This window comes from Callithrix jacchus, chromosome 19, assembly GCF_049354715.1.
Source record: "Callithrix jacchus isolate 240 chromosome 19, calJac240_pri, whole genome shotgun sequence".
Taxonomy (NCBI): Eukaryota; Metazoa; Chordata; class Mammalia; order Primates; family Cebidae; genus Callithrix; species Callithrix jacchus.
This window is the reverse complement of record NC_133520.1, coordinates 23,170,453-23,454,615: the sequence shown is the minus strand read 5'-3', so window position 1 is coordinate 23,454,615 and position 284,163 is coordinate 23,170,453. Positions and strand designations below refer to the sequence as shown.

Genomic DNA, 284,163 nt, shown 5'->3' with positions numbered 1-284,163 from the left:
AAAAACACAAGAACGCTCAAGCCTCACTTTCTCCAATATTTTCCCTGAAAGTCCAGCCCATAGGATCTCTTTTCCTTAGATTTTCAAAAGAACTTTGGTCTCACCAGTTTTGCACCCAATTCCCATCTGTCTTCTGTTTGTTTATATAGTTCCATGTCGCTCACACCACCCAGCCTGGTGCGGAATGCATAGCAAGTGCTCACTAATGACAAATTACACACTTCTTAAATACGCTTCTTTTTTAATTTTTATTTATTTATTGAGACAGAGTCTCACTCTGTCACCCAGGCTAGAGTACAGTGGCACAATCTTGACCCACTGCAACCTCCACCTCCTGGGTTCAAGCGATTCTGCTACCTCAGCTTCCTGAGCCCCTGAGATTACAGGTGCCCACCACCATGCCCGGCTAATTTTTGTATTTTAGTAGAGATGGGGTTTCACCATGTTGGTCAGACTGGTCTCGAACTCCTGACCTCACATGATCTGCCTGCCTCAGCCTCCCAAAGTGCTGAAATTACAGGCATGAGCCACCAAGTCCAGGGCCTAAATATGCTTCTTACCTGCTTCTTATCTTGGATAAGAGCAGAGCCTGGGCCAGGAGTGGTGGCTTACGCCTGTAATCCAAGCACTTTGGAGGCCAAGGTGGGCAGATCACCTGAGGTCGGGAGTTCAAGACCAGCCTGACCAACATGGTAAAACCCCATCTAAAGAAAAAAAAAAAAAAACAATAAAAGAGCAGAGCCTGGACTCTGGAGGCCAGAGCGTAGATACTGGCTATGGCTTATTAAGTGTGCAACCTTGGGAAGTTACTTAACCTCTCTGTTTCCTTATTTGTACCTTAGAATGTTGCTGTGAGCATTAAACTATGGTGCCCAGCACAAAGTAACCGTTTAATAGATGTCAGCTGTTTTTATCACTGTTCCTCAGTGTGTTCTACACCTGGTCACCAAGCAAAGAACAGAGCATGGCCAGCGCAGGGAGAGTCAGATTTCAAGGGCAGCCCATGAGAGCCTCACAAAACAGCGATATTGTTTGTTTATCTCTTCTAAGATCTCAAGGCACTTTAAAGTCTCAACTTATCAATTTTCACAGGACTTTCCTGACATAGGTTGGAAACCATTATGATCACCCTAGGGAGGGGTTAATGACCCGCTCAAGGTTACCTACCAGGGTCAACCACAGGCTAGGAATAGAAATTGGCTCTGCAGTCACCCTTTGTCTTAGTAGCTTCCTCCCTATGTGGTTTTGGCAAAGATAAAACACCCAGGAGTGATGCAGCAACTGGAGTGAAGGTCAAAGAACAGCATCTGGGCTTTGTATGGCCTTGATGACGCCTTTTTCCCTTCACACTCCCACGAGCAGTCTTGTGTATCCAGCAGCCTGCTGCCCCTCTCCAAACACCTCACTATTTTGAGGTGTTTAGAGAGGGACAGGACCTCGTTGACCTCCCTTCATCCAGGAGATCCCAAGGACAGGGAACACAGATGCATCCAAGATGCTGAAGAAAGGTTTTCACATACAAAGTGACTCCCTGCCCTTGGACATGTTTGTCCTTCTCATCCCTGCGTTCCTACTACTGCAGTCACACCAGCTCCTAGGCTCTGCCTTGGCCAGAACCCACACTTCCCTTGCAGGAACAAGTCCTCTGCCACCAGCCCCCTGCCCCGGAATCCAGAGACCAAGTTGGCCACAGTCCTGTTTACAGCTTCCAAAGCAGTCAAGTACAAAAAGCCATGTAACAAAGCCACTGAGAAGACCCATTCTGGTGTGTGCACATGTGTGTGTTTTCAGTCACCCCTCTGCCTTCCCTCTCCAGTTACTCGGAGCGCCTTGCTTTCACAATTAGAACAGTGAATTATTTATGGAGTACCATACTGCACTCAGAGCCTCCTCCCATGACCATGCAGACTATGACCGCCCTGGGGACTTTACTGCCTAAGTCATTTGGAGAGAATGGGCAAATGAGGCATAAGGTGACAAGTAAGGGACACTGACATAAGTTGGGGCTCCCTGGCTCTACCACTGGTTGGGAGAAGGGGTATGAGGAGGTGGTGACAGAAGACAATGGGAGAGTCTGATCTTCCTAAATCCTTGGTGGTAGCGACATGGAAGCAGGTGGGAAGAATATAAGGAAAATATAAAAGAAACAATGAATTCCTGACCAAGCTGCCAGATAACCTCTGTTGTCACAACAGACGCCTGGAGTGACTACTGGGGAACCAAAACATTCAGCTGTCTGCTCATGGTAAGAAGCATGCATAGGTAGGTCTGGGCCGCAGTCTACCTTGGGCCGAGACCCCAAGCACAGGAGTTTCATTCTTCATCACTCACTTTTTACCGCCAGCACCACTAGCCACTTCCTCCTTTTTTTTTTTTTCTCGAGATGGAGTCTCACTCTGTTGCCCAGGCTGAAATGCAGTGGAGCAATCTCAGCTTACTGTGCAAACTTCTGCCTTCTGGGTTCAAGAGATTCTCCTGCCTCAGCCTCCTGAGTGGCTGGGATTACAGACACCCACCATCATGACCAGCTTTTTTTTTTTTTTTTTTTTTTTTTTGAGATGGAGTCTTGCTCTGTCACCCAAGCTAGAGTGCAGGGGCGTGATCTCAGCTCCCTGCAACCTCTGCCTCCTGGGTTCAAGCAATTCTTCTCTCAGCCTCCCAAGTAGCTGGGACTACAGGCACCTGCCACTACCCAGCTAATTTTTGTATTTTTAGTAGAGACAGGGTTTTGCCATGTTGGCCAGGCTGGTCTTGAACTCCTGACCTCAAGAGATCTGCTCACCTCAGCCTCCCAAAGTGCTGGGATTATAGGCATGAGCCACCATGCCCAGCCCAGTTCCTTTTTTCATATAAACTTTTTGCTCAGTATTTCTGCTTGCAAAGCTTTCTGACTGCTCTTTACTGATCTTTTTGTAGAGAATATCAAGAGGTATCTTTCACTGGGTCTCTCCCTTCTAGCAGCTTACAAAATATGGCAGAATAGAGAAGAGATCTAAACAGTGCTGATTTTGTAGGGAAATGTGCTAGAAGGCTGTCCTGGAACTATGTTCTTAAGCCACCCTAGAATGATGTCTCAAAATCTAATCAATTAGATTAGATTTAATACTTAAAATTCACATCAAATAATAAAAGCTATTTCTTTGCATTTATATACATTTTAAATACCTTCCTATATAGCTTATTTATCAAATTTAAGGTAGTGCCAATATAAGTGGCACTTTTTACTCTTTTATTCCATCAAGAAAAAAACTTCCGTTGGTTATAAGATACACCCTGATTTCAGAGATATTAAAGTGGGAAAAATGCAATTCTTAGAATTTATCAAAATTTTGCCGAAAGAAATCTCATTTTCCTCAAGTTCTTGCCATAAATCAGAGAACAACACCCAGTGTCTCTCCGAGACTGATGTGAGGCAGCCTCCTTGATAGTTGATATCAGTGAAGAAAAATTAGGAGAAAAAAAAGCAAGGGGCCAGAAGCGCTGGCTCATACCTGTAATCCCAGCACTTTGGGAGGCCAAGGTGGGAGGATCATTGAGCCCAGGAGTTCAAAACCAGCCTGGGCAACAAAGGGAGACCCAGTATCTACAAAAAATAAAAAATTAGCCAGTTGTGGTGGCATGCGCCTGTGGTCCCAGCTACACAGGAGGCTAAGACAGGAAGATCACTTGAGCCCAGAAAGTTAAGGCTGTAGTGAGCTGTGTTTGTGCCACTGCACTCCAGCCTGGGTGACAAAGCAAGACTCTGTCTCAAAAAATAAATAAATAAAAAGAAAGGAAAGGAAGAAAGAGAGGAAGAAAAGGAAAGGAAGAAAAAGAAAAGAGAAAAGAAAAGCAGAGCAAAGCAAGGGGGTGAGATGGGTTTAGTGTGTAGATGTATCAGAAACTTTAGGAATAACCGTGTCTATTCATCCTACCTCTGCTCCCTGGGTCTGCTGAATCATTCAGCTCATTATCAATGGAGAGGAATCAGGGTGGGGTTGCAGGGAAAGGTGCTGTACTCCACACCTGTGGCAGCACATGGACGGCGCCATGGAAATGGTTCCAGCAGTGGTCTGGGCAAAGGCTTCACACAGAAGAGATCTGACCTGAGTGTGAAGGGTGGGAAGGCAAATCATCTTGGGATGAAACAAACGCAGGAAGACAGGAAAACAAGCAGCCCGCAGGGGCGGTGGTGACTGGCTCTTTAGTGACAGAAGGCAGTGGGCAACAAAGCTGGAGAAAAGAGGTCAGTGCCAGACTTTGAGGTTGTACACAAATGGTTAGGGATTTTGAAGTGTCTTATGCTGGCAGTGAGCCACCATAAGTTTTTTGAGCATGGGAATAATTAATGCAAAATGGTATTTCAGGGGAAAGAAAAAAAAACAGCATTTCAAAAAAAAAAAATGAAAACCAGAATTTCCAGAAGATAAATTGGCAGTTCTGTGTATAGTGAATTCAGTGAGAAGAGGTAAAAGTTGAAAGGACTAGTGAAAATTAAAACTACCATTTATTGAGTGTGCTATTGACAAAAACAGATTTTTTTTTCTTGAGACAGAGAAAGTGAGCCTCTTCCGCTCCAGCATCAGCCTCCCAAGCAGCCGAGATTACAGGCACACGCCACCACACTTGGCTAATTTTTGTATTTTTAGTAGATAAGGGGTTTCACCATGTTGACCAGGCTTGTCTCAAACTCCTGGCCTCAAGTTACACACCCTCCTCAGCCTCCCAGAGTGCTGGGATTACAGGTGTGAGCCACGGCTCCTAGCCAAGAAACAGAAAATTAAAAGAAAGAGCTGTTTTGAGATAACAGTGGTAGAGATAATCAACTTAGATGATAAATTTGACAAAATAGAAAAAACAGTCATTAAATGGGTAGAGATGTAGAAATAATGCTGGGAAAAAAAGGATAGAAAATCAGATATAGGAATCATTTTCGGCTGTAATCCTAGCACTTTGGGAGGCCAAGGTGGGCAGATCACCTGAGGTCAGGAGTTTGAAACCAGCCTGGCCAACATGGAGAAACCCCATCTCTTAAAAATAAATAATTTTTTTTGAAAAGGAATAATTTTCATACAGGTGAAGTGGAGTTGAGGGGCTCTAAAGTCATGAAAAAAGATGAGATTTAGCCTGGCATGGTGGCTCACACCTGCTCTTACCAGCTACTGGGGAGGCTGAGGCAAGAACAGGAGTCTGAGGTTGTACTACATAATGATCACGCCCGTGAAGAGTAACTGCACTCTAGCCCAGGCAACATAGCGAAACCCTATCTCTAAAACAGAAAAGATCAGGCCCAGTGCAGTGGCTCAAGCCTGTAATCCTAGCACTTTGGGAGGCCAACACAGGCAGATCACCTGAGGTCAGGATTTCAAGATCAGCCTGACCAACATGGTAAAACCCCATGTCTACTAAAAATACAAGAATTAGCCAGATTTGGTGGTGTCACCCTGTAATCCCAGCTACCCGGGAGGCTGAGGCAGAAGAATCATTTGAACCCGGGAGGCAGAGGTTGCAGTGAGCTGAGATCACACTACTGTACTCCAACCTGAGCGACAGCGACAGAGCAAGACTCTGTCTCAAAAAGCAAAAAAATGAGATTTAGCAAGAAGAAATTTTAGGACCTCAATTAGAAACAAAATTTTTAATTACAAAATATTTCACATATACAGAATAGTACAGAGAATAATATAAAACACTCCATACCTACCACTGAGATATTCAAATGTCATTCTTTTGATATATTTGCTTCAGATTCTTTTTCGCATTTTTTTCTAAAGAAACAACCAACATTACAGATACAACTGCGGCCATCGCCATTCCCTTCTCTCCTTCACTACAGATGAGTGCTATCCTCCTACTGCTGTGACCCTTTTCATTATTTTTATACTCTTATGACATAGGGAGAGCCACAAATATTATGTTAGGTGTAAATTAGGTATGGGCTCGTGCAGTGGCTCGTGCCTGTAATCCTAGCACTTTGGGAGGCCAAGGCAGGAAGATTGCTTGAGCCCAGGAGTTCAAGTCAAGACTGGGCAACATGGCGAGACCCTGTCTCTATAAAAATTTTTAAAATTAGCCAAAGTGGTGGTATGCACCTGTGGTCCCAACTACTGGAGACTAAGGTGGAAGGATGGCTTGAGCCCAGGAGGTTGAGGCTGCAGTGAGCTGTGCTCACACCACTACACTCCAACCTGGGCAACAGAGTGAGACCCTGTCTCAAAAAAAAAGTACGTATATGATATAATAATGTCCATATACTTTTAAAATTTGCTTTTATTTTATTCAATATTCATAGATTTTAGAAATTCATCCACAGTTATATATCTGTATATATACAGAATAGGTGAAGTACATTCATTTTAACTTCTATAGAGTATGCCATTATATGAATATGTCATGAAATATTTCTCCATCTTTTCTAGTTTCAACTTTTTTTTTGAGACAGAGTTTCGCTTTTTTTAATACCCTGGCTAGAGTGCAATGGCACGATCTTGGCTCACCGCAAGCTCTGCCTTCTGGGTTCAAGCAATTCTTCTGCCTTAGCCTCCTGAGTAGCTGGGATTACAGGCACGCGCCACCGTGCCCAGCTAATTTTTGTATTTTTAGTAGAGACGGGGTTTCACCTTGTTGACCAGGATGGTCTTGATCTCTTGACCTCGTGATCCACCCGCCTCCACCTCCCAAAGTGCTGGGATTATAGGCGTGAGCCACCACGCCCGGCCATAGTTTCAACTTTTATAAGCAGTGTTGTAATAGACAGCCAAGTGTATATTCCAAGCATATTTGCACACTTGCCCAAGAGTTTCTGAGGGGTAGAGAGTCCTGGGTTGTAGGGTACACACATTTCTTTTCCTTTTTTTTTTTTGAGCAGGATCTCACTTTGTCACCCCGGCTGGAGTGCAGTGGTGCCATCATGGCTCACCACAGCCTCAACCCCCTAGCTCAAGTGATCCTCATGCCTCAGTCTCCCTAGCAGCTGGGATTACAAATGTATGTATTTTGCCTTATTGCCCAGGCTGGTCTCGAACTCCTGAGCTCAAGTGATCTGCCTGCCTCAGCCTCTGACAGTGCTGGGATTACAGATGTGAGCTACTACACCTGGCCTGGATATACACATTTCTAACAGATACTACCAAATTGCTTTCTGAGTGCATGTATTCTATTCTACATCTTCACGAATACTTACATTACTAGATTTCCAATTTTTGCCAATCCAACAGGCATAAATTATTGTCTTGTCCTCTAATTTGCATTTTTCTGATCACCACTAAGTGTGGACATTTTCATTCAGGTCCCTGCTTCCGGGAACGAAATTGCTTGCTGTAATATTTGCGCTTAGTTTCTATGAGGTTGAGGGTCTTTCTTTTCTTTCTTTTACTGACTTACGGGAGTTCCTTATGTATTTCAGATAAGACTCCTTCGTCAGTTGTATGTGTTTTAAATGTCTTCTCTATGGCTCATCTTCTAACACTATTTACGGTGCCTTTAAGTTTTTTTTAATTATGAAAATGTTCAATGGCCCACAAAAGTTGAGAAAATAATATATTGAAACTACGTTGTCCGTTACCCAGACTCCACAAGTAATAAGATTTTGCTATATTTGCTTTCTCTCTCTCTTTTTCCTTCTTATATTTCTGCTAACAGTAATCCCAGATTGCATGTCATTTCACTCCTACATACTTCATTAAGCATCTACATGACTAGGACATTTTCTTATGTAGTCACCATGTCATGATGATTTCTATCAAAAGTAACAACTATTCTCTCATATCACCTAATAGATGGTGATTTGGGATACTTGCACATTTTTAATGGGCAGCAATTTTTCTGCTGCAAAACACAGATGTCCCATTGCCTGGCCTGGAATTACAATTGCTGTCCTTCCTATGTGAGGATGACCCATGTGTGATTCCACTACTGATGGATCAGCAGGTCCTTCTTCAGGATGCAGGAAGGCTTTTCTGCACCTGGGAGAGACATGCGATGCCTGCTTCAGTCTGTACCCCTGGCAGCTGCTTACAAAGCACATGACCACTTAAGTCATTATCTCTGACACTTCTGTTAGAAAATAGCCATCTACCTCAGAGAAGAGGGTCTGTCTGCTGCCGATATTTCCCAGCAACCACACCGATGCTTCCCTGTGAGATCTGGAAATTCACACATAAAAATCTTCATAACCTTTAGGGAAGAGGCAGCCAGAGAAACTCAATTCAGTCAGGATGGTTTGGGGGATGGGCTGAGGTTAATCCCTCTGCCGTGTTTTCAGAATGAAGAAAACAGACGTTTACTGGGGGAAAGAACAGGCCTGAATACAAATACTAGAATAGGGCTTTTCAAATGTGTGCTTTCTGTGGCTCCCTTTACCCAGAGAAAAAGAGTCTATGGATTTTTCCCTATACTGCTTAACATGGCAAAACCCCGAATTGCTGGAATTAATGGGAAGACTAGAGCAGCTCTGGATAAGACACCAGTGAGGTAATGTCTGGTTTTTGTTAAATATCCCAAATAGATTACTCACTCTTGCTAGATAAAAGGTAAAGACACTGTCGTGCTATTAACACAGATCCTGCTGCAAACGGGGCCCCCACGGGTCCCTGGACTGGGGTGCTGCCATGCTGTTCAGAAGACCAGTGGAGGGGAGTGAGGGGGGGTAGTGACAGTAAACATTGTCCAGAGAAGAAAACCAGTCAGCTCTGCGATATTCGCAAACCCTTTTTTGTTAAGGAACCCAGAACACCAAGAGCCTGGGAGGCTTGTATGAGAGCCAGAAAGAAGGACCATGGGAAAGATCCCTCTCTCTGTCTTCAGTAGACCAGCTAGCTTGGCAGAACTGGACAGCCAGGCCAGAAGGCTCCACTGGCTCCTCTTACCCTCAGGGCCTTTGATTCTATACCTAGAGCGATGCCTTAGCACTTTTTTATTTTTTTGAGATGGTGTCTTGCTCTGTCGCCCAGCCTAGAGTGCAGTGGCATCACTCTAACCTCTGCCTCCCAGGTTCAAGCAATTCTCCTGCCTCAGCCTCCCGAGTAGCTGGGATTACAGGCACCTGCCACTACGCTCAGCTAACTTGTATTTTTAGTAGAGACAGGGTTTTACCACATCGGCCAGGCTGGTCTTGAACTCCTGACCTAGGGTGATCCACCCACCCTGGCCTCCCTAAGTGCTGGGATTACAGACGTGAGCCACCGCACTCAGCCTTTTTGATTTTTGTTTTTTGGGGGTTATTTTTGAGACAGTCTCCCTCTGTGGCCCAGGCTGGAGTGCAATGGTGTGATCTCAGCTTACTGCAACCTCCTCCTCCCACACTCAAGCAATTCTCCTGCCTCAACCTCCTGAGTAGCTGGAAATACAGGTGTCCACCACCACAGGCCAGCTCATTTTTGTGTTTTTAGTAGAGATAGGGTTTTACCACATTGGTCAGGCTGGTCTTGAACAGCCGACCTCAGGTGATCCTCTTGCCTCAGCTTCTCAAAGTGCTGGGATTACAGGCATGAACCACTGAGCCCGGCCCCATTTAAAGCACTTTACAGTTTACAAAGCATTTCCACATGCATTGTTTCAACTCCTCATAAGAGCCTTGTAAGATAAGCTGAGAATACTGAGGCTCAGATTGGTTAAGTCATCAGGCAGGGTCACCAACTAGGAAGTGGACACCTAGCTCATGGCTGTTTTCCTCCATTTATTGAGAGAGCTGGATAAAAGTCTCTGAGGTAGTTCCCTTCTCGACCTTAGAGTCTAGGGTTGTCAGAAACCTGGGAGAGGCTGAGAAGAGAGCCAGGGAATTGGCAGAGCTTCTGTTCTACAAAGAGAAAAATGGAACACCAGGAAACTGGACCTTTTTCCCCAAGGATTCTCGCTTTCAGCCAAGTCATCCCACACACTCTGTGACTCTGTGGTAGGGTCCTTGAAATTTCATTTCACAATTTCCTGGCACATATCAGGGCAGCGGATGGTAATCCCGTTAGTGTTGGCCAGTCTCCCAAACAGGCCCAAATGCTGCCTGCTCACCCTGTTGCAGATTTCCTCCTCCTACCTAACACTGCCCGGCCAGCCTGCCTTTCATCTTGGTGGTGAGCTCTGCGACCTTGCCAAGAAGTCTCCCAGACAAGTGAAAGCCCCTTGTGATTGTGAGCAAGCAGCAAGGCTGGCATCCCCCATCACACCTGCCATCCCACCTCACCCTCCACCTTCCACCCCATCCCCCTCACTCACCTCAATTTATAAGCTTGCACTATATGCAGGACCTACCTTGCAGAAGCCCCGAGACACAGTCAGGCTCACAGGAGCTGAGAACTCAGCCCTTCAGACCCGGAAGGACCTGGGTCTGCGCTGGGAAATGTGTGTGCTCATCACATCAGATGCATCATCCATGAACTTTTCCTCTGAAAAGCTCAGCACATCTCACCGTGATTCTTGCTGCTCCCAGTTCCTCCTTCGAAAGAAAATCACCAGCCTCCTCTGGGCCCTCAAAGCTTTAGTAATCAAGAACTAAATAACATGGAAAACACGGAGAATCACATGGAGGCAAAACGGTACCACAGCTGTACCTGCTATTTATAATGAAAGTCAGCCCAGAGTGCCTGCCTTTTCCATCATCTCTCAGTTATCCACATGCTCGACCTGGGGGATAGGAGAAAGCAGAGAGAAAATCGTGATTATTCTGCAGTTTCACTTTACAGTTTACAATGCATTTTTTAAATTTGCATACACTTAAAATATGTTATTTCTCTCAGTCCTCAGAATAAAACCATATGGTACACAATAGATACAAATGTTGGTTCTTCTTCTTTATTTCCAATGAGGTTGGAAAAGAAGATATTACTATTTTTACCTTACCAATAAATATATTGTAGTGAATTCTAAACTCAAATTCAGCTTTTCTGGCTATAAATGTCCAGAACCCCAGCTCATTGCAGCCTCTATCTCCTGGGCTTAATCGATCCTCCCACCTCAATCTCCCAAATAGCTGGTACACCAGGCAAATGCCACCATGTCTGGTTTTTATTTTTTGTAAAGATGGAGTCTTGCTATGTTGCCGAGGCTGGTCTCAAACTCTTGGGCTCAAGCAATCCTCCTGCTTCGGCTTCCTAAAGTGCTGGGATTATAGGCATGAGCCACCATGCCTGGCCTATAGCTTTAAAAATGTCCATCCTGACTATTCCCAGGCACAGTTCTAAGTAATTGAAATATATGAACTAGTTTAATCCTCATAAAACACTGAGGTAGGTGTCAATATTATTCCCATTCTATAGATGAGCAAACTAGTGCATGCAGTGGTTAGGAAGTATGCCCAAAGGTTAGCCAGGCATGGTGGCGTATGCCTGTAATCCCAGCTACTCAGGAGGTTGAGGCAGGAGAATTGCTTGAACTTGGGAGGCGGAGGTTATGGTGAGCCAAGATCTCACCATTGCACTCCAGCCTGGGCAACGAAAGATAAACTCCATCTCAAAAAGGAAAGAAAAGAAAAAACGAAAAGGAAGTATGCCCAAGGTACACTGCTCATAAGTGGCAGAGCAGAAATATGAACCCAGTCAGTCTGGTCCGGGAGTCTGGATTCTTAATGGCTACACTATACTAACTCTCTTTGTTGTAAGCCCCTGCCTATCGCCGATATCAGTCAGTAAGTCCCTTGCAGGCAAGAACTGTCTTTTGATCCTTATTCCTGAGCCCTAGGCATTCCATTTGGCAGAGTATACGCTCCATAATCATCTATTCATGCATCTGAACAAATGCACGGATGACTGGTCAGGAGGCACGCCAGCAGAAAGGCCACCCTGTTAAAACCTAAAATTGCAGAGCTCAGACTGGTCCTCCGTTCTTTCTTCTGCTTTTCTTCAAGATATGACATAGCCACAAAAGCAGATTCTTGATTCCAATCTAGTCCATCCCTTGACAGATTTTGAGTGATCAGGTCCCCCAAAGGCAGTGCCAGCTCTCAAGGACCTAACGCAGAACTGCTGGGGACCCCACCTGGGGCCCCTCTTTAGGCTCCCAGGACCACACTTCTGTGTCAGGGTTTAGGTCAATAGGATTCCCACAGAAACTGGAAATCAGACCCACGGACGGCATCTATGCTGAGGTGGAATCAAACACTAAGGGCTTCCCAGAACGTCCGAGTGAATCAGCTGCTCAGGCTGGGACAAATCCAGAACACATGCCCACAAGGGGTGGCAAGTTGTAAATTGAGATCTAATATGAGCCATCTGGTCTGGCAAAATGGCCAACTGGAGGGATGGGAGCCTGGAAACTGCCCAGAAGCAAACTTATCTTGGGGAAATGATGAGTCAGCGCTGTCCAAAAACAAAAACCTTTAATGAAGTCCTTCAGAAAAAGCCCCACAGAATCCTTCTGGAGCGGCTAGAGTTGAGTAACTCCATCTAAAGGTTACCTCTGGATTCAAGGTTTTTAGATGCCTGGTCCCAGGCTTGGGTATAACTGAGCATGAACACAGGCAAGGTAAACAAACCCACATTGCTTTGTGGGGGCGGGATGGGATTCAAGAATCATTTTGCAGCCAGAGAGATGTGTCAGGTAAGGTGTGATGGGTTGTGCAGGACTAGCGGGGGTCCAGAATGTCCCCCTAGCATAGGGACAGTCTAGCCTGGTCCTGCAGGACAGCTTTCCAGTGTCTTCTCCCAGCCACACTTGCTAAAAAGCAACCAATTACCAGGTCTAATTATCTTCCTTCAGCCTCTTTTCTGGCAGCAGCTGCCAAGGCTCTTGCCAAAACTCTGCTTCACCAACACCCTGATCCAAAAAGCCCCAAGTCAATGAGGAGAAGGCTCTGCGGGCCCACAACAGCTGTGAGGCTTCCCAACACCAAGACAGGGCACCAGAGGTCAGCGCTCGGAGCTTCAAAGCAACTGGCCCCCTTGAGTCCCCTTGGCCTCAGCATCTGGATGGAAGAGAAGCGATGGCGCCAGCCACCTGGAACCACACCAGAAAATGACACAACGGCAATCAACACACTGGCCCCAACCACCCCCACCCCAGGAAGTTAGGAAGCTTTTTAAAGGCCTGTTTGTGCTTGTGGTGGGAGCCCCAAGGTCAGGGCTGGCCTCGAGCTCTGCGTGTGCCTCACAGCTGAGCGTAGCTGGGTGGTAGGCCAGCGATTCTCTAGGTCGGGGCCAGGGGGCTCTCAGGACACCACACTGCTGCTGCTGATCCCTGCTTCCTTGCACTTCCAAAGCAGTTTGCCTGCTTCTGCCCACAGGTGAGCCTGACACCTGATTAGCCTCTTCCTGCATGGAACAAGAGGCGGCTCCCTCCTGAAGGACGTTCTGAGCCGCAGAGGCTCTCTCTGACTTGCACAAGAACGAGTCAGTCTCCAAAACCCCAGTCACTTGAGGGGCCTGGACTTGTGTGAGCAGGGAGTGGGGGAAACCAGGTGGCCATCCACTCGGCCTCCACCTTGCAGCCCCAGGGGAAGAAGAGCCAGGTGCAGTTTGCTGGGTAGTTATGAAACCTGAGAAGTTGGAGTGACTGGGCTGGTGCTTTGAGAACAGGGAGGTATTGTGTGATGAGGCACAGAGGGGGTATAGAATACCCAACAGTTCATGCACAAACACGATCCCAGCCTTGTGCAGAGAAAGGGCCTTCCAGGGGCCTGGGTGGTTTCAAACTGGAATGTGAGGAGAAAGGCAGTGCCCATGAGGCTGCTGGTGACCCACACCCTGAAGGAGGCTCAGAAGCTAAGCCAGCCCTCACCCCTACACACAGACAGTTCCACAGACCTCAACATGTATGCCCTGAGACAGCATCTTTGATGATATAGAAATTCTTAGGCCATGCGTGGTGGCTCAAGCCTGTAATCCCAGCACTTTGGGAGGCTGAGGCTGGTGGATCATGAGGTCAAGAGATCAAGACCATCCTGGTCAACATGGTGAAACCCCGTCTCTACTAAAAATACAAAAAATTAGCTGGGCATGGTGGCGCGTGCCTGTAATCCCAGCTACTCAGGAGGCTGAGGCAGGAGAATTGCCTGAACCCAGGAGGTGGAGGTTGCGGTGAGCTGAGATCACGCCATTGCACTCCAGCCTGGGTAACAAGAGCAAAACTCCGTCTCAAAAAGAAAGAAAGAAAGAAAGAAATTCTAACCATTCAGATCCGAGTCTCACAGCATCAAAAAAAAAAAAAAAAAGAAAAGAAAAGAAATTCTATCCATCGGCAATTAAAGAATATTTTCCTTAAAGCTTTATTGGGTATCTTCATGTGTTGTCATCCTGGTCATCGGCAAATACCCACTGAGCAGCACTATCTACATGGTCCTGTTTGAGGCATTAGGTCACAAAGGTCAGCACTTACCCTCCTGGGCCCTGCATTGACGACAGGCACCATAAGGGGCAGCAAAATAGCTGGAGATTGAGCAACCAACCCTCCAGCCTGCAACTGGTCAAACGAGAGACACAGTGCACCTTATCTTTGCACTAAAAACAAAAGCTTTACATGTTTTACAATTTTTCTATCTCACAATGGCTGGAAAGCTGAATAGGTGAGAAGAGAATAAGAGCAAAGCAGAGAAATTGGGTAGAGAAAGTGATAATGGAGTGATAAGCCCGGGGAGCTGGGAACAATGGCTCTCAGGTCTGAGTGGGGAGGGATCCAGGACAGGCATCTAATTGGTTGTGATTTACACCCCTCTCTGGGCTTATCTTCTCCATCTGTCCTCCCACAGTCCCTAGCTCAGGGAGCTGAGCTCTGGTAGGTCTCAAGCCCTTTCTCCCTTTACTTACTACAGGAAAGCTGTAGTTATCAGCGTGTCGGCTCTTGCAGCCCCGACTGCCACACTAAGCTCCAGGACCTTCTACACCATGTTCTAGTCTTCACTGCCTACTCCAGTGCCTTCTCTCTCAACTGGTCACCTTAGACGTCATCTCAGACATCTCTGCCATATTATCACCAACTTCTCCCTGGAGAAAGGCTGCATCTGCTTCCTAAAAGCCTGTCTTCTGGGCCTTTGCTTATGCCCACCTCGTATCTGAAAGCCTGACCATCCATCCCTCATCATCTAATCGTCATTTCCGAAATCCAGCTCCTCTCTGCAGCTTTCTGTAACTGCCACCACCATTTAACCACTCCCAATGAACCTGAGCAGAGGCTCAGCAGAATTCTGGGACTTGATCATAAACACTGCTTTTTATAGCTAGTGGTATACACAGACATTGCCTTGTTCATGCCATGTCCTCCCCTCAAATTCTACAAAACCCAAGTGAGCCCTTGCGCCAGGAAGATACTCAGGAGGTGTTGATTGACTTGTTGGACTGCATGACTGACGACGTGACAGCTGGGATCAATCAAGATGCCACAATCGCCATTCTGCAGGCCACTGGAGCTTTTCACGCCAAATCCCACTGCTGAGGGGAGATGTCATCTGATTTATTAATTAATGCAAACATTGTTCATCCAAATGCTCCAGGGCATGGTTTAAAAGAAAACGAGAACATTTTTAAAATGATAAAAATAAACTTTGCCACCATAGAGATGGCTAAAGTTTTTTTTTCTTTTTGAGACAGAGTTTCACTCTGTCACCTGGAGTGCAATGGTGAGGTGAGATCTTGGTTCACCACAACCTTCGCTCCTCGGATTCAAGCGATTCTCTTGTCCCACGAGTAGCTGGGATTACAGGAATGCACTACCATGCCTAGCTAATTTTGCATTTTTAGTAGATACACGGTTTCACCATGTTGGTCAGTCTGGTCTTGAACGCCTGACCTCAAGTGATCCGCCCACCTCGGCTTCCCAAAGTGCTAGGATTACAGGCATGAGCCACCATGCCGGCCGAGCTGAAGTTTTATTCCTGGCCCTTTCATCCCAGCAGCAATTCTTCCCTCCGCAGCCCCATCACACCCTTCTTTCCCCTTCAGCGCCCTTACCCAGTTTGCTGTCCCCCTTTCCCACCTTCGCTATCCTGCTTCTTGGCCCATTAACAGAATTCTTGCCAGTATTTGCTAATTGGGTTAATGGAGTGACTGCATAATTGTTCTCTCTCTCTTCACAGCTCAACCCACTCTACTGGCGGCTTTCCACTACCTGCCTCTCAGCTGTTCCAGGATCACTAATTTGCAACAACAGCTTCCATTGTCATCCACATCTGGGACTTTGGGATTTTAAGTGAATCTCCCTAAGGTGGAGAACAGAAGATGCTGCTATTTTGGTTTGTCTGGTCTACAATGGGGCCATTCTGCGGAGTTTCTGTGCAGTACGGGGTTGCCCGGGTGAAGGGGAAATCAGAGCTGTGATGGGATTCAGCCAGAGAGCTGTGTGCTGAGGACCAGGGAGGGAAGGGAGGAATGGGAGGGGATGGGAGGAGATAGGGAGAGAAGAGGAGGAAGTGGAGGGTGGGGGCAAAATCTTGACCTTTTCTTCCCAGCTATATGGGTTTGCATTTCATTTTAAGCAGTTTCAGATGAAACTGACAAGCTGGGAACCTCAGGAATCTCAGTGTCCCCACCTTTGGCCTCTAGTCTCTAGAAGAGCCAGCAGCTGAGGTTGGACCGCGTGTGACCTGGCCTGACCCAGCTTCCCCCAGAGGAGGCAGCATCGAGGGTGGCCTTTGCAATCCCCAAGGTTCAGTCTGAGCCTGTCCTCTCTCAACCTCCTTGGAAAAAAAAAACAAGATTTTTTTCCTTCTTGCTTTTTGAAGTGTGTTTGTTCTGCTTGAAATCTGTTTCACCTAAAGGGGATCATTACCTGCCCAAAGCTTAGAAATGTTCGCATTCTTGGAGCAGGGTGCAACTGGGGCAGTGACAGAAGCGTCCAGGAACTCTGAAATGTCCCTGGGAGATGCCTTCGAAGGGAGCGGTGGCTTGAGAGTGCTAGTACAGTCTTTGGTCTAGAGGTCCTCTGAGCCTCCTTGAAGGGGTGATATTTCTTAGGTTGACTTTTTTTTTTGAGATGGAGTCTTGCTGTGTCCTCCAGGCTGGAGTACAGTGGTGCGATCTCGGCTCACTGCAATCTCTGCCCCCAGGTTCAAGCCATTCTCATGCCTCAGCCTCCCAAGAGTAGCTAGAATTACAGGAGTGCACCACCACACCTGGCTAATTTTGTTTTTGTTTTTGAGATGGAGTTTCACTCTTGTTGCCCAGGCTGGAGTCCAATGGCGCCATCTCGGCTCACCGCAACCTCCACCTCCTGGGTTCAAGTGATTCTTCTGCCTCAGCCTCCCGAGTAGCTGGGATTACAGGCATGTACCACCACGCCCGGCTAATTTTGTATTTTTAGTAGAGATGGGGTTTTTCTCAGGTGATCTGCCCACCTCAGCCTCCCAAACTGCTGGGATTACGGGCATGAGCCACCGCACCCGGCCAATTTTTTTATTTTTAGTACAGACGTGGGCCACCACACCTAATTTTTGTATGTTTAGTGGAGACTAGGTTTCACCATGTTTGCCAGGCTGGTTCCAAACTCCTGGCCTCAAATGATTCACCCACCTCAGCCTCCCAAAGCGCTGGGATTACAGGCATGAGCCACTGCATCCAACCTTCTTAGGTTGATTTCAATTTCTGCTTCTTTGTCCTTCCCTCCCCACCTTTCCCAGCCCCAGCCCCAGGCCCCACCCCTGCTACAATCCTTGCTCCACGGCTTCTGATCAAATCCCCTAGGGAGTGCTGATTGTGGATCCCCAGGCGTCAGCTCTGGGCTGCTCCCACAGATACACAAGGAAGAACATTTTTTGGCAATTCATACAGTGATACTTTATATTGTTGTATCTTGCAATTGTTTTACTTCCTCATTTCCCCAAACAGCTATGAGGGTAGGAAATTCGTAGGCCTCTCCAGAACCCCAGTGTACCCCTGTTATGGTAGCTGCTTCATCCATGCTTATTTCTGCCTTCAGTTTTGATTATTTGTCAACTTGCCTAATCCCTGCACCCTCCTCTGCTTTCATTACGTGTAAGCTTCTTGTGCACATCTTTGTAGTCACAGTAGCGCCCCTCTTAGGGTGACAGAGCAGGATTAGGTGCTGAATAAGAAATGAATAAATTAAACTGGATTGGAGATTCCTGGCAATCAAATGAGAGCCCTCATGAAAGGAAGTGCTGAGATTGAGCAAAAGGGAAACAAATCCACCAACACCTTTTCAGCTAAGCTGGGAGTAGGTACTGATACACTGAATGGAGGGCCATTTCCTTCCGGAAAGGCTGGAGTCGGCCCTCCGGGATGGTTGTCGCTGTGTGACTGTCTGCACACCACTGCCCTCCACTGGACACTGAGCCAAAGCCGTCCCAGACCCACGTTGGTGTCAGGACTCCCTCAGGTTTCCTTTCCTCCGTATCTGGGACACAACCTCCTGGGCAAACCGGTTTCTTGGTTGGCTTCTTTTACCAGGTTTGTTTTACCCTGACTGTCTTGCATCGAATCCATGAAACCAGGGACGTACAAGAGGACGTACAATGTCTTCTTTCACTCCTGGCATATAGCGGGGTCAATAAACATTTAATAAGTGAAAATAAACATGACACACATTCCTGGCATGCCAGCAGCACTTTGGACTAGTATTATGATTATTAATATGAGTCCATGTAAGGACCTATATTTGTTCTTAGTCTAAAGCAGCTACAGTGCTGACTGTTTTCAGTGAGGAAAACAAAGAGGAACCAAAAGTTTAAGCAAAGGAGTTCAAAAGCGGTCATTCCTCTTTATTTTAACCACCAAACCTCCTCCTCTTGCGTGCCTCTGCAGCCCTTTGGAGAGATACAGAACAGGATGTAAAGGGAGGGGAAGTGAACACAGGTACTGCCAAACCTCAGGGGGCAGACTGCTCCCTCCCTTGCTGTGATACGCTCTCCATCTTCCGCTATCGGCATTTGTGAACCTGCTTTATTACCTCTGCCTCTGACCTCACTAGCTTGTAAACTGCTTTGCCCAGCACAATGACTGACCTATAAAAGGTCTGCAATACACAGTTAACTGAATTCTGCTGGTCAAATATAGCATAAGTTCCAAATGGTAATAATAAAATAAGTTTTTTTTAAAAAGACATCACATTTTTTTTTCTTTTTTCTTTTTTTTTTGAGATGAAGTCTCGCTCTGTTGCCAGGCTGGAGTGTAGTGGCACCATCTCGACTCACTGCAACCTATGCCTTCCAGGTTCAAACAACTCTCCTGCCTCAGCCTCCCAAGTAGCTGGGACTAGAGGCATGTGCCACTGTGCCCAGCTAATTTTTCTATTTTTGGTAGAGATAGGGTATCACCATGTTGGCCAGGATGGTCTCAATTTCTTGACCTCATGATCCGCCCACCTCGGCTTCCCACGGTGCTGAGATTGATTACAGGTGTGAGCCACCGCACCCAGCCCCAGACATCACACTTATAGCTTAAAAACTTTGATTTGTTGAGAAATTGTTTTCACCTTCCACAATTCAACTCCGCGGTTAGCCCTGGACCTGGCAGGCATTGGGATATATGAATCGGAAGCTCAGGGAAGACGCCTGGACAAAGTAGGAATCCAGGAGTCTTACAGCATGGAGGCTGGGGTTAAAAGTCAAAGGGCATTGTCCAGGAAGAACTAGAGAGGGTAAAAATCAGAGGCTGGTGTCTTGAGATATCAATGCTGAAGAACCAGGGGAGGCACAGGAGGCCAGGACAGAGCCAGGACAGAAGTCAGAGAGGAGCAAGAAAGAATGGGGCCAAAAAAAAGCCAGAAGTCTGGGAAGTTTTCGGGATTAGAGGGTGGCCAGTGGCCTCAAATACAGCTGAATAATCTAGTCACAAAAGGATTGAGAGATGTCTGCTGGAGTGGGCAATATAATAGCCGGTAAACCCATGAGAGCAACTTTGGGGCGGGAGGATAGATACAGTGGAAAACAGACTTCATCAGGAATGGGAGGCAAAGACATGAACACAATCTCGGGAGGCAGTGAACATAAGGAAAAGCACAAGGGCTTTTGGGTTTGACCCTGCCCCCAGGCTCTGCTCTACCAACCTAGCTTCTACATTGCTACTAGTTACATTTTCTAAACATCAAAATTAATCCTGTCACTTCCGGTTATGATGAACATCCACTGGCTTTTGCCATTTGCTGGAGAATCTGAAGCAAAGTCCAGGGCCAATTTGATTAGTGTCACTTATTTTTCAGGTTTGGTTTCTTCATCACCTGTAAAGGAGAGTGGCATGGGACTATAATCCCTTGTCTGAAATCCTTAAGGCCACATGTATTTCAGAATTCACAGTCTTTTGGATTCTAGAAAGGTGATACAGTATACACAATCTATTACATGATATCTCCAGCAGTGCCTGGGCCCCACCCTGGAACCAAACACACCAAGTGGAACAAAAAAGACTAGGCAACCTTCCCTGAGGTCAGCATGAGTATTCCACTAATGGAGTTACCCAGATGCTTTTGTTTTCCAGAGTTTTTCGGATTTTTGGAATTGTAATAAGGCTCACGGACCACCCTGGCCGAGTTGTTTGAAGGCTCAAATGAGACATGTACGTGAAAATGAAGCAGAAAGGAGAACCACAAAGGGCACAGGGGCCCTGATCTTCTTGACTGGGAATGAAAGGAATTTTTCTTTTTCTGACATTGTACATGTGTCAGCAATTTATAAAGGACACTCTCTGATAGCCTTTTGGAAGCCACAGCAGGAAAGGAATAACCTAGTTTAAAGAATGCATCCAGCAGCCTTAAAAAAAAAAAAGGAATGAAATCATGTCCTTTGCAGCAACATGGATAGAGCTGGAGGCCGTTATCCTAAGTGAACTAAGAACAGAAAATCAGACACCGCATGTTCTCACTTGTAAGCGGGAGCTAAACAATGGGCACTCATATAGCTTGGCTCTGTGTCCCCATCCAAATCTCATGTTCAATTGTAATTCCCAATGTTGGGGAAGGTGATTGGATCATGAGGGCAGATCTCTCCCTTGCTGTTCTTGTGATAGTGAGTTCTCACGAGATCTAGTTGTTTAAAGCTGTGTAGCACTTTCCCCTTCTCTCTCTCTCCTGCTGCCATGTGAAGAATTGCTTGCTTCCCCTTGGCCCTTCTGTCACGATTGTTAGTTTCCGGAGGCCTCCTCAGTCATGCCTCCTGTACAGCCTGCAGAACTGTGAGTTCAATTAACCCTCTTTTCTTCATAAACTACCCAGTCTCAGGTAGTTCTTTATAACAGTATGAAAATGGATGAATATGCGTACACATCAACATAAAGATGGAAATAATGGACACTGGGGACCCCAAAGTGGGGAGATGAGAGGATGAAAGGATTTAAAAAGTACCAATTGGGTACAATGTTCATTATTTGGGTGATGGGCGCACTAGAAGCCCCGTCCCCACCAGTGTGCAATATACCCATGTAACAAGCATGCACATGTACCCCCTGAACCTAAAATTAAATTAAACTTTTAAAAAGGAATGCCTCCTAGTGTGGCTGGGGATACCTGCATAATCAAAGGCAAGTCCCATAGCTTCTTCCTCACCTTGATTTCTCTGTCTCTGTCTCTGTAGGGCTGAGGCTGGGCTAAGCTTGGAGATCCTGAAACTCACTGTGATGGGGACCCTCACAATGGAAATCAGTTCTTTACTGTCATTCTCTCCATAACTGTGAGCTCTATGAGGCAGGGATTGGGCCTGTCTTGTTCACTTCTGGGTCTCTAATGCTTAGCACAGCTCCTGGTGTTTGTCCAGTATGGATACTTTTGCTGAATTGAACTGAAACTGATTTCTTATGTTCCTTGTGACAGAAGGTGAAGTCGGCATTGTCTTAACTTCCATTGTTTTCATCTTCAGGCAAAAACCTCTACACCTGGGGGTCATTCTGCCAGACTGTGCCCTCTGCCTCTGCTCACTGCTCTTTATAGCTTCCCCCAACACACACACACACACACACACATTCTCATTAACTGAGGATTTTGGTCCCTCATAGCTTTCTTCTTCATCTTATCCCTTTTCTTACTCATATGAGACTTTGATTTTATGTGAACAACCCAACTATCTTGTGATCTGCCCATCTTGGCCTCCCAAAGTGCTGGGATTACAGGTATGCACCACAGCCTGCTTTTGAGTTTCTATTTGGCTTCCTTACTCATTTCTCACAATGGCTTTTCCAAACCTTTTCCTCAAGGATCCAAATCCACCCTTCCTATTTAAGAAGGTGGTCTTCTGTCTTAGGTGACAAGAAAACTTGCCTTCTTGCCCTTGTATCTACATGCTCGCCTACACCCTCTCCTGACTTTTCCTGCTTCCTCGCCCCTTCAAAGGTCATGGTGAGCCTGTTTTTATTCATCTGGGCCTTTGGTCTTCCCTTCATATTTCCCCTGAGACTTCGCTTTCTTCTTTCTCCAGTATTTTTTAATTTCTCTCTCTCTTATGTGTCCTCTAAAAGTTATAAACATGGACAACATCTTTCCATCTCAAAATAGAATACTCTTTACCTGGTGTCCCCTTCAGGCCATCTTCTTTCTTTCTTTCTTTCTTTTCTTTTTTTTTGAGACCGAGTTTCGCTCTTGTTGCCCAGGCTGGAGTGCAATGGTGCAATCTCGGCTCACCGCAACCTCCGCCTCCTGGGTTCAGGCAATTCTCCTGCCTCAGCCTCCTGAGTAGCTGGGATTACAGGTACACGCCACCATGCCCAGCTAATTTTTTGTATTTTTAGTAGAGACAGGGTTTCACCATGTTGACCAGGATGGTCTCCATCTCTTAACCTCGTGATCCACCCGCCTCGGCCTCCCAAAGTGCTGGGATTACAGGTGTGAGCCACCGCGCCCGGCCCTTTGTTTCTTTTTTTACTTTTGTGCCAACCTCTTGTTCTGATGCCCAGGCTGGGTGCAGCAGCGTGATGATGGCTCAGTGCAGCCTCAGACTCCTGGGCTCAAACGATCCTCTTGTTTGGAGGATGATTTCTTATCCTTGCATAAGTGATCATATGGCTACTTCCTCATCTCCTAAACACCTCATCTGACATACACTGCAGATCTAAAATGGGCCTAAGAGTTCTGCCCCTCCTTGCCCACCTGTTGAGCTTGCACCGACTCTGTGAGCCTCCCCCCACCCACAAGTGATCGTTCTTCCTTCGCGCTCCACTAACCCGACGTAAATGTTTATCATATAAAGTTTTACGTTCCACTCTTGTGTTTATGTCTCCTGGCTTCTTCACTAGACTGTGTGACAGCTGGGCCCTGCCGCCTCCTTCCTCGTATCTACAGCGCCTGTCGCCGAGCCGCTTCATCTTTGTTGAAGGAAGCTGAGGTTCAGCCCCGAGGGCCGCGGGACGGATGCCGCTCCTTCAGCCCTACAGGGGGCGCTGTGACAGCCGGCATTGGTTGCCCTTCTCTCCACTTCTCTGGGTATGCTCCCGAGCCACATGCCCTGGGCTCCGCCCACTCCCTGACAGCATCCCTCCTGCCCATTGGGCCGGCATGGACGGGGCTGTCCAATAGAGCGAGGCGTTGGTGCGGGGAGGCGTCGCCATCTTGGGGCTGCTGGGACTTTTGCGTCCGTTGGAGACTCCGGGACGTCGGTAGTTTCCTGGGCCGGGTTCTGCGGCCTTGCTTCTGTTTACTTTTCCACTCCAGGCCACTATGCCGCAGTACCAGACCTGGGAGGAGTTCAGCCGCGCTGCGGAGAAGCTTTACCTCGCTGACCCTATGAAGGTAAATCGCTGCCTTGGGCCCCAGCCCAGGATGTCTTCCCGCCATCCACTCGGCCTCTGGAGCTTCCCCAGAGCTGCCGGGAGGTGCTGAGAATGAACACAAATGGACCCTGCCAAGTTAATTGTTTCGCTGTTCCGTCCCCTTCGTTCCTGATCTAACGGTCCAGTGAGGCCCTGAAACTGGCAACAACCAGGGTCTCCTCAGCCCTGAACATCCCTGCAGTCGATCCTCTCCCGATCCAGCCCCTCAGCTTCCCTTATGGCTTCGGTTTTACGAGTCCCTGAAGCCAGGGCTCCTCCCTGCCTGCAGCTTCCTGTCCTTTGTCTAGGTTAACTTTTCCTGTACCGCCTGGGTGGTAAGGGTACCATATGTATATAAAACTGATGTTTTTTACTGCTGCTCAGACATTCTTGAAAGATACCGATTTGGAAACATCCGTACTCCCCCCGCCCCACCCCGAATATTCGTTTTTAGTATTTTGGGAGTCACAGGCTTTGAGAACATAAGAATAATATTTGCATCTTTTCTCAGAAAGATGCATGTATACGTAAATGTTTGCAAACAATTTTCATGGACCTTTGAAATACATTCTTAGCCCCCACAAAAATTATAATGGAGGTGGATGTCAGAGGTTAGCTTATTACTTAAAAAGCACAGGAGTCCAAGTGATGGGAGTTTAGCATTCGGGTCTTTCTTTTTGTCTCTTGAGGTTTTGCATATATTATTGTCATGTCTAACAATTATTTGAAGCATCTTCGTGTTAATTAAAAGTTCTCCTTTTTAGAACTCAGCATTTTGAAGGGATTTTATACTGGAAACCTCAGACCTGGTTATGTATATATTCTTTTGTTTTCTGTCTGTTGTAACTCAGTCATCTCCTTTGTGCTCCATTTATTCCTCACTCTTGTATGACTGAACCCCAAGTTAAATTAGTTTCTGTGGAAGACACAAAGGTGAGTGAGATTCTGTTCAACATTTAAGAAGCTGGTATTATTGGAGGGTATTATACATGCAATGTATTGTGAATATATCCCTCAGAAGAAAGAAAATTGAAAGCAGTTATTCTTGGAAAACCGTGGCTCAGGATTTACTGTGTGAGACTATTAAGTAATATCTTTTAAGTGTATGCAGTGGACTGGTAACCTGTAACTCCAATACTACATATTGTTTATAGTGCATGTAAGTTTAAAGTGTGCAGCAAGAAATGTTGATAATTATAATTAAAAATAGTATTAGACCCACAGAAAGACCTAGGTAACAAGAAGATGTAAAACATTCTTAGTTCTATTTTTTACAATAAAATATAATAATTAATGATGGAAAATTGTGTTTTTGTTTTCTTTTGTTTTGAGACAGAGTCTCGCTCTGTTTCCCAGACTGGAGTGCAGTGGTGCGATCTTGGCTCACTGCAACCTCTGCCTCCCGGGTTCAAGCGATTCTCCTGCCTCAGCCTCCTGAGTAGCTGGATTACAGGCGCGTACTACCATGCCTGGCTAATTTTTGTATTTTTAGTAGAGATGGGGTTTCACCATGTTGGTCAGGCTGGTCTCAAACTCCTGACCTTGTGATCCACCCGCCTTTGCCTCCCAAAGTGCTGGGATGACAGGAGTGAGCCACCGCACCCGGCCCAAAAAATTGTATTTTTGAGTGATTTGTGTATAACGCCGGTGACTTCTGGTTGTTTCATTTGGTTAGCTTCGCTTGTTCGCAGGGTTGTTTCTTCATTCAGATAGTGGTACTATGAGACCATATAGGACTTTTTGTCCAGAAGTGCCCACAGTATAAACTAAAAATACATGAAAAACAGTGAAGAATATGTAAATTAAATCAAGAGTGACTGTACTGTAAGAATGTGATGGTAGTGGTAAGGAAAATGAAAATAACTAGAGCATCACTGTGAGCAAAGCATGTCTAGAATAGTCAAGAGAGAGAATCTTTTACCTCTTACCCAGTTAGAAAATTGCAGTTGGCCCAGGCTGGAGTGCAGTGGCACAGTCCCAGTTCACTGGAGCATTGAACTTGGCTCTAGTGATCCTCCCACCTCAGTCTTCTCAGCAGCTAAGACTACAGGCATGCCACCATGCCTGCCTAATTTTAAAAAAAAATTTTTATTTTTAAAGACAGTAGTCTTGCTATGTTGCCCAGGTTAGTCTCAAATCCTGACCTCAAATAATCCTCCTGCCTCAGCTTCCCAAGTAGCTGGGATTACAGGCCCAAGCAGTGGCACCTGGCTTGACTAATACGTTGAGAGGGGAGAGGATGAGTGTAGAGGGAAAACTTGACTTAACAGTTTTTTTGAGTGCCTTCTACATGATGGGCATTTTATATATATATTTATATGTATAATTAATATGTAATATGCATTAAATATGTATATTTACATATATTTATACATAATACATGAACAATTATAGCAACCCATCAAAGTATATAAATGAATTATTTTAGTTATGTTAAATGATTTGCCTAGTTTTTATTTATTTTATTTTTTACTTTTTTAAATTTATTTTTGAGATAGAGTCTTGTGCCGTCGACCAGGCTGGGGTGCAGTGGCACAATCTCAGCTCACTGCAACCCTTGCCTCTCAGGTTCAAATGATTCTTCTGCCTCAGCCTCCCGAGTAGCTGGGATTATGGGCACGCGCCACCGCATCCAACTGATTTCTGTATTTTTAGTAGAGATGGGGTTTCACCATGCAGGCTAGGCTGGTCTGGAACTCGTAACCTCAGTTCATCTACCCACCTCCGCCTCCCAAAGTGCTGGGATTACATGCTTGAGCCACCGCACCCAGCCAATTTGCCTAGTTTCCTAAGAGATAAAGCTGAAATTTGGACCCAGGTCTTTGAACCCCAAGTCCATTCTGTTTCTGCCAGGGCTAAAGAGGAAATTTTGTCAGGACTCTGGAAGCTGTTTTCCAAAATTCTCTGTCTTGTCTCCCCAACACATTTAGCCTGTTCATTATACTCAGTATCTTTTTACCGCTCTCTCTTGCATTGCTGTAATTGAAGATGGCATTACCACTGGATTATGTGATAACCTCTTCGTTGGTTTGTCAGCCTTTTTAGTTCCCAAACATGCCTGCCACAACTGTCTGAAAAACAGAAATTGAATTCTTCATCTCCTGCTTAAAAACTGGTTCTTGTTTAGTAACTGGGTATAGTTCCAACTCCCAGTCACAGTCTGACCCATCTCCAGTCTTTCTGGCTTCATCGCACCATTTTCATGATCTTCAACTCTTAGTCTCATGAAGCTACAGAACTTACTGTATGAGTTCTTCTTCAGAATGGTTTTTCACCCTTCTACCTTCTTCTATAAGGTTAGAAAAAGGGCATTTTCAAAGCCACCTCCTTTTTTAGACTTTCCCTTTTCCCAGTCTAAATTGCTTCTTTTCCCTCTTTACGTTTTATCTGTATATACCTTTAAAGGGCTTAATTCATTTTGTCCTTGTGTTTTGGTTATTTTAGTTGGTTAGATTCAAAGAGGGCAAGAACCTTGATTTCTTTTTCTTTATGGCATCTGACACAGTGACTCAGGCCCCTCTAAATTAACAAATGGACCCCCTTATAGTATGATTGGCCTTTTGACTCTCCTTTCTCCTAATGAAACCAGTGAGTGTTCCTTTAACTGAGAGTTAAAACTTCACATAGTAGTCCTGCTTAGTATATTTTTAAGTTTGTTTCGTTTCTAGAGAACCGAATATTTAAAATATGTTAAACAATTTACTAGATCAATAAATAGAATCTTATTCTAAAGATAATTAACCTAGTTACTACTACTTATATCTGCTTAAATACTTGATGAGTTCCTTTTCCACCTTCACCCAGACAAATGGCATACAGTGATGTAACTTTTTTTTTTTTCAATCTCAGGAGTGCAAAGACCTTATTGGGGAAAGCTCTAGATTATAGTTACATTAGCCCTTTTTATTTCATTTCCAGAATGGTCTTGAGGCCTCTGGTGCTAGAGTGTCACCATTTTACAATTATGTTTCTGTTTTGAAGTGTAGATACTTAGCAGTTTCTTTTTGTTGTTGTTGTTGTTGTTTGTTGTTCGTTGTTTTCTTGAGACCGAGTCTCGCTCTGTTGCTAGGCTGCAGTGCCATGGCACGATCTCGGCTCACTGCAACCTCTGCCTCCTCGGTTCAAGCGATTCTGCTTCAGCCTCCAGAGTAGCTGGGATTACAGGCGTGCGACACCTGGCTAATTTTTGTATTTTTAGTAGAGATGGGGTTTTACCATGTTGGTCACGTTCGTTGGTCAGGCTGGTCTGGAACTCCTGACCTTGTGATCTGCCCACCTTGACCTTGCAAAGTGTTGGGATTACAGGCATGAGTCATCGCACCTGGCCACTTAGCAGTTTTTAAAGCAGCTAGCTAAACAAGAGTTACTGATACTGGTTACGGAAAAACTGCTGCAATACACTGTGCTTGAATCCATCACTGAAAGAAAAAAATAATGTTCATGGAAGTGTTCTTGGGAGATGTCTTGTAGGAATATGCTAATATCTAAATGCCTTGGCAATCTGTAGAATATTGAACATAAAGTATTTTGTAACATGGCACTCAGTATAGGAGTTATTCTGGTTTTTGGAAAAGTTGTCGGTGGAGACTTCTTTTCAAGGCAGAATTCTGCTTTTATGTAATAATGCATCATGTTCTGCCTTCGTGATAAAGACCTGATTTTGCTGAATATTTTAGTCTGAATCAATTTCCTAAGATCCATGGAAAAATGAAAAGTGTGAGTTGCACTGAACTGCAGCACTGTTTTCTGGGGGATGGATTTGGGCTTTTTAACTAGCCATTTCTGCCAAGTGTTTTTTTCTCCTTTTCCTGTCATTCCCCTGTGGCTAGGTGTATTGGTGTATATTCTTACTGGCAAGAAGTGCCACCTGGGAAGTGTTTTGAGAGTGTTCAGTACATCTCTTTTCAAACTAGCTGCAAATAAAATGTCCAACATTTTAAAGTCTTTTTTTTTTTTGGAAACAGAGTCTCGCTCTGTTGCCTGAGCTGGAGTGCAGTGGTGAGATCTCAGCTCATTGCAACCTCTGCCTCCTGGGTTCAAGTGATTCTCCTGCCTCAGCCTCCCAAGTAGCTGGGATTACAGGCACCCACCACCGTGCCCAGCTAATTTTTGTATTTTTAGTAGAGACAGGGTTTTACCATGTTGGCCAGGATGGTCTCGATCTGACCTCATGATCCACTGACCTTGGCCTCCCAAAGTGCTGGGATTACAGGTGTGGGCCACTTCTTTAAGTCTTAAAAAATAAATTATAGCAAAGGAATGAACTAAAATAACGGATTTTTTTTTTTTAACCTCATTTCAGTTTAGAGTAAAAATGCCTTTAGATATATGGGGGTATTTATTCTAAAAGGATCCTTTTCAGCCTACCTGAAGACTAAATTATTTAAGAGAAATGTTGGCCGGGCGCAGTGGCTCACGCCTGTAATCCTAACACTTTGGGAGGTTGAGGCGGGTGGATCACTGGAGGTCAGGAGTTTGAAACCAGCCTGTCCAACATGGCAAAACCCCGTCTCTATTTAAAAAAAAAGAGAGCCAGGCTCGGTGGCTCACACCTGTAATCCCAGCACTTTGGGAGGCCAAGGCGGGTGGATCACGAGGTCAAGAGATCGAGACCATCCTGGTCAACATGGTGAAACCCCGTCTCTACTAAAAATACAAAAAATTAGCTGGGCATGGTGGCTTGTGCCTGTAATCTCAGCTACTCAGGAGGCTGAGGCAGGAGAATTGCCTGAATCCAGGAGGTGGAGGTGGAGGTGAGCCGAGATCGCGCCATTGCACTCCAGCCTGGGTAACAAGAGCGAAACTCTGTCTCCAAAAAAAAAAAAAGAGAGAGAAAGAGAGAGAGAAATGTCATCTGTCTTCACTGTTTCTAAATATGTATTTTTATTTCAGGTACGTGTGGTTCTCAAATATAGGCATACTGATGGGAACTTGTGTATTAAAGTAACAGATGATTTAGTTGTAAGTATACATTTTTATTTACTACATACTTTCAGATTTGAGTTAATTATTTGTTTGAAATTACTTACTTAGAATTTATGCAGATTACCCACTAGGATGCTTATTTTGCATTTCATTCCAAAATGAAGAACCTCATTCTAACAGCTACTTTTATAGACCCTCAGAAAATAATCTAACCTGCTTTATTAATGAATTATGTCAAGTGTCGTTTAATAAGTGCTGTCTTCAGATCTTAAACAACAGGAACGTAGAGACCAAACTGGATATCAGGGAGTAAAAGTTTCCTTTTTGATATATAAGAAGTAAATGACAGGGTTTGAACACAAGTTACAGGCTTTATTCTTGTCCTTGATCTGCTCACTCTTGTTACTTCCTCACATTCCCCTTCATTCCTTAACCCTCTGCTATCTGTTTTCTGAATGTTGTATTCTACTGAAACTGCCCTTTGTGAGAGCACATCAGCAGCTCCTTTATTTTCAAACCTAGTGGTTTATTATTCATATCTTATTTGATTTCCTTGCTGCTTTTGATACTGAACACCACTCTCATAGAAATAATTATTTTGCGATTTCTGCCTCTGTTTTATCTTGGCCTTACTATTCTGTGTTTCTGTTGTTTCATTCTTCTTTGCTGATTATTTCTTTGATGTGCCCCATATGTATTTGCTTCCCTAGGAGTCTGTCCTTGGTTGTCCTTTCATATAGCTTCTTCTAGAGCACTCCATTTAGTCAAGTCCGATATTACATCTATCTATGTCTATTTGCAAATGTGTGTTTAGCTCATATTCTGACTTTCTGATTAGCATATATATCTCACATACCCTCAAAATTCACTTGTCTGCGGTAGAGTTTATCATCTGTTCTTAAACTAGCTCCTTCTTCTCTTCGTACCTTTAGTTGCATTATTTTCCACCTTGTCAGAAATCTGGGGATTTTTTTAATTAAAAAAATTTTCTTAGAGACTGGATCTCGCTATGTTGCCTAGGCTGGTCTTGAACTCCTGGCCTCAAGCAGTCCTCCCACTCAGCCTCCCAAGTTGCTGGGGATTACACACATGAGCCACAGTGCCCATCCCAGAGTGATTTCTACTTTTCTTTTTTTTGAGACGGAGTCTTGCTTTGTCGCCAGGCTGGAGTGGAGTGGAGTGGCATGATCTCGGCTCACTGCAACCACCGCCTCCCAGGTTCAAGCAATTTTTCTGCCTCAGTTTCCCGAATAGCTGAGACTACAGGTGCACGCCACCATGCCCAGCTAATTCTTTGTATTTTTAGTACAGACAGGGTTTCACCTTGTTGACTAGGATGGTCTCGATCTCTTGACCTCGTGATCCACCCACCTCAGCCTCCCAAAGTGCTGGGATTACAGTTGTGATCCACCATGCTCAACCCCAGAGTGATTTCTAAAAGTGCAAATTTGGTTGTTACTCCCTTGCTTAGAAACCTTTCAACTCCACCCTTGCATCCCCTCTAATCTCTGTCATTTCTTTATTACATAAGAACTCCTTTAATATGCTGTAATGTGTTAGGCCTTGGTGTTTTTTGAACATTCTGTTTCCTCTGCAATATTGAATCCCACCTCCGCCCCTAATGTGGCTAGACTGCTGCTTATCTTTCAAAACCCAACTCAAGGATTGCTTCATCTCTTGCTTTTTTGTTTTGGCTTTTTGTGCTGTATCACAATTCTTTTATCACATATGTCTTTTTAATTGACTATGAGCTTTAAGACAATAGAGATAGATCAGTAATGTTCTTACCTGTTTTATTTCCGGTGCCTACTATGATGTCTTGACTCAGAAAGCACTCAGTAAACATTTTAAAAATAGGTTAGTTCTTTAAAAAATTGTATAGAGTGATTTTAAAAATCACTTTGTCTTTGGTCACATACTGTATTTGTGTTCAGGGTTCCATTGTGAGATTGCGTAAAGTTAGATCTTTTAGTGATTAGCATGTCTTCTGAGAACGAGTTGAATTTAGTGAAGTAGCTGAACATGTGAAAAAGGAAGAGTGAATTGAGTTATAATATGCTAGACATAGATTCAAGAGATGTGAATTCTAGCTTAGCCCTTTACTAACATTTTGGCCTTGGAAAAGTTTAGGCCAGAAATTTAGCCTTCTGGTCTCAGTTTCCTCGTCTGTAAAGTATCATAGCAATAGCTTACCTTATTGACTAGTTGTGGAAAGTAAACAAAATATATGAAAGTATCTAACTAGTGCTTACCCCTGTTAGACTGGGTAAATGTATGTATTCTTTCGTTTGTTGGTTGTTGGAGTTGCACTCTTGTTGCCCAGATTGGAGTGCAGTGGCGCAATCTCAGCTCACCGCAACCTCCGTCTCCTGGGTTCAATCAATTCTGCCTCAGCTTCCCAAGTAGCTGGAATTACAAGCATGTGCCACCACACCTGACTAATTTTTAATTTTTTTAGTATATAGGAATTTCTCCATGTTGGTCAGGCTGGTCTCAAACTCCCAACCTCAGGTGATCCATCTGCCACCGCCTCCCATAGTGCTGGAATTACAGGCATGAGCCACCATGCCCAGCCTTGTTGGTTGCCTTTTTTTAGAGACAGTGTCTTGCTCTGTTGCTCAGGCTGGAGTGCAATGGCATGATGATAGCTCATTGCATCCTCGACCTCCTGGGCTCAAGTGGTCCTCTCACCTCAGCCTCCCAAATAACTGGGGACTACAGGTACGCACCACCACACTCAGCTAATTTTTAAATATTTTTTTTGTCAAGACAGGATCTCACTGTATTGCCTAGGCTGATCTGGAACTTCTGGACTCAAACCATCTTTCTGCCTCAGCCTCCCAAACCACTGGGATTATGGGTGTGAACCACTAAGTAATTCTTAAATCTTGACATTCCACACTGAGAAAAATCTTAATTGTAATTGTCACAGAGTGGTTAGGTATACCTGCTGAAGAGAAACCCATATGTCCTAGCTTAAAAATAGGGGAATAAATGCAGAATGAATTTTAATACAAAAGACCTTATCTCCAATTGATGCTTTTTGCTGTTAATGATTAAACATAATTAAGGATCCATGTTAACTTTGACTTTTTTATAATCCAATGTATGTATCATTTTTATAATCCCATAATATCTTTTTCTGTCAGAAACTTTAGTGAGAAGGTATATACATTCTCTCATAGCACATATGCTAAAGTTTGAATGATGAAGGTTAATATGACCTCTTTCTTTTTTTTATTTTTATTTTTTAGTGCAGTAAACAGATAAATATGACTTCTTTAAAAGATTGCTGACAAATTTGTGCAATGTGTGGATAAAATTTTCTTTAAGGTATAATATGCTAGTCATAGATTCAAGAGATGTGAATCCTAGCTTAGCCCTTTAATTCATTTAGAATTCAGATCAGCGGGGCATGATGAGGCTGAACTTCAGGTTATTTAAGTTACTGACTTTTATTACAGGATCATTAGTTCCTGTTGTTTAAAACTCATGTGAACCTTTAAGATGGGCTAAAGAAAAATTGACCTGTATTACAAAAGGAGGAAAGGGCTGCCAGCTTGAAGTTGCTATTTTTGAAGATTCTATAGTAGATGGTTTTATGACCAACCATAAGCAGATCTTAAGTATCTAGTGACGAATTTAACTGCTAATAAGGAAGAATTTGGTTTGTTTTAAAAGTAATCAAGCCTGGGCAACATGGAGAAACCCCATCTCTACTAAAAATAGAAAAATTAGCTTGGTTGTGCGTGCCTGTAGTCCCAGGTATGCGAGAATCTGAGGATCGCTTGAGCCCAGGACACAGGTTGCAGTGGGCTGAGATTGCACCACTAGACTCCAGCCTGGGCCACATAGTGAGACACTGTCTCAAAAATATATATCTTCAGAAAATCAAGATTTCTCTGGTTTATGTAGTGACTAGCTATACACAGAGAAATCTAAATTTTTTTCTAAAAATTATTGTTAAACCCCCAATTTCACCAGTAGTAAAAGGGATCTTAAGATTTCTATGTTTTTTCCCAGCATGACTCAGTTACTTATCGCTGGCAGAAAATATCTAATTCTAAGCCTTGAGTTCTTCTCATCAGACCACAGCAGGATTTCACATTTAACATTTTTCAGAAGCTTCTAATGGACTTCATTTAGTTTTTTTTTGTCCACAGCAGTGGCATTTAAATTACTGTAACTTTAAGACATGGAATTGCTAGAGGCTTGAAAACTTGAGTGCAGTTTCCCTAGTATGACCCTCCAAGGAAAATAGAGCAAAACACTGGTAGGAAAGACTCTGAAAATTTTACCCAATTGTATGTCTTCTACATTGTCAATATCTAGTTTTACATAGTTAATGTGTACTTCTAAAATTTTTGACAGTGTTTGGTGTATAAAACAGAGCAAGCTCAAGATGTAAAGAAGATTGAGAAATTCCACAGTCAACTAATGCGACTTATGGTAGCCAAGGAATCCCGCAATGTTACCATGGAAACTGAGTGAATTGTTTGAAATGAAGACTTTGTCATGTACTTAGGAAGTAATTATCTTTTGAATTAGAGAAAGTGTTGGGACAGAAAATACTTTATGTAACTAAGTGGACTATTCAGAAGCTTAGAGGTCATTTTTTGTAATTTTCTTTTGAATGTTTGCTTTAGAAAGCTAGGAATGGGAATGTTTTCAGTTAGAAAGCCTGTATTTACTTTTGGAAATTGAACAAGAAATGCATCTGCCTTGGAAACTTTGCAGATTATTTGATGTTAGGTAAAACACATAATTGTTTCTCTGACAAATTTGTATCAGTAATTTGAAAATGAGATATGAAGAAAAGCCAATTCTTAAATTTAGTTCATCTGTCTTTAAAAGAACATTAAATGTAACCATTTTGTTGGATCGATGTATTTCTTTTGGAGCATAAAATGTATGTTGTTGATGACCAATAAATATAAAATATGGTAATTGGAATTAACTCTGCACCATAGTATGCATTGTTACACATACTATGCACCTAATTGTGTATATGTAGTCTCAATTAAATCTAAAAGTAATTGACTAACAAGTATGCTTTGCCTTCTTTCCAGATTTAAACTACCTTTTAATATAAGGGATTTGTAGGATCAGCTTGTTGAGCAATGACTTCGAATCTAGTTTTCAGAAGCAGCAGTTATTTGAGTGCGTGAATGGAATGATGATCACTATAATGTACTGAAACCACCATATTACAGAAATATTTGCTACTTATTTTCCATCTGTAGTTTCTCAGAAGGGCTATAGATTATTTGAACTGTCAAATCCTTGCATACTTCTGTGACACCCCTGCCCATTTTCACTCTCTATTTAACCAAGGTGTTAGATGTGACTGTCACAACTGTTATGTTTCCCAGTAAACCAGAAGTGTGATATTATTTGATACTTACATTTGTATCCTAAATTTCACCACCTAAATGTAATGTTCACATGTTGATTCCTCAAGAATGAAGTGAAGGTACTACATTGAAATATGTTTTGTAGAAATTTGTCATGTTGAGCAACATTTTAGCATGGTAAGTTCCCTTAGCTATATGAATTTTGGCATGTTTCAGAGAGATGAGCAAATAAAATGTTACATAAATATGTATTGTTTGTGTTGAAGTTTTTAACTTTTCAAAAAATTATTAATTTCTTAACTGGGATATACTATATTCATTTAGTCCAAAATGAGCCTGGTAATGCTGAAAGCAAATTTTTTGTTTCTCAGTACTTTATATTATATGACTTTCTCTGAGCTATATGTTAATAGCAAGTTTGGTGTTTTTTTTTTTATTATTATTAGAAAACTAATAAATAGTATAGGATTATCTCGACTTTTGATTTTTTTCCCCCAGAATTAATGGGATCACTATCAGAGGAGTGGAGAGGTTTGTCCTTTTCCCCTTCATTTAACACTATAGAGATGGCCTGAAAAGGAGACTGGCATTTGGGTTCTTTGAGTCCTGGTAGGTTGTAACAGAGTGGTTAAGAACAGACATTCCAAGTCAGACTGCCTGGCTTTCAGTCCTGGCTCCAGTGTTTCCTGACTCTGTGGTCTTAGACTAAATACTTTGCTAAGCCTTCATTTTCTTCTCTGGAAATGGGGCCAAGAATAGTACTTCCCTTGTAAGACTGTTGGGATTAAACATGATCCAAGCCAGGGCACAGTGGTTCTCACCTGTAATCCCAGTACTTTGGGAGGCTGAGGTGGGCAGATCATTTGAGGCCAGGAGATTGAAACAAGTCTGGCCAACATGGTGAAACCCCATCTCTACTACAAATACAAAAATGAGCCCAGCGCAGTGGCACACACCTGTGATCCGATCTACTTGGGAGGCTGAGACACGAGACTAACTTGAACCCAGGAGTTGGAGATTGCAGTGAGCCAAGATCACACCACTGCACTCCAGCCTGGGTGAGCAAGGCAAGACTCTGTCTCAAAAAAAAAAAAAACAAGATCTGTTTTAAGCTTTTAGCACGGTGCCTGCAACATAGTAAAGCTCAATAAATTATGCCTTTTTTTTTTTTTTTGAGACAGTTTTGCTTTGTTGCCCAGGCTGGAGTGCAGTGGTGCAATCTTGGCTCACTGGAACCTCCACCTCCCAGGTTCAAGCAATTCTCATGCCTCAGCTTCCTGAGTAGCTGGGATTACAGGCACCCACCACCACGACTGGCTGATGTGTTTTCGTATTTTAGTAGAGACGGGTTTTAGCATCTTGCCCAGGCTGGTCTTGACCTGAGCTCAGGCAGTCTGCCTGTCTCAGCCTCCCAAAGTGCTAGGATTACAAGCATGAGCCACTGAGCCTAGCCAACAAATTATACTATTGTTATTGTTATGATTCCTGTTTTCCAGGGGAAAAGTAATCAGCTCCTAAGTTTTATAATTTTAAAGGAATGATATTTAGAGGTAATGTCTGCCTTTTCTGCCAACCCTTGTCATTAAATAGCATTTTAGGTAGTTGGGAAACAAAAAATTGCCTCCATGGAGAGTGTGGTTACTGTGTTTGTGTGGGGAAAATGAAATTCTTAAACCTAAAACTTGGGTTATATATGTCAGCAGAAAATAAAATTATAATTAAGAGAACTAGTTGATGAAAGCATTGTCAAAGATCACATACATAATAAAACATGAAATCATAATGTAAGTATTGCAGTGCTGTATACCCTGAGTATTTTCTTTTATCCAAAAGTATTTCTGGGTGCTATAATCACATGTTCAAGGATTTATTTTTAGCAAACTTTGGTGATACATTTAATCAAATGCTGTTGACTCAGATATTCCAGTAGTCACTTTAGTAATTGAGATTCTTGGTATGTTTAGCACTTCAGATGGTTTCATTTTGTTCTTCTCTTGCAGAGACCCCGCTCTTAGAGCACAGAGTCCATTAAACGTCACTGTTAGGCTACATGTGTTCTCTATTGTGAAGAGTTTGCTTCTCCCTTTCAGGGATTACCTAGCCAGCCAACTTCTTATCTTAAAAATATAAACTCCGTTAGTCATAGCTCCAAGTCATTAATTAGAGGCCGTGTTGGCAGAATTTTATCATTGGTATCTTGTTACTCAGAAAAATCAACATTCGGCTGGGTGTGGTGGCTGACGCCTATAATCCCAGGACTTTGGGAGGCCGAGGTAGGTGGATCACCTGAGGTCAGGAGTTTGAGACCAGCCTGACATGGTGGTGTATGCCTGTAATCCCAGCTACTCAGGAGGCTGAGGCAGGATAATCGCTTGAACCCAGAAGGCAGAGGTTGTAGTAAGTCGAGATCACGCCATTGCACTCCAGCCTGGACAGTGAGAGAGAAACTCCATCTCAAAAAAAAAAAAAAAAAACTAACATTCATAACTGTATGATGGTAATCATCTTGAAAATATTATAAAACTAAAAATGAGTGAATGTGAGAGAAATTAATTGCTCAAGAGCAGTAAGTAGACAGTTTTATCCTTCTGCCTACTAAAAATGGGAAAAAACCCAATTCCTGTGTAATGTTTGTTACACCCCTATTGTTTGCCTCTTTAACTAAATGCCTTGTGTAATGGCAATGTGTTTTTTTTTTTTTCTTTTAGGGGAGGGAAAATCTCCCTTTAATTCTACAGTTAAAATTTGTAATAATGTAAGAAGAAAGTAAATATATTTTATTCTTCTTTCTCACATTAGAAGTACCACAGGTTGAGCATTCCTAATCCGAAAATCTGAAACTTGGAGCACTGACATGACACTCAAAGAAAGTACTCTGGAATATTTCAGATTTCAGATTTTTGGATCAAGGATGCTTAACCAGTAAGTATAGTGCACACATTCCAAAATTCAAAACACCTCTGATCCCAAGCATTTCAGATATGAGATGCTCAATCTGTAGTTGGCTGGTTTCAGATAAGTTAAGCATGTTCCGGCATGGTGGCTCACGTCTATAATTCCAGCACTTTGGGAGGCTGAGGCGGGTAGATCACAAGGTTAAGAGTTCGAGACCATCCTGGTCAACATGGTGAAACCCTGTCTCTACTAAAAATACAAAAATTAGCTGGGCATGGTGGCGCGTGCCTGTAGTTCCAGCTATTCGGGAGGCTGAGGCAGGAGAATTGCCTGAACCCAGGAGGCAGAGGTTGCGGTGAGCCAAGATCACGCCATTGCACTCCAGCCTGGGTAACAAGAGTGAAACTACGTCTCAAAAAAAAAAAAAAAGATAAGCATGTTCCATTGTGGCTTTCCCACTGAATGCATGGAGCAGCTATTCAAAGGTTCTGAAAAGAATATAGTAGCAGGTGGATTGGGGAGGAAGATTAGAATTGGAAGTATTACTGAACCAGTGATGAGTCTACCATTTTTCCCCATCTGGTATTCCCCAGTCTGAACTGAACACATTGGAAACCTGGAAGTGAGTACTGGGATGCAGAGAAGAGTGCTAGAAACCTTCTAGGTCTGGCTCAAGGAGTAGAAAGGGAAATTTTAGTATTCAGAGCGTACAGAAACCCTTTTCTTCTGTTTGCTTTTTTTGTGTTCTCTTACATGCCACCCCCTAAGCAATCCTGTGGTGGTGACAGTGTTGACTGCTGGCAGTGAGAACATTCAGAAGCCAAACTCTGAGGGAGTCCTTTCTCTCTCTCCAGTAGAGCTGTGGTTCCAAGACAGGAGAGCCAGCCTCCACGGCACTTTTTATTTCTGTCCTCCGTCAGTATGGCCCTGGAAACGGGCATAGTGGCAAAAGCACACAAATTAACTAAAACCTCAGTCTTTCAGCCAGAGAACCAGTAGAAGGAACTGGAAAGTATTGGGAAGATCACAGAGGAAGGAACTCTATCACCAAAAACTGACACCAAAAGTTGTTTATGAACTCCTGGGTTTGCCTCAAATCTGCACAAGTGTGTGCTCTTACTCAGCATAACAAGGACTGTGAGAACTGAACTAACAAACCAACACCCAGATCCCAGAATGGCAACTTGGAGATGTTCACATGGGATAGATAATAGCACTGCAATGGTTTTGAAAGTTGAACCAACATTGTAATCACAGTTCACAAGAAGGCAGGTTGGGACTTGAGGCCTGAACCTAACCAGATTGCCTGCTGAATCAAACTCAATATTCTCCGTAGTTTTAAATGACCTAGAGTTTAATAACTATTCAGAATGTCATGGATATAATGCAAAATTTCTCGGCATATCAGGAAATGGTAAAATATCAACTCCTAAGGGAAAAGACAACAGATCTCAGCACTGAGGTATCGCAGGTGTTAGCATTATCTGACAAAGACCATTAAAGCAGTTATTATAAAAGTGCTCCAACAAGTAATCATGAACTCTCAAAACCAAACCAACGGAGAAAACATTTTAGCAAATAGATGATGTAGGAAACAAAATGGAAATTTTAGAACGGAAAAAACACAAGAGCCAAAATTAGACATTAACTGAGTAGTCTAGCGGAATGGAGGAAAGAAGCATTGATAAACCAATAGAATTTATCTAATCTGAACAACTGAGAAAAAGACTAGGGGGAAAAGAACATGAACAGAGCTTCAGAAACCTGTGGGACAAGAATAAAATATCTGACATTTGTGCCATCGGAGTTCCAGAAAGAGGAGAAAATGTGTTGGAAAAAAAAAAACGTTTGAAGAAATAGAGTCAGGCATCATTTAATGGCAGGAGAAATGCATCATTAGGCGATACTGTGTACATCATAGTGTATAGTTAGACCTAGATGGCGTAGCCTACTACACCCCTAGGCTGTATGGTATAGCCTGTTCCTCCTAGGCTACAAACATGTACAGCATGTAAACTGTATTGAATACTGTAGGCACTTGTAACACAATGGCAAGTATTTGTGCATCTAAACATGGGAAAAATACAATAAAGATACAGTATTATAATCTTATGGGATTGCCATCATATATGCTGTCATTGAAATTTATTTTTCCCGATTTTGTGGCACGTGACTTTATTTTCCCGATTTTGTGAAAAATCTCTAGATTTAAGAAGCTCAAATCTACACCCAGACATCATGATGGAACTTGTGAAAACTAAAATGATACTGAAAGCAGTGGGGAGGGGGAGAAACACATTACCTTCAGAGAAACAATGATTAGGGTAACTGAGTTTCTCATCAGAAATCATGATATGGCACAACATTTTTAAAATGTGGAAAGAGGCTAAGCGCAGTGGCAAATACCTATAATCCCAGCGCTTTGGGAGGCTGAGGCAGGTGGATCACCTGAGGTGAGAAGTTCAAGACCAGCCTGGCAAACATGATGAAACCCCATCTCTACTAAAAATACAAAAATTAGCCAGGCTGTAGTGGTACACATGTGTAATCCCAGCTACTCAGGAGGCTGAGGCAGGAGAATCATTTGAGCCTGGGAGGTGGAGGTTGTGGTAAGATCATGCCACTGCACTCCAGTCTGGGGGAGAGAGTGAGACCCCGTCTCAAAATAAAAATTTTAAAAATTGCGGAAAGACCTATCAGCCCAGAATTCTATATCCAGTGAAAATAGCCTCAGGAATGAAAGTGAAGTAGACATTTGTGGATCAGAGAAAATGAAGATGTTATCTAAAAGAATTGCTATAAGAAGCTCCTTCAACAGAAGGGAAATGACATCTTAAGGAAAATTGAAATATTCAGAAATGAAGGAAGAACAACAGAAATGGATTAAAAGAACAGACTATTGAGTTCTTAAAATATGCTTAAGACATGAGTAACATAAAGATGGAGGGTAAAGGTGCCTAGATGGTAAGTTTTCTACATTCCACTTGAAGTGGTAAAATATTTATTCTAACTAGACTAAAAAGCTCATTGTGCATATTCTAATCCCTCAACCAGCCACTGAACTACGCAAAGGAATATAATTTTTAAAAGATAAAACAAAATACTGAAAGGTCTTTAAGTCAAAGGCAAGAAAAGGGAAACAGGGAAAAAAAAAAGGAAACAAATGCAAAAATAATAAAATAGTAGACCTAAATGCAAACATCAGTATTTACATCAGTGCATATGATGTAAGCACACAGAGGTCATCAGCATGGCAGAAGCATGAAACTGGACCCCTGTTTCATGATATATAAAAATCAGCTCAAGATTGGGGACTGAAATGTAAGAAAATGTAAGACCTAAAACTATAAAAATGCTAGAAGAAAACCTAGGGAATTGAAAACCTGGGCATTGATCTAGTCAAAAGAATTCATGACTAAATCCTCAAAAGCACATCCAAAAACAAAAAATAGACAAATGGGACTTAATTCAACCAAAATAAATAATGAACAGAGTGGACAACCTGCAAAATGGGAGAAAATGTTTGCAAATTATGCATTCAACAGAGGATTAATCTCCAGAATTATCTATCTATCTACCTACCTTCCTACCTACCTATCTATCTGGAGTTTGAGGCCAGCCTGGGCAACATAGCATGAGACAGTGTCATGCTACATGCCCAAGCTGGTCTCAAACCCCTGGCCTCAAGTGATCCTTTTGCCTTGGCCTCCCAGAGTGCTGGGATTACAGGCATGAGCCACCACACCTGGCCTGATATCCAGAATTTAAGGAACTGAAGCAACTCGACAACAAAAACAAAAACCTGACAATCCCATTAAAAAGTGGGCAAAGGGCTGGGCACGGTGGCTCACACCTGTAATCCCAGCAAAGAGGTGCACTTCAGCCTGGCCACAGAGCGGGACTTTGTCTCAAAAAAAAAAAAAAAAAAAGCAAAAAAGGACATAAACACACTTTTCTATTTGTTTAAAATGGAGTCCCACTCTTTTGCCAGGCTGGAGTGCAATGGTGCGATCTCAGCGCACTGCAACCTCTGCCTCCCGGGTTCAAGCGATTCTCCTGCCTCAGCCTCCCAAGTAGCTGGGACTGCAGGTGTGCACCACCATGCCCAGCTAATTTTTGTATTTTGGGGTAGAGATGGAGTTTTGCCATGTTGGTCAGGATGGTCTTGATCTCCTGACCTTGTGATCCGCCCACCTCGGCCTCCTAAAGTGCTGGGATTACAAGCATGAGCCACTGTGCCCAGCAAAACACATATTTTTTAAAAGGCATACAGATGGCCAACAGGCACATGAAAAAATGTTCAACATCACTAATTATCAGAGAAATGCAAATTAAAACCAATGAGACTTCATCTTATACCAGTTATAATGGCTCTTAATAAAAAGACAAAAAATGACAAATGTTGGCAAGGATAGTGAAGAAAAGACAATTCTTAAACACTGTTAATGAGAATATAAATTAGTACAACCTCTATGGAAAACGGTATAGGATTTTTCAAAGTACTAAAAATAAAACTACCATTTGAGCCAGCCAGCCACTACTAGGTTATCTACCCAAGGGAAAGGAAATCATTTCAAGAAGATACCTGCAGTCTAGTCACAGTAGCAAAGATATGGAATCAACCTAAGTGTCCATCAACAGAAGACTGGGTTAAAATGTGTGTGTGTGTGTATGTGTGTGCACTATATATGCATATATACACACAATGGAATACCATTCAGCCATGAGGAAGAATGAAATATTGTGTTTTGCAACAACATGGAGGGAACTAGAGGCCATTATCTCAAGTGAAACAAGTCAGTCACCGAAAAACAAATGCTATGTGTTCTCACTTAGAAGGAGAAGCTAAGTAATGTGTACACGTGAACAAAAAGTGTGGAATGATAGACAATGGAGGCTCGGAAGGGTGAGGGGGATGATGAGAAATTACCCAATGGGTATGTTATTTGGGTGATGGGGGCCCTGAAAGCCCTAACTTCACCACTACACATATGACAAAATCATACTTGTACCCCATAAATGTATATAAAAGTGTTTTAAAGACTTTCAAATGAAGTAACATTTTTCCTAGTTATAAATAATTCATAGTTATTTTGCTAACTGGGAAATGTAGAATATTATAGAGCAAATATACAGTTCACTTACAATCACTCCACCTAGAGACAAACCCTCATTAACATTTTGAGACATTTCTTCCTAATTACATGAGAGTGGCTAGGCCGTCTTTCAGCAAACTTTTGAGCACATGCTACGGGCCAGACACTTTTCTATGTAATAGTAATATAGCAGGGAACAGAATGGATTTTTTAAAAAACTTTGCCCTTATGGTGTTTAGATTCTAGTGGATGATATTTAAAGACTGTAAAAATAAAAGTTTAAAACTAGGGAGAAAAACTCACTTCAAATATAATGATACAGGTAAGTTAAAAGGATGGAAAAGGATGTACCATGCAAACGCTAATCAAAAGAAAGCGAAGCATGGCGATATTAATATTCTACAAAGTAGGCTTCAGAGCAAAGAACATTTCCAGGGATAAAGAGGACAATATATTGATAAAAGGGTTAATTCACCCAAAAGGCACAATTCTAAATGGGATTGCGCATAAACAGAGCTTCAGATGCACACAGCAAAAGCTGATGGAACTAAAAGAAGAAACAGAAGTCCACAATTATAGTTGGAAACTGCAGTGCAATTCTGACACTAAATATTAGTCCGGAGTTAACACAGACTTTACAGGTTAAGGGCAAAGTCTAACATGAGGCGGCCTCACTTCAAACACAAGCTGCAAGCTCTGGAATTCCCAGGCCACTCACACTTTTGACCAACAACCTACACATTTAGGTGTTCTTACTACCCCTTCAGGTTCAATAATGCACACATGGTTACAGTTTTATCATAATGGACACAAACCAGGAGCAGCCAAAAAAAGAAGAGACACATACTGTAAGGTCTTGGAGGATCACTTAAATGCAAAGGTCCTGTGTCCTAGGACAAGTCAGCCTCTTAACACACTGATGTATGATGAACCAACTAGGGAAGCTCACACAGCTTCAGGTGTCTAGACTTTTGACTGGGGTTTCATTATGTAGGAATGATCGAAATCATTGGCCACCATTGAACTCAATCTTCATCCCCACTTTCTCTTCCCGGAGGATGAGCCAAAGCACCAACCCTCTAATCCCATAGTTGGTCTTCCTGGCACAGCCAGCCCCCATCCTGAATCATATTATTAGCTTAAACTCAGGTATGGTCCCAGTGATCCACCATGAATTTAAAAAATCACTTGTATCACTCAGGAAATTCTAAGACTTAGCAACTACCTCCTAGGAGCCAGTGATAAAGAACTGACAACTTACTATTGTATACGTATTATAATATATAATAAAAGTATATTTTTACATATTAGGAATATATAACAAAATCATACTTGTACCCCATAAATGTATACAAAAATGTTTTAAAGTTTTTTATATATTATAAATATATATTTAAATATATTTATAATATATGTATTATAATATTGCATATGTATTATAATACAATATATGATATATGCTATAATATATATAATATATGCTATAATACAATATATAATATATATTATAATATGTATACTATATATAATATGTATACAATATTGTATAATAAAGCTCCTCCCAAGGGCCAGGCACAGTGGCTCACACCTGTAACAAAAAAATCTGTAAAAGGAAAAAAAAGATAAACTGAACTTCCTTAAAATGAAAATCTTCTGCTATTCTAGAGACACTGTTAAGAGAATGGAAAGACAAGCCACATATTAGAAAAAATTATTTGCAGCTAGGCACAGTGATGCACACCTGTAGTCTCAGCTCCTTGGAAGGCTGAGGTTGGAGGGCAGCTTGGTCAACAGAGCTAGACCTTGTCTCTAAAACAAACAAACAAACAAAAAAAGAAGCCTGGCATGGGCTTGCACCTGTAATCCCAGCACTTTGGGAGGCCAAGGCAGTTGGATCACGAAGTCAACAGATCGAGACCATCCTGGCCAACATGGTGAAACCTCGTCTATACTAAAATTACAAAAATTAGTTGGGTGTGGTGGTCCGTGCCTGTAGTTCCAGCTACTTGGGAGGCTGAGGCAGGAGAATCGCTTGAACCCAGGAGGCGGAGCTTGCAGTGAGCCGAGGTTGCCCCACTGCACTCCAGCCTGGTTGACAGAGTGAGACTCTGCCAAAAAAAAAAAAAAAAAAAAAAAAAAAAGGAAGCTCAGTGTGGTAGCTCACACCTGTAATCCCAGCACTTTGGGAGCCCAAGGCAGGCAGATCACTTGAGGTCAGGAGTTCGAGACCAGCCTGGCCAACATGGCAAAAACCCATCTCTACTAAAAAGTACAAAAATTAGCCAGATGGTGGTGGGCAACTGTAATCCCAGCTACTTGAGAGGCTGAGGCAGGAGAATTGCTTGAACCCAGGAGGCGAAGGTTGCAGTGAGTTGAGATCATGCCACTGCACTCCAGCCTGGGTGACAAAGCAAGACTCAGTCTCAAAATAAATAAATAAATGTTATATTAATACATACATCTACCATGCGGCCCAGCCATTTTACTCCTAGGTATTTACCCCAAAGAAAAGAAAACATGTTTTCTTGTACATAAATGTTCGTAGCAGCTTTATTTGTAATAACCGAAAACTAGAAACAACCCAAAAGTTTATCAACAGGTTTTTGGATAAACAAATCATGGTACTACATAGAAATGAAAAAGAATAAACTGTGGCCGGGCACGGTGGCTCACGCCTATAATCCCAGCACTTTGGGAGTCAAGAGATCGAGACCATCCTGGTCAACAAGGTGAAACCCCGTCTCTACTAAAAATACAAAAAATTAGCTGGGCATGGTGTTGCACGCCTGTAGTCCCAGCTACTCGGGAGGCTGAGGCAGGAGAATTGCTTGAACCCAGGAGGCGGAGGTTGCGGTGAGCCGAGATCCTCCCATTGCACTCCAGTCTGGGTAACAACAACGAAATTCCATCTCAAAAAAAAAAAAGAAGAAACTGTTTATTGATACACATGATAAAGTAGATAAACCTTAAAATATGCTTAGTGAAAGAAGCCAGGCATAAAGAGTACATACTGAATGATTTCATTTTTGTAAAATCCTTAAAAGTGCAAATTAGTCCATAGTAACAGAAAGCATCTCCTCCCTTGGGGAATCAAGGTGTTGGCATGGCTGGATCCTTCTGGAAGCTATAGGGCAGAATGTTTCCTTGCCTTTTCCAGCTTCCAGAGGCTGTCTTCATTCCTCAGCCCCTGGCTCCACCTTGTATCATCTTTTCCACCCCTGCTTATGTTGTCACATTGCTTTCTTCCTCCTTTACCTTCTTGCCCCTGTCTTGGAACGACCCTTGTGAGTACATGTAATAGCCCACCTAGATACCCAGGGTAATCTCCCCATTGTAATCAAATCTGGTTTCCTTTGCCATGTAAAATAACATTCACAGGTTCTAGGGATTAGGATCTGGATATCTTTGCGGGGAGCATTACTCTTTCTACTATACAGAACCGTCAAATTTGGGTATAGTCACTTAGACTCTTTTTAGACCATTCCTTTTGGCCTAATATGAATCTTAGCATTCGTGCACATGCAGCCCAGAAATGCAGGGAAGCTAAAGCCTGTGCGATCACCCTTGACCAATGTGGGATGGGAGCTGATATTTCTTTTTGTCTCCTGGGTGAACAGTTCTGAGGCTCATTTTACGGAGCAGAAGATCCATCCCATAGAACCATGTACCAGTTGCCCAGAGCATGGCCAGGTTGAAAGCACATCGTTGTATTGTCTTTTCCTCCCTTTACTTTTCACCCCCCGCCCCCAGCCCTTCCTCCTATTCCTGGGACCACTGCCTTGTATACAAGTCTTTGTCTCAGGCTCTGCTTTCAGAGAAACCTAGATTAAAGAACAAAAGTCAGCTCTAAGAAATTAACATCATAGCTAAAATAAAGAAGTAGAAGTATGAAAAAATGCAGAAATATCTCAGAAAATAGTACCAAAAAGTAAAAAGAGGTTACCAAAAAAAAAGAGAGAGAGAGAGAGAAAGAGGACATGAAAAGCCGTTGAAGGTTTGGCTAACAACAATTCCAATAAAAGAAAATGGAGTTGAGGAAATTGCCAATAAGGTTAAAAAATTTTGGCAGAAGGCCAAGGTGGGCAGATTGCTTGAGGTCAGGAGTTCAAAATCAGCCTGGCCAACATGGTGAAACCCCGTCTCTACTAAAAATACAAAAATTAACCAGGCATGGTGGTACACACCTGTGGTCGCAGCTACTCGGGAGGGTGAAGCAGGAGAATCTCTTGAAACTGAGAGTCGGAGGTTTCAGTGAGCCGAGATGGTGCCACTGCACTCCAGCCTGGTGACAAAGCGAGACTCTGTCTTAAAAAAAAAAAAGCCTCAAAATACACAATGTAGCCGCAGCACTTTGGGAAGCTGAGGCAGGCAGATCACTTGAGCCCAGGAGTTCCAGACCAGACAGGGCAACGTGGCAAAACCCCACCTCTACTAAAAATACAAAAATTAGCCTGGTATGGTGGTGCACACCTATAGTCCCAGCTACTCAGGAAGCTGAGGCAGGCAGATCACTTGAGCCAGCAGTTCTAGGCTGCAGTGAGCCAAGATCACACCACTGCACTCCAGCCTGGGTGACAGAGTGAGACTCTGTCTCAAATAAATAAATACTCTACACAATGTCTCAAAAATTTTCCCTGCCCCATGCCCTTTTCAAGAAGCCACTCAAGGATGTGTTCCTCTAAAACAAACGAGTAAACCAAGGCAGAGGAAGCTATGGGATAGAGGAAGCAGAATACCTAAGACAGGAGGGAGCAGGAAGGATTCTGCAGAATGGTGGGGAAGGGAGAGCTTGGGATGAGAGCTGTGTGCTGGGCGTGGAGCAACCAGACCAGATGGGAGGCAAGCCAGAAGGCTCCAGACACACTTCTTTAGGAAAATGAAATGGAATAAACTAGATGGTGATTGATTTACTATGAAGAGGTTTTTAAAAATAATTTAATTTATTGCAGAGATAGGCTCATTATGTTTCCCAGGCTGGTCCTGAACTCCTGGGCTCAAGTGATCCCCCTACCACCTCTGCCTCCCAAAGTGCTAAGATTACAGGGGTGAGCCACCACGCCCATCCCTATGAAATAACTGGCGGAGATGTTAGAATTGAAATGTAGTGATTAATGCACAGAAAACTAAACAAATGTTTAAAACATTAATTCTAACGAAAGCAAATTGTTACACGGGAAAATAAAATCACTCATTGTTTACTATGGATCAGCCCTGAGTTGCCTTCATATTAAGAAAACACTGAATGTTAATGTTGATATGACTATGGAGTGAAGAATGTGCCATCCCAAATATGCCAGATTAATATATTGATTATTCAAGTTTGAAGACACTGGAGAAATTGTAGTTTCAAAAAGGGTGAGCTGACCTGTCTCTTTCTGCATGCAGCAAGCCATAAATAGATGCCTCTGAGCAGGGGTGCCCTCACCCTACCATGGGCGAGAAAATAGTCCTCATCCCCCAAGACCCGGAACAGACACCTGCAATGGACCTACATAAATCTATTAATGAAGTCATCCTTATCTCCCAACTGTTTCAAACCCCTCCTCCGTGTATGTCCCAGTGACTCCCCTAGAAAATGTCCTGCCCCAGCCAGACTGTCTTTATTGTGCCATTTCTTCTCAAATGTTCTGTTCTTTGTCTAAAATGTATAAAAGCAAAAGCACCTTGCTTTGGCCACATCTTTGGACTTCACTCTCCTGTGAAGAGCCCACGTACATGTAAACCTAAGAAGTGTGTATGTTTTTCTCTTGTTAATCTGCCTGGTGTCAGTCTGGCTTCTAGATTCAGCTAAGGAGCACGCTAAGAGCTAAAGCAGGGGATGAGGTGATCTCTGGCTCCCCTCCACTAAAATAAACAATTTTGAAACACACAGGAGGATGGGAAATCTGTGCAGTGAGGTCAGTTGAGAAAGAGCTAGTTTCTATGTCTGTTGAGGTCTTCAACAGATAGTGCCTCAAACGAGGTTTAATAAACAACAACTAGGCCAGGTGCAGTGACTCACACCTGTAATCCTAGCTCTTTGGGAGGTGGAGGTGAGCAGATCACCTGAGGTCAGGAGTTGAGACCAGCCTGGCCGACATGGTGAAACCCCATTTCTACTAAAACAAACAAACAAACAAACAAAACAAATTAGCCAGGCATAGTGGCAGGTGCCTGTAATCTCAGCTACCTGGGAAGCTGAGGCAGGAGATTTGCTGGAACCTGGGAGAGAGAGGCTGCAGTGAGCCGAGATTGTGCCACTGCACTGCAGCCTGGGTGACAGAACGAGACTCCGTCTCAATAAATAAAATAAAATAAAATAAAATAAAATAAAATAAAATAAAATACATCAACTAAAAGGAACACTGCAAGCATGTTATTTGGAAGTGTGGGAATAAATATCAAAAGAATCAGCCAAAAGGGTTACACATGGTTTTACTCTTCAAGAAGAGGAATGGGTTTTTAACACTATCATCTTAAAAACCTGGTAGAGCCAGTTGACATGTCAAGCAAAGTTTAGGCTGGGCGCGGTGGCTCACGCTTGTAATCCCAACACTTTGGGAGGCCGAGGTGGGTGGATCACGAGGTCAAGAGATCGAGACCATCCTGGTCAACATGGTGGTCTCTACTAAAAATACAAAAAAAAAAAAAAAAATTAGCTGGGCGTAGTGGCACGTGCCTGTAATCCCAGCTACTCAGGAGGCTGAGGCAGGAGAATTGCCTGAACCCAGGAGGCGGAGGTTGCGGTGAGCCGAGATCGCACCATTGCACTCCAGACTGGGTAACAAGAGTGAAACTCCTTCTCAAAAAATAAATAAATAGATAGATAAATAAAATAAAATAAAATGCGAAGTTTAAATTACAGCTTGCCCCTCCCCTCACTCCCTGGCAACCGACCCTCTGCAAAACAAGAACAAGAACAAAATGATTATCTTACTTAAATAAGGCATAGTCATGATGCGGCGTCCAATGCAGGCCGATAGGGGGCTCACTCAAGATGGGCTTTATTGTGGCCAGTTGCCACAACTTGCAGTTGTGTTTACAGACTAGCTTCTTTACCTTTTTCTGTTGACCTTTCGTCTTCACCCTATTATGCTGTTGACCACTGCTCTTCAAATTCTGGGACCACAGTATGGTGTGAGATATCAAGAATCCAGGGAGAGAGTGATATGGAGAGTCAATGCGAAGCCATTTAATTTGTAGAATTGGGTAAGTAATAATGTACCCTTCCTTTCTGTGGGCAGAGGAAAAGTGCTTAAAAATGCAACATTTTGCATCTTTCCTCTTCATTCACAACTTTTTATAAACTATGAAAGTTATGTAAAATCGAAGTTATTTTCCATTTGTAGTGATTCAGTGCATAGGATATGTTATTTTGTTAGTTTTCTTTTTGTCTTCTTTTTTGGAGACAGAGTTTTGCTCTGTCGTCAGGCTGGAGTGCAGTGGCGCAACCTCGGTTCACTGCAACCTCCGCCTCCCGGGTTCAAGTGATTCTCCTGCCTCAGCCTCCCGAGTCGCTAAGACTACGGGTGCCCGCCACCACGCCGGTAATATTTTTGTATTTTTAGTAGAGATGGGGTTTCACCATGTTGACCAGGATGGTCTTGATCTCTTGACCTTGTGATCTGCCCGCCTCAGCCTCCCAAAGTGCTGGGATTACAGGCATGAGCCACCGCGCCCAGTGTTAGTTTTCCGATATTTCCCAACAGATATCTGTGTAAATTATCTTTGCTGTTTTACTGGGCAAATTTCTAGAAACTGGCCATTCTGCTTAACTTGTATTTGTTGATTGGTTGGTTGGTAGCACCACAGTCAAACAGGTAATTGGTAACTATACTGTACTTGATTACAAAAATATTGAGGAAACACAGATATGAAACAATTCTATGTAATTGGCATTCTTATAAAATGCTCTCTCTTTAGGATATTTTGCAGCCATTTGGTATCCCTACCTCCACCCCTTTAATCTTCCAGTGGATTTGTAATTTGTTAATCTTGAAGTAGCAAATATTTTTGTAGTAAATAGCAAATGATACGTGCTTTTGAGAATCTAACCATGATAAGATGCGCACAGAGTCTAGTGCAATCAATGACCTTTAAATTGCCACATGGTTAGGAAGTGATTAGAAAGTATGGAGAGCCTCCAGAGAGGGTAGTGCAGAGCAGAAGTCCAGGGGTGAATAAGAATAAGGAGGCCAAGCGCGGTAGCTCACGCCTGTAATCCCGGCACTTTGGGAGGCCACAGTGGTCAGATCATGAGATCAAGAGCTCGAGACCATCCTGGCCAACATGGTGAAACTCTGTCTCTGTAAGAATACAAAAATTAGCTGGGCATGGTGGTACCCACCTGTAGTCCCAGTTATTTGGGAGGCTAAGGCAGGGGAATCACTTGAACCCAGGAGAAGGAGGTTACAGTGAGCTGAGATCATGCCACTGCACTCCAGCCTGGCAATAGAGCAAGACTCTATCTAAAAAAAAAAAAGTGAAAGAAAAGCCTGAGGTGAAGAACAGAAGGAAAGGGCAGGTTATTGAACCCATCTGAACCCTGGAATTGGAAAGAATGCAAGACATGTTTTAGAATACAGACGAAAAAGAAGAAAAAGCAATCAATACAGGGGTATCTGCACCAGAAAACAGTATTTCAAAATTAACTTTTCTTATTACTCATGCACATTTTTTAAAAAATCAAATAATCAAGCCTTAGAATAAAAACAATGCCCTGTTCCTCTTCTCCTATTCTACTTTCAAGTCTTTTGGTATTTATCTCTGTATAAATATTATGCTTATAATGCATTTTTCTTACACTAAACCCTACTGCTCCCACTGCAACCTCAAAATATAGTAATAATTTTTGTAAAATCAATAAGGTCTTTTTTTTCCTTTTGAGACGGTCTTGCTCTGTCATTTACACTGGAGTGCAATGGTGCCATCTCAGCTCACTGCAGCCTACACCTCCCAGGTTGAAGCAATTCTTGTACCCCAGCCTCCCGAATAGCAGAGATTACAGGCATGCACCACCAAGCCTGGCTAATTTTTGTATTTTTAGTAGAGACAGGGTTTCACCATTTTGGCCAGGCTGGTCTCAATCTCCTGGCCTCAAGTGATCCACCTGCCTTGGCCTCCCAAAGTGCTGGGATTACAGGTGTGAGCCACTGCACCAGGCCTAAATCAATAATGCCTACATAATTATGATTATATAAATATTGTCCATTACAGAGCCAAGCAATGTGCCATGATTACATTTTCTAATTTTTCATTTTTTCTTGTAGTTTTTTCCCTTTGCTTATTTTTCTATGTATTGTGTTAATTCTCCCCTCAATATACCATCAGATGTGACAAATGTCCATTTATATTATTTTCCAAAAACGTTATCAGCTAATGCATTAATTCTTTCTTCCCCATCCTCTCACTTGAGATCTGCTTCCTGGCACCCTTTGTCTTTCACTCCTTCCCCCTCCTTGTCTTCTTCTTCTAATTGGGACAAGCTGCTGTCTACTCTTTCAGTACAGCTGTCTAGCTGAGACTCCCCTTTGCTGATAATCTGTGTTAGATCCTCTGTTTCCCAAAAACCATGTCTTCCCCTTTTATATTTTAACTTTCTTGTTTTGCTGGAGTATATCCTCTAGTAAGTTCCCAAGACAGGGTGCGTGAGAAGTAAAAATGATTTTAGTCCTTGAATGTTTGGAAATGCCTTTTATTTGCCCCCACACTTTATTATAGAATAGTTAGAAACACTTTGCCCATAGACTTTTCAAGGCCTTGCTGCACTACTTATGACAGCCAGTGTTGCTGTTGAGAAGTCTGATGATCTTTGTGTTAACCTTTTTGAAAATCTTTCCCTCTCTCTCGAAGCTGTTAGGATCTTCCATTTTTTTTTAACATTCTAAAATTTCACAGTATCTTGCATTGGTATGGGTTTTCTAACTTTTGAGTGTGCCTTTTCAATCTGGAGACATGTGTCCTTTGGTTTGGGAAATATGATTGGATTATTTCTTTAATAATTTCCTTTGTTTGGTATCCTCTTTCTCTCTCATAGAACTCACATTAGCCTGGGTACTTCCTGGATTGGTCATCTATTTTCTTTCCCTTCCCATTCCCCGCACTGTCCATCTCTTTAATACATGTTCTGTTTTTCTGGGAGAATTCTCAATTCTATCTTCTGAACTTTCTATTAGAATTTTTATTTCAAAAAGTATTGTCTAATTCACTGAATGTTTCTTTTTTTCCAGATTATCTATTGTCCCCGTTTCATAGATACAATTCTTCTCATATCTTCAAGGGTATTATGATTTCTTTGAAGATTTTTCTGCTTTTTGCCTAGTCTCTGTTGCCTGTGAGCAGTTTTTCTCTATTTTGGGCTTTGCCCTTCATGTCACAGGCTTTGCCCAGGTGTCTGGGGATCCTTCAATATTTAAAAGTGAGGCACTAAAACATCAGTTGGAAGTTGTGTGTGTGGTGGGTAGTAACCTGATTGGCCTCAATGGCGGGTGATAAAATAGAGTCAGTTGTTTTGTTATGTGGTGTTCCAAATGCCATTAGCCATGGATAATGGTAGCTAATGGCAGTAAACTTGTTGTAATGTTGTGAGACTCCTATACGTGTTTTACCCAGACACTAATATTAACACTTTGCTGCATTTGCTTTATAATTCAGTATCACAGCCATACAGTTCCTATGTATGTGTACACGCTGAACCATTTTAAATTTCAAACATAATTCCTTAAATATTAGGTTGGTGCAAAACTAGTTGCAGTTTTTGCCATTGAAAGTAATGGCAAAACTGCAATTACTTTTGCACCAACTGAATACTTCAGTGTATATTTCTTAAGATCAATGATATTCACTCAGAAAATAATTCAATTTTCAAAAGCAAGATATTTAACATTAATATAATACTATTATTGAATCTACAGACCTCCTTCAAATTCACCAATTTTCCCAAGAATATTCTTTATAGAACCTTTTCCTTTTGGGCCAGGATCGAATCTAGAACAGAGCACTGCAATGAGCTTTCATGGCTCTTTAGTCCCCCTTAATCAGAAATAGCTTCTTGGCCTTCCTTATCTTTTATGATATTGCCCTTTTTTTCACACTGACCGTTTTGAAGAGTGTAGGCCAGCGATTTTGTAAAATGTTGATGTGGGGTTTGTCTGATGCTTCCTCATGATTATATCCATTTTGTTCATTTTTGGCATAAACAATGTTGTTTCCTTTTTGTTGAATCAGGAATTGGTCTACAATTTTTATCCAAGATTGCCTCCCACACACTATTTTTCATTCTACCTGCTGTACCTGGAAACTCTCCAGACGTTTATGCAGAAGAACAGCCTTGCTCTGTTTTTTTTCTCTTTTTCCCATTATCTTTTTCTTGCATTGCTCTGATTTTTTACAAAATATAATTTATTCTAAAGATCACACTATACCCATTCTTTTCCTCCATAAACATTTCAATGGCTTTTAGCTAAAAGCAGTGAAAATCTGTCTAAATTTTGCCCTGCTGAGTTGGACTCTGCTGCATTTGCTTTTATACTGCCCATATGTAGACTGTACTTTGAAAAATCTTGCACTATTTGAGATTTCATAGCCCAATGCTGGATGGATGATGAACCAAGGAGGAGGGTATTAGGACACAAAAGTGAGGCTGCCGTCTCAACACAGTTTTTAAAAAACAACAGCTTTGGCCCCACGTGGTGGTTCATGCCTGTAATCCCAGTACTTTGGGATGCCAGGGCAGGCAGATCACTTGAGGTCAGGAGTTTGAGACCAGCCTGGCCAACATGGTGAAAGCCCATCTCTAGTAAAAATACAAAAAGTAGCCGGGTATAGTGGCAGGTTCCTGCAATTCCAGCTGCTCAGGGAGCTGAGGCAGGAGGATGACTTGAACCCAGGAGGTGGAGGTTGCAGCTGAGACTGTGCCACTACACTCCAACCTGGGCAACAGAGTGAGACTATCTCAAAAACAAACAAACAAATAAATAACTTTATTGAGATATAATTCACATACCCATAAAAACTCATCCTCTTAAAGTATAAAATTTGGCTTTTTTTTTTTTTTTTTTTTTTTGAGACAGAGTTTTGCTCTTGTTGCCCAGGCTGGAGTGCAATCGTGCCATCTTGGCTCACTGCAACATCTGCCTCCTGGGTTCAAGTGATTTTCCTGCCTCAGCCTCGAAAGTAGTTGGGATTATAGGCATGCACTGCCACACCTGGCTAATTTTGTATTTTTAGTAGAGGCTGTCTTTCTCTATGTTGGTGAGGCTGGTCTTAAACTCCTGACCTCAGGTGATCCCCCCACCTTGGTCTCCCAAAGTGCTGGGATCAGAGATGTGAGCCACCGCGCCGGGCTGCGAAGGGTTTTCACCTTTGTTCAGGAAAGAATTCAAGAGTCAGTGGTGGTGTGAGGCAGCAAGTTTTACTGAGGCAGTGGTGTCCAGCCGCAGCAGAGGCCCTGCTCCTGTAGCGCAGGGCTACCTCACAGGCAGTGTGCTGAGAGCAGCAGCTCTGGGCAATTCTGCAGTCATGTTTATTCCCACTTTCAGTTATATGCAGATTAAGGGGCAGTTTATGCAGAGATTTCTAGGAAAAGTAGTAACTTCTAAGTCGCTGCGTCATTGCCGTGGAAGGGGGGTGTTAACTTGGGGGTCGTGCCATGGTACACTGACACAGCATACTGGCGGACACATCCCTGTTTTAGCTAGTCCTCAGTTTGTCCAAGCCCCACCTCTGGCATTGAGTCCTGCCTCCTGTTTCACCATCGCTGCAGTTTTAAGACTAACAAATTTGAGTCCCCTGGTGAAGTGGCCAGAGGCAGAGCTTCTGTGTAAACTATTTGGAGGGGAGGGGAAGGAACTCTCCCAGACTGCAGGTTCTGAAAGGAGCACAGAGATGTCAGAGACTGAAGGCACAGAGAAAGCCTGTACAGGAGGGTGTCCAATTAAAGGACATGAGGACCCCCTGTATGGAAGGAGGAGGGCATCCTGTCCAGCTTTACTGCAAGAGCAAAAGCTTGGAGGTGGGACAGAGGTGAACGTGTCTGCTGGCCAGATAATAGCCTGTCTTAATTAAAATGGAGAGTTCTTGGGCCAGGATGAGCAGCAAGTTTAGAGGCCAAGGGAAGGCGAGTGGGGCTGAACCTTATCCTGAAGTGCGCAGAGTGACGGCTTAAAACTCTAACCACGGGCCCTGCATGTGGCCTCCTAACTGTGGTCTGTCAGCCGAAATCATGAGGTGGCTGGTGGTTGAAAGAACTGCACCGCTGAGCAGGTGGAGTGGGGAGGGGAGGGGCGATGGCAGAGGCGATGGGGCAGGCTTTCTAAAGATGCTGCGCTAGGGATCAACGCTCTCACGGAAGCCACAAGAGCCCCAGCAACCACCCACCTGGGCCCTGAGCTCCCTCCAAAGCAAGAGCGGATTCACTAAGCAGTTGCTCTCCGGCACTGAATTCAGCGTCCTATGTTGGTCCTCACCATGAAGACCTCCAAGAGTGCTTCACACTATTGCTTCTCACATTGTAAAGACACAAATTTGTTTTTAAATTTCGCAATCTATCACGGACCAATACGTTTGTAAAATACACTAAGAATGAATTTCTAGAAAGATTAAAATTAAAAAGACATACAGTGCCAGGTGCAGTGGCTCACGTCCATAATCTTAACACATTGGGAGGCGGAGGCAGGTGGATCGCTTGAGCCCAGAAGTTCAAGATCAGCCTGGGAAACAAAGTGAGACCCCCATATCTACAAAAATTAAAAAATTAGCTGTGTATGGTGACATGGCCTGTAGTCCCAGCTATTCTGGAGGCTGATGCGGGAGGATCATTTGAGCCCAGGATGTCTAGGCTGCAGTGAGTCAAGTTCGCACCACTGCATTCCAGCCTGGGTGACAGAGTGAGACCCTGCCTCAAAAACAAAAACAAAACACCATCCAAGTTTGGATTTTTGTTTTTAGATTCAACTGACAAAGTTTCAGAATCAAATTGCCTTAAGAGTTGCTAAATACTTCTTTTCATTTCTGGCCGCAGGGCCGCGGACCGCCCTTTGAGTAGCCCGTTTTATCTCTGGCGGAGGTGGAGCCTTGAGGCGAAGAGATTTTCCCGGGAACCGAAGCCAGGTCGTCCAGGCCGGGGAACGCCCCATTCGGAGGCCGGGCTTGGGCGGAGACTGCGCCAGGGCGGCGGGAGAGGAGTCAAAGGGAGCTGGGTAGCCGGAGGGACCGCGCGCCTGCCGCAGCCGGAGCCTGCGCACCTTGACCGTAAGCGCCCGGGGCCGGCCGTGCCCGCACTCTCCGGACGCAGATGCGGTTCGGGCTCCGAGCGGGCGGGGCGGCAGGGGCGGGCGGCGGGCCGGGGCGCCGAGGGTTCGGGCCCGCGGGGGTGCAGAGGGATTTGCAGGCGGGCCGGCCCCAGCGTCTGCCCCTGCGGAGAGACCGCGCGCGCCGCCGCCCGTCCGTCCTGCTGGCGCGCAGCCCAGAGGAAGGAGCCCCGCAGGCGGCCGCGGGCCACTCTTGCAGGGAATTCTGCGTCCCGACGGCGGGCGGACGCTGCAGGGCCTGAGGCTCGCGACCCCGGGAGCGCACCGCGTTCCCTGGCCTGGGCGAGCTCAGCTCCCAGGGCCGCGGGGCTCTCCGCGGTGAATTGCACTTATTTGTCAGCCAAGTCCGAACACTGATCACACCTGTTAGTTGAAAAGCGCTTTCATCTCCGCCTGCCGCCCCAGCGCGCCGCCCCGCACCTCCCGCTCTGGTCCCGGGAGAGGAGGCCAGCCCTCTCCGCTGGCAGAACAGGAAGCTTGCCCTGGAGTTCACCCTGTGGTCCAAGCCAGGGACTGTGGTCAACCTGAGCAGGAGCGCCGCGGAGACCGAGTCTTCGCCTGCCTCCCTCCTGGGCAGGGATCGGTTTTCCCTGAGCTTCTAGCTCCTTCCTGGCCCTGGCCGGCTTCCGAGAAGGGTACCTAGCAATGTTGTAATTCTAATTTCGATCTTTTTTTCTTAAAATTGAATAACCCTCCATGCCCCACCTCCCATTGTTTAAACTTCAGTTTCCACAAAGCCTGGATCCTTCCCCGCAGGCAATACTCGCTGCCCTGGCAACTCTGTGAGGGCTCAGCTTGTGGCTGGAGGTGGGAGGTGGGGGGGACCCGTCCACTTGGCAGGCCGGATTCCAGGACAGCTCTTTGCTGCGATTGATGAGCTGTTGGTGGAAAATTGTTGAGGACCTTGGGGCTGGTGCCTGATTCGGTACCATTGTGCAGCCTCCTCTGAATCAAGCGTAATTTAAAATAAACATTTTCAGAAAGCCACACTTCTCCAGAAAGCAACATTGTTTTCTGGTGTAATGGTTGCCTCTTTCAGGGAGCAGGGTTTGGGAGATATTAAGGGGCCTTTCACTGGCCCCACTTGGTCTGACTTCGTGGCAAAAACTCTGGGAGTGTTCTGCAAGCAGTTTTCTTTCCCAAGAGTCCACACCTGGAGGGCCCTGTGGGCGGTGCTTAGGGCCGGCTCGCTGTGGAACTGGGGCGGGGAAGCATGCCCTCGTGACTTGCAGTTCTGGGGCAGAGTGGCTAATAAAGTACATTTGTAAAACAAAGTATGTTAGAAGATCAAGTGTGCCATGGAGATGAATACAACTTGAAAGAGGGAAGAGGAGTGCCAGGTGGAAAGGGAAGGCCGCACGGAAGGGTGAATTGATACAGACCCGGAGAGTTAGGGAGCAGCCAAGCTGCTGCCCGGAGTGCAAAGGCATGGGGGCAGGAGTGTGCCCGGCCTGCACGGCCTGATGTGTTTGCAGTGTGGGTCAAGCTGGTATGTGACCTACTGGATAAACTGAACTAGCTCAGTCTGTAAGCCAGGGGACTCCCGAGCTTTCTGCCGCCATCTTCCCAATTCCAGGAAAGGAATACCTGCCACAGAAAATAACTACTCAACAAGGCAGCCGGGGTGAGCCTCAGCACCATCTTCGACATGCCACAAGCTCTCTGCAGGATCCTGCCTGCCTCTCAGCTGTGCCTGAAACACTAGCTGGCGCAGACTTACGCGGGTGGAATTTCTTCAGGAAGCCCTGAGTGCGGGTTCTGCAGGCAGAGGGACCTTTGCAGAAAGGGCATCTTGGCCACTGCAGGAGCCAGAGTGGCTCTCTGTTCAGGCTTCTCCTGGGGTACCCTGGTTCCTGCCTGATGTCAAGCATAACTGGCTCTTTCAGGGAGCCCAGGGTCACCCATGCACAGTGCCCCTCCTCTTGCCCTGAGAGCCAGCATACCCAGGCTTGGTAATTGGTCACCTGACACCTTGACTCCCATTCTGGTGTCTTGGCCCAGGCCCAGACATGGGAAGGCAGGGGGCTACCAAGACTCATTTCTCAGTTCTTACACCAAGAGATTCAAAAGTATGGAACACAGCTGGGCGTACCAGATAAGGGAAGGCCAAGCATGAGCTGGTCACCCCTGCTGAAAAAATAGCTCGAAGCCCACCCACTCGGGGTGGGAGTGGGCACAGATGGAGTAGACAGGTAGCGATGTGAAGGGCCTCTAGGATCTCATACTCAAAACCCACCTCTGCTAGGTCATAAATCCCATCAATAGCAACTCATTCCTTTGAGACCTAAGACGGTGATGTGGCAAGAGGATTGGGCTGGAAAAGAGACTTGGGTCATGTCCCAGCTCTGCCATAGCGTGTCCCGTCTCTGGACCTCATCTATAAAGTGAGGTTCGGCTCAGCCATCTGCAGGCTCCTTGCGGCTCTCCTACGTGATGATTCTGTGGCTAAGTCCAAAGGGATTTCAGGAAAAGAATCTAGGAGGGAAGCAGCGAGTTTGGATGGGGCCTCAGTGGGCCCTGTGGCCTCTACTGGGTCCCGTGAAGACACTCAGTGGAGTGAAGGCCCTGGCCACAGGGTAGGGGAGGCCAAACCTTAGACAGGTCGAGGGCCCTGAGGAGGAGGAGGGTCACTGCCTAGCCCAGCTGGCCCCCTAGGTTCTTGACGCAGACCTGGTGGCTTAGGAGCAGAGTCTCCAAGGGGCTGTGGGGTAAGGTGGGGGGTTGCAGGAGGGAGAAAGCACCCCAGCAGTTCCCTGTTAGGGGATCATAGCGTTGCCAAGGATCCAGCCACACCCCTCTCCTGAGGAGGGAGGAGCTGGTGGGCACTCCAGGAAGAGCTCCCTCTCACCAAGGAGAGAACTGCGCAATCCAATCCTCCATTATGTAACCGAACACATTGTGCAAACCAAGTTCACACTGAGCGGCCTCCCCTACTGCCAAGGTTTGTTTGCTTTCCCCGGGGAAGTCATAGTTCATCCTTTCTCAGCAGAAAGCAGCCATTTTGACTGTCACAGCCTGGCTTACGGCATTCCGGGAGACAGGTTCAGAGACCTGGCGTGGAGTCCTCATACCCACTGGCCTTGCCGTCTGTCTCTTTCCGTCTGTCGCTTGGTGGGTGGGTGAGGTTTGGTGGGTGAGGTTTAGCGCGTGATCCAGCGCCCGCACAGCCACACCCGTTCGGCTCTCCAAGGCCTAACAGCAGGCTTGCATAAGGAGGAAAAGTGTTCTTTTCTCTGAGGAGTTAGAGACTTCTGGAAAATTCTTCAGCTATTCCACAAACTAGGATCACAGGCCTTGTTCCTAGATCCAGAGCAGGAGTTTTTGCTGCCTTTAGCATTTGGGAAGTTTGATGAAGAGACTGGCTGAACTGGAATGTCTTTTGGTACTTAAGAGCTGGATTAACTACTTTACATCGCTGAGCTTCATTTGTAATTCTCTTTAAAATAGAAAAATTGGCTGGGCAAGATGGCTCACACCTGTAATCCCAGCACTTACGGAAGCTGAAGCAGGTGGACTGCTTGAGCCCACGAGTTTTGAGACCAGCCTAGGCAACAAAGTGAGACCTCATCTCTACAAAAAAGTTAATTAGCTGGGAGTGGTGAGCACACCTCTAATCCTAGCACTTTGGGAAGCTGAGGCAGGAGGATGGCTTGAGGCCAGGAGTTCAAGACCAGCCTGGGCAACATAGTGAGACCCTGTCTCAAATAATTTTTAAAAGGAAAAATGACCTCTTCTTAGGATGATTGTAGTATGGGAGACGGTGTGTTTGAAGAGTCTCCACGCTCGTGTCACAGTTCAGGGCCTCGCTAGCCTTCCTCACAGTGGTGAGGAAGTCTGCGCCATGTTCTGAGCGTCTCCGCCATGGGCCTGCCTGACTGGCTTCAGTCCAGTAGCTGCCTGGACTGTGACTCTTGAAGGCTGTGGGAGGCCAGTGGCCGGGAGCAGGAGGTCCCAGTGCCTTTGTAAAGGGTCAGAGAGCCATGCCGTGCTCCTGAGAGGCCAGAACTGGCAGCCATTGGCCCTCCAGCCTTCGCCAAAGGCCACCACCTCAGCTTGGCCTCTGGCAACTCAGCCTGGGAATTTGCTTTCCCTGTGAAATGAGGGACATTGGCTGCATTGAGGGGTGACTTTCTGGTCCTACACATTTGTATCCCTCTTTCTGCTAGAACTGAGAGAGTTGGATCTTCCGGAAGGTAAGAGAAACCCGTTGGTCCCAGTGCCAAGCCCCAAGGCCGTGTTTGCAGGTGTGGGTATATCCTGCAGTGATGGGGTATGAGGAGCCTGACTCTCACCAGCTCTTTAGGGGAAAGGAATATACTTTCCCACATTCCGGTTTTTCTGCCTGTGGCAGGACCTGCTTGCTGCCAAGTTGTCCCTGTGGGGAAGTAGCTCAAAAAACAGAGCCACCAGGTCAGGGCACAGCCACCAGGTGGGAGAGAGCACCCCTGCCCTCTTCCAGTTCCACATGCGCATCACTGAGGCAAGACTTCCAGACCCTACCAAGAAGGCTGTTAACAGGGTCATAGGATGTCCTTTTTAAATTTAGTTTTAGTTTATTTTTAGACAGTGTCTGGCTCTGTTGTTCAGGCCAGAGTGCAGTGGCACCATCTCAGCTGTCTGCAAACTCCCCCCAATCAGGCTCAAGGTATCCTCCCACCTCAGCCTCCCAAGTAGCTGGGATTACAGGCATGCGTCACCATGCCCAGGTAATTTTTGTATATATATATTTTTTTGTGGAGACAGGGTTTCACCATTTTGCCCAGGCTGGTCTTGAACTCCTGGGCCCAAGTGATCCACCTCAGATTATAGGCATGAGCCAGGGCACCCGGCTAAGATGGAACATCTTAATTTCCGAGTTGCCTTCAGGACTTTTGACTGAACCCCATCAATATTTTTAGCCTTTTGGGACTTTTAAACTCCTTTTTTGCAACCTAAACATTGCCACAAGCAAACTAATCCCCACCACGATAAAACAACCCGGAGTATTCCTCAGAACTTGGACCCTCGTCCTCGGCTGCCCTACAGGAGGCACCCCCAGTCTTCTTGCTGCTCTGCTACATGAGATGGCAAGCTCAGGTTCCTCCGAGAGGCCCCACTTTCAGTGCTCTCCGGTTATACACTTCGAGGAAGCTTCCAAATCGCGGAGCACATTGTTGAGGAAAAGCCACCGTGGGGAGAAGGGGAAGGTGCAGAGTGTGGTTAATGGTGGGAAGGAAATTCAATAGGTGTGTTATATGATCCACTCCCATTACCTCTGAAATAGGAGCCTCTCTCCACTCAGAGAATGCCAAGGACTGGCCGGGCACAGTGGCTTATGCCTGTAATCTCTGTAATCCCAGCACTTTGGGAGGCTGAAGGGGGCAGATCACTTGAGAATAGGGAGTTCAAGACCAGTCTGGCCAACATGGAAAAACCCTTCTCTACTAAAAATTCAAAAATTAGCCAGGCATGGTGATGGTGGGCGCCTGTAATCCCAGCTACTCAGGAGGCTGAGGCAGGAGCATTGCTTGAACTTGAGAGGTGGAGGCTGCAGTGAGCTGAGATTGCGCCACTGCACTCCAGAATGGGCAATAAAGCAAAGCTCTGTCTTTAAAAAGTTTTTTTTTTTTTTTTTTGAAACAGAGTCCCGCTCTGTCACCAGGCTGGAGTGCAGTGGCACGATCTCGGCTCACTGCAACCTCCGCCTCCCAGGTTCAAGCAATTCTCCTGCCTCAGCCTCCTGAGTAGCTGGGATTACAGGCATGTGCCACCATGCCCAGCTAATTTTTGTATTTTTAGTAGAGATGGGGTTTCATCATGTTGACCAGGATGGTCTCGATCTCTTGACCTTGTGATCCACCCGCCTTGGCCTCCCAAAGTGCTGGGATTACAGGCGTGAGCCACCGCGCCCGGTCCAAAAATTTTTTTAAAATAAGTTCTATTTTTTTTTTTATTTTAAAAGACAAAAAAATTTTTTAAAGAGAATGTCGAGGCAATTCCACAGAAGGCAATGCTTTTTCCTAATAGGTGGTGAACTGGGTTCTGCTTGGGTTTTTTCTCTGGTAATTTAGAACCAACGGAAAACTCAGCAGCTCTCATTTTAATTGGCAGGACGTGAGATGGAATGTCTCATCTACTGGAGTTTTGTAACCCAAAGGTTGTGTGGTCTGTAAAGATGGTGGAAATAGCCATCCCCTCTCCGAAGGTGCACAGGGTCTGGCCAGCCCACCCCCGTGGCCTTCCCCTTCTCCTCTCCAGACCCTCCGCAGCAGATGGGGCCACTGAGGCCTGGAGAAGTGGAGGCACTGACGTGAGGCTACATGGCTGGCAGGCAGCAAAGCAGGCAGTGGGGGCCTAACTGCCAGCGGGCCAGCTGGGGGCTGCCTCTACCACATTCGATCCCAGTGCCAATTTCAAATTGTTTTCTTCCTTTCTCTCCGAACGGGTAGACAGCATGGAGGTGGAGGGAATTCCCTCCCACGCAGAGGGTGATATGCCCTTCTCTCAGGCCCCAGAACAGCACTCTTGCCCCCAAGAAGGCTACCTCCCGACACTTTTTTCCTCTCTTTTACTCTCCCCTGCCTTTTTTTTTTTTTCCTGCTTGCAGACTACATTTTTTCCTTCCCTTGGTTTCTGGCTCTAAGCTGTCCTCCCAGGGCTTGGCTCCGGCTCTTGCACAGAGATAAACATGACCATTGGCCTGGCGCACAAGCCCAGCTCGCCTGCATCCGGCCTCCCCCATCCTGAGTCTCTGGGGGTCCGTGGAGTTCAGGGACAATGGCTGAAGATGGAGAAGCTGGGAGTTGCCACCAGGGTTTGCCCCCATCACTCTTGGACCAGCCAAGGTAGTCGAGCTTCGAGTGGCTTTTGGGAAGCCCCTGGGAGGCTTGGCTGGCTGCTGATGGGGAGTTCACAGCAGGAATGCTCCCAGGCGCCCATTTTGTGTTTGCTTGGCAGGCGGGCCAGGAATTGGGGGGAAGCATCTGTTTTTCCCTTTCCACTGGATGTTCCCTTCGCCTTGCCCCAGGGAGGAATGGTGAGGCTGGGGTGCTCGGGAGGGCAGGATGGGGCCAGGCTTGGGACCAGGCCTGCAGAGGCAGCAGACCCTCCAAGCCCGCCTACCTCTCTCACCTGGCATCTGAGCAGCAAGCCGTGCCATAGTTTTTCCCTTGCCCCCTCCGCCCCCACACTTTCCTCCCCAAAGAGGCAGACTGCCCCCAGGAGAAGCACCAGGTTCTCATGCTGCTGAGTCTCAGTCACTTATTAGGGAAATTCACAGTCAGAACCAGGCCTGCCCAGCTGTCCCAGGGCTAGGTTCACCTCATGGCCTTTGTTCTGGAAAAACACATGGGCATTCTGCCCTGCAATGCACTTAGCCAAGGCCAGGCACATGGCAAGTGCTGAGTCATAACCAGCTAGCACTTTCCTGCAATTTTAGGAGCACTTTCTGACAGTGACGTTCTGACTGCTTGCCTGGCTTCAGGGAGGGGAGTCTTTGGCAGGTGGCGGACCTGCCCCTTTACTGTGTGCAGCCGGATCTGAGTCTGACCCCATCTTTTTCGACCCAAACCCCTGCTATTTGTGATGTGCCTAGGATACTGGCTCTTCAGTCTTTTTTGGGGTCAGCGGGTGTTCTCCATAGAACCTCATGCCCCCTATGCAACCCTTTCCTGCACCTTAGGGTCTGTCTCTGCCAACTAGGCTAAGTCGGTTATATTTATTATTCCTCAAGGAGAATTAAGCTCTTCTTGATCAAAAGTTCTGATTAATTTGCTATGCTCTCAAAGAATTTAAAATTCATTCATTCATTCAACAAATAATTAACTAGGCATCCACTAGAATGGCAGACACTGGAATGGGAATCCAGATGGGGAGTCAAAGCGGACATGGTCAGTACCCTACAGGAGCTTCTGTTGAGCTGTCAATCACGTAATCACACTGACAAATGTGAGCACGATGAAGGCTCGGACTCAGAGATGTGCCTTGCTGGGATAGATCAGGAGAGGCTACCCAGAGGAGGGACAGTCAGTCTGAAATCTGAAAGGTGGGTAGAAGTTAAGGAAGTGGTAAGAGGAGGGAATAGCTTTTCAGACAGGGATTCGCCTTCATAAAGCCACACAGTAGGACAGCATGGTGAGCACAAAACTAGAAGATCAGGGCGACAGCATGAGAGCCGAGCCCAGAAACTCTCACTTAACTTTCAAGTAGACTATTTCTCCATAATATTGATACCAGTAGCACTCTGAGGGGATAGGGGAGAGGTCAGTGGTCAGATCACACAGGCCTTGAAGGCCACATTAACCCCAGGACAATGGGAAGGTCTTTAAGGGTTTCGAAGGGTGTGTGACATACATGATCAGATTTGCATTCCCAAAAATCACTCTGGCCTGGCTCATGACTGTAATCCAGCTATTTGGGAGGCTAAGAGGCTAAAGCAGGAGGACCACTTGAGCTCAGGAGTTTGAGACCAGCCTGGACAATGTAGCAAGAACCTGTCTTCCATTTTTTTAAATTAAAAAAAATGTTTTGTTTTAAAAAAGATTGCTGTGGCTACAGAGTGGCAATTGTGTGGGAAGGGGCAGAGCAGGCGTGAGTGGACCGGGCAGCTGCTTTGCAGTAGTCCAGGGGAGAGTCATAGGAGCCTGGGCTGGGTTGTGGTGGGGGAGATGGATTGAGATGTACTTTGAAAGTTGCGCTGCCAGAACTTGCTGCTATCTGTGGTGAAGTGAAGGAGAGGGGTTTCAAGGACATCGCCTGGGTTTCTGGCTTGGCAGTAGGATGGGGGTTAGTGCCAGTTACTGTGAGAAGGAACACCAAGAGAAGACAAAGTTTGGGTGGGGTGGGGGGGCAGGATCACAGTGCAATCTCGGATGCACTGGAGAAATGTTGACACAGGTACTATCTGGGCCACAGGTGGCTCTGTTCAAATACATTTATAGCTCTTTGTCCGTGCTTAAGCACTCTGTCATACTTAGCTGTGAGGGGGCCAAGAAATGTAAAGTGTTTGGCTGGTCTTCTCCAACTAAGGTTAAAATTCCTTTGCTAAGGAAGAAGGGGAGGACATTGCTGGCAGTCTGCCACGACATCCCAATCTGGTGGTCAGTTTGCCGCACCCACCAGCTCATCAAGGACAGCTGTGGTGAATCGTTGAGTTCTGAGTAATCAGTCTCCTGTCTGGACCACCTTTCTTCACTCAACCATGAAATCCTCACATTCCCAAGTCTATTCTTTCTTCCTTTCTTTTATTGAGACAGAGTCTTACTGCATTTCCCAGGCCGGAGTGCAGTGGCGTGATCTTGGCTCACTGCAACTTCCACCTCCTGGGTTCAAGCAGTTCTTCCTGCCTCAGCCTCCTGAGTAGCTGGGATTACAGGTGCACACCACTACACCCAGCTAATTTTTGTATTTTTAGTAGAGAAGGGGTTTCACATGTTGGCCAGGCTGGTCTTGAACACCTGACTTCAGGTGATCCGCCCACCTCAGCCTCCGAAGTGTTGGGATTACGGGCGTGAGCCACCACACCCAGCCCCAAATATATTTTCTTAGCTCACTCTTTTCAGCATGTAATTTGTAGAAGGGTAATCTAAATTGTAAACACAATTTCTAAGTTAAAACTCCTGGGTCAGCTCATGATGAAGTAGCAATTGATAAAAGACATAGTACAGTAATAAATGAGACAACTACACTCTGAAGCGTGGAATCCTCAACTCCTACACGAACACACCCAAGGAGATGCTTGTGTTTCTCAGTTTACACCATGCACTTTCTCACTTCCATCCCATTCCATCCCACATGCTCTTCTTTCTGCCTGGATTATTCCCATCCGAGCATTATTTTCCACCCGGTGAACTCCTATTCATACTAAACCCCTGCTCAATGACCTTTTTCTCTGTGAAACCTTTGTGGCAAAACTTAACCACTTCTTGTACACACTTCTCTTCCATCTGTGTGCACATAGTGTGGTGTCTTTCACTGGGAGGGTGTTTGTCTGTTATCTGATCGTCTGCGCTGCTGGAGTGTGAGCTCCTACAGGTACAGGGTTGTGTGTGAGTCCCGGTGCCTGCACAGGACCTGGCCATAGTTCTACTCAGTGTTGCTGAACCAACCTCTAGTCCAAAAGCATGTTTATACTTGCCTTTCCAAGGAACCAATCCAAATCTCTTATTTACTTTAAAAAACAAATAACTTCTTGGCACTTTGCAAACCACACTTAAATAACAGAAAGAGTTCATTTGAACTTTATCAATCTTAAATGAATTGTGTTTTAAAGCTTGTGTTTTTATGACTTACTGACATCACTTAAGAGAATTTTTAAAAAGCACACTTGTATTTTCACCCCAGTGTAACAGAAATATTAAGTTCCATTACATTATTAAACTGAGCTATTTTTTTTTTTTTTTTGAGATGGAGTTTTTGTTTTGTTTTGTTTTTTTGAGACAGAGTCTCACTCCATCACCAGGCACCAGGCTGGAGTGCAGTGGTGCGACCTCGGCTCACTGCAACCTCTGACACCCAGCTTCAAGCAATTCTCCTGCCTCAGCCTCCCAAGTAGCTGGGAGTACAGGCACATGCCACCAGCAATTTTTTTTTTTTTTTTTTTGAGGCGGACTTTTGCTCTGGTTGCCCAGGCTGCATCGTAATGGCGTGATCTCAGCTCACTGCAACCTTTGCTTCCTGGGTTCAAGCGATTCTCCTGCCTTAGCCTCCCAAGTAACTGGGATTACAGGCAGATACCACCATGCCTAGCTAATTTTTATATTTTTAGTAGAGACAGGGTTTCTACTAAACCTGTTGGCCAGGCTGGTCATGAACTCCTGACCTTAGGTCATCTGTCTGCTTCAGCCTTCCAAAGTGCTGGAATTATAAGCATGAGCCACCGCACCCAGCCTGTTTTTCGTTTTTTGGTTCTTTTTGTTTATTTTTTTTTTTTTTTTAATTTTTAGACAGGGTCTTGCTCTGTCTCCCAGTCTGGAGTGCAGTGGCATGATCATAGCTAACTGCAGCCTTACCTGGGCTCAAGCAATCCGCCCACCTCAGCCTCCTGAGAAGCTGGGACCACAGGCATGCACCACCAAGCCTGGCTATTTTATTATTATTATTATTATTATTATTATTATTATTTGTGGAGACTGGGTTCTGCCATCCTGCCCAGGCTGGTCTCAAACTCCTGGGCTCAAGTGATCTGCCCGCATTGGCCTCCCAGAGTGCTGGGATTATAGGTTATTTTACCTTTTAACTATGCCAAAGAACCAAGCACCTACTTTATTTGCTCTCCTGTATTTAAAATTGTCTCTTATATGCCAGCCCCAGAAAGATAAAACACAAGCAAACTAACAAAATACTCCACTTGTATCATTTGTTGCTTTTTTTTTTAAGTGAACATGATTGCTACATTTACTGCTTTCTAATAGTTTACATTTAGTCCATCTTTGAAGGGTAAAGAGCATTGATTGTGCATCTAACTTCTTCAACTTGAACTTGATGTGATTTTTTTCCAAGTTTCACAAATGCATGACCAAAATTTGACTTCAGTGTGGAATTGGAATTAAAATATATACAATCCCATTTCTTACCACAGGAGAAACTGTTTATCACGTTCCCCTCTGAGCTCAGTATCTTGTAGCTAAATGACCACTGTCTTCCAGTCGCGTTTTTAAAAAAATCATGCTGGTTTGCAACAAAAATTATATTTTCTTTACTAGGTAAGTGAACCATTTTGTTGGGAAGAGTACCTTGGCTACAAGAAAAAAATGATTTCATTCTGAAAGACTTCGCCTCCAACTTCCTGCCCCTCAAACCCTCTCAGTCCAGTAACTTGTCAGTATTCTGGAAAAGCGCATTACAGAACAAAAACCCTAATCAGATAAAATAGCTCTCTGGAACTTACGGGGCAGATCAGTGAAGCTCTGATTTCAGGTACTAGCAAAATAAAGCAGGCACTCTCATTTTGTATTGTTTTACTTCTGAATTTTTCATGGCGTCTCCTAAACCTTGATGTTTTGAAGAAGTTTGAAAGTTTGCTACATCAGAGAAGCTGACCATGGGGAAGAGATAAATATAGCTCTCCTTGGAAAGGTGAAGGCTTAGCCACCAGAATTCTGCCCCTTGATGCTGAGAATGCACCTTCTCTGATGGAAAAGGGGTGGGGACTACCCCAGGGACATATCTTGCAAAATACTGATAGCCAAAGATGTACCTAGCCTTTTGCTTTTGGTCATCCTCCCAAATCACATCCTTGGTGAAGGCACACAGAGAGGAGAGCAGATGCTCCCAGACCACAGTGCCTGACGCCATGCACTCCCTCACGCCCAGCCTGTTTATGTGCATGTGGCTGCAGCAGGACCTTGGGGTGTGGGCTAAATAATCTAACAGGAACAGGGGCTCCTCTGGGGCCTGTTACAATGCAGAGATCCTCCACAGTAATTAGGGATTTCGGGGAAGGGGAAGGAACACACATGTTGATAATAAGTAGTTCCACATTATTATCCCCATTTTACAGATGCATCTACTGAGCTCGGAGAGGTTTGATGATAACTTGCCCAGAGCCCCTCAACTAGTAAATAGTGGAGCTGAGATTTGAACTACCTGAAGAGGAAAGCAAGAGAGAAGCCCCTTTATTCCTTTGTTTTGTTTTTTTTAAGGTGAGGGTCAGGCCAGGCGCAGTGGCTCATGCCTGTAATCCTAGCACACTCGGAGGCCGAGGCTGGTAGATCACCTGAGGTCAGGAGTTCAAGACCAGCCTGGCCATTATGGTGAGACCCCATCTTTTATTTAAAAAAAAAAAAAGATGAGGGTCTTGTTATGTTGCCCAGGCTGATATTGAATTCCTGGCCACAAGTAATCTGCCATCTTGGCCCTGCAAAGTGCTGGGATTACAGTCATGAGCATCACACTGGGCCAAAGCCTTCTTATTGTAACCTCCAAGATGTTTTCATTTCCAAAGTCAAAGGTCGTCAGAGTTGCTGAGTTCGGGGAGCTACGGGATGGGAAATCTCTAGGAAAGCCAGGCTGGCTCCTTAAGTGGCATCACCCAAGTTGGCCACCACACTTCCCCAGACTCAGTCATTTCTCGGCCCCCTGTTTCCCCAGCTGCGCAGCAGGGGTTTGGACTCGTGGCTGCTGAGTTCCTCTCCAGCTTCCATGCCCCGTGGCTGTGACTTATCGACTAGCCCACCCTGTGGATGTAGGGCTGATGCAGCCCTGATCGTCTTCTGAGTGCCAGGTGGCCATGAGAGAGGGAGGCCATGAGAGGGAGGGGAGGCCTCTGTCATCTGCTTAGTGCCACCCCCTCTCCAGCCCATCCCAGGCCCGCTGCCGTCTTGGGTTCCTGCATGAACAGTCCTTCTCCTTAAAGCGGGTGATGTTCGATTTCACCAGCCCAACTCCAAGAAGCCCACCCTAGGGAGGATGGAGGGAGTCACCAAGCCCCACGCCCATGTCTGCTCTGTCAGGGAGCTGGGCAGGCAGAGTGGTGCCCTCTTGACTCAGCCTCAAACCTTTGCTTTCCTCTTACTCCAAATAAAGCCACAGCCCTGGTGAGGGAGCCCGGAGGCCTGAGGGCATCCTGCTGGGTGCCTGGCACTCCCTAGATCCTCCCTGCCTGGGTGGTGGGCATCTGCAGTTCTCCCACACTGGTAGCTGCAGAGCTTGTGGGCAGAGTCAGGCAGATAGAGATTGGGTGCCTGCACAGCCAACTCCTCCCCATGGCTGGCTGACCCACCAGGAAGGGGAGGATGTTGTTTCTTGTTATTACATTTTTTTGAGAAAAGCTGTGCAGACCTGGGAGATGTCTGTGGCTCCCGTGCAGTCATGGTTGGTCTGTGCTCTGGGAGTCCCTTCTGGTCTGAAGGCTCAAGGGTGCAAACAGGTGCTGAGAGGGAACAAGAAAGGGAGACGGGGGTGCAACATGCCCCATGATAGACCAGGAGTGAGTTCTGTGGCCACACATTCTAATCCTCACAACTGCAGTGTGATTTAGGGCAAAGCCCTTGCCTACTCTGATTCTTGCCTTAAGTGAAAAGGAAAGTCAAGTTCAATGAACTGTGGCTCTTTAGTGGGTGGATTTGCATGTACCATGGATTACATGTACCAGGGTCTAGGGAGTGCCAGGTGCTCAGCAGGATGCCCTCAGGCCTCTGGGCTCCCTCGACAGGGCCGTGGCTTTATTTGGAGTAAGAGGAAAGCAAAGGTTTGAGGCTGAGTCAAGAGGGCGACACTCTGCCTGCCCAGCTCCCCAACAGAGAAGACGCGGGCAGGAGCCTTGGTCCAGTGTCCTCTCCAGGGTGGGTTCCTTGGGGTCGGGCTGGTGAAAGTGAGTATCACCCACAGCAAGGAGAAGGACTGTTCATGCGGGAACCCAAGGCGGCAGCAGGGTTGAAAACCCATCCACACACAGTCGACACCTGCTGTCACACCAGGCTAATCTGGAACATCTTTCTTTGGTGCATTAAATACCTGCTATTAAATAAAGGGCTGTGACTAGGTAGCAAAGTAACACCCTACAGTAGAGGCTGTTTGTAATCTGACATCAGAGGCTGTAAGGCAGCATCCTTGAGCCAAGTACTAATATTCTTATCTTAATTAGAATGTAACAGATCATGTTTTAAAATTTCTCCTTGAATCTGTCACTTTGCCCTCCTCTTCCTGGGTGATTCCCCGGGCAGTGCTGGTGGGGGTCATCATAATGCCCCTTGTCCCAGATTCCTGTCTTTTAGATGGGACTCGAGCGCTGATCATTTCAGCACTTATCTCTGGGGTCAACATGGTTCAGTTTGCTATGTGAAGTCCAGGGGAGATAACCACGCCGTGCACACATGAGATTGGCTGAGTCAGCAGGACTGTGCAATTGTCAAAAGGCCTGCACCCTGCCCTGCCCCTCCCATAGGCCCCTAGAGCATTGCCAGGTGCAGAGCTCCACAGCTCTCCTTCCCAAGGAGTGATCAGAGGGTGAGAACACAGAGCCCCGGTGGACAGGTAAAAGCACTGGGATCTTTCTGCCCAGAAAAGGGAAAGTCGCACGTTTATATCCTAGAGGAAAGTGACAAAACTTCCTCTGTGCTGAAGTTCAGGTAAGGAGTGTGGTTTGTAAAGCTGACTGGGGAGGGTGATCCCTCTTTATTGTTCATTATGCTTGCAGCCTCCTTGGCAGCATCGTGCAAAATGTGTCTTACTAGCTTCTGGTGCTTATGCAGTTGGCACAAGCATTGGTGGAGCTCCTCACTGTGCTGAGGGAGTGACCAGGGCTGGGCACTGGGGGTCATGGCAGTGACCAGGACAGGCACAGCCCTGCCTTCCCAAACTATGTTTTATTGTGGTGGGATCTGGCGGCCCTGTATAGTGTGTTCAGCTGCTCCTGCTGCTGGGGGTTCTGCTCTCTGCCTTCCGCTGCTTCCCACACGCTATCGATGTGTGTTCCAGCCCCTAGCCCCTAGTCCTGCTTTCCATACTGCAGGGGCTCATAGCTGCCATTTCCCCATCTTCTTAAAGGGCAGGATTTCCTGGCAGAGACATAAGGTCTTTCTGGAAATGAAAGAAGCTGATGCATGTGTTTTCTTTTCTGAATTCCTTAAAATAAAAGGAATCCATTTCCAGCTATTCCCTGCCTTGCTTTTATGTGGGAGTGCTGGTCCTAGCTGCCCATCTGATCAGCTGACATATACAGGGTACTTGGGACCCAGGCACTGTTGCTCCTTGGGATTGAAAGATGAAAGCCATAGGGCCGGGTGCGATGGCTCATGCCTGTAATCCCCGCACTTTGGGAGGCCAAGGCAGGCAGATCACCTGAGGTCAGGAGTTTGAGAACAGCCTGGCCAACATGGTGAAATCCCATCTCTACTAAAAATATAAAAATTAGCAGGAGATGGTGGTACGCACCTGTAATCACAGCTACTCAGGAGGCTGAGGCACAAGCATTTCTTGAACCTAGAGGCAGAAGTTGCAGTGAGCTGAGATCGTACCACTGCACTCTTTGAGACTCTGTCTCAAGAAAAAAAAGAAAGGAATGAAAGGCACAGCCTGGCTTGGCTGGAAATGGAACATGCATCCACATATCCCCTGCGTCTCTATCAGGGGTGGCGAAGGCCTGCCCCCAGCACATGGTGGACTGAGTAAATGTTGATCAGTGAGACCTTGATCAGAGTTTCACAACCCACAGAGGGAGCTGTATTGGAAGTTCAAGGGTGGACACCTGGGCATGGTCCCAGGAAGAAGGCTGTAGTGAGTTCTAAGAAGAGTGCTGGTGACTATGAGAGATGGGGGTGGAGGTTCCTCTCTTGAAAGCTGTCTTGATAATCACATGTGGGGTGATAAGGGCTCTGGTCCAGGGGAGGGGTCTAGGCACAGAGGGGGCTGAATCTGATGGCATCAGGACTTGGCAATGGGGTGTGGGGGCAGCATCAGAGATGACTCCAGTGCCTGAGGGTGGAAACTGGGAGATCACTGGGATCACTGACAGAAATGGGGAGCTGGGGGGTGCTAGGCCAATTTTCCTGATTAGATTTCCTACCAAACTGCAGGAATAAGGTGAGAGCCATCGCCCTGGGTGGATTTCTGTTGGGAGCTCTATCTCTGGACCACTGTGGACAAGTATTTCTTAGAATGACCCCCAGCGGCCCAATTGTAAGTTTAGAGGGGCAGCTCTTGACAGGAGCAAACCACAGGTCCTCTGCAACCCCCCAGCAGAGTCCCAATCATGTGATGTGTAGCCAGTGGAGGCCATGAAAGTGGTGGGGTTCCCAGCAGGGACCGGCTCCTGTCTTGGGTTTCCAAGACAGAGTCAGGGGTGCTGCTTTGGGGGTGGTCTGCGGGGGCCTCGTCTAAGACACGATGCTTTCTCCTCCGCCTGGGTCCTATCTGCACTGCATCCGGCACAGCCTCCTCTAACTCAGGCATGAGGATGGCCCACATATTAATGCAGGTTACTCTGAACCTGAAGAAGCCTGTGGGTTACTTCGCTAGGAATGAGGAAGATGAGGAACTAGATAACAATGCTGGTCTGGTATCTGCCTGATAGTGCTTTGCCAAGACTAAGCTTTCTTCCCCTTCTGAGCAAAACAGAAACTGGAGTCGGACGAATGGGGATTAAAACACAACTGAGTTGATATGAAATGTAATAGGCAACTCTATGGACACAGAAAGTAGGTTAGAGGCTGCTTAGGACCTAGCGTGGAGCGGGGCAGTAAGGAGCCGTAGCTGAAGGCTGTGGAGTTTCTTTGTGCGGATGAAAATGTTCTACAGCTGACTGGTGCGCATGGCTGCGAACATCCTAAAAGCCAGTGGAGTGCGCACTTTAAACAGGCGAATTGTACGGTATACGAATTATGTTTCAATAAAGCTCTTACACACCAGCTAAGATGCGTGGCCATGGCTGGGCTTCCTACAGTGCCCCCCACCCCAAATTGAACTTACTCTCCCAGCACTTGGGCCTCCCCATTGTTCTCTGTCTTCCCTGAGGACAAGCCCCTCTCCAAGAGGGACAGAGCAGGGGCCATGGGCCACCACTCAGGAAAGGCGCTCCTCTCCCCTGGGTGAGGGAGGCCAGAGGGCATGGACAGAGCCTTTTCAGTCATGCAAAAAACATGGGGCTTCAGAAATGCAGCTCCCAAAACCCCCTACGCAGGGCCATGCAGAAGCCAACCCAGTTCTTATTTTCCCAGGATGATGAACAATTTCCAAAGCTTAGTAGGATTGGGGGTGATTTGTCTCATGGTCTGTTGTTTTCCTACTTTCCTATACCTCGTATATATATAAACTTAGGTCAAATGTAAATAAAATCAGGGACGGGGTTGGAGTGCAGCAGGAAAGAGCCTGCTGGTAGGAATCGGAGTCTCTGGGCTGTCGGGCCAGGCTGGGCGGGCTCCCTTGCTGATGGCCTCCCCCTGGTCTTGCAGGAGCCATGTGGCTAGAAATCATCCTCACATCAGTGCTGGGCTTTGCCATCTACTGGTTCATCTCCCGGGACAAAGAGGAAACTTTGCCACTTGAAGATGGGTGGTGGGGGCCGGGCACGAGGCCGGCAGCCAGGGAGGACGAGAGCATCCGCCCTTTCAAGGTGGAAACGTCAGATGAGGAGATCCACGTAAGGCACCTTGGGCCAGGCCGGGCTGGGCAGTGGGGAGGGTTCGGAGACTGGGGTTGGGTCTCAGGCCAGAGGCAGGAGGGGACAGGGACTTGGGAGTGGTCCATCCCACTTGGGAGTGTGTTTCAGTCTGCTCTTCCCCTGCTGGCCAGGTGCATGTTGCTTTGGAGAGGTGTGCCCAGCCCTCCCACTTCTTCACTACCCCAGGCCCAGCAGCTCAGTCAGGGGAGGGGGTGCCAGCAGACCCAGTTACCTGCATCGAAAGTCACAGAAAGCAACCATCATCACCTCCTCTATGCCGCCTGAAGCTTTGGGGGTGGGGCAGGGGCGGGAAGCACTGAGAAGGCAGGGATGGCGCTGGTTAGGCACCGGCTGTGTGTCAGCCTATCCTGGTCACATTCGGTCCCTGTGGTGATCCTGCAGGGTGAGGACCGTTGTTCCCATTCTGCAGCTGCAGAAACTGAAGCTCAGGGGTATAAAGCAGCTGGTTCAAGGTGGCCTAGGTAACAAGTGGAAGAATTTTAAGTCAGGTCTAACCCCGAAGCTGCTGCCCCTCCTCTGCACAGGGATAGAGAAAGGAAGGAGGTGATGGAGCAGGTGGGGTGACCTGAGAATGCAGCCCTGGGGAGGGGCAAGGCTTGAGAGGGGACCAGGAGGGTAGGCAGGCCTGGCATAGCCCTGCCAGTCCTTTCATTCTGTGGATTTTGAGCACCTACTGTGTGCAGGCCCAATGAGTGCTTAGGAAAAGAGAGAGCCTCTTCTGTCCAACTGTATACAGTCCAGTGGATGAGAGAAGGAATGTGCACAAAGAGAAGTGGACTAAAAGATGAATAAGGATGGGCCTGGTGCAGTGACTCACGCCTGTAATCCTGGCACTTTGGGAGGCCAAAACTGGTGGATCACTTGAGGTCAGGAGTTCAAGACCAGCCTGGCCAACATGGTGAAACCCCATCTCTACTAAAAATACAAAAAGTTAGCCAGCATTGTGGTGGGCATCTATAATAATCCCACCTACTCCAGAGGCTGAGGCAGGAGAATCACTTGAACCCAGGAGGCAGAGGCTGCAGTGAGCTAAGATCACACCAATGCACTCCAGCCTGGGCGACAAGAGCAAAACCCCGCTTCAGAAAAAAAAAAAGATGAGTAAGGATAAGTATCACAAAAAGCATGGATAAAAAGTCCTGAGAGTTCCAAGGAGGAGGGGATTTAAAAGCAGAAGCTGGCTAAACTCAAGAGAAACCAGGCTGAGGCTGGCTGGGTGGGACTTGCTTGCAGTAGCCTTGCTAAGGCTGAGGCTGAGCCCTGAGGAAAACTCCTTTAGGGAATCAGATTCCTAAGGAGTCTAAGATGTCTAAAATCTGTTTGGGAGCGACTAAAGCCCTTGGGAAGAAGCCTGGGAATGGTGACACTTGGGAAGAAGCCTGGGAATGGTGACACTTGGGAAGAAGCCTGGGAATGGTGACACTTGGGAAGAAGCCTGGGAATGGTGACACTTGAGAGGCTCCATGAGCTGGTGTGAACTTCCTCCCGCTGGGGCTGCTCTTTCAGCCTAATGAGACTTGCACCCAATCTCTTGGAGTGTAATTTTTGTTTTTTGTTTTTCTTTTTCTTTCTTTTTTCTTTTTTTTTTTTTTGGAGACAGGGTCTTGCTCTGTCACCCAGGCTGGAAGTGCAGTGGTGTGATCTTGGCTCACTGACACCTCCACCTCCCAGGTTCAAGCAATTCTCCTACTTCAGCCTCCCGAGTAGGTGGGATTACAGGCACCCACCACCATGTCTGGCTAATTTTTTTTTTTGAGACAAGGTCTCACTATGTTGCCCAGGCTGGAGTGCAGTGGCTATTCAGAGGTGTGATCCCACTACTGATCAGCACGGGAGTTTTGACCTGCTCCATTTCCGACCTGGGCCAGTTCATCCCTCCTTAGGCAACCTGGTGGTCCCCCGCTCCCAGGAGGCACCATATCGATGCAGAACTTAGTGCAGACACCCGATCGGCATAGCGCACTACAGCCCAGAACTCCTGGGCTCAAGTGATCCTCCCACCTCAGCCTCTCCTGAGTAGCTGGGACTACAGGCATGCACCACCGTACCCAGCTAATTTTTGTATTTTTAGTAGAGACGGGGTTTCATCATCTTGGCCAGGCTGGTCTTGAACTCCTGACTTCAAGTGATCCACCCGCCTCGGTCTCCCAAAGTGCTGGGATTACAGGTGTTAGCCACCGCACTAGGCCTGGTCTAATTTTTTATCCCGACTGAGTTATAATGTATCATTCAATGTTACATATCACCGGTCAGCAAATCATCGCTCATAGACCAAATGTAGCCTGTACCTGTTTTTGCACAGCGCCATGCCAAGAATAGTACTTACCTCGGGAAAAAAATCAAAAGAATAGTTTGTGACATGTGAAAGTTATATGGGGGTCAGATTTCAGTGTCCATAAATAAAGTTTTATTGGAAACACACCACTCCTATTCATCTGTGCATTGGCTGTGGCTGCTTTCACACTAGGAAGACAGTTAAAATCACTGCAACCTGCAAAGCCTAAAATATTTACTACCTGTCCCTTTACAGAAAAAGCTTGCCAACTCCTGCTATAGAGAAGCCTGGGCAAATTAAACATGAGTATTGTTTATATACTTAAGGAATAAAAGATGGGCTCAGCTCAGTGGCTCATGCCTGTAATCCCACCACTTTGGGAGGCCAAGCCAGACAGATCACTTGAAGCCAGGAGTTAGAGACCAGCTTGGCGAACATGGCAAAACCCCGTCTCTACTAAAAATGCAAAAATCAGGCATGGTAGTGCAGCCTGTAATCCCAGCTAATCTGGAGGCTGAGGCACAAATTGCTTGAACCTGGGAGGTGGAGGTTGCAGTGAGCTGAGATCGCACCACTGCACTCCAGCCTGGGCACCAGAGTGACACCCTATCTCCAAAAAAAAAAAAAAAAAAAAAAGAAAGAAAAATGCGAAGTCTGTAGTGAAGGAGGAAGAAGGGAAGAACACATCTGCTTTGGGACTAGCCAGTGGGAAACTGCTTTGCTGCTACCATAGTGCAGTGTCTTGTGGCTGCAGGGTTTGCTGTGTTTTCTGGAAACAAACTTTTCTCTTGTGTTCTGCCATATCCATCCCTCTCTCTTTGGGGTCCCACATTTTGCTCTAGGACTTACACCAGAGGATCGATAAGTTCCGTTTCACCCCACCTTTGGAAGACAGCTGCTTCCACTATGGCTTCAACTCCAACTATCTGAAGAAAGTCATCTCCTACTGGCGGAATGAATTTGACTGGAAGAAGCAGGTGGAGATTCTCAACAGATACCCTCACTTCAAGACTAAGATTGAAGGTATGTTTGCAAAACGCCAGCCACAGAGGGATGTGTGTCATGAGAACAGCCTTCTTGCACAATGATTTAGAGTCAGATAAAGTTGGGGAGATTCAGAACCAAATTACAGGTCACTGCGATGTACTTATAAATTGTAAGTGCAAAAATATTGCAGTCACAACCAATCTGTCCATCTTTAGCACTAGGCAGGAATACATATATGTAATTTAAAAACCAAAGAAATACAGCATCCAGTCCAATTATGTGGCAGTCTTTGAGAGGAAGGATGGAGATGAGATTTAGCCCTGGGCAGGGCCCTGGGCAGCTCAACCCGTTCTTGGAGTTTTGGAGTCCATGACGTCATGACTGTTCAATGAGTCAGGATCTTATGAAACGCTGTCCTGTCTGTCCGCATCTCTAAGCCTCAGGTCCCAACTGTATCACAGGTTGTCACACAATGTCAGAAGGAAAGGAAGGTATCTTTCAGAATTTTCTTGGGAAGGTAACCCCAGGATTATTGGGATGAAATAATAGTTTCCTTAGTGAAAAAGCATTTTTCTAACCCCAGAAAGATTTAGAATCGAATATGGGCCAGGTGCAGTGGCTCACACCTATAATCCCAGCACTGTGGGAGGCTGAGGCGGGCTGATCACCTGAGGTCAGGAATTCGAAACCAGCCTGGCCAACACGGTGAAACCCTGTCTCTACTAAAAATACAAAAATTAGGTGGTGGCAGACACCTGTAATCCCAGCTACTTGGGAGTCTGAGGCAAGAGAATTGCTTGAACCTGAGAGGCAGAGGTTGCAGTGAGCCAAGATCGTGCCATTCTAGCCTGGTCCTTAGAGTGAGACCCTGTCTCAAAAACAAACAAAAATATGCAAATGCTTTTTAAGAAAATCAAACCTATACTATTAATTTTTAAATTTCTATTTATTTTTAATTTTAGTCAAATGGCTATATAAAATTTACCATCTTAACCACCTTAAGATATATTTCAGTAGCGTTAAGCATGCTCACATTGTAATAGAACCGTCACCATCATCCATCTTCAGAGCTTTTTCATCTTCCCAGCTGAAACTCTGTACTTATTAAATGCTAACTTTCCGTTCTTCCCTTACGTAGCCCTTGGCGACCACCACTCTCTGTCTCTATGAATTTGACTACTCTTAGGTAGTGGATAGAAATGGAATTATACTGTATTTGTCTTTTTATGTTTATAGCTTATTTGACTAAGCATACTCTCCTCAGCACTGATGTTCATCCGCCTTGTAGCATGTGTCAGAATGTCCTTCCTTCTTTTGGCTGAAGAATATTCCATTGTATGGATGAGCCACATTTGGCTTATCCATTGTCTATCGAGGGACACTTGGGTTGATTCTACCTTTGGCAGTGGTGACTTAAGCTGCTGTGAACATGGGTGTACAAATGTCTCTTCCAGACTCTGCTCTTGGCCAGGTGCGGTGGCTCACGCCTGTAATCCAGCACTTTGAGAGGCTGAGATGGGTGGATCACTTGAGGCCAGGAGTTAGAGACCAGCCTGGCCAACATGGTGAAACCCCGTCTCTACTAAAAATGCAAAAATTAGCTGGGTGTGGTGGTGGGCACCTGTAATCCCAGCTACGCAGGAGGCTGAGGCAGGAGAATCGCTTGAACCTGAGAGGTAGAGGTTGCAATGAGCTAAGATCATACCACTGCCTGGGCTCCATCTCAAAAAAAAAAAAAAAAAAAAAAAAAAAAAAAGATTCTGCTGTCAGTTCTTTTGGATCTGTATCCAGAAGTGGCCTTGCTGCATCCTATGGTGATTCTGTGTTGAATTTTCTGAGGAGCCGCCACACTGCATCCGCAGTGGCTGCACCGTTTTACCTTCCCCCCAGCAATGCTTCAGAATCCCAAGTTCTCCAAATCCTTGCCAGTATTTTTTCCTTTTCTTCTTTTCGGTAAGGGCCATGCTAATGGGTCTAAAGTTTTGGTTTTGAGTTGCATTTTCCTGAGGTACTGATGTTGAGCATTTTTTTGTGCGGTACTTATTAGATTCTTTATCGTTTCTCTGAAGAAATGTCTGTACATGTCTTTGGTCCATTTTTGTTTTTTCTGTTAGGTTTTAGAACTCTCTATATATTCTGAATAAAATCTCTTGTATGGCATTTGCAAATGTTTTCTCCCACTCTGTGGGTTGCTGTACAATTCATCTTTTCAAGAGACAAGGTCTCGCTATGTTGCCCAGCTGGAGAGCAGTGGCTATTCACAGGCGTGATCATGGCTCACCACAGCCTCGAACTCCTAGGCTCAAGCAATCCTCTTGCCTTAGGCCTCCTGAATAGCTGGTACTATAGGTGAGCACCACTGTGCCCAGCCTGTTAATTTTTTATGTTGAGGAAATTGTGCATGATAGGAATCTTATTTTTAATGTTTAAGAAAGTTTGGCCTTTTCAAGGAACAGTTAAGATTTTAATTTATTAAAATTCTAGGAATTAGTCAAAGTATATGAAAGACATGTTGGTCAGCCAAATAAACTAAAGTTTCTAAAAAAGGAAACTGAAATTATACAATATTAACTGGGTGTGGTGGCATGTGCCTGTAGTCCCAGCTCTACTCAGGAGGCTGAGGCAGGAGGATCGCTTGAGCCCAGGAATTCGAGGCTGCAGTGAGCTATGAGTGCACCACTGCATGGGTGACAGATCAAGACCCCATCTTTTAAAAAAGGAGAGAGAAAGGAAGGATGGATGGAAACCTTGTCTCTGAGTGCCTGGGCAGCAGACATCCTTATTCTCCTGGTGCAAGGAGGGCAGGCCTGAGGGAGGGCGAGCAAGAGAAAAGCGAAGTCGAATCCCAGCGGTGTGTCCTGGAGCTTGAACGCTTCCTGGGCTCATCCAAGAACACCAAAAAAAAAAAAAAAAAAAAAAAAATCTGGAATGATTTTCAAATTTGGACTCTTCTTGAGTGTTGCTGTATTCTTTACAGGATTTTGATATCTTCTGTTACGAGTCTAACAAGAGGATCCCAGCCACTTCCTCCCAGGCAAATTGCGGTGTGCAATGACCAGAGGTTCCTGTTTGGATCCCTGGCATGAAAGTGCCTGGCTTCTTTGAGTTTCACTTGGATCCCCGTGTTGCCCCATCCAGCAGAAATTGACAGGGCACCTGCTGTACCCAGGCATTCCGCTGGGGCTGGGGATGCATAGGGAGGACAGGGTCCCTCCTTCAAAGCTCACAGGCTCTTCAGGGGCAATTATGGCACACAGTGGCAGTGCTGTGAGGAGGCTCTGGGAGCTTCATGAGTCTCACAGTCTGCCTTTGGATGTTTGGGAAGGCTTCCTGAAGGAGGTGGAACCTAAGCTGAAATGAGGGGGACTTTGCCAGGTGTGTGGGAAGGTGGTCCAGGAAAGCGGGGACAGCATGTTCAAAGGCCCAGAGGCAGCCGGCAGTAAAGGGCCCTTTTCCTCCTGGCGGCTACAAGCCTTACCCCACTGGACCCTCTCAGGGTTCCTCAGGACACTGCATGTTTTTTTAGAGAAAGGGCCTCACTCTGTCACCCAGGCTGGAGTGCAGTGGTGTAATCACAGTTCACTGCAGCCTCAACCTCCTGAGCTCAGTCAATCCTCCCACCTCAGCTTCCCAAGTAGCTGGGACCACAGGTACGCACCACTACACTCAGCTAATTTTCTTTTTTTTTAACATTTTTACTAGAGACTAGGTTTACCATGTTGCCCAGGCTGATCTCAGACTCCTGGGCTCAAGCAGTCCTTCCACCTTGGCTTCCCAAAGTATTGAGATTATGGGCGTGAGCTACACACCCAGCGACATTTGGCGTTTACTGTGCAAAACCTCCCTCGGGTACAGCTGCTCCAGAAGGGCCAGTTTCCGGCATTGAGTTCATCGTGGACTTACCCATGTATGGTTCTGGCGCACTGCCCAGGGCTGGAGGCCTGTTCTTGGCCTTGGTCCATGTCGTTTGGTCCTGGGTTCCTGCATTCTCTGCCCAACCTCCCACAGTGCTGAGCGGGCAGCTTCTGGTCTGCGGGCCCCACAAACCTTCAGTATTCCCCTGAATCTTGTCCTGGGCTCCCCAGGCTGGGGTTGGTCCAAGTCCTCCTCCCTCTTCTCTCTCACAGTGGACTTCTCAGGGTCCTCTGTCGCTGCACTGACTCCTGCACTCCTGACTGCTCACAGCCCAGGCCCCAACAGCCACTGCAGTGTTCTGTCCCCATCCACACTGGCCTCGCTGCTCAGCCTCCCTGTCCCTGCCACTTCCCTGCTCATTCCGTGCTGAGCTTCCAGATCTAACACACGTCCTGGGCCTCCCACCGCAGGCGACCAGGCTCTGTCCCAGTGTCTGAGGGCTTTCAGGGGTGCGAGACCTCTAGGAAAGCCCAACCCCATCACATCCAGGGAGAAGGGAACTGCCTGAGGCACCAGGTCTCCAGACTCCCTGCCTGTCCCTTTTTCCTTTACCCTCAGCCCTGATACCTGGTCCCCACCCCCCCCACCCCCTCCAAGCCCAGTGCCACCATCCTGAGCCCTTCTCAGCTCCGGGGTGCTGACCCAGCAGCCCTGTCTTGGAGCATCCTATGGGTGCCAGACCTATAGGGAAAGTCAAAGAGAGTATTTCCTCCCACAAAGGGAAACGGGGACCCATGAGGCAAACTATGAGCTATGGGCTTTTAAAAAAATATCTTGGCTGGGCGCGGTGGCTCATGCCTGTAATACCAGTACTTTGGGAGGCAGAGGCAGGCGGATCATGAGGTCAAGAGATCGAGACCATCCTGGCCACCATGGTGAAACCCTGTCTCTACTAAAATATTAAAATTAGCAGGGCATGGTGGCGCATACCTATAGTCCCAGCTACTTGGGAGGTTGAGGCAGGAGAATTGCATGAACCAAGGAGGTGGAGGTTGCAGTGAGCCAAGATTGTGCCACTGCACTCCAGCCTGGGAGACAACAGCAAGACTCTGTCTCAAAAATAAAAAGAGGAAATCCTGGCTGGGCATGGTGACTCACACTAGTAATCCCAGCACTTTGAGAGGCCAAGGTGGGAGGATGGCTTGAGCCCAGGAGTTTGAGACCAGCCTGGGCAACATAGCGAGACCCAATCTCTACAAAAAAAAATAGCAAAAATAAGCCAGACATGGTGTTGTCCACCTGTAGTCCCAGCTACTTGGGAGGCTGAAGTGGGAGGATCGCTTGAGCCTGGGAGGTTGAGGCTACACGTGAACTGTGATTGTGTCACTGCACTTCAGCCTGGGCCACACAGTGAGACCTCATCTCTAAGAAAAGAAAAAAAAAAGGAATTCCTGCAATGTGTGACAACATGGATAAACTGAGGAAATAACGCTAAGTGAAATAAGCCAAGCATAGAAGGATGAATACCACATGATTCCACCTGTATGAGGAATCTGAAATAGTCAAACTCACAGAAGCAGAGAGTAGAAGGGTGGCTGTCGGGGCTGGGGAAGAGGGGAAACAGCGCTGCCGATGGCGTGTGGAGTTTCAGTCCTGCCAGCTGCATGTGTCCTAGAGATGTGCTGTACAACAGAGCGCCATCAGTGTTGGGCACTCACAGATCTGTTGAAATCCATATTAAGTGTTATCGCCATATAATAAAAGGTTTAGGCCGGACACGGTGGCTCACACCTATAATCCCAGCACTTTGCAAGGCCGAGGCAGGTGGATCACCTGAGGTCAGGAGTTCAAGACCAGCCTGGTCAACATGGTGAAACCCTGTCTCTATAAAAAATACAAAAATTAGCCGGGAGGGGTGGCGCACACCTGTAATCCCAGCTACTTGGGAGGCTGAGGCAGGAGAATTGCTTGAACCTGGGAGGCAGAAGCTGCAGTGAGCCAAGATTGGTGCCACCGAACTCCAGTCTGGGCGACAGAGTGAGACTCCATCTCAAAAAAAAAAAAAGCTTAAACACTAAGGAAATCAGACTATGGACTTTATAGTTACTGTCTCAGTCCTAGTTGTTCATTAATTGTAATAAATGTACCATGCTAACATAAAATGTTAATAATGGAGGAAACCTGGTGGGTGTGAGGTATATGGGAATTTTCTGGACTCTGCAGTTTTTCAGCAATTCTAAACCTGTTCCAAAATACAGTTTAGACAGACAACACCTGTTGTCTTCAGAGAGTGGTATTACATGTGAATCTTCCCCCTTTGGCTTATCTGTATTTTCTAAGTTTTCTACAGTAAACATATTATTTATATATAATTTTTTAACAACAGAGCAGAACATTAGCTAGACCACGCTGACTGCACCAGCCCTGGTGGCAGAGGGTTCCAGCCACGGCAGCCACCCTCACTGTGAGTGCCATGAGGGCCCAGGTGCTGTCCAGGGCACTGGCCTGGGAAGGGGCTGCTCTCTTTTGATATGTGGAGGACCAAGTCAGTCCAGAGGAGACTAGAATCCGTTCACTTGCCCTTGGCTATGATGATGTTTCCAGCATTGCACTTACAAAAAGAAATCTTCCACTTTATTTATTCTATTTTTTTGAGATGGAGTCTTGCTCTGTTACCCAGGTTGGAGTGCAGTGGTGTGATCTCGGCTCAGTGCAACCTTTGATTCAGGTTCAAGCGATTCTCCTGCCTCAGCCTCCTAAGTAGCTGGGATTACAGTCGCGCACCACCACACCTGGCTAATTTTTGCATTTTTAGTAGAGATGGTGTTTTGCCATGTTGGCCAGGCTGGGCTGGAACTCCTGACCTCAGGTGATCTGCCCGCCTCGGCCTCCCAAAGTGCTGGGACTACAGGCACAAGCCACCACACCAGATCCAAAAGTCTTCCACTTTAAAGAAAAGGTTATTTTATAATTAGAAAAAGATAACATATTGTCAATGTGTATGAAAAAAATTATGTATTTAATACCTGTTCATTGTAGAAAAATTGGAAACTCCAAGAGAAAGTAAAAGTACCAGAATCTACTGCTCAAGGAGAACTGCTTTTTACATTCTTTTTTTTTTTTTTTTGAGACGGAGTTTCACTCTTGTTACCCAGGCTGGAGTGCAATGGCGCGATCTCGGCTCACCGCAACCTCCGCCTCCTGGGTTCAGGCAATTCTCCTGCCTCAGCCTCCTGAGTAGCTGGGATTACAGGCACGCGCCACCATGCCCTGCTAATTTTTTGTATTTTTAGTAGAGACGGGGTTTCACCATGTTGACCAGGATGGTCTCGATTTCTTGACCTCGTGATCCATCCGCCTCGGCCTCCCAAAGTGCTGGCATTACAGGCTTGAGCCACCGCGCCCGGCCCTACATTCTTTTTTTTGAGACGGAGTTTCGCTCTTGTTACCCAGGCTGGAGTGCAATGGTGCGATCTTGGCTCACCACAACCTCTCCCTCCCCGGTTCAGGCAATTCTCCTCCCTCAGCCTCCTGAGTAGCTGGGACTACAGGCACACGCCACCATGCCCAGCTAATTTTTTGTATTTTTTTAGTAGAGACGGGGTTTCACCATGTTGACCAGGATGGTCTCGATGTCTTGACCTCGTGATCAACCTGCCTCAGCCTCCCAAAGTGTTGGGATTACAGGCTTGAGCCACCGTGCCTGGCTCTTTTTTTTTTTTTTTTTTTTTGAGATGGAGTCTTGCTCTGTCACTCAGGCTAGAGTGCAGTGGCATAATCTCGGCTCACTGCAACCTCCACCTCCTAGGTTCAAGCGATTTTCCTGCTTCAGCCTCCCGAGTAGCTAGGACTACAGGTGCCCGCCACCACACCTGGCTAAGTTTTGTATTTTTAGTAGAGATTTTTAGTATTTTTCACCATCTTGGCCAGGCTGTTCTCAAACTCCTGAACTCATGATCTACCTGTCTTGGTCTCCCAAAGTGCTGGGTGGGATTACAGGCATGAGCCACCGTGTTCGGCTGCTTTTTACGGTCTTGGAGTCTATCCTCTTTTAAAATTTACCAATACACGGTATAACTAGAGTATACACATACATGACTTTTTACAAAAACTGGTCACACAATGGATGTGACTTGATAATCTGCTTTTACCTCCCAGAAATATCTACTGATCTGTTTTCTTTCCTTTTTTTTTTTTTTTTTTGAGATGGAGTCTTGCTCTGTCACCAGGCTGGAGTACAGTGGCACAATCTCAGCTCACTGCAACCTCCGCCTCCTGGATTCAAGTGATTCTTCCGCCTCAGCCTCTCGAGTAGCTGGGACCAGAGGCCCGTGCCACCACGCCCAGCTAATTTTTTGTGTTTTTAGTAGAGACAGGGTTTCACCATGTTGGCTAGGATGGTCTCGATCTCTTGACCTCGTGATCTGCCCACCTCAGCCTCCCAAAGTGCTGGGATTACAGGTGTGAGCCACCGCGCCTGGCCTACTGATCTGTTTTCTATGTTAAATATGTACACATCTTCACTGTCCATTTAAATGACTGTATTGTACTCCAGTACACTATCAGGCTATAATCTACTTGATTAATCCTGTATTGCTAGATATATAGGGCTTTCTTCTTGCCCCCCAAATTTTAAATTATTGAACAAGTATTTATGGAGCCCTGCTGTAGGCCAGGAGCTGTCCTGAGCCCTGGGAACCCAGCAGTGCCTGCACAGACCTGGCCCTGTGTCAGGGGGCACCTTTGAGGAAACTGGGAGGTGGTCATGTAGCTCCCTTGCAGGGAAGCCTGAGTGAGGACATTGGTCATGTAGCTCCCTTGCAGGGAAGCCTGAGTGAGGACATTGGTGCTTCTGGAGCCAGTGTGAGCGTGAAACCAGTGTCAGCCATGATTACTGTCATCAGTACCATGGGGGGGCACTAAGGGTGGCATTACTCAATATCCAGGCTCTAGGGGGTGCCAGAGCCTGACCGCACAGGGTCTTCTACTCCCCCCACCCTGACTGTGCTTTGTTCCTCCAGGGCTGGACATCCACTTCATCCATGTGAAGCCCCCCCAGCTGCCTGCAGGCCGCACCCCGAAGCCCTTGCTGATGGTGCACGGCTGGCCTGGCTCTTTCTATGAGTTTTATAAGATTATCCCACTCCTGACTGACCCTAAGAACCACGGTCTGAGCGATGAGCACATTTTTGAAGTCATCTGCCCTTCCATCCCTGGCTACGGCTTTTCGGAGGCATCCTGCAAGAAGGGTATGGGCTGCTGGAGGCTCCATAACTGCCCGGTCCTCACGCAGAGCGGGCCAGGTGTTCCCACTAGGCTCTCCCTCCGGGAGGGTGAGCAGGGAGTTGGCCCGAGGAAGCTGGGAAGGGAGGGGCCTGAGAGGCCGGCCCAGGCATGCCGCCGCCTTCGGGGGCTGGAGACGCCACACTCCAGGATTCCTTCTTGCCTCAGAGCTTTCCCCATCTACATACACCTGGGGAGAGGCAGGGCTGAGAGATTTCACAGAACACCCAGAGGGCCCAAGGAGCAACCTGCCTGTGACTCTGTGCCTTTCCCCACCATGGCTAGGGTTCAACACGGTGGCCACCGCCAGGATCTTTTACAAGCTAATGCTGCGACTGGGCTTCCAGGAATTCTACATTCAAGGCGGGGACTGGGGGTCCCTGATCTGCACCAATATGGCCCAGCTGGTGCCCAGGTGAGGTCACTTCGCGGGCATGGGGGTGTGTGTGTGTGTCCTCTAAGAGGGGGACCTCTGGGCAGGGGAGGGGAGGGCATGTGTCCTGTCACTCAGCAGTGCCTAGGGCACGTTGACTTGGATTCTCCTGTCTATAATCCAGGGTAGCGGCTCTGGGTCAGGTTCCCAGGCAGAGAAGGCCTGTGAGAGGAGGGGAAGGTCAGATACTAGACCTCTCGGCTGGACCAAGCTCTGTGACAGCCCAGAGCAGAACTCCCCAGAAACTGATTTTCCTCAACTCCTGTGGCCTCCCCAGAGGGGCCGGTGCTGAAAGGGGCTGGCCCTGTGCTGGCTCCTCAGCCCCGAGGCCTGTTCCTCCTCCGCCATCTCTCCCCTCCCCCTCTCCTTGACACCAGCGGAGCCTCACCTGGGCCCCTCTCTCTGTCCTCAGCCACGTGAAAGGCCTGCACCTGAACATGTGTTTGGTGTTAAGCAACTTCTCCACCCTGACTGTTCTCCTGGGACCGCGTTTCGGGAGGTTTTTTGGCTACACCGAGAGGGACATGGAGCTGCTGTACCCCTTCAAAGAGAAGGTCTTCTACAGCCTGATGAGGGAGAGTGGCTACATGCACATCCAGTGTACCAAGCCTGACACTGTGGGTGAGTGTGCTCGGGGGGCCTTGCCCACCATCAGCTTCCCTGGGGCGGGGAGGTACCCTTAGGGGAATCTCACCACCCCACCCCACCCCAGTGCTGCCCACAGGAGGAAACCTCTTGTAAGAACCTCCCAGCTCTTTAGATCTTCAAACTGCATATTCCTATAGAATCAAGATGATGGACCCTCATGAGAGCCCTAGGCCAATTTAGCAACTCTCTTTAGCTGACTCAGTATTCATAGTGGCTTTCACCCCTGATTTCCCACCCCCAAGTCTACCTCACACACTGAGAGGCAGAGGGATGGAGAGGGTTGGGTAGGAGGAAGCTTGGGGGTGGACAGCTCTGGGGCTGCAGGGAAGAGGGGAGAGAGTACTACAGAGCCTTGGGGAAGAAGTTCCCAGGCAGTGGCTGGGTGCGGAGGCTCATGTCTGTAATCCCAGCACTTGGGAGGCCAAGGCAGGCAGATGACCTGAGGTTGGGAGTTCGAGACCAGCCTGACCAACATGGAGAAACCCTGTCTCCATGCGTGGTGGCACGTGTCTGTAATCCCAGCTACGCCGAAGGCTGAGTCAGGAGAATCACCTGGGAGGCGGAGGTTGCGGTGAGCCGAGATCACGCCATTGCACTCCAGCCTGGGCAAGAGCAAAACTCCATCTCAAAAAAAAAAAGTTCCCAGGCAGTGAGGGAGGGTTCAGCAATCACGTCTGCCATCAGGGTCCTGTTTAAGGACAATATTTTTTCAAAAAGATAAATTGATAAAGGAACCAGTAGAATTTTAACAAGAAAAATTCAAAGACAAAGGAACACTGAAATTAATTTGCTAACAGACACAAAACTTGTCAACATCCACAGAGTAATATCAATTAAATCTCTATGGGACAAAATTCATTGGCCTCTCTATGAACAAGAATCATTCCATTACACTCAGTTCTCTGCAGTTCACAGAATTGTAAAGTAGCTCAACAACAAGGAAAGACGGGACCTCTATAGAATCCCATAAGTCCAGAAGGGTCTGCTGGTAACTCCCCAGATCCCATTCAGAAGACACCCAGGAATTGTCTTGCCCATTTCCAAGTTCCTTATAGTCTTCTTTGTGGCAATCCCATGCCGAGACACACCCGGCATCTCATAATCATCATAATGGCACGTTATAAAACCAGTATTTTTCTCTGATTATAAAATACATGTTCATTGTCAAAAAGCTTAATAATGCAAAAAGTATAAAACATGAAAGATAATCTCATATAACCTCGCCCCCCTCCCCACATCCCCTCTTTCAAAAGAACTTGTGAACATTTTGGTGGTGGATTTTCACAAAGGAAGTACGTCCATATCGCCGACATGGCCACAACAGTCTAGATGCCCCTTGGGGCCTCTTCCAGGCACTGTCCCCAGTCACCATGCTCTGACTTCTGACTGAGATGGTTTTGGTTGTACCTGTTTAACTCCTTGTATGAATGGAATCACAGAGCATGTACTCTTGAATCTGGCTGCTTTTTGCTTAATGTTACATTTGTGAGATTCATCTATGTTGTTGTCCCAGCCATTTTTTTTTTTTTTTGAGACCAAGTCTCACTCTGTCACCCAGGCTGGAGTGCGGTGGCACGATCTCGGCTCACTGCAGCCTCTGCCTTCTGGATTCAAGGGAGATGGAAGCACTTGCCTGACTTGCAGAAAGCCAGGTCACAGGGTTTACATGTGTACTGTAACGAGCTTTCATTGACCAGTTTTCATTCTCCTGCCTTAGTCTCCCAAGTAGCTGGGATTACAGGCACCCACCACCACGCCTGGCTAATTTTTTGTATTTTTAGTAGAGAAGGGGTTTCACCATGTTGGCCAGGCTGACCTCAGGAGATCCAATGCCTCAGCCTCCCAAAGTGCTGGTGTTAGAGGCGTGAGCCACCATGCCCAGCCTGTCCCAGTCATTTTTAATGACTGCACAGTATTTTGGCTTATGAGTATATCAATATTTACTTGTAACTGATCCCCTATTTTAGACTTTTTAGGTGGCGTCTCATGTTTCATGAATCAGCACAGACTGAAGAACCTCACCTTTTTAAAAATAGTGCTTGTATATACTTCTCAGTGGGACCCCACCAAATGCAGAGGCATGGACCCTTCAGTTTGAGGGAAGCTGAGCAGGCAGTGTGCAAAGCGCTGGGAGACAGTGGGAAAGCATCATTTCTGTTTATCAGATGAGGAAGCCGAGGTAGAAAGTTAAGGAAGCGAGGCATGTGAGCACCCAGGAGTTAGGGCAGGCCTGTGTTCAAACGTGGCTTCCTGCCCACAGCCCCGCCCTGTGCGGCCAGTGTCACACCTCACACCTGCAGCTCCAGCTCCCTGGTCCCGAGGCCTGAGTCTCCCTTCTTCACACATCAGGCTGTGCTCTGAGTGACTCTCCTGTGGGCCTGGCCGCCTATATCCTAGAGAAGTTTTCCACCTGGACCAATACGGAATTCCGATACCTGGAGGATGGAGGCCTGGAAAGGTGAGACCCTGGTCCCAGCAGCCACCCTCAGCCTCCTCACCCTCTTCATCCCCATATCTGGTTGCTTTGCATGGGGCACTCAGCAAATTGTTTCTATTGTTGGCTTTCTTACAAATCCTTACCCTGTGACTAAGGTACCTGCATTTTTTGGGTGAGGAGGCCTGGTGAGTTGCTCCCAGCCTCACAGTGGGTGATCAGGACTAGGTGCAGGCTCACCTGCTTGTGCTGCTTTTGCTGACCAGGCCCCTTCGGGGATTAGGGAGCCCAGAGGGCAGCAGGTACCACGTTATTGGCAAGAGCATCTGGGCTTTTCCTCCTGACTCCCTGGAGAGCCTGGCATCGGGGCCACATGACTGCATGTTCCAGGAGGTGGTCACAGAAAGACAGGGGAGGCTGTCACATCTCCCAGAGCCTTAGAGGCTATATCCTCAACATGCCCGACTCCATGTCAGCTCTGTGGCCTGACTCAGCCTTCACCAAGGTCAGCTCTGACCCACCCTTTCCAGGGCCCATCCCTTTATTCCTTCAGTGATACAGAGAGTGCTGGGGATGGGAAAGAGAGAGCAAAATGAGACTGAATCCCACCTTGGGGGTACGGATCCTGTCTTGACCATGCTGTAGCCCCATCACCTACAACAGTACCAGGTGATAGTGGGTGCCCAGTAAATAGACGTTGAATGAGCTTGGAAGATACATGCAAAGGACTGGGAGTCCAGTGGAAGGAGGATTCTCTTTGTCTAAGTGGCAGAGACAGGAAATGACCGGGAGAATGTATCTGATTTGGGCCTTGGAGGATGAGTAGGAGTTTGCTGGATGGAGGAGGGAAATTTAGGCAAAGAGAAAAGCAATAAAAATGCAAGGAAATGGTGCTTGGAAAGGGTGACTTGTTGAGAGGTTGAAGCAGGTACACTGGGGCCAGACCGCAAGCAAACTCATTCCTGCAGGCAGGTCCTCACCTCCTCAAGGAGGCTCAGCAGGTCCTTTCTCTAGGATCTGTTTCCCCTACCCTACATTCAGCAGGACCCAGGAGTTGATGGAGCTCCTGCAGGACCACCTTGGCAAGGGGTGTGGCCTGCTCCTGGAGCCGAATATGAGGCCTCACCAGACTATCCTGCTGGGCCACTCCTGCAGCTCTGGCTCCAGGTTACAGGGAGCACCAAAGCCCTGAACAGAGGGGGACAGGATATGATCCATGTTCCAGAAAGAACAGGCACACGCTAGGGTGGAAATGGCGGTTGTAGTTTTCAAGCTGCGGGCACAGCTGAAAGGGAGATGGAAGCACTTGGCCGACTTGCAGAAAGCCAGGTCACAGAGTTTACGTGTGTACTGTAACGAGCTTTCATTGACCAGTTTTTATTTTGCCACCAACATGGCGTTGAAAAGGCTGTTCCCTTAATCTCTGTCCCTGCTCGATATGGCTCTTGCTAGAGACCAAGGTTTTAGAGAGGAAGTGGGGTTGGGAACGCCTGCTTTGGGAAGAGTGGAAGATGGGCTGTGGAGTGTGCATCCTGGACTCAGGCTGCCTAGGTTTGGATTCTCCACTTAATAAGTAAAATGGAGATAGTAGTACCTATGTCCCACAGGCTGCTCCGAGGAAAACAGGAATTAAATGAAGGTAAGGAGCTTAGAAGATGCTACCTGGTATGGGGTCACCCTATAGCTGGTGCCCTGAGCAGTTTCACGGTGCAGGGTTGAGGGGAGGGTAGGAGAGGTCAGCGGCAGGAGAGAGGGGACGGATGTGTAGAGGCGAGGCAGGTGGGGGAGGGCCTTGGGGTGACAAGAGACACTTGAGCTAAATGCATGCTCTCCAGTCTGATGCCAAGGGTGCAGCCTGCCTGTGACAAGGGGATACCACACACCTTGCATGAGGTCTGAGGAGGGAAGCCGTGTGGGCAGGGCCTGGCATGTACAGGACTTTCTGGCTGCCCTTTGTCACACAACTGCATCTGTCACTGAGAGTGGGGCCTTGTGTTCCCAGGAAGTTCTCCCTGGACGACTTGCTGACCAACGTCATGCTCTACTGGACAACAGGAACCATCGTCTCCTCCCAGCGCTTCTACAAGGAGAACCTGGGACAGGGCTGGATGACCCAGAAGCATGAGCGGTGAGCCTGGCTGAGCTGAGAGCAGGGGACTGAGGCTGGGGGCAGGTGGCGGCCGGTCTTGAACTCCAGGAAGGGCATTTGGTGATGGGATAAGTATAACCCTGCCTGCAAGTGCCCCAGGGGCCCTTGGATAAGAATACTAAAGGTGGGGTGTTTGGAGAAAACCTTCGGGGAAGGATCACATGCCTGGCTCCCGGGTGGCCTAGTGCCTCCCCCCAGTCCAGGATGCTGGTCTGGTGTGGCACTGATGGTTCTGGGATTTCTGAGTCTCACATGGAGGCCCTCAAAGGTGGGGAGTTAGAGGCTGTCCCATGTCCTTGCCTGTGTGGCCCTCCCAGAAGAGAGAGGGCCCTTAATGAGGGGAGGGTGGTTGAGACCCTGAATCTGTCCTTTTCTCTATGGCTCCTTGTGGGTGGCAGGTTGATCTTGCCCCTCAGGCCCTTGAACCCCCTGCTGTGCAGGAAGCGGGGAATTGGGGGAAGGCGCAGGGCCACAGCCTCAGCCTTCCATGGGATCCCTGTGGCTTCCAGGATGAAGGTCTACGTGCCCACTGGCTTCTCTGCCTTCCCTTCTGAGTTAATCCACACGCCTGAAAAGTGGGTAAGGCTCAAGTACCCGAAGCTCATCTCCTATTCCTACATGGCTCGTGGGGGCCACTTTGCAGCCTTTGAGGAGCCAGACCTGCTCGCCCAGGACATCCGCAAGTTTCTGTCAGTGCTAGAGCGGCAGTGACCTCCTCCCCCCACAACCCCCAAGTACCCTCCAGGCTTTTCTTGGGGAAGATACTCCTTTTCTGAGGAATGAGTCTGCCTCCATCCCCTGCCTGTGCTGGGAGCCCACGCTCACCCCCTCACCCCTCCAAACTCACTCCCCAGCCCCCCACCCCATATGGTAAGCAACATGGCCTTCCTTGATAATAAATGACTTTATTTCTAACAGCAGCTGGAACCCAGTGATATGAGTATACCCCGACCCCACAGGGGGCCCGTTGTCCAAGCAGAGCTGGCAGGTCCCTCCTTTCTGGCCAAGGCACGGGAGGCTGGCTGGGGATGAGGCCGCTGGCCAGGACTATGCTGCACCCGACCCATGGCAAATGCCCCACCCCTTCCAGCGCCAGGGTGGCTGGAGCAGAGGCAGCACTGGCCGCACCACGGGGGCAAATCAGCGCCAAGAGGGTCCCCGAGTGAGAAGGCCCAGGCCCACAAGACCAGCAGACAGGTTCAGGCAGGGCCTGCAGAGGCACCAAGGCCCTGGTCCAGTTGGGCTGCAGGGAGGCTGAACCTGCTCTTCCGCACCCCCTCCGGCCCCCACAGCAAAGGCTTGCGCCTTAGTGCCCCCTGGAGGCAGCAGGGAGGAGGCTTCTCAGGCAGAAGTTCAGTTATATCCCATCCCCAGGGATCCCCAGGAGATAGAAGAGGGACAGCCCCTTCTTCCTGCCAGAGCCGCAGCTCAAGGGCAGTGGGATGGCCTTGCACCCAGCCCAGGCACCCCCTCCTGTGTGCCAACCATGCTGTCCTTGGAGGGGGGTGGTGAGTGCTGCACAGAGCCCCCAAGAGGTGGGAGAGGCTGGATCTTAACCATGGTCTAATGGGCACTTTATGCGTGGTCCTTGTCCCTGCCTGTGGGGTGACCCTGACCCGGCCAGAGTGTCCCCGACAATGCGATACAAAAACAAACACAGAACCCTAGCAGGATGTAGAGGTGTGTGCACAGCTGCAGGAACACTGGCTGCCTCCCAGCCTGCTCCCCACAGCTCACTACCCTTCCAAATCCGAGGCACACAGGGTCTGGGTGCAGCCTGGAGGGGCTGCCTGGCTGGGGAGGGACTAGCCGTGGAGTGGGGAGCTGGACGCCCAGCCAGACCTCAGACTGGACTGCAGCATCTCTTTGGTTATCAGTTATGCGTGTGCCTACAGAGGGGTGGGCAGTGTGTGTGCTCAGAAGGAAGGAGGCCTTCCCCTGGTTACATCTCTCTCCATATATTCTCCTGGACTCATCAGTCTGGGGAGCAAAAGTCCACCACGTGGTTTCGGCGATAAACTACTGGGGATGTCCCCCCACCTGCAGAACTGGAAGCTTGTGCCGGGGGGTAACTGGGGTGAGCAAGGGAGGGGAGAGGCCTGCAAGCACTCCCCTCACCATGGCTGGGACTAGAAAAGATCGGCACCCAATGGCTCAGCTGGGCAGTCCCAACACGTTCCCACTCAGCCAAGGGCCTGAGCCCCAGGCCATTCTGGATGAACCTTTTCAGAGCAGAGGGACCTAAAACAGACGGGAAGAAGTCATGAACTTGGGAGTCAGGCTGCTTTACCTGTCTCCTCACCCCACAGGCTCCCCTGAGCCTGGCCCAGCTGGCAGCTCACCTGGCCTCAGGCCTCCTGGGGGGTAGCAGCCACATTGTCCACGGAGCTCTGGGCCGAGCACTGCCCCAGGAGAGTTCCGCTGATGTTGTGGATGGCACCATAGGTCTGCTGCTGCTGCGGGGACAGCGCTGTCCTCTCCGAGGCCAAGCCGTTCAGAATCCGAGGCACGTAGGGCTGTCAGCAAATGGATTTGTGCTTGGATTGGGGCAGGCATGAGATTCCACCCTGGATCCCTCCCCTCCTGCCCTTCTCCCAACAGGAGGACACAGACAGTGGCCATAAAGGACATACAAAGAAACAGCAACATCAATTTAGGACATTAGGACCCAAAATATGCCACCTGCAGAATTTCCTAGCAGCCAGGGCAAAAGAGAAAGCACAACTACACAGTTCTCATGATCACAGAAGGAAGCACAGGAGGGCAGTTTCTCAGAAGAAACAAAACATAGCCCTGGATTCTAGGAGGATTTCTCTTTATAGAACAAGTCTACCTATACAGGTGGGCTTCAAGTGCTGCCCTGGGACCCCCAGGATGCTCAACGAATCTGTCTTGAGTTTCATTTCCTCCCAATTCCAGGCTCCAGCCACTGACCCAGGGTACAGAGCCCTGCTCCACTCCTCCCAAGGCCCTGGCTGAGGGCTTGACATTGTCCACCTGTCCTGCGTGTTCCCTGCCTGGCCAGCACAGCCACAGGTGTCTCTCGGTAATGAGTCTTTTTGAGGCCCTCCCTCTTTTGGGGCTTGTCCAAGGACAGACACCGATAAGAGAGCCTGACACCTGGGAGGCAGCCACCAGAAAGAATCCTGCAGATGAGATCGGCTCTGCCCTGGCCCCGGCTGTCAGGAAGGCCAGTGGTCACAGCTCTGGAACCCTGGGGCTCTGCTTTCCCTTCCCAGCCCCAGCCTAGGAGCAGGACCCTGGAGGCCATGTGCAGGGAGAACCAGGGAGGGAAGGAGCCCTGTGTCTTTCTTCCATTGGGGTCTTCCTCTGAAGCAGGCACAGTGTTCATTTCTTGAATTCAGAGGAAGTCTGTCTGACACCCTCTTGGAGCCTAGTGGAGGAACTCACACAGGCAGGTTCGTCACTGACGATAAAGCGAACCTAGCACCCATCCAACGCTAGCACCTTACAGTGTGCCTTCACTGACGCCCCAACTCACCAGGTATTATATATGCAGAGGAAAGAGAGCAGGAAACTGAAACCAAGGGGGATGGGCACAAATCCAGACAAGACTCATTATCTCAACAGTTTCAAATATGCAGGTTAAAACACCCAGAGGGACTGGGATTCCTTCTCTGCCATTAATTCACAAATTTGGCTGCCATGTGATCTTAGCAAGAGATGATCAAAGCACATTTGCCAAGGCCCATCTGGCCGAGACTGTTACAACCAGACCGAAAAAGGGTGACAATCTCATGGGGTGAAGGGCACAGACGGCTTACTGTGAACGGTGGGGGCACATGAGCCTCTGCCTCACTTCCTTTGTCGCTTGTGGGCTCTTCTGTCTGCAGAAAACAGCAAAAACTTGCAATGATAAACAAAACTGATCCCTATGAACGAACACCCTCCAAACACACAGACTATTAACACCCAGAATAATAGTACCAGCTGGCACCAAGCTCCCCGGCAGCCCGAGAGAGGATGGGGTGGGGGAGTGCAGGGATGAGGGGAGGAAGGGAAGCTACACATGGCACCCAACCACCCACGCCTTTCCCACGGAGAAGGCTGCTGCTGTGTTGAGGGTGGGAGGGGTGAGAGTGAGCCCACCCCACCACCTCCTCCCAGGGCCTTGCCGGGCAGTGGGGACGGGCCTTTACTTTGTAGTTCAGAGGACTGAGGTGCTTGAAGCATCCAAAGCAGGTGTGAGCCAGGCAGACCAGGATGGTGAGCAGCACCACCAGGAAGGTGAACAGAGTGGCGGGGGCCTTCAGACCTGGGGACAGAGGGTGGCCGGCCTTGGGGCTGGGTGGGGAGGGGCTGCCACCTACCTTCACCCGGCTGAGGAAGGGCCACACCTGGTGCTGAAACTGCCCGTGACTTCTCCCTCAGGCAGAAAATCAAGGCAAAGCCTAACCCCCCGCCCCACCCCTCAACTCCAGCAGCAAGGATGGTGTCTTCACAGCCAGGAGCACAGAGGGACCCACTGAATGGCTGGCATCATCCCTGGTCAGATTTCAGGTACTGGGACGCCAAGTCAATGGCAATTCGCCAGCCTTTTTGCTTGGGTCCATTCCCTCCAGTCTCCCGGCCCTGGGCTAGGTAGGATGGACACTCCCACATCCCCAGTCTGACCGGGTCAGACATGTCTTTTCCCAGGAGTGCCAGTTTTCCCTCCTCCATGTCCCCACCACTTCCATGCCAGGAGGTACAGGGAGCTGGGCCCATCCACCACCCACAAAGGGCAATGTGGATTAGCTTCCCCATCTCCTCTGGGTCAGTCCCTGCACAGCTGATAAAGGCAGTCTTCTCTCTAGGGATGCATGGGACAATCGACCAGGCCTTCACAAGGGTTACACCTGCACTTGGGCTACCTTAGGAGCTAGGCTGTCAACACCACACCCAACCAGCCCTGACCCCCAGTATCATGTTTTGATTGGACGCCTAACTAGCCCTTACTCTGGGCACCACATTCTGACTAGATGCCAAGCTGATGCTATGAAAACTGACTGGCTGCTGTGGATGCAGGGATGGGAGGCCAAAGGCTGGCCCCAGGTTGGAAGGGCTGCTCACCCAGACGCAGGAAGGAAAAGAAGTAGAGCCAGAAGAGGCACAGGATGGGGGCTGCCAAGGCCTGATTCACAGCAGCAAAGTGGATCTCCTTCTCCAGCTTGGCTGGGAGGTAGACGAAGTAGAGATTATGCCGGTCCACCATGTGCTTGAGCAGGATGTAGATCAGGCCTGCAGGGCATGGGGCTGTTAGCTGGAAACCTCACGGGGTCACAGGGGTGCCTCTGCCCTCTTCCTTTTAGGGGCTGGGGCTGCTGCTCTACTGCTTGAACACAAAATGAGGCATCCTGCACCTTTGGCTGCTAGTTTTTTCTCTCTCCTACCTGCTTCCTCATGTGATTCCAAGGGCGTTGCGGTGTCTGTGATCCTGTCCCCAAGGAACACTAACATTCCAGGATCGTCTTGGAAAGAGGCTGTTTCATACTTGGATGCCTGGCCTCAGTTTCTCCACAGCCCTTCCCATGCTGAGACCCCAAGTATGTCAGTGCTCCGACACCCCGCCCTCATCAGTCAACAGAGAATGAAGCCCAAGGGTCTTACCCCAGTGGTGGCACAGGAGCGCACAGCAGGAACCACCAGAAGGTGGGTGCTGCCTTTTCTATTATGCCAGTTTTTTGTTGTTTTTGAGACAGAGTTTCATTTTTGTTGCCTAGGCTGGAGTACAGTGGTGCAATCTTGGCTCACTGCACCCTCCACCTCCTGGATTCAAGCGATTCTCCTGCCTCAGCCTCCCAAGTAGCTGGGATTACAGGCATCCATCACCAGGCCTGGCTAATTTTTTGTATTTTTAGTAGAAAGAGGGTTTCACCATGTTGGCCAAACTCCTGACCTCAGGTGATCCACCTGCCTTGTCCTCCCGAAGTGCTGGGATTATAGGGGTGAGCTACTGCGCCCAGGCCCAGGTTCTTTTTGGAAAAATTAATTTTGTTTTGAAAGTGTTAATACTGTAGATTTTTAAAACGACACAAGAGCATATACAGAGAAAACTAAAACAACTTCTCCCCCTCGTCCTCAGCTATTACTGCCAACAGTCTCTTGGGTTTTCTCTTTTCTTCTAGTCTTTCATTCATCTGCCAGTTCCAGATGGTTTATTTCAGTGGCCAGGACCTTGGCCTTTAAAGTCAAATAGTCCTGAGTTCAAATTCTGGTTCTCCTGCTTACTAATAACATATGAAGTTCTTCATCTGTGGAGGAGGAATAGAAACAAGACCTGCCCTGTAGGATGAGGTGAGAATTAAATGTGGTAACCCACGTGGAGGCAACCATCTGCCAGAGTGAAAGCAGCACAAGAGCTGTGACTGTGACTATGGCACTGTCTTACTTGCTGCTAAAGAAATCGACCATGAACGACGTGGTCAGCGGGCAGAGAACCTCCGACCAGAAGTACTGAGAGAGGTCCTAGCTGGAGCCAGTGGGAGGAATTCATTTAAAAATGAATGAGGCTGGGCGCTGTGGCTCATGCCTGTAATCCCAGCACTTTGGGAGGCCGAGGCAAGCAGATCACCTGAGGTCAGGAGTTTGAGACCAGCCAGGCCAGCATGGTGAAACTCTGTCTCTACTAAAAATACAAAAAATTAGCCAGGCATGATGGTGGGCACCTGTAATCCCAGCTACTCAGGAGGCTGAGGTGGGAGGTTGGCTTGAGCCTGGGAGGTGGGGGTTGCAGCGAGCCAAGATCATGCCACTGTACTCCAGCCTGGGTGTCAGCATGAGGCCCTGTCTCAAAACAGACAAAGAAAGAAATGAATGAAATTTGGTGTCACTGGATCTTGGGCAGCTTGTGGTTCTTGTGACTATGGTTTTGGGAACATCATAACACCCTGGTGATAGCTGTCTCTGAGAGGCTTGCTGCAATCAGCCGTCCACGTACCCTGGGACAGGCTCCAGGGCCACTCACCAAATGGTGCAATGATGGGACAGGTGATGCTGTAGGCCATGATGACAGTGAAGACACACAGCATCCATGCATACATGGCTCCAAACTCGTACTGGAAGGCCTGGTTCTGGGAGGAGGAGGTGGTGAGCAGCTCGTGGGCTTGTTCCACCTCAAACACCCTTTTGTGCTCTCCAAGTGGTGAGGGGAGAGCAGGGTGGAGGAGGGCTTTGGAAATAGATGCGTGGCTCCCCACCTCCCGAGGTCCTTCGTATCCCTCCCAGCCGCCCCACTTCACTCGGCGCACCCAGCCTTCCTGAGGCATAGTGATGCGTGTTTGCTAGTGCTCCCTTTGTTCCGATCCTGTCCACCCAACAGGCGTTTGCACCCCTGGAGCGAAGAGGTGGTTGGAGGATGAACTGTAAGTGAGTCCACGAGATTCCAGCCCTTCTAGGACAGGATCTGGGCCAGCTTAGCTCATGCCTCTTTGAGACAGGGATACTAGCAGTGCCCAGCTCCTAAGGGACTAAGGATGAAATGAGGGAATGCAACACTTCTCCCACTTTCCTCGCACAGTGCCCACCGTGGCAGAGAAGAAAAGAGAATCCCACACCCTCCAATTTAGGGAATCCTGGAATAAATGCCACAAGCCAAAAATGCCTTTGACATCTGGGGTACGACTAAGAATTTACGCAAATGGGTGCGCAGGGAAAAGGAGTCTGTTGGTTTGAGTTGTTTGTATGTGTGCGGTCAAACTGTTTCAAATGCCAGAGTCCCAGGCTCTCTCCTCTAGCCTGTGAGCTAGAGCAGAGGCTGGAGGCCGTGCCTGCGTGGGCCTGGGTTTGAGAAGCACTTAGCCCAGTGCCCACCCTAGTGGGTGGCTGGGTAAATGCTATCACTAGTGGGGGTAGTGGGGATGAGAGGATCTCAGGTCAGGAAAGGGGGACAGGGTAGGGAGTCAGAGGCACAGCCCTGGGCCCAGGGGAAGGCACCTGCTTGACGTTCCTGCGGTCGGCAGCCGTCTTAGCCATGATCATGCGGAAGGTGTAGAGGATGAGGCCCGGCAGCCGCAGCAGCTCCATGCCGTTACCGATGAAGGCTGAGGCGATGACATAGTTCACAAAGAAGGCGCCCTGGTCCGGCAGGAAGACGCACCTGGGGGAACCCGGGCCCAGGTCGGTGAGCTGAGAGCCGCTCTTGGAGGGAGAGTAGGGGCCCCTAGGCTGGGCAGGAGCAGAAAGCCCCTGGAAGGGCTGTCAACTCTTTCCTTCACTCAGCACATATCTGGGAACACATCTGTGTGCCAAGCACCCTTCTAGGCCTTGAGAACAGAACAGTGCCCCAGCCCCACCCACTCCCTTGAAGTTCACATTCTAGCTGGGGGCACAAACAAGCAAACACACACATATTCCATATGCCAGGGTGGCGAGTGCTGCAGAGGAGATAAAGCAGAGAGGGTTTCTACGTTATACAGGGGTCGGAGGAGCCTTTCTTACTAGGTGATATTTGTGCAGAGATGTGAAGGAAGTGAGGAAACAAGTCATCCCAAACCTGGGAAGACAGGATTCCAGGAAAAGGGAATAACATGTCAATATAAGTCGCCTGAAGAGGCTGAGGCTCAGTGGCACATCCAGTAAGAACAAAAGGGCAGGTGGGGCAGAACAGCAGGGGGCTGGTGGAGGCAGGAGACAAGGCTGAAAGGGGCTGAGGGCGGGCTCAGGGCAATGACACAGATAGTTGCTGTGTCATCCCCATGCAGGATGAGGGTGGTTGTGATGGAGGTGGTGAGATTCTCGATCTACTTGAGAGAGAGAGCGGTCAGGATTTGCTGATAGGCTGGGTGTGGCATGGCAGGGATAGAAAGAAAATGAGGTGAACCTCAAGGGTTTTGCCAAAACAATTGGAAAAACATCATGGAATGGGGAAAGTTGTAGAGCAGCAGATTTGGGAGTAAAAGTCAGGAGTCTGGTTTTGGCAGGTAACATCTGTGGGACCCAGGCAAACTCCAAGTGGAGTTTCAGGTGGGCAGCTGGGTTAGTAGCCTGGAGGTATAGGCTAGAGACATAAATGTGGATGTTGTCCATAACAGTTAATTCAGGAGCAGTCTCAAGGCACGGAAGCTGTGGGTTCAGCTGTGGTCACCTAGAGAGGCAGTGTGGACCCAGAACTGGGGGCTGAGCCTTCAGGCAGCCAAAATCTAGAGTACCCACCAAGGAGGCTGAGAAGAAGATGCCACAGGATGAGAGAGCCAAGGCAGAGCTTCGAGGAGGAAGGCTGGGAAAAATGTGTCAGATGTGGCTGACAGACCACAGAAGATGAGGACTGAGGTGGTCACTAGATTTGTCTATCTGAAAGTCACTGTCAACCTAGACAATTGCTGGCTGTATGTACGTGTGTCTCTCACAGCTGCCAGCTCCCAACTCATCAGCTTACTCAGCAAGAACTCATTTAAAACAATTCACCCCATCCTTACAGGTAAGCACATTCTTTTAGGAAAGTCAAGCCAAGCTTTGGGCCTATATTAAGACCTAACATATAGTCTGTAGGGGCTGGGGTTGAATCCCAGCTCTGTTCCTTAACTGGCTGGGTAAACTTGGGCAAGTTATTCAACAGCTCCAAACCTCAGTCTCCTCATCTGTAAAATGGAGAGAATACTAGTATCTTCCTCATGGCTCGTTGTAAAGATTCAGTGTCAAAAAGATGCATAAAGCAGTTGGCATACTCCCTTCTTAAACAATAGCTATTACTATTTTTTTTTTTTTGAGACGGAGTTTTGCTCTTGTTACCCAGGCTGGAGTGCAATGGCGCGATCTCGGCTCACTGCAACCTCCACCTCTGCTGGGTTCAGGCAATTCTCCTGCCTCAGCCTCCCGAGTAGCTGGGATTACAGGCACATGCCACCATGCCCAGCTAATTTTTTGTATTTTTAGTAGAGACGGGGTTTCACCATGTTGACCAGGATGGTCTCGATCTCTTGACCTAGTGATCCACCCGCCTCGGCCTCCCAAAGTGCTGGGATTACAGGCTTGAGCCACCACGCCCGGCCAACAATAGCTATTACTGTTAAGTGGGCGTGGTACAAGTTTAAAATATTAACAAGAATACATCAGCAATAAGTTTAATTCTACTGTGGCAAAAATAATCCCCAGAGCCCAGAGGCATCCTGGTTGCCGTGTGTAATTATTATTCTCCTTTCCCCGCTCTCTGGCACCACTGAGACCCAGAAAGTCCTTCTCCCCATGTGACTGTGTGCTCAGTAAGTTTCAAAGAATGAATGAGACAACTGCTAATTGAGTTCTGGCCTAAAATATTAACCACATTTCTGCAAGTATAGCACAAAGTGGGTCAGCTCCCACAGTGTCTACCAGGAACCTGGCAGGGTGGTGGTGAGGCCCCGAGCGCTGCTGTCTGGGGGAGGCACAGGCCTGTTCGGAAGCATAGACTATGACTGCCCCCTCCTGTCCCACTGCAGCCCCAGCCCCTGTGGGACTTTCACCCAGGGCCATGGCTCCAGAACTCAACTTGGCAATACTCACTCCAACCTGATGGAGGCCTCCGAGGAAGTTTTGTCAAACAGCCACCGGAAGAAAAAATCTAGACTGAAAAACAAAGAAATCCCCTAAGAGTTTATTTCCAGCCTTCCATGTTGTCACTACACAGGCTTTCATTTTCTTTTGCTCTAAACACAGGCCAAAACTTGAGATCGACTTTTGTTCTCAGTGACTCCAGTTACTGCGGCATGACCTGTCACGGTCTAACAGAAACTTCCTTCCTTGAGATAAACAAAGCCATGATGAGACCCTCCCTTGATGGAAGGTCCTTGATAAGTTTCATTTTTTTTTTCTGAGACGAAGTTTTGCTCTCGTTACCCAGGCTGGAATGCAATGGCACGATCTCGGCTCACCGAAACCTCTACCTCCTGGGTTCAAGCAATTCTCCTGCCTCGGCCTCCCGAGTAGCTGGGATTACAGGTATGCCACCACGCCCAGCTAATTTTTGTATTTTTAGTAGAGACGGGGTTTCACCTTGTTGACCAGGATGTTCTTGATCTCTTGACCTCGTGATCCACCTGCCTCGGCCTCCCAAAGTGCTGGGATTATAGGCGTGAGCCACCGCGCCTGGCCGATAAGTTTCATTTTCTTTTCTTTTTTTTTTTATTTTGTAGAGATGGGGTTTTACCATATTGCCCAGGCTGGGACTCCTGGGCTCAAGCAATCTGCCCACCTCTGCCTCCCAAAATGCAAGGATTACAGGCATAAGCCACCGTGTCTAGCCACGAAATTTCCAAGCTTTTTCTTTTTCTTTCCTTTTTTCTTTTTCTTGTTTTGACACAGTCTCATGCCTGTAATCCCAGCACTTGAGAGGCTGAAGTGGGTGGATCACCTGAGGTCAGGAGTTCAAGACCAGCCTGACCAATATGGTGTTTTCTTTTTTAAAGAATAATCATATTGCCAGAAGAATCAGTGACAAGCCCACTGCATGCCAAGTGGCTGCGACAGGCTTAGATATTGTTAGAGGTTTGCTTCTGCTACCAAACCATTTTCATTCTCCTAGGGACAGTGCTCTCCTGATATGACTGAGTCTGAATTTAGAGGAGGTAGTGGCATATACCTGGTGAGACCCAGGGAGGGCAGGATCAGCACCATGAAGATCAAGAATATGTAGACTTTGGTCATCATGATCTGGTTTTCCCCCGACCTGCAGGAAGTCAAAGGTGAGCACTTGCAGTCCCCAAATGCTCGAGGTACCCCCAGTGAGGCCTCTGCCATGTGCCCATTGCCTGAGAAGCTGGGGGAAGGGTGTGGACAAGGGAGCGATCAGAGACATTCTTCTTAGGGGCAGGGCCTCCGGGCTCCGGGGCACTCACTTGGTCCAGTGGGACTCCAGCAGTGTAGAGTAGTAGACAATGGAGGGGAGCAGGGCCGAGAAGGACCAGAGCAGGAGGGTGGGGAAGAACTGGCTGATGATCGGGTCCTAGGAGAAAGGTCCACGGCAGAGAGAGTCATAGAGAGCCGTGGCCCACATGGCTCTGAGGCCATGACCTATTAACATGGTCACTCAGGGGACTCCCAGGGTAGAAGTCTGTCACATCTGACCCCCAGAACCGACACTGTGCCAGGAACAGAGTTGGTACCATAAATGTTGACTGAATAATCAGTAACAGCACCTTATATTTGTAAAGCTCCTCACAGCACAGCAAAGAAAGCAATTTCACATACAACTAAACTCCACTTATCTGACTAACCAGATTAAATAACCTTCTCTGTTTCCTATACAAAACCAATGACTGATCCCATGGGAAGACTGAACACTGAAGGCCTGGAGTCCTGGCCGGGGGTGGAGGGGGCGCTTCGCCTGCCTGCCTGCCTGCCTGCCTGCCAGCCAGCCTGCTCAGCTCCCATTGGTCCAGCTGCCCCATATCAGGGCTCCACTGTGTGTGTCCACAAGTCTGCTTTTGTTACTGTGATTACATGATCTGATTGACTTAATACTTTCACTGATTAGATGAACATAAAGTAGAGAGAAATTTTCTTTGAAAACTAAGTTGGATACTTTGGCAGACTTGATAAAAGTCAATTTCTAAAAAAAGATGCTGTTAATTAGATAAGAGTAAATTAAGGATAAAAGATCAAGGGATATAAGATCTAGGAAGTTTCTATATTCAGAATGGCTCTGCACAAGTATCTAAATTCTTCCTTTGCTTTAAAGAAGCCAACACTGGAACCACGAAACAATGAAATAAGGGTGTGGTTTATGTAAAATGGACAAAGGGGAGCTCTCATCAGCAGATTCATCCTGAAAAGAATAGGCCAGTCCCTCTATTAAAAGATTGGCAAAGGAATGCATATTTATAATACCTGCTTTAAATCTTAAACAAAACTGCTGAATTTATACTTAGGTAGCTTAAAACTGTCTATGGAGTCGAGTCAGGTAAGAGCTTCAACCACACATCAGTTCATTGATTATCATGACAACCTCATGCGCTATATAATACAGCGTTTTAACTTCAGTTCTTGGATGAAAAACTGAGGCTCAGAATTCATCAGATAGGGAATGGCAAAGTGAGGGCAAGGAGGCCCTCCTGCCCAGTGTGCTTTCCCAGAGAATGATTAACCACATGCAAAGTGAAATTTAAAAAGACAAGACATTTAGGGAGATGGTTCGGCAAAGCTGCTTTTGAGAACCCAGTATCTTTTTGAGTAGATGCCAGTTGAGGGAGCGTTTAACTGTTATCTCATTGTTTCATCTAAGATTTTTGAAAATAATTTATAACCTATAAATAGTTTTATAACAAGGTCATTAGCAACTAAAATGTAAAGGAAATAATTTGTGTTCCTGCCACCCTAATCAGTGAAGCTCTTTTCATTCCTTCCTGTCCCCTCCCGGTAGTGTCCATGATAGAGATGCCCCACTGGCACATCCCTGCTTCTTCAGGAGCCCTGCATGGGAGCCACAAAGTCTGCACAATTTTTAACGGATGATTAACATTCCACCAACCTGAATATACCTCATTTAACTCAAATATCTCCACCATTGTTTAAAGTCTATTAAAATATGTATGCATGTGTGTGTATCTGTGTGTGTGTGTGTGCGCGCGCGCACGCGCGCGTATGTGGCATTACAATATAGACATTGTAATAAATGTGCCCATGCCCGCTTAGAGGTTAAAAGGAAGGATGTGAACTCAGCAACTTGACCCCGTGGTTCCCCGCACACATCCCACTCCTGTCCCCGCTTCCTTCCCCACCCACCAAGCCCTCTTCTCACCAGCCCTCCTTGGAGGGGCCTTGCAGAACAGTTACTCACATTCAGCGCATGGATGGGTTTGGTGACATTGAACTTGTCCATGGTGGACAGGATGATGGAGGGTGTGGTCAGGAAAAACAGCCCCAGGAAGAGGGTGAAGTTGATGCCCAGCCACTGTAGCCACCAGCGGAGGCCCTGGATAGAGAGGTTCTTCCTGCAAGGGGAGAGGGGACACGGGTCCTTAGGCTCATCTCCCAGTGCTCATGGCTTAGGTGGATCAGGTCAGATTTAGGTGGACCAAGAGACTAGCCTGGGGGCAAGTTCTCTGCACTGACCTTCAGCTACAGAAAGGCGAAATCTTAGGTCCCTGTGAGCTCAGAGGGAACAAAGGCTATTCTCTCAGATGTGGTTCACCAGCTAGAGTCTGGGGGCCAGAACATACCCAAAGAGACGGCACGGGCACCCAAGCAGACCAAATAAGGCTCCAGCATGGCACTTATTTTTTCTTTTGTGGAGACAGAGTCTGGCTAAGTCACCCAGGCTGGAGTGCGGTGGTGTGATCTCAGCTCACTGTAAACTCTGCCTCCCAGGTTCAAGCAATTCTCCTGCCTCAGCCTCCCATGTAGCTGGGATTACAGGCAACAGGTACCATGTCCAGCTAATTTTTTTGCATTTTTAATAGAGACAGGGTTTTACCATGTTGCCCAGGGTGGTCTTGAACTCCTGACCTCAGGCAAACAGCCTTGCTCAGCCTCTCAAAGTGCTAGGATTACTTTCGTGAGCTTGGAATTTCTTAGACACATCTGCAATGCTTTGTGACTAATAACACATTCTTCCCAAGGGGACTGTGGTGCAGGGAGGAGGAAGGCAGGGACAAAGGATCGAAGGCACAGCTGCAAGGAGCTGAGGCAGGGCGGGACAGGCAGCACACTGGGGCTTGTGCTGGGTGCCCTTACCCTCAACACAGTGCTGGAGGCTCACCATGGCCCCCGTGGACACAGCTCAGCTCACCAGCATGGCTCCAGGCTGACACTGGACCTAAATAAGTCTCTGCACAAGCCACATGCAGCAACTGAGCATTTGAAATGTGGCTAGTATGAATTGAGAGGTGCTAGAACTGTAAAATACACACCATATTTTGAAGACTAAGTGTGAAAAAGAGAATGTAAAACATGTCACATTTTTCAAAAATTGACTGCATGTTGAAATAACAGTTTGGATATACTGGGTGAGATAAATTATTAAAACTAATTCCAACTGTTTCTTTTTACTTTTTTAGCATGGCTAAGTAGGAAACTTAAAATTAAATGCAGAGGTGGCATTATATTTCTGCTGGACGGCACGTGAATGCCAGGGAGGAACCCTGGCAGGAAGTGCTGGGCGGACACCCCAGCTGGGCCACACTGAGCACATCATGGCATCACGGCCTGGAGAGTTGCAGATGTGTGATCTCCACTGACTGCCAGGTCACAGCTGTGCTCCAGGTGACGGGCAGCTCCCACCAGGAACCCAGGCCTCCCTTCCATGTGTCCCTGGTCTAGGAGCTCACCAGCAGATGTCCTCAGGATCAGCAGCGAAGGTGACTGTCCACTTGGAGGTACAGAGCTCTCTGCTATGGGAGGACGGCTGGGGCTCACCTTTGCACTGAAGGCTCTGACACTTGCAGGCGTTGAAATCTTTCAGGATGCTGCCAGGAAATGTAGAAACAGCCAGGCCCCGCCTACTCCGGTGACCACACAACATGTGGCAAGTGGGGACTGAGTAGGAGTGGGAGGCAGTGGCACAGGACCTTCGCTTTGCTGTCATTAGTGTATTATAAGTAATGCTATGTAAGAGGCGCCATGCTAGCACACTGTGTGGAGAATTTTCTTTAATCCTCGAACCACCCAGCAAGAAAGGGAGTACTGTTCCCATTTTACAGATAAGGAAACTGAGGGCAGCACACCCCAACACACTGCTCTTCCACAGGGCCATCCTCCTCTACTCTGCCTGTTAAGCTGGAGCTCTGATCCAATGCTACTGCCAGGCCAGTGGTTCACCTTTTCTTTCTGTCACTTCTTCCCCAGGCCCAAGGGTAGTGTTAGACCACGTTACACACTGCCTGTTCCCAAACTTCCCTCCTCAGGGCTCCCACCTTGACACTCACCATCTCAACAGATCACAGGCTTTCCTCCTTTAGCCTCCCATAAGGAGCCCAGCAGCCCCCCTTCTGCCTCAGATGCCTTCCCCTTTCCTCCTGCCCCAGTGTCTGCAGGAAGTCCTGAGTGAGTCCATCCTTAGGGTCACAATGCCGGGGGGCAGGTAGGGCAGGGGGAGGGGCAGTGGCTGGACCATCTCCTTTCTGCACCCCTCTCCCGACCCACCCCCTGCTGCTCCTAAGGCGAGATGACACACAGATCCCAGGCATGAGAGCCCAGAGCCCCATGCCAAGGGCCACTGTGAAAAGCCACTCCCCAGTCCAAGCTCTCCACTGCAGTGAGTGCCCCAGCATGCCCCAGGGGTCTTCCCCACAGCTTTGCATTTGTGGGAACCGGGGGAGCCACAGACAGAAAGATCTGTGGTCCAGGGCAGATGTCTGGAAGGAGGGTGTCTCCGTCTCCCCTGGGGGAAGGCTGGCACACAGAGCCCACAGGATGGGTCCAGGCCAGCAGGGAAGAGCCAGCAGTGAGGCCAGGCTGCATCAACTCGACAGGGTCAGCCAGAATCACCCACTCCAGGGCTGCTGCCCATATTCCCACCACCTGTCACACAAACATGGACTGGGCTTGCTGAAGTGAGTGTGGGTGGCTGAGGGAAGAGAAGGAAACACCACAGATAAATCCCAGGGATGGTGGGTGAGCAGTACCATCTCTACCCAAGAGGGACAGTGAGTTATCTGGAGGGGAACACGTAGTTAGCCAAGAAGGGGCCTGGGTTGTGCCCACACTCACTAGGTGGCCATGGACTTCTCCTGGAAGGTGACGAAGGCCATTCCCAGGGGCTGGTCCTGGACGTGGAGTTCTTCCTCTGTGATCCTCTCCAGCAGCCTGTCCTTCATCTGCGTGTAGTAAGAGATTGCATCCTCCTGCCAGAAGATACATCCCATTGGGATGACATGGCGCCATCCAAGTGTCTGGAGCACCCCCATGCCAATGCCTGCGCTCCCAGCCGAGGAGCGGGACCCGTACCCACTCACAGCCCTGCACTTCACAGCAGCAGAACTGGCCACAGGGCTTGGGGTTGATGAGGGTCTGCCGGCCTGTCTTCACCTGCAGGTTCCTGTAATAGGTCAGGCTCTTCTCTGTCTTCTTTCTGCAGAGGTGGGAGCAGGGGCATACACTTCAGATTCATAATCCTGTGGCAGGGACCCCCACACCCACAGTTCAACCATCAGCCAAGGGAGAAGGAGGAGTCCATGGCCGCCCTCCTCCCTTCCTCGCTGGGAGATTCGAGGCCAGCAAGGAAGGAGTGGGCATCTCGCAGGCCCACCCACCTCTCACCTCTCCTTGCACAGGTAGATTAACTTGGCCACATTGTAGCACAGCTGGACGTCCACCACCTCACACGTGGGATACGCGTCCCTGTGGCCAAGGAGAGAAGGAGGCAATAGACGCTGTTGAAAAGAGAACCCCAAGGAGGAGACAGGCCCAGGGATCCAAGGGAAAGGATGGCGGAGTGATCTCACTGGTGGTTTCTGTGCCAGCGGACATCTCTCTTCTCTTTGTCTTTTATCCTCCAAAAGGGGGAAATTTTGAAATTTATACAAAGAGGGCTTTTGTTTTATTTTGTTTAGAGACAGGGTCTCTGTCACCCAGGCTGCAGTGCAGTGGTACAATCATGGCTCACCACAGCCTCAACTTCTGGGCTCAAGCAATCCTCCCACCTCGGCCTCCTGGGTAACTGGGACTACAGGTGCATGCCACCAGGCTGATTTTTATTTTTTATAGAGACAGGGTCTTGCTATGTTGCCCAGGCCAATTTTGAACTCCTGGCCTCAAGTGCTCCTCCTGCCTCAGCCTCCCAAAGCACTGGGATTATAGGCACGAGTCACTGCACCCAGCCAGCTTTAACAGTAGAAGCTAACTGCCTGGAACTGACAAGTTTATACCCACTTGGCTTGCAGTCAGCCGGCACTTCTCCTGGGGAAAAATGAACATATCACTATCCCCTCTAAAGAACCAAAGGAACAGATTTGTTATTTGTGCTAGGTCAGTATCTACCTTGAGCCACCACTGAAATCCTATTCAGGTAGGCTTTTTGAACGTCACAGACTTTTCAGAGGGTCTGATGAAAGCAAAGGACCCTCCAACCAGAAAATGTTTACACACATATTAACCAGCAAGGCCAGGCATGGTGGCTCACACCTGTAATTGCAGCAATTTGAGAGGCTGAGGCGGGTGGATCACTTGAGGTCAGGAGTTCTAGACCAGCCTGACCAACATGGTGAAACCCCACCTCTACTAAAAATACAAAAATCAGTGAGGTGTGGTGGCGTCCACCTGTAATCTCAGCTACTCAGAGAGTGAAGCATGAGAATTGCTTGAACCTGGGAGGCGGAGGTTGCAGTGAGTGAGCTCACCCCACTGCACTCCAACCTGGGAAACAGAGTGGACTCTGTCTCAAAAAAACAAACAAACAAAAAAAAAAACCCCGGCAAAATACATCAATGTATTCAATCCTCATCATAACCTGTGAGTTTTGTCCCCATTTTACAGATGAGTAAACTGAGGCCCACAGAGGTAAAGTGGCGTGCACCAAAGATCACACAGCTAGCGAGTGTCTGAGCCAGGAGGTGAATACAGGCAACCCCGGCTGGTGGCCACGGTGCAACACCCCCTCACCATATGTGCAAAATTATACATACAATTCCAGAGGATTCAGAACCATGTGAATCCCTACCTACCACCTCCCAGACACTGTTCTAGGTGCTGGTAACAGGGCCTGGATGTGCTTACATTTTAGTGAGAGAGAGAGCCCATAGGCATGTCAATCATGAAATTAAACAGGAGGACAATTTCTGGTCCCAATAAGAGCTGTGAGGAAGAAAACTGCAATTTAAGCATCCCTGTTTGAAAGGCAAATTCATACATCAATCCCTACAACTGCAACAGTGTCACTAAAAGGCCTCCTAAAGTAGGGGAAAGCATGAGTCGTGTAATGTTTCTGAGAATGAGGGGACTCTTTTTCTCTTTAAAGTTATACATTCAGTGGAATTACTGTTACCAGATGTTGCCTAGCAGGCAACTTTAGGGAGTTGCTCCAAGGAAACAGAGAAAAATGATTCTGGTATCGAGTATTTACATATTAGTAAATATTTCTAAACTATTTAGAGTTTCTGAAGAAGTTGTTCAAATTTTAAACATTCAGTTTACGATTCTGTCTAGTAATTTGCTTAGCAAGTGCTTTCTTCATAAACAGTGCAAAGTTAAAGTATAGCCAACTCCTAGTTCATGCAACAAATTAGTGGCTGCCGAATTGATAAGGAATGAAGAGAGGCCACGCGTGGTGGCTCACGCCTGTAATCCCAACAATTTGGGAGGGCAAGGCAGGAGATTCACTTGAGCCCAGCAATTCAAGACCAGCCTGGGCAACAGAGCAAGACACTATCTCCACAAAAATTTTAAAAATTAGCTGGATGTGGTGGCACGTGTCTGCAGTCCCAGCTACTTGAGAGGCTGAGGCAGGAAGATCCCTTGAGTCCAGGAGGTGAGGCTGCAGTGAGCTATGATCACACTACTGCACTCTAGCCCAGGCAATAGAGCAAAACCCTGTCTCTAAAAAAATATAATAGTAAAAAAAAAGGAATGAAGAAAGAATAAAATGTCAGCCCCTGAGCGCAGCCTTCAGGTCCTCCAGCAGGGTCCTGGGAGCCTCCCCGGCCTGCGTGCCCTGCCCCCACCCCATCACCTTTCCATTCCTGGCTGCACACACAATCTCCTCACAGGAAAGCCTTTCCTCCAGCCTCCATCTGCAGGAATTGGTGGCGCAGATACTCAACGGGGGCTGCTGGAAAGGAGGTTCTAGCAGGGAGATCCTGGACTCAGACATGGTGCTCACTCAACAGACACCTGCTGAGTGGGTGGATGAACCAACAAACAGCAGAGATGACCCTGAGGTCCTTCCACCTGTGAGACCCTAGCCCTGTGGGTCTGTGCCAATGCTCAGCTCACGTCTCTCTTACTCTGCAAAGCTGATGCTAAGAACCCCGGGGTGAACAATCTTTTTTTCCCTGTATACTCTCAAGACGCTTATTTGCACCACCCTGGCCTGTGCTCTGGACACTGTGTACAAGGCTGCTTGAAAAGGACAGGCCACCACAGCGCCATCCATTGCACAGCACCTGCAGAACTGGCACACGGGAGCCACTCCATACATGTGTGGCAGGGCCAGGTCCTTCTCAGATCTCACCTGGATACCCAAGCGAGAGACAGAAGGCACTCACCTAAGGTGCTTGCCCCTTGGGGGCTGTGCTGGTCCTACCTGGAGGGGGCTCAGCTCCCCTCCCACCCCACCTGCTTACCGGAAGTGGCTCTCCACAGTCTCCTTCCTGGCATCTGTAGGGAGTCCTGTGATGAACAAGGTCCGTCTCACCTGTCAGGGAAACACAGCAGGGAGAGAAGTCACCGATGAGCTAGTGTGCAGATATGCTCAGGTTTCCAACCCACTCCAGCCTCTGCAAAGTAAACAATGGGAAATCAGAAGGCTCTGGTTTTCTCCTTCTGTGGCCTGGGGGAGCCCTGAAGCATGTCATTCACACAGCATCATCTTCCAGGCTATACAAATAATCCACTTCCAAAGCAACTCTATGAGCCTTCTTTGCATGGCAGGAGACTGAGAAAGAGGGGAAGTGACCCAAATGCGTTCACACAGCAGATCAGAGGAGGACCCAGGCCTGGAACCAAGCTACAGAAGCTCCCTTCGCCTGTGAAGCTTTGGGTGGCAAAGAGAAAGGGCTGCTCTTAACCCAGACTTCTTAGCACCAGTAACTGTCCAAATCTTGAAAGAATCTGTGAAATTTTTTTTTTCCAAGATCATGCCAAGTGTGAGCAAGAATAAGCAAGCTGGGCTCCTGAGGCCATCCCAGAGCTCACTGCTGTCAGGGCCGGCCTGTCACAGAGCCCCGGCTCCCACCTGAGCCCCTCCCAGCATGTGTCCCCAAGCCCTGCCTCACTCACCAGGCTCTCCTCTTTGTACTTAATGGACTTAGTATGGTGTCGCATGAAGCCCACGGTGAGGAGGAGGTAAATGACAGCGAAGATGGTGTGCAGCCAAAGGAGGTCATTGCTGAGGGGGAAACCACCTGTCATCAGGGCTGGGATCCCAGGGAGGGAGCTGGGGGCGTAGAGCTGGGGCCTGGTTACCCTCAATGGGCACTGAGCTGAGGACCAATGGTTTCACTGCAAGAGATGCCTCCCAAGTGTGGCCTACGCCCCTCAGCCCATGGTGAATACTTCAGAGGGGTCCCTGTCTGTGTCCCTGTCCTGACAAATGAACTCCAATCCACAGAACTCTCCATGTTTCTTAAATCCCTGGCAAAACAGTGGCTGCCTGTGGCATGTTATGCCTACAGTTCAGCAACACACCAGCTGAATGGGCCTTCAGACACCTGCCAGCCCTCTTTGGAGTACCTCTGGCCGCCCCAGGCTCCCAACCTGCCTTCTCCTTGGTCTCACCCATCAGCACCTATCCCCACCGGCTCCATACTCACTCAGTCTGCAGATTTGCTATTGTCGTCCTCCCAAAACTGTAAGGATCTTTGCCTGCAGAGAAGCACAGATACTTAGTTCCAGGGTCACGTGGGGAAGCAGGAGGGAACGTAATCAATTAGCCTTGGTTTGTGGAGCTCAGGGGAGGAGGAGCATGTCTAGACCAGCGGGAAGGCAACAAGGTCTGGCTGCTCTTTCCAGAGCTTGATGGTCTTTACACCATCAAGGCCTCTGCTTGACACCAGCATGCTCCCTGATAACATCTCAACCTTCTGTTGCAGGGAAAGGCAAAATGTGAATTCATTTTGTTTTGAGAAAACTACAAACATCCTACATCGTTACAAAACCAACGTTGGGAACCACCGAGTATCCTAAGTGGATTCATGTTGGCATTTCGGAAGCTGGATTCTTGCAGTTGCCCTTAGATATAATGCCACACTCTGATTCTGACTAAGTATCATGGATATCTTCTGGGTCCTTAATTGTGACCTCCTAATTTGGGTGAGGGCAGGGAAGTATAAAAGACTCTGACATCCCCTGATTCTGTATATCTTGGAGGGCTTTTCTTCCCTATTTATACAGAACCAGAAATTGATATCAGACCCCAGTTTTAGCCAATGTTTAGGGTAGATTATTCTCCAGATCTTTAATAGATGGAAATGTTCAGAGAGTCACCCTGAGACCATCTTACATCTGAATTGGAGCATAATTCCTGGGATTCTGGTCTACCACAGAGAGCCCTTTCCCTAGGACTGCCACTCTGCCTCATTACCACATAGACAAGGGTGAGAAGGGTTATTACCCAGCAAGTCCCCCGAGAGGTTGACGGGCAGGATGACGCACAGGGACAAAAAGCTGACCACCACCAGCAGGAAGATGATGTGCCTCTGGAAGGACAGGTAGTGGATGGCATCCTCCCCACACCACTCCAGGATCTGGTCATCGCTGGCAAAGACACATGTGGAATCTTAATGAGCAGTGGGAACAGGCCAGGCCCTCAGGGCTCTGCATGAAAGGTCTCATCTCATCCTCACCACAATCTTATGAGATGGTTCGATTGTTAGCCCCACTTTTTTGTTCACATATGAGGAAATAAAGGTACAGGAAATTTGCATAACTTTCAGGATCTCACATGATATAAATTCCAGAGCCCACCATCTTAGGCCCTATACCATCCTCTAGGAAAAGCAACACCAGCATTCCATCTGATGTTGCTAGAAACATCTGTGCCCAAGTAACATGTATGGGAAAGGTATGTAAATACAGGCATCTCACAGTCCTGTCCTGCTTCTAAGGAGTCACATTCAGAATAAAGTTGGGGCCAGGTGCAATGGCTCACGCTTGTAATCCCAGCACACTGGGAGGCTGAGGCAGGTGGATCACCTGAGGTCAGGAGTTAGAGACCAGCCTGGCCAAGATGGTGAAACTGTCTCTACTAAAATATTTTAAAAATTATTCAAGCATAGTGGTGCACACCTATAATCCCAGCTACTCCAGAGGCCGAGGCAGGAGAATCACTTGAACTCGAGAGGTGGAGGTTGCAGTGAGCTGAGATCACGGCACCGCACTCCAGCCTGGGTGATAGAGTGAGACTCCATCTCAAAAAAGGAAAAAAAAAAAGAATAAAGTTGGGAATATGCCCAGGCCCCGGGCCCCCACCTGTCTCCTGTCTCCCCATCAGGTGAGCTGGAAGCAACAGGTGGAGCCAAGAGTCTCAGTCCATCCTACTGCCTGGCCTCCTCCCTCTGTCCCCAGAGAAGGGGGGGTGACCTGCTCCACCCTTTCCCACCCTTGGAGTGCTACACTTGGAGGCTCTGGGGCCACTGAGGACTCAGAAAATTCCAGGTTCACACAAGCCAGACTTCTGTGCTACGAAGGGAGAAGGGGCAGGGCACTCCGATCTTTCCCACTCCCTGAAGGTGCTGCTTCTAGGCTGGGAAAGCAGCACATTGGGAAGAGCTCAGGGAGGCAAGGGCTGCATCATAAAAAGCAGATCTGAAAGATGTCAGCATGGGCTTTGCAGTCAGACCACAGCGGAATCCCGTGCAGCTGTCTCCACCTGATAGCAGGTCACATGGCTCACCTGCCTCGGACCTCGAGCAAGGAAACTGCCCACTGCCTACCTCATCGGCTTAGCAGGGGCTCAAAAGAGATAATAAGCATCAAACACCTAGTGCTATACGTAGTATCAGCAGATCCTCAGAAATATGCCTATTCATATGAGTCCTGATTACTATTTATCTAGAGGGCAGAGCTTTGCAATTAACTGCATTTTCTTGCTTCTCAATAAACTAACTCTCCTCCTGCTTCCTCTTGTTCCACAACAGAGTTGACTGTCTCCCCCAGGGCTCTGTCTCCTGCCAGTTCCCTTGGGAACAACTCCTATCAAACCGACCATTTATAACATGCTCTCACATGTATTAGTTCCAATGAATTAGGTTGAATTCGTGTTAGCCTCAGCCTCCTTTTACAGTTGGGGAAACTGAGGCCCAGAAAGAGGGACTTACTCAATATCCTATAACCACCGTATTTCATCAATTTTAAGATGTCCTTTTCATATTTCAACTCCTCTGAAATGAGATGTACCCTATTGTTATGGCTGACGGTAGCTTAGCTGAAAACATATTCTTACTGCTATATAAAATAACATGCATCTTACAATGACGACTTCTTAGATTTGATGGAAAATGGCACAAGGTAAAAGCCAAGACTCACATCAGCCCCCACATCCCGGCTCCCTCCACCACATCAGAGGTAACTAACAAGCTCTTAATCGCCTTTAATCATTTTTTTTTTTTGAGACGGAGTTTCGCTCTTGTTGCCTAGGCTAGAGAGCAATGACACAATTTTGGCTCACAGCAACCTCCACCTCCCAGGTTCAACTGATTCTCCTGCCTCAGCCTCCCAAGTAGCTGGGATTACAGGCATGAGCCACCATGCCTGGCTAATTTTGTATTTTTAGGAGAGACGGGTTTCTCCATGTTGATCAGGCTGGTCTCGAACTCCTGACCTCATCGAACTCCTGATCCACCCACCTCGGCCTCCCAAAGTGATGGGATTACAGGCATGAGCCACCATACCCGGCCACCTTTAATCATCTTTTAGATTTCTCTCCATGGGCCTCATTGAAAAAAAAAAACTTGTAACCAAATGAATTCACTGTATTATATTTCTTCACTTTTCACTAATTCAAAGACATGCAAACCTGCCTAGAAGGGATTGACATGTAATCGGTGTTAAATATTAAGTAGAATAATTAAAGCAAAAAAATAGCTTGAATTATCTTGTGTAGTACTATGAGAGATGAACATGATTTCCACTGAATATGTTGAAATAAATAAAGTTCATCTCTGTCTTCAAGACCCCTTGTGATCCACCTCAATTTTGGAAGTCCCAGGCTCCAGCAGGGACTGTGTACCCTCCAGCATGGAGGCTCCAATCCTACAGGCCTCCTCCCCTACTGCCCCGACCCCACAGGCTGCCTGCCCACCTTGATTCTCAGCCCTCACATACTGCTTTGGACCCGAACTGAAAAGTATCTAAGAGACCCCATCTTAGGATCAAGCGTCTTGGCTCTTTCCCCTGGATTGGCCAAATACCCAAAAAAAAAAACAGCGCAAAGGCCCCCCAGCAGCTGCCCCATGGTGTACTCACTGCAGACGGAAGATTGCCGTCAGCCACGGACAGCATCCCTGGAAACAGAGAACAGGGATTAGCTTCCAACATCTGTGCCTTTGGGAGGCAGACGTAACCTCTGTCTTTGACATTACATAACCATTTAACCTCCTGTTGTACAAAATGAGTGATTTTGTCCCATATTCAGCAAGCATGTGCCCAGTACTTCACAATATACACCATATGCCTGGAATTCTTGCTAAAATCTCTTGACAATTTCGTGATCAAATCACGAAACTTAGATCAAAAGCAGATGAAAGCTCAGGGCAGCTCTGGGGCAAGTGATGGGGGCTGCTGCTCGATTGTTCACAATCACTGACCAGGAGGTGGGACACGAGAGGAAGCAAGCCTAACAGATGGACGGTCCGCTGGAGTGGGAGTCAGGGGAAAGTGTATCTGTAAGTTTCGCCGTCCTTCACATCTCTTAAACTTAACACCCTTAAAGCTGGGCTATTATCCAGCTAGGAAAGACAAATATTTGTTCAATAATTCATTCAACAATGACTAAGCACCCGCTAGGCATTAGGCACTGGGGAACAGGGCTGGAGAAGGCAGGGCTCCTGCCCACATCTGGCTCATAATCCAGCTGGCAAGTTCATAATTAACTGTCACACAAAGCCATGCGTGTAAGAGAGATAAGTGCTACGGAAGCGAAATGGATTCCGTGCCCGTTCCGGCCTGCAAGTTCATACAGTCTCAGGATCCAGGGTCATCCAGCTGCCATCTCTCTTGGGGTATTTCCCAAGTGCAGGTGCCTTCATTGATGCAGAGAAGCACTTTCTCCAGCACTTGTCACTCAAGATCCGCCCTGCTCCCTCCCCAAAACCATGACTGCCAGTTTCCACGCCCTGGTGCCCTGGTCATGACCACAAGGGTTCCTTAGATACCAACCAGCTCATTTTCAAAGTCTTGTTGCCCTGAGGAGGAAGTCGATGACAATCTCTGAAATCTGGACTCACTAGAGACACAAAAAGAAAAAAATGACAGATAATTCTTTAAAAAAAAAAAAAAAAAAAAGTCAAAAAGATCATGTCCAGTATTTGCAGCCTCTTAGAGCTCAGAACTAAAGCTATCAGTCCTCAACGGCTGGAACAAAAGATAACTCACTCAGTGAAAGATAGAGACAAGGAAAACGACCATTCCCAGGTGTGGTATAAAACTCTGTGTTATATGGGATGAACAGCAAGGGGTCAACAGACCACCTGGGTGTCCCACAACCCAGAAACCACACCACTGTGACTGGTCCAGCTAAAGTGACTTCAAAGTATTGCCTATTTTCAATATATTTCCCAATATTATCAAGTAAAACTTGGAATAAATAGTGCATTTTATCAAATCTAAGATACCACTGGTTTTAATTTGCATAATTATTTTATGAACCGCTAAAAAAAAATGCTGCCAAGTAAACTACAATCACCATTAATAACAAGATGCCTCCCAGTTTCAGAGATGAGAAAATGCCAGAACATATTTTAGAGTTGACAAATGGTGACACTTTATGTTGTGGCGTTTTAATCAGATCCTTTCTTGTGAGTACTCCCATAAAAACACCCCATGCACTATATGTGACTGCTTTTTTTTTTTTTTTTTTTGAGACAGAGTCTCACTCTGTCGCCCAGGCTGGAGTGCAGTGGCACGATCTTGGCTCACTGCAACCTCCGCCTCCTGGGTTCAAGAAATTCTCTGCCTCAGCCTCCGGAGTAGCTGAGATTACAGGTGCCCGCCACCACACCAGGCTAATTTTTGCATTTTTAGTAGAGATGGGGTTTCACCATGTTGGCCAGGCTGGTCTTGAACTCCTGACCTGGTGATCCACCTGCCTCAGCCTCCCAAAGTGCTGGATTACAGGCATGCACCACCATGCCTGGCCGGGACTGCTTTTCTTTAGTATCCTATTCCTGCTTCTACTGTCCCCCTTCTAATGACAAAAAAAAAACATGATAAAAGCCTTTGCAGAGATGCTGTCTCTTTTGACCTTCACAGTAACCTCATGGGAAAGAGGGGACAGGAGGAGACCAACCCTAATAAGTTTGGGGACTTGACCAAGGTCACACAGCCAGGAATGCAGCAGGGCCCTCTAATCCCCAGGTGGTCTTTTCTACCAGAGTATGTGGCCCCCACTTCCAGCTGAATGTGCCATAAAGGCATCAGATGTCCTAAAAGTTTCTCCCCAACAGTCCAAGGTCATCACCTCAGGCTTTAGCAAATGCCAGAGCAGAGATCATGGGGAAGAAGAGTGCATTTACAGGTATACCTCCTCTTCCCAGTTCAGAGGACCCTGCTGCACAGGCCACATGTCAGGAGGGACCCAAGAGTGGAGGGTCTGCCTGAGGGGCCCAGGGGAGGCTCTGGGTAGCAGCTGGGGCCAGTCCCTGAGTTTTCTTTTTTTTTTTCTTTTTTAATTTTTTTTTTTATAGACAGGGTTTCACCATATTGGTCAGGCTGGTCTTGAACTCCCAACCTCAGGTGATCTGCCCACCTTGGCCTCCAAAGTGCTTGAATTACAGGCGTGAGCCACCATGCCCCGCCAGTCCCTGAGTTTTCATCACTCACTTCCTATTGCCACATCTGACACAAGATCCGGGGTGCAAACAGCCAGCTAGAGCTGGAACATCTGGTTGTACAGATCCAGAATTCACTGTCATGCTTCAGGCAACATGAAGAGAGAATCCTAGATCTCCAGGCAGAACTGGAAGGACCTGAGGCCTGGCCGAGGGAGCCTGTGCTTTGTAACAGACTCATCCAAAGCCAGCACTGACCTGGCAGCAGGGTGGGGCAGCTCCCTGAGGGCTTTGCTGCCCTTCTTGATCGTCACCCAGTCCTGACCCCATGCTAATTAATTTCAAAGATGATCACTTAAAAAGAAAATGGGCATCCTCTTTAGAGGATCATGAAAGCCCTCAGTATCTAAAGCAACCAGTCTGAAGTCAACAGGGTTCATGGTCTTGGCCCAACAGAAGCCCTGAAGGAGCTGAGCATCTGGGCCTAAGGTTTTGTTGTTTTGTTTTGTTTTGTGAGCACAATGAGGGTAGAAGGGCCAACCTCGTGGGTCTGTGGTGAAGAGCAAAGAACAACTATTGGTACAGGCTGGGCAGATACAGTCAACGAACACAATCTAATAGCAATGTCATGTGTGGGTCCTGCCCACACAAAGGGCTTCATAAGCCCACAGCCCATTCCAGGGAGATACACACACACACACACACACACATACATACACACACATGCTCATAGGCACACAAGCACATATACACACTCACATATACACACATGCACGCTCATAGCCTAGGTGAAGTCTTTACCTGTCTGCTTCTGACACCAGGGCAATGCGGCCGTAGTCCCAGAATCTTCTTCTTATGATGGAAAACACCAAGATTAAGAACTAAAAAGAGAAAAGAAACCAAGTAAAAGCATGTTGGATGGCTTCTTCATTAGAAGAGACAGAGATTTCAGGGGCAAAGCCCACCCACTCCCACTCAAGAGGGCTAGAAGGAAAACATTCGGGCCCAGAAAGGGCACTGAGCTGCCCAAGGCCACACAGCTCAGTAGCCCGGATGCTTTGCTCACCCCCTTCACCAGCTCCCATCACCTGTGCCCACACCGCCAAGGCTGCTAGCACTGATGCCAAGCTTGTCTGGAGTCTGCCTAGTCATGCACGTCATCCCTGTCCCTTGCTCTCAAGGCAGCGGTGACACCACAAGGCCCCAGTCTCAGGCCTTGATCTGCCTTCAGTGGCCCCTAAGCAGGAAGGTAAGGTCTAGCCTCTCAGCAGCCCCAGGAACCAGGGTCCTTTTTCACTTTACAAAAATTTCTTTTTTTTTTTTTTTTTTTGAGATGGAGTCTCACTCTTTTACTCAGGCTAGAGTGCAGTGGCACTATCTCAGTCACTGCAACCTCCACCTCCAGAGTTTAAGCAATTCTCCTACCTCAGCCTTCTGAGTAGCTAGAACTATAGATGCCCACCACCATGCCCAGCTAATTTTAGTATTTTTAGTAGAGACGGGCTTTCACCCCGTTGGCCAGGCTGGTCTCGAACTCCTGACCTCAGGTGATCCACCCGCTTCAGCCTCCCAAAGTGCGAGGATTTCAGGCATGAGCCACCACGCCTGGCCAGAAAATTTCATTTTTAATTACTGAACCAAGGTAGCAGAGCCTCCGCAGGCTGAGCCAGAAATGGTGAGTTTTCCTGAGTTTGGTTCCCCTGATGGCAGGCTTTGCAGGCCCTGCTGGCCCTGCAGACCCCCGGCACAGAGCACATAGGCAGCGAGGCCCCACGAAGACCTGTGTTCTGGCTGGCTCAGCCTCAGTAAGCTGGGATGCCTCAGCAGGCTTGTGTCCAATGGCAATCCCAGGGCTGGACTAAGCCGGTTAGCTCTAGACATCTATACATTCTAGACTGTCCTCACTCCCCACAGTCCACCTTGGCAGGGTCCCTGTCATGTTTCTGCATCTCTTCCCTCCCTAGACAGGGTCCCTCACTTTGAGGTTCGGGGAGGTAGAGAAATATGTCTTAGTGAGCACACCTCTACCTGCTCTGGTCAAAAACAGGGGTTGAAGGCGGGCTTTGTTTTCCTAAAGGAAATCAAGAAGACCTGAACCCCAGGGGCACTGAGTTCTCATGGGATTTTCTCCAGGGGAATCAGGAAGTTGGTGACATATTTTCAAAGGCAGGTGAGTCATGTTGTAGGAAAACCATGAAACCTGCTCGGCAGGTGCCCGCCCTCCCTGTCCACGGTGGCTGCCGCCCTGGCCTGTGCGGTGCAGATATTTCCCACACACCCATGCTCTCCAAGGCCCTCTGGCTCTTATGTATCCCCCCCACCTCCAAAACTTCCTGCAAAAAAAATCCACCCCTGGCCAGGCATAGAGGCTCAACTGCTGTAATCCCAGAACATTGGGAGGCCAAGGCTGGTGAATCGCTTGAGCTCAGGAGTTTGAGACCAGCCTGGGCAACATGATGAAACCCCATCTCTATCAAAACTAAAAAAATTAGCCAGACGTGGTGGCACATGCTTATAGTCCCAGCTGTGCAAGAGGCTGAGGTGGGAGGATTGCTGAGCCCAGGATGAGGAGGTTGCAGTGAACAGTGATTGTGCCACTGTACTTCAGCCTGGGGGACAGAGTGAGATGCTGTCTCAAAAAAAAAAAAAAAAAATTCCCCTCACCAGCACACTCCAGTAGAGAGTGACTCTCTTCTCAACCAACACTGTTGCAACAATGCCCACCCAACCCACCCAGGGCTCCTGCCCAGGCCCCCTTCTGTACTCCTCACCTTGGCCAAACTCTCCCACCCTGAAGACCCAGGGCCACCCTCCTCTAATCCCACCGACTCTGAAATCCACCCCCACACCCCTGCCCACTCCTCCCTGCTACCCTAAGCCACCCTCCCCACATTCCCCACCCAAGCCTAGTCTCCAGCTCCAAGCAGTCCAAGGATGTCTACTCCATCAGAGCCACCTGCCCCCTTCACTCAGATAGTCTCTGCTACATGTTAGGAGACAGCGCCAACAGGCACTGGCCAGCCCATGGCATTTGTGAAAAGAGGGGCACTTTAACCCCAATAAATCTCAGCCAGTCAACGTTCAGTCTGCATAAGGAAGAACAATGACATATTTCAAATTGGAGGCATCTTTGTGAACAAGGAGATCTACGTTAAAGAAAGACTACCTGCTGAGGGTATGCTCCAAGAATCAGCTTCTGATTATGATTTTTTTTTTTTTTTTGAGACAGTCTTGTTCTGTTGCCCACGTTGGAGTGCAGTGGCACAATCTCAGCTAACTGCAGCCTCCGCCTCCCAGGTTCAAGCGATTCTCCTGCCTCAGCCTCCTAAGTAGCTGGGACTACAGGTGCGTGCCACCATGTCAGGCTAATTTTTGTATTTTTAGCAGAGACAGGGTTTCACCATGTTGGCCAAGGCTGGTCTGAAACTCCTGACCTGGTGATCCACCTGCCTCAGCCTCCCAAAGTGCTGGGATTACAAGTGTGAATCACCACGCCTGGCCTTCTAATTCTTTAAAAACCCCAGGGATGCCAGGGGGTAACAAGAGGTAACACTTGGGAATTGCAGCTGCTCTCATTCTAATCCGTATTCTCCATTCACATCTCTCAACTGGACCCCATGAGATGACCCTTCCCAAGGTCCTTAAAGACAGGACAGGCTGAGAGCTCTGCAATCATGGTAATAATTACAGGCATGGCTATGTGAGTATTTTACACACATGGCCTTATCTAATCTCCAAAATTCTGAGTTAGGATTATGATCTCCATTTTCCAGAGCAAAAAGGGAGGTGCACACAAGCTATGTAACATGCCCAAGTCACAGAGCTGGTAAGCAGCAGAGGTGGGATTTAAACCTAGCTATGTCTGACTTATTCAGTTTCCCAGAAGGCCCTGGGTGAGGGATTTATACAAATAACTGAGGCTGGGGGACATGACTCATGAGGGTTCTCACCAGGAAGCAGCTGACGTCTATAAGCAGGACAGTGGGGATGCCACCAAAGGTGACCCCCTGGAGCACGGTGCTGTTTTTGGCCGAGTTGTAGCAGTAGGAGTCGTTGGGCTGGTCCCCGAGGCCCAGTCGTTTACGGATGGTCACCGCCTTGGACTGCCACAGCTCCAGGAATGGGGAGTCCGTCATCACACCTGTCTTCCCTGGAGCACAGGACAACAGAACAAGGCAGATGTTCAGGGCTTGAATCTCTTGCAGTTTCCCACCAGTGCTGGCAGGGCCAAAGGTGGGCGTTTCCCCAGGGACTGGTGGGGCGTGGGGAGCCAGCAGCAAAGAGTCCGGGAAAGCCAGACATTGGACCTCTGTGTGCCTGGCAGTGTCCACAGAGAATGGCTCCATTGTGGGAGAGTCCCGGGGAATCAGATGGTCAGGGTGAATGGCTCACCCAGGACACAGCAGGCAGATACCCAGAGGGGGTGACATGGAGAAAGAGAGGAACAGAAGTTGCTGCAGCTGCTGGCTTAAGAGGTCCTGAAGTTCCTCTAGCCTCAAGGACTCGTGATGGGAAAATCACTCTTGCAGAAGCCACTGGCAGATCTGGAGTACAGGCAGGGGAGAGGGAGAAAGGACACAAAGGCAGGAAGAGGAAAACACAGGGATAAACAAACAGGGAAGAAGGGAACATCCAAGTATTCACAATGGTCCAACCACACGAGCCACAGACAACACCTCACTCCCACTAATGACAGAATCCCAAACCCAATGTCCTGATTCTTAGATGCCAGTTCCTCTTTTTACTTTGCCACAGAGGAAAAAGCAAAGGGGGTCTCCTAGGGTAGGGAGGGGAGGGAGTTGGGAGTCTCAGGGCCTCCTCAGGGACCTCTGGGCCCCCCAGCTCCACCCTTTCACACACACATACACCTCCTGGGTACCACTAGTCTAACTGCAAGGCCCAGCATTTCCAAAGCAAACACTGCTCCAGACTGGGCTGCAGACCTCCCTTCCCGAGGCTCCTGGCACCCCTGGTGAAGCTAATGGAAATCTCCCGTGTCTGTCCCCTGACACCAGAGGCCTGGGAGTTAGTGTCCAAGTTCTGGCCAGCTTCTCACACTGTGGGTGAAGGGCCAGAAGACATGTTCAGCCTGGCCTTGCTTAAGCTCCCACCTGCCCAAATCTGGTGAAACTAGAATTCCCAGATTTCTGCTAAGTCTGGTCCTTCTAGCTGTTACGGGGACAAAGATCTTGAGGACAAGAAGAAAAGATACAGAGAACCCAAACAGATGTTTGGATACCTGGTAGTGCTGGTGGGGTGTGTGCTGGGAAAGCCCTGGGCCTTCAGTGCTGGGGACAATCACACATGGACACCTACACATGCACACACAGACACACATGACCGGAGGTACAGGAAGCGTGAATGAGTGGAAGGCCCAAGGGTATGGGAGCATCCCTCAGAATGCCAAGTCACTTTCTCGACCTTCTAAGAGACTTGGCAATGGCTGGAGGCAGTGGGGGTTGTGACGCCAGAGTCACGGAGCTGCTGGCTCTGAACAGTCACAAAAGTGGCCTCTGGAATACAGATGTTCTCGGCTTCCCTTTACACCCCACCCAGTAGCACCACCCAATGGAACATCCCAGCTCAACACTCCAGGCCAACACCCACCCCTCCTCCTTCCTGTCCCCACACTTACCAGACGCCAGGGGAACGAAGGACTGCCGAAGGGCCTGTTAGAGGGGTCCTCGGTTGGAGCTGTCTCTGGCAAAGGCAAAGGCAGCCCCGGCCACCTTCCAAGCTGCCAAGGGCCAGGCCTCAGTCCCAACACGCATTTCCTGCCGGGCTTTCCTGAGCAGCGGCTCCTGGGGTACCAGTCTGTACACTTTCCTGAAGGATCACAGACACCTAGTATCACATGGGAGCCACCCCTTTCCAGTTAGGGGTCTGGATGGAAACCCTCCAGCACACGTCCCTGCACACATGCTGCCCATACAGAGCTTTAGGTTCTGCCCAGTGGGCTCCCTCCTGCCTGATCTCTCCACAAACTCCCCGAACTGGTTCTCCATCGTCAGTGTTCCTCTGTGCAACCGGACTCCTTCCTCAGCCCGCACCACCTGCGGCCCCAGCCTCTCTCTTCGCCAATGGTCAAGGACCTGCTGGGGCTAACAGAGCAGCCCTCTCCCACAGAAGCCCTGGAGGCTGTGAGCTCATGGTAGGACCCCAAGCAAAGGACTTCACGTGGGCCCTGAGGGCTAGTATTGCTGGGGAGGCTCCCCAAGGTTTCCCAAGAGTTAGAATCAGGAAAAAGGAACACAGCAGCATGAACAAGGAAGACTTGAAAAGTGAAGTGGAAAGAAAAAACATCCCCATAAAATGCTCACAGAGGGAGCATTGTCTCTGGAAAGGGGAGGGTGCTGTGGAGGTGCTGGGAGTGGCACACCCTCGACAGAGCTGCAGAGGAGAGAGGCGCCTCCTAGGAGGGAAATACCTGCGGCTCCTCTTGCCCCTCCAGCCCCCATGCCTCTAAGTAACTTTCCTCTTGTCAAATTGACTCCCCAGGGTGGTTTGGCAAAGTTTAATAACAACTCAGGGAGGTAGCTGGCAAATACTATCAGCCTGGGATGGAGGTAAGGCCAGATGGCCAGTCCTGTCTGCCCTCTCCAATGAGCACCCAGGTTAGGGCACAGCTCTGGGGATCCACAGTCTCTCTCAGACCTTTCAGCTCAGTCCCAGCCTGTCCCTGCCCATTAGACACCTAAAGTCCAGATCCCGCTGAAACAGCTCTGTCCCTCTGGCTCTCAGAGGGACAGCTCCTAGGCATCTTCACACACAGGAACGCGCTGCGCAGGCAGCTGGGAACACAGCCACCATGGGGCAGTGCCGCCAAGCTGAGGAGAAGGCAGGGGGAGGGGAACACCCAGCTGGCAGGATGTGGAGGCCAAACCAGTAACCAGGCACTGTGGTTGCAGTGACAACACCTGGCTGAGAACCCCTGTCAATATTCAGCCATCCTAGATGTGTGTGAATGCCCACCACTTATCTGTGCCCTCCAGAAATTCTCCATTCAGCCCATATTCCTAGCCAATATGCCGAGGGTAGGAAAGCCAAGAATTACTGCTGAGGCCCAAGAGCCAGAGTGGGCAGCAGGTGACCTCACTCTTCCAACCCAAAGTTCAGCCCAGGTGCACCCAAGCATCTGATTGTGGAAGCAGGACAGGGCTAAATCCAACAGCTGGTCTGAATTCGCCAAAGTCAACCACCAGTGCTAACTCACTACCAGTCTCCACCAGGCAAGGACTGGCCTGGTGACCAATGTGATGAGCTCGAGAAATGCTAGCAGAATGTTGCAGGAAGTATGTGGGTATTGCTGGTTCTTGCAAGAAGGCCCTGTACAAATGCAGGGTAATTTTATCATCACCAAATCTTCCAATCCTGTGATGATGAGAGCAAAACTACAAGCAGCTCCAGGCCTTTGCCTCAGGAGCTAACTCTGGTCTTTCAGATGCACAATAAGATTGCAAAGTAAAGTACAAACTTTTCCTTACGGCCACACCAAACAGACCCAGTAACCTGGACAACTGTTTACCTCTATCCTGGAGCACAAAGGGAATGACATAGCCCCTGGCTGAAAGGAGAGGCAGCGTGGCTCAGGGATTATGCGAGCAGGCTCTGGCGTGAAGGTCTCAGTGGCACGCAGTTCAAACAAGCCGCCTAACCATTCTGTGCCTTGGCTTCCTTCTCCAGGAAATGCCAAGTGGTGACTTTCTCTCCTGGGGCTGTTGGGAGGCACACACCCAAAAGAAGACCTGTAAAGCACTTACCCAGGCCCTAGCAAGCAACTAGGAGCTGTCTGCCTTTATTTTAAGTCAGCCCTCCAGCTAATGGGAAACACAAGGGCAAGACCTACCTGGCGTCTTCTTTGTTAGATCCCAGTGAACGGCCAGGAGAGACCTTTGCCCCCACACTAAACAAAGGAGTGGGGTGTGTGAAGGAAAAGGAACCTTGGCTTCCCTTCATATCCCCCTGAAGGCACAGCGGACTTGAGGATGACCTGACAGGTGTCAGGGGAGGGTCAGTGGGTCCACCACTCTGTCCACCCCTGCCCTTGAGGACACCACCTGCCTGGGGCTCAGGTACCGAGTCTTATCAGGTGATGGAACCTCTGCGGATTTGGTTTCTTAGCAGAGCTCGCTTCACTCCTCCCGCCCCCGTCCTTCCCCCAAGTCCCCCAGTCCCCGAGTCCCCAGTCCCCAAGTCTCCAGCCTCCCTCCTCAGGACTCCACCAAGGCTGCAGGAAGTGGTCATCCAGGGACAGCCCGAAGGTGGCCTCTGCCTTCCCAGGGTCAGGAGACTCGGACGCCTAGCCCTTTCCCAGCCTGGCCTCGCACGGGGTGCGAGGAGCTCATGGCTGCGCTCCTAGTTATGTGGGAGGTCGGACTCCGCCGACAAATCCCAAAGAGAGGGGTGGGGAAGGAGGCACCAGCCCTTAAAGCGAAAAGCTGGAGCCTCAGAGAGGGAAGGCCTGAAAAGCCGCCAGGAAGTCCCGAGGAGCGCGGGGCTGGAATGGGAGTGCGGGGCTGGAATGGGGGCGCGAGGTCCCCTGCCCTGACCCTCTCCTCCCACCCAATCCCGCGTGGTCACTCCCTGCTTGGGGTCGGGGGATTTGGGGTCTGCTGAGGCTAGGAGCCGTTCCGGAACCAGACACTTGGCGCGCACCCCGAAGAGGACCAGGCCCCGCGCGTCCCGGGAAAGGCGGAGGGCGACAGTTCACCCCCTCACATCCCCTGTCCCCTGTACCTGCGGCGGCGGCGTATCTGGCTGGACCCGGCCAGGCAGGGCGTGTTCCGACCACTTAAAAGTTACGAAGTGAAACTCCGGCGCCTCCTGCACATGCGCAGAGCTGCGTCCGCCGCTTGCCTAATTTGCAGCCTTAGCCCGCGCCGGCGCGAGCCTGGCCACCGCCGACTGAGCCTGCCGCGGTGGTCCTCGGCCCCGGCCTGGCCCCTTGGTCGCCGCTCAGCTCCACAGCTGTTCTCGGAGGTGTGCAAGCCCCGGCCCGGCCAGCTCACGTCCAGGGGCCGAGAAGGGATCCGCCCGGGCGCACCCTCTTCCTTGTCCCGGCACGAGCCCACTCTCTGGACGCCTCCGGGAGACCCGGGCCAAGCACAGGGTGGTCGCGGCGCTGGGAGAGCATCTGCAAACGTTGTTCCCTGTAGTACTTTGAACTTCCCGGAGGAGCTCTTAGGCCCGCCCCGGGGAAGTCGGGGTGGCGGGGTGGCAGCATGGGGAGCTCAGCCGGACTTAGCCCGCCCCTCGGCTCGGGGTAGTCGGGGACCGCGCGGAGCGCCCTGCAGGAGGCCGCGGCTCCCCTGCCGCTGTAGAAGGCCGGACCGTGAATGCCCGGAGGGTCTCCGTTCGGACAAAACTGGGGGTCGCAGCATTTCCAGCGTTCCCTAGGGCAAAGCCCGCTACTGCCCGAGCCAGGGCCGCCAAGGGCACCGACTCCAGCCCAGCTCTGAGAGCGCGGCGTGCCTTCCCGGCCCGGGGCCAGGTGTTTCCAGGGAGCCGGTGGCCTCTGCAACTCGACAACAAGCACGCGAGGGCAGGGCCGGCCCGCCGCGCAAGGCGCTGTTGTGCGCTGCGCAGGAAGCTAGGCGGGGTTCCGGGAGGACCGCGCGCCCTGGGCATCAAGGAGCAGACCGCCCCCTCTGCAGGTCCCGGTTTCCCTCTCTGTGAAATCAGCAATTGGACCAAAGCTTCCTCCCGGGTCCTTTCCAGCACCAAACCTCTCTGAACTCTGAGCAGTTCTCACCCCGCATGCACAGCTTTGCAGGTTCTCCGACCTCTCTTCCTTTTCTGAGCTTTCATCTTTTTCTGTAACGATGTAAAAATATCTCCTTACCTCCCTGTCCCTGATTCTAGCGCCAGTCTCTGGCTGTCCAGTGGTGGGTGGGGAAGGTCTCTTCCTGCCTCTCTCAGTTCTTTTTTGTCCCATCTGGCTTCCTCCTTCACTCCCCAAACCTCTAGCTACTAGTTAGTTCACAGTTTTTCCTCTGTGCCCCCCACCCCAGTATCATCTCTGCCCTTGTCCCTGTGTAGCTGCGCCTGGCCATCTCCCTTCCCTGCTCTCTTACCTCCTGCCAAGGACCCCATAGCTGACCTTCTGCAGGGTCCTCGGTGTGGCCCCTGGACTCCCCGTTGACTCTTCAGATGGCCCTATCCAATCTTCTTTCCACTCCCCACTCCCGCACCTGCCTGTCCTCCTCCCTTCCCTGCCTCAATAAATGGTGCCCCCACCTGTCTGATCTGTGCCATGGGTCCAGGCAAGTGCAAGGGTCCAGCCTTGGTAATTAGAATGCTGGAGCCACTGACAAAGATTTCAGAGAGAAAAAGGATTTCTAAATTTGTTCTTGAGTAGGTTAAGTTTATTTCAAAATCGAGAAAAGATCTTGATGGATCAGAATGTGAGTTGAGATAGCCAAAGCCTTTGTTATGTCAGTTGTGTGAAGTGCTTGTAAAATCACTATTTTATTTTTTTCCTTTTTTGAGACAGAGTCTCCGTTGCCCAGGCTGGAGTGCAGTGGCATGATCTTGGCTCACTACAGCCTCCACTTCCTGGGTTCAAACGATCCTCCCACCTCAGCCTCCCAAGTAGCTGGGATCATAGGAGTGTGCCACCATGCCCAGCTTTTTTTTTTTTTTTTTTTTTTTTTTTTTCTGTATTTTTGAAGAGACGAGGTTTCATCATGTTGGCCAGGCTGGTCTTGAACTTCTGACCATAAGTGACCCACTGATCTCGGCCTCCCAAAGTGCTGGGATTAAAGGCATAAGCCACCTCACCTGGCCAAAAATGACTATTTTCTTAAATCCTCAGTAAAAGTATGAAAGTCGGGATTGTTTCTATTTAAAAGAGAAGAAAATGAAGCTTTAGATAATCTGGAATTTACAGCTAATAAGAGCTATGCAGACTGGCAAAGAAGCCAAGATGTCCATGTCTCAGGCTGAGACCCTGAGTCAAGTTTGCATCTTAAAAGCCCCTATAATCTTGGCATTCTAACATGTTATATCCCAACATTATGGACACTTGCTCCTTTTGTCTGCTCAAAATCAAGGGAGTGACTCACATTCTTGGACATCTTGGCTTCTTTGCCAGTCTGCACAGCTCTTATAGCTAGCTATACATTCCAGATCCTTCAAAGCTTCATTTTCTTCCCTATTAAGTATAGATGATGATTTTGATCACAGATTTTATTCTGATGCAAGTAGAATTGAAATAAAGCCCAGTCGCTATGCCCAGGAAAGTTGGAGTGTCAAGAGCAAAAAGAATTCTATATCAATTCTGAGAGGACAGACACCACAGATACTAGAATCGGAATGCATTTTATTTTTTATTTTATTTTTGAGACAGAATCTCGCTCTGTTGCCCAGGCTGGAGTGGAGTGGTGCGATCTTGGCTTACTGCAACCTCTGCCTCCTGGGTTCAAGCAATTTTCATTCCTCAGCCTCCCAAGTAGATGGAATTACAGGCGCACACCACCACACCCAGTTAATTTTTGTATTTTTAGTAGAAACGGGGTCTTGCTATGTTGGCCAGGCTGATCTTGAACTCCTGGCCTCTAGTGATCTGCCTACCTCGGCCTCCCAGAGTGCTGGGATTACAGGCATGAGCCATTGCATTGGCCCTGAAAGCATTTTAATCCTAGTTTCCTGTATTACTTAACCAAGATCTTTACCAACTCTTGGCCAACTCAGGCTCTTTCCTTAGTTTTACAATCAGGTCAACCTGTAGAACTTTCAGTTCCCTGTAGAACTTTTGTTTCCTTCCTCAATTTGCAGAGCTTTGATTAAAATAGAAAATTACAGCTAGGTATGGTGGCTCACACCTGTAATCCCAGCACTTTGGGAGGCTGAGGCTGGTGGATTACTTGATGTCAGGAGTTCCACACCAGCCTAGGCAACATGGCAAAACCCCATCTCTATTAAAAATACAAAAAATTAGCCTGGCGTGTTGGTGCACACCTGAATCCTAGTTACTCAAGATGCTGAGGCAGGAGAATCACTTGGACCCGGGAGACAGGCTATGGTGAGCCGAGACTGTGCCACTACATTCCAGCCTGGGTGACAGTAAGACTGTCTCAAAAATAAATAAAATAAAATAGAAAATTACAAAATTACAGAATAAAATGTGTTTTATTTATGTTTTGCAAAGTCTTTATTATCTGGATTGGGAGTGCATAACTCTTAACCCCAGGTCTTAGACCCGGAGTGGTGGTGAAGGAGTTTAGTCATGATCCAGTGACAGGACAAGAAAACAATGACACATTAGGGTTTCTGCCATTAGGTTACAGTATCTTCACACATGTAAGTGCTTAGAATATAGTGCAGTGAATAATATGAACAGAGAAAACTGAGCAAGGGCTCCCCAGTGGCCAAAGATTCTCATTCCTGTGAAGCAAAAACTAGGTGAGGTAACTTGTCAGAGGAAGAAAATTCAGGGCTCACTAGAGATCACATAGATTCGTCCATCAGCTGTTCAGTCATCACCAGCTCTCCTGGTGCCCTAGAACACTTCAGAAACACACACAGGTCAAGTTCCTCCAGGCGCCTATGGCTGGAGCCTCCTTGGCACGAGCGCCCCATCCGAGGCACAGCTGCACTTCTGCACCCTCATGTTGGGCAGGCTGACCACCTGGGGCCTGGTCCTGCCTCCCTCCTTGATGCTGACAATCATGGGCAGTGAGGCGGTCTCTGAGGCGATGCACTGTCGTGGCCCCAGAACCGGCCACTTGAAGGCCAGGGCCTCCGGGGGCTGCTGGCACGTGCCCACACACTCATAAGCCAGGAAGCCCGGGGGCTCCAGCACCCAGTTCTCTGCCCACTTCATCCCCTGCAGGTCAATGTACATCTCCTGGCGGCAGCATCGGGTGCCCTCGGTCACTGGTGCTTCAGGGTCACAGTCACCCTGAGCTCTGTGGGGGCAAGGACAGGCAGGGTCAGAGGTCAGCTGGGAAGGCTGAGGTCACAGGGCATCTGGGGGGGAGATTTATGATCCATCTCTTAAGTTCAAAAAGCTGAATATTTGCTATATAGGATGGAAAGCTAGAAATAACTTGAAAATTAATAACTAATATTTACTGAGGACCTCCTAAGAGTCAGAGAAAGAGTTTTATACATTGCCTCATTCATTCCCACAGGACTCTGAAAAGCTGTCCATTTCAGAATAAATTGAATTGCCTCTCTCTGTCTCTTTATTCAGGCTCACCAGTTTGACCCTCAGCACCTACCCGTAGTCCCTGAGGTCCAGGGTGTGCAGCTCCAGCTGGGGCTCCCCACGCCCCTCCGGCGTCCCCTGAGAGGCGAAGCGGACCAGCCTGTGGGTTTCGGACGCCCCCGGGCCCAGGTGCTCCTTCTGCACCGACACCTGCAGCAGCAGCGGCTGCCGGGGCCGGCTCAGCTGCTGCCAGAAGTTCACGGCCTCGGTCACGTCGAAGGCCTTCCAGCCGCTTTCGTGGACGGACACCAGCCTGAGGACACGACACACAGGACACGGAGACCCAGCGCCGCGTGAGGGCGGGGACTGAAACTGGCCGAGGTCCCGGCGCCGCCCCCCGCGTCCCCGCCCCCAAGCCCGGCCGAACAGCCCCCTCGCCCTGCCCTGCGCGCCCGCGCGACCCCCACCTGGAGTCGATGAGGGAGGTGCGGTTGGAGCCGTCGTCGCGGACGCTCAGCCACTCGACGGTGACCCGAGCCCGGTCGCTGCGCGGGGACAGCCGCCCGTGCCTGTGCAGCGCGGCCCTCGGGACCGGCTCCTGGAAGAGCCGCAGCACGGCCTGCACCAGCTCGCGGTTGGGCGGCAGCCGCTGCTCCATGCTGAACACCAGCAGGTGCGTGCTGGCCTCGGACGCCAGGAACCTGCCGGCCACCTCTGCGGACAAGAGCAGGGTCAGCGGGGTCAGCAGGGCCTCCCCGGACTCCAGGGGAGCTCTGAGGTTGCAGCGCCCACGATTTCTCCAGTAACCACAGGGAGAATTTCGGGGCTGAGAAACTGGTGGGCCAGGAAAGACAAAGCGCTCCCCACATACATCCCAATAAAAAAAAAATGCAGTGAAGCCGTGTCCTACAGCAGTCACCTGGAGTTGGGGCTTGTTTACCAGCCGCCGCCATCCTCAGTCGGTAGGGGCAGTTTGGAGACCCTGCGCAAAGAGCTGGGGCTTCAAGTGGACAGAAACACAGCCTTCCCTAGGGGCAGGACTAGAAGGGGAGCGGGAATGAAAAGAGGGAGGCAGAGAACCCAAGTGGAAGTCTGTGATCACCAGCTGAGCTGTGCTTTTCTGAAGGGGCAGAGGAAGAGGCCTGAATGTGCTCTCATTTCCCTCTCTGGTGACAGAGCTCATGCCCAGTGTAATGTCCCCAAATGAATGAACAGGAGCCAGGTGCCTATAAACTACTTCTGTGGCGCTACTGAGCCCTGAGTTCAGTGGCGTCATCCCATGCAACCCCCTCCTCAGAGGTACCAGTGTGTCATTAACACCCCTGCTGCCTGTTCAGGACCAGCATCCTCCTCTCCCCAGACATGCAGCTTGCCTGCAGCACAGGATGGGTGCAGGTCTAGCTCTGGGCACTGAGGAGGTGACTCCCAGCCCCAGGGACGTTAAAGGCTGCAGCTGCACCCCTGACTGCCAGGTATGACCCATGTATTCTACTTAAGTGCGGTATTTTTCAGTTACCCAAACACGTTTCTATTTATAATGACTCATTTTGATGTTCACAATGCTGGCAGATGGGCAATACATAGTTATACCCCAGTTCCACAGGAGTGAATGGTGTGACGTGATTTTAAAGCAATATGCTCAAAGTGGAGCTCAGACCAGCGTGGCAGTCTGAGAACAGCCCAGGAGTCCTGCCTGCATGGGTGCACACTGAGGCCCAGCCATCCTTAAAGGCCTGGCGCCTCCTCACTGACCCTTAGACATGGCCCCCACCCCACCTCCCGCAGACCTCTGCAAGGCCAGGAGACCTGTGACACCACCGGAGTGGGCAGAGCTGGCCCAATCCCCACCATGGGACCAGGGGCGGCAGGTAGGGAGGGCCTCACCTTGGAAATGCTGGCTGAACCTCTTCCCTCGGGAGCGGTCCCTGTGGCTGCGCTGCAGCAGGGCCACATACTGGGCCCTCACATGGGCAGGGATGGCCAGCTCCTCCACGTCAGCCCTGTCCAGGACGGGCACCTCGCTGAGCTGCAGCTGCCTCAGCAGGCTGCCCAGGAGCTGCTCCCCAGTCAGGGCCGCCCCGGGGCCGGCCAGGGGCAGCACCCAGAGCACCCAACAGAGCCACAGGGGATGCATGGCACTGCCTGGAAGGAGTGATGGGCAGAGTGGGACTGTGACCTAAGGAGGCTGCAGGCGGGTCTCAGGTAGCCAGGTGTGCTGAGAGCCAGGCCTGGGCAGCTAGCTTTATAGCCTGGGGTGGAGGGAGGAGGGACAGGGGAGGGAGAGGGGCCGGAAAAAGGGAGGGAGGTCACACCCCTGGGACCTCCTGGGAGCTCACAGCCAGACAGGTCCCTTAGCTGGGAGGAGGGGGCTTTCTAGATAAGGCAAGTCTGTCTGGGCTATGAACAGCTGGCTGTGGCTGTCTGTACAATGGTCATGAACCGCCAATGTGGGTTGCGGCCTGACCAGTTAAATTCAAAAGCTCATCTCCCAGAGTAGAGGTGGGGCTCTCATTCTCTGCAAGAGGCTCTGTTCCCCCAGTTGCTGGTAAGTGGACCTAGAGTCCTGTTCCTTGCTACAACCAATCAACAGGAGCTGGAACTGCTGAGGCAACGCCAGGGGTCTCTGACTAAGGGCCAATCTGGCCTGCAGGGATGAGCATCTGGGCTCCTGCTCAGAGAGTCCTGGGGCCTCATGAGATCCTGAGCTGGTGGTCCCCAGTTGTGAAACCAGACTTCCCACTGTTCTGGGGGGACCTTCTAGGCCAGGGAGCTCGGGACCAATGGGGTTTTGTCCAATAAGAAGCCTCATCCTCTCCCTCATCCCTGCTATTTACAAAATTAGAGTTTAGAGTTGAAAGAAATATCCAGGCTACCTTCTCACTCAATTTTTTTCTTTTTTTTTGAGAAAGAGTTTCATTCTTGTTGTCCTGGCTGGAGTGCAATGGTGTGGTCTCAGCTCGCTGAAACTGCCCCCAATTTTTGAGCTGAAAAAAATTTGAGGCCCAGAGAGATATCAGCTTCCTGAAGCTCACAAAGTTAACGATCAATGTTCATATAAAATCAAGTCTTGCAATTCCCAAAGTTCTCGGCACACTCAAATTATTTACAGCCTAGTTTTGACCTATGCCCTAAAGGGAGCCGGGTGGTCTCAATCCAAGTGATCAGGTCTAGGCTGGGGCAGGGGTACAATCCCCCAAGACAGAGGACCCCTATCCTGAATGTCAGCTTGTGGGCTGGTTGAAGAGTTTTGCTGGGGAAATAAAACAATTGTGTGGTCAGCCAGGGGTAGGGCTTCAGATAAAATACAGGACCCAATTTGGGACATAATTATACTAAAAAGTTATTCATTGTCTACCTGACATTCAAATTTCACCAGAGGCCTATATTTTTATTTGCTAGATCTGGTCACCCTAGTCAGAGGTCAGAAAAAGAAAGCGAATGTGGATTGGGAGACCGTTTACAATGGTCTGAAGTGTTGCCAGGAGGGAGGGCAGCCCCAGCCTTTGTCATGCAGAAGAAGGAGCCTGGCTTCCCCAACTACCCTGCCTGGGTCTGCCCTGATTGGGCTTGAGATGGTAAAGTGGCTTCAGAACCAGATCTTCTGTCTCAGGGAGGAGAGCAGGACAAGGGAATGAGTGATCCCTAGCCTGACTCCGAACACATGTGGACTTGGCCCTGGGCCCAGAGCTAAGGACACTGGAGGGCAGTAGGCTGGCCATGCTGGGGGGAGGGAGAGGGAGCCCAGGTAGGAGGGTGGTTGAGGAATGGGGCCTGTGTTTCAGCCACCCTCCTGCTCCTGATGGGCCAGGATGTGACCCCAACCAGAGGCCAGTCTACCAGGTGAGGGCCATGGGAAAACATGGAGGTCAGAGGTCATCCTAAGGCCTCCATGGGTGGGGACGAGCTGGACTAGGCCTGGGTTCTGAGGTCAGTGATGTTAAGAGTCCAGGAGTAGAGTGGCTTCTACTCAGAGCCCAGCAACTGGGGTCTTCAGGGTGGCTTTTGTCCCCTTCCTGGGCAAGGACAGATACTTCTGAGAGTGCTCGGGAATTGCCCCAAGGCCAGTCCAGGTGTTCCTGGGCTGCCGAAACCCACACCATCAATGTCCCTGACCCTAGGCCTGGGGGCCCATGTGGCTCCTTGGTGGTTCCAGGCACGCCCTATGTGGGCCCTTCCTGTTCTCCCAGAGTAGCTCAGACTCTGGCATCATCGGGGGGCCTTCCCTGGAGCTCCCTCTGGGCTGAGGAGGGTGGGAAACAGAGCAGCAATAGGGACCTGTTTCAGTTCATCCAGTGCCTTTGCAGAGTAGGCACCTCTTGCTAGACAGCAATAACTCGAGCATGGCCTGGGAAGGACCCTCTCTCCCTTGGTGATGTTCGTTCAGTGTTCCAAGCTATGGACCCTGGGAATGGCCAACCCGGATGTTTAACTATGAAGAACATCGGGCCCATGGCCCATTCCTTGGAACACAGTTCCTACATGGCACCGAGGTCCATTGTTTTGAGGTAGGTGGAGGCTGCTCAGTAGAGGTTGCTAGGTAGAAGTTGCAACGTGAAGATTTTGGGCTGAGTGCTCCCTCCTATAATCCCAGCACTTCGGGAGGGCAGATCACTTGAGGTCAGGAGTTCAAGCCCAGCCTGGCCAACATGGCAAAACCTCGACTCTACTAAAAACACAAAATTTACCAGGCTTGGTGGCAGGTGCCTGTAGTCCCAGCTACTTGGGAGACTGAAGCAGGAGAATCGCTTGAACTTGGGAGGCAGAGGTTGGGGTGAGCCAAGATCACAACTCTGCACTCCAGCCTGGGCAACAAAAGCGTAAAACCAATTTGATGAATATCTGGAGCAGTCAGAACTCTCGAATATCACTGGTAAGAGCGTAAAGTGCTATACCACACTAGAGAATTCAGCAGTATTTACTACAGTTCAAGATACTGTGTAAACTTAAGACCTAGCGGCCAGGCACCATGGTTTATGCCTATAATCCCAGCACTTTGGGAGGCCGAGGTGAGAGGATGGCTTGAGGCCAGGAGTTCAACCAGTCTGGGCAACATAGCAAGACCTCATGGCTACTATAAAAAAAAAAAAAATCAGTCAGGCGTGGTGGCACACACCTGTAGTACTCCCAGCTACTCAGGAGGCTGAGATGGGAGGATTAATTGAGTCCAAGAGTTTGAGGCTGCAGTGAGCTGTGATTGCACCACTGCAATACACCAGCCTGGGCAACAAAGCGAGACCCTGTCTCTTTTTTTTTTTTGAGATGGAGTCTCGCTCTTGTTACCCAGACTGGAGTGCAGTGGCACGATCTTGGCTCACCGTAACCTCCGCCTCCTGGGATCAAGCAATTCTCCTGCCTCAGCCTCCCGAGTAGCTGGGACTACAGGCGCGCGCCACCATGCCCAGCTAATTTTTGTATTTTTAGTAGAGACAGGGTTTCACCTTGTGACCAGGATGGTCTCGATCTCTTGACCTCATGATCCACCTCCCTCGGACTCCCAAAGTGCTGGGATTATAGGCGTGAGCCACCGCGCCCGGCCTGACCCTGTCTCTTAAAAAGAAAAAAGGGGTCCAGCACGGTGGCACATGCCTGTAATCTCAGCACTTTGGGAGGCCAAGGTGGGCAGATCACCTGAGGTCAGGCATTTGAGACCAGCCTGGCCAACATGGAGAAATCATGTCTCTACTAAAATTACAAAAACTAGCTGTGCATAGCAACGGGCACCTGTAATCCCAGCTGCTTGGGAGGCTGAGGCAGGAGAATCACTTGAACCTGAGAGGTAGAGGTTGCAGTGAGCCATGACTGTGCCACTGTACTCCAGCCTGGGCAACGAGAGCCAAACTCTGTACAAAAAAAAAAAAAAAAAGCCAGGGGCTATTGTGTGGTGGCTCATGCTTTTAATCTCAGCAGTTTGGGAGGCCAAGGCAGGTGGATTATCTGAGGTCAGGAGTTCGAGACCAGCCTGGCCAACAAAGTGAAACCCATCTCTGCTAAAAATACAAAGATTAGCTGGGCATGGTGGTGGGTGCCTGTAATCCCAGCCCCTGGGGATGCAGAGGCAGGAAAATCACTTGAACCCCAGGGGGTACTGAGGTTGCAGTGAGCCAAGATTGCACCACTGCACTTCCAGCCTGGGCAGCAGAGTGAGACTCCTTCTCAAAAAAAAAGGAAAAAGGCACAGTCATTTCATTCAGTTGGACAGAAATGCATGCATAGGAAGGATGATACAGCAGCATTGTTTATGAGTCCAAACTGAAGCAACTCACCAAGAATATCCATCACCACTATAGAGCACAAATCAAATGTAGTATAGTCTTATAGTGGAATACTCTGTGGCAAAGAAAACGAATCAAAACTGTCTACAACATTGGCAAATGTCACAAACAGAACGTTGAACAGAAGCCAGACATTAAAGAGGAATATGATTCCATTTACTTAAAATTCAAAACCATGCAGCACTGGAGTGTGTAGAGATGTATTTGTTTGCTTTCTTGGGAAGGAAAAAAAGTCATTTGCTAATTAATAGTGATAATTCTGCTACTTGTTTCTTTCTTTTATTTTTATATTTTTTTAGAGACAGGGTTTCATTCTTGTCACCCAGGCTGGAGTGCAATGGCACAATCTCAGCTCATCGAAACCTCTGCCTCCTGGCTTCAAGCGATTCTCCTGCCTCAGCCCCCCGAGTAAGTAGCTGGGATTACAGACATGCGTCACCACATCCGGCTAATTTTAAATTTTTTAGTAGAGACAGGGTTTCTCCATGTTGGTCGTGCTGGTCTCGAACTCCCAACCTCAGGTGATCCGCCCACCTCGGCCTCCCAAAGTGCTGGGATTACGTGAGCCACAGTGCCACGCCCTTTTTTCTAACATTTATACCTCTTTTACAGTTACTCATTTTGATTGTTTGCAGTCATTGCATACAAACTTTTCAGGAAATACCCTCAGGCATGCAGAGAGCTGGAGGTGGAAATTATAAGAGGACCTATGTCCCCTATATTCAAGGACCTATGTCACCAACACTCTGCCCTCCTAGCCCCAGGGCCTCATAGGGATGTCTCTGTGCTGCCTGAGCCACCACAGTCCAGCCTGGTGTTCCAACACCACCAGTGCTGTCGGCAACAGAAGCAAGTTGTCCTCTGGCAGATGAAGTGGGTGCCACTGGCTTGCTGATTTCCCTAGATCCAGGCCTGCCATGTGTGTGGGGAGCTCCCCCAGCTGCCCAGGCTCATGAAGTGAGGCTTGGTTGGTTTGTTCTCTTTGTGGTTTAAGTCATACCTCAGCTCCACCTGTCAGTGAACCACTTCCTGTTAGGGAAAACACCTAGAGGCAGTAGGGGGAGTGTTTGATCCCACCACATCTCTGTGGCTGCCAGAGCAAAAGTGATTTCATGATTGACGGGCTGCTCCTGCCACTCTCCACAGCTGACACTTTAGCCTCGACTTCCCCCCTTCCAGCCCTTCTGAAAGCTGCTACTTCCCAGCAGCTCTGTCCAAACACCACCTTTCCCTTTCCAAAGAGAAGACTTTCCAGGATTAAAATGACAAAGAAGGCTGGGCGCAGTGGCTCATGCCTGTAATCCCAGCACTTTGGGAGGCCAAAGTGGGCAGATCACCTGAAATCAGGAGTTTGAAACCAGCCTGGGCAATATGGTAAAACCCTGTCTCTACTAAAAAAAGACAAAAATCATCTGGGCGTGGTGGTGGGTGCCTGTAATCCCAGTTTACTTGGAGGCTGAGGCACAAAAATCGATTGAACCTGGGAGGGAGAGGATGCAATAAGCTGAGATCACATCACTACATTCCAGCCTGGGCAATAGAGAGAGATCCTGTCTCAAAAAAAAAAAAAAAAAGTTCAAAAAGGAAAACACATTGGTATACAGCCCCCGACAGCTAAATTTGACTGGCTTAAAAAAAAAAAAAAAAGAAAAAAGAAAAACACCCACATAAACCAGTCTCTGTCCTCAAATCTTGCCCTGAAGAAGGACCTTCTAGAAGCCATTCATCTCCATAAGCGCCTCTTCCGGCCTCCCTTTCTGTTCAATTACTAAAGAAAATATTTGTTGATGATTTTGTCCCTTTTCGGTATCCTGGATGAACCTGAGGGTACAGAGGCAACCTCAGCAACAGGAAGTGCAGATGCAGTGTGAGGACCCCAGAGAGGCAGGCATCCGAAGCCCACAGGTGCCCGAGATGCCCTTGCGGTGGCTTGTTCCGCAGTCACTTTCAGCCAGCTTGGTTTCTCCCCTCGCTTCACTTACCTCTCCTTTTCTCCTTCACTCTCCCCCACGCCCAGGAGGAAGGCATTGTTGACATTTCATAAGGGAGACTCAGAGCCTCTAAGATCCTTGCCCAAGGTTAAAGATTGTTAACAAGAGCACTGTGGGGGGCCAGGTGAGGAGCGATCCTAACTAGGTGACCTTGGATGATGAATTCACTATCTGCCAGTGTCTCAGCTTCCCTGTCTATGAGATGGGGATATCAATTCTATCTATGCCCCAAGCACATAGTGAGGATTACATGCGTGCCAGGCAACCACAGGGAGCTGTCTTGGGCAACAAGTTCCAGCCACCCTTGGCTGTTGGGGCCTAGCTTCGAAGCATCCTCCCTCCCCCTCCTTCAGAATCCAGCCTCTCCTGGCTACACCAACTGACTTGCAGACGGCCTATTGAAGGGAGAGTCAGCAACTTGTCCAGGGCTGCGCAGCTGTGAATGGCACACTGGAAACTGAACTCAGAATTCACTCTTGCCAGGAAGGGGCTGGATGACCTGAAACGTGGATCTTTATTCCTGCCTTGTTCCCGACTGTCGTCCATGGGCGTCTGAGCTACTCAGGGACAACAGGGAGGGCCCTCACAGGGCGTGTCTGGAAACCCCAAGGAGCCACATGGGCCCCAGGCCTGGGGTCAGGGAGGCTGATGGTGTGGGTTGGGGCAGTCCAGGACACCTGGAGCTGGCCGTGGGGCATCTCCTGAGCACTCTCAGCAGTGTGCCTAGGCCTGGATCTAGGGAAATCTGCCCCTGCCCAGGAAGGGGACAAAAGCCACCCTGAAGACCCCAGATGCTGGGCTCTGACCTAGAAGCCACTCCACTCCTGAACTCTTAGCTTCGCTGACCTCAAAGCCCAGGCCTGAGTACAGCTCATCCCCACCCATGAAGATGCCAGGATGACCTCTGACCCCCATGTTTCCCCATGACCCTCACCTGGCAACCTGGCCTCTGGTTAGGGTCACATCCTGGTCGATCAGAGGCAGGAGGTGGCCAAGTGAGCTTCCTCTCGTGCTCCCATTCCCTGCCACCTCCTTCCCACCCCTACCTACCCACAGGCCCGGGAGACCAGGCTCCTTCCTCTGCATGACAAAGGCTGGGGCTGCCCTCCCTCCTGAGGACAAAACAGCCCACTGTAAACAGTCTCCCAATCCACATTCCCTTTCTTCTGACTGATTGCCCAATTATTTTATTTCCCCAGCAAAACTCTTGAACCCATCAGAAATCCACATTCAGGAAAGAGGTCTATGTTTGCAGAGGGATAATAGGTCTGGGGGGCTTTGCCCTCAGTCTGCCTCTACTGATCCCCCTTCCCCTGGCCCATACCCTATCAGTCCCCTGAATTGATTAATGGTCTCTCACCCTCTCTCCAACCCCTGGCCAGAAGGGCCCCAGGGTGTAAACTGCATGTTGCAAACAGCCAGAGGCCAGGGAAAGAGCCTGCTTCTATTTTCTCCTCTATACCAAGTGCCACTTCACGTGCCAGTCATTCACCACTGCCCCCACGCTCCCACCTCCAGCCTGGCCTCTCCAAAGGGCACCAGAACCATCTACCCAAATGCCAAATGCCCTTCCACTGCCACCTGTTCCCATCTTAGTACACCCAGCCAGACCTCCAGACCTGGGGCTTATTCTGTTTTTGTTTTTTTTTTTTTCCAGACAGAGTTTTGCTCTTGTTGCCCAGGCTGGAGTACAGTGGTGCGAGCTCGGCTCACTGCAACTTCTATCTCCCGGGTTCAAGTGATCCTCCTGCCTCAGCCTCCTAAGTACCTGGGGATCACAGGTGTGTGCCACCACACCTGGCAAATTTTGTATTTTTAGTAGAGGCAGGGTTTCACTGAGTTGGTCTGGCTGGTCTTGAACTTCTGACCTCAGGTGATCTACCCACCTTGGCCTCCCAAAGTGCTGGGATTACAGGTGTGAGCCACTGCACCCAGCCCGGGGGCTCATTCTTGATTCATTCCTATCCCACATCCCTCAGTCAGTCCCCAGCAAGCGTCTTTGCTCTCACTTCCAAAACACGTTTTATATCCATTTGTGACCCTCCATCACCTGCCAGGGCAACTGCAACTGCCTCCTCCTGCTCCCATTCTCCATCCTCATAGTCAACAGCAGTTTGTGACAAACTTTAATCAGAAGACTTATTCCATTAATCAAAACTCTCCAAAAACTACCTGAGAATGGATCGTACACCTGCATGTAAAACACAAAACTATAAAACTCCAAAAAGAGAACATAGGATAAAACATAGATCATCTTGAGTTTGGCGATGGCCTTTTTTGACCCATGAAAGGAATAATTGACACAAAGTTGGACTTCATTAAAATTAACCTCTGCTCTGCAAAAGACACTGTCAATCCCTCAGTCATACCTTTTGAGAAGAAAAAGACACAGTCGAGAGCATGAGAAAAGCCCCAGACAGGAAGAAAATAATTGGAAAAGACATACCTGATTTAAAACAAAAACAAAAACAAAAAAAACCTGTTATTCAAAACATACAAATTTTTTTTTTTTTTTAGGCAGAGTCTTACTCTGTCGCCCAGGCTGGAGTGCAGTGGAGCAATCATGGCTCACTGCGGCCTCAACCACCTGGGCCTCAGTCTCCCAAAGAGCTGGGATTACAGGGGTGCACCAGTGCACCCAGCTAATTTTTGTATTTTTTGTAGATGGGGTTCAGACCTGTCTCAAACTCCTGCCTCAAGTGATCCTTCTGCTTTGGCCTCCCAAAGTGCTGGGATTACAGGTGTGAATCACTGCGCCTGGCCCAAATAACTCATAAAGCTCAACAACGAGAAAACTAACCACCCAATTGAAAAATGGGCAAAAGACCTGAACAGATACCTCACCAAAAAAGATATACAGATGTCAAGGAAGCATATAAAGAGATGCTCACCAGCCAGTCGTGGTGGCTCACACCTGTAATCCCAGCACTCTGAGAGGCTGAGGCAGGCGGATCACTTGAGGCCAGGAGTTCAAGACCAGCCTGGCCAACATAGCAAAACCCCATCTTTACTAAAAATACAAACATTTAGCTGGATGTGGTGGTGAGCACCTGTAATCCCAGCTACTTGGGAGGCTGGGGCAGGAGAATCTCTTGAACCCAGGAGGCGGAGGCTGCAGTGAGCCGAGATTATGCCATTACACTCCAGCCTGGGCGACAAGAGCAAAACTTCATCTCAAACAAAACAAAACAAAAATCAATACCAAAAAAAGATTCTAACCATCATATGTCATTAAGGAATATGTCAGTGGGGAACAATAGTGACCTATGCAGCTATTAGAATGGCCAAAATCCAAAACACGAACACCACCAAAGACTCACGAAGCAACAGGCAGAGCAACAGAAACTACTCGTTGCTGGAGGGAATGTAAAATGGTACAGCCACTTTGGAAGGCAGTGTGGCAGATTTTTACGAAACTCACCATGCTTTTATCACACGATCCAATAATCACGCTCCTTGGTATTTACCCAAATGTGCTGGAAACTTACGTCCACACAAGAACCTGCATACAGATGTTGCTAGTAGCTTTATTCATAATTACCGAAAGTTGGACGATGTCCTTCACTGGGTGAATGGATACATAAACTGTGATACATACAGACAAGGAAATATTATTCAGTGCTAAAAAGAAATGAGCTGTAGGGGAGGGAAGGTGGGGAAAAAGAAAGAAAGAAATGAGCTGTCAAGCCATGAAAAGACATAAGGCTGGCAGGGCGCAGTGGCTCACGCCTGTAATCCCAGCACTTTGGGAAGCTGAGGTGGGTGGCTCTCGAGGTCAGGACTTCAAGACTGACCTGGCCAGGATAGTGTAACCCCGTCTCCACTAAAAATACAAAAAAAATACCCAAGCATAGTGGTGGGCACCTGTAATCTCAGCTACTGGGGAGACTGAGGCAGAGAATTGCTCAAACCCAGGAGGCAGAGGTTGTTGTGAGTTGAGATGTCGCCACTGCACTCCAGCTGGGGCGACAGAGCAAGACTCAGTCTCAAAAAAAAAAACAACAAGGAAAGACCTGAGGGAATCTTAAATGCCTACCATTCTACTAAGTGAAAGAAGTCAATCTGAAAAGGCCATACACATGATTGCAACTATATGATATTCTAGAAAAGGCAAAACTATAGAGAGGGTAAAAAAAAAAAAAAAGTACGGTTTCCAGGGGCTAGAGAGGAGGAAGGGATGAACTGGCAGAGCACAGAGAATTTTTAGGGCAGTGAAACTACTCTGTGTGATACTGTACAGGTAGGTACATGCCTTTATATATTTGTTCAAATCATCAGATGTGCGCCACCAAGAGCAAACTCTAATGTGAACTCCAAACTCTGGGTTTTTTTTTTTTTAAGAGACGGGGCTCTTGCTGCCCAGGCTGGAGTGCAGTGGCTATTCACAGGCGTGATCCCACTACTGACCAGCATGGGAGTTTTGACCTGCTCCATTTACGACCTGGGCCGATTCACCCCTCCTTAGGCAACCTGGTGGTTCCCTGCTCCCGGGAGGTCATCATATTGATGCCAAACTTAGTGCGGACACCCGATCTGCATAGCGCACTACAGCCTAGAACTCCTGGACCCAAGAGATCCTCCAGCCTCAGCCTCCCAAATAGCTGGGACTACAGGCACGTGCCACTGAGCCCGGCTGAAACTCTGGGTTTTAATGAAGTGTCTGTGGCTGGGCATGTTGGCACATGCCTGTAATCTCAGCACTTTGGGAGGTGGAGGCAGAGAGATCTCCTGAGGTCAGAAGTTCAAGACCAGTCTGGCCAACATGGTGAAACTTTGTCTTTACTAAAAATACAAAAATTAGCCAGACGTGTTGGCACACACCTGTAATCCCAGCTACTCAGGAGGCTGAGGCAGGAGAATTGCTTGAACCCAAGAGACGGAAGTTGCAATGAACCATGATCACACCACTGCACTTCAGCCTGGCCAACAGAGCAAGACTCTGTCTCAAAAAAAAAAAGCGTCTGTTTAGGTTTGTCAAATTTAATGAGTGTACCAGGCTGATGGGAACATTGATAGATTGATAGTGGGGGAGTTTATACAGTTAGGGGGAGAGGGTACATAGGAATATTTTGTGCTTTCAATTTTGCTGTGAACCTAAAACTGCTCTAAAAATTAAATTCTATTAAAAAAAAAAAAAAACTCCAATGGCTTCTTATTACACTTTGAATAAAATTCAAATTTCTTCCCATGTCCTTAAAACCCAGCTGACCTGGGCCAGGTTCACCTGTCCACTTCAGGTCCCACATCTCCTCACTTGCTCTCTGAGACCATCCACACAGGCCTCCTTACTGTCCTCAGACATGACAGTCACACCTCAGGGCCTTTGCACAGCTGTTCTCTCTACTTGTAAGGGTCTGTGCCCAGACCTTTGCAGGTTAACTCCTTCTTATCATTCAGGATCAAATGTCACTTCCTCAGAAAGGCCTCTCTTACCTGTGTGTAAATATCTGCATGCTCCTTCCTGCCCCTACCAATTATTATCTCTATTATAATTTTGGTTTATCTTCCTCATGGTACTTAGCACTATCTAAAATTTTCTTCTCCACCTCTTTCACTATGTATTGGCTGCCTCCCTGCTGGAGTGTTGCTTCCAGGAGCTCAGTAAATTTGTCTAACCTGTTTCCTGCTATGTCCCTGTGCCTAGAGCAATGATCAGCACAATGAGGTGTCCTGGTAGATACTTCATCAGAATTTGTTGAATGAATGAATTAATTAATTAAAAGATCAGCATTCTCACTGTGGAAGCTTGGTGAGCATCTCTGGATCTCAATTGTTTTTATAAAATGAGGGACATAGATGAGATTATTTCTTTCAGCTCTAAACCAGTAGGAGAGAGAAAAGGGGTGGTGGGGCTTCTCTCTGGACAAACCCCTAATGGTGCTAAATGCTGCCAGTCCTCTGCCAAGGAAGGTCTTCCAGGACTGAGAAGGGTAGTCAGTTTCCTAAGTGGGGCCAGCTGTCCAGAGCCGGGCGAGCCCCAGGCCCATGCCTACAGGCCAGATTGTTTCTCAGTCAGCAATCCCTGGTGTGGGCTGGGAAGTTTCTGTGCCATTCAAGGCTCAGCTCCGGCAAGGAATTAGCTCTCCCCACCCGGCCTGACCAGCATCTGCCGCCTATGTCTTAATAAGAAGTGGGCTCCACTCTATCTCCTTCTCTGGAAAATAAGCTTTTATTTATTTATTTTGAGATGGAGTCTTGCTCTGTTGCTCAGGCTGGAGTGCAGTGGTGCAATCTAGGCTCACTGCAACCTCCATCTCCTGTGTTCAAGGGATTCTCCTGCCTCAGCCTCCTGAGTAGCTGGGACTACAGGTGCCTACTACCAAGCCTGGCTAATTTTTGTATTTTTGGTAGAGATGGGGTTTCACCATGTTGTCCAGGCTGGTCTCGAACTCCTGGCCTCAAGTGATCCACCTGCCTCAGCCCTGCAAAATGCTGGGATTACAGGTGTTATTACTTCATTAGAACCCGGAGTTCAGAGTTCACGTTAGCGCCCAGCCAGCTTTTAGTTTAAGTGTTGGTTTCCCTAGACCCAAGGAGGAGGGCTCTGGCCACCCAGGAATTTCCAGGGCATCTCCTGACAGGAAGGCACCTAGTGCATTGTTCAATGACCTTCCTGTGAGGGAGCAGCTGCAGTGGTCTGGCCTCCTCAGCTCAGTGACAGCAGGTTCTTGCTGAAACCAGCCCATGTATCCAGCTCCAGCGAGTCTGGATGCTGGGATGCTGGGGAGGAGCATGGCTTGCAGTGTCAGACCAGGGAGACCCTGGAGACTCAGATTTGGCATGGCTCTCTCACTGACTCTTAAGCAAGATATTCTGCACCTTGGGTCTGAGGAACAGAGATCCTATCATTTCAAAAATAAGTAACTGTCTCCATCCTTTTGGAGCAAGAAAGCTGCACAGTGTGGCTAAGAAGGGAAGTGGATCAAGCTATTTGTGGGGAGCCAGGAAGAGAGTCCTTCCTCACCCTGAGTTAAGGCCCATCCTTCTGGTCCCAGGGCCAGACCTTGGACTTGCCTGGAACCATGGCATAGACCAGGCAGTGGAGGGGGGAGGGTGTTGGGGGCACCATTCATTGAGGCAGGGAAGGGAGGAGGACAGGCAGATGCGGGAGTGGGGGTGGAAAGAAGATTGGACAGGGCCAGTCTGAAGAGCCAACAGGGAGTCCAGGGGCCACACCGAGGACCCTGCAGAAGGTCAGCTGTGGGGTCCTTGGCAGGAGGTAAGAAAGCAGGGAAGGGAGATGGCCAGGCACAGCTACCCAGGGACAAGGGTAGAGATGATACTGGGGTGGGGGGCACAGAGGAAAAAGTGGGAACTAACTAGTGGCTAGAGGTTTGGGGAGTGAAGGAGGAAGCCAGATGGGACAGAAAAGAACTGAGAGAGGCAGGAGGAGACCCTCCCCACCCACCACTGGACAGCCAGAGACTGGCGCTAGAATCAGGGACAGGGAGGTGAGGAGGATATTTTTACATCGTTACAGAAAAAGATGAAAGATCAGAAATGGAAGGGAGGTCGGAGAAGCTGCAAAGCCCTGCATGCGGGGTGAGGACTGCTCAGAGTTCAGAGAGGTCTGGTGCTGGAAGGGACCTGAGAGGAAGCTTTGGTCAACTGCTCATTTCACAGAGATGGAAACCAAGGCTTGCAGAGGTCACCCCTCTGTAGATGGTGAACCAGGCTGGAGTCGTGCGTCTATAGGTTACAGGATCCGACCACATCTCCAAGGCCCAGACCTTGTCCAGCCTCTGGAGCCCCTTGTTCTCCTTTGGTAGAACAAAAATCAAATTAAAGACCTAATTATTTCTGGCTTAGCATGAGAGGCTCTGCTACCTTGGTTCTGTAATTAAAAATGAAATAATACATAAGTGAAGGAGAGAGCTGGTCCCCAGGGCTGCCATGGGACCAGCTCATTTTCCCAGACAAGCAGCCTGGGTCTCCAAAAGCAGATGGTGATGTGGAGGACAGGTTGAAGGCTGGTCACCTTTCAGGCTGGGAAGGCCCCATCTCAGATCAAACCCCAGGCTGCTGTGCCTTGGGAGGGAGCATTAAGTGAGCCTGTTTGTGGGTCAATATTGACAGAGGTAGGCCCAGGCTGGCCTGCGTCACTTGAGAATGAGCTAAGGGAGCCTGCAAGGGGAGTGGACACGGCGTAGGGTCTTGAGCTGCGTGGCCTTGGATAGCCCGGGACCCTCGCTGGACAATGAGGGATTTGACCTGTACCACATTCATGTCCCTCCAGGTCTCTGGATCTAAATTAGAGCTGTCTCCACTAATTGGGTGTATGTGTTTGATTTCCACTTTCCATGTTTCCTGTTGGTGTCTTCTGTAAAAAGATTCCAAGATGTGTTAGTTTAGTGTCAAATCAAACAGAAGCATCCTATGGGGTGTGTGTGTGTGTGTGTGCACGCGTGCATGTGGGAGCATGGGAGTGTGTGTGTGCGCGCACGCGCATGTGGGAGTATGGGAGTGTGTGTGTGCGCACGCATGCATGTGGGAGCATAGGAGTGTGTGTGTGTGCGCGCGCGTGCGCATGTGGGAGCGTGGGTGCGCACGCGCATGTGGGAGCATGGGAGTGTGTGTGTGAGCGCACGCATGTGGGAGCATGGGAGTGTGTGTGTGTGTGCGCACGCGCATATGGGAGCATGGGAGTGTCTGTGTGCGTGCGCACGCATGTGGGAACATGGGAGTGTGTGTGTGCACACGTGCATGTGGGAGCATGGGAGAGTGTGTGTGTGTGTGTGTGTGTCCATGTGTAAGTGTGAGGCTGTGATGTGTGGGAGTGTGTATGATCCCTTCCCGGACCACGAGCTGACCAAGGTGCGGCACTGAGGCCAAGGCCGGCTCTGTGACAGCCCCAAGCCCAAGGAGCAGGCTCCTGAGGGTCCCGCAATGTGGTTTTGGATTTTGTTAATGAAAGAAGCTGGCCCTTGGGAAGGTTTCATCCTCCTGCTCGGTACCCAGAGGACCCCAGAATGTGTCCAACAACAGGACTCAGCCTTTTCCTATCTTACAGCCCACGGTCCCTCGGCCACCGATGAGAGCTGCCAAGGGCCAATTCCAGACAGGCAGCAAGGAGAAGGAAAAGAACCAAGTGGGCCCCTTCGGAGGTGAGCAGGATGAGGGGTGCACACAGTGGTTCACAGTGGGGTTGAACTGGGGCTCTGGGTCCTGCAGCCGGGGGTTCAGGGGTGCTCATGGCCACCTTTGTCCCACGTGTGGCCTGGGCCTGAAGCAGACCCGTGTGAGGAGTGGGAGGGCTCACCTGAGGAAGCTGGCTCCCCTGCAGCCTGGTTCCAGCTGGTCAGCACAGCAGGGAAGGGGTCAGTGTGGCCTGAGCCCTGCACGCCACAGCTCTGGGGAGCGGCCTTTAGTCTCCATGATGAAGACACCCCAGTCCTGGCTGGAGCTGACCTGCCGCCTGCACAGCCGCACTGACCCGCCGCCTGCACGGCTGCACTGACCCGAGTCTTCAGAATCAGTCTGCCTGACAGATGCATTTGCCATCCAGCCTCCTTCTTCTCCTGAGCATCCTCCTGTCTCCGGGATCTGGGTTCAGAATCTGGGCCCTCCTCACCCTGCCCCTCTCACCAGGGCCAGCTGGAGCCTCCACTCTACCTGTGTCCTGCAGCCCCTGTGGCTTCACTAGGCCCGCTCTCTCCTTCTCCTCCCTCATCCTTTGAATATTCATGATCGCCAGGCTGCTTGTCATGGGCTGAATGGTGGACCCCTAATTCAGATGCGTAAGCTCTAATGCTCAGTACCTCCTAATGTATCTGTTTGGACACAGAGAAAATTGTTAGATAAGGTCGTAGGCGGGACTCTAATCCAGTATGCCTGGTATCCTCGTCTTGGACATCCAGCCTCCAGAACTGTGAGGAAATAAATTCTTTTTCTTTTATTTTTTGTAGAGATGGGGTCTTGCTCTGTTACCTTGGCTGGTCTTACACGCCGGGCCTCAAACAATCCTCCCACCTAGGCCCCCCTCCCAAAGCACTGGGATTACAGGAGTAAGCCACCATACCTGGCTTTTTTTGGTAGAGACAGGGGTCTCACCATGTTGCCCAGGCTTGTCTGGAACTCCTGGCCTCAAACAATTTTCCTGCTTCAGCCTCCTGAGTAGCTGAGATTGCAGGCATGAGCCACTGTGCCTGGGTTGACAAACACGTTTCTGTTGCTTTAGCGACCCAGCCTTGATCAGTGACCGCTTTGCTGTAGCAGCCCCAGGAATGTGAGGCGCCACTCTGCCTACACGGGTGCAGACTCAGCTCCAAGTCTACAGTCACATCTGTGCCTCTAGACTCTCCTGAGGCCCTGCCTCTGTCCCCACGGGCTGAGAATGGGGAGCCCACCTCCCCTCAAAGAGGAACTCCCGATGGCAGTGGGGCTGAGTGCAGGCTAAGGCCATGCTGCTCAGCTCAGCTCAGCTCTGGGCAACCCAGTGAGCCTCATTTTTCTCATTCATGAAAGTAAGGGCTGGATAGAAGCACCCACTGGAAAGGGTTGTTTGTGAGGACTGGGGAAGCTTACGCAAAGTCCAGCTCCAGCTCTGACCTGTATCTGGCACTCCATGATCGCTGCTTTTATTTTTATTATTTCTTTCAAATCTATCCCCTTCCAGGATTTTCCAGGTCAGTTAATGGTGTCACCAAGCAGAAGCCTTGGCCTGGTTTCCACACCTGCTTCTCTCTCACCTGCCCTCATCTCATGGCTCAACAGTCCCCATTAAATACCTGCTAAACAACAGCCATTGTGTTCCAAACTGAGCAAACAGCAGTGACCCTGTAGATGGACAAGACCTCAGCTTATCTTTTTTTTGAGACAAAGTTTCACTCTTGTCACCCAGGCTGGAGTGCAACAGCGTAATCGCGGCTCACTGCAACCGCTGCCTCCCAGGTTCAAGCAATTCTCCTGCCTCAGCCTCCGGAGTAGCTAGAACTACAGGTGCGCACCACCACACCTGGCTAATTTTTTGTATTTTTAGTAGAGATGGGGTTTCACCATGTGGGCCAGGTTGGTCTCACACTCCTGACTCAGGTGATCCATCCGCCTCAGCCTCCCAAAGTGTTGGGATTACAGGTGTGAGCCACCTGCCAGGCCAGCTTCAGCTTATCTGTGAGTTAAACAAATTGAATTTTAAACAATCAATTGATATTGGGGGGTATATTGAGGGAAGCCAAGGCTCCTCAAGCCTTGTGGATTACCCTCTTCACCTGGCCTCCCTCCTCTTTTATACCCAAATGGCTGCAAGACTTAAGGCACTGGTTTCCAATGTTTCTGGAGCTTGCCTTCCCCCGCCCCCTCCCTCTCAATTAAGTTTGAGAACCAGGTCTGGAGCCAGTGGTGACCTGGGGAATAGGGACGCTGAACCCTCCCAGAGTGGAGCCTGACCTGCTTCCATCAGGCCCCGGTGCTGGGTCCTGTCTTTTCAGTTAACCTCCCCAGGCCTCAGTTTCCCTAACAGTTATAATCAACACAACAGCAACCTCTGGTTATTAGAGCTATCCTCCTGCCCTACACCAAGCCCAGCCTTGATCTCACTGAATCCTCATCTCAGCCCATGAGGTGGGAATCCTTCTCATCCTCACTTGACAGACAAGTTCTTGGAGGTTGAACAACTCGCCCAAGGTCACCTGTCGTTTAAGTGACTGTCTCTAGGCCTAATCTTGAGCAAGATGAGTGTGTGTCGACTCAGATGGCCCACGGCAGGCTGGACCCCTGGGCCTGGCGAGGCCTGAGTCCCAGGCCTGGGAGAGCCGCTATGCGGCTCCAGTGTGCAGAGGGCGCTGCTGGGGCGGCAGGCGAGACTTCGTGGGGAAGCGGAAAGTGGACTCCAGCGCTTTCCCCTGGATCCATCTCCGAGCTGCTTTGCTCTGTGTACGCAGGAAATGACCTGCCACAACTAGCAGGTGGGCGCCCAGCCGAAGCTGGGGTTTGGATCCGGTTCCTCCCCAACTCGGCCCGGACAGGCGGCATGGGGAGTTCGGCGGTGGCGCCTCGTGCTCTCTGGCGGCGCGGGGTGGGGGGGGTGTCCCCCTCGGCCGCGGACAGCCTGGACCGCCTGCCAGCTGAGAAGGGACATTTTTAGAAGCCGAGGGTCTTAGGAACTCGTCCGTGAGCTGAGTGGGGAAAGGGGGAAAGAAGACTCGAGTCTGCAGGTTGAGGCTTTGGCACCAGAGCCCCTAGTCGTCTTGGATGGACGCCTTGGGTTATTCTTATGGGGGATGGGGCGGGGACGGGGATGCCCCCTCCCTACCCGTCTCAGATCTCCGTGGGACTTCTGCTGGAGGCGACGAGTGACAGCTCCTTGTCAGATCAGAAGCGTTACTATAAAGACTTGTTTTCATGAGAAAAAGAACTGACAGTCCACGATACCAAGGACCAATGGCCCTGGGCCTGGGGGAAGGAGCTGGGGAATGAAAAGGAGAAGGCGGCAGCCAGGGAGAGGGAGAGTGAGCAAGACCGCGGGGCACTGGGGAAGGCCGTCTTCGGGTTCAGCGGAGAGACACCCTGTTTAGGGCAAGGGGAGCGTTATGCCGGGATCTGGGCAATGGTGTAACTTTACAAATGCTCATTTATTGTTCCTTTCCCTTAATTCAAAGGGTAGACAGTAACGATGGTTATATTTGTTTCTACAAAACAAAAAACAGTTAACATATTTGCTTCTCTAAGTGGATTTCCCAGTGACTTGGGCAAGGTCCCCACGCCACTGCAGGCTGTATGGAGGCCAGTCCCCACCCACCTCTGTGTTCTGGGCCTTCTTCCCAGGCACCTGTCCAGGGACCCCCAAAGCATCACCCTCTGCCTACACCACCACCTTCTCACCTAGCCTAAATTTGGGGGATCATTCCTTGTGTTCCAGCCAGAGGGCTCCTCGGTGAGAGCAGTGAGGGCAGCAACGCCTGCACATGGCAGGCCAGGCCAGTGCACTGGTAAACGGGTCTTGGTTTTAGACATACCTGGATTGGCACCTAGGCCTTTACCCTCACTGGCTGTGCTCCCAACTTCTCCAAGCCTCAATTTTCCCATCAGCAAAATGGGAAAATAATAACAACATCATAATTATTAAAGATTAAATGAGATCATGAACCTCGCATGTATAATACCATGTCAGGTGCATAGGAAGAAGACACATGTTTGTTTTTAAAGTTTCTACACTTCAGGTCATATATGAGAAGTTACTTGACAAGGAGCATTGGCTGGGCTTCCCATCTTAGGAAAGAGGAAACCTTGCAGTGTGTGATTGTTTCAAGGCATTGTTTCAGAGCAACATGGCCACCAGCTGAGGGGTCTCCTAGCTGCACAGTGACCCAGACTACCCAAAGGCTTTGCTCAAAGCAACTAGCACCCTGAGAGAAGGATGAGCAATTATTATCTATTTCCCATTTTAATAAAATAAGTTGAAACCAAAGCAGACTAATGACTTGCCTGAGGTCACCTGGGCAGTGAGGATTCCAACTCAGGCCTTTGCTCTTACTGTTACCAGAGTTTATTAACTACATTGGCAGAAGGAAAACAATCTATTGTAATTTCACTGGAAAGATACAACACATGAAATTCCAATGTCATATTCACATATCTAAGCATTCAGGGTGGAGCAGTACTGAGAAGCACATACCCCACTGTTTTCTTCTTCTTGTTTGGTTTGCGCCTCCCAGGATCAACTGATTCTCCTGCCTCAGCCTCCCGAGCAGCTGGGATTACAGGTGCCCACCACTACCATGCATGGCTAATTTTTTTTTTTTTTTTTTGAGATGGAGTTTCACTTTTGTTGCCCAGTCTAGAGTGCAATGGTGCGATCTCAGCTCACCCCAACCTCCTCCTCCTGAGTTCAAGGGATTCCCCTGCCTCGGCCTCCCAAACAGCTGGGATTACAGGCATGTGCCACCACACCCAGCTAATTTTTTGTATTTTTAGTAGAGACTGGGTTTCTCCATGTTGATCAGGCTGCTCTCAAACTCCTGACCTCATGTGATCCACCCACCTCAGCCTCCCAAAGTGCTGGGATTACAGGTGTGAGCCCCTGCGCCCGGCCTTAATTTTTGTATTTTTAGTACAGACAGGGTTTCATCATGTTGGCCAGGCTGGTCTTGAACTCCTGACCTCAAGTGATCCATTCACCTCAGCCTCTTAAAGTGCTGAGATTACAGGCATGGGCCACCGCACCTGGCCCCCCGACTGGTTTCTCAGCCTCTTGTGATCCCTCAATTTCAAAGTATCTCAATTGACAAGTCTCTGATGTCTAGCCAAACTTCACATGTGCCGCTGCACCCACCAGCATGTGTTTTCAGTCACTTATTTTCAAGGAGAAGAGAACATTTATCCACATAATCCTTCCTAAAATGAAAAACTGTTATAAAATTGATATCCATCCCAACCCCTTTTTACTTCGACATTCCTGAGGTACATCCCTATTACCTGAAGAATCCCAAAGCTGTAAGAATTGGGAGGATGCCTCTGAAGTATCCACATACTGAACAGGCTCTTGGGCAACCCATGGCGGGAGGAGAGGTGCATTTATAGAGCACCCTTGAGGCAGAATGGCCAGGACAGAAATGTACTAGGCTTCCCCACATCCCAGCCAATCAAGCACAGCCCTTCAGTACTCAGTCAATACCTGCTGATTGAATAAAAGAAAGTCAAAACCAAACCAAGGCCAGGTGCAGTGGCTCAAGCCTGTAATCCTAGCACTTTGGGAGCTTGAGGTGGGCAGATCACTTGAAGTCAGGAGTTCAAGACCAGCCTGGCCAACATGGGGAAACCTCTCTACTAAAAATACAAAAAAATTTTAGCTTGGTGTGGTGGCGGGTGCCTGTAATCCCAGCTATTAAGGAGTCTAAGCAGGCCAATCACTTGAACCCAGGAGGCGGAGGTTGCAGTGAGCCGAGATTTGCACTGTACTCCAGCCTGGGTGACTCTGATAAAAAAATAATAAATAAATAAACAAACGAAACCGGAATGACCAGGTCCAAGGACAGTCTGGGAGTTGCACAGTTTTCACCCCAATAGACCAGAGACCTCGTTGGGCACTCAGGCAACAGCCCAACCTGACATTCAAGCACAAGAGCTGCCATTCATTCAAGCATTCGTTCAGCTGTTTATTGGGTACCCTGCACTATGACTGGGAAGATGGCCTACAGCCCAACTCTCAAGCTGAGTGTTCCTGCTGGAGTGTTCCCAGACACAGTTCCAGACCAAAGGAGGGCACACAGGGCTCCCGTCCCGACTGAACACCTGGGGCCATTCATCCTGCTTAAGCACCACATGGCCAGGGCAGCCTGGCACCCCCTAAAGGCTGTCCAAACGCATTTTGTATCTGAGCAATATCCTCATGATTCCTAAATCAATACCATTCAAAGAGGTTTGTAATGAAAGGTCTCCCTCTTGCCCTGCCCCATCTGTCACATTCCTACTGCCCCCCACAACCAGGTGCTGTTTTAGTGGTTTCTTGTGTATCCTTCTAGAGTTTCTTTATCCAATTTTGTATTTTCCCCCTTTCTTACATAAAGGTAGTATATACTATCTACACTAGCTTGGACCCTGAAAGGAGGGTATTTCATTTTCAAAATGCTGCTGACTTTACATAATCACAATACCCACTTCTGTGTTCCACCTAGTTCATTGGTAAAAGTGAACACAAGTCAAGGCTTTGCAAGTCTTTTGCTCAGATGTGCAGAAAGGTCTAGCTCTCCTGCCTGGAATGGTGAGGGAAAGCGCAGCCAGCCCCTTGGGCTCAGGCTGACTCTCGGTGTTTCTTTGGAGAGCGTTGCTTAGTAACAGTTGCAGGGGACAGCGTAGACAGGGGAGGAAAGGACGCAGGAGAAGAGGGAGGGTGCATTTGTTTTCCAGCAAGGCCCATGAGTGGGAGCAGTGGGGAAAACCATTAGATCTTTTAACCACGAAAATCATGTCTGCTTACTGCAATCAACCAATAATCTACAGTAAAATAAAGAAATCAAGAAATTAAGTGAAAAGCCAGTCTCAGTCCCACTTCCCCAAAGTAATGATGGTTAATAGTTGGGGCAGTAGCTGGCCCCATTTTACAGGAGGGTAACATGGAGGCAATAGGTAAGGAAGTGTTTTTCTGGGGTCCTAAAAGATGCCCACTGGGAAGTCAGGTCTGGGGGCTACTCAAGGCCGGGCTGCCCAGGGGTCCTGAGAGGAGGGCAGCAAGCTGGGAACAGGGAGAGGGGGCCGGTTCCTGTGAGCAAGTGGCACTGTTGCCTATGATCAGGAGCAGAAATCCTAGCACTTCTGCTCACTGAATCTGTCACTGAAGTTGCTGGGGAAACAGCACAGTCAAGTCCAGGCTTCCCCACTTTGCTCATATTAGAAAAGAGCAGCAAACAGCTTCAGTGGTGGGTGTTGGTCCCCATGGCTAGCGGGTCCCGCCCAGTGGCGACCCAGAGCCATTAGCCTGCACACACCTTTCTGGGCTGCAGCAGAAGGACCTTGCCCCTCCCCAGCAGGAACAGATACAGTGGTGGGCTTTGCCAGGTACCATGTGACACACACTTAAGCAGAATAAAGGAATACACACCAAGTCTAAACAGGAAAGACACACCCACGCAAGGTGACAAGTCCAGCACAGGCTTGAGAAAGCCTTAGCTCTTTGAGGAACATTCCAGGTCCATTCTTGTGTGGCTTCTCAGAGGGGGCAGAAAAGCTGAGGCTGCCTTTCCCAACAGCATGCTCCCCTACTCTCAGTCCACTCCAGCTGCCTTTCCGCCCTTCCCATGTTTGCCACATTGCAATATCCACATCTGTTCTCAGCCCTTGTGTGACTCTGAACGAGGACAGTGTTTTGTTGTTGGTGAGACATGCTCTCGCTCTGTGGGCCAGGCTGGAGTGCAATGGTGCCATCTCGGCTCACTGCGACCTCTGCCTCAAGGGATCCTCCTACCTCTGCCCAAGTAGCTGGGACCACAGGCATGCACCACAATGCCTGGCTAATTTTTGTATTTTTTGTAGAAATGGGGTTTCACCATGTTGCCCAGGCTGGTCTCAAACTCCTGGGCTCAAGTGATCCGCCTGCCTTGGCCTCCCACATTGTTGGGATTACAGGCGTGAGCCATGGCGCCCAGCCAGGACAGTCTTACTGACTAGGGCACACCCAGGCCTCACAGGCACTGAGAGGAGCATTCAGCAAATCCTTAGTGAAAAGGCTGCACTAACCCCCAGTGCCAGCTCTTGCAGGGGTATCTGGGGACTTTCCTGGTGGCTTGGACACCTGATGGGATTAGAATGCAAGCTCTAGCACCTCTGTCCTGGGCCTGACACACTGGGACTCTCTTGACACCTCAGAGAGTTGCCAGCCCTCACTGACTGCTGGCAGCTTTGGCCCCAAGGCTGATCAGCCATGTGAGAAGGTGGGCAGCTGGGAGGGGAAAGTTCTGGGTGCTTCCTGGCCTCCCCAGGGAGGACTGAGGTCTTGGAGAGAGATGACTTGAAAATGTTCTCCAAGGAATGGCTCTCTGCTCTCCCTGAAGCAGGACCAGGGTCCCAGCCACTCTCATTCCCATCTGGTCCTGACCATACCTGACTGAAGTTCAGAAGCGAAGGGTGGCAGTGCTTGGCTGGTAAGGACACACCTTAGCCGGGGTGACCCCATGCACCAAGGCATAAGATGGGGCCTGGCAGCTAGCAGGTCCTCAGTGAATGTATGTTGGTATATTTAGGCCTGAGAAAAGGGGTGGTCTTAACAGGGGATGGAGAAAAGGAAAATGTGGGGAACAATCTCTTATCATCTAGGATGACTTGCCAACAGGCCTAGTGCAGAGAGGACAGGATTCGGTCCTGGCACCACTTCCTAGCTAATTAAAACTGGGGCAGCTGATTTCATTTTTTAAAATATTATTGCGTATTATTTACATGCCATAAAATTCACCCACTCTGTGTACAATTAAATGCCCATATGTGTGGAGTTGGGCAACCATCACCGTGATCTTTACATCACTGCCATGGCTCCAAACAGAAACCTTGCACTCTTGCCATTTCCACCAGTCCCTGGCAACCTCTATTTCTGTCTCTACAGATTTGTGTTGACATTTCATATAAATGGAATCACATAAAACATGGCCTTTTGTGACTAGCTTCTTTTACTCAGCATGTCTTTCAGGTTTATGTTATAGTCTGTCTGCACTTGTCCATCTTTTACTGCTGAGTATTCCACTGTGTGGGTGTAACACATTTACCCATTCACCACCTGATAAGCAGTTGGGTTATTTCTACCTTTTGGCTACTATTAATAACACTGTCATGAACATTCACATGTAAGTCTTTCTCTTCAGTGTGTAACTTGGAGCAGAATTGCTGAGTCATTTGGTAACTCCTTTTCCTTTTAGAGGTAGGCTCTTGCTATGTTGCCCAGACTGCATATGAACTCCTGGACTCAGGCCATCCTCCCATCTCAGCCTCCCAAGTAGCTGGGACTACAAGCGTGCACCACCACACCTAGCTTGTTTAATCTTTTGAGGAAGTGCCAGACTGTTTTCCAAAGTGGCTGCATCATTATACGTCCCCATCAGCAATGCATGAGGGTTCCAATTTCTCCACATGCTTGCCAAATTTCTTTTTTTCTTTAAACCATGAACAGTCATACTTGTGGGTGTGAAGTGGTATCTCAGTGGGCTTTGATTTGCATTTCCCTAGTAACTATGATAATGTTGAGCATCATTTCATGTGCTGCTTCACCATTTGCTTATCTTCCTTGGTGAAATGTCTGTTCAAATCTTTTTGGGCAACTTGTATTTCACCTTTTTGAGCCTCATTTTACTCTTCTGGGGAAAAAAATATATATGCTTAGCTCCTAAAGCCATGAGATTGTATGTGAAGTGTCTGCAAGGGGCGTGCCACATACTGGGGGCTTTAAATGAGTTTTTAGTTTGCACTTGCTATGATGGCCCAGAATGACTTCCCATGTGCCCTCAGGTTTGGAGTTGGAGCTGGGGCTGCCCTGACTTAGTGGAATGGAACAAGGCTCTCCTCCCTTCTCAGCAGGAGGGTGAAGGAAGAACACTACCTACACAAGGGGCCATGGTGTTCCATATGTTCTATTAAGCACTGCCTCATGGTCTCATTTAACACCCACCACAACCTTTTGATGAAGCATGGGCTCCATGTTTATAAGGGATGAAACCCTGAGGTCCAAGAAATTCACTAACTTCTCCTGGGCTGTGTAGAAAACAGGGGAATCTAAGATTTGAACCCAGAGCTGATGTTGATGCCAATGCCCACACCTTTCAAATAGCCCTGCTGCATAGGCAGGGAGCTCCCGGGAACAAGCACCAGGCACACACTGGCCTGTCTAGAGGGAGCACGGGATGTCTGGCTGTGTGCACAGCACGCCCAGCTGTTTCTGGGAAGCTGCGGAATTGATGGCTAAGGACACAGACAGCCCCACCACTGACCAGCAGCACAACGGGGGGTAAGTTGCTTATCCCTCTAGGCCTCAACATCTTCTATAAAGTGAGGAAAAGAACAGTTCCTCCTTCAGAGGGCAGCTGTGAGAATCAATTGCTCACCACAGTGCCTGCCCCACATCGAAGCAGATGGCTTTCCCCTTTATTCTGGGCTGCTGTCCGACACCCCATGCAGCTCACTTCACTCTTCTGTATTTGGCTTTGGCTCATTCTAGAACAACACCTTGATCTAGAGCCCCCAGAGCCTGGCCCCTTATTCCTCTCATCCCTACTTCCAGCTCTTGGACAATGCTCCCACAGAGGAGCAGGGAGGACCTCATAAGGGCGTCGAGTTTTGCAGGATGATTATTTAAGATTAAGCCTAAGAAAAGTAAGATATTTAAAAATAAACTTTATTAAAGTACTTAAACTTAGCATCAAATAACACTTTAAATGGTATACCTATGAAGCAAAAGGTAAATATAAACAACAGTCTAATTCCGTACACTTGTGATTAATTGTGACCATCTTAAGTTGCTCACTTCTTTCCCATTTACCAATTCAGAGAAAAGCCCCTTTCATGTTTTCTCTCACCTCTTTGCCTTGGCATCAAAGTAACCCTGCCTTGGGCTCCAGCTGCAGATCCTCCCCAGCCCTTCCTCCCAGCTGCACTGACTGCAGTCCCAGACCCACTCTCCGCCAACTGAGGGGGATATGCAGGGTTGTGTCTGGCTTCCAGCATCCACCACCCTTCAGAGCATCTTCCAGCACAGGACAGAGAGGAAGCTGGCACTGCTTGCTCTGAACAGATTTAAGGAGGTTTTATCACAAGGACCTGAAAACTACCTGAGCCTGTCTTCTCTTTGCACAGCTAAGGAGGGACAACAGAGGGCGGGTGGGTTGGGGGGCAAGGCCTCTCAATTGAGGGCTCCGAATCAGAGGGGGTAGATGCTGCCTTAGTCCTTCTTGGTTCCCAGGGCCGGGCTTCTTGTGAGGAGCTTTCCTGGGCTGGAGGGGGTCAGTGTGGAGACTGTAGGGGATTCCAGTTTCACTCTGTCTAGGAGGGTCTTCTTAAGGGCAGCTGGGGAGATCTTTTCTTGGTCGGCCATGGACTGTAGCTCTCTGCAGACAAAGCCCCAGAAAAATTGAGGGAAGGCAATAAACCTTGGGGCCAGAGCTTTGAGTCTCCACTATCCACACAACCCTCAAGCTTGTTGATCTGACACCATCAAAAGAGAAATTAGAGCCCCAAGACAAATGCTTCCCAACTAGTACTTCTAAGAAGTACTAGTTAACTAAGTATGGGCTTCTCTTATTTTATCTCATTTGATCTGAGCTAGACAGAGCCCCAAGTGTTATCTGTGATTATATGTGGAAAGTACAGGGTTGGGAGTCATAGACTCAAATTAGAATCCTGTCTCCATCACTTTTTAGCTGTTTGACCTTGGGAAAATTGTTTCTGAGCCTCAACTTCCCCTCTGTAAGTCAAAGTTAATCCTGGCTAGCTGAAATGCAGTGAGCATTAAGGCTTGCAAATTCTTAAACAAAATCTACTACTAAGTCATGGTTATAAACAGAGCACAGACTCCAGCACTGCTAAATGGGACCCAAGACAGCAGGTTACACAAACGGTGTTCAACTCAGCCCAGGGGCCAACTAGGAATGAAGGACCAGGGGCAGAGGACAGCAGGGTGGACTCACCGTGTTCGGACACAGGAGGCCTCAACTGCATTGATGAGCAGAGACCGGAAGCCCCCACTCTCTAGAAAGTGCAGGGCGTGGATGGTGGCTCCCCCAGGGGAGCAGACGTTGTCCTTGAGCTGGCCTGGATGCTGCTCCGAGTCCAGCAGCATCTTGGCAGCTCCCTATGGGGAAGGGCGCAGTAGGAGAAAGCTACTGGTACACATTGGAACAGGCTTCCCGACACCCACTGCTACCTCAGCTTCCCAACCAATCCCCGCCCCAGCTCGGTGACCCACAAGAACCCCCATTCCACACCCTGGTTCTGAACATGCAAGGGAAAGATACTGACCAGCAAGGCCTGAGCCCCAAGTCGGACTGCCAGGCGCCGTGGCAAACCCATCTTCACCCCACCATCAGCCAATGCGTCCAGCGCCATGAATGCCTGTGGGGACACTCACTAAGCCCCAGGCCATAGGCACTGAAGGGCCTTTCCTAAGGTCTGCTTACTGATGACTGGAACTAGCTCCAAAAGTCAGCATTCTCCACCAGCCAGCTGGGCCCAAGAGGTGGGCACCACCCCCTGCCCAAGACTGCCTGCCAGCCCATCTTGCTGCCTGGGTTCCTGGAAAGGTGAGTAAGCAAATGAGGGCCTCACGTAGGCAGGCCCGCTGCCACTGAGCCCTGTAACAGCATCAATGAGGTCCTCTTCCACCTCAGTGCAGAAGCCCACGCTGCTCATAAGCTGCTCCAGAAGCTGCCCATCCTCCACCAAGGCATGAGTGCCTGTGGCGTACACTGTAGCACCCTCCCGCACTACCACAGGTGTGTTGGTCATGCAGCGAATCACTTTGGGGGCTGGCTGAAACGCCATCAGCTTCTAGGGTAAGGGAGAGAGCCAAGTAAGTGGGCAGGGCACAGCTCCTACCAACACCCACCCATTAGCTGTGATCCTTGGGTCAACCCTCCCCTCACACAAGGGGCATCAGGGCTGAGACAAGCACCTTCTCCACAGAGCTGATGGTGACACCAGCCGCACAGGAGACCACGATGTGTCTGGCTTGAACGTCGGCCCCAATCTCATCCAGGATGAAGGGGATGATATGTGGCTTCACAGTCAGAAACAGGACATCGCTGTGCCTCACCGTCTCCTTGTTGCTGCGTGTCAGGTTCACACCCATCTTCTGCAAGAGGAGTCTCCCAGCTCACAGTGCTGGAGCAGCCTGGCTATGCCAAGGCCTCCCAGGGAGGAGCTGAACCCCTGCCAAACCCATTCTGCCAGCTGCAACCTGGAATCCTTAGCCCTATGCTCTCAGGGTTCTGCCCTTACCCTAAATGATATTGTTTCCCATTGTTGCTACTGAGCAAGTAAGTACACTCCAGGCAAGTAAGCTTGGAACATGACAAGGTTCTCCATGGCAAACAGAAAGTGGTGCCCTTCCCTGCCAATCTTCTGGCACCTAAGGCACTCCTCTGCCAGGTAAGAAGGCCGCATGGTGAAGAGTTGCAGGGAAAAGGAGAATGCAAATACCTGAGGGTCAGAAGCACAGCTGAGTCAGGCCCTGTCCCTATCCTGGCCACTCGTTCATGGGACTGCACAGTCTTCATGTGGTCCAGGGCTAGCGTGGCTACCCATCCCTCTATAACTCCAAAATGAGAAGCAAGACCCTCCAGTACTGGGACATCAGCCCATCCTTGGCACAAACACTACTTGTCACCCGCCTCATCAGCCATCCTCTCCCACACAGCACAGGTTTTGGGTGAAGACTTGGAATATGTTTTTGGAGAGCAGAACAACTAACTCACCACATTCTTCCCAACATGCTCATTCATGACTCAGAATAACGGCAAAGTGGCCACTGTGGTAAATGAGAAAATAGCCTCAAAGTGGCTGAGTACTTTAAGGTCATACAACTAGTCTATCAAGAAAAATGAGCACAGTGTCTCACCCTTGTAATCCCAGCACTCTGGAAGGCCAAGGCAGGCAGACCACCTGAGGCCAGGAGTTTGAGACCAGCCTGGCCAGCAGTATTCTCTACTAAAAATACAAAAATTAGTCGGGAGTGGTGGGTGCCTGTAATCCCAGCTACTCGGGAGGATTGCTTGAACCCGGGAGGGAGAGGTGGCAGTGAGCTGAGATTGCGCCACTGCACTCCAGCCTGGGTGACAGAGTGAAACCCTGTCTGGAAGAAAAAAAAAGTATTTATTGGGTACCTACTATGTGCCAGGTGCTTTCCTCATGTAATGATATCAGTTAATCCTCTACCACTCCAGTGTCTGGATCTGACGCCCGGTATATGTCTGCCTGGATGCACCCACCACACTGAGCTGCCCAACAGAAGGTGTAAAGATTGTGATGTTCCTGGAGTGGAGGTCACCGCCGGCCAAAGACCAGCACAGGGGCACAGGGGCCGGCCGGACTCACTTCATCTCAGGTCATCCTTTTCCTGGGCCTCCACCCGCTTCCCGCCCCGCCCCGCTCCACCTACCCTGAGCGCGGACACCGTGGGCAGGTCCATTTCCGGGGAGCTGGCTATTATCTTGTGAGCCGACAGGATGCCTGCAGAAGACCGGGCTTTTCAACTAGGGGTCGCGGCTCAGCCCTTTCCGACGCTTTCCCTGGGAAAGCAGAATTAAAACCCAGAGCCCTCCTAACAGTGCCAGTGTCCCTCTCCCCCTCAACGCCCTACGACGACAGAAGACGCACTTGCTGCTTAACCAGAGTCTCATCTACCCCACCGGACGCAAATTCCCCTTTCATTCGTTCATGCTGTGGGGCGGGAGGCTCGGGACTCGGGACTCGGGACCCGGGACTGCCCGCGAAGCCGCCTCCCGCCTCCATACGCTTGCCTGCAGCTGTGAAGCCCCGCGCCAGCGCACAGGCCAGCTGGCCGGCGCCGATGAAGCCCACGCTCATGGTCCGCAGTTCACGCCTCCTGGCAGCCGCAAGAACCAGCTCAGCGCGGGCCCGAGATACCGCTGAGGGAAGGGTGGACGGTACAGGGGCCAACGGGCAGCGTGCCGAGGGCGGGCGAGCTCCCAGCGGCTTCTGGGATGGGGCAGTGCGAGACGACTCCGGCGGGAATCTGGCCGGCTGCAGATGACGCCCTAGGCCATGTGACCCCGCCCCATCCGGGCGACCAATCCGTGGCCAGTAGCTCGGGGCGGGCCAATCCACGGCGGCTCCTGGGCCGCTTGCCCGTCTCCTCCGCTCGCGACTGGCGGGCGAAACTCCGGAAGCGAGTCCCGGAAGCTCTTGTGACAGCTTGGCGTGAGCACCAGGGGCCCGCGGGTCCAGGACTCGCGACGCCCCACCCCAGGGCTGAGGTCGCGGTCCCTACGCTGCCTCGGTCTCAGAACTGAGGCCCGGCCCAGGCCTGGCTAATATTATTTATGGCACTGGCCATCAATTGCCCCTCGTGGCCCAGAGGAATACTCCAGGTTTCCGATTTGAGGGGATGAACGAGGTCCCCCTGGCGTACGTTCAGACAGGGTAGCGGAGAGGCGGCACCAGGTTGGTCAGCCGCGGCTTATTCACTTGAACTTGGGTGGTTCTCGCGAATTTACCCAAACTAAATACAAGTAGGACCAGTTCGAGGCTCCGTCCGACTCTTCCGCGAGAGCCTGCCACCCCAGCCCCTTGCTGTCACTTTCCTTTTTTTTTTTTTGAGACGGAGTTTCGTTCTTGTTGCTCAGGCTGAAGTGCAATGATGTGATCTTGGCTCACTGCAACCTCTGCCTCCTGGGTTCAAGCAATTCTGTCTCAACCTCCCGAGTAGCTGGGATTAAAGGCGCGTGCCACCATGCCCGGCTAATTTTTTTGTATTTTTATTAGAGATGGGGTTTCACCATGTGAGTCAGGCTTGTCTCGAGTCCCTGACCTCAGGTGATCCACGTGCCTTGGCCTCCCAAAGTACTGGGATTACAGGCGTGAGCCACCACTCCCGGCCTTCAATTTTTGTAAGTTTTGTTCAAATTATTGTGATAAAATCTTTGCCTGACTCATTATTTTCTTAATGTGAATCTCTAAAAGCGAGATTTGTAAGGTCCAGTGGTTTGGGGCTTTCAGGGCTCTCATAGCTGCGATGTTGCAGCATAACCTAATGATTACCAGCTTAAAGCTCTGAAACCAGAAGCCCAGCAGTTCAAACTGGCTGAAGGAAAAGGAGGGCTTCTGTATGGCACCTGGGAAAGGGATAGGGGAGCTCACAGACCGGAAGGGTCACCTACAGGATACAGGACCTCGGGAATGGAACTAGAACGTTGCACTGCCAGCACTTCCCCTCTGCTCCTTGTCTTGTTCTATTTGCCTGTGTTTGATCTCCCTTAAGTTGTAGAAGAGTCTTTGTCAGGCAGTGAGGAAGCTGGGGGTCTACCCTCTTTCACAACTTCCTAACGCTGCCTGCTTCTCTGCAGGATACTCATCCACCCCTTGGTCTGCCAGGGCACTACAGGGCTCTTTGCTTTTCCTGCCTCTGGTCTGTTGTGGGGAGCTCTGGATCTGGCCTGCAGTACAGGAGGTTGTGCTGAAGCTGAATGTGTGTTTTAGGGTGTGGTGTGGAGGACGCTTATGTCTCACTCCTTCCCAACCCCTTATACACACCCATCCCTTACCTGGTTGCCTTGATATCTCCCACTTCTAATTCCAGGAGCCAGGGTGAAATAGGAGAATAGCAAAAGCCTAAGAAAGGAGACCATGTTGGTGACCCCCAGTGTTGGCTTGATCCCCAGGCAGGACCAGCTACATAATAGATGGAGCAGCAAAGGTACTTGCTTTTCTAAGTTTGGACTTAAAGCTTTTTTGTAGTAGTAGTAGTTTTGATTTATTATTATTTTCGAGACAGAGTCTCACTCTATCACCCAGGCTGGAGTGCAGTGGCATGATCATGGCGATTCCGCTGCCTCAGCCTCCCAAGTGGTACTGCAGGCACACCACCATGCCTAAATTTTTGTATTTTTATTAGAGACAGGGTTTCACTGTGTTGGCCAGAATGGTCTCAAACTCCTGACCTCGTGATCCACCTGCCTCGGCCTCCCAAAGTGCTAGGATTACAGGCGTGAGCCACTGTGCCTGGCCTCTATTATTTTTTCATCTCCAAAGTTTAAAGTTTATATATACAACATTTGTTATCTATTATATTTTAATTTTAAAAAATATAAAATGGAAATAACAAAAGAGAAAACAACAAAAAATAAAAGTAAGAAAACAAAATAAAAATCCAAATACTATATATATGTAATAGAAACGGGGATCTCACTATTTTGTTCTAGGTTGATCTTAAACTCCTGACCTCAAGCAATCTTCCCTCCTCAGTGTCCCAGTGTTAGGATTACAGGCATGAGCCATCGCTCCCTGCCTGTTATCTATTTTAAATGTAGGCAAGCCCATTTTATTCTCTTAACAACCTTGCTAACTCTAAAGGCCCATTTCCTTGGTGCTGTGGCCACTGCCTTGGTCTCCAAGGCAATCATATCTGATGCCTGTGAAGTTCTTCTGAGCTGAAGTTGAGGAGAGAAGAGGGGAAGCCCATTGTTCCCACCCAGGCACCCTAAAGGACACCCCCAGCCTTGCATTGCCATCCTACCATGGGACATACTCAGTCTCTGCTGACACTTGTATTCTTGGACACCCACTATCCTTTTGCTGTCTCTAAACAGACACGTCCACAAGGCTGCCAGGACCACCTACCTTCACCTCTCTACTCCCATCCTTTCATCTGCCAGTCAGTCAGGTTCAGCTGTTCATGCCCTGCCTCCCTCTTCACTCCCCTCAGTCCTGCCTGATGGCCCCGTCCAGGTCTCAGACAAAGTGGATGCTGCTTCACTGCTGTCTGCTTGTTCTGCTTCTTCACTGTTAGGGCCTCAGGGCCTCCCTCCTGGCCTATCTCTAAACAGCGGCCAATCTCACCTAAGAACTGAGATGACCTAGGCGGTGAGAGAGAAGCGTGCGCTGCTCACAGCTAAACAGATGGCAAGTGCTTTGGCCCTCAATCTCTGTGTCCTAGGAACCTCTCCAAAAGAGGCACATTTTTGGGTGCATTTTTGCATTTCTTTCTGTTATTGCATAAATAATCCATGTTTATTTTAGAAAAATTAGAAATGAGATCAAATGGAAGGCCTGGTGCAGTCCCAGCACTTTGGAGATCAAGGCAGGCAATCATTTGAGAACAGGAGTTTGAGACCAGCTTAGCCAATGTGGTGAAACCCTGCCTCACTAAAAATACAAAAATTAGCTGGGCATTATGGCCTGTGCTTGTAATCCCAGCTATTCTGGTGACTGATGCACAAGAATCGCTTGAACCCAGGAGTCGGAGGTTGCCGCTGCCCTCCAGCCTGGGCAACAAAGTGACACTCTGCCTCAAAAAAAAAAAGATCGAATGGAAAAACAAACATTGCTTTCAATCTCACCACACAAAGATTTAGAACCAATGTGATCCTTTTGGAGTGTAACTCTCTTCACTTCTTTTTCCTATGCAATAGGCACATTAAAACTTGATTTTGGCCTGGTGTGGTGGCTCATGCCTGTAATTCCAACACTTTGGAAGGCTCAGGCAGGAGGATTGCTTGAGCTCTCAGAAGTTCAAGACCATCCTGGGTAACATGGTGAAACCCTGAATCTACAAAAAAAAAAAAAAAAAATTAGCCGGTGTGGTGGTACGTGCCTATAGTCCCAGCTACTGGGGAAGGGGAGGTGGGAGGATCACTTGAGCCTGGGAGGCAGAGGTTGCAGTGAGCTAAGATCCTTCCACTGCACTCCAGCCTGAGCAATAGAGTGAGACCCGGCCTCAAAAAGAAAAACAAAACCTTTTTTTTTTTGAGATGGAGTCTTGGTGTGTCACCCAGGTTGCACTGCAGTGGCACAATCTCATTTCACTGCAAACTCTGCCTCCTGGGTTCAAGTGATTCTCCTGCCCCAGCCTCCTGAATAGCTGGGATTACAAATGTGCACCACCACACCCAGCTAATTTTTGTATTTTTAGTAGAGATGGAGTTTCCCCATGTTGGCCAGGCTGATCTTGAACTCCTGACTTGAGGTGACCCACCTGTCAGTGCCTGGGAGGCAGAGGTGGCCTCTGAAAGTGCTGGGATTATAAGTGTGAGTCACCGTGCCCGGCCAAAACCTTGATATATTTTATTTTTTTAATTTATTTATTTATTTATTTATTTGAGATGGCGTCTCACTCTGTCACCCACACTGGAGTGCAGTGACGCAATCTCAGCTCACTGCAACTTCCACCTTCTGGGTTCAAGCAATTCTCCTGCCTCAGCCTCCTGAATAGCAGGGATTACAGGCATGCACCACTATGCCCAGCTAATTTTGTATTTTCAGTAGAGATGGGGTTTCACCATGTTGGTCAAGCTGGTCTCGAACTCCTGACCTTGTGATCTGCCTGTGTTGGCCTCCCAAAGTGCTGGGATTACAGGTGTGAGCCACCACACCCAGCCCCAAAACCTTGATTTTTAAAATAAGTATGTACTCATGCAGCATGTAAACAGGTGATATATAAAAACTAAAATAATTTTGCTTTAAGATGGTGGAATTATGAGTGGTTTTTAATACATTCAAAATTATCTTCTTTTTTTTTTTTTTTGAGATGGAGTTTCGCTCTTGTTGTCCAAGCTGCAGTGCAATGGCATGATCTCGGCTTGCTGCAACCTCTGCCTCCCAAGTTCGAGTGATTCTCCTGCCTCAGCCTTCTCTCTCTCTCTCTCTCTCTTTCTTTCCTTTTCTTTCTTCCTTTCTTTCTCTTTCTTTCCTCTCTTTGTCTCTTTCTTCTTTCTTGACAAGTTCTTGCTCTGTCACCCAGGTTAAAGTGTAGTGGCATCCTCACAGGTCACTGCAGCTTCAACCTCCCAAGCTCAAGCGTTCCTCCCACCTTAGCCTCCCAAGTAGCTGGAACTACAACCACTACACCTGGCTACTTTTTTGTATTTCTTAAAGTATAGACATTGGGGGTGGTCTCACTATGTTGCACAGGCTGGTTTTGAACTCCCTGGCTCAAGCAATCTGCCCACCTCAGCCTCCCAAAGTGCTGGCATTACAGACTTGAGCCACTGCACCTGGCCCTTTATTTCATCTTTTAAATGAAAAAAATTATAATTACATCCCCCTTGGGATTTGGCTTACTGTCTGTATTAATTTTCTATTGCTTCTATAATAATTCATCACAAATTTAGCCGCTTAAAACAAAACAACTTTATCTCACATTTTGTAGATTAAAAGTCTGAGTGGGAGCCAGGTACCGTGGCTTCAAGCCCATAATCCCAGCACTTTGGAAAGCTAAGGTGAGAGGACTACTTGAGCTCAGGAGTTTGAGGCCAGCTTGGGCAACATAGGAAGTCCCTTCCCTCTATAAAATTTTTAAAAATTAGCCAGTATGGTGGTATGAGGCTGTAGTCCCAGCTACTTGGGGAATTTGAGGTGGGAGGGTCACTTGAGCTTGGGAGATCAAAGATGTAGTGAGCTATGATCATGCCACTGTACTCCAGTCTGGGTGGCAGTGAGACCCTGTCTTAAAAACAAAACAAAAAAAAACACAAAAACAAACAAAAAAGCAGTCTGTGTAGGCTCAGCTGGTTTCTCTGCTCCAGGTCTCACAAAGACAAATCCCCACGTCAGCTGATGATCTGGGCTCTTATCTGGAGGCTGTTGAGGAGGATCCACCTTCAGACTCATTCAAGTGTTGGCAGAATTCACTTCCATATGGTTGTAGAACTGAGGTCCCCTTTCCTGGCTGGCTATCAGCTGGGAGTTGGCCCACCTTTTAGAGGCTACTCACATTCTCTAGCTCATGGCCTCCCTCATCTTCAAACCAGCAATGGTAGGGCAAGGGCTTCTCATGTTTCAAATCTCTTTGACCTCCCCCTTCTACCTCTTCTCTCCTGCCTCCAGCCAGAGAAAGTTCTCTGCTTTGAAGGGCTCATGTGATTAGATTGGGCACACTCAGATAATCTCCCTATTTTAAGGGTTGTAACCTTAATTACATCTGCAGAATCCTTTTCGCTGTGTAACATAACATAGTCACAGGTTGCAAGGATTAGGGCCTGGGTGTCTTTGGGGAGAGCATTCTGTCTACCACATTGTCTCTCTGTCCTAATGAGCACATCCTACATTTTGAAATGAAGCCAATCTCCTGCATTTTTTTTTTTTTTTTAGCTCACACTCAGCCTGGTGTGAGCAGGCCCATCCTTGCCACTGACTGCATGTGACTACCTGGGAATCCACAGATCTTTTGGAGCGACAGATACATCATTGTGTAGCTGGTGGAGTTATCAGGTGATATTGATATTGATAGTACATAAAGCAACCATATGTCCTGGTATTTACAACACCCCAAGTGGAAAGGCTGCATTCTGATGTCTTACGGAGGTGATTTGGCCATTTATAGGTCAGAGCCAAATCCTCTCCTACTATCTTCAACAATATTCTTGCCAAGTCTCAAATCTTGGCTGTCCTTAGACATTTTTTTAGCTCTGTTTTTCTTCTATTTTTTTTTTTATTTCATCATTTCATTATTTATTTATTTATTTTGAAACAGAGTCTCGGTCTGTCACCCAGACTGGAGTGTAGTGGCAAGATCTTGGCTCACTGGAACCTCCACTTCCCAGGTTCAGGCGATTCTCTAACTCAGCCTCCCAAATAGCTGGGATCACAGGCATGCACCACGATGCCCGGCTAATTTTTGTATTTTTAGTAGAAACAGAGTTTTACCATGTTGGCCAGGCTAGTCTTGAACTCCTGGCCTAAAGTGATCCACCTGTCTCGGCCTCCCAACATGCTGGGATTACAGGTGTGAGCCACCACACCCAGCCTATTTTTCTTCTATTATTTAGTTAGTATTAATTAGCTTTGTAGGTGAGGAATAGAGAGTCCTTTATCTTGAAGTACAGCCATGCCTCACTTAACAATGGGGATACGTTCTAAGAAACGCATTCTTAGGCGATTTCATTGCTGTGGAGATATCATGGAGCGCATTCACATAAACCTACACGGTAGAGCTTACTACACAGCTAGACTATGTGGTATAGCCTATTGCTCCTAGGCTACAAACCTGTACGGCATGTTACTGTACCGAATACTGTAGGCAATTGTAACACAATGGCATTTGCGTATCTAAACACACCTAAACATAGAGAACGTACAGTAAAAACATAGTGTAAATATTTTAAAATGGCACAACATCTGTGAATGGAGTTTGCAGGACTGGAGGCTGCTCTGGGTGAGTCAGTGAGTGAGTGGTGAGTGAATGTGAAGGCCTAGGACATTACCGTACACTACTATAGACGTTATGACACCATATACTTAGCCTACACTAAATTTGTAAAAATAAATTTTTCTTTCTTTGATAATTGACCTCAGGCTAGGTGCGGTAGCTCGCGCCTGTAATCCCAGCACTTTGGGAGGCCAAGGGGGGTGGATCACGAGGTCAAGAGATCGAGACCATCCTGGCCAACATGGTGAAACCCCATCTCTACCAAAAATACAAAAAATAGCCGGGCATGGTGGCACGTGCCTGTGGTCCCAGCTACTCGGGAGGCTGAGGCGGAAGAATCGCTTGAATCCAGGAGGCAGAGGTTGCAGTGAGCCGAGGTTGCGACACTGTACTCCAGCCTGGCGATAGAGCAAGACTCCGTCTCAAAATAATAATAATAATAGTTGACCTTAGCTTTCTGTAACTTTTTTAGTTTATAAACTTTAAATTAAAAAAACTTTCTCAGCCATAAAAAACGATGAGTTAGTATCCTTTGTAGGGACATGGATGAACCTGGAAATCATCATTCTCAGCAAATTGACACAAGAACAGAAAATCAGCGGGGTGCGGTGGCTCACACCTATAATCCCAGCACTTAGGGAGGCCGAGGCGGGTGGATCATGAGGTCAAGAGATCAAGACCATCCTGGTCAACAAGGTGAAAAATACTTGACTGTCTCTACTAAAAATACAAAAATTAGCTGGGCATGGTGGTGCCCGCCTGTAATCCCAGCTACTCAGGAGGCTGAGGCAGGAGAATTGCTTGAACCCAGAAGGCAGAGGTTGTGGTGAGCCGAGATCGTGCCATTGCACTCCAGCCTGGGTAACAACAGCGAAACTCTGTCTCAAAAAAAAAAAAAAAGAACAGAAAATCAAACACCGCATATTCTCACTCACAGGTGGGTGTTGAACAATGAGAACACATGGACGCAGGGAGGGGAGTATCACACACTGGGGTCTGTGGGGGGGAACTGGGGAGGGACAGCAGGGGGTGGGGAGTTGGGGAGGGATAATATGGGGAAAAATGTCAGATATAGGTGATGGGGAGGAAGGCAGCAAACCACATTGACATGTATGGACCTATGCAACAATCTTGCATGTTCTTTACATGTACCCCAAAACCTAAAATGCAATAAAATACATATTAAAAAAAAACTTTCTCTTTTGTAATAACAAAATATAAATGTATTGTACAGATGTATACAAACATTTTTCTTTTTAGCCTTATTCTTTTAATTTTTTGGGCGGGAGGACAGAGTCTCACTCTGTCACCTAGGCTGGAGTGCAGTAGTGTAATCTTGGCTCACTGCAACCTCCGCCCCACAAGCTCAAGCAATTCTCTGCCTCAGCCTCCCTAGTAGCTAGGATTACAGGTGCCCACCATCACACCCAGCTAATTTTTGTTTTTATCCTGGGCTACAGAGACCAAATTTTTTTTTTTTTTTTAGTAGAGACAGGGTTTCACCATCTTGGCCAGGCTGGTCTTGAACTCCTGACCTTGTGATCCACCTGCCTCAGCCTCCCAAAGGGCTGGGATTACAGGCTGAGCCTGTTTTACAGTTAACTTTGATTTTTTTAATAAGTAGAAAGAGTACTCTAAACTAAGGTATAGTAAATACGTAACAGTGACAGTCACTTATCAAGTATTAGGTACTTTAAATAATTGCATGTGCTATGCTTTATTTTATTTTATTTTTTGAGATGGAGTCTTGCTCTGTCGCCTAGGCTGAAGTGCTGTGGTACGATCTCAGCTAACTGCAACCTCCACCTCCTAGGTTCTCCTGCCTCAGCCTCCTGAGTATCTGGGACTACAGGCATGTGCCACCACACCTGGTTAATTTTTGTATTTTTAGTAGAGATAGGGTTTCACCATATTGGTCATGCTGGTCTCGAACTCCTGACCTCAGGTGACCCACCCACCTCAGCCTCCCAAAGTGCTGGGATTACAGGTGTGAGCCACCGTACCAGGCCTAGCATGTGCTATGTTTTTATACAAGTGTCAGCAGAGTGGGTGTGTTTATATCAGCATCACCACAAACACATGAGTAATGGGTTGTGCTAGGACATTATAATGACTTTGATGTCACTAGACTATAGGGATTTTTCAGCTCCATTGTAATATTATGGGACCACCATTGTATATGTGGTCTGTCATTGACCGAACCATCATTTTGTGGTACATGAGTGTATAACTTTCTCCACAGACAAGCATAAGGAAACGCAGCTGAATGGGAAAGCTAAATGGAGGGGAATTGGATAAGATAGCTCCCAATGACATTTTAACTTAATGCTTGTGTCATCAGCAGAGCAGCTTATCGGGGACTGGCATGGGAAGGTGTTTATAATCCATTCTATGGAAGAGATTCAACACACTTGCATTACCTCAGGCTGTTTCTTCATCTAAAAAAATAGGAATAATACCACCTACTTCATGGGATAGCTGCAAGAATTAAGTGACATATGTGGCAATGCCTAGCCCAGCTCCCTGATTCATAGTGAATGCTCCAGAAATGTTAGCTTGCACACCCAATATAGGAACACCCAGATACATAAGACAAGTTCTTAATGACTTATAAAGAGACTTGGACTCCCGCACAATAATAACGGGAGACTTTGACACCACATTGTTAATATTCGATGGATCAACGAGATAGAAAATTAACAGCAACATCTATGATTTGAACTCAGAACAAGTAAACTGAGTGAATATTTACAGAATTCTTCACCCCAGGTCCACAGAACATACATTTTTCTCAGTATCACATTACACCTATTTTGAAAGTGACCACATAATTGGAAGTAAATCACTCCAGCATTTGCATAGCATTTCACAGACTTAAATGAAATATTGGTTGGCTGTTTGTTATTTTCTTCCCTTATTTATTCCTGTCTCCTCTGTTAAGCACAATTGTCAACATAAAAGAGGTTTTTAATACCTATTTTTAGATTGCATTCCAGCCTGGGCAATAGAGCAAGACTCCTGTTCTCTCTCCCCCTTTCTTTTCCTCTTTCTTTCTAATTAAAAAAAAAGAAAGAAAGAAAAAAAGAAAGAAACATTAGCTTGCTTACCACACTACTGTCAACCCCTGTTGCCCATCACCACTATTAGTTGTTACAGTGCTTTCTAAAGAGGAGCCAGGCTGGGTACAGTGGCTCACGCCTATAATCCCAGCACTTTGAGAGGGTGAGGTAGATGGATCACTTGAGGTCAGGAGTTCGAGACCAGCCTGGCCAAGAGACCAGCCTGACCAATATGGTGAAATCCCATCTCTACTAAAAATATTTTTTAAAATTCGCTGGGCATGGTGGTGGGCACCTATAATCCCAGCTACCTGGGAGGCTGAGGCAGGAGAATTGCTTGAACCCAGGAGGCATGAGCCAAGCTAGTGCCATTGCACTCCAGCCTAGGTGACAGAGCGAGACTCTGACTTAAAAAAAAAAAAAAAATACAAAAACTAGGCTGGGTGCAGTGGCTCATGCCTGTAATCCCAGCACTTTGGGAGGCCGAGGCAGGCAGATCACCTGAGGTCAGGAATTCAAGACCAGCTTGACCAACATGGTAAAACTATTAAAAAAAAAAAACTAAAATATTAGCTGGCCATGGTGGTGCACGCCTGTAGTTCTAGCCACTCTGGAGCCTGAGGCAGGAAAATCGCTTGAACCCAGGAGGCAGAGGTTGCAGTGAGCGGAGATCGTACCACTGCACTCCACCGTGGGCAACAGAGCAAGACACCGTCTCAAAAAAAAAAAAAAAAAAAAAAAAGGGCATGGTGACACATTCCTAAAATCAAAGCTACTCTGGAGGCTGAGGCATGAGAATTGCTTGAACCTGAGAGATGGAGGTTGCAGTGAGCCAAGATCGCGCCACTGTACTCCAGCCTGGGTGACAGAGAGAGACTGTCTCAAAAAAAAAAAAAAAAAAAAAGAGGCTGCAGTGCTCACTTTGGCAGCACGTATACTAAAGAGGAGGCGTATGTGAGTGATTGTTTACTATTTTTGGAATGAGAGTTGTGTGGGAAAATAGAAATATCATAAATGAAAGCCTCATCTAAATTTAGTTATTATAGTCTTCAGTGCCCCCTAGAAGTTGGGGTCCTTTCTTCAGATCATTATGTTGCTCTCATTCCCCATTATTGCTCCTGGAGATTAAATACAGAGATACAAAGTGAAACATCACTTTTTATTTCTTCTGAGTATCTACATTCAATTGCTTTGCCTAAATTAACAAAAAACACACAAATACATATGGTTTCTGGTGACAAGTTCTCTAAGACAGTGGGGGACATGATCTAAATGCGCACAGGCAAGGCTCGGTCTCCAGAGGGGTGGGCAGAGGCAGGTAGGAGCTGTCTGATCCTCAGGGCAATGAAGTCTTAGAGCTGAAGCCCAGCTCCTCCTTTTTAAGAGGAAGTGATGACCCAAAGCCTCCTGTGTTTCAGGTTCTAGCTTATGGCCCTGTCAGATCCAGAAACCAGGCATCCCAACTCCCTGTCCACTGTCCCCACCCTGAAGCCCTTCATCCTTCCTCTTAGCACCCTCTCAGGGGAACAGGGGCATAGGTATGTTTACAAAAGACCAGAATGGGCCAGTATTTTGGGGAAATAGAGATTTGGGAGTTTTAATTCCTCATATAATAGAGCAAATCAGTTCTATTTCCCCAGTTCTAATCATAGGGTATTGTTCCAGACTCAGTTAAGAATTTGCCAGAGAACAGACACTCCCAGTTGACAATCTGTGCATTGCTCAGCTGTATCTTCTAATCAGCAGGCCAGCATTTCCTACTAGCGCTCAGCATCTGAGCTGCATTATTTACTCACGTAAGTGCTTAGGATGGGTGATGGACAGGAAAGACAGGAGAGGGAAGGACACAGGGCAAAGGTCATACAGGAGCACTAAATTGGGATGGAGGTAACTTGCTATCTTTAAAATTAAGACCTACATTAAGACCACTTCTATGCACATGTTCAGTTACAGGGCTCAGTGGCTACACCAGGGACCTACGGCTGGAGCCTCCTTGGCACGAGCGCCCCATCCGAGGCACAGCTGCACTTCTGCACCCTCATGTTGGGCAGGCTGACCACCTGGGGCCTGGTCCTGCCTCCCTCCTTGATGCTGACAATCATGGGCAGTGAGGCGGTCTCTGAGGCGATGCACTGTCGTGGCCCCAGAACCGGCCACTTGAAGGCCAGGGCCTCCGGGGGCTGCTGGCAGGTGCCCACACACTCATGAGCCAGGAAGCCTGGGGGCTCTAGCACCCAGTTCTCTGCCCACTTCATCCCCTGCAGGTCAATGTACATCTCCTGGCGGCAGCATCGGGTGCCCTCGGTCACTGGTGCTTCAGGGTCACAGTCGCCCTGAGCCCTGTGTGGGCAAAGAGAAGTAGGGTCAGAGGTCAGCTGTGAAGGCTGAGGTCAGAAGGCCTAGGGTACAGCTTAGTGGGTGCCTGGGAGGGAGATTTGTGATCCAGCTCTCACTGTGTTCTAAAAGCTGGATATTTGTGAGAAGATGAATTAATAAACATAACTGAAACATAAATAATAAATCCGCTACTATTAATTAAAGGTCTCCTAATAGGCCAGACATTGAACTAGGTACTTCGAATGTATTATCTCAGGTGATGTCTGCATTTCAACCTCAGGTAGGTTCCACCATTATCCCCATTTCACCTGAGGCCACTGAGACCCAGAGTGTTTGGTGATGTGCCAGAGGACCTGCAGCCAGCAGAAGGCAGAGCTAGATGGAAGCTATGACTGGTTCCAAGGCCTCTTCTTAACCACTGTGCTATGCAGCCCCAGAGAGCTAATCTGTCCACGAGAAAAGAATTCATCAAAACAGGAGGAAAGCTGTTCATCCTTAGCAACAGCTAAAGGTAGGATTTTTCAAAGACTTAATCATGGAGAAGGGTAAAGTGAAAGTAGATAATTACAATTGTGTGTATATGAGTCAATGGCAACATAAAAATCCACTGAAAATTATCAAAGATATTTTTCAATAAAATGAATAATACAACTCCTTCCTTCCTTCCCTCCCTCCCTCCCTCCTTCCTTCCCTTCTTCCCTCCTTCCCTTCTTCCTTCCTTCTTTAATAGAGACGGGGGTTTCACCATGTTAGCCAGGTTGGTCTGGAACTCCTGACCTCAGGTGATTCACCGGTCTCGCCCTCCCAAAGTGTTGGGATTACAGGCGTGAGCCACCGTGCCTGGTATTTTTATTTATTTATTTGTTTGTTTGTTTGAGATGGGTTTTGCTCTTGTTGCCCAGACTGGAGTGCAATGTTGCAATCTCGGCTCACTGCAACCTCTGCCTCCCGGGTTCAAGCAATTCTCCTGCCTCAGCCTCCTGAGTAGCTGGGATTACAAGCGCCTGCCACGACGCCCAGCTAATTTTTGCATTTTTAGTAGAGACGGGGTTTCAGCATGTTAGCCAGGCTGGTCTGGAACTCCTGACCTCAGATGATTCACCGGTCTCGCCTTCCCAAAGTGTTGGAATTACAGGCGTGAGCCACTGTGCCTGGCCTGAATAACACAATTTCTACCATTAGAAACCCTGACATGTAGTGGACAATTGGCGGCATCCTGGGACAGTATGCACAGCACTTCCCGCCCCCCTCCCCGCCCCTACCCCCACAACCCAGCCATCCTGTCACCCAGCCAGTCCTGGGGACGGGGGTCTGGGCAACCCAGTGGCTGCTTGTCTCTGATCTCCCCAGTCCGGCACTTACCCGTAGTCCCTGAGGTCCAGGGTGTGCAGCTCCAGCTGGGGCTCCCCACGCCCCTCCGGCGTCCCCTGAGAGGCGAAGCGGACCAGCCTGTGGGCTTCGGACGCCCCCGGGCCCAGGTGCTCCCTCTGCACCGACACCTGCAGCAGCAGCGGCTGCCGGGGCCGGCTCAGCTGCTGCCAGAAGTTCACGGCCTCGGTCACGTCGAAGGCCTTCCAGCCGCTCTCGTGGACGGACACCAGCCTGAGGACACGACACACATGACACGGAGACCCAGCGCCGCGTGAGGGCGGGGACTGAAACTGGCCGAGGTCCCGGCGCCGCCCCCCGCGTCCCCGCCCCCAAGCCCGGCCGAACAGCCCCCTCGCCCTGCCCTGCGCGCCCGCGCGACCCCTACCTGGAGTCGATGAGGGAGGTGCGGTTGGAGCCGTCGTCGCGGACGCTCAGCCACTCGACGGTGACCCGAGCCCGGTCGCTGCGCGGGGACAGCCGCCCGTGCCTGTGCAGCGCGGCCCTCGGGACCGGCTCCTGGAAGAGCCGCAGCACGGCCTGCACCAGCTCGCGGTTGGGCGGCAGCCGCTGCTCCATGCTGAACACCAGCAGGTGCGTGCTGGCCTCGGACGCCAGGAACCTGCCGGCCACCTCTGCGGACAAGAGCAGGGTCAGCGGGGTCAGCAGGGCCTCCTCGGACTCCAGGGGAGCTCTGAGGGTGACAGGGCCACTGAGCTGGCAGCCAGACTAGGAGACACAGGTCCCTGTTGTATCTCTGGGGCAAACCCAGTTTAAAAATCTTCCTTCAATCTGGGCCTTGTTTAGTAACAATCTCCGTCCCGCAGGCAGGGACGCCTGCGGGACCTGAGCTAGCAAGGCTGCGGCAGCTGAGATGCTGGGAGCACAATCCTCACCCAGGTGCCTGGCCTTGGGCCTAGCTCTGGGCACTGAGGAGCTGGGGAGGTGAGAGGCTGCAGGAGGATTCAGGCCCAGGTGCACTCCTGACAGCCAAGTATAACCCAGGTATTTCACGTAGGCATTGTTCAGTTATCCCAACATGCTTCTATCCAGGAGGACTCACTTTGATGCTCAAAAAGCTGGGAGATGGCTAAGACGCAGTCATACCCCCTTTCCAGAGGAGCACATGGCAGAAACAGGGATTTAAAGCCATTTACTTAAGATCAGGCTCAGACCAGAGTGGCAGTGTGAAAACAGACCCAGGAGTCCAGCTGCACCAAGTGGTTTGAGGCACACACTCAGCTGCTCCCCCAGCTCTGCTTTCTCTCCTGTACCCTCCCTTTTCCCGTGCCTTGGTTTCTTCAGCAGGTCCAGCCTAGTGCACCTTCGGGGACAAACAGGGGCCCTCAGTGCACAGCTGGAGACCCTGGGCCCAGGCCCAGCCCCTCCTCACTGCCCCTTGCACTGTGGCCCCCACACAGCCTCTCACCGAGTCCCAAAAGACCAGGGGCCCTTTGACACCACTGGAGTGGGCACGACCAGCCAGCCTCCCACCATGGGACCGGGGGCGGCAGGGAGGGAGGGCCTCACCTCGGAAGCTCTGGCTGAACCTCTTCCCGCGGGAGTGGTCCCTGTGGCTGCGCTGCAGCAGGGCCACGTACTGGGCCCTCACCTGGGCGGGGACGGCCAGCTCCTCCATGTCGGCCCTGTCCAGGACAGGCGCCTCGCTGAGCTGCAGCTGTTGCAGCAGGCTGTCCAGGAGCTGCTCCCCGGTCAGGGTTGCCCCAGGGCCAGCGAGGGGCAGCACCCAGAGTGCCCAGCAGAGCCACAGGGGCTGCATGGCGCTGCCCTGGAAGAGTGGGGAGCAGAGTGGGTCTGTCCTCTAAGGAGGTGGAAGGAGGGTCTCAGGCAGCTGGGTGTGCTGAGAGCCAGGCCTGGGCAGCTTTATAGCCAGCCCTGGGCTGGCCTCGGGTAAAGGGAAGAGGGAGGGAGAAAGGGAGGGAGGGAGGCAAGGAGGTCACACCCCTGGGACCTCCTGGGAGCTCACAGCCAGACAGGTCCCTGAGCCTGGAGGAGGGGGCTGTCTAGAAAGGACAGGGCTGTCTGATGCCACCCAGGCCTGGGGCCTCTGGCTGTGCTGTCAGCAGCTCAACAATATTTTTAGTGCCTGTTGAATTTCCCTGTCCTTACCCCAGCTCTGTTCCCTGAAAAAGTGAGGCTGCCAGTGAAAAAGAAAGTCCTGCCAGCCAGCTACTTCAGGCTCTTTAAGTCTCTTGTGGAGGCTGGCCTGGGTCCAGGTTTGCGCATCATAAAGGAAGGGCAGGGAAGACTCTGCCTTCCTGCTGGTTCTGGCTACGTTTACAGAAGCCCCTTGATCACCTCCCTCCAACCTTCAGTCCTTGCACACCCTCTGCCTCTCCCAGCACCAGGAGTCCCTTAGGGTTGTCTCACAGTCCTTGTCCTCCCCCCATGACAGAGGATGCTAGACACTGTCAGGACACAAATCTTGCAGCTGTACTCTTTCTGGGACTCCCAGAACAGCAATTTCTTTTTCTTTTTCTTTTTCTTTTTTTGAGACAGAATTTCGCTCTTGTTACCCAGGCTGGAGTGCAATGGTGCGATCTTGGCTCACCACAACCTCTGCCTCCTGGATTCAGGCAATTCTCCTGCCTCAGCCTCCTGAGTAGCTGGGATTACAGGCACGCGCCACCATGCCTAGCTAATTTTTTTGTATTTTTAGTAGAGACGGGGTTTTACCATGTTGACCAGGATGGTCTCGATCTCTCGACCTCATGATCCACCTGTCTCGGCCTCCCAAAGTGCTGGGATTACAGGCTTGAGCCACCGCTCCCGGCCTCAGAATAGCAATTTCTGTGAGTACCTTTGCAATCACATGACCACAGCATGGGAGACCCCCCTTCAGACAGCAGAATGATTCTGGAGTGAGCTCTCCCCGGTGAGCTGGCTGGCCGGTTCACGTCACCAACACTCAGCTGGAGCCCAGGTCATTTCCAGACACAGACGAGGGACAGAAACCTACAAAGCAGAGGCCAGAGCTGCCCAGAGGCATGGCCTGTCCAAAGTCACAGGTACTGGGGGCAGACTGAGGTGGGAGCCCCCCCATGCCTCCTCAAACACACGTTTTAGACTGGCTGGGTTCAAACATGAGACCTGCTAACTGTTTGGCCTGTCAGCCAGTTATTTAACTGCTCAGTGCCTCAGTTTCCCCATCTGCAGGAAGACGGTGATGATCATAAGGTCTTCTTCACAGGGTTAGGAAGAAGATTAAATGCATTAATACATGCAGGCCATTCCACCCAGTGTCCACTGACAGGTAAACACGCTGTAAGGGTTTCCTATAGTGATTAGCCCTGAAATCTGCATTCACAGGGTCATGACTTTTTCTAAAACTATCAACAGCAATAATAGCACACATTTCCTGAGTGCTCACTATGTGCCAGTCATTGTTCTAAGCTCAGAATGTGTATTCACACAGCCCTTAGGAGGCAGGTGTCAGCGTCAGTTACATCTCTCAGACTGAATGTCAGAGTACCGCTTGAAGAAGCGACCTCCTCACGAACCTCGGTGGAGGGCTTGGGAGCTAAATGCAGCGTCTGTCTCTGTAGGCATCTCCTCCTGCCACTGGCATGGGGCATTTGAGGATGTGCAGGGGGAAGCTCTTCCCAAATCTCCACAGCTTCACTTGCCCATGTTCTGTCGCATGCAAGGTGAGCAAGGATGGTGGAGGGGGACAAGGACCCTGGGCTGAGGGGGCCAGCAGGCAAGGAGCATCCCCCTTCACCTTCTAAGAGGGGGCACTCTGGCTCCTTTGTGGGAATGCTGTGTCACTGACAGGTCTCTCATGTCATCCTCCTGCTTCTGTCCTCAAAAATCCCAGGCAGCGGAAGAGGGAATCTTCTGGTGCTCAAAGGTGGAATTTCTTTTGGATGAAGGCCCAGGGACTTCATGCACAAATTGCCACCATATACAAGTGCATATATGCATATGCATTTGTATATGTATATGGAAGTCTCATATTTGAACTCAGTCTAAAATGTGCATTTGAGGAGGCATGGGGGGGGCTCCCACCTCAATTTGCCCCCAGTACCTGTTGCTTTGGACAGGCCATGCTTCTGGACAGCCCTGGCCTCTGCTTTCTAGGTTCCTGTCCCTTGTTCTGTGTCTGGAAATGACCTGAGCTCCAGCTGGGTCCTGGTGGCATGAGCCAGTCTGCGGAAAGCACACCCCAGAATGATTCTGCTGTCTGAAGGAGCTTTTAATAGTGTGTGTGCTGGGGCAGTGTTTAGCATCAGAGAAGGGGGAGGAATAAGAATAATACTGATAAGGCCGGGCGCGGTGGCTCACGCCTGTAATCCCAGCACTTTGGGAGGCCGAGGCGGGTGGATCACGAGGTCAAGAGATCGAGACCATTCTGGTCAACAAGGTGAAACCCCGTCTCTACTAAAAATACAAAAAGTAGCTGGGCATGGTGGCGCGTGCCTGTAGTCCCAGCTACTCGGGAGGCTGAGGCAGGAGAATTGCTTGAACCCAGAAGGCGGAGATTGTGGTGAGCCAAGATCGTGCCATTGTACTCCAGTCTGGGTAACAACAGCAAAACTCCATCTCAAAAAAAATAATAATAATAATAATAATACTGATGATAATCATAATGGGCTGGGTGTGGTGTGACTCACGCCTGTAATCCCAGCACTCTGGGGGGCCAAGGCAGGAGGATCACTTGAGGCCAGGAGTTCGAGACCAGCTTGGACAACATAGCAAGACCCCATCTCTACAGATAAACATAAATAATAACCGTAATGGCTAATAGTGCTTGTAGGCCATGCACTATTCTGAATTTTTTTTTTTTAGACAGAGTCTAGCTCTATCTCCCAGGCTGGAGGGCAATGATGCGATCTCGGCTCACTGCAACCTCCACCTCCCAGGTTCAAGTGATTCTCCTGCCTTAGCCTCCCGAGTACCTGGTCACCATAACTTGAGGAGGAAGTTGTCATTATTATTTCCATTTTATAGATGAAGAAACTGAGCATAAAACTGTTGCCTGACAGGCCGGCACAGTGGCTCACACCTGTAATTCTAGCACTGTGGGAGGCTGAGATGGGTAGATCACAAGGTCAGGAGTTTGAGACCAGGATGGCCAAGATGGTGAAACCCCGTCTCTACTAAAAATACAAAAATTAGATGGCTATGGTGGCACGTGTCTGTAGTCCCAGGTACTCAAGAGGCTGAGTCAAAAGAATCGCTTGAGTCTGGCAGGCAGAGGTGGCAGTGAGCCGAGATTGCGCCACTGCACTCCAACCTGGGCGACAGTGCAGGACTCCATCTCAAACAAACAAACAAAACTGTTGCCTGACTAGCCTAAGGTCATACAGCTAGTAGGTGCTAGAGCTCAAGGTATCTGAAGGGAAGGAACAGGGATTTGGTCACATGTGTCCACAGGTCAAAGTAAGAGGAAATACATAAATCCTAACAGCTGACCCAGGGTGGGGAAAGGAGACCCTTCTGGTCATAGAATCATGATCTCAGCTGCTTCTCTGTTCCCCTTTCCTTTTCTCTCCCATCTGTATTTCCATGGAATTTGTGTAATTCACAAGGAGGAATTCAAATCTCATCTTGGAATTCATCTCCCATAATTTGAACATTTCGTGAAACATTAGGTCCCACCACTGTGTCCGGTCCAAACAAGACCTTCTGCTCTCTGTGACAAGGGTAGCTTTCTTCAAAAGAGAAGTGATTGCTTTTCTTTACAAGTGATTAACAGGGAAAGGACTTACTTGATGCAAACATTTGGGTCTTAAGTCAGGCCAAAAGGTGCAGAAGTGTCACATTTACAGGCAAACCAGGACCTGTGGGCCTCAGTCCCTGGAAGCTGTTCTGGGCTGGTAAATATGCAATAGTCCACTACCCCGGCTGCTGGGCGACAGGAGCCCTGTGGCTTATCACTGGCGCCAAGGATATAACACCCAGGCTGTCCTTGCATGCCACTACCCCCCACAAATCCCCAACATCTAGACCCACTGGGAGCTCCCTGAGGCTGGATGCTCACAATGAGACCTCGAAGGCCCCCGTTCTTGTTCAGCAGGGACCTGCTGCTCCAGGGCTGAGGGAGGCCAGGCCTCTGGTGCTGCTGCTTCCCTGACCTGCAGATGCCCACTTAGGACTCTCTCCCAGCTAGGAAACACCACAGGGCTGAGAACCTCTGGAAGTCCCTGGGGAGTCAGGAGCTCCTTCTACACCTGGGGTAATAGAACAGACAAATTGAAACATTTCCAGAGAAGACAGTAAAGTGGAAGGACCCCCGACACACACACCCATTTCTTGATTCCCTGCCTCCCCCAGATGTCTTACTGGTATTTCTGGATCAGCCTCTCAGCACAGGACCAAAGCTAGAGCAGAGCCCTCAACAGGAAGTGAGACTACGCAGTCAATACCCAGCCTCTCTAAGGACCGATCCTGCCTGCAGGGATGGGTGTCCGGGATGTGGTGCTCAGGGTGGCCCTGGGGACCACAGGGAGCCTAGGCAAGTGACCCATGATTGGGAAACTGAGATCCCTTCCTAATGTTATGGGACCTCCCTTAGGTAGAGGAGCCTGGGAACATTTAGCACCAATGGAGGAGTTTGTCCATTGGTGCTAAATGTTCCCTCTTTCTTTCACCTGCTAGTTTGTAGAATCAAAGAGAGCTTAGCACTGAAATTGACTATCCAGGCCATTCTTCTGACCCCGGGTTTTAGAAAAAAGAAAACTGAGGCTCAAAGAGATGACAATTTCCCCAAGTGCACACAGTCGATGATCGATAATCAATATCCCCACAAAGTCAGGTCTTCCCATTCCCAGACCAAAGTTCTTTCCATGCCCTCAAACTATTTCCAGTGCCCAGTCCTGCCCTGACCCCCTGAAGCCAGTGGGGTCATCTGTCAGCAAGCTGGGGACTCAGTCAACCCAGTGTCGGGTCTGGGAGTGGGGCAGGGAGGCGTGAGAAGCAGACAAACAGACAAAGGCCAAATCCTTCAGGCTCTTAAGCCCAAGACACAGGCCTGGGTCCTAAATGTGGATTCCCGGCCGTCTGAAGAGTATTGCTGGGAAAATAAAATAATTGGGCAATTAGCTATCAGCCAAAAGAAGAGCTCGAATGTGTATTAGGAGACTTTTTACAATGGGCTGATTAGTCATCAGGAGGGAGGGCAGCCGCCCTTTGTCGTGCAGAGGAAGGAGCTGGGCCTCTGAGGGTCTGAGTAGAGTCTGGCTCTGGGGTCAGGTCAGGCTTGAAAAATTGTAAAATAGCCCCTTCTGCTCTAGTGGGAGGGAAGGTGTTTGGAGAACAGGGAATACTACTTAACCAAGCTGTCTCAATTAAAGATTCCCAAAGTGGAAAAAATACGGACTGTTTCTGAACCTGTATTGTTAGGGGTTTTAAGATTTTGTGAAGACTTGTTTTATTTTTTGAGATGCTCTGGGTGTAATTGTGCGGATGCTGTGTGAGCATGTGGATGCTTGGCACTGCCAGCTGTTCTGTTGTTGTGCATATCTGTTAGGACGGAGGCACTTAGGACCAAAGTCTCCAACCCAGGCGGCCTTCAGATAACCCAAACTTCTCCGCTTGCTCTGCCCTCTCTGGACTATTCCTGTCTCCCTGATCTGATGTTATATTTGGCCCAGTTATCCCACCTGCCCAGCTCGGCCATCATGGAGCTGCGAGGCAAGCTGCCCCCGAGCTTTGGGGATGGGCTCCCCATTCCTCACCTCCTGTCAGCCCCAGACAGCTTTTCCACAACCCGCTGCTCCGGCAGCTCCCACCTTCCACCAGGTCTGTGTTTGTTCCATGGAGGAGTCTCTGGGGGCAGTGATTTCTGCCCAAAATCGCCTGAGAAACCTGTGTAACTACAGATTCCTGGAACCCAACTCAGCCCTCCTGAATGGACTTCGCTGGTAGCAGTGTCCAGGAATCTGAGTGTTAAAGAGTCTATGTACACGAGGTTTGAGAGGCAGGGGAGGGTGGCCAATAGCAGGCAAGGAGGCTGCTGGAGAACTTCGATGAGAAGAACCCCATCATTCCATTAAACTGATCATAACCTGGCCCTTCTGGATGATTCCTCCACTTCCTGATTGCCAACGATGAGAGAAAAGAACACAAATGGAAAAAAACTAGAAAAACATTTTTTTCCTGAGGTATTTTCTGGGCTTTCTCTAAAATTTGAATGTAAGAACAGATAGGTTTCTTTTCTTTCTCCCTAAATACTCTGAACATAATCATGTTATATGCAAATTCAGCATCATAACATTTATTTATTTATTTATTATTGAGATAGAGTCTTGCTCTGTTGCCCAGGCTGGAGTTCAGTGGTGCAATCTCAGCTCACTGCAACCTCCACTTCCCGGGTTCAAGTGATTCTCCTGCCTCAGCCTCCCAAGTAGCTGGGACTTCAGGTGCCCACCACTACACCTGGCTAATTTTTGCATTTTTAGTAGAGACGGGGTTTCGCCATGTTGGCCAGGATGGTCTCGAACTCCTGACCTCAAATGATCCACCCACCTCAGCCTCCCAAAGTGCTGGAATTACGGGTGTGAGCCACCACGTCCGGCCTCAGCATCATAACATTTAATGCTCCAAAGTTAACAGTACGTAGGTCAATAGCTCTATCAAATTGTAATTATTTCCATCTTCCTCTAAAGTCTTGTTTCTCCTCCACCTGCTCTGCCTCCTTCTCCTGTGAAAAAACCCTTGTAACCCTTGTATGTCTTTCCCCACAGCTTCAATACTTCTGTAAATTTTCTCCTATAAGACCCCTGATATAGGAGGCAGGAGACCAAGGTGCTGATTCTGACCCATGCCTGCCTGGGAACCCTTAGCCTGCCATTTCCATGCCCGTGCAGAACACTTCCTATCTTGCCCCTGATCAGTAACCACTGTCATGACTCCCCCCATCACAGACAGAAGTTCCTCCTCCTTAGCTTGCCTGGAAGCTCTTTTCCAGGTCACCGTCTGGCTTTCCAGCTGGCACGTCCTGCCCTTGCCACTGCCCCCCGCCCCCAGCGTTCTGACCTCTCACAGAACAGGCCCTGAATGGTCACCTCTTTGCTCATTTTTATTCCCGGGTCTGTGTGCCCTTCATCTCTTCTTTACCTTTGAAATCGCAGCTCATCTGGCAAGCCTCAGCATAACATTACTTCCTTCATGAAAATCCTCCCGTCATGTTCTGACCACTCTGGCCTCTCACTGCCTTGCTCATCGCTGCATTCTCTGGGTGTCCTTGGTCCCTCATGAACACAGTGGGATGCACCTTCTCCTGGCATCATAGAGACATATGCCCCAGTGCTCCCATACAGCACAGGCTCAGCAAAGGGACTCCCTCTTACTGCATCTTGTAATTTTGCTGAACACAGTGCCTGGAAAATAATTGGTGCTCAAATGGTAGCTGCCCAAAGAAAGAAAAGGAGAGAGAATAGATGGACACATCCCTTCTGTGCTAAGAAATTTAAAATGGAAAATTTGAGACATGAAATTTTAGTCTAGATTAAGGCCAGTATTCATTAAGAGAACTGGTAGCCAACACACACAACTTTAAAGTTGAAGAAAACAGGCAGGGTGCGGTCGCTCAACGCCTGTAATCCCAGAACTTCGGGAGGCTGAGTCTGGAGGATTGCTTGAGTCCAGGAGTTTGGGACCAGCCTGGGCAATGTAGTGCGACCCCCAGCTCTATAAAAAAAAATTAAAAATTAGCCATTCATAGTGGCATGCACCTGTGGTCCCAGCAACTCGGAAGGCTGAGGCACGAGGATGCCTTGAGCCCAGGAGGCAGAGGTTGCCTCTGCACTCCAGGCTGGATGACAGAGTGACCCTGTCTCAGAAAAAGAGAAGAAAAGAAAAAAATACAGACAGTAAAGGTGGTGAGAAGTGTCTCTCCTATGCTGACACCTAACCCCTGCTCAGCTTCCCCAAGGCAGCGCCGTATCTTGGATGCACTTCCAGGACAGTCTAAACCTGCCAAAGCCCAGGTGTGTGATAACACTGTGTATGCAGTAACACTGTTCCCCTGTGCCCTGATTTCACCTGGGGGCACATCCTCAACCGTTTCCCTTCTGTCGGAGACGGTTATCCTGAGCTCATAAGATCCCCTTGGCCTTTCTTTAGGATCACCTTGTTCTAGATGGAAAATGTTAAAGGCTTGGATGGTATTGTGCCTTCTAGGCTATGGGTACTAAGTCTATGAAGCAGAGGGAGTGTTCTCACCAGTCCAGGGAAGAGGACCCATGGGGGCTGTGGTATTGATAATGAGGGTTATTACCCTGTTCCCTAATCTCCAGAGTGTGGCTGATAAGCAGGGAGGGAGGATTTGCACATTCTGATAGGTAATTGGAAAGGTGGGCCAAGTAAACAAAATTCAGAATAATGAATATGCAGTCCTCTGGGAATCCGTGGGATAAGCCCTGTCCTGCTGGGGCGGATCGTCTGCGGAACCTTCAGCATTTCATCAGCAGCTCAGCCCTGCAGCTTCTGCTATCCCCTCGTAAGAAGCTACTGGCGTGTTTAACCCGCTTCCTGCATGTTCATTAGGGAATGTGACATTCCAGCCACCAAGCGGCCCTGACACCTCCTAGAAACACTTTTTGCTTCCTCTGCAAGGCAATCCTAAGCTGTCCCTCTAGCATTTGTCCTGCCTCTTGGTTTTGGAGCCCTGAGAGGTTCCTGGTGGGAGCTGATGAGTTTTCCAAAGAACCTTTTGGGTGGGTAGGGGTGTGTGTGTGTGTGTGTGTGTGTGCACGTGCACATGCGCGTGCTCATGTGGTGTATGCAATCCAAGACATGTCTTGGTACAAAATAAATTGAACAGAAGGGTCTACAGTGAAAAGCAATAAGCAATAGTTTCCACTCCACCCTTCCCCACTCAATGCTCACTTCTGTGGGTTTACCTCCAAATCATAAACAGAATGCTCCTGCTTCTTTTTTTTCATTCATTCATTTTTTTTTTTTTTGAGACAGTCTCATTCTGTCACCCAGGCATGAGTGCAATGGTGTGATCGCAGCTCACAGCAACCTCCACCTCCCAAATTCAAGCGATTCTTGTACCTCAGTCCCTCAAGTACCTGGGATTATAGCACAAGCCACCACGCTCAACTAATTTTTGTATTTTTAGTAGAGACAGGGTTTCACCATGTTGCTCAGGCTGGTCTTGAACTCCTGGCCTCAAGTGATCCACCCACCTCGGTCTCCCAAAGTGCTGGGATTACAGGTGTGAGCCACTGCACCTGGCCTTTTTTTTTCTTTTCTTTTCTTTTTTTTTTTTGAGATGGAGTTTCACTCTTGTTGCCCAGGCTGGAGTGCAATGGCACGATCTCAGCTCACTGCACCTCCACTTCCTAGGTTCAAGCAATTCTCCTGCCTCAGCCACCCGAGTAGCTGGGATTACAGGCGCGTGCCATCACACCCAGCTAATTTTTTGTATTTTTAGTAGAGGCAGGGTTTCATTATGTTGGCCAGGCAGGTCTTGAAATCCTTACCTCAGGAGATCCACCCACCTCAGCCTCCCAAAGTGCTGGGATTACAGGTGTGAGCCACCATGCCCAGCCTGGCCTATTTTTTTTCTTTTTAGCTTCATTTTTTTTCCTTTTTATTTTTTTTCCGAGACAGAGTCTTGCTCTCTCGTCCAGGCTGGAGTGCAATGACATGATCTCAGCTCATTGCAACCTCCACCTCCCAGGTTCAAGCAATTTTCCGCCTCAGCCTTCTGAGTAGCTGGGATTACAGACAACTGCCACCACACCTGGCTAATTTTTGTATTTTTAGTAGAGACAGGGATTCTTCATCTTGGCCAGGCTGGTCTTGAACTCCTGACCTCATGATCCACCCACTTTGGCCTCCCGAAGTGCTGGGATTACAGGCGTGAGTCATTAGCTTCATTCGTTTATCCATTTAACAAATATTTACAGAGGGTCTAAACCAGCCATACATGGTGCTATGCACTTTAAATGGCTTTGCTTTTCATTGAAACCAAGAGGCAGAGAGGAATGGAGGGGCTGGTTGAGGGCAGAGAAGCAGAGCAGGAAGTCAGGGCTAGTAATCCCAGCACTTTGGGAGGCTGAGGTGGGGACTGCTTGAGCCCAGGAGTTCAAGACCAGCCTTGGCAACGTGGTGAAACCCCATCTCTACAAAAAAGTTAGCCAGACTTGGTGATGCACGTCTATAATCCCAGCTACTTGGGAGCTGGGACTATATAAAATATACATAAAATAAAAAAATATATTTTTATATATTATACAGAGGCCCCTATAGGAAAATCATATATATATAGAGAGAGAGATTTTGCTCATTATGATTTTTCATGTTAATTTTCACTTAAAAATGTTAAATTACTTTGGGAGGCCGAGGTGGGTGGATCACGAGGTCAAGAGATCAAGACCATCCTGGTCAACATGGTGAAACCCTGTCTCTACTAAAAATACAAAAAATTAGCTGGGCATGGTGGTGCGTGCCTGTAATCCCAGCTTCTCAGGAGGCTGAGGCAGGAGAATTGCCTGAACCCAGGAGGCGGAGGTTGTGGTGAGCCGAGATCGCGCCATTGCACTCCAGCCTGGGTAACAAGAGCGAAACTTGTCAAAAAAAAAAAAAAAAGTTAAACTAAAATATTGTTTATCTTGATTACTGAATTATTTGTTGCCCTCTTAGATTCTACCTCCAATCTGAGTACCCCACTGACCCCACTTGAGTCCAGGAGGGGCCTGGGAGAATGCCAGGGAAGTGAGAAGACGAACTGGAGGGAGGAAAGGGTTTCAGAAAGAAGGCGTGGTCCACGAAGACAGCAGCGGAGGTGGGCCGGCTCCTTCCTCTACTTTCGCCACTTCACTCTGTTTTCTTCTCAATTTTTCAACGGTGGGAAGAGAATTTAGAACCTTCTAGAGTCTGGCCTCAGGCAGTGAGAGATATTTCCAGGCAGATCCCAGGAGGGCTTTGTGGCTTTGATTCCTGCCTCCCAGAGGGTTGCAGCACTGTCTAAAGAACAGAGCCCCCATGGGAAAATCATTTTGAAGACGGGGGAAAAAGTCAACCCTGAAGCTTCAAATGGTGATGCCTGCCTTCAGAAGGACCAAGGATGGGAACGAAGTGGGCACAGTGGCTCACATCTGTAACCCCAGCACTTTCGGAGGCCAAGGCAGGAGGATCCCTGGAGCCCAGGAATTCAACATCAGCCTGGCCAACATAGTGAGACTTCGTCTCTAAAAACAAAATAAAATAAAAAATAAAAAAATGGGAGTGAAGGAGGAACCCCATGGCTCCCCAAACCCCGTGTAAGGCTCATGTGCAGCATTTGCATCTACCTGGGCTGGGTCTCGTTGCTGTCACACACATTCTATCTCTACCCTCAAGACAATGGAGAACTTTGGAAGGAAAACTGAGGCCAAAATGTACAAACTAATTTATCCAAGGCCTTGCAGTGTGACTGCTTGTCAACAGGCTCAGGGTGTCCCACTGGGATTTGAACCCAGGCCCCCTGGCCAATCTAGGCTGCAGCCCCTTAATCTCATGGGTAAACAAGCTCCTAATCCTAGTAGATGGGCTGCTTCTGGGCAGCCGGCTAATCCCATCCACAGTTCATTCATGCAATCCACATCTACTGAGCACCTACCCATCGTCAGCCACCTCAGAGCTGGGGATACAAAGCCCAGATCCCACCCGTGAGGACCTCAGTGTTTAGTAAACAGTGGACAGGATACAAAGTGTGGCTGGGCCCACCCCATGCGAATGTGGATTTCCATTAGCTTCCCAGCGAGCAGTTGATTTCAGATTTTCCTTCTTTTGGGGTCAGACGCCCTTCCTTGACTGAACGGATACAGCCCTGCGACCGGCTGAGCAGCTGGGCCTGGAGAAGGCCCTGGCACAGGGACGCATGGGTATACTCTTGCCTCACTGCACAAGAACTGAGCCACAGCCTTGCTTGCAAAACAAGTGGCATTCTTGCCACCCTAAAGGACACTGGCCCCAGTTAATGTGACCTGGCTTTGAAAGACTGTCAGTAAACCAGTGTGCAGGACACCTAAAGAAATAAGACTGGCTTGGCTGGGTGCAGTGGCTCACATCTGTAATCCCAGCACTTTGGGAGGCCAGTGGATCATGTGAGGTCAGGAGTTCGAGACCAGACTGCACTTCAGCGTGTGGGCCAGAGTGAGACTTCATCTCAATTAAAAAAAAAAAAAAAAAAAAAAGATAAAGGAAAAGAAAAAGAAGATTGGGCCAGGAGCAGTGGGAGGCCGAGGCAGGTGGATCACCTGAGATCAGGAGTTCGACACCAGCCTGGCCAATGTGGTAAAACTCCATCTCTACCAAAAATACAAAAGTTAGCTGGGCATGGTGGCAGGCGCCTGTAGTCCCAGCTACTTGGGAGGCTGAGGCAGGAGAATTACATGAACCCAGGAAGCGGAGATTGCATGAGCTGAGATCCCGCCACTGCACTCCAGCCTGGGCCACAGAGTGAGACCCTGTCTCAAACAAAAAAAAAACCATACATCATTTTTTTCAATAATAAGATTTAAAAACCCACAGGACAACAAGGTTGGGTGCAGTGGCTCATGCCTGTAATCCCAGTGCTTTGGGAGGCCAAGGTGGGTGGATCATTTGAGGCCAGGAGTTCAAGATCAGCCTAAGCAACATATCAAGACTCTTTCTCTACAAAAAAATAAATAAATAAATAGTATCCAGGTGTGGTGGTGCACATCTGTAGTCCCAGCTACTCAGGAAGCTAAGGCGGGAGGATCACTTGAGTCTAGGAGTTTGAGGCTACAGGGAACTATGATGGCACCTCTGCACACCAGCCTTGGTGACAGAGCAAGACTGTCTCAAAAACATAAAAAATAAAAACTGACAGGTAAGGCCACTGCAAGTCCCCAAGCCCAGCATGTGTCAGGGTGCAGGTTGCCTGGCCTCAGACCCCATGGCCCTGCGGCTCTCATTCCAGTGGTGTCTGGCTCAGTGAGCTGCATTCCCTCCTGACTCCAGGGGGCTTGTCTGATGGTAGAGGGTGACACTCCAGTCCCTGAGCACAGGAAGTTGCCAGGCACCATGATGGGTTAAGCTTTAGAGTTCCAGAAACCACTGTATGAGGCAGGACCTCTGGCCCCTAAATTACAAATAAGGGAGCTGAGGCTTGGAAAGGCTGAATGGGCTGTGAGCCTCTGTTCTCTGTAGCTCGGTCCTGGTGGTCAGACCATGCTTCAGTGCCCTGGGGTGGGCACAGGGTGGACTCAGATAGCAGGCGGTCTGAACACAGAACCACCCCAGTCCACATGGAGGAGAAGCTCTCAGTCCCCAGGGGGTCCAAGGGGAGGGGGAAGTGGCTCAGGAAAGGGACCCCTTCCAGAACCCCCCTGGGGCCAACAGAGGCAGAGGGGGGAAACCGAGGCCCAGAGGGCAGGGCCAGGCCTGGTTGGCTGAGAGCATGGGCTGCTGCAGGCGTCATCTGGAGAAGCTGTGCCTCTGTAGGACTCTAGGACCACCCTTCAGAGGGGGGAGCTGCACTGATCCCAGCTTGGACTAGAGCAGGATCGGCAGTGAGGAGACAGCAGGTGGAACGGAAGCACGTGGACTTAGAGTCGGAAGGCCTCAGCCTCACCGCAGCTCTGCCCTCTTTGAGATGCATGCTCTTGGGCTGCTTATTTAATATTTGTCAGACTCAGTTTCCTCATCTGTAAAATGGGGATGATAACAGTATCTACATTGAAGGGTTGTAGTGCGAAGCAAATGAGATGAGGTATTTGAGCTGTGTTTTATTCAGGTTGTGTGTTGGAGGAGGCTTGGGAGGGTCTGGGGGAGATTATGGGGCGAAGGCAGCCAGCCCTGGCCACTGCATGTAAGTAGAAGAGGATTTATTTGTACAGTGCTCTGTGGCATGGAAATGCTATTTCTTCTTCTTCTTCTTTTTTTTTTTTTTTCCGAAACGGAGTTTCACCCTTGTTACCCAGGCTGCAGTGCAATGGTGAGATCTCAGCTCACCGCAACCTCCGCCTCCTGGGTTCAGGCAATTCTCCTGCCTCAGCCTCCTGAGTAGCTGGGATTACAGGCACACACCACCATGCCCAGCTAATTTTTTGTATTTTCAGTAGAGACAGGGTTTCACCATGTTGACCAGGATGGTCTCAATCTCTTGACCTCGTGATCCACCCGCCTTGGCCTCCCAAAGTGCTGGATTACAGGCGTGAGCCACCGCGCCCGGTCCACACTATTTCTTCTTAAGAGCCTTCTCATGTGGCCACCATATTTTGCCTGGGTTGGGAGATAGCTTTTGAAACCCAGAGCTCAATTCACCTCCCCAGTGACCTCGCCTCACTCCACCAAATGGAGCGCACTCCCATCTGCTCCCCGATGACGGCACCGCGTTACTGCACGCTGTATAAAACTGCAGCTGCAGTCACATCAGCGCCACCTGCTCTCGCTAGGAGATTCGAGTTGTCTCGGTGAGGGAGGCGTCCCGGCCCAGCATAGAGCAGAGCACAGAGCAGGTGCTCAGCAGGCACTTGTTGAATAAAATTGAACCAAATCATCATGATACACATATTTCAACAAAAAAGCACTCACTTTTTTTACTATTATAAAAGTACATCTGGGCCAGGTGTGGTGGCTCACACCTGTAATCCTAGCACTTCAGGAAGCCGAGGCAGATGGATCACCTGAGGTCAGGAGTTCAAGACCAGTCTGGCCAACAAGGTGAAACCCCATCTCTACTAAAAATCCAAAAATGAGCTGGGTGTGGTGGTGTGTGCCTGTAATTCCAGCTACTTGGGAGGCTGAGGCAGGAGAATTGCTTGAACCTGGGAGGCAGAGGTTGCAGTGAGCCAAGACTGAGATCACACCACCGCACTCCAGCCTGGGCTACACAGCCAGACTCTGTCTCAAAAAAAAAAAAAAAAAAAAAATGTGATCATACAAAGCTTAGAATAACACAGAAGATTGGGAAGAGGGGACAACAATCCACTTTCACACCCCCAAGGACAATTTCGGGAAACATTAACCTGTATTTTCCTTCTTGTCATTTTTTCCTAGGCATAATATTTGTTTTGCATAAATGATTTTGCAATCTCTAAAAATTTTTTTTTTTGAGATGGAGTTTCACTCCAGGCTGGAGTGCAGTGGTGCGATCTCAGCTTACCACAACCTCTGCATCCCAGGTTCAAATGATTCTCCTGCCTCAGCCTCCTGAGTAGCTGGGATTACAGGTATGTGCCACCACACTCGACTAATTTTTGTATTTTTAGTAGAGACGGGGTTTCACCATGTTGGTCAGGCTGATCTCGAACTTCTCACCCCATGATCAGCCCACCTCAGCTTCCCAAAGTGCTGGGATTACAGGTGTGAGCCACTGCGCCCAGCACTCTACAAAAATTTTGTGTCAGCCCTCTTCTAACATGACCACAGTTACAATATTTCATTCTTATATCTCAGCAGCATTTTTCATCCTTTTTTCCCACTTAGTTGTGGGCTATCCATTTTCCCAAAAATTGTATTTCTATATAGTAATATAAAAAATCAATGCCTGCAAGATTTCAATTTTATCAATGAACACTTTCATAAATAGAATCTTGCATAGAACTCCAATATACAAAAAGATAACAGTGATTATCTGTCTATCTATTTATCTATGCATATTTTTAATAGAGATGCACTCTCACTATATTCCTCAGACTGATCTCAAACTTCCAGACTCAAAAGATCCTCCTGCCTCAGCCTCCTGAAGTGCCTGGCTAACAGTGATATTTTATTCAAATATATAAACTTTCTGCGTCTCAGGCTGGATGCTTGCTATGGTCATGTTGTCAGTATGTGCACTGAGGCTCTTCACGTGAAGACGAAACTGGAGCCTGGAGCCCCGGAGGCCCACCTTGCAGCCTCATCCTCCCGAGCAACCACAGAAACACGCTGCCAAAATCGCGCTGCCGCTGCACAGGACCTGGCCTGAGGGATCTGTCAACTCCTCAGAAGCTGGGCAAGCAGGTCCCCTCCCCACACCTTGCTGTGCCCAATCAGGACTTCCAGGCAGTCCCAAGAGCCCCACTAACTACACCTACATGCATGGAGCTGCGGAGGAAGGGTGACTCCTGGACCCCATCTGCCTGAGCACCCACTATGGATGACCTGGGGAGATGAACCTAGAACAAAAGCAGCCACTTTTTCTCTGAATTTCCAGGGTGAGGGCTGGGATTTTGTCCTCCTCTTCCCCTAGCCTTGTTCTTCTGCGTTTTCTAGATGCAGACTCTGGGCAGAGAACTCTTGCCTGCCTGCTCAGGCTGGGCATAACAACCGAGTTGAATCTTAATGTCAACACATGTGTTTCCCACCAAGGACAAATGCAGGGGCCAGTCACAAATGAATGTCGGAGCTATACACAACACAGCTATATATCCTCCCAGATTTATTCATTTAATTATTTTATTTTATTTTATTTGAGACGAGTTTCGCTCTTGTTACCCAGGCTGGAGTGCAATGGCGAGATCTTGGCTTACCACAACCTCTGCCTCCTGCGTTCAGGCAATTCTCCTGCCTCAGCCTCCCGAGTAGCTGGGATTACAGGCACGTGCCACCATGCCCAGCTAATTTTTTGTATTTTTAGTAGAGACGGGGTTTCACCTTGTTGACCAGGATGGTCTCGATCTCTTGACCTCGTGATCGACCCGCCTCGGCCTCCCAAAGTGCTGGGATTACAGGCGTGAGCCACCGCGCCCGGCAATTATTTTATTTTATTTTTTGAGATGGAGTCTGGCTCCGCCACCCAGGCTGGAGTGCAATGGTGCAATCTCGGTTTACTGCAACCTCTACCTCCTGGGTTTAAATAATTCTCCTACCTCAGCCTCCCGAGCAGCTAGGATTACAGGCACCCGCCACCACACCTGGCTAATTTTTGTATTTTTAGTAGAGATGGGGGTTTTGTCATGTTGGCCAGGCTGGTCTCAAACTCCTGACCTCAAGTGATCTGCCCGCCTCAGCCTTCCAAAAGAGTTTTTGTGTTTATTTTGATAACACAAAAATAGACATGGTTGTATACACAGATACTCAAATTCCTCCAGTGGAAAACAACAGCAAATGATTAAGATAACATTGTCATTGAGGACAGAAGTGATAATGTTATAGGATATTCAGCAAGAATGTAAATGATTTATTCACCACCTGTACAGCAAAATCTGAAAATTCAAAAATCAGAAAGAAGAAGGCCTAGTCCAACCCAGGTCAACTGCACCTAATCATCAGTTTGCCACTTATGGTGTGGCAGCAAACAAGCAAATGAAACAAAAGATGTTTCAAAGCAGGTACATACACCCGAGGGACATGTCATGTGGTCTGTTGAGAGACGGTGAATTTATTTGGAATTCTATTTGTTGTTTTATAAATATCATATTAGTACACTGATTCATTCAACAGATATTCATGGAGCACATTATGGTGTGTGGGGGAGTATAGGGACCAGGGAAGGTGGCTCTCACAGGATTTGGCCATCCAGCTACCTGCCATCCCACTGCCAGGCACTGCGGCCCAGCTACCTCCTCCCCACCTTCCCCAGCAGTGTCCCTGCCGGCTTGGCTGGCATTTGTTAGTGCACAGCCCCCTCTACTGGTTACAGGAAGAGTCTTTCTTCCTCAGAAATAGGTAACCTTTTTAATGGTTGGCTGGCTGGTGGTGAGCAACTCAACATGGAATTGCCACTCATGCGTCTGGGCGCAGTGGCTCACTCACGCCCGTAATCCCAACATTTGGAGAGGCCAAGGCGGGCGGATCACGAGGTCAGGAGTTCGAGGCAAGTCTGGACAACATGGTGAAACCCTGTTTTTACTGAAAGTACAAAAATTAGTCAGGCGTGGTGGTGGGTGCCTGCAGCCCTAGCTACTTGGGAGGCTGAGGCAGGAGAGCTGCTTAAACTCGAAGAGGCAGAGGTTGTAGTGAGCCAAGATCGCACCACTGCACTCTAGCCTGGGTTTCAGAGCGAGGAGTCTTGCAAAAAAAAAAAGCCACTCATGCTCTCACTTCAATTGCTCTCAGATTTTAGTAAAATAGTCTCAGTCATTTTCCTCAACCACCTTCAAAGACACCCATGTCTACAAGCAAATGTTTGAAAGCAGGTACACATACCCCAGGAGACATGTCATACAGTCCGTCGAGAGATGGTGAATCTATTTGGAATTCTATTTGTTGTTTTATAAATATCATATTAGTACACTGGATTCATTCAACAGATATTCATAGAGCACATTTTAGGTACCCGGCACTAATAAAACAGACAAACTCTCTGCCCTGGCAGAGCTTATTTTCTGAGGGGAGAAGGACATTTAATTTTTTAAAATGAGTATGATAAGGGGTAATAAGTACTATTAAAAAACAACAACGGTCAGGGCACAGTGGCTCACCTTTGTAATCCCAGCACTTTGGGAGGCCAAGGCAAGTGGATCACCTGTGGTCAGGACTTCAAGACCAGCCTGACCAACGTGGCAAAAAAACAAAAATTAGCTGGGCGTGGTGGGGTGCTCCTGTAATCCCAGCTCCTCAGGAGGCTGAGGCAGGAGAATTGCCTGAACCCAGGAGGCGGAGGTTGCGGTGAGCTGAGATCTCACCATTGCACTCCAGCCTGGGTGACAGAGCGAGACTCCATCTCAAAAACAAACACAAAACTGTCAGGAAAGAAAGTGATGGGGTGGGGGGGTTGCCATTTTAAACCGAGTGAGAGGTGAGAGCATTCCCTGGGGACATATGGGGAAAGACTGTTCCTGGAGGAGGGAACTGCAAGGAGGCCACGGGGGCTTGGGTGGAGTGAGGCAGAGTAGATGAGGTCGGAGAGGGGAGAGGCGGGCAGTCAGAGAGGGGCTTGCACTCTGAGGCCGTTGGAAGGCTCTGACAGATGAGTGGCATCATGTGGGGTGCGCACCCCCAATGTTTTACTAATCAAACATGCACAATTAATATTTGGAGACTGAAGGGCTGTAGAATAAACCCCACAGCAAGCCCACTCCTTCTTCACTGAGGCTCGAAGTTGAAGAGGAAACCTGTGAGCTGTCTTGAAAGGTAAGTACCAATCTGGCAACACAGTGAGACCTCGTCTCTGCAAATAATCTTTAAAAATTAGCTGGGCAGGTTGGCACAGGCCTGTGATCCCAGCCTGAGCAGTGGAGGCTGCAGTGAGCCGTGATTGTGCCACTGCACTCCAGTATGAGCTACATAGCGAGACCTCATCTCAAAAAAAAAAAAAGATTAGCAGAACTTCAACAAAGAGAGATGGGACATGCCAGACTAATCGCCATTCCTACACAACCCCATAAATTGGACTAAATGATCTACTTGGTAAACTAAGGCATCCAGCACCAGGGTCTGGTGCAATACCCAAGATCACACTCCTGTTTCATTGAGCATTTGTCTAACACTCCAAATTCCTTACTACTTTTTCACTTCAAGATGCTTTTGAGTCTATTAGTTACCCCCATGCAAATTTCAGCTGTGCCTCACAGCTCAATTCATAAAAGTAAACAGATACTGCAGTTTGCCAGATGAAGTGACCCAGCCCTGCACCAGCAAGGCCAAGATTAGGACTCTCAGTCCACAGCTCTCACATTTGTTTCTGCACCTCTGCCAGCTTGGCATGTAAGGAGTCCCCACAGGAAAGATACTTCTGCCTTGCATGTATAATACCTGACTGCTCGTAAAACCTTCATTTTACATACATTCACTCGATCCCCAGGGTGGCTGAGGGAAGGGTGGAGCGTGCTAAAAGCCCCAAATCTTCCCAGCCTGATTTGGCTTTGATTCAGCTCTGTGTTTGCATGAAGGTGGACAGTTCTGCTGTGCTCACTGCCTTGCCTTAGATGTGTTCTAGAGCATCACTGCCTAATGCAGGAGCTGCAAGTCATGCAGGGCTATTAAACACCTGGAATGTAGCCATCGTGAATTGAGCAGTGCTTTAAGTGTAAAATACACACCAGATTTCAGACTGAGCACAAAAATGTAAACTATCTCATGAATAATTTTCTTGCCTGTAATCCCAGCACTTTGGGAGGCTGAGGCAGGTAGATCACAAGGTGAAGAGATGGAGACCATTCTGGACAACATGGTGAAAACCCGTCTCTATTAAAAATACAGAAATTAGCTGGGCGTGGTGGCACGTGCCTGTAGTCCCAGCTACTTGGGAGGCTGAAGCAGGAGGTTGCAGTGAGCCAAGATTGTGCCACTGCACTCCAGCCTGGGCAGCAGAGTGAGACTCCCATCACAAAAAATAAAAATAAAAATTCACTGCAGCCTCCAACTCCTGGGCTCAAGTGATCCTCCCACCTCAGCCTCCCAGGTAGCTGGAACTATAGGCATATATCACCAGGCCTGGCTAATTTTGTACTTTTTAATGACCAAAAGAAAATGTAAAATTACATTATCTGGCTCATATTACATTTCTATTGGACAATGGTGCTATAGGGTATTCCAACAGCCTCCATTTACTGAGCAACTACAATTTGCTAAGCACTGTGCTACGAAACTTACATACTACTTTATTTCCTCCTAACAACCCTACAAGTAAGTATGACCCCATTTAATAGTAGGAGTAGGCAACTGATGCTCAGAAAGGCTATGGAGCTTGCCTGAGGAAACACTATTAGAAAACAGGAAAATCAGGATTTCAACCCAGATCCGTGACTCTAAAACCCTTGCCCTAAAGCCCACCACACCACGTGGCCTGTATTCCAGGGAAAACCTAAGTATGACCATGCACATTCTTTCCTTCAGCTCATTAGTACTGTGTGGGGACAACCCTGAATCAATGACCTAGGAATAGTCGGAGTGTAGCTTACTTTATAGAGCATCATTAAGTTATTTTTCTCAAAGGAAATCTCATGAAGGTGAATGCAAAGAAAAAGTAGCTGGGCACAGTGGCTCACGTCTGTAATCCCAGCACTTTGGGAGGCTGAGGCAGGCAGATCACTGGAAGTCAGGAGTTCGAGACTAGCCTGACCAACGTGGAGAAACCCTGTCTCTACTAAAAATACAAAATTAGCTGGGCATGGTGGCGCATGCTTGTAATCCCAGCTACTCGGGAGGCTGAGCAGGAGAATCGCTTGAATCCGGGAGGCAGAGGCTATGGTGAGGTGAGACTGTGCCACTGCACTCCAGCCTGGGCAATAAGAGTGAAACTCCGTCCTCCCTGCCCCCCCCAAAAAAGCAAAGAAAAAGTAGTACCAAATACACCAGAGATTTACACTGACACTGACTGAATCTGAGATCCCGCCTAGAAATAGGCCAATAGGCAGGTGGCTTACAGTAACAGTGTGGGTAACACAGGGCCACCTGGAGTCCATAATTTCCTTTCCTGTATTCTAGTTCAGGTACACAAATAAGGCCATGAAGTTTAAGTCAACACTTTTATGATTTTGATCAGAAGCAACCTAGAATTAACACCTGCTGTTTCTAGACTTTCTGAGGGGTACCTTTAACCTTGAAAATCACTAACAGGTGCTGGCTCAAGATGGTAATCTGAGCATATTTGTTTAATTCCCTCTTGAAAACTCCCATTTGAACTGATGAAAGGAATGTGAGGAAGCTTGTGGTATAAGCACTAGAAGAGGAAGGAGGAAGGTAGCAATCTCCAAACCAAAATGTGTGGGTGAGTGAAATAGACCCACAGCAAAAGCCCATTAACAAACCCACACGCAGATCAGTGAGGGCTGGAAGAACTACAGCCACCTACGAGACTGCCAAGATGGTCAGTTTCTGCTCATCGGGAGCCTCCTTACTTCTAGCCTTTAATGCTGTAAGAGAGGGGCAATTACAGAATTCTACAGTCTTTTCATTTTGCCAGTCCCTTGCCTGCAGGGAGCAGGGCAGTCTGCTCACACTCCCATGCTAAATAAAGCAGGGCCCGGCTAGAGCTCTGGCAACCTGAAGAGGATAACCAGGACAATTAGGAAAGGGGCACTGGCCCAGCCAGCTTCATGCTGCCACCAAAAAAAAAAAAAAATTATTTGGGCATGGCTGCCTGAGTCTCCCAAAGATGAACCTCTATAAAGTAAACCTTCACTAAATCTGTGTTTCCCTTCTCCCTTTGAGTGTGCTTTTAAAGATCTGAACAGGCACCCACATAATTCAAAGAAAACTGTTTCCAACTACCCAAACTAGAAAAATAATCCTCCCTAAGCAACAGAACATCCTGTGGCAGCCATGAAAATATGCCTCTCAGATCTCCTGCTCTGGGGAGCATCACTCAGTGATGCTCTGGAGTCATCAGGTTCCCACTCGGGCCACGCTTTCTGGGGAGTCTTTATTGCCAAAGAGCACAGTGCAGGTACCAAGATAAGCCCATTCTGGCAAGGTGCTAACTCGTCCAACAGGCAGCTTTGGCTTGACGACTCTCCATCAACTTACCTATATGACAGAAATCAACTGAAGAACAGAGAAGTGTTGGGGGGGAGACTCAGAGACTGAGACAGAGGCTTAGTATATTTATAATTGAAGTCCCAAGAGAGAAGAGAAAACATGAGTCAGGAAAATGATCTGAAGAAATAATGGCTGACGTTTTCCCATATTTGATTAAATGGTATAAATTTACAGAGCAAAGAGGTTCATCAAACTCCAAGATAAATACACAGAAAACCACATCCAGGCACACCTGAAAGCTGCCAAAGAGAAAGACACATTCTATAAAGGGAACAACTATTTCAATATCCAATGACTCATCATCAGAAACAATGAAGGCCAGTAGACAGTGGACAAGATCTATAAAGAGATTCTATTTTTTATTTTTGTGAGACAGGGTCTCACTCTGACACCCAGGCTGGAGTGCAGCAGTGCAATCTTCACTCACTGAAACCTCCGCCTCCTGGGTTCAAGTGATTTTAGTGCCTAAGCCTCCTGAGTAACTGGTATTACAGGCACACACTGCCACGCCTGGTTTTTTTTTTTTTTTTTGTATTTTTAGTAGAGACAAGGTTCCATCATACTGGCCAGGCTGGTCTTGAACTCTTGACCTCAAATGATCCACCCACCATGGCCTCCCAGAATGCTGGGATTACAGGCCTGAGTCACTGCACTCAGTCAAAAAAATTTTTAAAAAAAAGAGAAAACTAGTAATTTGTTGCTAGGAGATTCGTACTATAAAAAATGCTACAGAAAGTTCTTCAGGCTTAAGGGAAATATTAGATCTTCAAGAAGAAATGAAAAATATTAAAAATGGTAAACATGTGAATAAATAGAAAAGATTTTATTTTTCCTCTTAATTTCTTTAAAATACATATTATTTAAAGCAGAAATTATGACAGGGCTTACAACGTATGTAGATTTAATAGGTATGACAATTACAGCATAAAAAGCAGGGATGGTAAATGGAGGTACACAGTTACAAGATTTCTACATTTTATGTGAAGTGGCACATCAACTCCAGGTAGACTGAAAAATTAAGAATGCATACTGTAATTCCTAGAGCATCCAACTTAAAACAATTATAAAAACAGTATAGCTAAAGAATCTCCTAAGCTAAAGCGAAAACATGTAAAATATTACAAACAATTTAATGTTAACACTTATTAAAAGGTAGAGACAGAATATATCAAATGCAAGACTCAAGTATACGTTATTTAAAGAAACTACTTTAGACACAGAAGTGCCAAGTAAATGAACAGAAAGAGGTGTACTGTGCAAACACCAGGCTTAAGAAGGCTGCGTGCCAGAGGGAAATTTCATAATGATAAAATGGTCAATACATTGGGAAGACAGAAGTTATTAGAGCTTCAAAAAATGAAGTAAAAACTGGCAGAATTAAAGAAAAAAACGGACAATCCCACAATCATAATTGAAAATTTTAACATCCTTTCTCAGCACCTGCTAAACAAAAAAATCAGTAAAGATGTAGAAGATCTGAACCATACTATCAACCACTTAATCTAATCCGTATCACAGAACATATTCACCCAACAATTCACATTACATATTCCTATTTTTAGAGGTGTGGTCGCGCTATGTGTTGTCCAGGCTGGTCTTGAAATGATCCTCCCACCTCAGCCTCCCAAAATACTGGATTACAGGCATGAGCCACCACACATGGCCTAAAATACACATTCTTTTAAACTGTGTGTGGTACATTCATCATGACAGACAACATTCATCATAAAACAAGTCTCAATAAAACTAAAGGACTAAAATCATAAAGAGGATACTGACCTCATTGGAATTAAAGCAGAAATTAGCAACAAGATACTAAGAGGAAAAAAACCAAATTATTTGCTAATTAGTCTACTTCTGATAATCCGTGGATCAAAGAAGAATTCATGGAGGAAATGAGAAAATAATTAGAGGCTGGGTGTGGTGGCTCATGCCTGTAATCCCAGCACTTTGGGAGGCAGAGGCGGGTGGATTACCTGAGGTCAGGAGTTTGAGACCAGCCTGGCCAATGTGGTGAAACCCCATCTCTACTAAAAATAGAAAAATTAGCCAGGCATGGTGGCCGGTGCCTCTAGTCCCAGCTACTCAGGAGGCTGAGGCAGGAGAATCACTTGAACCCAGGAGGCAGAGGCTGCATAGGGCCAAGATTGTACCGTTGCACTCCAGCCTGGGCGACAAAAGCAAAATTCCGTCTCAGAGAAAAAAAAAAAAAAAGAAAATAATTAGAACTGAATAATTTAAATGCAATATAATAAAATTGTAAAGATGCAACTAAAGTAATGCTTAAAGGAAAATTTATAGCTTTAAATATATATTTTAAATAATGTCCAAGATCAATGACCTAAGGCTTATCTTAAGGAACTAAAGAAAAAAGATCAAAAGAAACCCAAGCTAAGTAGAAGAAAGAATATAATGAAGAAAAGAAATTTTATTTCTTTTCAATTTAACTTTATTTCTACAAATTTCATAACCTGGGTCAAATGGATAGATTCCTTGGATAGATTCATTACCTAAATGACACAAGATCAAACCAAAAAATCTGAATAGCCCTATATTTATTAAATACATTACAGAAAACCATACAAAGAAAATGTAAGGCCCAGATGGTTTCAGACATTAATTCTACAGACCTAACAAGGAAAAAGGGGATAGTTAGAATTGGGTTACTAAAAAGTTAGTTTTTAGTATCAACAGGAATACTCGTCAAGAGTCCACATTATACAGGTTATAAATGCTAGACACTATAGAGAAACAGGAATCAGCTCTGATGACATTCATTTCTTCTTCCCTTTCGAAGGCTTGGCAAATAAAGCCGGGTCAATTTGCTCCTTTGCCAGTCCTCTGACAGAGAAGAGTCTTGCTGCCCGCTCCTGTAAAGTGCCCCCACATTTCAGTCCGAGGGACATCAGTTCACACTTGAGCTTCTCCAAACCCAGCAACTCCAGTTCTGCAACAGAGTTGAACGCCAATAAATCTATAGTTTCCTTACCAATAACCTGAGGGAAAAAAATAAAATATTTAAAACAAGCTCTTTTGTCTGAATAAAGACTCTTAACTGTCAACCACATTTTATTTCTTTAGAAATTTTCACTTAATTTGCCATATCTTGCAACTGAATTTTAATCATCATTCATCCACTTTATTCCGTAAGTATTCTCAATACATATAATTTTTCATATACTCATTTAGAAATGAGCATTCAGAACAATAACAGAAGTACAGAATTCCCAAATTTTTAATACTGTTCTTTTCTGATTTTTCCAGTAAAAATCTAAACAGTAAAATATACCAGCCTATTCCCACAGAAAAGATCAGGCACTCCTAAAAGCTTAATGAGAATCCCATGCTTCTGTCTATTAATTCCATAATCTTAATGCTTTCTATTCTAATTAAGTAATTAAGACTAATTGTCAGAGTTCCCCCTTATATACCTCAACAAATTCAAATACTGTTCAATAGATTCGCAGCTGTTCTACCTACGAAGTACCTTTACAGACTTTAAGACAAAATTAGCCTGTAATCCCATCACTTTGGGAGGCCAAGGCAGGTGCAACACTTGAGGTTAGGAGTTCAAAACCAGCCTGGTCAACATGGTGAAACTCCATCTCTAATAAAAATACAAAAATTAGCCAGGTGTGGTGGTGCGTGCCTATAGTCTCAGCTACTCAGGAGACTGAGGCAGGAGAATTGCTTGAACCTGGGAGGTGGAGGTTGCAGTATGCAGAAATCACGCCACTGCACTCCAGCCTGGGCGACAGAGTAAGACTCTTGTCTTCGGAAAAAAAAAGAGAAAATTAAAAATCCTGTTAATGATACCTTGAAAAGAATGAAAATGTTCATCTTTAGGTGAGTTTTTAAAAATATATTCAAAGAATAACTTACTTTCACAGTTTTAAAATATTAAAGAACTCTGGAGCAACACTCTATCTCTCTAGGTGATCTTTCTTTTCTTAAAAAAGCTGTTTTGTTAGATTTCTGGAGTTAACATTGGCTTATTTGTGACCAAATTCTAAAACACCACTTATGTGTTTAAAGAATCACACCTGGTTGTTATGAATACAACAGCTATTACTACAACATCAAGAACAAAACTCTGGTTAACACTGAAAAATATCAGGTTTTATCCTATGATTCCTTGTTTATTTTTCTATGACTTCAGTCAGGATAAAGCTCTTACCGAATAAATGCACGTAACATAAAAATTACAAGCTTACAACTCCAGAGACTGTATTAGGCTCAAATTAAGGCCCTCAGCATAAAAGATTCCAATGAAATTAAGGTCCTTAGCATAAAAGATTCCAATATTCTCACCAGAAAACGCATCCATGCATCTTTACTTATTTACTGGGGGAGGGGAAGGTGCTGGCTAAACAAATGTTTTGTGTTTATTGAGGTAATTAAGTAGTTTAGGTTTAGGCCCTTAGCATTAAAGATTCCAATATTCTCACCAGAAAGGGCAATCTATGCATTTTTGCTTATTTACTGGGAGAGGAGAAGGTGCTGGCTTAACAAATGTTAGGTTTTGTGTTTACTGAAGGCAATTAAGTAGTTTAGGTTTTGCCTATTCTAAAAAGCAAATCATTAGATCAAAGAACATCAGAGATTTTTGCTGAAAGCCAGTCCACTATAGATAGTGAAAAACCAACGTTTTGAGAGAATGTACTATGAAAATGTGGTTTTTATTTTATTATCGTTTTTTGAGACAGCCTCTCTCTGTTACCCAGGCTGGAGTGCAGTGGTGCAATCTCACCTCACTGCAACCTCTGCCTCTCAGGGTACAAGCGATTCTTGTGCCTCTGCCTCCTGAGTAGCTAGGATTATAGGCATGCACCACAACACCTGGCTAATTTTGTTTGTTTTTTGTATTTTTTTTTTTTTGAGACAGAGTTTTGCTCTTGTTACCCAGGCTGGAGTGCAATGGCGCGATATTGGCTCACCGTAATCTCTGCCTCCTGGGTTCAGGCAATTCTCCTGTCTCAGCCTCCTGAGCAGCTGGGATTACAGGCACACGCCACTGTGCCCAGCTAATTTTTTGTATGTTTCGTAGAGACGGGGTTTCACCCTGCTGGCCAGGCTGGTCTCAAGCTCCTGACCTCAAGTGATCTGCCCACTTCAGCCTCCCAAAGTGCTAGGATTACAGGCGTGAGCCACCACAACCAGATGAAGATGTCTTTTTTAAAAGGCTGACTGTGGGTACTTAAGATTTAATGATAAATTTAAAAGGAGAGGCTCCTCATCTATAGAAAAGGTCTTCACAGTCAGCTGAAATTATTGTTCAAACTGTATCCTCACATTAGAAACAAAAAGCTGAGTAGCAATTTAGTGACAGGAAAAATGAGCACATTCATCAAATCTAAAATGCCATGTATCTTAATATACCCTTGTTCATGTGTTACTAGGAATAAGTAATACCAATTTAGCTATGTTATACACATCTCATTTTAGACATGCTAAAATGTAGAAAACATGCCTCTTACGATTGATGCAATATGAAATCAAGGACACCACCTAGTGGCAATATAGTATAAATTCCAGCGCTTAAAAAGTTTTTGAGGAACAAGACAAGCTTCACCATAATCTGTCCTTAAAATCAAACAAGCCTTTTACTAAACAGCTGAGGGGGAAAAGCTCATTTTCATTTTAATGACTTATTGTGGAGATTAAATTGATTTAGTTCTAGAAATCAACCCCAAACTTACTGTGTCTCCGGGCTGGCTCTCCTGCAGTTTGGCAACGGCAATGTTTTCCTTAACTTCAAGTGCTACCTCAGCAACTCTTTCCTCATCAGTCCCTTCTTTTGTCTCTTTCTCCTTATTCAGTCCAGCCCCAGTGGATTCCTCTTCTATGGATTCTTTACTCTCTGCCTTATTCTCCTGGGTCTCTTCTGTTTCTGTCACCATCCTGCTTTCCATGTGCTCTTTGGACTCCCCCAGCTCAGCACATGAGTCTTTTGAAATATGCCGCCCAGAGTCAGTCACTGCGATCTGCAGTTGTTCTGGTGAGTCAGGGTCAGTATTCACTACTCTTGCCCTCTGAGAACTACTGGGAAATTTGGCTGTCATCTTCACACCATCGCTGCCATGTTTGGGAGCATGGAAACTGATTCTTGAAGTGCTCAGTGCTTCTTCACTGTCATCATCTGAGCTCTCTGAGCTGGACCCTTCTACAGTCTCTAGTCCCTCCATGCCCAACCTGTCAGAAACAGCAGAAAGGTTTAACAGCATTTATATCGTCTATTTAAAGCAAAGAGTTACAGTTTGGCCAGGAAACAGAATCTGTCTCTGCTAGCTTGAGATGGAGAACAGGTATATTTCAGAAAAAGATATTCCAGAGCTTATAACCAGAAGGGAAAAAAATTTCAATGAGACTAGACCCAACTGTCCCAAAGATCTACAAGAATCTCCTTTCTAAAGTTCTGAATCTCTGAAAGCAAAATTGATTTTGCTTAAAGCTTTCCCCCACTATATTACATTAACTTTGATGGTTGGAAATTAGATAGAATAATAGTTATAAAGAAAATCCAGACAGGTGCGGTGGTTCATGCCTCTAATCCCAGCACTTTTGGAGGCCGAAGTGGGCAAATCACTTGAGGTTAGGAGTTTCAGACTAGCCTACCCAACATGGTGAAACCCTCTCTCTACTAAAAATACAAAACTTAGCTGGGCATGGTGGTATGCACCTGTAGTCCCAGATACTTGGGTGCTGAGGCAGGAGAATGGCTGAAACCTGGGAGGTGGAGGTTGCAGTAAGCCGAGATCACGCCATTACACTCCAGCCTGGGCAAAAGAACAAGACTCCATCTCAAAAAAAAAAAAGAAAGGCCGAGCACAGCAGTGGCTCAATACCTGTAATCCCAGCACTTTGGGAGGCTGAGGCAGGAGGATCACCTGAGTTGGTATCAGGTTGGTATCAGAAGTTTGATACCAACCTGGCCAACATGGTAAAACCCCCTCTCTACTAAAAATACAAAAATTAGCTGGGCATGGTGGCAGGCATCCCTAATCCCAGCTACTCAGGAGGCTGAGGCAGAAGGATCACTTGAACCCAGGAAGTGGAGGTTGCAGTGAGCCGACAGAACCATTGCACTCACTCCAGCCTGGGTGATGAGAGCAAGACTTCATCTCAAAAAAAAAAAAAAATTCTCTGGTGCTGCTCCTTGCCTTGATTGGTGAAAAAAATATATAAAGAAAATCCTAGGAACAATTATTCTGTTTTATAGAATGAGGTACTGCCCAATAATATAAATACACACACACACACACACACACACACACACACACACACATACATACACATATTTTTATAAATCCTATGCTTGGGCCAGAGACGGTGGCTCATGCCTGTAATCCCAGCACTTTGAGAGGCTGAGGAGGGTGGATTACTTGAAGTCAGGAGTTTGAGACCAGTCTGGGCAACATGGCGAAACCCCATCTCCACAAAAAAATACAAAAAAATTATCTAGGTATGGTGGCATGCACCCTAGTCCCAGCTACTCAGAAGGAGGTGGGAAGATAGCTTAAGCCTGAAGCACTCTGGAAATTTTCTGAGCTCCCAATAAACATTACATAAAAATGTGTTTATGGCAGATAAACAAGGAGGAAATGTCTCATGTCAGTCCTCAAAAATCAGTTGGGAACAAAAGTGAAACACTTACCAGAAGCATCTCTTCTTCCCCATGCCGGCTCCTCTGTCTGTTTTAGATCTGGTAGGCCTTTGCCGTTTCCGACTCTCACTGACTTCTGCTGAAACCATCTTGCTAGAGGCAGCCTGCATACCTAACCAGAAATTTTAACAATCCAGTTTCTACTATAGAGACTGAGTTTAAGGAAATTATAAATAACATGGATTGCAAAAAGAGCTGTGATCTACAACTCCATATTAAATTTCTTAAGATACCAACATTTTATACAATTAATTTCAAATTTACACAGATTTAAAATAATAATCATTCTGGTCTAGGAGTAGATTCTTAAAGCATCATTGCACAATTTGTAACTTTGAGGATGACAGGTTCATCCCTAGCCCTCCCCAAACCTAATTATTTATCCCTGTGTCAGTTATTTGCATACACTTGTCTTTTTCCTGTCATATCATACCCGTTCTGACGGAAAAAGATTGTTTCTTATTGAACTGTTCCCATACTAGGCCTGCCATAATGCTTTGGATGCTAAAAACAAAAGTTAATGAGAATCATTCACATTAAAAACTGACCTAAAACTGGCAGCAAATTCTTTGAGGTTTAGACATCTTCTGAAGACTTAGCTTATCCCTAAACACAAACACAAAAAAATGTTCTTACCTGGGGCCCATGGCTCCATGGAATTCAGGGGTTAAATATGCCAAATGTTGTGTGGGTATATGTTCTTTTTAAAAAACATACTGTGTTCATTTAAAGGGATAAAAGTTCCAAAGTTTTCATCAGATTCTCAGACATCTGTAACCTAAAATAAGCTTAAAAACTGCTCTTCGTGTGTTGCATAGAGCAGTTTGGAACAGCTGGCTTCAAGGGTGCCAGCTGAACATACTAAGGAATCCTCATTCTCACCTTTGAGGACGGAATCCTCCAGACGCTCAGCCATCTCATGGCACTGCTGCTGGTAGTCAGGGCTGGTAAAGCAGTGTTTGGGTTCTACAAGCTTCCGTTGCAGTCGCTCCAGCCGCCTCTGCTCCTTTTCAGCCTCTCGCTCGGCTTGTTGTTTTACCCATTCAGCCATTCTGGGGATGAGGGAGGAAGAGATGTTACTGAACAGATATATTACATAAATGCTTTTATACATAAAATGTCCTTGATGAATTAATGCACTTGTTCATATTGGGATATTCTCTCAGGAAAGTGAGCCATGCTTACTACTGTTTTGAACTAAATCTCAAAGATAATTATTAAATTACGGAAGAGGTTAAATCTGATAATAAATTCAGATGTAAGTATTTTAAGTTTCCATTGCCAATACGTGTGGCATGTGTATAATCACTATCGATAGGAAGGTATGTGTCGCTCTTCAAAACAAAAAAAAAAAAGGTGGGCATCTTACGCTTTTTCATGATTGACATCGCGTAGTCTCCTTCCACTGAGATCCCGGCAAGCTTCTCGATTGGTTGTCTTCTCAATTTGAGCACCAAGTGCTCGGAGCATAGATCCAAAACCTGAGCAGATGTATTTGGAGAAAGCAGGTTAAAATGTGTTCAAGGATGAATACAAGCCGAATTTGTGAAAACAATCTGTATTACAAGGTTAACAATGATCTCTCTTTTTTTTAAGAAAAGATGAACATCAAGATTCTAATTCAGACAGCAAAAGTAAAAAGACTGATTCAACCTAATGCCTTTTGCCTTTCATTTCATAGTTCTGAGATAAAATACCTAGCCCTCCCCAAACCTAATTATTTATCCTTGTGTTAGTTATTTGCATATAGGTATAATAGCTATACGGCTAGACTATTTAAAAAGCTTCACCCAATGACAGAAACCCCAGATTCCCAGATTAAGAACTTAAAAAGTATATACTGAGATTTCAATGAGTTTAAAAGGAAAGACAATTTTAAGCTCTCACTGACTGATACGACATGCTTCATTCTCCCCCCTCCCCCCCCCAAGAGATGGGGTCTTGCTCTGTCACCTAGGCTGGAGTGCAATACCTTGATGTAATCAAACTCACTGCAGCCTTGAAATCCTGGGCTCAATGGCTCCTCAGCCTCCCAAGTTGCTAGGATTACAGGTATGTGCTAATGCACTTTTTTTTTTTTTGGTAGAGACTAAGATCTTACCATCTTGCCAAGCTGTTTTCAAACTCCTGGGTTCAAATAATCCTCCTACCTTGGATTCTCAAAGTGTTGGGATTACAGACATGAGCCACCATGCCTGGCCACTTACTTCATTCTTCTTTTTTTGAGATAGAGTTTCACCGTGTTGCCCAGGCTATAGTGCAGTGGCACAATCTCAGCTCACTGTAACCTCTACCTCTTGGGTTCAAGTGATTCTCATGTCTCAGCGTCTGAGCAGCTGAGATTACAGGCATGCAACAGCACACCTGGCTAATTTTTGTATCTTTAGTAGAGACGGGTTTTCACCACATTGGCCAGGCTGCTCTCCAACTCCTGACCCAGGTGATCCACCTGCCTTGGCCTCCCAAAGTGCTGGGATTACAGGTGTGAACCACTGCACCCAGCCCATGCTTCATTCTTAATGATACAATTTCCAACAGCTGGATACAGTCTGATATGTCAGTGCTCTGAAAACCAAACCAAGTCACTGTAGATTTTGAGAAAGCTTAGGGATCACATGTTAGTGCCTTAGGAAAAATACCAAGAACTGTTTATATTATTTCACTCTTTTTTTTCTTCTTCGTAGTTGTAATTAATACAACCAAAACTCTAATCTGCCTCAACCTGTAAACAATTGTGTTTCCTAAGGTTAACTTTTAACTTCCTTTAGAACTACAATAACAAGACAAAATCTTGATTAAAGTGGAAGGAGATTTAAAAGAAAAAAAAACTTCTTCATTCAGCAAATTGAACAGAATAATGGCCATCTCTCTTCATCTAATTTTTCTCCAAAGTTTTAGAGCCTAGGTTCCCTAAGAGCTATCCAGCTGGAGAAAGTGCGAATTGTAACATACAATATTTCTTTCGACAAGAACAAAAGCCTGGGCAACATGGAAAAACCCCATCTCTACAAAGAATACAAAAGTTAGCTGGGCATGGTGGTGTGCACCTGTAATCCCAGCTACTAGGGAAACTGAGGTGGGAGTATTGCTTGAGGTCAGGAGTTCAAGGATGCAGTGAGCCGTGATCGCACCACTGTACTCCAGCCTGGGTGACAGAACAAGACGGTGTCTCAAAAAGAAAAAAAAAGAAATCAGAATAAAAGAGAAAATATCCAAAATTAGGTTAAGTAAATAAAAGAATTCATAAGGCAAAACAATATTGGCATACTAAAGAGACCAAGAAGTTTGTTAATTAAGTACCATAGCTAAAGACAGCAAATGTCAGCAGCAGAATAGGAAAATAAATAAATAAAAAAAAATACAGACTGTAAATGTGCTACAACTGAGTAGTTAATGTCCACATCCTACCTCCTTTTCCACCGAAAAGTCTGGGTTCCAAGCTATACACGGCTCCATGCTGCACTGTGTCACTGGTGTTAATGAGTGATCCATTGCATTTCACAAAGAAGTATTCCACTGGAACATCCTAGAAACAAATTTGGTTTTTTAATGCCTTTTATGAGACAACACAAGTTTGTTACAAGAAGGGACCTAGCTGTCTTTTTGTTACTCTGGTTATAAGTACACAGTGGGTGTTAAATTAGTATTTATTGAATTGAAAATGTAAACTACTAGAAGAAAAAAAGTTGGCTGGGCGCAGCGGATCACACCTGCAATCCCAGCACTCTTGAAGGTCGAGGTGGGTGGATCACAAGGTCAGGAGATCAAGACCATCCTAGTCAACATGGTAAATTGCGTCTCTACTAAAAATACAAAAACTAGCTGGGCATGGTGGCGCATGCCTGTAATCCCAGCTACTCCAGAGGCTGAGGCAGGAGAATCACTTGAACCAGGGAGTTGCAGGTTTCAGTGAGCTGAGATCATGCCACTGCACTCCAGACTGGTGACAGAACAAGACTCCGTCTCAAAAAAAAAAAAAAGTCATTTCACATGATGTATTCTGGGTATCATTTTTTCCCTACATCACCTAATCATCACATACAGAAAAAACTTCAGTCTTTTTGGTGAAAACAAAAACTGCCTCTTCTTCTCTGATAGGTAATCTAAGTCAAGGTAGAGGACTATACAGGACTCAGACTCATAACTGTGGCGGTCCCATTTTCTGACTTTCCTAAACAAGTAAGATTAAATTGAACATCAAAAGTAGTACTCAGATTTAAAACTGACAATATACATCCTCAAAAGTGCAGGTAGGAATAAAAAGAAGAAAAGGAAGGAGTCAAGCATATGGTGTTTTTGTTTTTTTTTAAGACAGAGTTTCACTTTGGTTGCCCATGCTGGAGTGCAATGGCATGATCTTGGTTCACTGCAACCTCCACCTCCTGGGTTCAAGCACTTCTCCTGCCTTAGCCTCCCTAGTAGCTGGGAGTACAGGCGACCACCATCATGCCCAGCTAATTTTTCGTATTTTTAGTAGAGACGAGGTTTCACTATGGTGGTTAGGCTGGTCTCAAACTCCTGACCTCAGGTGATCCACCCGTCTCAGCTTCCCAAAGTACTGGGATTATAGGCATGAGCCACTGTGCCTGGCTAGAGTATGGTTTTTAATACATCAATATAAGTATACCATGGGAGACATAAAAACATGAAAAATGAGCAAAAATGAGCAAAGTTGCTGAAGACACATTAAGATTCTGGGCAGCCACCCCAAGGCCCACATGAATCAATACTCTCAGCAGTCCTGTAACCCAGTAAAAGCCCACTTTGAACCAAGGAAATACAGAATTTCCAAGCAGCACCAGGTTGGTGGATGTATGGAGGCTGAGATGTGATTATAGATCTCTACCACAGTCCCTGCCCAGATGCCCGAGTAGAACAGGTGAAGAGTTGGATTTATCTTGTTTGGGGTTTTCCCAGGCAAATATAACGGTGGGAGAGAGGAGCAAGGGAGCTCAGGCTGTCTGCAATGAGGTAACATGAAGGACTTTTCTTGTCTTTCCTTAAAGAGCTGTTGTAAACATTAAATGAGATATGTAATACATTTTGCATCTGTTTAATGTTTACATATTAGAAGACATTTGTATGTCTAATGAGTATGGTATTTCTAAATAACTTTAAAAGACATTAATTAGAAGGCAGAAAGTATACACCACGGAATGTATACTTCATTTCCAAACAGGATGGCTTATTTAACAAAACTGATCAACAAAATTGCATTTTCTACGTAAGATCTGATGAAGTCACAAGCAGAAAAAGGATAAACTTAGACTCATTTAACTGTTTTTAACCATTTGTGCATTGTAAAGTGCTTCAAAACGAAGTATCATGTGTGTTTTAGCACAATCAGTGTAAGGCGATCAGAAATAAACCTGTCAAACTTATGGATTCACTGCAAGGAAGGGAACTGCACACCAGGAGTCTTGGGTATCTAACCAACACAAAGAAAGAAGTGTCATTATCAGATTTGGGGATAGGGTGGAGTTGAGGTGAAATTTACATCAAGTAGTGTTTAAACAGCCTCAAAATAAAGCAGGACTGTATATAGAACTGTCAACATCAGATTCATATTGTGAAGGCTCCTCTTTCCTTGGAAACTACAAATTTAAGATAAATGTGGAAAATTGTATCCAGAAATCCTTAATGGGAAGCTCTGACTTGGGTTGGAAATCAAGAATGCTTGCCTCTACAAGGCAAGAGGATTCACCCTTATTGAGAGAATTTCAAACAGCAAAGTTTCTTATAGTCTATGATTTCTGAGACCAAGGTTTCTCAGTCAATAAGAAAGCAGCAGACCTTCATAGGGGTCATTATGACATGTTACCATTTGCTGTTAACTCTGCCACTGTACATCAGTGTAGGTGTGGGGAAACAAAAAGAGAAACAAAACATTTTGCAGCTGGCTTTATCTGTGTCTCTTATCCCAACCTGATGAAAAGCAGGGCAGATTTTTATTTTCTCAGTGGGAGTTAACACTAACTTCATCATGTGTCGGAATAGTTTTGCTTTTAAAAGCATTAGGTGTGAACTTGAGCTATTCTTATTTGTTCCAGTATCTCATCAAATACGCTTTTGTGTTTCTATTCTTATTTGCTATGGTCATGTTTCTTAAGTTTCTGAATCCACTCACATATGTACACGTATATGTACATGTACATGTGTACACGTATATGTGCATGTACACATGCACAATACGCACACGCGCATGTACGTGTGCATGCGTACACGTGTCTGCACACGTGTGCGTGTGTGCAGGTATGTGTGTACGTGTATGTACATGCACATGTGTGCACGTGTATGTGTGTGCATGTACATGTGTGCATGCACATGTACACGTGTAGATGCATGCACATGTACACATAAGTGTGTGTACATATATATATTTTTTAGAAGGAGTCTTGCTCTGTCACCCAGGCTGGAGTGCAATAGTGCAATCTCAGCTCACTGCAGCCTCTCAGGTTCAAACGATTTTCCTGCCTCAACCTCCCAAGCAGCTGGGATTACAGGTGTCTGCTGCCACACCCGGCTAATTTTTGTGTATTTTTAGTAGAGACAGTGTTTCACCATGTTGGCCAACTGGTCTCAAACTTCTGACCTCAGGTGATCCACCCTCCTCGACCTCCCAAAATGCTGGGATTACAGGCATGAGCCACTGAACCCATATTTCTTGCTTCTGATTTTTAAATTCTTATTTCCAACACACCTCATGATTAAGATCCTAATTTTTCTGGTTTCACTTTGGATCAATTGTCAGCAAGTTTGAACGCTGTACTCATGAAGTAAGAGTTATTTTCAAAGGAATTAGAATACAATTATTTTCATGCTCAAAAACAGTTGTGCTTACAGTTTTTAGACTGGATTACAGAGCAGGAAAGAAAACAGAAAGTGAAAAACCGTATTGTTTGCAAACACACATTGCTTCTTCACGGAATCGATCCAAATCTCTTAAAATTTTGGTTTAGATTGCAGTGTTAACATTTGTTAAGCTTATAAATAGCAAGCAGAGGAAATAGCCGAGGAAAGCACGGATGAGGTGCGGAAAGAACAGAGTTCTAGATCAAGTGCCAAAATTAAAATTAGATTCAGGGAAACCACTAAATTCTTTTGACAACTGAACAGGTTTAATATCTTACACCTGGTAAGAGCTTACTTGAGAGTTAAGTAAAAGCCGCTGTGTAACTTTGAAAGTCCCTGATATGTTTTCATGAATACGCATGGACAAATGAGACCATCAAATGATTAGTGAACACTTCTACATAACAGGCCCTAAGAACTCAGGCCCTCAACAGGCCACACGTGTGAATGCTTGGCCACTACCAGTGACCAAAAGAATCAGTTTTCCTCCCCAGTAATACTTTGTCCTGGGTTTGGATATACATATTTCTCTAGGCTGGAGCTAACAAGGCTGTGTGATTAGTGGACAAAATACACGTCACATAACCATCGTAAGAAGGTGAAGACTTGAGCCTTAAAAATCAGCTGGCCCAACTCCAGAAAACCATCAGATTTACGGATAAAGAAAGAAACAAAGCATTTCTAACTGTGGGCGGGACTAAGTGCCTGTAACAGGTTTTTTTTTTCTCCCTCTTGGTGGGGAGACAAAACAACCACCACCACAAAACGAAAGCAAAGAAAGATCTCAGTAACAGTTCGAAGCACCTTAATACTAAGGAACTCTCAGCCTTAACAAGTGAAACTCCCAGAAAACAGACATACCCCCTTGACAGACCTACTCCGTACCCAGCCCTACTACTTGTTTGCCTCTTTCTCCGTCCTAACAGCAACCGAAATCCTCACCTGATCTTGGCAGTGCCGGTGGATAAAATCCCAGACGGTGGACCGAGCCGAGGCACACCGTACCGCCTTGCACCCAAAGCCGGGGCCGCGAATCCACACAACCGCCGCGGCCTCCGCCATGTTACTGAATCTCCGAACCTTCAGCCTCCCTGAGACACCAGGCGCCGCAACTCGCCCGGCGCATCTTGATGATGCATACCGCGTCTTCCAGTGCCCCGCCCCTTCACGCTTCGTTCACCCTTCCCCTCCCCTGGGGCCGGTCACGTGAGCCGCGCGGCCGGGCGGCGGGGACTGGGGGAAGGGAACAGGAAAGGCCTGGCGGAGACCGATAAGACGGCCCAGCACCGGGCGAGGCGTTGCTAGGAGAAGTTGCTAGGGCGGGGCTCGAGGGACCGGCTATAAAAGGCTGGCGCTAGGTTAGGTTTCGAGCGTTCTGGCTGAAAGCGATAAGGCTGTAATTAAGCACCGCCCTGTGCCGTAGGCTTTGGCCCTTTTCCTCACATCTGTGTAGTTATTTTTGGGTCGCGGAGAATTGTGGCCCGAGAAGGCCCTGCTCCCTGGGGATGTGGGGAGAGAATGCTGCAGTCCCGGAAGAGGTTTTGGGGGGCCGCTTCCTTGGCCTGGAGGAGCCCCCCCAACCCGAGGGGGCAAGGAAACGACCCCCAAGAGGCCTCCAAACAATGGCCCGCGTGGTTTTTCCTCCAGGTTTACAGAGCGTTCTCTTCTCCAGAAACAGCCAGCCTCCGGGTTTCTGTTAGCCACGCACGGTTTATTCTTATTTCCGCCTGTTTGTGCTCTGCGTTATCTCCACTTCAGCTCTGTTTTCAAAATATTTCACAGCAAGTGGGCTCTTGTGAAAGGCAGTGACAGGAGTGACGCTTACAGTCCTGCTGCTTCAAAAAACCCTACCATAACTTTTATTCTGCACCATGGAAACACACTCGGACAGATTTGCATAACATAACTTTAAGGCTCAAGGAATCCGAAGGAGTCTCTTAATATTTAATAGGCTGAGATTACGGTATTTCTAAAACGCTGAACAATTCAAAAGCCACCAATGTGAAGAGAGGAAGATTATCAAGAGATATCTGTGCCTCCTAAACGCAAAGGTATCGGCCCACAGAATTGCTTTCTCTGCCTTTATAATGCTTGGCAAATGAAACTCCTTGCTGAGGGGATAGCAACACAAAATTCAGAAATCTTTTAGCCGTAGCAGTATGTGCGGAAATGGAATTTTCAAGGCCTGGGAAGTTACAGATTATGTTGTCGTTATTTCACACACAAGGGAAAGTTGGGGAGAGAAAGGGCCCCCATGGGGATGCCCATAGATAAAGAAAAGTTACAAAAATTAATAAAGACACGTTGTACCTAGAAGGCAGTCTTTCGGAAAGGTAGTGCTGAGGCGACCGTGGAGCTTGAAGGTGTCTCACCAGGTACATGTAAGCAGCCCTAACTCCAGAAACCTCAAGTCAGTCTGCAGTCGCCTCCCCAGCTGTCTGCCCTCGGGTTCCTCAACAAGTAATCTACAGATCTGAGCCTTAAGCCTCTTCTTTTTTTATTTGTGATTTCTTCCTTCTGGGGATCAAAAATGACTGTTTCTAATAAATTAAAATTTTCAATGACTATTTGAAAGGTCTGAGATCCCACAAGTAACCATGTGAAGATCAGTTAGGGTTTCTATAACATTTTTGTGTCAGGGTAATGTTTTGTATTCTGTATGGAATGATTATAGTCTTTTTTTTTTCTTCTTTTTTGAGACACACACTCTGCCACCTCGGCTGGAGTGCAGTGGTGCCGCCGTAGCACATGCAGCCTTGAACTGGGCTCAAGCGATCTCAGCCTCCAGAGTAGTTGAAACTACAGGTGCATACCACCCCACCTGGCCGATTTTTAAATTTTTTGTAGAGACAGGTTTTCACTAAGTTGCCCAGGCCGGTCTCGAATTCTTGGGCTCAAGAGATCCTCCTGCCTCAGCCTCCCAAAGTGGTGGGAGTACAGGCATGAGCTTCGGCGCCTGGCCTAAGTAGTATTTTCCAGTAAGGAAACTCCACATCATTTATTACTAACATTATATCTAGTCCTCATAAAACCTGATGTTTGAAGGGAATTTTTCTCTTTTTATCCCTCTGTTGTATTTAAATTTCTGTTATTTAAAAAGTCCCAAATACTGAATAGGTATTTGTCATTTAAAATATGAAATAACTATTGTTTTTAGCTTTTTAAAGACACAAATTTCCGAGCAATATATAATTTGTTGTTAAAACTTCAAAATGAGCCTGTAGTACCATGACATGTACAGAACAGACATTAAGTAAATATTAGTTGGCTACTTGACGGATTACTAAGGTAGTAAGTTAAATTAATTATTCTCACTGTACCTACGATGAAGTACATTTTTCACTGATATAACACAATCTGTTCTAAGGATGCAGAATTTAACTTGGGTTGCTCACTATTAAATTCCTTTAAAGAATGGGGAAATTAAAGCATGCAAAGTTGGGGCTATGGCCAAGAACACACTGCACATCAGTGCAAAAAACAAAATCTAGAAAGACAGCTATTAGCTGGGTTACTAAGGGTGTGTGGATGTGTCCAGCTGACAGTGCTATGTGGCAGGGCTAGTCAGTGATTATGGAAGAGAAGAGCCAACTGCTGCCACCTTCCCCACCTCATGGTGTCAGGTAGGGAAGGCACAGGAAGATACGTGAATGGTTGTCACAACTAAATGGTGAGTGGGAGGGGCGCCAGTTCCTCTACTGTCAACAGAGTGTAGCCATGTTCCTAGGACTGTATTTGGTGTGCTTTCCAGTAAACCACACTGGCTTTGTTCCTGCCTATTTTCTCCACAACAATGCTCCAGCCACACATTTGCCTTTTGAGGACTGGTTCTGCTGCCATGAGAGGGACACTGTGAGGGCATCTTGAGGCAATGTGGAATAGTTGTTCACTGCCAGGAAATGACAACACCAGACAATGTTTGTGTGGCAACCCATGACAGAGGCTCAACTGAGCCAGATGTCATACTGGTCTGAAAGAACAGGAAGCAGAACTGTATGCTGGCAATTTCCATAAACAGCAGCCAGGCTCCTAAACTAGCGAATCTATATCCATGTGTGACATACAAGTCGCACTTCTGTGTTTTCAGCCATGTTCATATGCAGAGGAGAGGAGAGAAAAGGTGGTTGCTAATACCTTATTTATGACAAAAGACAATGGGACAGGCTGACTCCTTCTGTGCCAGAAACGCAAAACTACCATAAACTCCCAACTTGGCAAGGTCGCCTTATAGATGGCTCCAGCCCCAGGGACAATGAGGTCAGCTCCTAGGATGGAAAAACAGCATCTGGGTGAGAGCTGTGTAGTCCTCAGCGGGTGGTGGATGGTGGGAGGTGGAGCCTGAAGCAAGCCCCAAGATGCTGGCTGCCAGGGAGAGCACAACTCCGCCCTCCTTCCTTATTGGATGGAGGAAAACAGGACAATGGTGAGGTGGAGTTGAGAGGCAGAGAAGGCTTGTGTTCAGCACTGATGCCAGAAAGGAGCATGAGAGGGCAGAAAAGAACACTAGGGTAGAGGTGCAGAGCAGAGATACAAAGCTGGCCTCACAGTCAGTGCTGAGTATAGAAGCCCACCTCTTTGTAGTATCAGCAAGACAAAAGGAGCATCCTTCAGAGTGGACTTCCGCCAATAAATTCTATCCCTCCCAGTTGCTCTAGATATTACCTTGTTTGCATTATCATGACAACACTAGCTTACAAAGACCTACTGGTTATCATTATTCTTATCATCAGCATCAAACAATGTTGTTTCATTTAAAAAAATTTATATATGATTCTCTATGAAAACGATAAAGCAAAACTAGCATAGTGCCTATCTTCCAGAAATTTAGTATCACAGCACTGAAATGCTTTTCAATATTGAACTCGATTTCTCTCTGACTAATAAAAATCCACGATCCTGTTTGAATTCTGTATAGCCAAGCATTTCAAAAGGGGATTTTCTTGGAGAAGCAATAGGGGCCTTTTGGAGTAGTTTAATTAGTTGACATTAGTTTATGTCTATTGTATTAGGGTTTTCCAGAGAAATAGAACCACTAGGATGAATGGATGGATAGACAGATAAATAAATAGATAGATAGCTAATAAGTAATTGGCTGGAAAAAAAAAAAAGGAATTGGCTCACATGATTATAGAGGCTGAGAAGTCCCAAGATCTGCGGGGTAAGTCGGCAAGCTGGAGATCCAGGAGAGCTAATGGTGTAGATTCCACAAGAAAGCCATCAGACCGGAGAACTAAGAGACTGTGTTTCAGTTCAAGTCCTCAAGTCCAAAGGCGGGAAAAAGCTGATGTCCCAGTTCAAAAGGAGTCAGGCAGGAGGGGTTCTCCTTTACTACAGGAAGTGTCAACCTTTTTGTTCTATTCAGGCCTTCAGCTGATTGGATGAGGTCCACCCACATTAGGGAAGGCAACCTGCTTTACTCAGTCTACTGATTCACATGTTAACCTCATCCAAAACCCCCCTCACAGAAACGCCCAGAATCATGTTTGACCAAGCATCTGGGCACCTGATGGCCCAATCAAATTGACAGAAAATTAACCATCATATCCACTAACTGAGTATCTTTGATAAATAAATAACTGTTAGCTGGGAATGATGGCTCATGTCTATAATCCCAGCACTTTGGGAGGCCAAGGCAGGTAGATCACTTGAAGTCAAGAGTTTGAGCCTGGCCAACATGTAAAAATACAAATATTACTAGGTGTGGTGGTGCGTGCCTGTAATCCCAGCTACTCAGGAGGCTGAGGCATGAGAATCACTTTAACTCAGGAAGCAGAGGTTGCAGTGAGCCAAGATTGCGCCACTGCGCTCCAGCCTAGGCGACAGGGGGAGACTCTGTCTCAAAAAAAAAAAGAAAAGAAAAGAAAGAATCGAATAACGCAGAGAAGGAACTCCAAATCCCCACCATTAGGTTCTGAGTACCAGCTCAGCCATAGAGACCCCCACCCAGGTGGCACTGAAGGAAATGAGAGGCAGACACCCAGATAGAACAACAAAGTTGGTCTATTGGCTGGGGCGGGCAGTAGCCTTCCAAGCTGAGAGCCTCAGAGGCTCTCAGCATTCCAGGCTGAAGGCCCCGAGTGGATGAGTGGACTCTGACCCTAGCATTTATTTTCTCTGAACAGGTGATCATTATTAACAAACAGGTGTTCAGTATTTTCTCATAACACAAAACATGCCAAGTAGGCAGCTGGTACCACTTGCCACGGATCACAAACAACCTAAAAAGTATTCTCCATGAAGGAGCCATGGGGGCAGGGTCAGATAGCTTAAAGAATTGTTTTAACAGGTGTATGATATTTATTTATTGTCCTGCCACTTTGGAATGCCCCAAGTCATTTTGTACTTGGAAGGGGCAGCTAGGTTTTCCTTGCCATCGTTCTTCCTAGCAAACAGTATATTCTGTCATACACTCAGCATTCACCAATATTCATAAACTTAAGATTTCTCAACATCAATATTTCTTAACAACTGGGGACAAGATTGTATTGGGTCAAATAATGTGATGTATCACTTTAGGCCTTAAAGGCATTTGCATATCCTGAGTCTAATGGAAACACTTAGTTGCGTTTAGTGTTCTCTAGTTATGATGACAAGGCAGCATGAAACACATTTTAGAAAAAGTCCACCAAAAAGGGTAGAATTTTGAATATTCATGAATATATGGGTTAAATCCCAACAATCAGGGAACCTCAGCTATCCAGAACAGCAGGTTTCCTAAAAGTTTCAGACAGTGAAGGTCTTAGCTGTTAAGACACTCCTCCAGATAATTTTTATTTTTATTTATTTATTTGTTTATTTATTCGAGATGGAGTCTTGCTCTGTCACCTGGGTTGGAGTACAATGGTGCCACCTCAGCTGACTACAACCTCCGCCTTCCGGGTTCAAGCAAGGCTTCTATCTCAGCATCCCAAGTAGCTGGGATTCCAGGTGCACACCACCATGCCTTGCTAATTTTTTTGCCTTTTTTTTTTTTTTTGGGGGGGTGGGGAGGAAGGCAGGAAGGGAGGGAAGAAGGACGGTAGGGAGGAAGGAAGGGATGAAGGAAGGAAGGAAGGGAGGAAGCGGGGAGGGAGGGAGGAAAGGGAAGGAAGGAAATCAAGCAATGAGAGAGACATTGCCGACCTGGATCTAGAGGTTTACAAGTTGATTTCTTTTTTTTTTGAGAGAAGGAAAGAAAAAAAAAATAAAGGAGAGGAAGAAAGAGGGAGAGTAAATGGAAATATTGCTTTATTTTGAAAAAAATTGGGTATTATTAATGGCCAAACAATATTTCATTTAAACTTATCGGTAGGTGTGATGTGGTACTGACAAGAATGTATATTTTGTGTATTTGAAGTGGAGAGCTCTATAAATATTTATTAAGTTTACTTGTTCCGGATCTGAGTTCGAGTCCTTGATATCCTTATTAATTTTCTGTCTCATTGAGTCTAAGTCTCTATGTATCTGGGTGTTAGGATCGTTAGCTCTTGTTGCACTGATCCTTTTACCACTGTATCTTTGTTGCTTTAAAATCTATTTTATCCGCTACGAGATTTGCAACTCCTGCTTTTTATTTATTTATTATTTATTTTTGCTCTCTATTTGGTTGGTAAATCTTTCTCCATCCCTTTGTTTTGAATCTTTGTGTATCCTTGCATGTGAAACAGGTCTGGATGTAATATGCCTTTGGGTTTTGGCTGTGTCTTTTGATTGGGGGATTTAGTAGATTTAAATTTAGGGTTACTGCCATTTGATGTTGACTGGCTGTTTTATCCATTCGTTGGTGTAAATTCTTCTTTCTGTTGGTGCTCTTTACTTTTTGGTGTATCTTTAGAAAGGCTAATACTGGTTGTTTCTTTCTGTGTGTAATGCTTCATTCAGAAGCTCTTGTAAAGCAGGCCTGGTGGTCTGAGTTCTTGCTTGTTCATAAAAGATTTTATTTTTCCTTCAGTTGTGAAGCTTAGTTTGGCTGGATATGAAATTCTGGGATGAAGGTTCTGTTCTTTGAGGATGTTGAATATTGGCCCCCACTCCCTTCTGGCTTGTAGAGTTTCTGCTGAGAGATCTGCTGTAAGTCTGATAGGCTTGCCTTTGTAGGTAATCTGACCTTTCTCTCTGGCTGCCCTTAGTATTTTCTCCTTCGTTTCAACCCTGGTGAATCTAACGATTATGTGCCTTGGGGTTGCTCTTCTTGAGGAATATCTTTGTGGTGTTCTCTGTATTACCTGGGGTTGAATGTTGACCTGCTTTGCTAGTTTAGGAAAATTTTCCTGAATAATATCCTGAAGGTATTTTCCAGCTTGGATTCATTCTCTCCGTCGCATTCAGGTACACCTATCAAACGTAAATTTGGTCTTTTCACGTAGTCCCACATTTCTTGGAGACTTTGCTCATTTCTTTTTATCCTTTTTTCTCTAATCTTTTCTTCACCTTTTATTTCATTAAGTTGGACTTTGACCTCTGATATCCTTTCTTCTGATTGAACAATTCGAGTGTTTAAACCTGTGCATACTTCTCAGAGTTCCTGTATTGTATTCTTCAGTTCCATTAATTCACTCATACTCCTCTCTAAGTTGTCTATTCTCAATAGGATTTCATCAAACCTTTTTTCAAAGTTCCTAGTTTCTTTACGTTGGGCTACAATGTGTTCTTTTAACTCACCGAAGTTTGTTATTGTCCATTCCTTGAAGAGTGATTCTGTCATCAGGAGGCGCTCGTTCTCCATCAAGCCTTGTTCCATTGTTGATGTGGAACTGTGATCATCTTTAGAGGGAGAGGCGTTCTGATTTTGAGTGTTCTCAGCTTTTTTACGCTGGTTTCTTCCCGTCATTGTAAATTTATCCTCCTGCCGTCTTTGAATTTACCAACTTTCAGATTAGGTCTCTTGAGTGGGCATCCATGTTGTTAGTTCCCAGGGCCAGAGCAGCGGCGTTAAAACTGATGGTGCTTTTCTGCCCAGGATTCTCCTGTCGGGCTTCCTTCTTGTGTCCGTAGTAGGCGACTCTTCCTTCCCGGGGCTCCAAACCTCGGTCAGAAGGGGAACCGGTCCCGTTTACTCTGAGCCGAGCGCTGCCGCACCGAGGTGCTGTCACAGCCGCTGCGCCGGGCTCTGGTGTCCTGCTGGGGGCCCTTGTGGGTCCTCCGGACCTGTTTACTCTGCTCCGAGAGCTGCCGCGCCGAGGTGCCCGCGGAACCGCTGCGCCGGCCACGAGAGTCGCGCTGGCCACCCGTGTGTTTCCTCCACTGGGGGATCTTCTGCTCCGTGAGCGACCAAAATTTGTCTGAAAGTGTGGCGTCCTCTAGTTCTCCGCTCCTTCCCTGAGAGCTGCAATCCCGGGATGTTAGCAATCGGCCATCTTGGATCGTTCCCCTTTTTTGCATTTGTAGCAGAGACAGGTTTTCACCATGTTGGCCAGGCTGGTCTCAAACTCCTGACCTCAAGTGATCCACCTACCTCGGCCTACCAAAGTGCTGGAATTACAGGGACTGAGCCACTGCCCCTGGCCAATAATTTTTATATTCTAATATATTTCAATAGGGGGTAAGACAAGCTGCTTTATGTAAAAATAAACATTTTCCTCCTTGTTACTATAACTTGACATTGAATTAAATACGTCACTTTTCATTTTAATTACCTGTAGCCTTTGAATACAGGCAACCTATGTCGTTCTGGATAAGAACGTAAAGATAGGAACCATAAAAAAATTCTCTCATCTTCCATAAATTAGTCAAGGGTTTTCCTTTGAATAGTTACCAGAAATCTAGAATCCATGTACCTGGGCTGTGTAAAGGATTCGTAAAAAACATGAAATGTATGTTTATCTTGTAGTCATTGTTGAAGTCACTGGGCATTGATAGAAGGAAAGGAGTAATGAGCATCATGTGCTGCTGTTAGGAGATGCAACAAATTTACATACAGCCTCCAGATTCTATGAAGGTTAAACCAGACAGTGTCTCCCAAAGTGCAATCCATGAAAATCACTAGGGTTACCACAACGCACTGTTATAAAATAATTCCATTTCAGATACATTTGAGAACACTCCTGTCTTAGTCTGACTTGGGCTGCTATCACAAAATACCATACCAGGCCAAGCACCTACCATCATGGCCAGCTAATTCTTGTATTTTTGTAGACAGGGTTTCACCATGTTGGCCAGGCTGGTCTTGAACTCCTGACCTCAGGTGATCACCCACCTCACCCTCCCAAAGTGCTGGGATTATAGGCGGGAGCCACCGTGCCCAGCCAGAGCTTAGTTCATGTTAATTCATAAACACGCACACACTTTTTTCTCCACACACCAGCAAAATCCACTTTGCTGTATCTTTTTTTCTAGTTGTTGTTGTTGTTGTTTGAGACAGAGTTTTCCTCTTGTTACCCAGGATGGAGTGCAATGGCGTGATCTCGGCTCATCGCAACCTCCGCCTCCTGGGTTCAGGCAATTCTCCCGCCTCAGCCTCCTGAGTAGCTGGAATTACAGGCGCGCGCCACCATGCTCAGCTAATTTTTTGTATTTTTAGTAGAGACGGGGTTTCACCATGTTGACCAGGACGGTCTCCATCTCTTGACCTCGTGATCCACCCGCCTTTCTAGTTGTTAAGACTGATGCGATGAGCTAAGTCTTCCCTCTTTTTGCCACTTGGAGGATAAGGTAATTACTGAACACAGCTACACTATGTGTCCTCTTCATGCTCTCATGCAGAGCCAATAACCTGAAAGGAATTCACTGTGTAAAGATGAAACTCTGTATCATTATAGCTCACTCTAAAGATTTAGAGACCTGTAGTATGAGTGCCTTGTTCAATTCAATTTAACAACCATTTATTTCTTACCTCCTAAGTGCAGGAAAAGAGGGATGAGAGGGAGGGAACTTAACAGAGAGATTCAAGTAAGGGCCTACTCCCCAGATGTTCTAAAACCATAATAAATAAAAAATCATTCTTGAAACGTCTCAGACCAACAAATGCTATAACAGCCAAACAGGCACACATGAACTACATCCCAAAGGCACTTAGAGGAGAGAGAGAGAGGTTTTGAGTGTGTATGCATTGGATAGTCTGATCAGGTTAAAAAATAAAAGCGTTGATGACAGACACACAGACACACTTAATAGAAAGGCACCAAGGAGAGCACGGGGTTTGTCAAGGAACAGAAAGAAGTCTGACGTTACTGCAAGAGCATACACAGCAGGGAAAAGGGTGAAAGCATGGAAGATAATGGCTGGAGAGGCAGACTGGGCTTTTAATACCTGGCCGAGACATCTGGACCTCACTCCATGAGAAAGGAGAGGCCACAGCAGATTTTGAACAGAAAGGAGACATGGTCAGATCTGTGCTTTAGAAAAATAACCCTGAGGGCCAGGCACAGTGGCTCACACCGATAATGCCAGCACTTTGGGAGGCCAAAGGGGGCAGATTACTTGAGGTCAGGAGTTCAAGACCAGCCTGGCCAATATGGTGAAACCCTGTCTCCTTTACAAAAATACAAAAATTAGCCGGGCGTGATGGTGCATGCCTGTAATCCCAGCTGCTCCAGAGGCTGAGGCAGGAGAATCACCTGAACCTGGGAGGCGCACAGTGCAAGGAGCCAAGATCACACCATTGCACTCTGACCTGGGTGACAGAGTGAAACTCTGTCTCAAAAAAAAAAAAGGAGAGAGAGAAAAGAAAAGAAAAATATCCCTGGAGAGAGATTGAAGGCATAAATAACAATAATAGTAATCATTTATTGAGTAACCATCTCTACAATTATCTGTAACAATAATACTAGTCAATATTATCTATAACAATAATACTAGTCATTTATTGAGTAACTCTCTCTAGTTACAAGTGTGGAAATGATTCAAAAAGGTTAAGTGACTTAACCTAAGTCGCACAGCAATAAGGTATCAGAGCCAAGATTTCAACTGAGGTCTGAGTGATTCCACAGAATAAAGACAAGTCAGACTACTGCCAAGGTGTAGAGGGGATAAAGACCTGCAGGCGTTGGCAGCAAATGAAGAAAGGGGCAGGAGACCCTGAGGAAGCAGAATGACTAAATGGCTCCCTCTCTACTCACAGATATCTGGTGTCCTCAAAGACAAAGCACTGTCCAGAAGATAGAAGATTAGGGAGAAGGAAAAATCATTTGGTCAATCTCTTTGAGTATCCTCTCCCTGCCAGAAACCTCCATGATCACTCACTACTGAGTGCCCAGTGGAAGGTTTGGGTGGGAACATTTCCCGTGGGTCTTCATCTTCAATGCACTCCTTGCCAGGTTCCTTTTCTTTGCCTTTCCCTTTCTATCTCCGGGTTCCATGTGCGTCCCATCAATGTCTATGTCATGAATTTATAATGATATTCTGTATTATCTGCATAAATCTGGAAAATGCCTGTGTGATGGTATCACAGATCCCGCCGAAATAGAAAAGCCCAATGAGAAGGGCTGGATGCTGTTATGATGTTAGTAGAACACAGACGCAGATGAAGACATTAGGCCTGCGCCTTCCTGAGTTACATTCCTTTGTGTGATTCTTGCGATTTTCAATATATACCTTGTTTGTGCATAAAAATTATTGTTTGCTGTCAATGAGGCAAGAGGGACTATGCTATAATTTTGACACTGTTTAGGATTTATTTTAGAATAAGTGTGGCTTCCTACAAATACCATTACCTTTTCTTTGAAATTTCAATATCCCCACAATGTAAGGCATAAAGATGGAATTTCTCCTTCAAATATTCCAGTTCTATTGGCTTCTTTTTTCACAATCTAGATACATATTTATGTTTCACAAATCTTAAAAAGCAGCCTTGGCTAAGCATGGTAGCTCATGCCTATAATCCTACCACTTTGGGAGACCGAACCTGGAAAATCACTTGAGGCCAGGAGTTCTAGATCAGCCTGCATACAGAACAAGACCCCACGTCTACAAAAAAAAAATTATAAAACTAGCCAGGCATTGTGGCATGCACCTGTAGCCCCAGCTACTTGGGAGGCTGAGGTGGGAGGTTTCCTTGAGCCCCGGAGTTCGAGACTACAGTGACCTGTGATGATCATACCACTGTATTCCAACCCTGGCGAGAGAGCAAGACCCTGTCCCACCCCCCCCCCAAAAAAAAACACCCTCTTCTACCCTGTGCCCTTTGTCTCTTCCATTGTCAATCCCTCCCTCCCAGCCAGGTTCTGCGGCGGTTTCTCTGGGCTTGCCCTGCCTCTTTCCTTGCCATGGCTCTGCAGCATGCCACGGTGGGCCTCTTTCTCTGCTCTCTGCCATCTGGCATACTATCTCAAGATTGATTATCTTCCCTGTAAACTTGCTGAAGCTTTTGTATTCCTTAATTCAGTGAGTGATACCACCATCTATCCACCTGGGCATCTAAAACAGAGTCACCCTAGATTCCATTCTTTGTCATCCCCCAAAGCTAGTTAACATCCAATTCCTTCACTTCTCTCTCCCAGCCCTTCCTCCCCTGATGCTGTGTTTAACCAGGCGTGCTGTCTGGGTGAACTTCCTACCACCATCCTCAAACCCTTCCGCCTGCGGTGCACACTGCAGCCAGAGTGATCTCCCTGAAACCAAATATAATTATGCCACTTCTGGCCAGGCATGGTGGCTCATGCCTGTAATCCCAGCACTTCGGGAGACTGAGGTGGGTGTATTACCTGAGGCCAGGAGTTCGAGGTCAGCCTGGCCAACATGGTGAAACCCTGTCTCTACTAAAAATACAAAATTAGCTGGGCGTGGTGGTGGGTGTCTGTAATCCCAGCTACTTGGGAGGCTGAGGCAAGATGATCACTTGAACCCAGGAGGTGGAGGTTGCAGTGAGCTGCGATCGTGCCACTGCCCTCCAGCCTGGGCAACAAGAACGAAACTCTGTCTCAAAAAATATGCATAATAATAATAATAATAATAATGCCACTCCTGTGTTTGAAACTCTCCAGTGGCACCCTCTAGCTTCTGAAGAAAGTTCAGACACCCATACTGGCCTCTGCCTCATGCTGTGTGTTGGTTCTCACACAGGCTCCCCGCTAGGACCCTATGCCTCAGCCATGCCTACTCCCTGTGCTTCACTGTGTTTGAGGGCTTATTCACACCTTCATGTCCTTGCTCAAATTGGCCCTTTCAAGCTTCTCCTATGCCTGCCTTTCTCCAACCTTCCCACTCTCCCTGCTGTCACTGCCCAGCCCTTCCTGTGGGCTCTCCTGGGCTCTTATTTGAACTCTAACATAGTGCCAAGAACACTGGCCTTTGCCTCTCCTTGTCTTCCTAGGATGGATTGCAATTTCTTTAAGGACAGGGAACGAATCTTACTTATGTTTCCTTTTTTTTTTTTCTTTTTCTGAGATGGAGTTTCGCTCTTGTCTCCCAGTCTGAAGTGAAATGGCACGATCTCAGTCAGCTCACTGTAATCTCCACGTCCTAGGTTCAAGAAATTCTCCTGCCTCAGCCTCCCCAGTAGCTAGGATTATAGGCACATGCCACCACACCCATCTAATTTTTGTATTTTTAGTAGAGATGGGTTTCACCATGCTGGCCAGTCTGGTCTCGAACTCCTGACCTCGTGATCCACCTGCCTCAGCCTCCCAAAGTGCTGGGATTACAGGCGTGAGCCACCACAACTGGCCATCCACTTACATTTTAATTCAGCAGATTTTGACTTTTCTCTCCCATTATGGTTTCCAGCCAGCAAAGGCTCTGATGTTTCTATTCTAAGTGGGGTAAAAGAGGAAGCAGGAAGCAAGAAGGAAACACTTGGTTAGGATGAACCAGGTCAAGAGAAGAGGGTGATTTGGCACCAAGAATGTTACTGCAATTTAGGGAAAAGAATGGTTCTTCTCTAAGACTATGCAACCTGGACAACATGGCGAAACCCTGTCCCTGCAAAAGATACAAAAATTAGCTGAGTGTGGTGGTGCATACCTGTAGTTCCAGCTACTCAGGGGGCTGAGGTGGGAGGATCACCTGAGCCCAGGAGATCAGGAGATTGAGGCTGCAGTGAGCCAAGGTCACACCATGGCACTGCAGCATGGACAACAGAATGAGACCCTGTCTTAAAAAAAAAAAAAAAGACTATGGAGTCGTCAGCTGCAATTGTATTTATTTATTTATTTTGAGATGATATCTTGCTCTGTCACTCAGGTTGGAGTACAGTGGCATAACCTTGGCTCACTGCAGCCTCTGCCTCCCAGGTTCACGTTATTCTCTTGCCTTGGCCTCCCAAAGTGCTGGGATTACAGGCATGTGCCATCGCACCCAGCCTGCAATTGTATTTATATTCAAATCTAATCTCAAATTATAAAAATTTATTACTGGGGAGTGGTTAAGAGAAGCAGAATAATCTTTATTCTTGGAAATTTGTTTGCAGAAAAATCTGTGTGTACAAATGTTCTTACTTTTAATATAGTCAAATTTATCAGTCTTTCCTTTTCAGTTAAATACTGTTTAGGTATTATTTAAGAACACTTTTCCAACTTCAAGGTCTGAAATATTCACCTATATTTTCTTTCTTTTCTGTTTTTTTAAAAGATGGAGCTTCACTCATGTTGCCCAGGCTGGAGTGCAATGGTGCAATAACCTCTGCCTCCCAGGTTCAAGTGATTTTCCTGTCTCAGCCTCCCAAACTGTTTGGATTACAGGCATGTGCCATCATGCTCGGCTAATTTTTGTATTTAGTAGAGGCAGGGTTTCACCATGTTGTTCAGGCTGGTCTCAAACTCCCGACCTCAGGTAATCCACCCATTTTAGCCTCCCAAAGTGCTGGGATTACAGGCATAAGCCACAATGCCTGGCTCACCTCTATTTTCTAATTAGTGTTTTTGTTTTGTTTTTTGATATTTAAGGTCTTAGTCCATTTGGTGCTAATTTTTATTTATAGTTTGAGGTAAGGATTCAGTTTCACTCTTCTTCATATGGATAATGATTTTATCCAACTTCAGTTATTGAATAGTCCCTGCTTTCACCACTGGTCTTTTTGTTTTTTCTTATTTTCTTTTAAAAAAAATCTTTTGTAGAGGCCGGGCATGGTGGCTCACGCCTGTAATCCCAGCACTATGGGAGGCCAAGGCAGGCAGGTAACCTGAGGTTGTGAGTTCAAGAACAGCCTGGCCAACATGGGGAAATCCCGTCTCTACTAAAAATACAAAAATAAGCCAGGCATGGTGACACATGCCTGTAATCCCAGCTACTTGGGAGGCTGAGGCAGGAGAATCACTCAAACCTGGGAGGCAGAGGTTGCAGTGAGCCGAGATCATGCCACTACACTCCAGCCTGGGCAAGAGAGCAAGACTTCATCTAAAAAAATAAAAATTATTTTGTAGCGAGGGTACCTTGCTTTGTTGCCTTGGCTGGTCTCAAACTCCTGGACTCAAGTGATCCTACTGCCTCAGCTTCCCAAAGTGCTGGGATTACAGGCGTGAGGCACCACACCTGACCCTTCACTGGTCTTATATGCCACCTCTGGCATATGCCAAAGTTCCACACCATTCCATTCTATTCCATTGGTCAGTTTGTCCCTCCCTAGGCCAGTACTGCATTGTTTTAATTATTACATTTCATCATAGGTTTTGTTATCAATAGGTTAATTGCTCCTTACTGACCTTTTTCTAGACAGGAACAGCCTGTCTCCGGTTTACATAACAAAAACCCCAAACCACCCAAATGCCAGTTAAGAGGAGAGAAGATGAGTAAGTTGTGTTTTATTCCTATAATGGAATGTGATTCTGCAGCTACAACAAATGAACTGGGCTGGGTGTGGTGGCTCACGCCTGTAACCCCAGCACTTTGGGAGGCTGAGGCGGGCAGATCACCTGAGGCCAGGAGTTCGAGAGCAGCCTGACCAACATGGAGAAACCTTGTCTCTACTAAAAATACGAAATTAGCTGGGCATGGTGGCTCATACCTATAATCCCAGCTACTGGGGAGGCTGAGGCAGGAGAATCACTTGAACCCGGGAGGTGGAGGTGAGCGTGAGCTGAGATAGTGCCATTGCATTCCAGCCTGGGCAACAAGAGTGAAACTGTCTCAAACAAACAAACAAAATCCAAATGAACTGTTCTTTTAGTGGGCTCTGAAAAAAATAAAAAACCAATGAACTCCAGCTACAGATAACAATATGGTTGAATCTCAGCAATATAACATCAAGTGAGGCAATGGCCCTGTCCTCAAGAACAAAAAAGTTGAATTTGTGTATGGCAGAATGATAACTAGGAAAAAGTCACCCACACATGATAAACTGACGTTTCTGTGAAAAGTCTTCATACTCTGCCTTTCTCTGAAAGGGCTTGGAGCCCTGTGGGTGTCCCATGCCTTGCCATTTATTCTGATAACAGCCCATGGAAGGTTATTGAGGATGTTTGTCCTTGCTTGGAGAGGCCTTGGCCCTCTGACCATATGTGGCTTTCTGACCATATGTGGACCAGGTGTTTTCCAAGTTGGGGAGCTCCCGGCAGAACCAGGCAAGACTCCTGAGTGCCCGAGCAGATTTCCTCCCTGTCAGGTGGTGGCCAAGCCATCAAATCCCTTGCTCAGCTTGGCAGCCTGCTTTTGAATTGTATGGGAAGCACCTTGCCTGGTGACCTCCATGGCTGAGAGGCCTGGCACTGGCAGGAGTACCTTTCTCTGAACGGAATCTTGGCTCCATTGTGAGATCAAAGACAGGTAGAGAGAGAGCGTTCAATTACGACATCATTAACTCGCTCTTGGTGGAGGGGCTAAAATGAGGTCATTTCTGCTTTTCACATGCAAAAACCAGGTTGCAAAGACATGACAAAATGGCTACTTACATAAATATTTAATATTAAGCACGCTCAAGGTAGACAATAAAGCATCTCCCCACAACTTTCTCCCTCTATAAATATGTTCTTCCTACAGACCAGTGAGTCTCAAAGAAGTACCACACAGAGGAGTTGTTAAAACTGATTGCTGGGCTCATTACCAGAACTTCTGATTCTGTAATTCTGGAGAGAGGCCTGAGAATCTGCATTTATAGCAAGCTCTCAGGTGATGCTGCTGTTGCCAGCTAGTCGGGGACCACACTCAGAGAACATGTGACAGATTATCAGCAATTTAATTGAGACAAATCCTTTGGTCTGATAACTTAGAACATTCTAAAGGAAGGCATTAGAAAATCTGGGGTTCAATTATATGATCTCTAAGGTCTCTTCCAGAATCAGATTCTATTATGAGGGCACGATCAGCAATTTACCGAGGAATCTGTATCCCAAAGTCAATAAGCCAGTTGTGTACAACTCAGGAAGCATTTTCCTGCAAAAATATGGTTATAGGTAGTGATGGGGGCCCCAGTCCAAATCACAAAAAGCCTTTTAGCCCATGGTTTACAATGAATGTATAGTATTGCTTCAACCCTAACTCACTAAAGATTCTCTTTTCCCTCCAGTTCATTGTATCTCTTCTTTCAGCTTAAGGGGCTGCTAACAGCTGAGGCTTTAGAAGCTACTATGTGTGCTAGGGAGAGGCTTGGGGAGGAGGCATCATCAAGTTAGCATTCAGATATATTTGCCCAAGAGAAGGCCAGGCATGGTGGCTCACACCTGTAATCCCAGCATTTCAGGAGGCCAAGGCGTGTAGATCACTTGAGGTCAGAAGTGACCTGGCCAACACGGAAAAACTCCATCTCTACTAAAAATACAAAAATTAGGGCTGGGTGCAGTGGCTCACGTCTGTAATCCCAGTACTTTGGGAGGCCGAGGCTGGTGGATTACCTGAGGTCAGGAGTTCGAGACCAGCCTGGCCAAAGTGGTGACACCCCCTCTCTACTAAAAAATACAAAAATTAGTTGGGCATGGTGGCAGGTGCCTATAATCCCAGCTACTTGGGAGTCTGAGGCAGGAGAATCTCTTGAACGTGGGAGGCGGAGGTTGCACTGAGCCGAGATTGTGCCACTGCTCTGCAGTCTGGGCAACAGAGCGAGACTCATTCTAAAAAAAAAAAAAGAATATATATATGTATATGTACTATATATATGTATATGTACTATATGTATGTATATGTACTATATATCTATATCTATCTATATTGATATTTATGTTTACCCAGAAGAGAGACCTCCTTCTTCCATGAAAGGGTATCCTGAACTGGGCTCAAAGGGTGGTTAGAGACTGGGAGTCGGTGCCTCCCCCAGTTCGTTTGCTTGTCTTCCAAGTCTGAGTTGGGATCAAGGGCTGTCCACACTGACAGTGGCTGTGCAGGGACCAAAACCAACAATGGGCCTCCGAGGCCAGAACAAGGTACAATGAAGCCAAAGTACTTGGTTAGTTGATGGCAGATCCAGGTTCAAACCCTACACCTTCTAATTTAGGGTCTGGAATGAAGTCTTTCTATGTGATTTTTTTGGGGGGTCATTGTTTTAATTAAATTGTACTTTTTTGGCATGTCAGTCATAGAGGTCTAGGGACTAATCTCATAATTAGTCTAATCAAAGTTGCCCCTTGCAAACCAGGAAATGGTTTAACCTGATCTGCTAAAGAGGGAATTAGCATTTGGTGTGTAATATAACCCTGGCTCTTTGTAAACAGGATTTTTCATTCCTGGAAATATAAGCCAGGAGTGGCTTTATGATCATACTGGGTATAAGCCCTGTCTGGTTAAGCTTGGCTGGGCTTTTCATTTTTTTTCTTTCCTGCTGGCAGGTGAGGACATTCAACTTTTGCCAACACATCTGAGGCATGCTCTAACAACATCTTGTTGTGATTTACTGCTTAATTATAACTGTATCCATGTCTGCCTGAGCCTGTAAAAGTATTGGAGCCCCTTTCAGTCCCCCTAACCTAGGCAGTCATAGCTCCAGATTCCGAGAAAACATTTTTAGTGAATTACTGGTAAAGTGTGACCAACCCAAGTCAACTGAAACAAGGATGCAGGAATAAAGCAAAGAGAACAGAGAGAGGAAACTTGCTATCAAGGGAAATGGGAGTTGAAGAAAATCTGCACTTCGATATTGAAGCAATATTCCCGCGCTGGAGTCATAACAGACTTTCAAGTGGTAATCAAGAGATGACTTGACCTATTCCATGGGTGACAGACAGAGAGACACGGAGAAAGATGGATTTGTAGTGTTTCATGAAAGCAGAACTCAGGCCAAAATTTATATACTCAGAGAACAACAATAACAACTTGAACATGCAGGTTCTTTTTTTTCTGAGACAGCGTCTGGCTGTCACCTAGGCTGGTGTGTAATGGCCTCATGATCTTGGCTCACTGCAACCTCTGCCTTCCAGATTCAAGCAATTCTCCTGCCTCCACTTCCTGAGTAGCTGGGATCATTGGCACCACCACAGCCAAATACATTTTGTAATTTTAGTGGATATAGGGTTTCACTATGTTGGCCAGGCTGGCCTTGAATGCCTGGCCTCAAGTGATCTGCCCTCCTCAGCCTCCCAAATTGCTGGGATTACAGGTGTGAGCCACTGCACCCAACCTGAACATGCAGGTTCTGATCCAGGTGACTGCAGGCAATGCCTGAAAGCCTGTGAGTGCCACTAGCCAAGGAGAAAAGATAGGAAGACAGGTGCAGATGACTGGTCTGGAGTCCAACTGTCCCTGATGGAAGACAACACGTAGCATCTCGGTTACACTTTTTCTCAGGAAGCCAAGAGTTTGTTTTGTTGGGACTTTTGCTATCTCCTCCCATATTTTAAAGTTTGTCTTTCCTGAAAATCCTAAGTGGTGGGGTTGAGAATTCACTTTTCAGTCACCCTTGGGGAGTAGCCTTGAACTCTTGCCAGTCTGAGGAAACCTGAAGAATGCTGTGAAATTTGGTTTGAGGCTTTGAAAGGGTGACAAGGGCTGGGCACGGTGGCTCACGTCTACAATCCCAGCACTTTGGAAGGCTGAGGCAGGCGGATTGGATCACCTGAAGTCAGGAGTTCAAGATCAGCCTGACCAACATGGAGAAACCCCGTCTTTACTAAAAATACAAAATTAGCTAGGCGTGGTGGCGCATGCTTATAATCCCAGCTACTCGGGAGACTGAGGTAGGAGAATTGCTTGAACTCGGGAGGCAGAGGTCATGATGAGCCAAGATTGCGCCATTGCACTCCAGCCTGGGCAAAAAGAGCAAAACTACATCTCAAAAAAAAAAAGGGGGTGACATGGATTATCATAATAATTCTGGACTCTTTTAAAGCCGCTTTCACCTGAAGATCTCAAAGACCTGCATAAACATTAATTATTCTCATAACTCTGCTTGGATATGTATAGATGTTAGGATTCTGTGAGCCTTTACCTGGTGCTTCTTCTATATCTGTAGACTTCAGATTCCATCCATTATTAGAAAAAATCATATTTCCCCCAGTTTGCAGGGAAAAATGAAAGTGCCTATTAAGAACATAGCTGTGGCCTAAAGTCTGCATACTGTGCAGAGAAGGTCTGTATAAGGCAAGGTCTCTGCGCTCAAGGAATTGACAAGTCTATTGAGGAGATAAAGAGCATGAATATCCAGCCTGGACAACACAGCAAAACCCTGTCTACAAAAATACAAAAGTTAGGCAGGGGTGGTGGTGCGTGCCTGTGTCCCAGGGAGAATGAGGTTGGGGAATTGCTTGAACCCAGGAGCTCGAGCCTACAATGAGCTGTGATTGCGCCCCTGCACTCCAGCCTGGGTGACAGAGCAAGATCCTATCTCAAAAAGCAATATAAAAGCAGGAATAGGCCGGGTGCAGTGGCTCACACTAATTCCAGCACTTTGGGAGGCTGAGGTGGGCGGATCACCTGAGGTCAGGAGGTCAAGACCAGCCTGGCCAACATGGCGAAACCCCATCTCTATGGCAAAAAAAGCAGGAATATAAAATATATACAACTTATTACATGATGATATGACTACAGTAAAATAAATTTTCAGTGGGAAAGATCACCATGGATGCTGATAGTCAACTTCACGGAGAAAGGGAGATTTGGACTGAAACTTTTGGTTACTCATTTTGTGTCTATGTGTGTGTGTGCATGCAGCGTATTCATTTCAGGAGGGGATGGTGGCATGGGTAAAGGTACTGAGGTAGAAATATGCATGACTCATTCAGAGGACAAATATCCTGATATTGCTGGAGTCAGCGGAATAAAGGAAGAAAAGATTGAAAAGCAGGGTAAGTCAGAACCAAACAATGAGGAGCCTTAATTATCAAATTCTCAACATTTTGACTCTCAGTATATTCTAGAATAAATTAAGATAAGAAAGTGGGGGCCGGGTGCGGTGGCTCACGCCTGTAATCCCAGCACTATGGGAAGCCAAGGCGGGTGGATCACAAGGTCAGGAGATCAAGACCATCCTGGGCAACATGGTGAAACCCCATCTCTACTAAAATTAAAAAAAAAATTAGCTGGGCATGGTGGCACATGCCTGTAGTCCTAGCTACTTGGGAGGCTGAGGCAGAAGAACTGCTCGAACCCCGGAGGCAAGATGCAGTGAGCCAAGATTGCACCACAGCACTCCAGCCTGGTGCCTGGTGACAGAGTGAGACTGTCTTGGAAAAAAAAAAAGGATAAGAAAGTGGCCCATATGAACAGCTACTTACATGAAATAATAAAGGAATAGAATTAGCTTTGGAAAGAATGAAGCTGGATAGCTTAGAAGAGATGGTTTATCTAGAGAAGTAATTCTCATGGTGTGATCCCTGGACTGGAGTATATCAGCATCAACTAGGAACTTGTTAGAAATGCAGATTGTTGCACCCCTGCAAGACCTATTATCATAAACTCTGGGGCTGGACTCAGCAATCTGAATTTTAAACAGCACACGCAAGTTTGAGAACTAGTGAGCTAGAGAAACAACCCTTTTAGCAGATAAACAGTGTAGCACAATTCTCTCTATCCAATTTATGTCCTACATATGAAAAAACAAAACTTCTAAACCAATTATTTGAATTATTTTAAAAACTTCTTTTTGGGAGACGATCCAAGATGGCCTATCGCTAATATCCGGGGATTGCAGCTCTCAGGGAAGGCGCGGAGAACTAGAGGACGCCACACTTTCAGACAAATTCTGGTCGCTCACGGAGCAGAAGATCCCCAGTGGAGGAAACACACAGGTCACCAGCGCGACTCTCGTGGCCGGCAGCGGTTCCGCGGTCACCTCCGAGTGCGGCAGGTCTCGGAGCAGAGTAAACAGGTTTGGAGGGCCCGCAAGGGCCCCCAGCAGGACACCAGAGCCTGGCGCAGCCGCTGTGACGGCACCTCGGCGCGGCAGCGCTCAGCGCAGAGTAAACGGGACCGGTTCCCCTTCTGACCAAGGTTTGGAGCCCCGGGAAGGCGGAGTCGCCTACTACATACACAAGAAGGAAGCCAGACAGGAGAATCCTGGGCAGAAAAGCACCACCAGCTTTTTGTTTTTGTTTTTGTTTTTTTTGAGACGGAGTTTCACTCTTGTTACCCAGGCTGGAGTGCAATGGCGCGATCTCGGCTCACAGCAACCTCCGCCTCCCGGGTTCAGACAATTCTCCTGCCTCAGCCTCCCGAGTAGCTGGGATTACAGGCACGTGCCACCATGCCCAGCTAATTTTTGGTATTTTTAGTAGAGACGGGGTTTCACCATGTTGACCAGGATGGTCTCGATCTCTTGACCTCGTGATCCACCCGCCTCAGCCTCCCAAAGTGCTGGGATTACAGGCTTGAGCCACCGTGCTCGGTCCACACCACCAGTTTTAACACGGCTGCTCTGGCCCTGGGAACTAACAACCTGGACGCCCACTCAAGAGAACTAATCTGAAAGTTGGTAAATTCAAAGAGGACAGGAGGATAAATTTACAATGATGGGAAGAAACCAGCGTAAAAAAGCTGAGAATATTCAAAGTCAGAACACCTCTCCCTCTAAAGATGATCATAGTCCCACATCGACAATGGAACAAGGCTTGATGGAGAACGAGCGCATCCCAATGACAGAATCACTCTTCAAGGAATGGATAATAACAAACTTCGGTGAGTTAAAAGCACATGTTGTAGCCCAACATAAAGAAACTAGGAACTTTGAAAAAAGGTTTGATGAAATCCTATTGAGAATAGACAACTTAGAGAGGAGTATGAGTGAATTAATGGAACTGAAGAATACAATACAGGAACTCCGAGAAGTATGCACAGGTTTAAACACTCGAATTGTTCAATCAGAAGAAAGGATATCAGAGGTCAAAGTCCAACTTAATAAAATAAAATGTGAAGAAAAGATTAGAGAAAAAAGGATAAAAAGGAATGAGCAAAGTCTCCAAGAAATGTGGGACTACGTGAAAAGACCAAATTTACCTTTGATAGGTGTACCTGAATGCGATGGAGAGAATGAATCCAAGATGGAAAATACCCTTCAGGATATTATTCAGGAAAATTTTCCTAAACTAGCAAAGCAGGTCAATATTCAACCCCAGGTAATACAGAGAACACCACAAAGATATTCCTCAAGAAGAGCAACCCCAAGGCACATAATCGTTAGATTCACTAGGGCTGAAACGAAGGAGAAAATACTAAGGGCAACCAGAGAGAAAGGTCAGGTTACCCACAAAGGCAAGCCTATCAGACTTACAGCAGATCTCTCAGCAGAAACTCTACAAGCCAGAAGGGAGTGGGGGCCAATATTCAACATCCTCAAAGAACAGAACCTTCATCCCAGAATTTCATATCCAGCCAAACTAAGCTTCACAACTGAAGGAAAAATAAAATCCTTTATGAACAAGCAAGAACTCAGAGATTTTATTACCACCAGGCCTGCTTTACAAGAGCTTCTGAAAGAAGCATTACACACAGAAAGAAACAACCAGTATTAGCCTTTCTAAAAATATACCAAAAAGTAAAGAGCACCAACAGAAAGAAGAATTTACACCAACGAATGGATAAAACAGCCAGTTAACATCAAATGGCAGTAACCCTAAATTTAAATCGACTAAATCCCCCAATCAAAAGACACAGCCAAAACCCAAAGGCATGTTACATCCAGACCTGTTTCACATGCAAGGATACACAAAGACTCAAAACAAAGGGATGGAGAAAGATTTACCAACCAAATGGAGAGCAAAAATAAATAATAAATAAATAAAAAGCAGGAGTTGCAAATCTCGTAGCGGATAAAATAGATTTTAAAGCAACAAAGATACAGTGGTAAAAGGATCAATGCAACAACAAAAGCTAACGATCCTAACACCCAGATACATAAAGACTTAGACTCAATGAGACAGAAAATTAATAAGGATATCAAGGACTCGAACTCAGATCCGGAACAAGTAAACTTAATAAATATTTATAGAGCTCCCCACTTCAAATACACAAAATATACATTCTTGTCAATATCACATCACACCTACTCATAAGTTTAAATGAAACATTGATTGGCCATTATTAATACCCAATTTTTTTCAGAATAAAGCAATATTTCCATTTACTCTCCCTCTTTCTCTTCCTCTTTCGTCCTCTCCTTTACTTACTTTTTTTTTCTTTCCTTCTCTCAAAAAAAGAAATCGACTTGTAAACCTCTAGATCCAGGTCGGCAATGTCTCTCTCATTGCTTGATTTTCTTCCTTCCCTTCCCTCCCTCCCTCCCTCCCTCCCTTCCCGCTTCTTCCCTTCCTTCCTTCCTTCATCCCTTCCTTCCTCCCTACCGTCCTCCTTCCCTCCCTTCCTGCTATCCTCTCAAAAAAAAAAAAAAATTATTTTTGTTGGCCAGGGGCAGTGGTTCACGCCTGTAATCCCACCACCTTGGGAGGGCGAGGCGGGTGGATCACTTGAGCCCAGGAGTTCAAGACCAGCCTAGGCAACACAGCAAAACCCCACCTCTACCAAAATACTAAAATGAGCCAGTCTCAAAACCCGGTCTCAAAATGAATAAATAAACAGATTAAAATTTAACAAACCCTTTTTGTGTAAACATTTTAAACCTACACAAAAGTAGACAGAACAATAAACCTTCATATACCCATCATCATATTTGACAATTATCAAGATTTTGCCACATTATCACTTTCTCTCTCTCTGAATTTTTTTTTTAATCCTAGAAATTATCTCAATTGTCTGGGCATAGTGGCGCATGCCTGTAATCCTAGCACTTTGGGAGGCTGGTGAACATAGTGAGACCCCATGGTTAATAAATAAATAAATAAATAATTTTTTTTTAATTTCTTTTTTTTTTTTTTTTGAGACGGAGTCTTGCTCTGTCACCCAGACTGGAGTGCAATGGCTCTATCTCGGCTCACCATAACCTCTGTCTCCCAGGTTCAAGCAATTCTCCTGCCTCAGCCTCCCGAGTAGCTGGGATTACAGGCATGCACCACCACACCTGGCTAATTTTATATTTTTAGTAGAGTTGGGGTTTCTCCATGTTGGCCAGGCTGGTCTTGAACTCCTGACCTCAAGTGATCCACTCGCCTTGGTCTCCCAAAGTGCTGAGATTACAGGCATGAGCCACCTGTAATGGTGGCTGGCCTTTTAAAATTCTCAATTCACCCCTATATATTTCAGTATGTGTCTCTTAAAAATCTGCATATGTTCTTGTGTGACCATAGTGTCAATTTCATACCTAACAGGATGAACAGTACTTCTTATTGTCACTTAAGACCCAAACTATAACAAAATATCTCTGATCATTGAAGTGCAGTCTATTTAATTCTATTGTGGCTGGCTATTTTCTATGATACCCACCTAAAACACTAACATTTAGAGACTACTAAGATGGAAACAAACTTTAGAGATTTTTTTCTTTGTAAAATGTCTCTTAAAAAGAATATTCCTAGCCAGGAGTGGTGGCTCATGCCTGTAATCCCAGCACTTTGGAAGGACAAGGCGGGTAGAATCACTTGAGGTCAGGAGTTTGAGACCAGGCTGGCTAACACGGTGAAACCCCATCTCTACTAAAAATACAAAAATTAGCCAGGCATGGTGGTGGGCACCTATAATCCCAGCTATCTGGGAGGCTGAGGCAGGAGAATAGCTTGAGCCTAGGAAGCGCGGGTTGCAGTGAGTGGAGATCGCACCATTGCACTCCAGTCTGGACAACGGAGCAAGACTCCATCTCAAAAAAAAAAAAAAAATTCCTTTTAGACATAGACAAGTTTGGAAGTATTTGGGTGGGGGAGCAGGGTCCTTCTGTATTATCATGGATTGGATATTATCTGTAACATGAGTTTCCATTTTGGATGCTGTAACATCATGCTAGTTGTCAGAAAATGTAATTAATCAGATAAATCTTAGTTGTGAGTACAGCTCCCTGCCATATGTCAATAGTTATCTGCCCCATTCTTTGTGTAGTCAGCATAAAGTGTTATGGGAATGTGTGATGTTTCCTGACACTGCCTTGGAAATGCCTGTTCTGTTATTATCCCAAAATGGGTATAGAAAATGTAGTAACATGAAGCTGGCAGCGGTGGCTCACGCCTGTAATCCTAGCACTTTAGCAGCCCAAGGTGGGCAGAGCGCTTGTGGTCAGGAGTTCGAGACCAGCCTGTCCAACATGATGAAATCCCATCTCTTCTAAAAATACAAAAAAATTAGCGAGGTGTGGTGATGGGCACCTGTAATCCCAGCTACTAGGGAGGCTGAGGCAGGAGAATCGCTTGAACCTGAGAAGCAGAGATTCTGCCACTGCACTCCAGCTTGGATGACAGATCAAGACTCCATCTAAAAAAAAGATAAAAACAAAATTATAAATAAATAAATAAATAGTAAAATGCTCTCAGCACCTTCAAAATATTCTTAGCTCTGTTAATTTCCAGAGTGAGAAATAATAGTAATATACACACTTAAATAGTGCTCTTAAGCCTTTTATCCATATTTACTCATTTAATTTGTTTAAAAAGCCATTAAGAATGTACTTACATGATGCAAAAACAACAGGATGAAAACAGACAAATGAAATCATAAGCTAGCTGACCAAACATTTAGATAGTAGGAAATGGACTTTGTAAACTTAATTATTTCAGCAAGTCATTTTTTCTGACTTGGACAGTAGATAGATACTGTTTTATACGACCTGTCATTTATAAAATGATAAACTTTGATATTTATAAAGTAAATAATTGTATTAGTATATGCTCAAGACATGCACATAGTGTATGTGCACTTCATCCTTTTGCAATTATATTTTGATTTAGGAGATATAACAAAATGCAAACAGTAGAGTTAGGGCAAAATTAAACTGTACTACCTTTTAAAATTTGATACAAAAACTATGAATTTTAATTGATTTATTTTCTTTCTTTCTCTTCCTTTCTTTCTTTCCTTCTTGCTTTCTTTCTTCTTTCTTTCTTTCTTGTTTGAGATAGAGTATCCTGTGCAGTGGGACGATCTCCATTCAGTACAATCTCCACCTCCTGGGTGCAAGCAATTCTCCTGCCTCAGCCTCCCTAGTAGCTGGGATTACAGGCACCCATCACCACATCCAGGTAACTTTTTGCATTTTTAATAGAGACAGGGTTTCACCATGATGGCCAGCCTGGTTTAGAACTCCTGACCTCAAGTGATCCGCTCACCTCGACCTCTCAAAGTGCTGGGATTACAGGTGTGAGCCACCGGGTTTGGCTTTTTTTTTCTTTTTTTGATTTATTTTCTTTCTTAACCTTTCTGGGAGTGGTGAGGAGGTCTGTCTCTCTTTCTCTTGTTCCTGCCATTTCTTCTTTTGCCTAGTTCTGCCCTACTTCTCCCTAGGCCACTTCACAGCTACATCACTTATTTGTTCGTTTGTTTGTTTTTGAAATGGAGTCGCATTCTGTCACCCAGGCTGGAGTGTAGCGGTGCAATCTCCTTTCACAGCAACCTCCGCCTCCCAGTCTCCTGCCTGCTCAGCCTTCAGAGTAGCTGGGATTACTGGCGCCCACCCCTACGCCCAGCTAATTTTTGTATTTTTAGTAGAGAGGGGATTTCACCATGTTGGCCAGGCTGGTCTTGAACTCCTGATCTCCAGTGATCTGCCTGCCTCGGCCTCCCAAAGTGCTGGGATTACAGGCGTGAGCCATCATGTCTGGCCCTGTTTATTTATTTTAAGAGATAGATTCTCACTCTGTCACCCAGGCTGGAATGCAGTGGCACAATCATAGTTCACTGCAGCCTCAACCTCCTGGGCTTAAGTGATCCTCCCACCTCAGCCTCCCCAAGTAGCTGGGACTACAGATGTGTTTCACCACACCCAGCTAATTTTTAAAAAATGTTTTGTAGGGATGGGGTTTCACTTTGTTGCCCAGGCTGGTCTTGAACTTATGATTTTAAGTAATCCTCCTATCACCTGACGTCAGAAGTTCAAGACCAGCCTGGCCAACATGGTGAAACCCCCATCTCTACTAAAAATACAAAAATTAGCTGGTGGTGGGTGCCTGTAGTCCCAACTACTCAGGAGACTGAGGCAGGAGAATTGCTTGAACCCTGGAGACAGAGGTTGCAGTGAGCCGAGATCATGCCACTGTACTTCAGAGTGAGACTCTGTCTCAAAAAAAAAAAAAGTGATCCTCCTGCCTCACCCTCCCAAAGTGCTGGGATTACAGGCATGAGCCACTGCACCTGGCCTGCAAACATGTCATTTTATGATGTTTTATTTAGATTGATTTGTAAAGTTGCACTACAGTAAACAACTTGATAATGTATACAGTAGATCATGTTGAAGATAAGAACAATTCCAAAAATAGTTGTCTGCCTCTCTCTGTTTTTGTTCTCTCAGTAACAAAGCTCACTGCCTTTAATTATAGTTTGAGACACTGTGTTGAAATATTTAATCTCTGGTAATGACTGGATTTCAGTTTCCTAATTGGCATCTGTGTGTTTAGCCTCTATGCCAAAGCCCGACTCCAAGAATGAGCATACAATCCAAGATGCGGACTACACGGAAAACACTCTGATACCTGCCACCTGAGCTCCAGGGAAATGTCATAGCAAACAAGGGAAGGATAAATAGCATATATTTTATGATTCTACATATATATTTTTTTAATGACCAGATTCTCCATAATTAACACATGCTTTCTTTCCTTCTTTTTTCTTTGAAACAGGGTCTTACTGTGTCACCCAGGCTGGAGTGCAATGGCACGATCAAGGCTCACTGCAGCCTTGACCTCTCAGACCCAAGAGATCCTCCTGCCTCAGCCCCCGGTAGCTGAGAACATGGCACATGCCACCACTCCTGGCTAAATTTTTGTATTTTTCGTAGAGATGGAGTTTTGCCCTGTTGCCCAGGCTGGTCTCAAACTCCTGAGTTCAACTAATCCCCCCACCTCGGAATCCCAAAGTGCTGGGATTACAGGCGTCAGACACCACGCCTGGCTGACACATATGTTTTAATGCCTGCCTACAACAGGCTAGGGTTTACAAGTCAAACCAAAAATCCATGTGTGAGCAGCACATGGTGAAGTGTACCTATGGCCCCAAAGAAGCCCTTGGCCTTGGGAACATGTCTTGCTCATTTCTGAATGGTATTTCATGTACCTGGGAGTAGGTCCCAGAAGAAAATGCTCCACCCACAACTGGGTGGCTTCCTTAAAACCTTGCGAAACCGGCTTCAAAGAACTAAAAGAATAATTTAGGTAGAAAAGTCATTGGCTTGAACTTCATCCACCAAAACTGCTTTGTGTCTTCTTAGCCGGAGAATCCAGAGAAGTGTCATTTTTCCTACTGTTGTGGCCTTTGCATTGTTTGAAACAAGATGCACTCATTATTTGCAACACATCTCTTTGGTGAGTCCATGATACACTGTGGGCGTGGGACCTAGAAACTCACATTCCCTGAATAATGTATGTTTCCTTTGGTAATGTTTATCCAGTCTAATGTTACGCATAGGTGAAGGTTCTACCTATTAAGAACAGTTTAAGGTGAGAGGCCAAATCATAGATCAATGATGGGCTCTGTAGGTCAGCGGACAGTGTTGCTCTTTCAGATGTGGAGACAGAGAAGAGATTCTGCTTTTCCAGTTTAGCCAATATGGTGCAACAGACATCCAACAGCAATGTCATAAGCCTTGAGGGAAAACTCAGGGGATACCCAGCTATTTTAGAAGCTTTGAAACTGCATATTTATCTGGAGGCCAATGTGTTTGTGTTCTTCTGAAAATGAAAACTGCTCTTTTTCCTAACATGAATAACACCCCGTGGGACTGAGATTGGACGCTTTCTGCCTCAGGGTGATACAGTTGGTGACCAAAGAAGGCCACTCCAAACACAGAAGCATCCTTGTGGTTTACTTCACAGGATCGAAGCACAGCCAGCTCTCACCGCAGCAGCCTTCTACCAGCCACTAAATGATGGCAGGGCCAGCAGACTCTGGCGACTCCTGTGGTTGCCGGAATCTGATCTTCACATCATGTCCACTCTTCCCAGGCACAACCCAGAGTTAGAACTTTTGCTTTCTCCAAATTCATATCAAGCGACCAGGTGAGGTGGCTTACGCCTATAATCCTAGCACTTTGTAAGGCCAAGGCAGGCGGATCGCCCAAAGTCAGGAGTCCGAGAGCAGCCTGGGCAACACGGCAAAACCCTATCTGAACTAAAAGTATAAAAATTAGCCAGGTGTGATGGCACGTCCCTATAATCCCAGCTACTTTGGGAGACTGAGGCACAAGAATCGCTTGAACCTGGGAGGCAGAGGTTGCAGTGAGCCAAGATAGCACCATTGCACTCCAGCCTGGGCAACGGATTGAGACTCCGTCTCAAAAAAAAAAAAAAATCAGATGAAGGGATCCAATCATGTTCCAGACAAAATGCTCAGTGCTTTCACAAAATTCTCCCTATAAGATGGGAATTTTCTCCTCGTGCCATAGAAGTGGAAACTAAGGCTCAGAAAGTTCAAGTGACACACAGCAGGTCAGAGACAGTGCCAGGAAAGGAACCCAGGTCTGTGTGACTCCAAAGGTCCCGTTCTTTTCACTTCCTCATTTTCCACCAAAAAAAAAAAAAAAAGTACCAGTTTTACACGTAAACAAATACTGTTGTTCATCCATACCTCGGTATTAGCAGGTTCTGAGTTTCACTCTAATGGAGCTCATTGGGCCTGAATGGGTCTAGTTAGAGGTGACAATTATGTTAATGATATGAAGCCAGAGAGTTCTCTGCCCCTTAAGAAGCAATAACTTTATTCCTGGCCAAGGATGCTGAGTTGACTATGTTCTTTGGACCCTTTGTCATGGCCAGGTATAATTCTCAATCCAGACTAGACAGATTGGCTAGTGCTATCACTTGGAAAGGAGTTTACTCCTCTTTGATGCCCTCCTTTGTATCTGGAAGTAGTCAATCTGAAAATTATTTAGCCATATCTTCTGTAACAAACCGAAGGGGGGAAAGTGTCCCAGAGAAGGCCACAGGCATTTGCTCACCCTTATTAATTCCATGTAACAACTCAGAGGCACTCTGAGCCTCTCAACCCAAAGCTTCATATCTTCAGATGCCAAGCCTCCAGTAGCAGGGCCACGTGACTCAAGCAGACAGGAAGCAGACCAGAAGTAGGCTAGAAGCCAACCTGAGCACAGCACCATGTCTCCAGGACCAGGGAGCACAGTAACTTGAGGCCACCTGTTCACCCACTGTATTTTTACCTATTTTAAAAATGTTAAACTCTCAGGGCTGATGTTAGATGTTTATGATGCCACCAGGTAAGCCCACAGGTGTGCTTTGATAGTCTCTGGTAAGGATTACTGGCCTCAGATCCCCTCTGGTACTTTGGGGAAGTGGAAGAAGATGAGCTGGTTGTTCTTGCTGCTGCTTCTCCACAATGAGACAGAATAAAAACCCTCTTTGGTTTCCTCCTGAATCTACTACCTGAGGATCTAGATAGTTCTGGCTTGAATGAAATCAAAGTGGTTTAAATTAAAACTAATGACATTGGGTGGGGCTTGGTGGCTCACACCTGTAATCCCAGCACTTTGGGAGACTGAGGCAGGCAGATCACAAGGTCAGGAGTTCGTAAACAGCGTGGCCAACACGGTGAAACCCTGTCTCTGCTAAAAATACAAAAATTAGCCAGGCATGGTGGTGGGCACTTGTAATCCCAGGTATTTGGGAGGCTGAGGCAGGAGAATCACTTGAACCTGGGAGGCAGAGTGTGCAGTAAGCTGGGACTACACCATTGCACTCCAGGCTGGATGACAGAGCGAGACTCAATCTCAAAAAAAAAAAAAAAAAAAAAAAAACTAATGATATCTGCTTTTAGAAACTGTAGGAATAGGCCAGGTATGGTAGCTCACACCTGTAATCCCGGCACTTTGGGAGGCCGAGGTGGGTGGATCACCTGAGCTTAGGAATTCAAGACCAATCTAAAAAACATGGTGAAAATACAAAAATTAGCCAGGTATGGTGGCGCATGCCTATAGTCTTAGCTACTCAGGAGGCTAAGTCAGGAAAATCACTCAAACCCAGGAGGCAGAGGTTGCAGTGAATTGGGATAGCACCACTGCACTCCAGGCTGGGCAACAGAGCAAGATTCTGTCTCAACAACAGCAACAACAACAACGAAAATCAATAGGAACATGACCACTGGTTTTGAAAACACACCTTATTTATTAAAAGCATAAAAACATGAATGGGAAAGAAATACATTGAAATTCTTGTTGCTAGTTCCTCTGAAGAGGGAGCGAGAACGGGAGTGGAGAAGGGAAACACCGTTCGAGTGGATTTTAGCCATATCTGTTTAATGTTTTATTTCTTTTCAAAAATTTGAAGTACACATTGCAGAAAGTTAATATGTGTTAATATTGTTAATTCTGGGTCATGACTACATAGGTGCTTGATATGTTGTTCTCTGTATTTCATTAAATTGAATGTTCTCATTATAAAAATATATTTACAAATATTTTATGTTACAACTACGATTAAATGCTAAATAAATGAGGTACAGGGACTGTGAGAATGTGTCTGAGTCCTGAGGTTGGGGAGTGTGGCCTGGGGCATTTCCCTAAGAAAAACTGAGGAGTTGATAGGGCTTTACATGCCCAGAGTGTATTAGGATTGTCCAGGGAGACAGAGAATCAATAGGAGAAAGAGAGATGGATGGATGGATAGTCACATGCATAGATGATAAGGATGAGAGATGATTTATTATAGACAGATAAATGATAGAGATGAGAGATTTATAGATAGATAGACAGATAGATAGATAGATGAGAAGATTTATTATGGGAATTGGCTCACATGATTACAGAGGCTGAGAAGTCCTGCTATATGCTGTCTGTAAGCTAGAGACCCAGAGAATCCAACAGTGTAACTCTGTGTCCAAGGCCAGAGGCCTGAGAAACAGAGTGGCTGCTGGTGCAAATTACAGGTTCCAAAGAACCAGAGAACCTGAGTTCTGATGTCCAAGTGCAGGAGAAGAGGGTGTCCCAGTTCTAGGAGTGAGAGAGCAAGCCTTTGCCTTTCCTACACCTTTTTGTTCTATTCAGGCCCTCAAAGGATTGGATGGTGCCCAGCCACATTAGGTGAGAGCGGATCTTTCTTACTCAGTCCACTGATTAAAATACCCATCTCTTATGAAACACCGTCACCAACATACCCAGAAATAATGCTTCACCAGTTGAGTATCCCTTAATCCGGTCAAGCTGATGCCTAAAATTAACCATCACACAGGGATTGTCCTCTTACTGAGTGGCACAGCTGGGAAACTATTATGGAAGTTGAGATGGCAGGATGAGTTTAGATGAGGAAGTAGGCCTGGTGTGGTGGCTCACGCCTGTAATCCAGCACTTTGGGAAGCTGAGGCAGGTGGTTCACCTGAGATCAGGAGTTTGAGACCAGCCTGGCCAACATGGAGAAACCACATCTCTATTAAAAATGCAAAAAAGAAAAAAATATTGACTGGGCATGGTGGTACATGCCTGTAATCCCAGCTACTCAGGAGGCTGAGGCACAAGAATGGCTTCAACCTGGGATAAGGAGGTTGGGGGGAGAGAGATCATGCCACTGCACTCCACCCTAGGTGACAGAGCGAGACTCCATCTCAAAAAAACAAACAACAACAGCAGCAACAAAAAAACCCACAAGAAATTGAGGAAGTGAAATTGCAGGACTTAGTGATGGACTGTATACAGGGAAGGAGAGAAGGGGACCAGGCTGGGGCCATCACGCTTGGCTTGCATACACAGATGGATGATGGCACCATCTTGACCTATGGAATGCTCAAAGAAGCCTGGGTCTGGCAGGGAGAATCATAAGTTTGGTTTTAGACTTACTGATTTTGAGGTATCTTTGAGACATTCAAGGAAAATCAGGGTACAATTAACAAAATAGTGGCAATAGACGCTGGGCAGCCCAAACTGCGGGTCATTCTACTTACTAATCGCTAGAGGGCTGAAGTCTGGCTGCCTCTTCTGTGTCCTGCCTCTGTGACATGTCCAAATTGCCACATTGAGGTTTAGGATGCAATATCTGCTTTATTACACAGTGAGGAATCTTAGGATATTACCTACTTATAGCTGGGAAATTTCACCATTCCCAGCTTAGTAACATTGGACTAACTTGTTGAAGATGGCATCTGATTTTTCATTTTCCTTCCCAGGCCTCCTAGACTCTCTCTCTCACTTCTAGTCCTTGCTGATTTCAGGTTTCTTTTAGTGTCCAATTCAGTGGTATTAAACACATTCATGGCCGGGTGCGGTGGCACAAGCCTGTAATCCCAGCACTTTGGGAGGCCGAGGCGGGTGGATCACGAGGTCAAGAGATCAAGACCATCTTGGTCAACATGGTGAAACCCCATCTCTACTAAAAATACGAAAAATTAGCTGGGCATGATGGCGCGTGCCTGTAATCCCAGCTACTCAGGAGGCTGAGGCAGGAGAACTGCCTGAACCCAGGAGGCGGAGGTTGCGGTGAGCCGAGATGGCGCCATTGCACTCCAGCCTGGGTAACAAGAGCGAAACTCCGTCTCAAAAAAAAAACACACACATTCACAGTGTTGTGCAGTCATCACCATCATCCATCTCTATAACTCTTTTCATCCTGTAAAACTGAAGCTATATGCCTTTAAACAGTAATTCCCCATTCCCTCCTTCCCCTACCCCCTAGCAATCACTCTACTTTCTGGTTCTAGATTCAACTAATTTCTTTTTTGTTGTTGTTGTTTATTTATTTTTTTTGTTTTCAACTAATTTCTTTAAGAGGTGATTCCAGGAAGACTAGAATGGGGAAGTAAGGCAGGAAAGGGAAGGAAGCCAAGAAAAGGAACATTATTAAGCAAATTGCTGCTGTGTAACTGTAACTGGGGTTCGGTGCTGCTGGGGACCCTGGGAGACAGGCAGAACGTGCCTCTGAGTTTTCCTACCCAAGAGGTGAGGAACATGGGGAGCCTCCGGTTTCCATCCATCATTGGCTGAGTCCTGCTCATAGGGTCAGTAACCCCCCCAGCATTTCTGTGTCTCAGGTAGAAGGAAAACTGTCAGGTGAAGAATCCCAGGTGCTTGCAGTAGGACAGCCACTGGAATGTACTGGAATGCTGAGTGTCAAGGGGATATGGATCCCATAAGAATTTTTGAGCTTCCTTTAAGGAACAATCTCTAAAGTAGTCCCCATGATCTCCACCTCCTGGTAACTCACACCTTTGTGTATTCATATAATTCCCTCCCTTTGAGTGTGGGTGGGTCCAGCGGCTGTTTCTTTTTTTTTTGTTCTTCTTCTTATTTTCTGTTTATTATTTTTTTAAAAGATGGGGTCTCGCTGTGTTGCCTTGGCTAGAGTGCAGTTGCTATTCACAGATGCAATTATAGCCCACTATAGCCTCTAACTCCTGGGCTCAGGCAATCCTTTTGCCTCAGGCTCCCAATTTAAGACTACTTCTAACCAACAGAATATGGCAAAGGTGATGGGCTGTTGTCTGTGATTAGGTTATACTATATACAATTCCACCCCACTAGCTCTGTTCTTCCTTTATTGGCTTTGAGGAAGCAAGTTGCTGTTTTGTAAGAGGACCTATTGAGAGGTCCACATGGCAAGGAACTGTGAGCAGCCTCATAGAGCTAAGGGCAGCCCACAGCCAGCAAAAAGCCAGGCCCTTGGTCTTACAGCAACAAGGAACTGAATTCTGCCAACAACTCAAATGAGTTTGGCAGCAGATCTGCCACTAGTCAGGCCTCCAGATGGAGCTGAGCCATGGCCAACACCATGACAGCCTCACAGCCTGCACTATGCCCAGGCCCCTGACTCACAGGGTGTGGGATAATAAAGGAAAGTTGTTTTAAACCAATACATTTGTGGTAATGTGTTATGTAGCATAGAAAACAAATACACTCCCTTATTCTATATAAGCCTCCAGTCTGAGCAAGTTGGCCTCAGCCCTTCTGCTTTTCCTCTGATAATCTTTACTCCATGTCCACTGATCAGCAATTCTTTCTCCCTCCCTCCCCTCCTCTCTCTTCCTTCTTTCTTTCTAAGATGGAGTCTCGCTCTGTTGCCCGGCTGGAATGCAGTTGCCCAGGCTGGATCTCAGCTCACTGCAACCTCGGCCTCCCAGGTTCAAGCGATTCTCCTGCCTCAGCCTCCTGAGTAGCTAGAATTATAGGCGTGCACCACCACGCCCAGCTAATTTTTGTATTTTTAGTAGAGATGAGGTTTCACATGTTGGTCAGGCTAGTCTTGAACTCCTGATCTTGTGATCTGCCCCCCTCGGCCTCCCAAGGGGCTGGGATTATAGGCATGAGCTACCATGCCCAACCTATTTTATTTTATTTTTTAAGACAGCGTCTTCCTCTGTCACTCAGCCTGGAGTGCAGTAGCATGATGAGAGCTCACTGCAGCTTCGACCCTGGCTCAAGTGATCCTCCTACCACAGCTTCCTGAGTAGCTGGAACCACAGGTATGTGCCACCACACTCAAATTTTTGTAGTTTTGCTCTGTAGAAGCGGGGTCTCACTATGTTCCCCAGGCTGGTTATGAACTCCTGGCCTCAAGTCATCCACCGTGGCCTCCTGAAGTGTTGGGATTAGAGGTGTGAGCCATCACACCCAGCAGCAATTCTTATGGTTTAAATAAACGTATTTTTTTCTCTTATTAGGAAATAAGACATATTCATTGTAAAGTATATAAAATATATGCAAGAAAAAGAAAAACTAATGCTGTTCATCCAGTTTTTTCTTCGGTAAGTTCAAACTTTCTTCTGGAGAGCTCTCTCTGCCTTTGAGTTCTATATTCTTTTTCATTCCTGCTATGAAAGAATCTTTGCCCAAATATAAATGCATAATTAGAAAAGATTGTATTTATATGGAATGTTACACCTTTTCCAAAGAGGTGTACACTGAAAATACCCTTATAATTGAGAAGGGCATTATTCCCAGAGGGAAAAGCCCCTGTGGACATAGTAAAGCCATTATCCAGCCTTGTTCAGAGGGATTCTCACTCTACCTGAGGAGGAAAGAGGTGTCAAATGTTGGAACCCTTGATTCCAAACGTCTTTTGAGTAAATAAATGGCTTTGAATTTAGCACGTAGCTGCCGAATTCAGCAAAGGAGGCACAGCAGAGACAGATGAGCTCTCTGCATCTTCCTTCACTCTTTTACTTCTCTTCCTTCTTTGCCTGCACCTGCGGGCAGCGTGAAAGAAGACTCTCCTGCTGGCTCTAAATCCCCCAGGTAATTGCCCCAAGGCTTTCCCTCTTCTTTCTCACTTTCCTTCTTTCTGCTGCCCGCAGTGCAGTTCCAGTTCTACCAATTCTACCACGATGTAGTCTCCACGATGCCTCTTGCGAATAGGCCAAGCTCCTCCCCTTCCTACAGCACTTGTGCTCCTTTCTGGAGCGTCTCTGGGTGTTTTCTGTTCACTCAAGCGTTCATTTAACAAACTCCATGTAAGTGACTGCTGTGTGCTGAGCATCCTGTGGGTGCCGACCAAGAGGCTTGGACCTTGTCAGGGAGCCTGGTGTGTGCACAGGCAACACACTCTGTCCTCTGAGTGCCCTAATAGCTGTCCACATGCACATGAAACTCTAAGGGCCAAAGGAAAGGAGCAGGTAGGGGCTGGGAAGAGGAACAAAAGTGGGACAGAGAAATCTTTACAGAGAAGAAGGCTTGTGAGTTAATACTCAATAAAAAGGTCCAAGAGTTAAGACAATTCTACAGAAGAAATAGAAAATTCAAATTATCTATCAATAGGGAAATGCTTAAATACACTGTGATATATCCATACAATGGAATGTTATGGAATCATTAACAATAATAACATAAGCTGGACGTAGTGGGGTTCACACCAGTAATCCCAGCACTCTGGGAGGTTGAGGCAGGAGGATCACTTGAGCTCTAAAGTTTGAGACCAGCCTGAGCAAGATAGTGAAACCCCGTCTCTACAAAAAAATACAAAAATTGGCTGGGCATGCTGGCGTGTGCCTGTGGTCCCAGCTACTTTGTAAGCTGAGGTGGGAGGATCACTTGAGCCTTGGAGATGGAGGTTGCACTGAGCTGAGATGGTGCCACTGCACTCCAGCCTGGATGACAAAGTGAGATCCTGTCTCAAAAACAGAAGAATAATGTAGATCTATACATACTATGCAATGATGTCTACATCTAGTATGTATACATATTATACATCTATGCAAAGATGTCCAAATGCCCTGCTAAGTTAAAGAAGAGGTTGTAGAATATTATATAATATGGTCCATATTAGCATATGTACATATTTTTACTTTTTTATTTTAAGATAACTGTAGATTTAAATGCAATTATTATTAAATGGTTTTTTTTTTGAGACAGGGTCTTACTCTGCCCAGGCTGGAGTGCAGTGGCACAATCTTGGCTCACTGCAACCTCTGCCTCCTGGATTCAAGTGATTCTCCTGCCTCAGTTTCCCAAGTAGCTAGGATTACAGGTGAGTGCCACTGCTCCAGGCTAATTTTTGTATTTTTAATAGAGACGGGGTTTCATCATGTTGGCCAGGCTGGTCTTGAATTCCTGACCTCAAGTGATCTGCCTGACTTGGCTTCTCAAAATGCTGGAATTACAGGCATGAGCCACTGTGCCCCGCCGATTTACATGCAGTTATATGAGAAAATACAATTCTTTCTCTACAAAAAAGAAAATAATTAGCCAAGCATAGTAGTACATGCTTGTGGCCCTAGCTACTTGGGAGGCTGAGATGGGAAGATCATTTCACACTTACTAGATGGTTATCATTAAAAAATAATAATAATAAAAAGTAACAAATGTTGGTAAGGATGTGGAGAAATCAGACCCCTCAGACGCTGTTATGGAGATGCAAAACAGCGCAGCCCCTTCGAAAAATAGCTTGGCAGTTCCTTAGAAAGTTAAATACAGAAAAGAAAAAAAAAAAGATAGTTAAATATAGAGTTAATATATGTCTCCGCAATTCCACTCCTAGGTATAAAGACCTAAGAGAATTAAAAACATATGTTCACACAAAAACTAGTACATGAATGTCCATAGCAGCATTATTCATAGTAGCCAAGTAGAAACAATGCAAATGTCCATCAACTTACAAGTGGATAAATAAAATGTGGAAGTAGATCCGTATGATGAGGTATTACTTGGCTGTAAAAAGAAACGAAGTACAGACACATTTTATAAAATATTAATCGATGGATTTCGAAAACTTTGTGCTAAGTGAGAGAAGCCAGACACAAGGCCACATACTGTATGATTCCATTAATGTGAAATATCTAGAGTAGGAAAATCCAGAGACAGATAGTCGTAGATTAGTGGCTGCCAGGAGCTGGGGAAGAGAGGAACAGGGAGAGACTAATAATGGATACGGGGTTTCTTCTGGGGGTGATGAAGAAGTTCTAAAATTAGATGGTGCTGAATTGCACAGCTCTATGAATATGTTAAAAACCACTAAATTATGCACATTAAAAGGGTAAATATTATGTGAATTTTATCTCAATAAAACTTATTGAAAAAAGAAACAATACAGGGATCCTGTATTGATATTTAAGATGTCACTCATATGCCCTCAATGGTAACACCTTGTATAACTTTTGTACAATATCACAGACAGGAAACTGACATTGATAAAACCCATTACTCAGATGTTACCAGTTTTATTTAGTTCTTTTTTTTTTTGAGACAGTCTTGCTCTGCTGCTCTGCTGCCCAGGCTGGAGTGCAGTGGTATGATCTTGGCTCCCTACAACCTTCGCCTCCCAGGTTCAAGCTATTCATTTGCCTGCCTCAGCCTTCTGAGTAGCTGGGGTTACAGGTATGTGCCACCACATCTCACTAATTTTTGTATTTTTAGTAGAGATATGGGGTTTCACCATGTTGCGCAGGCTGGTCTCAAACTCCTGACCTCAAATGATACACCCGCCTTGGGCTCTAAAAGCCCTGGGTTACAGGCATAAGCCACTGTGCCTGGCCACTCATCTGTGTGTATTTAGTTCTAAGCAATTTTACCACGTGTGGATTCATGTGACCACCACCAAAGTCAAGATGAAGAACAGTTCCACAGAGACCCTTTGTGCTACCTTTTTTTTTTTTCTAGACCAGGTCTCACTCTGTCGCCCAGGCTGGAGTGCAGTGGTGCAATCTCGGCTCACTGCAACCTCTGCCTCCCAGGTTCAAGCGATTGTGTTTCCTCAGCCTCCCAAGTAGCTGGGACTACAGGCGTGCACCACCATGCCCAGCTAATTTTCGTATTTGTGGTAGAGATGGGGTTTCACCATGTTGGCCAGGCTGGTCTCGATCTCTTGACCTTGTGATCAGCCTGCCTCAGCCTCCCAAAGTGCTGGGATTACAGGCGTGAGCCACGGCGCTAGGCCTTGTACTACTTTTTTATGGACACAGTCACTCTCCCCTCCCTTCTCCCTGGCCCCTGATCTGTTTTCTATCTCTATACATTTATTATTTCAAGAATATTATCTAAAGGGAATCACACCATATGTAACCTTTTGAGATTGACTTTTTTCACTCAGCAAAATTCTCTAGAGATCCATCCAGATCGTTGCGTGTATCAATAATCCCTTCCCTTTTATTGCTGAGTAGTATTCCACGGTATGAATGTACGACAGTTTATTGAACTTTCCACATTCAAGGAAATTTGAGTTGTTTCCAGTTTGGGGCAATTAGGAATAAAGCTATTGTGAACATTTATGACCAAGAACATAAACTTTCATTTCTCTGGATAGATGCTCAGGTGTATAATTGCTGCATCATATTGCAAGTGCATACTTAGTATTATAGGAAACAGTCATACTCTTTCTAGAGTGGCCATACCGCTTTATATTCCTACCAGCAATATATGAGTGTCAAAGTTCTCTCTATCTTCACCAGCATTTAGTAGTGTCACTATTTTTTATTTCAGTCATTCTGATCATACATACATTTTTTACAAGTTAGACAAACATGCACCATACTCTTGACAGTGGTGGCTTCTAGTGTGTGTGTGGGCTTAATACAATGGAAGACTTTTCCTTTATATAGTATATACTTTCGTTGTGTTCAAAAAAAAATTTTTTTTTTTTTGGGTGACAGAATCTTGCTCTCTCACCCAGGCTGGAGTGCAGTGGCATGATCTCAGCTCACTGCAACCTCCACCACCCGGGTTCAAGCAATTCTCCTGCCTCAGCTCCTAAGTAGCTGGGATTACAGGCATCCACCAACATGCCTGGCTAATTTTATGTATTTTTAGTAGAGATGGGGTTTCATTATGTTGATCAGCCTGGTCTCGAACTCCTGACCTCAGGTGATCACCTGCCACGGCCTCCAAAAGTGTTGGGATTACAGGTGTGAGCCACCACGTCCAGCCTGTAGTGTTCAAATTTTACATAATTTAATGTTTCATTTGTAATCTGAAACGCAATAGGGATTTAAAAAAAATTTTTTTTCTTTAGAGACGGGGTCTCACTGCATTGCCCAGGCTGGAGTGCAGTGGCTATTCACAGGTGCGATCCCACTACTGATCAGCAAGGGAGTTTTGACCTGCTCCATTTCCAACCTGGGCCAGGTCACCCCTTCTTAGGCAACCTGGTGGTCCCCCGCTCCCGGGAGGTGACCATACTGATGCCAAACTTAATGCGAACACCTGATTGGCATAGTGCACTATAGCCCAGACTCCTGGGCTCAAGTGGTCCTCCCACCTCAACCGCCCGAGTAGCTGGGACTACAGGCATGTGCCACCTCACCTGGAGCAATAGGGATTTTTAAAAGTTGGCAGGGCATGGTGACTCACGCCGATAATCCTGGCACTTTGGGAGGCCAAGGCGGGCGGATCACCTGAGGTCAGGAGTTCAAGACCAGCTTGTCCAACATGGTCAAACCACATCTCAACTAAAAATACAAAAATTAGCCGGGCATTGTTGTGCACTCCTATAATCCCAGCTACTTGGGAGGCTGAGGCAAGGCAACTGCTTGAACCCAGGAGGCAGATGTTGCAGTGAGCTGAGATTATGTCACTGCACTCCAGCCTGGGCAACAGAGCAAGACTTCATCTCAATCAATCAATAAATAAAATCTAATAGGTAATAAGGAAGTGGAGATGATTATTCAAAACAGTTCTGTAGAGGAGTTGTCCCTGGAAGGAATGGGAAAGGTGGGCCAGCAGAGGAAGGAAGACAACGTTCTAATGGAGAAGGGGGGGCTGAGCATGCAGGAGGGGTGCCATGCGCTGGCTATGCTCCATTTGCCCAAGACCCTCCCTTCTCCACAACTGCTCCATGTGCCAGGAGACTCCATCAGGCAGCCTCCTTTGCCCTCCAGCTTCCAGGAACCTCTGCACCACAGATGGGCAGCAGAGAGAGCGGCAAGGCTTGTTGCTGACAAACACAACTCTATTCCACCTCTCTCTCAGGCCCCCACTCTCCACACAGCCCACTCTTGCTAGGCCCCAGGTCACTGTCTACCCCGCTTGTGGCTCCTTGCTGTTGCCTGTGCCCAGGCGCCCTGTCCTATTCTGCTCACACCCTGTGGGTGGGCTCTTCCTTGAACCCCGCTTAGTTAAACTCTGATGGTGCTCAGCAGCCCAAGTTTTGAGTATACCACCTCTCTTCTGCCAGGACCCTGATGGGTGCATCTAATGAGACAACCCCCAAAACAGTCAGGAGGGACCTAGATCAAGAGCTAAAGCAAGGGCGGACCCAGCTCTCTGACACTGGAGGAAGGCAGCAGGGTGGTCTGACAAAGATATCCGCAGGCAGGAGGGTCTGCAGAATTCATACCCAATTCCCTCCATTTTCTTTTCTTTTTATTTTTTTAGAGACAGGGTTTCACCATGTTGGTCAGGCTGGTCTTGAACTTCTGACGTCAAGTGATCCACCCGCCTCAGCCTCCCAAAGTGCTGAAATTACAGGCGTGGGCTACCACGCCTGGCCTAATTCCCTCAATTTTCTTAATGAACCAGGGGTTGGTGACTTGTGCTAGGTACCCAAACTAGAGACAAATCACTCCTTTTCACAACAATGCTTTAAAAAGAATAGCCTTATTCTTTTCTGATGAAGAAAGAGTTTTCTCTTTTAGTTAGGCTGCTGAGCACTGCTGGGCTTTATTATCACAAAGCTAATGAGGGGTTAAGGATGTTGACTAGAGCCCGACTTACCTAGTTTGAGTCCTCATTGTCACCATTTTTTGACCTTGGACAAGTCACTTAGTCTCTGTGCCTCAGCTTTCTCATCTGTAAGATAGGAGTGATAATAATAGGATTTGCTTCACAGGTTTCAAGAGGATTAAAGGATTTCACACTTGCAAAACACTTAGAACAGTGCCAGGTCCACAATATGCATTCAGTAAGCGTTAGCTATTACTGCTGAAGAGAGAGGCAGCAGGAGGATAACTTGAGCAGGTGGAAGAGCCAGGGCAGCAAACAAAAAGGACTTGACCAAAGACTGGTGACAGGTGCTGAGAGAAGACAGAGAGCTCAGGTAGCCCAGCGGAGGTTGAAGCAATGTGTTTCATTCATTCAGACACTGTCTTTGAGTGCTCACTATGGGCCAGGAATTGTACTAGGGGCTAGAACTACAGCAGTGAGTAAAACAGAATTTGAATCCACGCAGACAGGGATATGAACAGTAATGCGGTCCAGTCTTCTGGCTGCTAGTTCTCCAGGTGCTCGGCAGCCCAGGGATGGGGTGGCCGGACTGCTCTCCAGGTAAGGACAAGATGCTGCTCCGGCCAAGGTGAGGGATTACAGTGAACAGGTACCCACTTGAGCTAGCTCGGGTCGGAGAGGGTGGGGCAAGTCATGGGCATTACTAGGACACAGCAGGCAATCTTGGATTGCTGGATTCAAAGAGCAGGAAACAAGGCAAAAGAATGTGCCTTCGGGGACCACGGTGGACAGAAAAGAAGGCTCCCATTTGCTTTGTTTAATTCGGGGTCTTCAGCTCCACCTGCCTCCACTCATCTCTCCTGAGCAGAGTCTTCTGTGTAGCTTTCTTCTAAAAGGCATCTCTCAGCTAGGCGTGGTGGCTCACACCTGTAATCCCAGCACTTTGGGAGACCAAGGTGGGCGGATCACAAGATCAGGAGCTCAAGACCAGCCTGACCAACATAGTGAAACCCCGTCTCTACTAAAAATACAAAAATTAGCCGGGTGTGGTAGCGTGCGCCTATAGTCCCAGCTACTCTGGAGGCTGAGGCAGCAGAATCGCTTGAACCGGGGAGGCAGAGGTTGCAGTGAGATCACACCACTGCACTCCAGTCTGGGTAACACAGCAAGACTCTGTCTCAAAAAAAAAAAAAGACGTCTCTCTGTGCCCCTTATCTACAGAACAATGGCAGACCTGAGTTAAAACGTTCAAGGGAGGGCATCTAGGACACGGTTTATCCAGTGGACTGGCTAGTCTCAGGAGCAGATCCCCAACCCTGGTCCATCAGCAGTGGGCAGGGCATACACCTCAGCAAATTCACTGCAGAATTAGTATTCCTATAAAATAAGTTGCATTTCCACTCTCATGTAACAGCATCAAAGTAGAAATGGAAACTTTGTTGATTTCACTGAGGGATTTTTTTTTTATTTCATCACAACTTCCTCTGTCCACATCCTGTGTCCTTTGTCATCCTCTGCAGAGTCCCTAGCTTTTAGATTTGCACAAGTGATGATGGTTTACAAATGACTTGACTCTGTGGCCAGAGGAAGTTCTGATGGAGCAAAATCTCAAGGTAGTGTTGTCCCCGTCTTTTTTTTGTTTGTTTTTTTTGTTTTTGAGACAGAAACTCACTCTGTCACCCAGGCTCAATAGCAGTGGTGCAATCTCAGCTCACTACAACCTCTACCTCCTGGGTTCAAGCGATTCTCCTGCCTCAGCCTCCCAAGTAGTTGGGATTACAGGCATGTGCCACCATGCCCGGCTATTTTTTGTATTTTTAACACAGACGGGTTTCATCATGTTGGCCAGGCTGGTCTCAAGCTCCTGATCTCTATTTATTTGTTTTTTTCTTCATTTTTCTTTAAGCTAAGCCTTGAAGCAAAGAATTTCTCTCTCTTTTTTTTTTTTTGAGACAGGAGTCTTGCTCTATTGCTAATGCTGGAGAGAGTGGCGCAATCTTGGCTCACTACAACCTCTGGCTCCTAGATTCAAGCGATTCTCCTGCCTCAGCCTCCCAATAGGTAGGATTACAGGCACCCACCAGCATACCCAGCTAATTTTTTGTATTTTTTAGTAGAGACGGGGTTTCACCATGTTGGCCAGGCTGGTCTTCAACTCCTGACCTCAGGTGATTCCACCTCAGCCTCCCAAAGTGCTGGTATTACAGGTGAGAGCCATCATGCCCTGCTTTTTTTCCTCTCTCTCTCTTTTTTTTTAAATTTGAAATCTGATATAGGCCGGGCGTGGTGGCTCATGCCTATAATCCCAGCACTTTGGGAGGCCGAGGCGGGTGGATCACGAGGTCAAGAGATCGAGACCATCCTGGTCAACAAGGTGAAACCCCGTCTCTACTAAAAATACAAAAATTAGCTGGGCAAGGTGGTGCGCGCCTGTAGTCTCAGCTACTCGGGAGGCTGAGGCAGGAGAATTGCTTGAACCCAGGAGGCAGAGGTTGCGGTGAGCCGAGATCGTGCCATTGCACTCCAGTCTGGGTAACAACAGTGAAACTCCGTCTCAAAAAAAAAAAAAAAAGAAAGAAATCTGATATATATTGAGACAGAGTCTTGCTTTATCGCCCAGGCTGGAGTGCAGTGGCGTGATCTCAGCTCACTGCAGCCTCCACCTCATGGGTTCAAGTGATTTTCCTGCCTCAGCCTCCTGAGTAGCTGGGATTACAGGCATGCACCACCACGCCTGGCTACTTTTTATATTTTCAGTAGAGATGGGGTTTCACCATGCTGGCCAGGCTGGTCTCAAACTCCTGATCTTGTGAGCCACCATCTCGGCCTACCAAAGTGCTAGGATTATAGGCTTGAGCCACCACGCTCGGCCTTCAAACTCCTGATCTCAAGTGATCCACCTGCCTTGGCCTCCCGAAGTGCTGGGATTACAGGAGTGAGCCACTGTGCCCGGCCATTTGCCTGTCTTGTCTCAGGAATTGCATGCAGGTCAAGAGAGGGAACACAATGTGAGTTACTTTAGGCCAGAATCAGTCTGTGCCAGAGATGGAGGGAAATCATTTTCTCCAAATCCCTGGCCTTACATGGATGTCATTAATTGTCTCAAGTGTTGGGTGGACCTTGGCAGCCCGAAGGCCAACAGCCGCATGCGAGGGGCTCAACTCCCACTGACTCACCCACCTTCTCCGGGAAGTTTCTCCTCTGGAACTAATCAGAAAAAAGTAAAAGTATCTCCTACAAAGTGTATGTATTCTTTTGCTGCCATAACAAAGTGCCACAGCCTGGATAGCTAAACAACAGCAATGTGTTGTCACACATTCCGGAGGCTGCAAGTCTGAAATCAGGGTGTCGGCAGGGTTGCCTGGTCCTTGCAGAGCTGTAAGGGAATCTGTTCCTGGCCTCTCTCTCTGCCTGGTAGGTGGCCATCTTCTCCGTGTCTCTTCACACCACCTTCCCTCTGTGCGTGTCTGTCAAATTTCTCCCTTGGCTAAGAACACCAGTCTTTATACAATACGGTAAAGAGAACACCAGCCACATTGGATTAGGGGCTCACCCTATTCCAGTATGACCTCATTTTAACTAATTAACACCTGTAATTACCCTATTTCTTTTCTTTTCTTTTTTTTGAGACAACGTCTCGCTCTGTCACCTAGGCTGGAGTGCAGTGGCACGATCTCGGCTCGATGCAACCTCCACCTCCTGGTTCAGGCGATTCTCATGCCTCAGCCTCCCAAATAGCTGGGATTACAGGCACGCACCACAATGTCTGGCTAATTTTTGTATATTTTGCAAAGACAGGGTTTTGCCATGTTGCTCAGGTCGGTCTTGAACTCCTGAGCTCAAACAATCCTCCCGCCTTGGCCTCCCAAAGTGCTTGAATTATAGTCATGAGCCACCGTGCCTGGCCTATGATGACCCTATTTCTAAATCAGGTGACATTCTGAAGTGATGGGTTAGAACTTTAACGTGAATTTTGGGAGGCTAAATTTCAACTCGTTTCATAGGGATTTGACTCTGATCTCTGATGGGATGAAGCCTGAGGGCCATCTAATTGTACATGAAGCGATGACACTTAGGAAATATATAGAAAAGATTGAAATAACTTGAGAACCCATCAGAATTAATACCGTTGCTTTCTGTTTCCGGCAGCACAGAAATCGGACTTTCTCTAAAACAGCTGTTCACATGTTCGTGTTTCTGCTTTGGTGTGCCGCATGTGCCATGGCCGGGATATGGTTGGTTTGTCCCCACCAAAAGTATGTTAAAATTTGATCCCCCATGTGGCAGTGCTGAGAGGTGGGCCTAGTAGGAGGTGTTTGGATCATGGGGGAGTATCCCTAATAAATGGCTTGGTGCAAGACTGGATTAGTTCCTGTGGGAAAACATTAGTTCCAGCAAAAGTGGCTTGTTTATGAAGCTGAGACATCCCTCAGGTTCTCCCTCTTCACATGTGTTCACTTCCCTTTTGACCTTCCCTACCTGGTTATGTTGCAGAATGGAAGCTTTCACCAGAAGCTAGGGCCATGCCCTTGAACTTCCCAGCCTTCAGAGTTGTGAGCCAGATAAGCCTCTTTTGTTTATAAATTACCCAGTCTCAGGTATTCTGTTATGGTAAAACAAAATGGACTAAGACCACATGGTTTCACAGAGTCTGGAGCAGTGATTTGCTGCTGAGGTTAATTTGCGTAATACAAACCTAGGCTGGTGGCTCATACCTATAATCCCCACGCTTTGGGAGGCTGAGGCAAAAGGATTGCTTGAGGCCAGGAGTTTAAGACCAGCTTGGGCAACAGAGAAAAACCCTGTCTCTCAAAAAAGAAATTTTTTTTTAAGTTAGCTGGGCATGGCAGTGTGCATCTGTAGCTCTAGCTAATTGAGAGGCTGAGGTGGGAGGATTGCTTGATTTCAGGAGGTCAAGGCTGTAGTGAACTGTGATTACACCACAGGACTCCAGCCTGAGGAACAGAGTAAGACCCCGTCTCTAAAAAAATAAGCATTGTTTTCATTTTTTTATAGGCTGTTTCTCAGTGTGACTATAATAAAATTGTTTAAAAATTAGAAAAAAATACAAAACTATAAAAAAGTGTGAGTATTCTATTTTTCCTTACTCTCTATGTTTCCATCATTACTTTATTATTGTCATGTTTCCATGGCATTAGTTACTAACATTAATGATCTAATGGTGCGACAGTTCTAAAAGCACATATAAATAGGCATTAGTCTGCCACATCTTTTATTTCCAACTAAATGTATACAACCTGTAGAAACAGACTTATTTACCAACTACCTACCCATTATATTTCACCAAATTAGACAGGAAAGGAACTGAGAGGCCCCAAGTAAAATTTTTTAAATCCTGAATTTTGAAATTTGATAGCCTATGTCATTTAAGTAAATTGGATAATCATGACACGTAGGATACATCCACTTACTGGTGACGTTACAGTTTATTGCTATTCATTATTTTATTTTAATCTCATAACAACTCTGAAAAGGAGGGAATTCAAGTGTTATGACCATTTTACAGATGAGAAAGCTGAAATGTCTCCGCAAATTTATTTTAGTTTCATAGATTGGCTCATTGCTACAGAGAGCTGATCTCAATGATTCTTCCTAATTTCACTCTCAAAGGATAGTCTTTGCTTCACTTAGACTTTGCAGGTACCTTCCTCTTGACCCTGTGTACCCACTATAGCACCAACCTGAATTAATAATGAAAATCTTTCTGGAATGCTACTAGTGGTAGTGATAGGGTCATGGAATTATGAGTGGATTATTTTCTTGATCTATTCTCTATTTCCCAACGTATCTTTCATTTGTTTTTATTTTTACATTTTTTTTAGAGATGGGATCTTGCTATGTGTATCAGTCAGGGTTCTCCAGAGGGACAGAACTAATAGGATAGATGTATATATGAAAGGCAGTTTATTAAGGACAATTGACTCACACGATCAAAAGCTAAAGTTCCACAATAGGCTGTCCGCAAGCTGAGGAGCAAGGAAGCCAGTAGTGCAGCCTTTAATTGGTGGCCCAAGGCTGGAGAGTTCCTGGCAAACCACTGGTGTAACTCCAAGAGTCCAAAGGCCAAAGAACCTGGAGTCTGATGTTCAAGGGCCAGAAGCATCTAGCACAGAAGAAAGATGAAAGCTGGAAGATTCAGCAAGCCATCTTATCTCACCTTCTGCCTGCTTTCCGGCCATGCTGGCAGCCGATTGGATGGTGCCCACCCACATTGAGAGTGGGTCTTTCTCTCCCAGTCTACTCAAATGTTAATCTCCTCTGGCAACACCCTCACAGACACACCCAGAAGCAATACTTTACCAACTATCTAGCCATCTTTCAATGAAGGTGACACCAAATGTTAACCATCATACTATGTTGCCCAGGCTGGTCTTGAACTCTTGCCCTCAATGATCCTCCCATCTAGCCTACCAAAGTTTTGGGATTACAGGTATAAGCAAGCCACTGCCCCCAGACAAAATCTTTCATTTTAAAATTATCTGGAGTTAGAGAGGCTGAGTTCAGAATATTCACCTCTGGAAGGGCTGACCTCCCTTCCACCTCAGCCTGGTCCCCAGCACCTCCAACCCTTGCACATGTGTGTGTCAGGCACGGGCAGCAGCACTATGTGAGCCCCAGCTTTTCTTCAAGACATAGCAGGGATCTGAGGACCATGCCCCAGGGATGCACACTTCACTCAACTGACCCATTCCTGACTGGGCTTACTTTTTAAATTAAGTGACCTCAGCAACCCAGGGGTATAATTTCCCATGTGCTTCTATGAAGGAAGCTTGGGATTTGCTATAAAGAGAAAAATAAGAATGGACTTCCCAGGCCTGACCATTCCCTTCACACTCCCTAATCCATTTGGCTAGAATAGGGAGTGAGATAGTAGGGGAAAATGGAGAAGAAAAAAGAAAGGAAGAGCTTAGAACGGGGGGAGTAGAATTAATGCAGACAAAAAGACCTGGAGAGCTCATCTTCTTGCTTTCCCAGCTCCTGGCTGGAGAAGAATCTTGCCTGGTACTCTCCAGAAATCCTCTCAAAGGCAAGAATGCAAAGGCTAGACCACCATGTAGACCAACAAGCATGTGCTTAGTGGATGAAGCAATAGCCTGTACTACTGTAAGTCTCTGGTAGGGAAAGATGCAATTAGCAGCACCTGCCGACTCTGAGAATTTTGCTTTCATCTTCAACATTTAGGAATTTGCTCAGGCTGACTCTTGGCAAACATCAAATCTCAGGTATCAAAGAAATTTGCTCAACAAATTCCTAGGAAACCTCCTGGGCAGGTGGCCATGAACACTTCCCTATTTGCAGATCCACCCAAAGGGGCCCAAACTGCAGAGGTGGATTCAGGAAGAAAAAGCAACAGTCCTACTGTTGCCTCACTCAAGAGACAGACTTAAGCAAAATTGTCTAGTATGTGATATTTGCCTTCTTTCCTCTCTTTTCTGAATCTCCCTTTAAGTTTCAATCTAAACTCAGTTTACCAGTAGTTACCAGCCCTCCCAAGACCTTCCTGTACCACACCTGAGTCCCGCTCTCTTCAGCAATTCCCAAATCTCTCCCCTCCCCCATCTGAGCCCTATTCCCTAAGAAACACATGGTCCCATCTCATTCTCATTACCAGGTCCTAAGCACACTCAGCACAGTCCCTACTTCCCCCACCACCCCGCAACCCTGCCAGCTTCCCAGCAATTTCTGGAATACCATGCCGAAGATCCTTAGATTGCTTTTATCTGTGAGCCTGAGTTGGCCTATAAATGGGAAGAAGGATGGCGGTTTTTTCTGTTAATTTCAGTATGTAATAAATTATGCCTTGTGGTTTTTGTTGTTGTTGTTGATGTTTGTTTTTTTTTTTTGAGACAGTCTCACTCTGTTGCCCAGGCTGGAGTGCAGTGGTGCCATCTTGGCTCACTGCAACCTCCGCCTCCTGGGTTCAAGCAATTCTCTTGTCTCAGCCTCCTGAGTAGCTGGGATTGCAGGCACATGCCATGATGTCTGGCTAATTATTGTATTTTTAGTAGAGATGGGGTTTCACCATATTGGTCAGGCTGGTCTTGAACTCCAGACCTCTGGTGATCCAGCCACTTAGGCCTCCAAAAGTGCTGGGATTAGAGGTATGAGTTGCCACATCCAGCCTATTATGCCTGTTTTAATGAATCCTTTAATAAATGAAGAGATGATCAAATGAATGAATGAATCTTTAAGACATTCATCAATATCTTTTTATTAAAACCTAATTTGGAGTTTATATAATGGGGGGGCGGGGAGAGAGAGAGGAGAGAGAGAGAGAGAGAGAGAGAGAGAGAGAGAGAGAGAGACTGAGACTCCAGAAACTAATAACAAGCATCTGGCTCATTCTCCACTGCGCCATCACCCCAGATGCACTGCTAAATGCAGGGACTAGGAGGAAGGCTCTTCTCCCAGGACAGGCTGAGTGCATGTCCTAGGAGAGGGGAAAAGTAGAAGAATGTGGTCATGTGAACACTAACAAAAAGCTTCTAAATCATGGATAAGCCATCGTTAATGCCTTTGTGCTGATATTTGTTAGTTAAGACTGGCCAGACTTGCCTTTGTATAGAATGATGTTCCTGGGTGGAACAATTGCTGAAAAGACTCACTGTTTTAGACACATAGGGGCATTAATTTTATTTGGTTCCCTGACGGCTTGTACCGGGGTTATGTGCGGCACCGTGGTTGGCCATGAGTTCCTGCCAACATGTCTGGCGGAGTTCCCTCAAATCAACTTGAGTCACCTTTTGGTTTACAGCCATCATCGCCAACTCATCTATGGATATGTGTATGTCTTGGATTTGAGGGAATAGTTTTGATTTCAAACCATGTCCTATTGCTAGGCTGGAAGTCAGGCCAGGTGTCCTGGTATCTTTAGTTTTAAAAAGTATCCTCCTCTGGTCATAGAATGACTAAAAAAATAAAATAAAACAAAATAATAAAAATTATCCTCATAATGGCATATGGTTCTAATTGCACTTATAAGAGCTTTTTTAATTATTAAAATCTTTTTCACTATAAAAGTAATCACATTATTAAAAACTTTGGAAATGTAGGACAAAAAACTTTATCACCCTTAATACTACCATTCTGGTACATGGGTATATGCTCATGTATAATTTTCCCAGCATAAAATAAATATAGAATTTTATATCCTACTTTCTCCAACCAACATTACAATGTTTTTTTTTCTTTGTAGAGATAGGGTCTTGCCATGTTGCACAGGCTGGTTTTGAACTCCTGGCCTCATGTGATCCTCCCACCTTGGCCTCCCAAAGGGCAGAGATTACAGCGTGAGCCACCACACTTGGCCAACAATACAATTTTAAGAACATTTTAAAAAACATTTCTAGCTGGGCGCGGTAGCTCACGCCTGTAATCCCAGCACTTTGGGAGGCCGAGGCGGGTGGATCACAAGGTCAAGAGATTGAGACCATCCAGGTCAACATAGTGAAACCCCGTCTCTACTACAAATACAAAAAATTAGCTGGGCATGGTGGCGCGTGCCTGTAATCCCAGCTACTCGGGAGGCTGAGGCAGGAGAATTGCCTGAACCCAGGAGGCGGAGGTTGCAGTGAGCCGAGATCGTGCCATTGCACTCCAGCCTGGGTAACAAGAGCGAAACTCCGTCTCAAAAAAAAAATTTCTAGTAAAACTTATTAAGGATAGCATTTTAATGGCAGGATAATATTTAACTCAGGAGTTACTAAAATATATTAATCATATGTCTATTTGTTTATACTTTCTCACTATTAATAAATCTGCAATAAATACCATTAGACATACATTTTCTATAATTTTATTTTTCCTTGGTTTAGATTCTAGATGCTGAATTATAGGCTCAGCGTATGACTATGCTTATGACTCTTGATGCATTTGCAAATTTCTCTCAAAAGAGGTTTTATCGATGTACAGACATCAACAATATCTGAGGGGTCGGTTCCATATCATCACCAAAAACGAACTACAGTGGTGAAGTTTTGAAATGATTCTCAGGAATTTCATTGAACAATGGCCCCCTATTTTAGTAGGTAAAGTGCAGATACAAGATGAATAAAAAACAGATGCCATACTGAAGATAATAAACTGAAGAGCGGTGTCATTTAAACCAGGTGAGTATTTAAAAATAAAAAAAAAAAACTCTTCAGTAATGCTCCAAACCGCAATTTCTGTGGACTGCTAGGAAACAAAGCATGGCTGTCACATAAACTGGAATGTAGCAATCACAATCAGGGTAGCTTTCTCAGAAGAAAAGGCTTTTGCAGATTTGAGTCACAGGCCAAACTCCAAACAGCTCCAGGCATACATCCTATTCAAGGGTGCACTTTCTTTTTTTTTTGTTTTGTTTTGTTTTGAGACGGATTCTCGCTGTTCTTACCCAGACTGGAGTGCAATGGCATGATCTCGACTAACCACAACCTCCGCCTCCTGGGTTCAAGCAATTCTCCTGCCTCAGCCTCCCGAGTAGCTGGGACTACAGCTGTGCACCACCATGCCCAGCTAATTTTTTGTATTTTTTTAGTAGAGGCGGGATTTCACCTTGTTGACCAGGATAGTCTCGATCTCTTGACCTCGTGATCCACCCCCCTCCGCCTCCCAAGTGCTGGGATTATAGGCGTGAGCCACCGCGCCCGGCCTCAAGGGTGCACTTTCTATGTAAATGCCACAGAAAGCACTGTTGCACTATGTTGGTCTTGTCAGCTCTACTCATAGATGCAGTATGTGGAACGATGCTATTATTTCCTAATATAGCAATAAATAGCAGCTAACACAAACCAAATAGCTAATTATTGAATAAGAGAAGGGGAAAAGAAAATTTAATGGGCACCTGCAAAGAACCAGGCCATTTCACATTGGTCTTGTCCATTTCATAAGCCTGGATCCAGTGTCCTGGCCCTTCAGCCTCACGTGGCAGTTCTGAAAAACACATTCCAGGGGAGCAGAAAAACTGAGTTCTGGGATCTTATGGCTGAGTTCAGGGATCCTGTCCCTGGGCTTCTGAGTTTCATCCTGGCTGCATCTCTCTGGATGCTATGGAATAGCAGTGCTCCTCTACCTCAAAGATGACAGAAAAGTATTTGTGAAGCACCACTAATACACTAACTGCCGCTTCATGGCACATGAGTGGTTATTCACCTTCCTTACTGCAGGACTCTTGTATCTAGGTACTACTCTCTTTGAAAATTACTGCAGCTTTTAGCATTATGCATTATCATTAATAATCTTTGAAATATACATGTTTATCAATTTTAGCAATTTGTTGTGTGGTTATTAGTACATTTACATGGCACTCTAGAAAAATGGACCAATTCTTGATAGGTAAAAATATAATAAAATGTGGCAATTTTAAAGATTTTAAAAGTAAATTTCTGATAACTGTCTGTAACTAATTTTAGCCAAACAAATGCTTGTGAATCATATGGGCAGCAGAGCCTGGGCTGCTGAGCAGATTCAGGGGTGGAGTCCCCACCCTGCCACTTGTTATCCTACTCAGTTACCTGACCTTCCTTAGCCTATTTCTTCATCTGTAACTGGGGCAGAATAATAGACATATTATTATTATTATTATTATTGAGAAAGTGCATCTAACATTCAACACAGGGTCTGGCATACCATAAATCCTCAGTAAATATTAGCTATGTTTTTCTCAGCTATCTGATGGACCCTCTAATAATAATGTTATTATTTATACATAATATATAACATTATATAATATATAATACAATAACGAATTATAAAATACATTACTATACATAATATAAATTTTTTTTTTTGAGACGGAGTCTCGATCTGTTACCCAGGATTAAGTGCAGTGGCAAGATCTTGGTTCACTGCAATCTCTGCCTTCTCGGCTCAAGTGATTCTCCTATCTCAGCCTTCCAAGTAGCTGGGACTACAGGTGCATATCACCATGTCCAGCAAATTTTTTGTATTTTTAGTAGAGACGGAATTTCGCCATGTTTGCCAGGCTGGTCTCAAACTCGTGATCTCAGGTGATCTGACCAACTTGGCCTTCCAAAGTGCTGAGATTATAGGCATGAGCCACCATGCTCGGCCTATTTTCCCCTTTCTAATAAACATGTTAACCTTTAAATTTTAAAGCATTCGGCTTATTAGGGAGTCAGGGGATTTCATATCCACAAATGAAAATTTGTAAGAGTGTTGGGTGCAATGGCTCATAGCTCTAATCCTAGTGCTTTGGGAGGCTGAGGCAGGAGGATCACTTGAGGCCAGGAGTTTGAGACCAGCCTGGCCAACACAGCAAGATCCCATCTCTATGTGACATCTCTATGAAATAAAAATTTAAAAATTATCTGGCCATGGTGGCATGTGCCTATATCCTAGCTACTCAGGAGGCTGAGGTGGGAGGATCACGTGAGCCTATGAGTTGGATGTTATGATGAGCTATGAGCCACTGCACTTCAGCCCAAGCAACAGAGCAAGATCCTGTCTCTATTTAAAAAGAAAAAAAATTTGTAGGGGCCAAACAGCAGATATAGAAAGACTTTTACTAATATCCGTATCACCTGCGTTTAATGTTAGTGGAAATAATGTGACCTTATTTCCTAATGAGTGTAGAGTGCACTTTGGAATGACAATGAACCTCTCTTTCATCAGTGACTCCTGGTAAGTACGTGTGACTTAAGCTACTGTGGGTGTTCAAGAAATATGGCCGGGCACAGTGGCTCACACCTGTAATCTCAGTCCTTTGGGAGGCCGAGGAGGGCAGATCACGAGGTCAAGAGATCAAGACCATCCTGACCAACATGGTGAAACTCTGTCTCTACTAAAATACAAAAATTAGCCGGGCGTGCTGGCACACGCCTTTGGTTCCAGCTACTCAGTAGGCTGAAGCGAAGAATCAATTGAACCCAGGAGGCGGAGGTTGCAGTGAGCTGAGATTGCGCCACTACGCTCCAGCCTGGCAAAAGAACAAGACTCCATCTCAAAAAAAAAAAAAAAAAATTAGCCAGAACTGGTGGCATGCACCTGTAGTCCCAGCTCCTGGGGAGGCTGAGGTAGGAGGGTCAACTGAGCCTGGGAGGTTGAAGTTGTAGTGACCTGAGATCACACCATTGCATTCAACCTGGGTGACAGAGTGGGACCCCATCACAAAAAAAAAAAAAGTTGAAATTGCTCATTGATCCACAGGCTGCAGAATGTTGTGTTAGCAAGCATGAAAACGACGCTCATCTCCTCGTCCATCTCCATTAGAGCCCTTGGGCAACTAAGTGCACTGTCAATGAACAGTAATGTTTTGAAAGGAATCTTTTTTTCTGAGCACTGGGTCTCCACAGTGGGCTTAAAATAGTAAACCTTGCAGCCGGTCGTAGTGGCTCATGCCTGTAATCTCAGCACTTTGGGAGGCTGAGGTGGGCGGATCACCTGAGGTCAGGAGTTTGAGACCAGCCGGGTCAACATGGCGACACTCCATTTCCACTCAAAGTACAAAAATTAGCTGGGCATGGTGGTGGGTGCCTGTAATCCCAGCTACTCAGGAGACTGAGACAGGAGAATCACTTGAACCCGGGAGGCAGAGGCTGCAGGGAGCCAAGACTGCACCACTGCACTCCAGCCTGGGCGACAAGAATGAGACTGCATCTCAAAAAAAAAAAAAAAACTGGCTCACACCTATAATCCCAGCACTCTGGGAGGCTGAGATATGCGGATCACCTGAGGTTGGGAGTTCAAGACCAGCCTGATCAACATGGAGAAACCCTGTCTCTACTAAAAATACAACATAAACTGGGCGTAGTCACACATGCCTGTAATCCCAGCTACTCAGGAGGTTGAGGCAGGAGAATTACTTGAACCCGGGAGGCGGAAGTTGTGGTGAGCCAAGATGGCACCACAGCATCCAGCCTGGGCAGGAAGAGCAAAACTGTCTCAAAAAAAAAAAAAAAGTGAACCATGCTATAAATGATGTGCTGTCATCAGGCTTTGTTGCTCCATTTCTAGAGCACAGGCAGAGTAGATTTAGCATAATTCTTAAAGGCCCTAGGATTTTCAGCATGGTAATGAGCACTGACTTCCACTTAAAGTCACAGCTGTGTTAGCCCCAACAAGAGAATCATCCTATCCTTTGAAACTTGAAGCCAGGCACCGATTTCTCTTCTCTAGCTATGAAAGTCCTAGAAGGCATCTTCTTCCAATAGAAACTGTTTCATCTACAACAAAAATCTGTTATTTAGTGTAACCACCTTCATCAATGATCTTAGATCTTTCAGATCACCTGATGCTTCATCTTGCACTTTTATGCTACAGACATGGCTTTGTTACTTCAACCTCATTAACCTCTGCTCGCTTCAAACTCTTCTGCAGTTTCCTCACCTCTCTTAGGATTCAGAGAATTGAAGACAGCTAGGACTGTGATCTGAATTAGCTTTGGCTCAAGGAATGTTGTAGCTGGTTTGATCTGTCCAGACCACTAAAAAGGTACAGCAAATGATTAGAAACAGTAGGGGAAAAAAGCAGATAAGACCATTATTATCTCAGAGGTTATATTCTTTGGGGAGGAAACGGACAATAAGCAAGTGAACAAATGACAGATGTAAACTGAGGTGATAAAAAGGTGATGTGAAATCAATGTGATAAAGTGTGCATGGAGATACCACTGGAGTGACCAGAAACGTCTCCACGAGGCAGTAATCTTTGCAGTTAATTGACAGGAGCCAAGCATATCTGAATAGCGTTGCTTTTAAAATCCTTTCCATTCTACTTTTCTACTTATAAACAAATCTAAATTCATGGCCATAAGTACTCTATTTTAGGGAAAATATTTTAACTTAAAAGCTTTTGCTCCCGTCCTCCCCATTTTTTTTAACTGTAAATGTTGAAGCCATTATTAACCCCAAGAATTCTATCTTTTTTTTTTTTTTGAGATGGAGTCTCTGTCACCCAGGCTGAAGTGCAGTGGCAAAATCTCTGCTCACTGCAACCTCCACCTCCCCAATTAAAGCAATGCTGCCACCTCAGCCTCCTAAGTATCTGGGATTACAGGTGTGTGCCACCACACTGGCTAATTTCTTTACATTTTTAGTAGAGACCGGGTTATTACATGTTGGCCAGGCTGGTCTCAAACTCCTGATCTCAAGTGATCCACCCACCTAGGACTTGGACTCCCAAGTGCTAGGATTACAGACATGAGCCACTGTGCTGGGCCTGAGTTCTAGCAAAACCAATTCAGGACTAACCACTGGTGAGAATCCCTTCTTGCTCTGGCAGCTCTCCTCCCCCATTATCTGGACTCTACAGTTCCCCTCTCTCCTTGGTTATCGTTTTCTCAATCTTGGGGCTCCAAAGCCCCTCTTTCTTTTGCCCCTCCTGGTGCTACTTCCCTCTGCAAAGCAGTGCTTCCAGAGATCATAAGCCCCATGAGGGCAGGAACACTGCTTGTGTTATTCACTGCTCCATTCCCAGCACCCCTGAATTGTGCTGAGCAGAGTTTGCACTCAATAAATACTCACTCAGTGAGAAAACTTCCTGAAGCCACTAGGAGGCTAACCAGTCACCTCTCCAGATGCCTCAGTACTTGAACCTACTAGAAAGAATTTGTGGCCTACCTCCATAGAGATAAACATGATTCCCATTTTGCAAACGGACAGCTGAGTTAGTTCAAATAATCTAAGATCATAACTACTCTACCTAAAATGGTCTGACCCTTGGTTAGAAATATTTTTAAAAGCCAAGAAGTAGAAGCTATTGAAAAATCCAGCATACAAAGAGAACACTACTCATGTCATTTAATATTTCTTGAAGATATGATGGATTTAACTGATGTAGAACAGCCTTCCTGGATAAATCCAACAATAAATATTTTGGTTTCCTGAAAACAAAACAAAAAACAAGCAAAATAACTGTTCTTGGCTTGAATCATAGTAATTCTTTGCTGGCAGCTCGGCCCAAGCTGATTGCATATGTGCTTTTAGGATAGGGCTGGAGACTGCATGTGTGTTCTGCACAACAACCACGGACACTTAACATTCATCAAATAATAATGAAACAGGACGCCTGGATTTTTTTGTTTCTCCTAGGTTTCTTCCTCATTTTAGTGACCTTGGACAAATCCATTCCTTCCCTCATATCTGATTTCCATCAGTCTGGTTCGGGATAATGTTTATGACTAAGATGCTTTGTGAGATCTTTACAAATAATAGTTACTGCCCCTCATCTATGAAAATTTTCCCCCTTCACTACCCTATGGGATGTTTGCATGACCCTTCCATTGAAAACCTTCACACACAGTTGTGAAGCGTCAATACCATCTAGGGACGGTTCAGAGGTTCCAAAGCCAATCAACTGACAAGTCATGGAATAACTTGGGCCATGAAAAGTACGTTTCCTATACTACTGAGAACTGGAAAACAGGTACATGTACTAATCCTTAAACCATGTTTTCCTTCTTTCTGCCGTTTTCAGCCTCTTCTAAACTATGCAGAAGCTGCGGACATTTGACTATCCTATATTCGACAACTGCTTCCAAAGCAATCCTACCGAAAACAGATCACACGGCCCCCAGGGGCGGGCAGGACAGGCCGCCGGGCCCCGGTTCAGGAGCTGCGCGCTCCACACATTGTTTAGAGGCCGAGGCGACACAGCCATCTTGCGTCGGGCGCCAGGGCCCGAGAGGAGAGCGAGCCCAGTCCCCAGATCCCGGAGGCAGGCACTGGCGAGGGGCTGCCCAGCAGGCAGGCGGCCCGCCCGAGTCAGGCAGGATTCTGAGCCATCAAGTTGTCTGTGGTGGACTCGGGCTGGACCCGCAGGACCCTGCCGCACTTGGCTGGTCGCGCAGGCGGGAAGGAGGCCGTCGGTCCGCCCCTCCTGATGCCGCAGCGGCCCCGTCCGACAGCGGGCGCGGGACTCCAGGCTCCGATTTGCCAGCTTCCTGCTAGGGAGCGTTTTCCACTGGGGCGCGGCGACCGGACCGGTCGCGTCTTCCCCCACCCACCGCCGCCTGGGTCTCCACGGGGGCGCGCGCCGGAGCCCGCGCGGTGGCGGCCCCTCCCTCCCCTCCCCGCCTCGGCCCCAGACGCCCGCAGGCCGGGCGTTCACCCGCCGCGCCTTCGCCCAACCTCCCCTCCCCCCGCTTCACTCCGGGCACCCCAAACCCGGGCATCGGGGGTTCGACGCTGTGCGCGCACGGAGCGGGATGGCAGTGTAGGGCCGGGGGCAGGGGTTGGCCGGGGGCGGGCGGCAGTTTCGGCGGGAGCAGGAGGCCCCTCAGCGTGTCTTTTGTGTTTGTACACACACGGCGCGAGGCGGCCGGGAGGAGGGAGCAGGCGGCGTGCGGGGGAGGGGCGAGCGCGCGCCAGCGAACTGGCGCGCGGGGGGAGGGGAGGGGGCGGGGCGCGAGCAGCGCTGCGGGGGCGGGGCCGAGCCTTCCCTCCATTGTGTGTGATTGGCTGGCGCGCGGCGCGGGGGCGGGGCGGCGTGTGTTGGGGGATAGCCTCGGTGTCAGCCATCTTTCAATTGTGTTCGCAGCCGCCGCCGCGCCGCCGTCGCTCTCCAACGCCAGCGCCGCCTCTAGCTCGCCGAGCTCCAACCGAAGGAGAAGGGGGGTAAGTTTCCCCGTCTGTCCTCTTCCCCGAAACCGAGCCCCGCTTGCCGTCAGCCCCGACCCGGGCCCTGGTGGTGCCGGGAGGGTACCCGTAGCCCCTCCACCTTAGCCCACAAACTTTTTGGCCCAGAAATGAAGCGAGTTTCCTTCTTCCCTCTGGCGGCGGCGGCTCCCCAGTCTCTCGCCGCCTCAGCCCAACAGCAGCAACCGCCGCGGCGCCGAGCCTGCTCTCCCTCCTCCTCCCCGCGCCCCTGGCTCCTCTTTCTTCGGTGATATCCCGCCCGCTGCCCCTTCCGCGGACCCCAAACCTTCACCACGACCCGCGCGGGCCTCTTAACTACTGCCCCCGGGCCCCGGCCCCCAGTTTTCGGGCGGGAAAGGGGTGGAAATCGCTGCCGCTTCGCACCCTGGGGTAACTCGCTTTTTGCTGCCTCCCCACAGTTGTTGCTAAGCTTCACCATCTTGTCTCTCTTCTCTGGTCACCGACCATATTTTTTCCCCCGTTTCTCTCTTCCCCATTTCAAAAAAGCAAGAATTTTTAAAAGAGGGACATTTTTTCCCCTTTTTTGGAGAAGCGAAAACTTGATGCATTTGAAATGCAAAAAAACTTTTGCATTTTGGAGGGCGGCACGTGGCAGGGGATCGGGGTATTTTCGAGAGATTTGGTGTTTTGTCTCTTTGGAACGGAATCGGATACGTTTTGCGATTGTTTCCATTTTGTTCTGGTCTGGGAGCCGAGTTGGTGCCTGCTCGAGGCGCTGGGAGCTAGACGGGCAGGTTGGGGGACCCTGTGCCGAGGGACCCAGAGGAGGCAAAACCAAAAGTTTATGTGGTGCTTGGGGTGGACCGGTCGGCGGATGTCGTGCCTTAATTAAAGCCTGGGTGCGGGGCACTTTTTATTTCACTGGGAAGCCTGTGAGGACTGGACGCGAGGACGGGGCTTTGTAGAATGCTCGCTGGTGGTAGCTGTTGTTCCTCTCGTTTTTTCGAGACGCCTTTTTGTCAACATAACGATATCTTTGTTGAACGATACAACACCAAGAATATTTTCAGATATTTACAGCAATCCATCAACAGCTAGAGGAAGGGGGGGGCAACCAAAGGGGGGAGTAAGACCTTTTTTGCTGTAATTTGATTCGATCCTCCAGCGATTTGTGGCTTCGTTCTTTTGACTTGTTTGTGGATGGAATGTTTACAGACATTCCTAATTTCTGCTTTAATTAATTAAATAAATTGGATCAAAGGCTGTTAAGAGGTCTTTTTGTTTTCCCGTTTGTCGCTCAGAATTGGCATTTCGAGAGAGGAATGGTATTTATTAATTGCTAACAATTTTCTAGTACTAGTTTGTTTCAAGAAGTCATTTTGGGTAGACGTAATCTGCACCCTTTCAAATTATATAACAATACGAACATTATTTTTTATACTGATCATAATTTCCAGATATGGGGAAGGAGTGATCGTGATCGTAGCAGGAAAACTTGTGTGTTTAGTAGTTTCATATGGTGATTCGATTTTTTTTTTAATGCTGGTAGGTAAGTAAGGAGGTCTCTATACCATGGCTCGTACAAAGCAGACTGCCCGCAAATCTACCGGTGGTAAAGCACCCAGGAAGCAACTGGCTACAAAAGCCGCTCGCAAGAGTGCGCCCTCTACTGGAGGGGTGAAGAAACCTCATCGTTACAGGTATTAAAAAACAAGAGGAAAAAAATGGGACAGTCTCTCTCTTATGTATCCGTATAATTTAACAAAAGATGAATAACAGGAAAACTTTTTGCCTTAGAGAAACATTTTTTTTATTTGAACACTTCTTAAATACATGTACTGTGTAATCAATTATATATATAAAATTTAGTATTGGGTTTTATTGGAAACGTTTAACTTTGAAGCCATAATCTGACCTAGAGGCCTAAGGAGACCTAGTACATCACTGATAATGTTAATAGAATATATTGACATTTTAGTTAACTTAGTAATTCTTTAAAAATAGTTATGTGTTGCCTTCTTCAATACACTGTTGAGGATATCTTTGCTAGCTTTTGGCAAAATAATCGAAATTGGGTGTTTTCTAAGATTCCTACCCCCTCGTTTATTTGATTAGCTTATTTCCTTCTATATTAGCTCATTGGATTGTGAACGGTCTGAGCCACTGTGTTGTTAAGGGCATCTGCCATTAGAGGGCAGAAGTTGCCCAGACTTAGATAGCCTCAGCAGATATTACCATTAACCTAAAATAAAAGCTCATACAGTGGAAGAAGTCAGAATGAGAGGTAAATTTCTTGCTAACAATCACTTAGTTTTAAAAAAAACTTTTCCACGTGGAAGGAACACTGCGAAATCGGATGTATTCAAATTTAATAATTCTTGAGGAATGAACTGTAGTCAGAGTAGAGGTATTCTGGGAAATAGAACTTAAATGCCACAAGTAAATTTTTAAATGAAGTTAATTGGGTTGTGTTGGTTATCTTTAAGGGCTGTTAAGATAATAGAGGGTGCGGGTGGGAAGGAGAGTGGTGCTGAGTTGAGAAGAGTCAACTTCATTAGTAGCCTGACAGCTACTACCTTCCAGGGTTTCGATACCTGTATCACTTTTAAAAATGAAAATAAATAGGGCTTTGATAAACTCCTTGATAAGAATGTATTTTAATTTCATGCTTTTTGCTAAAGGTATTGTTACTCCTACTAGAGTTGAATGTCATCATAAGTTGATCAGTGAAATTTGATACCGAAGCTGAAGAATTGTTGGGTGGTTTGTTTTTTGAAAAATTACTGCATTGCTTTAAAGCTGCCCACTTTTTATGCTATTTAAGTTTTTGGTAACTTTCTTTATTATTAATTTTTTAAAGGCCTGGTACTGTGGCACTCCGTGAAATTAGACGTTATCAGAAGTCCACTGAACTTCTGATTCGCAAACTTCCCTTCCAGCGTCTGGTGCGAGAAATTGCTCAGGACTTTAAAACAGATCTGCGCTTCCAGAGCGCAGCTATTGGTGCTTTGCAGGTAAAATAATGGGTGGGGAAGACTCAGTTTGTATTCCTGTGTGTACCAAGAACAGTTCTAGAATATTTTCGAATATGCTTTTATATATATATCCATATATCCGCCCCCCCCCCCC

The 284,163-nt window shown here is 47.2% G+C and overlaps 8 protein-coding genes and 2 long non-coding RNA genes across 30 annotated transcripts in view; 4 read left to right on the top strand and 6 right to left on the bottom strand.

Moving 5' to 3' along the window:
• The first annotated feature begins 23,394 nt into the window (after nucleotides 1-23,394).
• On the top strand, nucleotides 23,395-35,106 carry SRP9 (signal recognition particle 9). Its single transcript, XM_002760596.6, has 3 exons — nucleotides 23,395-23,562; nucleotides 29,475-29,543; nucleotides 33,879-35,106. The coding sequence occupies exons 1-3, from the start codon at nucleotides 23,491-23,493 to the stop codon at nucleotides 33,996-33,998; spliced, it is 261 nt and encodes an 86-aa protein (XP_002760642.1). The 5' UTR covers nucleotides 23,395-23,490; the 3' UTR covers nucleotides 33,999-35,106.
• Nucleotides 35,107-57,017: 21,911 nt separating this feature from the next.
• Nucleotides 57,018-94,221, top strand: EPHX1 (epoxide hydrolase 1). Of its 3 annotated transcripts, none has more exons than XM_002760595.7 (9): nucleotides 57,018-57,081; nucleotides 75,008-75,195; nucleotides 78,355-78,535; nucleotides 87,376-87,603; nucleotides 87,923-88,052; nucleotides 88,483-88,691; nucleotides 91,068-91,176; nucleotides 93,155-93,280; nucleotides 93,811-94,221. In XM_002760595.7, the coding sequence occupies exons 2-9, from the start codon at nucleotides 75,013-75,015 to the stop codon at nucleotides 94,010-94,012; spliced, it is 1,368 nt and encodes a 455-aa protein (XP_002760641.1). In that variant the 5' UTR covers nucleotides 57,018-57,081; nucleotides 75,008-75,012; the 3' UTR covers nucleotides 94,013-94,221. The 3 variants fall into 3 exon arrangements, with proteins under 3 accessions (XP_002760641.1, XP_078212850.1, XP_008983567.1); XM_078356724.1 differs by lacking the exon at nucleotides 57,018-57,081 and adding an exon at nucleotides 72,000-72,092; XM_008985319.5 differs by lacking the exon at nucleotides 57,018-57,081 and adding an exon at nucleotides 72,000-72,187.
• Nucleotides 94,191-130,418, bottom strand: TMEM63A (transmembrane protein 63A). 15 transcript variants are annotated; one of them, XM_035280935.3, is made up of 28 exons: nucleotides 129,589-129,687; nucleotides 128,699-128,755; nucleotides 128,378-128,567; nucleotides 126,488-126,678; nucleotides 125,245-125,396; nucleotides 124,803-125,002; nucleotides 121,654-121,733; nucleotides 119,243-119,309; nucleotides 118,331-118,368; nucleotides 115,479-115,621; nucleotides 114,679-114,730; nucleotides 114,146-114,254; nucleotides 113,491-113,561; nucleotides 110,471-110,551; nucleotides 110,159-110,282; nucleotides 109,922-110,055; nucleotides 108,541-108,678; nucleotides 107,052-107,205; nucleotides 105,112-105,218; nucleotides 104,856-104,942; nucleotides 103,781-103,843; nucleotides 101,237-101,399; nucleotides 100,269-100,374; nucleotides 98,375-98,542; nucleotides 97,462-97,577; nucleotides 97,087-97,149; nucleotides 95,644-95,817; nucleotides 94,191-95,542 (listed from the first exon to the last, which is right to left on the bottom strand). In XM_035280935.3, the coding sequence occupies exons 6-27, from the start codon at nucleotides 124,986-124,988 to the stop codon at nucleotides 95,650-95,652; spliced, it is 2,418 nt and encodes an 805-aa protein (XP_035136826.3). In that variant the 5' UTR covers nucleotides 124,989-125,002; nucleotides 125,245-125,396; nucleotides 126,488-126,678; nucleotides 128,378-128,567; nucleotides 128,699-128,755; nucleotides 129,589-129,687; the 3' UTR covers nucleotides 94,191-95,542; nucleotides 95,644-95,649. The 15 variants fall into 15 exon arrangements, 13 of the variants coding, with proteins under 13 accessions (XP_035136826.3, XP_035136827.3, XP_035136825.3 ...); XM_035280936.3 differs by lacking the exon at nucleotides 128,699-128,755 and having other exon boundaries at nucleotides 129,589-130,418; XM_035280934.3 differs by lacking the exon at nucleotides 125,245-125,396.
• A 2,544-nt stretch (nucleotides 130,419-132,962) lies between these two features.
• On the bottom strand, nucleotides 132,963-136,237 carry LOC100408978 (left-right determination factor 2). 2 transcript variants are annotated; one of them, XM_017966483.5, is made up of 4 exons: nucleotides 135,887-136,237; nucleotides 134,470-134,716; nucleotides 134,076-134,315; nucleotides 132,963-133,760 (listed from the first exon to the last, which is right to left on the bottom strand). In XM_017966483.5, exons 1-4 carry the CDS (start codon nucleotides 136,134-136,136, stop codon nucleotides 133,397-133,399), a joined length of 1,101 nt encoding a protein of 366 aa, XP_017821972.4. In that variant the 5' UTR covers nucleotides 136,137-136,237; the 3' UTR covers nucleotides 132,963-133,396. The 2 variants fall into 2 exon arrangements, with proteins under 2 accessions (XP_017821972.4, XP_078212851.1); XM_078356725.1 differs by lacking the exon at nucleotides 135,887-136,237 and adding an exon at nucleotides 134,922-134,970.
• A 25,814-nt stretch (nucleotides 136,238-162,051) lies between these two features.
• PYCR2 (pyrroline-5-carboxylate reductase 2) lies at nucleotides 162,052-166,427 on the bottom strand. 2 transcript variants are annotated; one of them, XM_002760592.6, is made up of 7 exons: nucleotides 166,190-166,427; nucleotides 165,829-165,899; nucleotides 164,344-164,523; nucleotides 163,998-164,219; nucleotides 163,692-163,784; nucleotides 163,361-163,524; nucleotides 162,052-162,781 (listed from the first exon to the last, which is right to left on the bottom strand). In XM_002760592.6, exons 1-7 carry the CDS (start codon nucleotides 166,254-166,256, stop codon nucleotides 162,616-162,618), a joined length of 963 nt encoding a protein of 320 aa, XP_002760638.1. In that variant the 5' UTR covers nucleotides 166,257-166,427; the 3' UTR covers nucleotides 162,052-162,615. The 2 variants fall into 2 exon arrangements, with proteins under 2 accessions (XP_002760638.1, XP_008983577.1); XM_008985329.4 differs by lacking the exon at nucleotides 163,998-164,219.
• A 153-nt stretch (nucleotides 166,428-166,580) lies between these two features.
• Nucleotides 166,581-179,366, top strand: LOC118149429 (uncharacterized). The gene is made up of 3 exons (XR_004736821.3): nucleotides 166,581-166,853; nucleotides 167,989-168,105; nucleotides 179,230-179,366. It is a non-coding gene; the product is annotated as an uncharacterized LOC118149429 (long non-coding RNA).
• Nucleotides 177,753-182,523, bottom strand: LOC100408003 (left-right determination factor 2). 2 transcript variants are annotated; one of them, XM_054248071.2, is made up of 5 exons: nucleotides 181,848-182,523; nucleotides 180,706-180,952; nucleotides 180,312-180,551; nucleotides 179,258-179,395; nucleotides 177,753-178,952 (listed from the first exon to the last, which is right to left on the bottom strand). In XM_054248071.2, exons 1-5 carry the CDS (start codon nucleotides 182,095-182,097, stop codon nucleotides 178,589-178,591), a joined length of 1,239 nt encoding a protein of 412 aa, XP_054104046.2. In that variant the 5' UTR covers nucleotides 182,098-182,523; the 3' UTR covers nucleotides 177,753-178,588. The 2 variants fall into 2 exon arrangements, with proteins under 2 accessions (XP_054104046.2, XP_002760636.3); XM_002760590.6 differs by lacking the exon at nucleotides 179,258-179,395.
• A 22,938-nt stretch (nucleotides 182,524-205,461) lies between these two features.
• SDE2 (spliceosome associated SDE2) lies at nucleotides 205,462-220,283 on the bottom strand. Of its 2 annotated transcripts, none has more exons than XM_002760589.7 (7): nucleotides 220,111-220,283; nucleotides 215,725-215,842; nucleotides 213,686-213,797; nucleotides 213,199-213,368; nucleotides 212,308-212,428; nucleotides 210,353-210,845; nucleotides 205,462-207,649 (listed from the first exon to the last, which is right to left on the bottom strand). In XM_002760589.7, exons 1-7 carry the CDS (start codon nucleotides 220,228-220,230, stop codon nucleotides 207,428-207,430), a joined length of 1,356 nt encoding a protein of 451 aa, XP_002760635.2. In that variant the 5' UTR covers nucleotides 220,231-220,283; the 3' UTR covers nucleotides 205,462-207,427. The 2 variants fall into 2 exon arrangements, with proteins under 2 accessions (XP_002760635.2, XP_035136563.1); XM_035280672.3 differs by having other exon boundaries at nucleotides 205,462-207,600.
• Nucleotides 220,284-279,224: 58,941 nt separating this feature from the next.
• On the bottom strand, nucleotides 279,225-280,458 carry LOC128930249 (uncharacterized). The gene is made up of 2 exons (XR_008478035.2): nucleotides 279,989-280,458; nucleotides 279,225-279,320 (listed from the first exon to the last, which is right to left on the bottom strand). It is a non-coding gene; the product is annotated as an uncharacterized LOC128930249 (long non-coding RNA).
• A 507-nt stretch (nucleotides 280,459-280,965) lies between these two features.
• H3-3A (H3.3 histone A) overlaps nucleotides 280,966-284,163 on the top strand; it is a 9,118-nt gene continuing 5,920 nt past the window's right edge. Inside the window, exons 1-3 of the mRNA XM_054248373.2 lie at nucleotides 280,966-281,052; nucleotides 282,584-282,734; nucleotides 283,895-284,048. Coding sequence (XP_054104348.1) covers nucleotides 282,607-282,734; nucleotides 283,895-284,048 — 282 coding nt within the window. The 5' untranslated portion in view covers nucleotides 280,966-281,052; nucleotides 282,584-282,606. The remainder of the gene's footprint in view (nucleotides 281,053-282,583; nucleotides 282,735-283,894; nucleotides 284,049-284,163) is intronic.

Bases quoted from the DNA above. Each gene is read 5' to 3' on its own strand.
- SRP9 (XM_002760596.6), top strand. From the start codon at position 23,491: ATGCCGCAGTACCAGACCTGGGAGGAGTTCAGCCGCGCTGCGGAGAAG. The intron at 23,563-29,474 runs GTAAATCGCTGC...TTTTTATTTCAG, and splicing joins ACCTCGCTGACCCTATGAAG to GTACGTGTGGTTCTCAAATA. The intron at 29,544-33,878 runs GTAAGTATACAT...AATTTTTGACAG, and splicing joins AAGTAACAGATGATTTAGTT to TGTTTGGTGTATAAAACAGA.
- LOC100408978 (XM_017966483.5), bottom strand. From the start codon at position 136,136: ATGCATCCCCTGTGGCTCTGTTGGGTGCTCTGGGTGCTGCCCCTGGCC. The intron at 134,717-135,886 runs GTGAGGCCCTCC...TCTTGTCCGCAG, and splicing joins GTTCAGCCAGCATTTCCAAG to AGGTGGCCGGCAGGTTCCTG. The intron at 134,316-134,469 runs GTGGGGGTCGCG...TCGTGTCCTCAG, and splicing joins ACCTCCCTCATCGACTCCAG to GCTGGTGTCCGTCCACGAAA.
- PYCR2 (XM_002760592.6), bottom strand. From the start codon at position 166,256: ATGAGCGTGGGCTTCATCGGCGCCGGCCAGCTGGCCTGTGCGCTGGCG. The intron at 163,525-163,691 runs GTCAGTATCTTT...CCTTCCCCATAG, and splicing joins TTGGGGCTCAGGCCTTGCTG to GGAGCTGCCAAGATGCTGCT. The intron at 162,782-163,360 runs GTGAGTCCACCC...CTTTGTCTGCAG, and splicing joins GCCTCCTGTGTCCGAACACG to AGAGCTACAGTCCATGGCCG.
- LOC100408003 (XM_054248071.2), bottom strand. From the start codon at position 182,097: ATGCAGCCCCTGTGGCTCTGCTGGGCACTCTGGGTGCTGCCCCTCGCT. The intron at 180,552-180,705 runs GTAGGGGTCGCG...TCGTGTCCTCAG, and splicing joins ACCTCCCTCATCGACTCCAG to GCTGGTGTCCGTCCACGAGA. The intron at 179,396-180,311 runs GTAAGTGCCGGA...TCTCGTGGACAG, and splicing joins CTGGACCTCAGGGACTACGG to ATTAGCTCTCTGGGGCTGCA.
- EPHX1 (XM_002760595.7), top strand. From the start codon at position 75,013: ATGTGGCTAGAAATCATCCTCACATCAGTGCTGGGCTTTGCCATCTAC. The intron at 88,053-88,482 runs GTGAGGTCACTT...CTCTGTCCTCAG, and splicing joins ATGGCCCAGCTGGTGCCCAG to CCACGTGAAAGGCCTGCACC. The intron at 88,692-91,067 runs GTGAGTGTGCTC...TTCACACATCAG, and splicing joins TACCAAGCCTGACACTGTGG to GCTGTGCTCTGAGTGACTCT.
- TMEM63A (XM_035280936.3), bottom strand. From the start codon at position 124,988: ATGACGGACTCCCCATTCCTGGAGCTGTGGCAGTCCAAGGCGGTGACC. The intron at 119,310-121,653 runs GTAAAGACTTCA...TTGTGTCTCTAG, and splicing joins CTGGTGTCAGAAGCAGACAG to TGAGTCCAGATTTCAGAGAT. The intron at 101,400-103,780 runs GTGAGTATTGCC...GGGTTCCCCCAG, and splicing joins GAGGCCTCCATCAGGTTGGA to GTGCGTCTTCCTGCCGGACC.
- SDE2 (XM_002760589.7), bottom strand. From the start codon at position 220,230: ATGGCGGAGGCCGCGGCGGTTGTGTGGATTCGCGGCCCCGGCTTTGGG. The intron at 215,843-220,110 runs GTGAGGATTTCG...ATTTGTTTCTAG, and splicing joins ACCGGCACTGCCAAGATCAG to GATGTTCCAGTGGAATACTT. The intron at 213,798-215,724 runs GTAGGATGTGGA...ACATCTGCTCAG, and splicing joins ACTTTTCGGTGGAAAAGGAG to GTTTTGGATCTATGCTCCGA.